Source organism: Lygodium microphyllum, chromosome 19 (genome assembly GCF_053477565.2).
Source record: "Lygodium microphyllum isolate KBCC chromosome 19, Lygodium_microphyllum_v1.1.10, whole genome shotgun sequence".
In the NCBI taxonomy this organism is placed as follows: Eukaryota; Viridiplantae; Streptophyta; class Polypodiopsida; order Schizaeales; family Lygodiaceae; genus Lygodium; species Lygodium microphyllum.
The window spans coordinates 1,850,702-2,139,059 of NC_141153.1; the positions used below are offsets into that span (position 1 = coordinate 1,850,702).

Sequence of the window (288,358 nt, forward strand, 5' to 3'; positions counted from 1 at the left end):
AGATTATGTAAACTTTACATTGATGACATGCGACTCCTTGCCTTAGGAAAAAGGAAGATAAAGCCAAGAAAAAAATGTTGCATAGTAGGAAAATTCTAAAAGATAATTGTCACTTAGAGAAGAGCCATAAATGCTCTTGCTAGATTGATTAATTTGCATTGGAATGATAGGACTTATGTCATATATAGTATTGGAACCTTTAGCATATGCCTTAGGCTAAAGGAGGGAATATTAAGTAAATTCTACTCTTTGGCCCCAAGGGGGAGAGTGAATATGCGATGGAATTATTGTTGCGTCTATTATTGTATTATTTGGGAAAAATACAATTAGTTTTGTTGGTTGATTGAACAACACCCTAAATGTTTTTCTTTCAATCAAGGGATTGTTGCATTGTGATTTGGATAAATATTCCAAGGCTTGTGTTGATGGCAAATGCATGGCAGGGGTCTGTAATGACAAGTTGCCATGGGAATAAATGAATGTTTTTCTAGAATATGATATTAGGGTTGATTGCTTTGATTGTGCTTGAATTTTAATTGGATTAATTAAGGAAGGATATTTTGCACGTGTGGATCATCTCCAAGATCACATCGCAGATTATCTCGAGAGGGCATTGCTCGATTCGCAGGCTGATGGTCGAGTGGTGAAAAGGCCAACCACGGAAATGGCATACCTGTGAGCCCAACGTCTAGGACGTTGGAAGATCCTATTCTAGATAAAGGATGGAAATTTCGGTGCCATGAGATTTGGACCGAGTACTTCTGTTGGACAGAAGGGATACATAATTCTCCTGTATGGGCAGGAGAAAAAGATTAACTTAAAGATAAGTTAAGAAACTTGTTTGGTAAAAAGACTGCTTGTTTTGTTTTTGTGTATATGTTGTAAATTACGTGAACAAACTCTATGCCCTAAAAGGCTTAATTAATGAAGCTGATTTTAAATGTCGCACATAAATGTGGTAGGACCTAATTAGACAACGAAAGCTATCGAGGAAAGTGCGGTGGACATGACTTGGGTCCATCCTACAGAAGGGTGGTCCCGGTTAGCTTGGAACTTTTCTCAAAAGACGTAATAACGAAACTGTGAAGACCTAGAGTCAGTAAAGTTAGAATCCTAATTTATGATGTTTTAGGGGAGTAGAATGGGACTATGTGGCAGAGAGGTTGAGCTTCGCATCCCTCTTGTTTCCCATTCTCCATGAACCAAGTGCAGCATAAATCCACTTCAACTCTGTTGTTCCTACGCAAAGTGGTTCATCTGGAGCTCGACACTAGCCACTTCCTAGAGACTTGGCTAATAGGAAAGAAACCCTAACTTCAGGTCCACTCCTAAGTGGGAACGGCCAGATACTTCCGCTTCGGGGCAGACTCGAGAATACCTATATTGTAAACCCTATGACATTCCTTGCGAGTGCCAGGTGGCGCTTTCTAAACTCCCCTCCCGATGGGCTGCTAAGACGTGTCCCACAAGTGGACAAGCGGACACGTTACAGTTGGTATTAGAGCGAAACTTCATGATGATAGATAATTGATTAATGTTCGGTTCATAGACATATCCTAAACAGAAATAACCTGAGTGGTATGGCTTGATTGTCAGGTATCTTCTACACCCACGAATGCTGACATGCAAGAGAAGAAATTTCTTCTGAAGCAAATTAAGGCACCCGAGTTTGGTGGAGAAGGGTTAGACATCGTAGCAGAAACAGAGATATGGATTGAGACGATGGATGACTATTTCTCTGCTTCGGGAACTGCCTCCATGAATCAAGCAATGATTGGAAAATTGAAGTTAGTTGGCTAGGCTCGGTTATGGTGGAAGCAATGGTACAAAGATCAAGGTATTTCTGAAGCTGCTATCACATGGACTCAATTGAAAGATGTTGTACGCGGACGATACCTTCCGCCAACCTACCAGACCTTGAAGATGAATGAATTCTTCAAGCTCAAGCAGCTGGAATTAACCTTGGAAGCTTACTACTCAAAGTTTGTAATCCTACTAAAATATGCGCCACCTATGGATATTTCACAGCAAGTATCCAAGTTTGCCATGGCCTGAACACTCCTCTGAACCACCATCTTGAAGCAATGCATCCAATGGACTTGCAAGACGCATTATTCCGAGCGAATCCAATCGTCCAAGAACTTAAATCAAGGAATTGTAGCAAAGATGACTATGGAGACCAGGATAAGAGATGTCATACGTGTGGAGAGATAGGGCACATCCGTAGGAGATGTCCTTACCATCAATGCTTCCATTGTAATGAGCTAGGACACATCCAAGCAGACTGCCCTGATCTAAGTCCAAATGACATTGAGCCTCCAAGAAAACGAAGCTACACAGGTGCAGTCTATGGATATATAGACGAATCAGATGAAGACGAAGATCTAGAGCCCACTAAACCTTATTAGGAGGACTAAAATTCCTAGAACCTTAATCGACATGTAACACAATTGAGAATAAATCCTATTCTTGTACCTATGGTTAATTCGAATAATATGAGTGCACTACTTGAAACATTAAGAGTAGCGTAGCGGATGCATGGTGGGTCTTAACCCACAGGTCATAAGCCCCATTAGTGCTTGTCTTCCCTAGTTTCTCTCGAGATGAGGACATCTTGATTTCTCTAAGGGGGGAAGATGTAATATTTCCACGCAATAAAAGTTAGTTGGTTAGTTCGAAAGTTAATTACTCAATTAATAAGTTAGTAAGATTACTAACTAAAGACTAACTAAGGTAAAAACTGACTAGCATTAATACCTAATAATTTTCATTCAATTAAAAATATATTTAAAAATTTTGAGAGTCATAAATTTGACATTTTTCTCGGATTGATAAGGATTGCAGCCACCCTTCACAAAAAGTACAATGTGAACGGCACTTATGAGCCATATTAATCACTAGTATTAATGTGTATAGTTTGAATGGTCCAAAAATATGAGATTCTTGGGGGAGAAAAAAAAACTATTATATTTTAGATATTATCCTAAAAATATAGAACTAAAATCCATTTAAAAGAAAAGACAAGTGATGTTTTAGTTAGTTTTGGAGATTTTATAAAAAGAGAAATAAAGAAAAGTGACTGGCAAAATCGCACGCGCTGCGATCACAGTCTACAAGCACTAGACAACACTTCGAACAGAGAAAAGAATGAGTGAACTAAGAGCTTTCTAATCAAGTGTCTTGGGATTTTACCCCCTTTTTTGAGCCAATGCAACCATCAGATTCATGATCTGAGCATCAGATCACTAAGTCTTCTAAGAGCCCCTCCACTCTTGTTCTCAGTCTTATCCCCTCCTCTCTAATTCATTAAAAATATGAGGCATGGGGAGGTATAAGGGAGCATAAGGAGACCCCGAAAGGCTACAAGAGAGAGGGAGAGAGAGTATACCCCTCCAAGAGATTGTGAGAGAGAGCTTGAGAGAGAGAGAGAGAGAGAGAGAGAGAGAGAGAGAAGAGTTACCCCGAGAGGCTGCACAATTTCCCTCTATCTCGATCCTCGATTTAACCATCTTCTCTTACGCTCTCCCATCTTGAATCTATTCCACCTTCTTAATCTCTTGAGTCTACTTGCAGACGATGGCCTTCAAGCAAAGAATGTCGCGTGCAGATGACAATCCTATAACCAGCAAACAGAGCTTCGGGTGAAGGCATCATGTCAATCCAATTGCAGTACTGGTCGTAAGTAATGTATTTTCAAATTGATAGATGCTTGTTTTAATGCTCACAAGAGATACATTAGGCTCCGTACCTTGTGGTGCTAGAATAGGTCATTGAAAAGGATAAATCGCATCTCAAATATTCAAAGATGAAGTTTGTGAAGTGCTTGTATCAAAGGGAGTTAAATTGCACCTAGTTGCTATGTGATGAATCCATGCATAGCATAAGCAACATATGGGACACTAAAGTATTGAGCATCGATGAGTCTTTGATTAATCTTTACCGAGGATAATATTGTTTAAAGTTCACAAATGCATATACACGGTACATACATGGGAGAGATTATGTAAACTTTACATCAATGACATGTGACTCCTTGCCTTAGGAGAAAGGAAGATAAAGCCAAGAAAAAAATATTGCATAGTAGGAAAATGCTAAAATATAATTATCACTTAGAGAAGAGGCATAAATGCTCTTGCTAGATTGATTAATTTGCATTGGAATGATAGGACTTATGTCATGTATAGTATTGGAACCTTTAGCATATGCCTTAGGCTAACGGAGGGAATATTAAGTAAATTCTACTCTTTGGCCCCAAGGGGGAGAGTGAATATGCGATGGAATTATTGACACATCTATTATTGTATTGTTTGGGAAAAATACAATTAGTTTTGTTGGTTGATTGAACAACACCCTAAATATTTTTCTTTTAATCAATGGATTGTTGCATTGTGATTTGGATAAATATTCCACGGCTTGTGTTGATGGCAAATGCATGGCAGGGGTCTGTAATGATAAGTTGCCATGGGAATAAATGAATGTTTTTCTAGAATATGATATTAGGACTGATTGCTTTGATTGTGCTTGAATTTTAATTGGATTAATTAAGGAGGATATTTTGCACGCGTGGATCGTCTCCAAGATCACATCACGGATTATCCCGAGAGGGAACTGCTCGATTCACAGGCCGATGGTCGAGTGGTGAAAAGGCCAACCACGGAAATGGCATCTCACTCCTAGACCGCTTGTGGGTCAAGTGGAGCTCTGGACACCCCTTTCCTGTCCAGAATGGAGTTGGAGATCCCCGTGAGCCCAATGTCTAGGACGTTGGAAGATCCTATTCTAGATAAAGGATGGAAATTTTGGTGCCATGAGATTTGGACCGGGTACTTCTGTTGGACAGAAGGGATACATAATTCTCCTGTATGGGCAGGAGACAAAGATTAACTTAAAGATAAGTTAAGAAACTTGTTTGATAAAAGGACTGCTTGCTTTGTTTTTGTGTATGTGTTGTAAATTACATGAACAAACTCCATGCCCTAAAAGGCTTAATTAATGAAGCTGATTTTAAATGTCGCACATAAATGTGGTAGGACCTAATTAGACAACTAAAGCTATCAAGGAAAGTGCGGTGGACGTGACTTGGGTCCGTCCTATGGAAGGGTGGTCCCGATTAGCTTGGAACTTTTCTCAAAAGACGTAATAATGAAACTATGAAGACCTAGAGTCAGTAGAGTTAGAATCCTGATTTATGTTGTTTTAGGGGAGCGGAATGGGACTATGCCTTATGGGCAGAGAGGTTGAGCTTCGCATCCCTCTCGTTTCCCATTCTCCATGAACCAAGTGAGCATAAGTTTGCTTCGACTCTGTTGTTCCTACGCAAATTGGTTCATTTGGAGCTCGACGCTAGCTACTTCGTAGAGACTTGGCTAATAGGAAAGAAACCCTAACTTCAGGTCGGTCCTAAGTGGAAACAGCCAGATACTTCTGCTTCGGGATAGACTCGGGAAGACCTAGATCGCAAACCCTATGACATTCCTTGCGAGTGCGAGGTGGTGCTTTCTAGACTCCCCTCCCGATGGGCTACTAAGACGTGTCCCACAAGTGGACAAGCGGACACGTTACAGAATGCCTGACAATGTATTTACAAGAGACAACAACCACCCCCCAGACACACCTAGCCTAATCCCTTGAGACTTTATGCATTGAATGTCGGTCTCCAATGAAAGAAAAAATTCCCATATACATATACACATATAGCATAAAGGGAAAGACCTCATAAAGGAAAGATACCGCCTGGACTTGGCCATAAGAAGCTTCTGCATAGCAAGAGGCTCTCTCTACATGCTCCATCAAATCTCATTAGAGCCTCTTGGCCTAATGAAATGTAACATTAAATCCAATAGGAACGACCCTCTTGACCTATCAAAATTATAGCTATAAAGCACAACATTTGACATCCTACTATTGAAAATAGACCCTTGGATCATACGTGAATCATATTGAAGCACCAAACTAGACCAAATGAGGATGGCCATTCAGGCCTTACACTAAATGCATCAAATTATTAGCTAACCCCTTGCATAAATAGCAAGGGGTATCCAACAAATATACCATTGAATGATTTTACGCATCCATGATAGAGTAGGAAGATGGCCAATTGCTATTTTGCTCATAACACATACTAACCACCATCAACGACCAAAACAAGACGTGTCAGCAAACAGTCCCCTATGTAGAGTTTTTTTTTTTGCCTACTCAACAATTGTATTAGTATTTTAGAGAGTGGATTAAACACATGCATCTCAAAAATATTTTGGAGTATATACTTAACAATTGTATTAGTATTTCATACAGTGGATTAAACACAAGGATCTCAAAACTATTTTGAAATATATTCTCACATATACTATCAAATTCCATGTTCCAAATAGTTTCCCTAGTTAGCCATAGGATAGCACTATCACATGTCATGTTCCAAATAAAGTTCCTAGTTACACTATCATGGTTTATAACATAGGGTTTTTCAAAAAGTGCATTGGACAACATACACAAGAGTATACATACTATACATTGATACATAATCACAGTCCCTATTGTATGGTTGGTTCTATGAAATATCTGAATTCTTGCACTTATGCAATATCTAAATTCTGACACTTTGGAGCAATGATTGATTATTAATTCAATAAGTGACTTTATGATAAATGCATTCACTGGTTGATTATTGCATAATGTACAATTGTCTGAAATTTTTTTAAGGTGAAGTGCCACCATTAAGCTTTGCTACAATATTCCACAATAGTGGTGCAAGCATTAGGTAATGCTTCCACAATAGTGGTGTATGCAAAATTCAGGTCACAACGCCCCTGATAATGGTTGATAAGATTTTTTTTCTAATGCATACTATACCATTGGCAAAATAAGACCCTTATTAATACATAGGTTGCTACCTACTACATATATATGGACTATGGTGCATCATTATCATTGTGTCATTGAATTGTATCGAATCACCCATATTCTAAGAGAAGGTGTTAGCAATATAGTTAGCTCATGAGTGAGTTTGGGCATGTGTGCTAGTGTGCCAAGCATTTTAATGTTATTTAGCTTTTTTTAATTAGTTATATTTATGGTGATATTGGCATTTATTATTGGTCGAATAACACAAAATGATGGCTAAATCAATCATTTATTCACATTATTTATCCTATATATTCGGCCTTCTCCTCTAGGCTCACTCATTCATCACATTATGGTCATTATTTTGTCGTGTGTTTGGGCTCCTCCACATTCAGTCATTCATCACTTGCAGATCTAGTGTATGCCCATTTGGAGATAGGGAGCCTATGCCATTGCCCACTTAGCCAATGACTCAATATTGTATGCAATTGTCTCATGTTTGGTATATGGATTCCATTTCCCAAGAAAATCTCAGAGTTCTCCTTTGTAGTATTCTTGTATTTTCTCTTTCCTTTCTCTTCTATCTTGTGTTTAGCAGTTTATTTTAGTATTCTTTCATGCTTCCATTATTGCATCCACCTCTAACAAAGGCAATGTACTAATATTGTGGAAATATGCAAAGATTCTCTAACCACTTAAGCATAGTATCTACACTCTTCATTTATTTATTTGGAATTTGACTACAATAGGTAGTGGTTTATGATGATTGTGCCATGTGTACATCAACTTAGTTTATCTCAAATTTCATAGCCACATCAAAGCAAGGGAACAATTATGAAACTGGTTTTAAACTGGTTTAGTGTAAAAGTCATAGTTTGATTATTTGAGAATACTTTTAATCGTTAAGTTTCTAAAAAACTTTCTTGATATGTCTAATTGTCATGCTAGGAAAAACCTAAATTCCCTATTATGTTGAACCCCTTTAAAAAGGTTATACGAACAAGATGTCTAGTTATCCATGTTTAATAGATGATTCAGTTAGTTAATGTTATTAGAGATCTTTTTCCTAATATTGCACTTGACCAAGATAAACTTGATTTAGTAAGACCTAGGGATCTATATCCTAGGTCTCCTTTGAATTTTCAAAATTATATTTAATGTTTGAGAAATACTCATACCTTTTGAAACCTTAAAGAAATATTCGTAATACAAAAGTTACTTTGGATCTTGGCTATCACTTGTTATTGTTGATATCAATAACAAATAGCTAGGAATGATAACACCTACTGTACGAATAAGAAGACTAGGTTCTAACCTTCTTCTTTTATATGAATGTAGGTATAGTTCTTAGCCTTGCAATACTAGGTGAGTGGCAGGTAGCTTCATTAGTTGATCTGCGTCACTAGCAGCTGCTGAGATGCCATCATGCACCGCACCAGGAGCCTTTTCGCAAGAGTCCTTGAACAAAGGGCATTGGCAGTGCACCTTGTCTGCCGTCACCTCCAGCTGCTTAATCTGCATCTCATCCACCATGTCAGCCACTGTAACAACACACAAGAAGGGAATGGAAGCGTAGACTTAGGTGAGCGCTTCACAAGTACATACATACAATTTTCTTGAAAGGTGAGTGGGGATATGATCATGGAAAGAGGAAAGGTGAGTCTTTGAAGAATTGTATATGGCTCTCTCTTGCTCCCCTTTTCTTTGAGAGAGAGAGATGAATTTCATTTTTAATTTAAAATATGACACGATATGATATTTTAATGCTTGAACATATGCATGCAATGTGTACATATTCTAAAAAATCCATAAATGCACATAAACATAAAAAAGAGTTGACTTTTTAAATTAAATATATAAAATGAGATAATAATTTTAATAGCTAAACATGTTCATGCAATGTATACATGCTCTAAAATCACGCACAAATACACATTGACTATAAAAACACATGAATAATGTATGCACACATAAAAATGTATGTGTGCATAAATATGTGCAAACTTCTATGCATATATACACACATGTATTCATACATGGATATTTGCTTATATACACATAAACATATTTGAATGGATACACGTATAAAACATACACTCACAAATATGTACATATGTACACACATATCCATACACAAATATACATATATATATACATGCAATGCATACACATATATAAACATGTGTGCACATGCATGCATATGAGGTGAAGAAATATAAGAGATGGGATAAAAGAAAGGAGAAAATAAAATTGATGAGAGAGAGAGAGTAAGAGAGAGAGAGAGAGATGACATACGTTTATGAGACCATACAAATAGACACATATATTAAACACATATACACACAAATGTATATCAATATATATGCATGTGTGCACAGACACATGGAGCATAGAAAAAAAAGAAATAAAAAATATATATTTGTGTATCATACATACATGCATGCATGTATGCATGCATGCATATACATGTGTGTGTGTGGAAGAATAAAAAAGATAAAAGAGGGAAAAAAAAAGGAGAGACAAGAGAGAGAGAGAGAAATAGCAGAGAAGAGAGAATGGCTATACATTTATAAAATATACACTTACAAATATGCACACACCCACATATGTAGATACACATATCTATACACAAATATATACATGTACTATACATGTAATGTATACACACATATACATACATATATACATACATGCATACACAACATACACACATATGATATAATGAAATATGAGAGATGGGAGGAAGCAAAATAAAGGAGAGGATGAGAGCAAGAGAGGTGACACATATTTACAAGACCACAATAATAAATGCACATGTATTAAACGTATACACATATACATGTATATACATATATATGCACACAAATATATACATGCACCGAGAGAGAGAGAGAGAGAGAGAGAGAATATAAAAAACAAGAAGAGAGAAAAAGAAAATGTATGTGTACTATGTGTGTGTGTGAGAGATTCATTTACACACACACACATACACATGCACATATGAACATGTATGTATCATTCATATGTATATACATATAAATAGAATGTATTATTATGATTATTGTAACTATATCATAATAATACATATAATTATAACTATATGTATTGCTATATTTAATGTGTATAATATTAAATAATAATGATGGTATATATGATATAATTATATATTAATTAAATAATATATGTATTATTTATAATTATTAATATATTAGCATAAGTGATTACATATTAATTATTAATATTAATATATCAATTAATTATTAAAAGAGATGTATAACACACACACACACACACACACACACCTCGTATTTAATGAATAAGTTAACGCATATATGTATTATGTATCATGTATATACATAATATATTATTATAATTTATAGTATTAAATAATATTGTATTATTTTAATAGACTATTGTTATGTTTAATTATCTTTCATGTATTATTTGTATTAATGATAATTGTGATATATGTATTATAATTATCAATACCTTTAATGTACTTGATTATGTGTACAATAATTGATATGTATGATGATCCTTATAATTATATGTTAATTAATATATTATATATATTCATGTATAAATATTATTAATTGTTAATTGAGAGAGAGAGAGAGAGAGAGAGAGAGAGAGAGAGAAGAAGAAGAAGAAGAAGTAGTAGTAGTAGTTCTCAATATAGTTTATGGGTTGTCAAAATTTTCTAATGTTGTAGACTTAGTATATGAGTATAATATGCATGCCGTGATAGGCTCAATATGAATACAAATCACTATTAAATGTGTTTCTCTTTTAGAAATGGTTATAAGGGTTTTTTGGAGATATAGTTTAGGCTTGATACTGTCAACATTGGTCTTCCACTCCCTATATATCAACGAGTGCTAGTGTTGTATCCTCATGTATCACATTTTTGTGGATTAAACGCAGTACTAGTCTAAAGTGCCAAAGCTTTTGAAGTTCAAATTATGTTCCTTATATCAACCTTCCATGAACTATCTTACCACATGAAACATGCTTTTGAACCCTAGTGTGAAGCACCAGGAGAATCTAAGTGTAGAGCACCTAGTAATTTATACACACAGACTCAATCTCCACATACAAACAACATCATACATCTAGAAACAACATGATACACTTAGCCAAAAATAATCTCAATGGGTCTCTTTCTTCTCTCTTTCATCAATTGTGTGTGTGTGTGTGTGTGTGTGTGTGTGTGTGTGTGTGTGTGTGTGTGTGTGTGTGTGTGTGTGTGTGTGTGTGTGTGTGTGTGTGTGTGTGTGTGTGTGTGTGTGTGTGTGTGTGTGTGTGTGTGTGTGTGTGTGTGTGTGTGTGTGTGTGTGTGTGTGTGTGTGTGTGTGTGTGTGTGTGTGTGTGTGTGTGTGTGTGTGTGTGTGTGTGTGTGTGTGTGTGTGTGTGTGTGTGTGTGTGTGTGTGTGTGTGTGTGTGTGTGTGTGTGTGTGTGTGTGTGTGTGTGTGAGAGAAAGGAAGAGAGGCCCAACTCTCACACAATCCAAAGACCCTAAGCCTAACTCTCCAAACTCATAGCCCTCCCACTACTCAAAAGGGCCTATCTCTCTCTTTGTCCTCCATTTTATGTGCCTCTACTTTTCTTTATAAGTTAAATCTTTGTTATAGCTAATTATCATCCAAAAAAAACACTAAAGTAAGAAACCAATATCCAATAAGTCACATATTCAAACAAGCAATATCATGGTAGCTCAACATTTTGAGTGAAATGACCTTATGATTGTGTAAACCCCATCATGAGCAAAGCAAAAGAATTAAGGAAGCACCAATAAAAGTAATAAATAAATTTTACCAATGCAAGTACTGATACTTCATCCCAACAAAATATTGTGATTATTTTTGCCAAAGATTTGTATTCAATGTGAAATCAAGAGAAGATGGGCTCACTCCCATGCAAGTTTTAATGATTCTAGTTGGAAGTAGAATCCCACTTAAAACTCTACATGCATGTATTGAAAAGTCTAGTCATGAGGCCACAAGAGTAGGCTTGATGCCCAAGAAAGATGGAAACCTAGGTATTCATGTATAAAAAACATTAAAAAAGAATAGAAAAAGCTATTCATGTGTATGCAAACTTGTGATCTCCTTGTACCTGCTTACCTTTTCATGCTTTTGAGAGAGAGAGAGAGAGAGAGAGAGAGAGAGAGAGAGGGGGGGGGGGGGGGACTTGGTGAAGAAGCTCTTTGCGATTCTCATTTCACCTAATCTATCCTTACACAATGAGAGGTGAGGTTGAGGGAGTGTGTGAGGTAGAGTTGAGAGGAAGTGAGGGACAAGTTGAGAAGCTCACTTTGCTCTACTTTTTCCCTTCTTCATCTTTTTCTCTCCACATCATGTGCAAAGGTGGACATGAGGACATGGAACAATCAAGGGGTATAGCGTGGATCATGGAGATTGCTTATCTAGAGTTCCCAACTACGACGAGGCAAGTTGGTAAGTATGCACAAGTTGTAGATAGATTCATCATAAGGTCATATTGCCTGTGAGTTAGATAGGTGAGAGATAGCTATGACTACATATGTTATGCCCTTGAAACAATAAGGATTTTGTCCTAAAACTTGACATTGAGCTCATGGAGCATAACATTTTTAGTTCCATCCCTAGGACAAGGGATACTACTACTTATAGGTCACTTACATGCCTTATATTATGGAGCAAAACATTGTTTAGTTCCATTGGCAGCAAGACAAGGGATAGTATGACTAGTACATCACTTACATGCCTAATATCATGGATTAGGGGGCTTATGCATGTGACAACTCCAAAAATCACGTGAATATTTAGCTTTTGTTTGTTATTGGTAGACATTGAATGCTTGCACTTCAATTTTCCATTGAACAAAAGGAAATTTTTGTTTGTAACATGTCTCTTTTGATTCTTGACATAGGTAGGAATAGAGAAAACAATTTGAAATATAAAAAGAAAATAAAATTTGAAGGCATTATTGCACATGTCTTGGATAAATTAAAAGTTTTTTTCTTTAGTAACCTCTTTCTTACAATGCATAAAAGGAACAATTCTACATGTGAATAAATTTATTACTCCAAGAGTACAAGGTGAGGGAAAGGGAGAAAGGTTTTTCAGTGTGTGAGAAAGGGGCCTATCCCACATGTAGAAGAATTGAGTTAGACGTGCCCTTTGCACATAAAGAGGGGCCACACACCACATTTAATAGTAAAGAATCCATGTGTGAGGAGAGGTCTCAAGCTACATTTGGAGGAAGATGAATTTTTTGCATGAGAATAGTCAATAAGTTAGCTTTTCCTTGATTAAGTTGATGTTTATTAAATACATATTTATTTTTAAGAATAAAAAAATAAAAAATGTAAGAATTTTTTATGAAGGGGGGTAATCCTAAGTTTAGACCCACCTTTTTAACATGCTCATCTAGTTGGGATCGCCCTCATGTCTCCTTATTGTCATGCTACATAACACCATCAATCAACACTACCTATTTGCCCCTATTTCCTAAAACCTCACACCGCATGTCATTTAACTGTCTAGTGCAAGTCTACAACACCACTAGGTGGCTACAACCGCCCTCATGTCTCCTTATTGTTGTGCTACATAGCACCATCAACAAACATTGCCTACTTGTACCTATCGCTTAAGCCCTCACATTGCATGTCATTTAGCTATCTAGTGGAATTTTGCAAGGGCACAAGATGGTTGCATCATATTCCCCACCACCACACATACAAGAACTATCTTATTCCATCAACAATCAACACAAGAGTGATGATCTACCTCATGTTGAATGAGAGCCCACAAACCTACTCAATGTCCCCCATCAATACCCTTTCCAAAATACCATGTGTTGAATGAGAGCCCACAAACCTACTCAATGTCCCCCATCAATACCCTTTCCAAAATACCATGTCTCTCTCCATCCCACAATAACCACCACCAGCCTCTCTGCTGAAACAACCTCTCCCCATGCTCATCCCCTCCACACCCCCAACCACCACCTAACCACTACCACCACCACGAAAAGAGTTGCTAATCAAGACAAGCAAGGATGGAAGAAAGAGTTGTGGTAAAACCACCACTCAATTTGAGGTATGCCCCCAACCAATGCTGCCATTGTGAGAGGAGGAGTTGCCGATCGAGACAAGAAAGGATGGAAGAAAGGGTTGTAGTAGACCCACCACTCATATTTAAGGTATTCCCTATTTAATTATGATGTTATGATTCCCTTACGTGCAGTACCCGTGATGTTTTTGTGATCATTAGGGAGGAGTTGACAACATGTTAGTGAGAATGGAGTCAGGGCTCGTGTTGCATTGAAAGCAATCAATTATAAAAAGAATTGGTTGCAAAGAGGGATTTTTTGTGTTTGTATTTTAGGCACACTAAAATATTAGAGGTATATCTAACACTGAAGCCCCACCCTCAATACACAAACTTCTCAACACTCAACTCATTGGCACAAACTCTTTAAACTCAACCTATCTATGCACAAAATTTTTAATACTCAACTTGTCGACACATGAACTTTTCAACACCAAAATCATTGTAAAACCGTTCAACACATGAACTCACAACTCTTCATCACTTAGAACTTGTTGACACACAAACCTTCAACACATCAACTCGTGAACATAGGAAGTTTTTGTCACATAGACCCACCCTGATACAAAATCTTCACCATAGAAACTCATTGAAACACTAACTTATCAATGCACAAACTTCTCATCATGGGAACATATCAACACATAAACTTTTCATTTCATGAAATTTGTCGACATAGGGAAAACTTATCGAGACACAAACTTGTTAACTCATCAACACATGAAACTCCTCAACATACTCTCAACAAATAAATTGGTCAACTTATCAGCACAAAAAATCAATCAACTCATCACACATAAACTTATCAACTCATAGAACTTGTTGATCCACGAATCTTTGGCACATCAATCCTCCATTATAGAATGCATTGTCACACCAACTCTTCGTCACATAGAACTTGTTGACATGCAAACCTTGAAGACATCAACTCATCAACATAGGAATTTGTCATCACATGAAGCCTATCATCATGAAAGTGCTCATCACACAAACCATTCAACACATAGGAATGTCTTTAGCACAAGACTTGCATGGATAATTGAAATTTTGTCATTGTCCATCCCATAGCCTTCCTTATAAACTACATCCACTATAGGACCCTTCACCTCATGACCTTCATGCAAACTAAGCCTAGCATAGACATGGGTTGTGTCAACATGCATACTTAGGTGTAAAGCACTAGTTGCACAACGCACACATGCACAAGTTAGTTAGACACATGTTAATGCACTAGGCATTGTACTTTCCTTGCTACCCTTGCTCTAACCTAAAAATAGGATTTCATAAGGCAACACACATTGCACATAGTTGTAGGGCAGTGTGTATAACCACACTCACTTAGCTACAAGTCCTACCCCAAGTACCAACTATTACATGTGCTACCTGAGATGTAGAGTAGGTGCTTCTCCCTTAGAAATACACTTTTGGGCCAATTGAACCTCATTGAAGTGCTATCAAGCTAAGGATGGCAAGGGGCTATTGATGACTCACTTGGATTTCCTAGAAGAGCCCAACTTTACAACATGTTACAAAGTGATAAGGCATACCTAACCAAATTGATGTCCTTGTTTCTCACTCTAAGAATCCAAATACCACTAACCAATGTAGGCATCACAAAACCATCTTAACAATAGCCCATTTTCATTGGGAGAGAAGAACCATTGAGCCCTAGGGAACAATAGTCTCAAAGCCAAGTAGTGCCTCTGGGAAGAGGCTAAACATCTCTCTCTAGACCCATTTGGATACTTAGGCTACTCCAAGAGAACCCTTGGCCACTAGAAGACCCAAGTGCACTCAAGAGTAGAGCATCAATTGTGTGAGAGTCTTGTAAGGTTGTGAAAGGAATTGTATCACCTTAAAGCATTGGAGAGGATTTTGTCTCTTGTGGTCATAAAGCATTTAAGTCCTGATTTCTAATCTTGCTTCTAATTGAGCACAACTTGAGCACTCTCAAGAAATGAGGCATTCCACAACCATCCATTAACTTAACTAGTATTGTCAAAGCCACCAAGCCAATCAAGCAAGGACACTTTGCCTTGAAGGTCTCTCTTACATTCAAAGATACCTTAATTATGCATTCAAATGCCATGAAATTCAAGAAACAAGAGTGGACATTTCAAGCTGCAACAAGTTTAAAGAATCATCTTGCCACCCAATTGATGAAAGGAGAATTTCTCACTTGTTATAGCATGGATATGTGAGAGCAACGACTCTTGGATCCTATGATAGCATCACCCTAGTGGTCAATTCCTAGACCTACCCACCTTCTCTTAGGATACTGAGTGACAACTAAGGCTAAGTGATCTCTTAACTAGGGCACATGAGATGACCTGAAGGTATCCTTTCTCACCAAATTCAGGTGCAAAGGTTTTGAAGAGTGGATGCAAGAGGAGTTCATAAACTTAAGTCAATTCTATGGAGAATGGATGGACACATATATCTCTAGAACGGAGTCCATATTGAAGAGATGAACCAACCATAATTTGGATGAAGGTATCTAGAAGGGAGTTTTTCTTAGAGACCTAAAACCAAAATTTTGTAAGTTTATGGAGCTAAGAAGACCAATCAACCTGCAAGCCGCAGTGGAAGTTGCAATACTATATGATAAAGTTGAAGCAATATTGTCTATGATCTCAAGAGGAGGAGACCTCTTCCAATGCTAAGAATGGTATACCCACCAAACGTAGTCCTAGGGACTATTCCCTACCCTACCCCAAGATGCAAACACTACCGCAGTATAGTGTACCAAATTCATAGTAGCCACAGTCAACAATGCATTAAATGATGGTTCAACCATAATAGCAGTGGTCTCAAACAATTCTCCTAATGGAAAATCAACAACAACAATGGAACCCTACCAACTGGAACCAATAACCAATAGTCCCTATAGGAGCTTTGGTAAATCAACAACAACAATGGAACCCTACCAACTGGAACCAATAACCAATAGTCCCTATAGGAGCTTTGGTGAAACAAAGTCAGAATAGAGAAGCCTCTACATCAATTCAACTAGTTTATGTGATGATTATAGAGACTCCCCAAAACTCTACTATGAGTACTCTATGAGAAGAAAATTTGAATGACTATGTCCAACTCAACTGCAAACATTAAGAAATAGTTGATGGATGTGATTACAAAACAACTGTAGACTGAAAGTGAATACTCTTAGCATATCCAACACTACAAGATCAGAAAGAGATGTGATGTAATTGAGCACATGGAGTGGAAAGTGCCAATAAGTGGGACATTTAGCCATTGAATGTACTCAAAAGTCAACTATCCATGGAACCTTTTATTCTTATTGCCTAAGAAAGAACCACATAGAGGATATTTGCTCTCTGAAGGAGATGCATGAAAGGAGGAAAAAATATGAGGAAGCAAGGTTCAACCTACTAGAATCCAAAGATGACAACACAAGATAGCATCCCAAAGCTGAGAGAGTTTGATCCTAATTTTGGTTATAGAGGAGAGTAGTCTAATGGTAGATAGGAATAAAAAGTGGAATGCTATACATATGGAGAGAAGGGTCACATATTCCCAAATTACCCAAACCCTAGAATATCCATACATTACAAGCCCCTGGAGAAGGCCTCACTGCTAAAGACTATCCTAATCTCTATCAAGGATAATGCCACAAACAACGAGCAAAAGAGTCAAGATCTTGCCTCCAATCTAGTGGACTTGGAAGTAGCTACAATTACACATTCCAATAAAAGAGAACCAATAGTTGCAAAAGAGAATATTCCACCTATAAAATTTATCAATTTTAAGCTCTCAATAGAGCCACAAAGCAGTACGGTATAGGAGGGTATAGTGCAGAATAGTCAGGTGCCATAGAAGGATATAGAGACCGTTAGGATGTAGAACCAAAGGACTAGAACACAAAAGAGGTGGATGTATCTCCAATGATAGACGAAGTGGAAATGTAGCCCTTGCTTGAAGAAAGAGGAAAAATGAAAGCATGCATCACCCCATTCCCCAGCTGGTTGGAAAAGCTTGTGGATCCCATCAAAGAGTATGATTTGGTGAAGGACTTGGATACCTTTTGCCCTAATTTGGCATTCTGACAATTATTGATACTCTCACCTAGTTGCAAAATGAGATTCAAAAGCATTATCATGCAAAGGCATGGCCTAAGGATTGCCAACCCTACAACCATTACAAAAGACAATAAGACCCTAGAGCCTATGAAAGAAGTAGATATAGCCAACGCCTTCTTGGAGCTTGGCACTCTAGAGACTCACATCTAGATAGAAAGTTTCTCCATTGCAAGTGCATTGATAGATGGAGGCTCTTTTGTGAACATCATGACGGATGCGATGATGAAAAATCTAGACCTACAAGGCATGCAACCAACTTAGTGGCTTATCAAGTTGGCTGATCAAAGTAGAATCAAGCATTTAGGCATCCTTCCTTACATAAAGACCATAGTTTCTAGAAGAGATTATTGGATGACATATATGGTGGTAAAGCCCAATTCTTATGGAACCTCTTACACCTTGTTAGTAGGAAGACCATGACTATTTGAAGCTAGATCAAGGATAGATTAGTTTAAAGGAACTCTAACTCGAGATAGGGGACCTAACAAAGTGGTGCTAAAGCTCCATGGTTCACAAAAATGCCATGGATCTACCTCCATAGAAGTCTACTTTGACTCTCCCAACGAATCAAAGGATGGAACATCAGACAGCTAAAGATGATGTTGTCAAACAAATTTTCCCAAAGATACCTAAAGCACAGTCTCTAATAGTAGGTAGTGAAAGTCATCTCTAAAAAGATGCAATGTCATGTCAATGTGTGAATACCTCCTACTGAAACCAAGAATTACCTCAAACAATGAGATAGAGGCATGGATGTATTGCTCTCCCTATTACATGGCCATAGTAGAGCCAGAGACAAAACTAGAAGATGAAGTAGAGAACTTGTTTTTCTCTTATAGAGCCCATATAGAGGTGGTGTTAGAGTTTGAAGAGGACAATGATGAAAGTAAAGATGTAGATTATGAAAGCTTTGTGGAAGAAGCTATCCAAATAGAAGAGAATAGTAATGAGGAGGAAGTTCCAGAGGCCATAGAAGCTAAAGATCCCATGCTATTGGACAAAATGACTATGGTACCCTACGGTTTGGCAAATGAATCTCATCATATGCAAAAAAATTTATAAGAAGTGGATTAAGAAAAATAAGCATTCCTTTAGCAATGGCTCTTTTAGACCTAATATACCCTTCTCAAGAAAGAATGATGATGATGCACCCTTCTAGCATGCATCAGTCCCACAACTCGAATATACCTTAGATGATCCCTGCCATGTGACATTTCTAAATGCACCTTCAAAAGATGAGTTCTCGAGTCAACAAATAACTAATAATTAACTCTTAAAAAATCCAAAATAGCTTTGATATCATTTTGGCATCTAAAAGAGTCAAGTGCATCTCCACTGAAGGTCAAAGATAGTTCTGCTAGAGCATCAAACAAGGATACCACTCCCTTAAAGGAGTTAGATTTATATCCTGAAGCAGTCCACGATACCTTCATTTGGGAAGTAGAAGGTGAAAAGAAATTGAATTTTATTGATGCAGATGGCACAAAAAGACATCTCAAAGTGGGTAGCAGCCTTCCAAAAGAGGAGTTATTGACCTTCATAACCTACTTAAGGAGAACCTCTACATTTTTGCTTAGTCTTACAAAGACTTAAAAGGGATTGATCCCACTATATGTCAACATCACATCGACCTAGAGCCTGATCCTAAGCATGTATGGAAATGTCATGAATCCCAATTATTCAGGTCATGAATCCCAATTATTCAGCCTAAGTCAAGATAGAGTTTCTAAAGCTCTTAGAAGCTAAATTCATCTACCTAGTGGCTAATAGTGAATGGGTTTCACCCATTGTGATCATACCTAAGAAGAATGGAAAGTTACATATTTGTGTGGCCTTTTGAAAGCTAAATTCCAAGATAAAAGAATATTTTTTTCCTATCCCCTTCACAGACCAACTATTAGACAAAATGGTAGGTCATGAACTCTATTCTTATTGCTGGATGGTTTTAGTGGATACAACCATGTACAAATTGTAGAAGAAGACCAATCCAAGATGACTTTCACCACAAAATGGGGGACTTATGCCTACAGGGTGATGTTTTTTGGGCTTTGTAAATGCCCCTGCTACCTTTCAACAAGTTATGATGGCCGCATTCCAAAATCACCTATATGATTTCATTGAGGTTTATTTGGATGATTTCTATGTATTCAGCTCACTTTGCAAGCATTGCCAGGACACTTGGAGTAGTGCTTTGATCAATGCTAGGAGTGTGGGATTCCCTCAACCTTGAAAAATGTATTTTTGGAGTCTCTTTAGGAGTTTTGTTAGGCCACATTGTCTCCCCATAAGGAATAGCAATAGACCTTGCTAAGATTGAGAAGATTACAACTCTAACCATACCAACTAATCTAAAACAGTTGAGAGGATTTCTTGGCCATGTGGGCTACTATAGGAGATTCATAGCACATCTCACAATAAAGGTAGTCCCCTACACAAGCTCGTGAGAAAATATGTCAAGTTTATTTGGACAAATGATTACGAAGAAGCTTTCAATACCTTGAAACAATGCCTCATTAGAGCACCTATCTTACAGCCTCTTGACTAGACGAAGGAATCCCATGTGCACACTGATGCATTAGTCAAAGGGCTAGGTACACTTCTCTATCACAAAGGCTCCTCAAAGCTAGACCAATCAATCTATTATGCAAGCCTCAAAGTCACTAATAGAGATCATAACTATAGCAGGGAGTATCTCGGCTAGAGATATCCCCTTGGTATCTCTCTAGCAAAGAAAAGAAGAAGCTTCTATTGGAATCAATCCCTACACCTTGCTAGGCCATACGCTATACAAAAAAGGTAAAGACCAAGTGCTATGGAGATATGTTGCAAGATATGAGATTGCGATTGCATTGAAAGCATGCTATGATGAGCCATGTGGTGGCCAATCCTCTACAAATATGCCCATAATTACTACAAACTATATGATGCCTGTCAATGAATGGAAAGGCCCACAAAAACTACTACCATGCCATTACAACCTATCTATCCCTTGAAGTCATTCGAGTTTGAAAATTGAGATTCTTGTTATTGAAAAAGAAAAAAAAGATTATGGGATTTAAAAAAAATCGGTCCCTATCATATCAACCTACTCTTCGAGAAAAGGTGAAAACACCCTTGGGAGTAGTGAGAAAAAAAAATGAATAATCTATTATGGGAGAAACGGAAGAAATTTTCTGTCATAACAGGCCTCACTCCAAGAAAAGATAGTAGCACCCTTGGGCGAGAAGCTAGCTACAGAAAAGGTGGTAACACCCCATAGTCTAGAGTAGTTGACTCATCAATTAAACTCTCTAGGATGTAGTCTCGAAGCCACCTCCCTTGGTGCACTATGTCATGTCACTTTGCAAAGCATCTAACTCCTCCACCATATGAAAGCTCCTACATCCAAACCAAGTTTCTAATATATCAGCTAACTCCCTAGGTATACTTTTTTATCGAGTAGACATTGTTCATTGTCATCACAAAGCCCAAGATAACCTTCATCGACAATCCCTTGAGTGACATGAGAATTCATCCTATTCAGGTGGGGATGTGAGCATAGTTGTCCTTTGTATTTACCAATAGAGTGTGAAACAAAGGTTTGGTAAGTGACCAGTCCTTGCTCTTCAAATCCAAATGAGAGGTGAGATGTGTAAATGGAGCATTGTAAAGCACGATTTGTTCGTGTGTATAGTACTATAAGGCTCCGTGGCCTTCCTTCTCGCATTGTATGCCAGCATAGTGTGGAATGCACTTTTGTATTATCAATTATGCACGAGGCATACAAACCTTTGCACAAGTGGAAATAGTGAGGATTACATCAATCAGTGTGAGGAACTGGGTTAGCCTCCCCTCCTATATCTATCAAAAAAGGGAGAGACAAAGTGGGGCTAAGTGTAACTTTCCTTCAATCAATTGAGAGGTAAGGATTAAGGAACATTCCAATATTGGCGATAAGGTATGTTCACATTTCCTTATGCACATATGGGATAGTTACTATCACCACATCCACACATATCACTTTGTTCTACGCACTCCACTACAAGGCTTTCTGCCCACCCTTCTTGCACCTATGCCCGAATGGGTTGGGATACAATGATGCACCATCAATTGTGCAAACTAGCATGCTTCCTCTGAGCATCCCCCTTTTCAATTTCTAAATTGGGTGTGAGATATGGGTTTCCTTTATTTCCTCTAGGTAATGTGAGCTAGGGGGTGTGAGATTGATCTATTATTCTAACATAAGTGGATATTGAGCTAAGTATTGTATTCTTTGTCATCGATAACTTCACGAGTCTTCAAAAAATTCTACCTCCCTAGGTGCTACTACATGGTCCCTTCCATGATTGAAGTGTGCTATGGTGAGCTATGATATCTTTTGTAGTCAACCTTCGACACCTAGCACATCAACGACTATCCGCATCGACCATCCACCAAATGGGTCAAGTATTTCTAACCCTATCTTTTGCATTTATATGTGTATGACATGTCTTAAGTGTGAGGATGAAAGGGTTCAAGTTATAGGAAGTATTGATTCTCTACATTGATCCGTTAAGGTCTTAAATGTGGGAATGTGTCCTTGCGTGTCTATTTTATATCCAATCCTAAACATGCCTCTCTATCTTATCTTTAAATGATACAATGTCTTTTTTCTATCCTGCTAGGATCCCTTTTCCACTCACTCATCCTATTTTATCCCGTACCCAGGGTCTTCGCTTCCCCATTTGGCTATTTTTCTCTTTTTTATATTTTCATGTGAATGCACCAGAATGACACTTTAATATCACAGTCCTATTTGTCCCTTTAATTTGGCTATTTTTTCATTTTACCACCCTCTATTCTTCCAAGCTATGGTTCATCGGTTTGATTTTTGAAAGATTTTATACGAATCTGATGTATTTTCACGTGAACACACCATTTTCACTTCAAAACCATAATTTGATCTTATATTCTTGATTTTTTCATTTCCTCGGATATTTTCCTTTTCCTAGCCCCTCATTTTGACACACAAATCGACTGTTATTAATTTTTGCACGTTTACGTATTTTTAAAGAATTTTTAGCATTTTTCCATGTGAATATCTCCATTTCTCATCAGAAATGTGCTCTTACTTTATAGACATTTTCATTGGCTCCAAATATCTTTCCTTCTTATTGCCTTTTGTTTTGGAAGATGAATTTTTTGTTATTAATTTTTGAGTGTGTTTTCATATGCATTTTTTGGTATTTTTCCATGTGACCGTCTCTTTTTGTGGCCAAACACGTTAGTTGAGTTGTCCATCTTGTTTTCTACCCAAAATGTTTATCCCTTCTATAATCTTCACTATTAGCATCACAAACAAACTACGTGTGCATCACAATATGCGTCACCATTTACGTTGCAACATGCATCGCTATTTTCATCACAATTAGTGTTGCTAAATAGCAATATAATACTGATGCATGTTGCAATGACTTTGTAGAGATGTGTATACCGACAATTTTAGCAATGAATGGGGTAACTTTTTTATTAATAATTCTGTTGCTTTAAATGTCAGTATATGGCTCATATCTTGTAGTGTCTTTTTGTGGATATTTTTCATACACATTAAATATTATTAAAATTTATTTCAATCAGAATTTAATTACAAAGCATGATTAGAATACACTTTGCTCACTGTTAACCCAAAGTCCAAGATCGCTTAATCAATGATTTCTGATTGAACTCACCAAAGTGTCACACATGGTCTATGGTAAGCAATATTTTTGTCAAATTATAACCTTGCATTGAGTGTAAGGATATGGGACATACTGATTGAGATATGCCTGTCAATCTCCAATATCACGATCCTCATCATTGTCAATTTCTTCTATGTAATGGACAATAGTTTTTCTCTCTCGATTCATCGCTCCCTCTCTTCCTCTCTCTATACCTCCCTCCCTCTCTATTCTAGTTTAGTTCTCTTTTTGCCTCTCCCGCTCCCTTATCCCTTTCCATGTCCATATATTCCTTTCTCTTTCCCTCTCTATTTGACTCTCCTTTCCTCTCTCTCAATCTCTATCCTTCCCTGAGCTCTCTCTCTCTCTCTCTCTCTCTCTCTCTCTCTCTCTCTCTCTCTCCCTTTTAGTCTTCTTCTATCCCTCTCCCTTTTGCACTTTGTATCCCCTTTCCTTTCTCTTTCTCTCTCCCTCTCTCCACTTTTATCTCTCCCTCTATCTCTTTATCTCTATCCCTTTCCCTTGCTCTCTCCCTATCTCTATTTCTCTTATTCTCTCTCCCTATCACTCTATTTCTCTATCCCTATATATTTTTCTCTTTATTTTTCCTCCTTTTCTTTTATTGCTCCCTCCCTTTATTTCTCTATTCCTCCCTCCTCTATCTCTATCCCTCGCTCTCTTTCTCTTTTTTCCTTCCCTCTCTCTATTTTCTTTATTTCTCTCTCCCCCTAGTCTCTCTCTATTTTTATCTATCCATTCCCCTCCCTCTCTCTATTTTCCTCTCACTCTCCATCCCTCTCTTTATTTCTCTCTCTCCCTCCCTCCTCTTTATCCTTGTCCCTCCCTCTCTTTCTCTTTTTTCCTTTCCTCTCTCTATTTTCTTTACTTCTCTCTCTCCCCCTCTCTCTGTATATTTTTCTTTTTCCCTTCCTCTCTCACTCTCTCTCTCTCTATTTTTATATCTCCCTTCCTCTCTCTATTATTCTCCCCTCCTCTCTCTCTCTACACACACACATACATATATTTTTTCTTCCTCCCTTCCTCTCTCTCTATTTTCCCTTCTTTTCTTTATTTTTCTATCTCCCTCTCCCTCCCTCCATCTCTCAATTTCTTTGTCCCTCCTTGTCTTTATTTCTCCCTTTTCCTCTCCCCCTCTCTATTTCTCTCTCCATTCCTCTCTCTCTCTCTCTCTCTCTCTCTCTCTCTCTCTCTCTCTCTCTCTCTCTCTCTCTCTCTCTCTCTCTCTCTCTCTCTCTCTCTCTCTCTCTCTCTCTCTCTCTCTCTCTCTCTCTCTCTCTCTCTCTCTCTCTCTCTATGCATCTCTCCATAAACAAAAAGAAATAGAGAAGAGAAGAGAAGAGAAAAACAAATAGAGAAGGGAGAATGCACTTACTTCAAATCTCAAAGAAGAATCCCTTCATGCATGCTTTCCTCCTCCTCCTCCTTCTCCTTTTGCACCTATCTCCTCCTTCGTAAATGGCAATGACAACAGCTCTCTCTCTCTCTCTCTCTCTCTCTCTCTCTCTCTCTCTCTCTCTCTCTCTCTCTCTCTCTCTCTCTCTCTCTCTCTCTCTCTCTCTCTCTCTCTCTCTCTCTCTCTCTCTCTCTCTCTCTCTCTCTCTCTCTCTCTCTCTCTCTCTCTCTCTCTCTCTCTCTGTGCATCTCTCCATAAACAAAAAGAAATAGAGAAGAGAAGAGAAGAGAAGAGAAAAACAAATAGAGAAGAGAGAATGCACTTACCTCAAATCTCAAAGAAGAATCCCTTCATGCTTTCCTCCTCCTCCTTCTTCTCCCTCACAACTTCCCTCCTTCTTCTCCTTTTGCACATATCTCCTCCTTCGTAAATGGCAATGACAATAGCTCTCTCTCTCTCTCTCTCTCTCTCTCTCTCTCTCTCTCTCTCTCTCTCTCTCTCTCTCTCTCTCTCTCTCTCTCTCTCTCTCTCTCTCTCTCTCTCTCTCTCTCTCTCTCTCTCTCTCTCTCTCTCTCTCTCTCTTGTTACAGTCCTATAAATGTCATTTTTGAGAGTGTGATTTTACGACCCGAGAATTGCCATAAATATACCAAATCTTATCAATTTGAGGTAAATTTTAAAGCTTAAAGAAAGCAACGGACACAGATCTCACAATTTTAAGTGGCCGTGAGAGACAATAATTCAAATCACTTCTGAAGATAGATCTTGCAGTGGTAGGAGATTTTTTATAAAATTTTTGGGTGATAGAATGCAGTGGGACAAGCTGCATGCAATGCGGGACTTCAAGATGGACACACATAAATTTTTAGATGACAAATCGAACGTCAAAAGTGGGAGAAGCTGAAGGTCGAGAACTGGAAGTGTAAAAGGAACTTTTAATTTGTGAAGAGGCATGATCTTTGGGACCTTGGGGACCCAAATTTTTTGAATTGTGGGGGGGTGGGTTTTTTGGAGGAGCGTGCAAGAAAAAACGGCCACCAAGGAAGAATGTGACGATTTGTGGATAGGGGGCGTACAGAGGCTATGAAGACCCATCCAATCTAGTGATAGCTACCTACTCCTTGATTTTTTCACTCTAAATCAGTGGTTTCAAATTCAAAATGATGCACTAATCATGAAAAACCAAAATTAGTCTTTCTCTCTCCTCCCTCTCTCTTCTCTTGAAGGCTATTCATGCAGGAATGAATTGGAAAAGACTGGGATGAATATTGGTTGTCCGGCTTGAACCGCATTGAGATGGGATTATGTTGACATCGAGGAATGATGATCAACATTGTTTGGAGATCAATGGCGAGTCATGGCTACCTGAAAATTCAATTATTGAGACCGAAAACCTGAAAAATGACAGTAAGCCTCTTTTTAATAGAAATTCAGATTTTTTAAATAATTCATGGTGCAACTCTTATTCGTATGCGATGAAAATTTATTTGAAGCTTTTTTGAATGTGTTTGAGGGTTTTATGCCATAAAATATAGAACTCGTATTCGAAATCATGAGTTATTAATCTTCAAAAGCTCGAAATGTGTATTTTAAGAAGAAAAATAATGTTTTTCCTGGTTTCAGGAAATCGAATCTTATTCATATGGGATAAAATTAAATGTGAAGATGGGTTAGAGTGTGAATTAATATATTGAGTTTGAAAATTTTTGAAAATACAACAATTTATATAAAGAAAATTAAAAAACTCAAAAATATACTTTTGGCCAAAGAAAATAGGCAAAAAATAGTTTTCATATCCGAAAAATTATGAAAATTTAGAAATATATTTGTGCAAGTATGACTAAGGTAAAATATGAGGTTTAGCCTCAGTTTACCCCTATTTGTATATCAAAGTATGTGTTTATTGCCTTTATCATAAAGAAATATACATGAAATACCCTTTTAATCTACCCATCAAATGCAAAAGCTTAAACAATAGGGAGAAGGGGATTATGGGAGTTAAAGGTCATTTGGATCTTGATTTTATGCATGTGCAATCATATAGGATTCTTTTGATTAAGTCTTAAAAAGGGTAGTAGCATAGATTATTCCAGTGCTACCTTAGCAATGACACACTATGCTAGAGTGAAATCATGAAAGGGCTATTTATGCACATCCACACTAATTGATTTATGAGTTTACTTATTTATGCACTATATTTTATTCACTTTTCATTCGTATTTTCATACATGATATCAAGAGAACTATCTCTTGAATACATAGCACTTATTTTCAAATGACTTGATCCACGTTGAGTGTGAGGTTTCTTAAGTTGTAGGTCTAGTGTTATCATTTCCTTTGGGGACTGATGTGATAATGATTAAATTATCCTAAAAGGTTTCATTAAAAGAGGGGACTATGTTATGTATGTGCTTTATGTTGAGACAACACATCCTAGGACTAATCCCTAGGGTGTAGGAGAGTCATAGTGGGGCCACAACGATAAGCTGGGGGCGCTCCCTTCATATGTGTTACAAGATGCCGATCACCAATATGTTTGGGTACTCCCTGAGCTTGGAGCTAGGAAGGGCATCACGTTGAACTAAAATTTTATCTACAAACACATTCTTTGGATACACCATCAATTGTGTACAATGCATACAACCTCTGCCCAAGTGCCTATGAGGATAACAATAATGGGTGTAAGGTTCGGGTTTCCCTCCTATATTCTCACACAGAGTGCCAGTCAGAGGGGGGGTTGAGCGTGATTGGCGTTTCCTCAATTATTGAGAGGTGAGGATTGAGGGACATTACAACAATTGGAGTCAAGTACGTTCTCATTTCCCTATGCACACATAGGATTGGTCTCTGCCGTCATCACAAGACACATCGTCCTCTTCTGTACATTACACAACAACGATCCCTAGCCTTCATGCTTGCATCTATGCCAGACAGATTGGACGCACTAATGCACCATCAACTATGCACCCTAGCATACTCCCTCTATACCATCCCCCTTATTGATTCCTAACCCGAGTGTGAGATTTGGGTTTCAATCATGATTCACACGAGTGATATCAGCACTGGGGCGAGTGACTATTCTTTCATTCCATTTGAGTGACTGTGAGCTAAGTACAATATTCTTCACCACATCGACGGTTTCCCCCGATTCCCTCAACAAAGCTTCCTTCTTGGGTATTGCTAGTGCATGGTCCCTACCCCATTAGATGTGTACGTGTTGCAAAGATACCTTCATCTCTCCTACATCTGACTACAACACAATATACAACATTGATAGTCAACCTTGATTCTTTCCAACATGGGCAAAGTTTTTCTAACCCTACACCTTTTGTTTATTAGTGATGGTCAGTTTTTAAGTGTAGAAACGTTAGCAGTTGGTCTGATGTGTGGTCATAGGTCCTTGATGTTCGGTTTACCCTTCCCGTTTGCATACCCCCTGCATATGCCTCAATTTGATCATGCATCTATGCCATGACTTGCTTTTACCTTGATGAAGTCCCTTCCCCACCCACCCTTTCACTTTCACCCCCCTCCTAGGGCCATTTCTTCTCTCTTCCCTTTATCCCTTGTTTTGAAGTTTTTCATGTGAATGCACCCTACGTTCACTAGAACCCAAATCCAACCTTCCAGTCATGTTCCTCCCTTTGAATTGACTATTTTTCCTTTTTACCAACCCCTATTCTGCCAGACGGTTCTTGAGATATTAATTTTTGAACCATTTTCCTTCAATTGGACGCGTTTCCATGTGAAACATCCTTTTTGCTTTAGAATAATAACCTGACATGACACCCCTACCCTACACCTTTCCCTTGATATTTTTCTTTTTTACCGCCCATCATTCCGATGCATGGTTCATTGGTTATTTATTTTTGCGAGTTTTCGAAACAATTTTGTGCGTATTTTTTACATTTTTCCATGTAAACATGCCCTATTTTGACTGGAATTTCCATTCCATTTTTTAAGTTGGGCTTGGTTTTGTTTCTTTTGTTTATTTTTTTCTTTTTATTACTTTGGGTGTTTGTTTGTTTTCTTTTTTTGGAATAAATAAAGAAATAAATTCATGAATGTGATTATCCATATGGTAACAAATATTAGGAATATAAAAGAAATATGGTTGAAATGTTTTAAGGCATGAAAACAACCATGTGTTGGAAAATTTCTGCAATGTCTTATTATTGAAGTTTTTTTCTTTTCAAATAAATCATTTCAAATATGTTTACTAATTTTATGTAATTTTAACAAGTCATAATCATAATGGAAATGCAATCGTTTTTTTCTTTTTTCTTTTTTCTAAAATTTTTGAAATTTTTAGGAAAGAATAAAAAAATTTGGTGAATTTTTACCCTTTTTGTTTAATACTATAATAAATTTTTACTTTCTTATTGGCATTTTCCATGAATATGAAATATTTTAATTTTTAAAGAAAATTTTAAGTTTTTTATATAATTTTTTGTATTTTAATTAATTTTTTATGAATTTTAAACAACTTTTGAAAGTTTTTATGATTTTTTTTCGAAAATTAAAAAGGTGAGAAATATGGTTCCGGTTCATAGATGATGTGGACTGCGCGTGAACATCTACAATCTCGTAGCCACGTGGACAAAACTTGTCAAGGAGAGGACTAGGAAGAGAGAAAGAGGAGAGAGAAGACTTCAGAAGAGAGAGAAGAAGAGAAGCAAAAGAGAGAGAAAGAGAGTGACGAGGAGAGAGAAATACCAGAAGAAGAGAGAGAAAGAAAAGGAAGGAAGGAAGCCATGAAAGCTGGAGAGAGGGAGAGAAGATGAAGGAGACTTGTTATTATAATTTGATGAGAAAAAATGTCAAGTCCCTTACATCTTATAGACCCGCTAGTGTAGTAGGTGTTTTTCCTCCATTATTTTATTTTGTATTCTCCCCGTATTCCCTATCTCTTACGTTCCATCCCCACACAAGGATTTTTGCCCTAAAAAACAAAATGGGTACTTATTACAAAATAGGGCAGGGCATGGCAGAGTACTACTTTGATGCATGATTACAAGGGGTTATTCAATAAATCATGTGGGCGTTATGTATGTATGTTGGGTCATGGATACAATATGATGTATGGGCATGATTGCGGAATAAGAAAAATCCAATTTTGGCACATATTGAGGGAGGAATTGAGTGCTACAGACAATGGACAACATGTTGTCTACTACAGGACCTTGTTGTAGTAAATCTGTAATAGCTTTTGATATGTAGGTGTTTGACACATAGAAACGGAGCTTACTTCGAGTACTTCTAGCCCATATATGGCATTAAAAGCTATCCATAATTCAAAATCAAATTTGGTTGAAAATAGAGAGTTGTTTGCAAGCTATCTGAACTGGGATAGGCTACCTATTGACTACATTTTAGCCCAGTTAGTATCCATAAGATGAGGGAACTCTTCCATGATTGAAGCTAGTTGCCAAAAGAGGCCTCTTCAAGGGGCAATCCTTGCCATTTGATCAAGTATTCAATGATTGATCTTGAGCATAGCTTCTTTTCCCTTTGACCTATGACTGCCTCTAGAATGTATTGGATGATGCCCTCTTCATCCATAGAAGGGAGCTCTTCTAAGTAATCCATTGATGATCCAATGAAAGGTTTGAAGGTTTGAGCTGACTCACATGAAAGACATTGTGAATCTTGGTGGAAGGGGGTAATTCCAACTAATAAGCCAAGTCATCCACCTACTTGATAATCCAATAGGGCCCATAGAACCTATGAGCTAACTTGTTGTTGGAGCTATCCTTAAGAGTGACATACATAGACTTAGGTACTTTCAGCAAAACCAAATCCCCTTCTTGGAACTCAATGTCCCGTCTTTTCCTATTAGCATAAAGCTTCATTTCGTCTTGAGCTCTCTTTAAGTTCACCTTACATTGGTGAAGTAGGGTTTGCATCCTATCCAATTCTTCCTTGCTTTGAGGATTGATCTTGTCATTGAAGATGACCATGGGGAGAGGGACCTTATACCCATATAAAGCCTCGAAAGGTGAAACTCCAATGCTAGCATGGGTCAAGTTATTATAGGCAAACTTAGCCAAATGTAACCATGCATCCCAAGCATGCTAAACATCATAACAAAAGTATATTAGATAAGTTTGCAGCCATTTGTTGACCCTCTCTATTTGACCATCAGTTTGGGAGTGATAAGCTGTAGAACGAGCCAACTTAGTGCCCATAGAGCTGAATATCGCTTGCCAAAATTTGCTTGTAAATTGTGTATCCCGATCACGTACAATGACACGTGGTAAACCATGCAATTTGAACACATGTTCCATAAATTGGCTAGCTACTTGTGATGCAGCAAATTGGGCTTTAATGGAGATGAAATGAGATGCCTTTGTGAGCCTATCCACCACCACATAGATGTCATTCCACCCTTTCTTGGTGAGAGGTAGACCTATAATAAAATCCATAGTTGTATGAGTCCACTTGCCCTTGAGAATAGGCAATGGTTGTAACAATCCACCCAACTTTAATGTGCTATCCTTGTTTTGCTAACAAGGCACATAGCTCAAGACAAATTCTTTAACATCTCTCCAAAGGCACTTCTAATGAAAACTCTTGGTAATTTTGTCATAGGTTTGGAACACTCCCAAATGACTAGTTGTAGGTGTTGAATGCATTTCTTGCATGATCTGCTACTTGAATGGGGAAGTGTGAGGGATAGCAATCCTGCCATTAAGCCATAAAAGCCCATTTTTTAGCTGAAATGGAGAGTTTTATGTTCATTGACCTTGCTATAATTTTTGAAATATATTGCTGAAATCAACATCCAATAGGTAAGCCTCCTGAAGCTCGTGTATCCAATCACTATGCAATTCCATGATGGTAGAGACTTTACATGCCCACATTCTAGACAAGGAATCAACTAGTGACATTGTCTTTTCCACAAGTATGGGTAATGTCAAAGTCATAATTTTGCAATGTGGTCACCCATCTACGTTACTTAGGAGTAAGGTTGGACTGAGATAAGAAATATTTGAGGACCCTATGGTCACTCTTGACTCTAAACCTACTACCATACAAGTAATGGTGCCATTTCTTTATGGCATGAAGAATAGCCAACATTTCTTGATCATAAACATTCATTACCATCTCATTTTCAGCAAGTTTTCTGCTTTCAAAAGCTATTACCCCATGTTCTTGCAGCAATACTGCACCAATACCTCACCCACTGGCATCACACTAAATTGTAAATTCCTTGGAGAAATTAGGGCAAAACTAAGAGGGGCTGAAGTAAGCAAACCTTTCAACTGATTAAAGCTTGTATCTACAATGGCATCTCAGAAAAATGCTTCTTTCTTCAACCTATCAATGAGAGGAGTTGCAATAGTGGCGTAATGTCAAATAAATCTACAGTAGAATGAAGAGGGACCCAAGACTCCTCTCAAAAAGGTGGTATTTGCAGGTGTAGGCCAATCTTTGACACATTGCACTTTCTTTGGATTAGCTCTAATGCCTGCCTCATTAACAATGTGGCCCAAACACTCTATCCCAATCTGCAGGAAGGAACATTTTGACTCATTCGCAAAGAGTCTATGATGTCTAAGTACATCAAATACCTGCCTCATGTGAATAGATGAGCTTCCAATGAACGGATGTAGATGAGAATGTCATGCAAAAACAACAACACAAATCTGAATAAAAATAACTGAAGTATTTTATTCATTAGGCTCTAATAAGTGTCGGGTGCATTTGTCAAGCCAAAGGGCATAACCAAGAAGTGATAAAGACCATGGTTAGTCCTGAATGTTGTCTTAATATCATCCCCTTCACGCATGCATATCTAATGGTAGCCAAATCTCAAATCAATCTTTGTGATATATTTAGCCCCTTTTAGCTCATCTAACAAGTTATCCACCCTAGGGATAGGGTATCTATTCTTCACGGTGATCTTGGATTCAAATATATACTATGACTTATTTTGAAGGGAATAAGTCGTCCAAGATAAAAGATGGATAAAAATAATGCAATTTATAAAAATCATCATTTTTTCTCATTTTGATGAATTTTCGTAATTTTGCCTACATAAGCTTGTCGACAAGATGTGTTCTAATCGTTTTAAGTACCCAAACATCTATATTTTGAGTTCATACGACGAAGTTATGATCCAAACAAGTTGCAGGATAGAAAAAGAAAACGAAATCTTGTCATCGTGATGATATCATCAAAAACGCCAAAAAGCAGGTGCCCTCTCTTTACACCCCCTCCCCCCCTCCCCTTGCAAAAACTATAAATTGATGGCTTGGGGATGACCACAGAGAGCAACAAGAGAAATCTTGACGAGGGCGAGACGCTGATCGAGAAGGAGGAGCAACAAGAGCAATCTTGATGAGGGCGAGACGCTGATCGAGAAGGAGGAGCAACAAGAGCAATCTTGATGAGGACAAGATGCTGATCAAGAAGGAGGAGACTCTATCCGAGATATGCTAAAGGTCTCTCATCCTCTTCTACTCTGATCCGAGAAGAGAAGACACTGAAGAACTCTATCCTATTCTATCATACCTCTACTCTCATCTCTATTCTATCATGGCCCCAAAGAAAAAGAATTCAAAAGCGGAAATCGCAAATAACCCTACTAACATAGAAGCAACAGTTGGAGTTGCAAGACGAGAGTCACAAACGGAGTCACGAGCGCGGATAACGCCCCTTTACCAACCGCGATACCACATGTTTTTTTTCTAAAATAGTTCTATTCAAGTTCAATAGAAATAAGATAAGTCTCTTGAGAAATGCTAACTTAAGGTCAATAAATTTGGTTACAAGAATTGGGAAGTTAGAGACTCAAATTCTAGATACCTCTAGTTAAATTCCAAGGAGAAGAGTTTATTACTTAAAACTCAAGTGTCAATTGCTACTAGATTAAGCATCACTTGAACTTGAAAGTTGCATGATTGATTGAATTCATAACTCCTTGAAGACATCAATCTTGTTTGTGAATTTTCTAGATTAGATCCTGATTGAATTAAATATTGGAACATATAAAAATTGAGGAGCCCTATGCCTCCCCCAAGGATAGGTGATGAATCCCCATACCAAGAGGGGATGTTTTTATTGCCGCAGAAGCATGGACCGGCTCCGATGGCGAGAGGTCTCCCAGTAGGGATTGTATTAAGTAGGAGGTGGAAGGGTGCCATGGGGGCTCTGGCTAGTAAATTCTTTTTCGCACCTAGGAACTACTTGGTCCCATGTATGGCCCGAGTTCTACTTGGGACACGTATGAACACTAGCTATAGGTGGATTTGATCTTGGTGACGTGCAAATGCATCGGATGAGGCAGCACGTGACGTGCAGATACGTCAAATGAAGCAGCACGTGAAATTGTAATTTTTCTCCTGTATGGGCAGGAGAACGTACATTATGGAATATAATCAATGAATTGTTTTATTCTGATTGTATGTCTGTGAGTAAATTACGTAAACGAACAACTGTGCATATAAGGATATTAAATAATAAATCTTTTTTTATATGTTTCACGTAATGTGGTAGGTAATTAGATAACTAAGAACTTCCATAGAGGGAAGCGGGTGGATGGATTCCCGACGAATCTAGTCCTATGGCAGGGTGGTCTCCATTAGCCGAGAGGTTTCCCCAAAAACAAACACTAGGAAGAAACTCTAGGAAGGGCCGATTCGTTGACTTACTTAAGGTTTGGTCTTAGAACCTGAACTGTGAATTATCTTAGGGGAAAGGTACGGCGGCCAGAGCACTGCAAGGGATTTTATAAATCCTTAGCCTGCTACTAGAAAAAAGTGTTGTACTCCATGAATCAAGGGTAATGGCAGTTGCTCCTTCCGAACAAGAAGCCTCTCAAGGACACCTCTGGATGTGAGTTAGTTGTTGATAGGTGACTGTTAGGTCAATTAGGAACCTTCAGGTTAGTCCTCCGTAGGTAACGGCGGGACGCTTCCCTTGTGGGGTAGACCTAGGGCTAACTAGCCAGACAAAATCCGATCATTTTGGTTAGAGTATGGATAGCGACGGCTGGAAGATAAAATCTAGGTGACTACTAAAACATTAATCGTCACGTAATCAAAGGCGGGTACGTCATAAGTGGTATCAGAGTGAAAAGAAATCAGAAACTTGGTATTGTAGCTTGAGATATGAGTTGTTTTTCCCTTCTCTTGCTTTTTTTTTTTATATTACCCAGAGAGACAAAGATTACGAGCGATTCCTAGTCTTCCGAGCGATGTTTACATCGGTAATGCATTCTACATATTATGGATGGAGAATGCAAGTGATGCGGATTCTGGATAACATCTATGATCCTTCTCCACTATACCGAGAAAGACGCTGGATGATGAGCGGTGGAATTTGTTATATCGATGCAAACCCTCTTGCCTTCCTTCAGAACAATTTGAAGAGAATAAGATGGATGGAAAACCTTAAAGTCATGAAGGTTTATTTATTTCATGAAGCTAGAGTGAATTCAACTTTATTCACTAGAGGCCGGAAGGTTAAACTAAATCGATATATTTACGAGGAAGTGACAAATGTCATCCCAGCGGACCAAATTATAGTTGTTGGTCGCTCTAAATGCCGCAATTACATCAAAGATGGACTTCCTGATCTTCCTTTAAAGTACAGATTTTTAGATATCCATTCTTCAAAGCCAGACTATTACCCAATGGATATATCCAAATGCCATACCTAGATTGTATTAGGGAAATCTTCTCTCCCAAATAACCAGCCATACCAAAAATAAACCATGTATTTATCCCTTATAGCAAAAGAAATTATTTTGTCTATCTATTGGATATGAAATTGGTTACCATTCTAGCAATTAAGAATTACAAGTCAGTAGATATATCTAAAATCCATGGTTAGATTCCTTAAGTTCATTCGAAAAAATCTATCATGATGTAACCTTCTTGAAAATTTAATATAAATATTTTCTATCCTTCTGAAATGATTTCTTTTTTTGAAAAGATACGAGCAAACTATATGATAACATTCGTAGAGCTAATCTTATGATACCACGGGAAACTGTTCCTACCCTTAATGCTGTTGAGATCCAAGAAAAGAAGTTCATGCTTAATCAAATCAAACCACTTGAGTTTGATGGTCAAGGCAAAAACATCGAGGTTGAAGCAAAAATATGGGTTGAGTCCATGGAAGATTATTTCATTGCTACTGGAATTACCCAAGCTAATCAAGCAATGATCAGTAAGTTAAAGCTAATAGGAGAAGCCTGAATTTGGTGGAAACAATGGTGTAAAGACCAAGGAATCTCCGAAGCGTCTGTTAGTTGGGACGTATTAAAAGATGCAGTGCAAGGCTGATATCTTTCGCCAGCATACCGCACACAAAAGATGAATGAATTCTTTGGTCTAAATCAACTTGGAATGACACTGGAAGCCTATTACTCGAAGTGTGTAACACTTCTCAAGTATGCACTATCTATGGACATTGCGCAGCAAGTATCCAAGTTTTGCCATGATGATCCCCTGAACACACGGCTTGAAGCAATGCGTCCATCCAACCTCCAAGATGCATTGATAAGAGCAAGTCCAATTGTACAGGAACTCTAGTCCAAAACAAGAAACGATAAGCCTTGGAATAATAAGTTCCAAAACAGAAATATAACTAGGGGCTATGCAAAAAGAACCTAAGGTCAATTCCAATATGCTAATAGCAAAAAGGCTAAGATGTCAGCGGTGGAGAACTTTACTGGTGGTAATAAAGACACTTTCAGGTGCTATTATTGTAACGAACCTGGCCACATCCAAAGGCGATGCCCAAAACTCGGTCAGAATGAACACCAAAGCAAGTTCCGTAACAACCAAAGCCGGACAGCCATAGCTAGAGGAAGAGTTGCCCGCATAACCCTCAAGGAAGTAGAAGATGACGAAGGTCCCACCTTGGAAACCGACATGGAGAAAGCGAGAATTCACGCCTCTCTCAACAAGAAGGGACCAAATCGACAATTCTCAGTGATTCAAACACCATCAACCTATAATGGTAAACCCTTTAAATTTTGATCGATTGTGGAAGCACACATTCATGCATATCACCAAGGTGTGCTAGAAAACTAGGCATAGACACAATGCGTGCACCTGGGCTGATAGTTGAGTTAGCTAATGGAAAAGAAGTTTCCTCAACACAACAAACAAGTAAGGTGGAGTTTAATCTGGGTGGCAATCAGACCAACATGAAATTCAGAGTGATGAACCTAGGAACCTATGAGTGCCTGTTAGGAATGGACTGGTTAATTCCCAATGATGCTCATATTCATTGTGAAAAGGGCCAAGTCGCATTCCTGAATCTTGTAGGATAACAAGTGACTACACAAGGAGAAGCAGGAAAACCAAAGATTCAATTAGCGAAAGCTTCTCGAATCGCTAAAGGTTTAAGAAAAGGCTCACCTATATATCTAATCAAATTAAATAAAACTGAATAGGATAAAGAAGTCAAAGATGAACTGTCGTGGCTTAAGAAATATACTAACATATTCCTTGAAGAATTAACTGAACTTCCACCACAAAGAGAAGTCGACCACGAAATCAAGCTAGTCCCAGGAGCTGCACGAGTTGCAAAATGACCATATCAAATGTCCATTCCAAAAGCCATAGAACTAAAGGAACAACTCAAACAGCTCTTAGATCAGGGATACATTAGACTCGGTAACTCACCCTGGGGAGCTCCGATGTTATTTCAGAAAAAGAAGGATGGGACTCTCCATCTCTGCATTGATTATCGAGGGCTAAATCAGGTAACAATAAAAAATAAGTATTCGATTCCAAGAATCGACGAACTACTTGATCGATTACAAGGAGAGAAGACTTTCTCCAAGATTGATCTCAGATCAAGGTATTACCAAATCAAAATTAAGCAAGAAGATATTCCAAAAACTGCTTTTAGCACAAGGTACGGTCATTACGAGTTTATTGTAATGTCATTCGGATTAACCAATGCCCCCGCTACCTTCAACAGATTAATGCAAGATATATTCAGACCTTATCTTGATGATTTCGTCCTTGTATTCTTTGATGACATCTTAACGTATTCCAAGGATGAAGGAAGTCATGAGTCACAACTACGGACAGTTCTTGAGACAATGCAGACTCACAAGTTGTTTGCTAAAGAAGAAGAAGTGTGCATTCTTCAAGAAGCAAATTGAGTATTTAGGGTTTATAGTTTTAGTAGAGGGAATTTCAGTAGATCCGGCCAAGGTGAAGGATGTACAAGACTAGCCACCTCCAACCAATGTAAGTGAAGTTCGTAGCTTTTTGGGTTTAACAAGATGGTATCAGGTCTTTATCAAGAATTATGCCTTAATTGCTACACCCCTCACCAACCTACTCAAGAAGCAGGTTGCCACTAAATGGACCCAAGTTGAATAGTCTAGCTTTGACAAGCTCAAGCTAAGTTTAGTCACAGTCCTGATCCTCAAACTACCTGATCTTAGCAAAGAATTCGAAGTGGTGACCGATGCGAGCTCTCTTGCTTTGGGATGCGTACTCATGTAAGAAGGACATCCAGTAGCATATTCCTCCAGAAAATTGAAGACTCACAAGAGAAATTATGCTACTCATGACTTGGAATTACTTGCAATTATCCACGTTCTTAAGTTATGGAGACATTATCTACTCGGGAAGAAATTCTCACTGGTAACCGACCATAAAAGTCTTAAATGGATCTTCACTCAACTAGATCTAAATATGAGGCAACGTCGGTGGATCGAAGTCTTGCAAGAGTATGATTTTGAGATCGAGTATAGACCAGGAAAAGAGAATGTAATTGCAGATGCTTTAAGCCACAAATCGTTTCTCAATGCATTTATCTCAGAAGAACCTCTTAGAGCTCAAACACTAACTACAATGATATCAATGCCTAGCAATCCTATCATTGAGCTAGCCAAGGAGAAGGCGAATAATGATCCCAGATATCAACAAATGCTAAAGGAAATTCAAAATAAAGAACAAGACTCTAAGCTTAAGACAAAGTATCTTAACTTCTCCGTTGACGAAGGGCTTGCCTATTTCAGGACAAGATTATGTATTCCTTCAAGTCAAGATCTTAAGAAGAAGATACTATGGGAAGCTCATGATTCCCCATTTTCAGGACATCCTGGCTATGCCAAAACTCTCAATGTAGTTAGAAAAAACTATCATTGGGAAAAGCTCAAAAGTGACGTACTTAAATACGTAATCGAATGCTTGAGTTTCCAATGAATAAAATTCGAACGAGTTAAGTTGCCACGAAAGCTACAACCACTTGATATTCCTCACATGAAATGGAAATTCATTAGTATGGATTTTGTAGTTGGATTACCCTCTGTTCAAGGTGGATTACTTTAACTTCAACCTGATAGAATCTTGGATGTGAAAGAAAGAATCCTTAGGAATAGGATCCTTAGAGAATATCTCATCTAGTGAAAGGATTATCCTGAAGAGGATGCCACTTGGGTCGATGAGGTAATCCTTATGAAAGAATACCCCCAGTTTCTCTCGAGATGAGAACATCTTGATTTCTCTAAGGAGGGAAGAATGTAATGTCCCCATTACTTAGTTTATTTGAAGGTGCGTATACGTGGTGTTGTACATCCACACATGGAAAAAAAAAACTGCAAAATCTCTACAGGATTTACAAGAAGCAGGATTAGTTTTCTAGTATCATGTTTAGATGACTTAATTTCCACTTTAGATGTATTCAAATATATATTATAACTTACTTTGAAGGGAAAAAGTCATCCAATACAAAATATGGATAAAAATAACGCGATTTATAAAAATCATCATTTTTGCCTAATTTTGATGGATTTTCGTAATTCTACACACATAAACCTTGTCGACCAGATGTGTTCCGATTGTTTTAAGTACCCAAAGGTTTATATTTGGAGTTCATACAATGAAGTTATAATCCAAACAAGTTGCAGGACAAATAAAGAAAATGAAATCTTGTCATCAATGATGTCATCAAAAACGCCAAAAAGTAGGCGCCCTCTCTTTACCCCCCTTCCCCTTGCAAAAACTATAAATTGAGGGCTTGGGGATGACCACAGAGAGCAACAAGAGCAATCTTGATGAGGGCGAGATGCTCATCGAGAAGGAGGAGCAATAAGAGCAATCTTGACGAGGGCGAGACGCTGATCGAGAAGGAGGAGCAACAAGAGCAATCTTGGCGAGGACGAGACACTGATCAAGAAGGAGGAGACTCTATCCAAGATATGCTGAAGGTCTCTCATCCTCTTCTACTCTGATCTGAGAAGAGAAGACACTGAAGAACTCTATCCTTTTCTATCATACCTCTACTCTCATCTCTATTCTATCATGACCCCAAAGAAAAAGAATTCAGAAGCAGAAATAGCAAATAACCCTACTAATGTAGAAGCAACAGTTGGAGTTGCAAGACGAGAGTCACAAACGGAGTCACGAGTGAGGATAACGCCCCTTTACCAACCGCGATACCACACGTTTTTTTTTCTAAAATAGTTCTATTCAAGTTCAATAGAAATAAGATAAGTCTCTTGAGAAATGCTAACTTAAGGTCAAGAAATTTGGTTACAAGAATTGGGAAATTAGAGACTCAAATTCTAGATACCTCTAGTTAAATTCCAAGGGAAAGAGTTCATTACTTGAAACTCAAGTGTCGATTGCTACCAGATTAAGCATCACTTGAACTTGAAAGTTGCATGATTGATTAAAGTCATAACTGCTTGAAGACATCAATCTTGTTTGTGAATTTTCTAGATTAGATCCTGATTTAATTAAATATTGGAGTAGATAAAAATTGAGGAGCCCTATGCCTCCCCCAAGGATAGGTGCTAAATCCCCATACCAAGAGGGGATGTTTTTATTGCCGCGGAAGCATGGACCGGCTCCGATGGCAAGAGGTCTCCCAGCAGGGATTGTATTAAGTAGGAGGTGGAAGGGTGCCATGGGGGCTCTCGCTAGTAAATCCTTTTTCGCACCTAGGAACTACTTAGTCCCCTGTATGGCCCGAGTTCTACTTGGGACACCTATGAACACTAGCTATAGGTGGATTTGATCTTGGTGATGTGCAAATGCGCCGAATGGGGCAGTGTGTGACATGCAAATACGTCGGATGAGGCAGCATGTGAAATTGTAATTTTTATCCTGTATGGGCGGGAGAACACACATTATGGAATATAATCAATGAATTGTTTTATTCTTATTGTATGTCCGTGAGTAAATTACGTAAACAAACAATTGTGCATATAAGGATATTAATTAATAAAGCTTTTTTTTATATGTTTCACATAATGTGGTAGGTAATTAGATAACTAAAAACTTCCATAGAGGGAAGCGGGTGGATGGATTCCCGACGAATCCAGTCCTATGGCAGGGTGGTCTTGGTTAGTCGAGAGGTTTCCCCAAAAACAAACACTATGAAGAAACTCTAGGAAGGTCCGATTTGTTGACTTACTTAGGGTTTGGTCTCAGAACCCGAACTGTGAATTATCTTAGGGGAAAGGTACGGCGGCTATGCCAGAGCACTGCAAGGGATTTTATAAATCCTTAGCCTGCTACTAGAAAAAAGTGTTGTACTCCATGAATCAAGGGTAATGGCAGTTGCTCCTTCCGAACAAGAAGCCTCTCAAGGACACCTCTGGATGTGAGTTAGTTGTTGATAGGTAACTGTTAGGTCAATTAGGAACCTTCAGGTTAGTCCTCCGTAGGTAACGGCAGGATACTTCCCTTGCGGGGTAGACCTAGGGTTAACTAGCCAGACAAAATCCGATCATTCTGGTTAGAGTACGGATGGCGATGGTTGGAAGATAAACTCTAGGCTACTAAAACATTACTCGTCACGTAATCAAAGGTGGGTACGTCACATCTTCAAAGACCAAAATACTTTGGACTCTTGCCTTTTCATTTCTATAGGCACATTTGGAAGCACGTTGAGTTGTGTACTTTTCCTCACACTTGAAACAAAGTCCTTTTTCTTTCCTTTCTTTGTACAAATCCATGGGAATGGATCGTTGACCATCAAAGGCTAAGACATTCTTGTTCTTGTTGTCCCCTTGTTTATTCTTAGCCCTGCCATTGTTTACCGCCCTAAAATTGTAGGTTTTCCTTGAGGCATTGAAGGTCGAATATGTGGGAACTCTAGGGGTGCTAAATGGCATATTTCCACCACCATAACTGGTCCCAAATTGGCCCTACTTTACAGTAGCTTGTTGCTGTCCAAAATTGGACTGTGTAGGCCCTCTAGGTTGCCCAAAAGATGGCTAAGACAAGCCTCTTTGCTATCCATACTATGGATGAACTGAAGTATCCCTACGCTACTTACAAGAGTATCTTTCATCCAATTCAATAGCCTGGAACAAATTGGAAGGTGACTGCACTAAAATATCAACTATACCTGAGGATCCAAGCCACATATATACTTATGCAGCTTTTCATCATTACTTATGGACTCAATATACGTCATGAGATTAGAAATTGATTTTTGTAGTCCCAAACTATCAAGCCACACTGCTATAAGCTGTACCAGTGTTGAGCGAGCTTCTCTTTCTCTACGGGAGACACAAAAACTTGAACCATAACTATTTTAAATGCATCCCAAGTATCAACTTGTTGATTTTCCCTCCTAATATACTGCCACCATGTATGAGCAAATCCTTCCTGGTGGATCTTTTGGTCATCATTTCTTGGCAAAATATTAAAGCAGTCTTCAAGCTTTGAAAGTCCTTTTTCCAATTCAGTTGGGGAAGAGGATTGGCCATTAAATTTGGAGAAGATAATCTTATGTCTCAGCTCTCGTTCATGAGGAGTGGCATGGGAGCTAATGGAAGCTGAGAATTTCCCCATGATGCATGCCCCAATGGGTCCTCTTGCCTATGAGAAGGCTCACCAAGCTCAAAGCTACAAATGCCTTGAGAATTTGCATTGACTAAGGGAAAGGAGGTTCTTTCAACATGTACACGTGATCGATTTTCTTGCTCTCTTCCCTTCAGTTGAATCTCCAACCACTTAGAGAAATTGGCATTAAGTGTGTCCATGGTGGCTCTCATTTAACACATTTCCTTCATCATCTCAGCATGATTTTTTGTGTTTGCTGCTATGCCTGCAAGTATAGCCTCCTGTCTTTCCAAAATAGCTTCATGTCTTTGATTATGCCTTGTCTCATGCCTGCATAGGGTGTCATTAAGAGAACTGAGGCTTCCAATGTCATGCGGATACTCCTCATAATCCATTTCAGGGTTGTTCTCAGTCCTTGGTTCTTGTGCATCCTTGATTTGTTGCTAAGCATCTTAATTGGCCTTGGTTTTTCCCCTATTCCCTGCCATGGTTAGGTGTAGTTCCATTATTTCACTTGTCACTTTTTTGCCCGTAACTTGAGCTAGGAAGCTTCTATTGACCTAATTTTTTGTTCAAGTTGAAGCCAAGGATTCCTCTTCAAAATGAGCATAAGTATGTTATGCTAGCTTCTAAATCAAAAATTCTATAATAGGAAAAGTATAGTTGTACTGTGTAGCCCAGCACCCTGTCTACAATTGTAGGAGGCCTATTTTGACCTGTAAGTATCTTGTAGGGTCCCAACTAGATCTCCAATCAAGGCCCTTAGTAGGAACTATGGGTACTCTTTAAGACCTGCGCCTTAGTTCTTGGGAATAGTTATACTTCTATAAATACTAGCAAATTGCTTACACCACCTTGCAGGGGTCAAGAAAGGGATTGCAAGGAATCAACTTGTCAATGATGATTGAAAGGTCATCTCACATGGCACAATACATTGCCCAATCATCCAAATTCACTGTTTGTAACCTTATTCCAGAACTGAGCATACCATAAACATCTCTTAGCATAATTTCCCCATGCATAGGCATCTCCCATACATTCCAAGCATTGTATTCACTGCCACATTGACTGCATATGTATTCTCATGTCTGCAAATACACCCTCAGTAGTATTTTCCCATACATTTGCAGCCAATAATACATTCATACATCAGAAAATACATCTCATACATCAATGCCAAGTCAATATCTTGGTTCTTCAAGAGGGTACCTACACAACTGCAAGCAAATTCGGGCTCCAAATCACTGAGAGGTGGGCAAAGTCCCCCCCCCAGGCAGGTTGTGCACCCCTTCAAGGTCTTTGATGGCAAGGGGGGTCTCCCCTCATTTGTCTTGCCACCTCACCTAGCATTGGGCTTTTCCTCACTTGGAATATATATGGTAGACATTTATTAACTAAACACCTAGCATGAGATGCATTTGGAAGTAGGAATTGAACCTTTTCATGATATGCATGGAATGGAAAATGGGGATCAAGGGTAGGGGCTTACCAAGAAATGAATCACTGCTAACTAACCCTTATAGAATGGATTTTTCAATTATTTAAGTGGATCAGGCAAGAAACAACTCAATTGGTAAAGGTAAGTAGAAGCAATAATCCTGAATGAGTTTTAGCATGAATTTACCCATTCCAATGCAATGCGAGTGAAGCAAAATGACTGTGAAGAATTGAACAACAGACAAGCATCAAATTTATCTCCTAATGCCTACTTGAGCTCTTGCATTCTCTCAAGCAATTGGTTATGGCTCAGCACAACAGGATAAACTTGAGAGAATAAGAATTCAAGAACTAAGTAGCTTATGATGCTTGATGAAGATGGCAATCAAACAATGATTCAACCCTTATTGTGTGTTCCAAGATGCTCCATTATACTCCAATAAACTCCATGGTTGCAATTCTCAGCTAAGAGAGAATCTTTGAGCTTGAAAAAGGAAAATTCTTCAATTGGAATAGAAGGATTGAGCTCTCAATAGCTCACAGCTTGCATAGATGGGCATAGAAGAGAGATATTCCATAAATATACCCCATAATGCCTTCCAAGCATCAAAGCCTCTTCCCAATCGTGGATCAATCATCAAAATTCCTGCATTGACTACATTGGTAACAACTTCCTTCTGTCCTAGTTTCAGCAAATACCCCACTAGAGATTTAGCAGGATGCTCATAGGACAAATAAGGCATTAAAATGAATATAAAGCTTGATTAAACTCCAATATAAAGTGCTTGAGATCTAAGATCAAGCTCTCGATCATGAAAATCAAGCAGATTAAGACCAGGCTTGGGGTGGCACAGACAATAGATGCTATTGTAGACTCTTTCCACCTACTTCTCATAGTCTTTGAGCCCAACTCCAGAGACAAGGAAGGCAGTTGAGGGTTTGTTCAATTGATCACGTTGGATATGGCTTGGCCATGCTCAAGTTGTTCTTTGATGTAGCTGTGAAAAGATCTATCCTCAAGATGTATTTCTTTCCAGGACAGAAGACAACATTTGGCTCTATGAACATTGAAGGTGCACCACATGTGTGTAAGGTTGATCAAGTACCCATATACAGCTTAGCAACTCCTAATGTGGAAGGGGCAAAGTCTATTTTTGGGCACTTGAGCACTATCAAGCATGAGAGATCCTTGACATGCTATTGTAACTGACTTGAGAGAGGAAGCAGTGGTGTATATTCATGGAAAACCGTTTGTATTATGTGAACTTGAGCAACATGCTCACACACTCAAGCATGTTGGCATTTCTGGACCCATATACAGCTCATCAATGGATGGTCCTTTGTCAAGGAGTGGACAATGAAAGTATGGAACTTGTTAAATTGTTATAGTCCAAAAATTGCTACTCCAAATGTTTATGTGCTATAGTTGTTACTGCCTCTGGTGCTTCTCCTTCCCCACCACCAAGTTCATTGTTTGGACCAAGTCGAAACACCAGATAGCATAGGAAGTGCATGTGCAGGGTCACACATCTTGCCATAGATCGTAGCCTAAACAACCTTGCGAATGCGCTCAAAGCTCGAGTGAGACCATTCTTCTTGGAGAAAAGCTACAAATTGTGAAGCTGATTGATCTCAAGGCCAGCATCATTGATGCCCTAAACCTTAATTGTGGATGGTGCCCAGAAACTAGTTGTCCAAGTTGTTGGTTCTTCCTGCAAGTATGGACGCCATGTCAAGAATGGGATTGCACAAAAATGCCTATTTCCTCAAGCTTCTATGGCATCATTTCATGTATCAAAACACAATGACTCTAGATGCACCGGATGTGAGCTTGAGAGAAGTTGAGGCAGTGGCAACTGCCATAGCTGAGGAAGAATTGTCTAAGATCCAGAGAAGTGAGAGTTGATTCCTCCATGGAAGCTCTCTTGAAAGCTTGAGAAAGGAGGAGAAGCTCAACTTTCCCAAAAGTTAATTGGCTCCTCCAACTTTTGAAAAGTCTTGAATGTTGCTTGTCTTCTTCTTGGAAATGTCCACTAGTCACTCCAATGCTGCCGACATGTCTGTACCTGTTACCTAAAGTTCTTGGATTTGTGTGACTGAAAAGGGAAAACTAAACCAAATATGACTACTTGGATCAAGAACTTGAGAGGCTCTGATACCAATTGTCAAGGAGAGGACTAGGGACAGAGAAAGAGGAGAGAGAAGACTACAGGAGAGAGAGACGAAGAGAAGCAAAAGAGAGAGAAAGAGAGTGACAAGGAGAGAGAAAGACTAGAAGAAGAGAGAGAAAGACATAAAAGGAAGGAAGGAAACCATGAAAGCTGGAGAGAGGGAGAGAAGATGAAGGAGACTTGTTATTATAATCTGATTAGAAAAAATGATCAAGTTCCTCACATCTTATATACCTGCCAATGTAGTAGGTATTTTTTCTCCATTATTTTATTTCGTATTCTCCCCGTATTCCCCATCTCTTACAAAACTACACGTGCGTCCTTGCACGTAAACGACTATGATCCTGAACATGTGTAACGTGGTCTAAAACCTCACACGTGAACAAGGCCTAAGAAGGCACACTCGCACACGAGAAAGAGAGAAAAGGGAGGTCACTCATGGAAGAAAAATGATACATGGGGGGAACAAAAAATCGAGGGGACGGGGCGGTGGGGGGAGATGAGGGGAAAGTGGTGGTGCGAGTAGTAGAAATAAGCAGTTGTTGCATTGTGGTGTGTGTTTTTGTTTTTTACGTTTTGTTGTTTTTTAAATAAAAAGAAGAATATATAGATATATATATATATATATATATATATATATAGAGGGGAGGTGTGTGGTGGTAGTGTGTGTTTTCTTTTTTTTTGTTTTTTGTTTGTTTTGAAATTGTATGTGATATGGAAGTTTATGTTTTGTTTTTATTATTAATTGTTTAGAAAATATAAATTGAGAAGTGGTGGGGGGAGGGTATCGTGGTGGTTGGGCAGGTAGGTGAATGGGCCGGGGGGGGGATCGAATTGTAGGTGGGGTGAGTGCTAGGCGGCCAGTAGGGTGGTTGGGGGAGGGGGGTAGAGGGAGACAACGGCGGGCGAAGGGGAAGGGGAAGGGAGATAGGGGGTAGGAGTAGGCGGCAAGGAGGGTTGGGAGGAGGAGGCTAGCGAGAAGGGAGGAGGAGGAGGCTGACATGCAAGTGGCAGCGCGGGGAGCCAACCACAGGGGTGGCGGCCAGGCTAGGAGGACATGGTGGTGAGGCTGCACGGGACCCTAGCAGCAGTGGCCACAGAAGAGGGAGGTAGCACGTCGAGTAGGATGGTGAGTCGGGAGATGGCCTTGTCCAGTGGGCATGAGGAGAACAACTGGCAGAGGCAACGAATGTGGTAGCTTTAAACTACTCAGCTCATCCAACAGGCAGGAGGAGAACGTTCAGCATAGGTGACTGATGGGTGGGGTAGCTCTGAGGAGGGCGGAGAAGAGGGGAGACATGAGGAGAGGAAGGAGGAAGAGAGGGAGGCAGGATCAGGGGGAGCCGCGGTTGAGGGAGGGGGAGGGGACGGTTGGGGGGGAGGGTAGGAGGGAGGGGACGGGGGTGGGGGGCCTGTGAGAGGGTGAGTGCAAAATAGGGGGGAGGAAGGGTGGGCCAAAGGAGGGCGGGGGGTGGGCATAGGATGGGGGGGTAGGAATGGGGTAGGGGGCTGGCGTGTTGGGTGTGTGTGTGTGTGCATTTGTTTGTTTGTTTTTTTTTGTTTTTTTGTGTGTTTTTTTTTGGGGTTTTTGGGGCTCTTTAAGGATCGTTGTGCCCCTCGTCCCATGCATGTGCACGGGGCGAGTGCACGGGGCGAGGGTAAAAAAATTTGTATTTCTAGGATTGAGAGGGTGTGTGGGAACACATACAAGTGGAGGATGGCAAGAGGGACATGTCGACGTGCCTTAGAAGTCGTAATCATGGATGTTTGCACACAAACAGGAGCAATATCAGAAGGTAAAGTCATAGAAAAAATAGTTTCAAAAAATCCAGTCATCAAAATGAAACACAAAAAAGAAGGAAAATGGGAAAAATGACATGCCGGACAAGCCTATTAGATGAAAATGTAGTTCTGATAGGGATAGGACATGTTTACGGGGAAAAAACTGAAAAAAGCACACGTGAAATTGGAAAGAAAAAATAATACTGAGAGATTCGTCATGCAAAACCCAGTAAGATGAAAATGAAAAATGTCCATAGGAAGATCTCAGACAAGATAGGTAGGGTTAAATGCGATTCTGATAATGGTAGAGCATGTCCGCATGAAAGAACGGCAAAAACACAAATAAAAACGAAGTCAAAAATTAATACGAAAAAATCTATGCATCAAAACAAATAAAAATGGCAAAAACACAAATAAAAACAAAGTTAAAAACAAGTTTGGTAAACCAAAACACAGTTGCGAGGCCATTAGGGGGCATTCACATGGAAAAAATAAGCATAAAAATTCACGAAAATTTTAATAAAATGAAATTGCTAGATCAAAATAGGATGGAAGAAAAGGGAAATTTGTGCAAAAAAGGAAGTTGGTTAAGGCTCTCAAAACTGAAGTGAATTTTGAGGTGGTTAAGGCAAGTTCACATGGAAAAGCCATAAAAAATGCACATGAAAATACCCGAAAAGACGGAAAAATTAATAACAAAAAAACCATACATCAAAATGATAGGTGGTAAAAAGGAAAAATATCTAGATAAAGGTGTAGGTTAGGGAGGTCACATGAAATAGTTGTTCCGAAGTAAAAAAATGTGTGTTTGCATGAAGACACATGAAAGGGACACAAAATTCGTTAAAAATTAATAACTCATGATCCATGGCTCTGACCAACCAAAGACCAAGCCACTTTCAACAAGGTTGTCAAGCCAACTCCTAGGAGTTGTTGCACTGAATAAGTGATATTTATAACTAATTTCTATGATTTGACCTAGCCTTCCTCAATAGTTATGACACTCATTCGTAGTAGTCCAACTAATCTAATATCGAGAACTCAATAAACTTGCATATTCTCGTACTTCGTCTCTATCTCTGTACTAGACATTAAAACACTAAACAAAGGATTTTTATCCCTTGAGGAATTAACTTTAGAGCGTAGACCCAATAGTTCTATCTAATTCCTTTTATTATCAAATCAACTAACATTCCTCAAACCCATAAACTATAATTTTCTTTTAAAAATATTTCCCTTGTCAAATATGGTATAACTTAATACCTTGTCAACACTTTTAATTTGCATAAAGTTAGACACGCTATATTTTATATTAATAATGTTCAAACTAATGACATCCAATTAATTTTCTTTTTTTCTAACCCTAAGAAAATTTCATAAAACATTCAAAACTATATCATCAGGTTTTCTATAGAATATCTTAATTTTTTTGAATTAAAAACATGATTTTTATCAAAAAATACTGTAATTTTCATTTTAAAAAACTATTTTTGATTTTTAAGACATATTAAACATCTTCCAAAAATTCTATAAAAAATTAAAATACTTTCATCAATAAATGATTCTTTAGAAAAATATTACATCTCATAATTTTTCAATCAAATATTTTATAAAAAATTATATATACCATTTAAGCCATTTTAAAGTATTTTTAATATTCTTTATTTTTAAAATATAAAATTAGACCTACATAAATTCTAACAACTATCCAGAGTTGAAATTGAGATTCAAATATATTTTATAAAAATTATAAGCCAAAGAAATATCTATACGAAATCTGTATTAAACGAGGTAAGGCACTTATGTAAAGTATGACAATCATAATTGCGTCTTTCGGAGTCGTGTCCTCTGCAGTTCAGTCAAGAGGAGTCTATCTAGTCGTTCCAAATAGTGAGCTCATCATTTTTCACTTCCTTGAGTTTTCCTTTTTGAATTGTCTTATTCCCATGGGAATAGCCACTTATAACTCTCTTAAGACTTAATCTTGATTAATTTCAAGCTTAAGAGCTTTGCCTCCATAGTTTCATGTTGACGACTAAGAGGGGGGAGGAGAGTAATTCAATATCTCCATCATCTGTCCACGGAATCAGGAGCGAACTAGAGCGATGGGAAGGCAACAGATAATTCTCCTACCCTATCACTTTAGAAGAAGGGGATATGTCATTGAAGCTCGAAATTTGAGATTGGAGAAGAAGACATGGCGACGGTTTCCTACAAGCCATTGGCTTCAATGCTCCTCTCTTGCTCTTCCCCAATTACATTTCTTTTGCAATCCTCTTGTTTTGATGGCTTGGGAAGCTTCCTATCTCCCTCCCTCTCTCTAATTGAAGGCGTTCAAGAAGATGATGGCGATAATGAGAAGGAAGAAGATGATGAATCTGATGGGCAATGGCTATGACAAGCCCCTCTTCATGTTGCGCTTGCTCTCCAAGATCTCTCTATCCCTCTCTCTCCTCCAAATTGCCCCCTCTATGGACTTCCTTCCCTTTTCCTAATCCTCCTCCAATAATTGTATCTTCAAAAATAGAAGGAGGCGGCCTCGCCTCTATGGTCTATTCATGGATAGAAGGAGGCGACTGCATACAACATGGACATCAGAGTTTTTGGGTCTGAGCTTGAACCATGGGTTACTGCCAGAGTTGCACTATGGGTCTGATGTCATAATAGGGGTATGTATATGATAGGGTGTTTCATGGGTTTGCGGCCAAGCTGATGGAGGAGGAGGGTGTGACCTTGTGATTGTGAGCTCGATTGTCTGTTTGGGGAGGTGAGAGGAAACAAGAAATAGCACATCATTAGTCTTCAGAGGTATCCCCTTCACATAACATATCTGCTCACACGAAAGAAGGAAGGAGGAGTTTTTCTACAAAGCATGCCATCCTATCTCCATCACCATATCTGCTTCCAAAAGGTCTCGTCTCCCACCTAACTTGCAGTTCTCCTACCTTTCCTTATCTTTTCACCATGTACTCTACAATAGTGTTATGCTAATCCACACGATCATATTTGACGGCTTTTAGTGCTCCCTATTTTGAAAATTTGATGATCAAAGTATCATCATGTAAACCTTTCAAAAAAGACCAATCCTTCTATAGCCTAAAAGCATGTTGTTCTCAATTGTTCTTCTTCATATGCTTCAAAGAGCCTTCCTTCCTCACATAAGAATCAAAATAGCAGTAGGATAGTTTATTTTTTCTCAAATAAAACCACCTTCTTCCCTTTTGTACTAAAGACACACAAATTTTACTAGGTGGAGCTCTTCATTGGCAAATCTTTTGTGAGGGTGCACTTAAAGGAAGATTCTTTTGCAGGTTGAAGCTCTATGGTACTTTCCATGGAGACGTCTACAATGTGCTTCAAGATGAAGGTGGTTCTCTTTTCTTCTTTGCTAGAGATTGTGGGCATATTTGTGTTCTTTTGGAGGGTGTTTTGCCTTGTGCTCTTAGTGAAAGTGGAAGGTTTTACAAATGTTGGTGTGAAGAAAAAGTTAGAGATGATATTTGAAATGGAAGTGTGAAGAATTATGGTGTCTTTGGATAGGTACTCATTGAGGTGGTCCAATTTGAAGTGAAGTGACGTGAAGAGTTATAGTTTCTTCATCAACATGAGGTGCTTATTTCAAGGCAAAAGTGTCTTTTCAAAGTGTTCGCGAGAACGCTCACAAGATTGGAAGGGGAGGAATGATAACCCCCCAAAATTGTGCAAATTTAGGCACACAAGTATGATCTTCATTGGCAAATCTTATGTAGTTTGATAATTTAACCTTATGACTTCATTGCAAAATCACAAGACAAGCATTGTAAAAGGAACGACTAGATATTATAAAGTCATGACCTTGAAGTATATGTGTGTTTCTTTTCCAAATTTGGAAGGTTGAGAAGTTCCTTTATTGAAAATAAAGAAAATGAATCTTCTTGTAAGGTGCACGTAACCATGTAAAACAAAAGTCTCAAAGAAATGAAAAGGTGGAAATGAAGAACCATGCAATTTGTGGGAAAAGGTGGTTTGGGAAGTTACAACTTCTCTTCCTCTCCTTTATCTAGCTTCTTGCACATATCTTCTCTTCTCTCTTACATTGGCACAACTCTTGCTCTCTTTCCTTTCTTATGCTTTCTTGCTTTATTTCTTCCATGGAAGAAGGAGAGAGTGAGGATGAAGATGATGGTCATATTTCTTGTGTGCCAGATTTTTGTGTGTGAGTATGGTTTCTTGTTGAGAGGAAGGGTGTTTCTTGCATGTGTTTGAGGGCACGGACATTGTATATGCCACCATTAGGCCTACTCTTTTGGTAGATTCGGTGCTATCATTGGGTTGGTCATTGTTTACCAAAAAATGACCGGCCAAAGACCAAGCCACTTTCAACCAGGTTGTCAAGCTAACTCCTAGGAGTTGTTGCACTGATGAATAGGTGATATTGATAACTAATTTCTATGATTTAACCTAGCTTTCCTCAATAATTACAACACTCATTCATAGTAGTCCAACTAGTCTAATATCTAGAACTCAATACACTTGCATATTCTCATACTTCATCTCTATCTCTGTACTAGACACTAAAAGGATTTTTATCCCTTGAGGAATTAACTTTAGAGCATAGACCCAATAGTTCTATCTAATTCCTTTTATTATCAAATCAACTAACATTTCTCAAAACCATAAACTATAATTTTCTTTTAAAAATATTTCCCTTGTCCAATATGGTATAACATAATACCTTGTCAATACTTTTAATTTGCATAAAGTTAGACACACCATATTTTATATTAATAATGCTTAAACTAATAACATCCAATTAATTTTCTTTTTTTTTATAACCCCAAGAAAATTTCATAAAACATCTAAAACTATATTCTTAGGTTTTCTATAGAAGATCCTAATTTTTGTTGAGTTAAATAACATGATTTTTATTAAAAAATACTGCAATTTTCATCAAAAATAATTATTTATTATTTTTAAGACATATTAAACATCCTCCAAAATTTCTAGAAAACATTCAAAATACTTTTAGTAGTATATACTTCATTGGAAAAATATTACATCTCATAATTGTTTAACAAAATATTTTATAAAATTTTATATATACCATTTTAAGCCATTTTAAAGTATTTTTACTATTTTTATTTATAGAATATAAAATCAGACCTATGTAAATTCTAAAAACTATCCAGAATTAAAATTTAGGTTCAAATACATTTTATAAAAATTATAAATCAAAGAAATATTTATGTGGAATTACTTTTTTCTGTTAAACGAGTTAAGGCGCTTATGTAAAATACGAGAATCGTAATTGCATCTTTGCAAGCCGTGTCCTTTGCAGTCCAGCCAAGGGGAGTCTATTCGGTTGTTTCCAATAGCGAGCTCATCATTTTTCACTTCCTTGAGTTTTCATTTTCGAATTGCCTTGTTCTCATAGGAATAGCCACTTGTAACTCTTTTAAGACTTAATCTTGATTAATTTCAAGCTTAAGAGCTTAGCCTTCATAGTTTCATGTTGACAACTAAGAGTGGGGAGGAGAGTAATGCAATATCTCCATCATATGTCCATGGAATCAAGAGCGAACTAGAGCGATTGAAAGGCAACAAAGAATTCTCGTACCCTATCACTTCAGAAAAAGGGGGTACATTGAAGCTCCAGATTTGGGATTGGAGAAGAAGGCATGGAGATCTTCATGGGAGAGGCATTGATTTCAATTCTCTCCTCTTGCCCTCTCCAACTACAATTTCCTTGCAATCTTCCTAGTTTTGATGGCTTGGAAAGCCTCTTATCTCTCTCCCTTTCTCTAATTGTTGGCGCCCCCTTTCTTCATCACGACTCCTCCTTCTTCAGAAAACTCCCTCTCTCCCTCTCCTCCAATTGATCCCCTATTTGCTTCCTTTCCCTTTCCTAATCCTCCTCTAGCACCAAGCATAGCCTTTTCCCCTTCTCCCTCTCTTCATCTTCCACTATGATGGCGCCCTCCTCATCTTCACGACCTCTCCTATCCTCCTCGTTTTTGCAATGGCCATCCCTTTCTTTTTTCTTCATTTTACTAAAAAAATGAAACCTTTCAATTAATTAATTCTACATTCAAAAGAACACCTCCAACTTACAAGCCTTGTGCCTCTCCACCACCTCCCTCCACGTCCACATGAATCTGAAAGGATACATGCAAAGCTATCAATTTTTGAGCAAATCCATCCGACCCCCTTCTCCGCCTAATTCAGACGATGAGAATTAGGCACTGGAGCTGTCATTCTACTAGTGTAATACTATTGTTAAAAAATTTTACAAATTTATAAAAAAAGAAGAAAGAAAGAAAAAGGAAATCATGAAAGGAAAGCAAGAAGAACATTACACACGGAATGGACAAAACAACTCACTTGCAGAAGCACTTAGCACCACATAGAGCACGATCACTACACCTAGGGGTCCTCAAGTTAGCCGTGTCTGGTGGCTTCGGTCGGTTGGCTCCGCTCCTAAGCCCCTAGCCCTTTTTCTCCCCCTGATAACCAGGAAATCAGTGCAAACATAGGCACAAAAATGTGCTCAACATGGAAACATCCTTTGTAAACTAACACTTTGTTTTTGTACTCTCTTGTAAAAAATCAAATATGAAGCAATGTAAAATGTGTAGCCCAAAAGAGACACACTATAAAATATTGCTAGGGAAAGGAAAGGTCAAACCCTTTTATCTCATGCTAAAAAATGAAAGATCCTTAGACTTTAGTCCATGTATGCAAATTGGAATTTTATAATTCAAGAAAGGAAAAGGAGGTGGTTGCAGCCGTGGGATTTGGGGAGGTGGGAGGTTGAGGTGGTTACACCCTCTCTCTTCCTTTATCTTCTCCTCTCTTTCCTTGTGCCCTAGCTTCGGCTTGAGTGGATGGTGCTTTAGGCTCTTCTTTGTCACTAATGGTGCATTCACTAGATCTGTCTTCCTAATAGTGAAGTGGCTGGGAGGGTGCTACTATCTCTTCAATTTTCCTTGCTTCCTTGGTGGCCTCGTGAATAATGGCCATCAGTACACCACCGTATTTGATGGTAGAAGCCTTGGCAGAGGACTTCTTGCGGGTTGATCTCGCTGTAGAAGCTGGGGACTCTCCTCCAGCTACTGTTGCACCCATAGCAAGGGCCTTTGCTGCTATCTCGATGGTCTTTATGACGAACCCGTTCCAAACCACTTCCTCAAGGGACCCTGCCGCTATGCTTTCCAACAACGGGACACTGACCCTATTCATGAAAGCATTGTATCTCTGTCCTGAGAAGAGGGCGTGGACCATCTTTGCCTGCATCTTTACTTCTGAGTTTGGGATGCCTGCCAAACTTACTCCATCCACTATGCACACCTCACTCTTGTTCATCCCCAGCATGGCATATACGTCTCTTTAATGATGCTTCACAGCCTTCGGGGCCAAGCCAAGGGCCTTCTCCACCACTTCAGTGTTAAGTGGTACCTCCACCTGGTGGGCAACATCCCCTCTTCTTACTGTCATTGTGCCACAGTTCTTATAAGCATCAAAACTCCTTAGGAACTCTGCGCAAGCACTATAATCCATCGCTTGTCCCACTTTCTCCACACACTTTCGGAGAGTACACGTCCACCAGCTGCTTTACTGCTGGCTCCTCTAGGATGGCTTCGTCCAGGTTTAGAGTGTGCTTGAAGGTGAACTAATTAAATCCTCGTGTCTCCACACCTATCCCGTACTTGGCTTGTTCTTCTTTTGTGAACGGAAGCTTACCGCTTGTTTCCTGTCCTACCATTGTGGGTACCTACCATGCAATAGTGCCCATAATTAGTATTGATGGGGTAGGCAAGATTGAATTATGGCATTATGAAATAATTGAACAATTAGAAAAGCTGCATGAGAACATGAAATTTGAGAAATAACAAATTGAAAGAAAAGACATGAATTTTCCAAGTGCGCTTTGCTCTTAAGTTTTTATGCATAATTCAACTCTTCCTTATGTTTTTCCTTTGTGTTATGTTTTCCTAATCACCCTACCCCCTCCCCCTCGTGGAAAGATGGAAATCCTTCCTAGGATTGAATAGAACGAGGCAAGGGCATTAAAGCATAGCGTGGTGTGTTTAATTTGATAACAGCCCCACTGGTAGAAATTTGGGTTGTATTCCAATTAGGCATGACGGTCAAGTTCATGTGGTCTAATGGATGCTTGCGTGATATACATTAGGACATTGTGTAGCACATCGCCATATTTGAGGTGGCTAGCAATGTGTAGCTCTTCTTCTATAAGGACTTGATCGATGTAAGGATGGGCCAATAAATGGTTGTCAAGCAGCTTGTTACACATGATGGCCATAACCCTAAAATAAGTAGGAGCTATGTATGTGGGGTCATATTCCACAGCCTTGATTGTGCATCTCTGCTCGGCATTCGTCATAATTTGGCAACCTTTTTGCTCCCATTGGAGGCATAAGGCATACCATTGCTGTAAGAATGAAGAGGAAGAGTTTGCAAGACTCATGAGCTCTTCAAGCTCTTGGAGTGCCGGTAGGCTTTTGGTATGAGGTCAACATCCTGCCGATGATTGCTTGCTCCTTTGAGACTTCACCGCTAGCGATAAGCTCAGCTATTGCAACCTTGGGGAATTTGATGGTCATGAGCTCGTACTCTTCCTAGGTGCATGGTAAAGCACGGACTTCAGAAGCAAGTGGCTCATCAAGAAGGCCAAGGTCTAGCCACTCATAACTTCGGGTGAAGGTCGTGAATGTGATGCCCAGCATTTTAATGCAAGTAACCAAGTCATCACCTGAATTGGCAGCAAGTTCGTTGGCCATAGCAAGAAATGATCGTCACTCATATGAAGGCCTAAGATTTGTTGGTGGCTGCAATGGAACAGAACTAGATGGATGCATTAGTGATGATGTCCCACTAGATTGCTCCTTGGGATGAGCATCCGCTTGGAAGGTTAGTTGTGTGTCCTGCGGCTTGGAAGACATGCAACCTTCATCGTGAGCTGCTTTGAGCATGCAAGAGTCGGTCACATTAGATGATTGCGGGACATCTAGCTGCTGCGTAAGTTGATGGGTTTGTGAGATCTCAAGAGATATAGTAGGTTTAGGCTGCATGGGACTTATTGGTTGAGTTTCTAAGACTTTGCTCTGGCATCAATAGTGGCTGGTTTAAAGCCAGCAGGTTGCAGCTTTGGCCAATAGATGGGCTTAGGTTTTGGGACTTCGGTCTTTGTGGTTGTCATAGATTTGATAACTTGGGTCTTAGGTATGGCTAGTTGTTTAGGTGTGGCCGCAAGCTATGTAAGGGGTTTGTTCTTAAGGACTGATGTCTTGGGCACCCAAATCTAGGTATTGCCCTCATGGTATCCTTGAGCACGTAATAGGGTTATGGGGACCCATCGCGGCTTAAGGGTGTGTTTACAGCTTTGGCATCTAGGTTGCTTTCTAGGCTTTGCATGAGAGTTCCTAGGTCTGCGGGGTCACATTTTCTTATTGTGGGAAGGCTTGCCTTGATGTTTAGGTACCCATTGAAATGTAGGTTGCTTAACCTTAGGAGTGGGTTTGGTGGGGTGGTGTTTTGTGGGCTAAGTGGGGTGTGACACATCATGACCCCCCTCCTTAGCCTTAGGCATGGTCTTCTCTATTGGTGGAGTGGCGGTCTTGGAGGGAGCCACACTACCCTTGCTGAAAGTTATCACGACGAGAACATTTCCTATAGCGAGGTGGATACGTTGCAAGTCGTAATCAATGTAACAATGGGTTTTTTTTTTAAGTGCACCCTAGCAGTGACGTCTTGCATGCCCCCTTCGTGTTGGGCAACACATAGAAGATGATTGGCAAACTTTCAAACTCAATAGAGACAACAACTTTGCACTTCCCAAGAAGTGCATAGGATTCGCCCCCAAATGGGCTAAGTTTAGTGTTAGCTAGCTACAATTGGGGTTGACCAATGAGGGTCAAATAAGCATTGGTTAGGATATTGACGTTAGCTCCCTCATCGATCAAAGCATCAAAAGAATGTGTCTTTTGGGTTGTGGCCGTGATTCGTAAATAAGCTAGAGCAACAGCTTCCTCATCATCCTCTATCTCAGTGATGGTTCTGACGCAGACATTAACAGGGGCCTCTATCATAGGGGGCTCATGTAAAGGATGTGCAGGAGGGTAGTACTTCATGCGAATGCCATTGAAAAAGTCTATGCCCTCGCCTTCTAGTGTTTCAAGTTCGACATCGCCTGTCCTACTGATGGCACGCACTCTAAAAGGTCCCAACCCTCGAAACTTCATTTTTTGCTTATGGCCCTTCACAAAGTACAAGAACACAAGGTTGCCCTGGTCAAAATCACATTGTTTGACATGCTTGTCAAACCACATCTTTCCTCACGTCTTTTCAAAATTAGGGGTGGCGATGAGTCTAGTTTCAGTGAGGCATTCCAACTTGATAAGACGATTAGTCCAAGCCTCTTTCCCTTCCCAACGCTTCTGCATCGCTATCCTTAAGCTAGGGATAAAAAATTCTAAAGGTAGGATAGCCTCAGTTTCGTATGTAAGCTTGAAGGGCATTTGTCCTATAGCCGTTTTATAGGCTGTTTGATAGGCCCATAAAGCTGCCATGAGCTTGTTATCCTAGTTGCTCCGAGAAGTGGAAACCACCTTTGTGAGCACGTTGACCATGATCTTATTCGTTGATTCTGCCTAGCCATTGGCTTGGGGATAGTACAGTGAAGACTTCCTATGGATGATCGAGAAGGTTGAGAGCAGGTGGGCAATCACCTCATTGATGAAGTGGGTGCCCTGGTTGCTCACTATCTCAATAGGGAAACCAAATCTTGAGATGACTTGCTTCCATAAGAACTTTGCTGTGGTCCTTGTGTCGTTCTTCCTTGTGGCTCTTGCTTCATTCCATTTCGTCAAATAGTTAGTTGCTATGATGATATATCAAGCTTGTGAATATTGGGCCACAGGACTAATGGGTCCGATGAAGTCAATGCCCCATTTCTCGAAAGGTTGTCATGCTATTACAGGGGTCAATTCCATTTTGTCCTTCTGCGCAGGGACCTTGGTCCTTTGGTACTCATCATAGTGCTTGACAAATCTAGTTGCATCACGGAATAGTGTGGGCCACCACAGTTGAGATTGCAGGACCTTGCGGGCTATTGTGTCTCCACTGAAATGCCCCCAAGTGATTCTGGCGTGTGCCTCTCTCAATGTGTCATGCATCTCATGTTTGCACACACACCTGCATAGCAAACCGTCTTGCCCTAACTTATAGATTTGGCAGGCAATCAGCTGATAGGGTTGGATCTTCACAATAAGCCTCCTAAGCTTGGCCTTCTCGATAGGTCTCTCAGGTAGACCGTGTTCGAGCACGTGGACGACATCGCCAACCCAGTATGGCATTAAATTAGCCTTGAATAATTCCTTGTCATTGGACAGGTCAAAGAGATATGCACCTGGAAGGTCGTCCATTATGCCTTGTCCAGCAGCTTCACTTGTGGGTATGCGGGACATGTGATCTACCATGTAATGTTGTTTCCCATTGTGTACAACCACAGAGAAGTCAAACTCTAGAAGAAGCAATAACCATCGTGCAATGCGTCCTGTAGCACAAGGCTTGTTCACTAGATAGAGAAATGCTTGATGGTCAACAAGAAAGGTGAAGGGTGTGGCCAAAAGATAATGTCTAAATTTCTTAATGGCAAACACCATGGCCAGCCCCTCCCTTTCCATAGTGGAATAGTTCATCTCCATGTCAGTGAGCTGCCTGCTAGCAAAGCTCACTAGGTAATCAAGGTTGTGTTTGCCATGTTAGCACAAAATAGCTCCAATGGCAAACTTAGATGCATCTATATGCACATGGAACGTTCTGGTCCAATCTGGGGCTCGTAAGACGGGTACATTGGTAAGAGCCTTTTTCAACTCTTCGTAAGCATGTTGGCATTCTTCGGTCCACTCGAATACAAATAGCAACTTGTACAATGGTCTTGCAATTAGTGCATAATTCAGTACAAATCGCCAATAGTACCATGTGTGACCTAAGAAGCACTAAACACCCTTATAATTGTTGGGTGGTGGCAAGTCGACAATAACCCTGATCTTCGAGAAATCAGTGGCGATGCCGTTCTTGGACACCACATGCCCTAGGATGCATCCGTGTTTCACCCAAAATTGGCACTTCAGGGGGTTCAACGAGAGATTATAAAGTTGACACCGCTCAAAGAATGCCCATAGTTTCTCTAAGTGTTCCACCCATCTAGAGTGTACACATAGATCGTCCACAAACACCTCTAGCTCACGTCTGAGCATGTCTTTGAAGATTGTGCATATCATGCGTTGGAAGGTTGCGGGTGCGTTCATTAGCCCAAAGGGCATAATGATGTAGGTGAATACCCCCACCCTGTAGCGAAGGCATTCTTGTGCCTGTCGTTGGGGTGTACTCGCCCTTGATTGTAGCCCGAGAAGCCATCCAGAAAATTGTAGGCTTCTTTACCTGCCACCCTCTCAAGCATGTGCTCGGTGTATGGCAATGAGTAGTTATCTCTCTTCGTAGCAGCATCGACTTTCTTGTAGTTGACACACACTCGAATCTTTCCGTTTTTCTTCATAACGATCACTATTGGTGATACCCAGTCCATATGCTCTATTTCATAGATGAATCCTGCTCTCATGAGTTTATCAATCTCCTATTTTACTGCATGGGCATGCTTTGGATTCATGGGATAAGAGCGTTGTTTTACAGGGATAGTGTCAAGGACCATAGGGATGTTGTGGGTCACAACCTTGGGGTTGACTCCCTTAAGTTCATCTAGAGACCAGGCAAACACGTCCACGTACTCTCTTAGGAGGGCAACAAGACTAGCCTCCTCATCCTTGGTCAGGTCGTCTGCTATGAATACGGGTCGAGGCTTCTCACCTTCCCCTGCCAGGTTGACTTCCTTGAACTTGGCGGATCCTTCAATAGGCTCGCTGGCCTAGCCCTGCCTCTTTGCTCCTAGCAGGACCACCACTTTGTCACCCTTCTTGAACTTAGTGAAGCATTTGGGTAGGTCCTATGGTTTCTTTTGTCGTTCTGCATCTCACTATTTTGTTCATTTCTTTCTTTCCTCCTTTAGCCGATTGCGCCTTAGGTGGACCGGCAAGTCCCCCTTGGTGCGTTTGGTTTTGGATGCCATGGGTATTTTAGCGTCGCTCTCCGTACTGACTTCAAACTCCGAGTTGAACTCACAGCCCTCATTGGAGGAAGGAGTCTCCTCGGGTGGTCGTAGTTCAGTAGGTGTGTTTTCGTAAACATAGGTACCACTGGTGGTTGGGCAATTCCAGCCTGGTGCTCAGTCAAGTAAAGAATCCTCAAACGTGGTCAATGATGAAGACCCTCAATGCAAGAGATATTCTGCTACACTAATGATAGGGATACAAAGTGAAGGTCTCTTAATAGTTTTGGCCTTCACAATTTGACCATCTCATTGAAAAAGCCTATGTTGGTTGTGGAAAGGTTCAAGCTTTCCAATTACTTGATATTCAACACCTCCCCAAAGGGATCTCAATAATAATCAATAATCTAACGATCGCCCTTGTAGATCATTACCAAATTATCAATGTAAATGATGATGATGATCAGGATGTAGCAGCAGGGTTTAGTTCTAAATCATGTAGATTCAATAAGTAAATCTATCAAAACTTATCTAAAACTCCACCTTCCTCTCCTACAATAACTTCCTTGTACCGACATCTACTACAGAGGCACGGCCTCCAAAAACAGCATAAGTGAGCACCGCATCTACATTAAATTAAAGTAAAAAGTTGGTAACAATGTGTAAATTGTGTATAACTTTGCTAAAAATTTTGCAATAGTATCATTGGTTCTAGGTGTTATCATTCTCCTCCACTTACTTGCGAAGTGTCCTCACAAGCACAGCTACATCACGAACATAGCTACCACGAGCACTGCGATGCAACCTCAAAAGAAAAGTATACTCTCCCTCACTTAATTGCAAAGTGTCCTCGCAAGCACTACTACAAGAACTACAAAACCACACATAGAAAACTAGTAGACACTGAAAGGATAGGAAAATATTTATCAGTGTCATATGATAAATCCAACGAAGAAAATATTCAATTAAGTTGTGTAAAAACTTGTGCATACTAACATTCCCCTTACTCACTCTCCCCACTTAAGTGCATAACATAGCTTCATCCAATGCATAGAATATACCAACTAGGAAGCTTTCTAGAGCCACTAAACAACAATAATCCCTCTAGGGAGAGAGAGAGCTTGAGAGAGAGTGTGTGAGTGCAGGTACAGAAGGGGTTCGATCCGGTCATTTTGCTGTCACCCAACCATTCTAGGTTTTCCTTGACCTTCTCAGAGTTGTGCTTGTTTGATCTAGAAAGTTGGATCTTGTACCAAGACCCCCACGCGAAGCATTTGTAGCTCACATCCTCGCAACTACGCCACGGCAAACATAGTCGGATCAGGCTACAAGTGTCCGACTCCCAGAATCGGACACTCGGACTGTTCGACTCTCGGAGTCAGACCATCCAACTCTACCAGTCGGACCACCCAATCGGACCAACTCTAGTCGAGACCAACTCTAGTCGGACCACCCAATCTGACCAACTCTAGTCGGTGGATCAACCGGTCCAATCAGACAGTCCGACTTGGACAGTTGGACCACCCAGAATCGAATGGTCTGATTCCGAGAATCGGACCACCAGGGCAGAACATAACACATCCCCAAACACCCTTGAGTACCTAACCCAGCTCTCAAAAGCCAAAAATTGGAGAAACCACACCTGGCCAGCCCAAAGTCAACCTCTAGTAGCATGCCATAAAACAGATGAGACTTAGAGCTGAAACTGGCCCTCAAATTCCAATCCGGCCTTGATGGAGTGCAGAGTGTGTAGCATAGACCCATAGACCCTAGACAATACGAGAGGACAGCCAAGAAATGCGCTTAGAGCCATATTAGGCTACAAACAAAATGGGGAAAAGCGGGAACTGCATTGTTCATTTTGCATTTGCACCCCACGCTCATTTCATCATTTAAAGTGCACTAAAATGGAGAAAGCCTGATTTGGCACTGTGCACTGGAAAGCACTAAGCACAAGTGTGAATAAAATTGACAGCTTCTTTCAATAGCAAGGAACTCACATAGAATCATAATAATTCAAAGACCCCACCAGTAGAGCAGACCCTGAGACATAGTTGGGTGCCACAAAGCCCCGTTAATAGGACCTTGAAGACCCCGAAGAGTTCGAAGATGATAGGATTGAGGGCAAGTCGCTATCCGAGCTGATTGGACTGATCAATGGTGGAGCGAGAGGTTGCAGAAATGTTAGGAGTAGACGCGTACCAAGAGAATGACTAGTTGGACTTGGGTGAGTTCCCAATCGAATTGCAGCATATGGTCGACCAATACAATCAGCTACTAACAAGGACCATGATCCGCGACAGACCAATCGAGGAAGTAGTTACGAGCCTTGAGAGGAATGTAGCTAGGAAAGCGCTGCAAAGCATCATGGCATATACCCGCGAGCAAAGGATGAGGAAATTGTGGCAAGACTTAGAGGTGCACGAGACACGACACATTCTAGCCTTAGCTAGTGAGATCACAACACGGTCGAACGTAGAGAGGGAGAAGGAGTTAGAGGCAGATCTAACGCTGAGTGAGCTTGTCGCCAAGTGATTCATAGACAACACAACTGCAGAACAGAGTGCAACTGCACTAGCCACCTCTTTTCTCACAAACTTAAGAGTCACGCAGGGAGCGAAGAGCCACAACAAGATCCCTGCAGTGGCCAAGCAGTTGGACAAGTACCAGCCCAGCAATGAGCCCTATAGCTTTGTGGAGTAGTTCGAGCAATTTTGCAAAGCCAACGGTCTCATGGACCTCGCCCAATGCTCGCAGGCTTTCGAGCTTTGCTTGGGTGATAAGGGAAGGACATGGTATACCAGTCTAGACGCAATAGAGTGAACGAACTTCAATCACCTGAAGGATCTCTTCATCAAGAGATTTTTAGAGACAGGGTATTCAGAAAACTTCATAGTCCGGCTAATGAATGTCAGTCAGAAGGACAAAGAGGACATTAGAGACTACATCACTCATGTACATAGCGTGTTTAAGAGAATCCCTACCAACGAACGACCAAATGAGAGAGCGATCTCAACCATTTTTATGAATGGAATCCATAGCGAGGAACTTTACAAGGCACTGGCAAGCAACTCGATCTTGCAGAGAGATGTGCTCGCAAGGGTTTTCGATGAGGCAATAAGGGTAGATGACCAACTTAGGGAGAGAAGTGCTAGAAGTTTGAATCGAAATGGCTCTACCCAAAGAACCACAGAGAAATCCACAACCTATAGTGAGAGATAAGCCTCTAACATGCACGATAAGGGCAAGAGCACGACACAAGACCAAGAGCTAGCCGAAGTCAGGATGGAGCTAGGACGGTTGCAGGAGTTGGTAAAGAGACCCACTAGACCACATGTCTAGTGTGTGCACCGTGGAGGCAGCCACATCCTTGTCGAGTGCCAGGATCCAAGATCCAAGCCTTGTGCAAATTGCAGAAGGTTTGGCCACGACGCAATGCATTGTCGATTGCCAAGAAGATTTCCTTACGCACAGTAGTGCAACTCACCATACCACAGGAATAGGCCACCTAACTTCTTTGGAAGAGGAGCCCCATTGGCCCTTCTAGCACCTAATGATGCAAAACAGGCCATTCCTAGATTAGAGATCAATCCCACAAGCATACGCAGACCGCCTGGACCCTTCGTGACACATCCACCAAGTGATGCTCTCATCCACTACGTGGAAGAGCCCAATGACAAGGAGTCATATCACACTCTTACATCTCGTATGATGAAGAGGGTAATCCAGTCCTCATGGACTATCGACCAATGTCGGTGATGGCCTTAGGAAGGGGAAGAGACAGAGATTTTTTAGGGCCAACCCAAGACCTAGTCAGGTGCTGAACTTGTGGTCACCCTGGTCACATATCGACACGATGCCCAGAAAAAGAGCAAGCTAATAGGGAGAGAGCTAATCTCAGGTGTGCCGAGTGCAGCATCACCCATCTCTTCAGGGAATGCCCTAGAAAAAAGTCATTCTCGAGCTCAGGAAATGTACCATTAATACCTTTGGGGTTGTTTGGCATTGAGACATTTGACAGCAAGGATACACCCATCCCGCTGCATATCATGGCATGTGCAGAAACACGGCAAGCCGACATATCAGTGCCTGGGCCTAGCAACCTAGACGCTGCCTCAATAGGGATGAAGAGTTGTAGGTGGAGAAAGAATAAAACCAACGCTAAGATCACTCTCAAAACTGAAGGAGAGATGACGCTAGTGAGTGGCAAGAAGGTAACTGATGCTGAGGCTGAAACCACCACTCCAAAAACAGTAGAGAAAGGGAGTGCTAAGGTAGGCTCTCCTAGTCAGCTACCAATCGCGATCACCTCCTCCATCACCTTGATGAGTGGTAAGACCCTCCGCAAGCTGTTGGGCATGAGAAAGCTGAAGGTGAATGGGTATTTTTCTCTTTCCTGCCACTCCCAAACTACCAGCTCTGCATGGAATCCAGTGGAAATGTCATCAGGGCAGAGTGGGAGGGGTGCAAACGGCTGCACGACTAGCTTGGCCCTTAGTTGCTTCCTAGTTTCTTCAACTAACTTTCTCTGTCTTTCCTTGAGCGTGACTTGTCTCTCCGCAGATGGATCAACCTATTGTTTCTCTTGGGAATGCGGCGAGGGGGGTTGTGGGATCACCTCTTCTTTGAATCTCCCCATATCAAATTCAAGCTAAGCCTCCTCCCCCTGCCCGTCTCCATGTTGTGCTCCTTCTTCAAAGCCCATTGCATCAATTTCTTGGGGGGTTAGGCCAGCCAGTAGCAGGTACTTTCGTTGCTGCAACACTAAGTTTTTTTTGTACCACCTCCAATGACACTCCTTCTTCTGGGCGGGTGGTGTCCATTAGTGTGTTAATGAAGGCCTTTTATTGGGCATTGAAGGCTATTTGGGTGACTTCTGCTTTGCTCTCTGTGAGGATCTTTTCTTTCTCTACCAGAGCGAGGTGCCGTGCTAGTGTCTTCACCCTTTTTTTGTTCTACACTGCCCATTCCTCTACTCTCTTGTTCATCTCTTCCATGCTCTCTCCCTGCTTCTATACCAGGGTTACGAGCTTCTGCTCTTGGTCTTTTAGTTCCATGCTCATGTTCTCTTGCTCTTTCTTTCCCAACTATAGCTAATCGGTCATAGACTCGATCTCCTTTCGTTGCTGCTCCATCTCCTGCTTTCTCTCTTCTTCTTTGGCATTCAATTCCTCCATCATTTACTCGATGTTGACAGTTTTCGCCTCCAATTCCCCATGTTGCATCAAGAGAAGCTTATACTCTCTCTGCATCTACACCAATTCCTGATTTTCATCCTCCAACTGCTTCTTATAGCTCTCCTCCATGTCCTCCTTGGCCTTCAATTCCTGTTTGAGATAAAAGATCTCTCTTTGTTGCATGGCTATTATGCGGGTCTTTTCGAGCTGGAATGCAGCTACCGACTCCTTTTCTGCCATCAGCTCAGCCCCACAGCTATCTTCTTTTCCTCCTTAGCCTTCTCTATGACAACACCTAAAAACATGCCATTTATTGCAACAATTTTTTGGCAAAACTGTATACAATTGACACCTTATTACTAAATTTTTACATGAATTCAATGCAGATGCGGTGTTCGTTGTTGCTGTCTTTGGAGGCCGTGTCCTTGCAGTCTAGCTAGGAGATGAATCTATGGGAAAGTTCTTGTATGAGAGGAAGGTGGAGTTTTAGATAAAAATTTGATAGGTCTACTTAGTGAATCTCAGCTATGACTATTTAAAATTTTACTGTAGGGATTATTACTACTTAGAGGAGATAAGACCTTGTTATAAATTAGGAGTCTTTGGGGGAATTTTAGACTTGGCAAGGTCTTGACAGGTTGATAGGATATCTTAGTATTAATCTAAGGGATGGGGGATTTCACTAGTTAATATGCTACCTCCTACCTCCTAAGGATTAAATTCTTTATGAAGAATGCACAGCATCATGATTGTGATTATTGTCTACAGTAATACTGTAGTGATGATCAAGGGGTGATCATTAGATCATTGATGATTATTATGGAGATTTCTTTGGGGAGGTGTTGAATATCAGATTCAAGAGAATAGACTCTTGGCAAGGACGAAGTAATCCAAAGGGGACTGCTTTGCTACTAGGCAATTCCCTATGGAGGCCAACATGGGTGTTATCAAGGTAATTTGTAAATCACCCATGTGCATCAAGGTAACCATTAGCAGCCTTTGACCATGTTGAATATGTCTTATAAGCTTTTTGTCAAGGCTTTGGCACTCAAAATTAAGTGATTACTAGCTTAAGTCATCCACCCCGAGCATTATGGCTTCATTTTTTTATCAGAAGATAGAAAATGCCATCCCTAGCCTTGCAACAGCTATTGACTAAGCAATGATTGGTGGACAGGACTACCTCTTAGTGAATGGATTTTGAAAAGGCATGTAATCACATTCCTTAGGATTTCATCTGCATTTACCTCGAAGCAATGGTCTTTGGAAGGAAGTTCTCTAGAATGATTATGACACTCCTTTCAAGTGTAGAAGTTAAGAGTATCCATTAATGGGGCGATCTCCAAATCCTTTGAGCTCAAAAGGTCTATGAGACAAGGTTGTCACGTAGCCCTGCTTCTCTATGCCATAGAAATCAGCCATTGCTAAGAAGATTAGACCAGGTATTAGTACCAAGAGGGACCTTGCAAAGCCTAAACATGCACGATGTTAGGGCAAGTAGTAAGTCAATTCTTCGTGGAGGATAACTCCAACATCATCACGGCCCAATGAAGTCAACTCAACACATTGTTTGAATCTTTTCAAGACTTCTCTGGCCTATCAGGCTCAATAATAAGCAAGACCAAATTTGAAGTGTTGTATCTAATGACACCCTTGAATGGCTTCCACTATTAGGCTAGAAGATAATTAAGAAATGGGAGGTTTTTAGATACCTTGGATTGCCCCTTGTTAGGCATGGGGATCACTATTACCTAGTGCTTCAATTGGCTAAAGACTAAAATGGCTTCAAAATTACAAAATTGGAATGTAGAAGCTATTGCTTTAGGGGTAAGGTTCCTCATCTTAAGTTCTATACTAATGGTTATAGTTATCTTTGTAGCTAGCATCTTTACCTTCAGCAAATAGGCATGGAATGAACTTGGAGAGGTACTCAATCGCTTCTTGTGGGCTAGAGGAGATGCCCAAGCTAGGCATGCCATTTTCATGGGACATTGTCACTCATAATAGTAAGGGGGGCAGTTACATTTTGGGGGGTCTCTCTCTCTCTCGTATCCTTCGATTGGTCGCCGAATTCCCTGCTCTACGTATCTCCCGATTCCTGCAAGCCCTTCTCTCTGTTCGCCCCAGACCCTCTATCTCTCTGGCGTTTTGCGAATTGGGGCCTCCTTCCATGGTGGGCTTGGCCTCTGCCCCTTTTTCTGCAATGGGTCTTCATCTCCCACTCTGGGTCCGCCGTCCGCCCATTATTCCATGACGTGTTTCTCTGTTTAATTGGTGTGCGCGTGCGGATTAGTCTCGGCATCCATTTTCATTAAGGATGTGGCGAAAGTTATTGGTAATAAAGAAGAGGGAGGGGGAAACGGTTACGAATCAGAAGAAGAAGGAGAGCGAGAGAGAGAGAGAGAGAGAGAGAGAGAGAGAGAGACAGCGCAGCAGGCGAAAGCATGGCAGATCGCGGCTTGTCAAAGCTGAGCTTGGACGCTAAATGGGATGCCTGCTATGACATTATGCTGCGGCGTTTCGTTTACTCGTCCGTTGCTGCTTTCTCCAGCAGCAACAATGATCGACACGTGAGAGAAATTGAGAGAGCATTTTTTATCGAGAGAGAGAATTGATAGAGAGAGAGATATATATATTTATTCACTCTCTTGACATGTCAGTTCGTCTGACGCACGATGGCCACAGCAAGTCTATCTACTAATCTATCGCAAGAGCATTACCGGGTGGCTTGGAGCAGTGCATTGATGAGGATTGCATCATATATAGTGGGATTGGAAGCTTAGTCTGGTGCAGTTGGTGTTCAGGGCAGCGCAGATACACAGAGAGAGAGAGAGTCTCTTGCGGCCTCACGCACCTATCTTCCAGCATCCTGGGGCTTATGCCAAGAATGAGCCTACAGCGGTGATCTATGGATATAATTGAGTTTCAAATTCAAAATGTCAAATCTATATGACCTGCACATTTGACTGTTGACGATTTCTCAATTGGAGCTAAAACTCAGACAGAGAGAGAAGGCAACAAATTGATGCCTCAAGGGGGGCACCATGTGGCCGTGGGGGGAAGTAGGATCATTCTAACATGAACAATGGTATTTCAAGCTAATGCAGTGGGATGTTTGGTAAGCTGATATCCCTTGTTGGACTGCGAAACGACCTCTTGGAGACAACGACTATGAACTCCCAAAGTTCCAAGTTAATGATGAGCCACACTTTATGAGAATGATTTTTAAAATCATGTATGCCATTGCTTATCACTTGAATGCATCAGAATTCCAAGAGAGTGTGATGGTTATTGTATAAAATACAATGGCTGGATAGTGGCTAGACAGAAAGAGGACACGGTCTCCAAGGACGTGACGACGACCCGCGGTTTTGCAAGTAAGTGTCTTAATTCGTTTATCTAAAGTAAATGATATGGCATGATAATTTCTTTAGTTTAATATTTTTAAAATATGTTTTTAAATCTGTTTTCTCATGCTACATGGTTTTCTGCATTTATCTGAACTGGTTTTTATTTATTAAAAATAAAAAACAGTCGAAAACATTAAAAAATGACTCAAAATTATCATACATAAAATTTTATAAAATTACTGATTGAAAATTTATAAGTCCTGATATTTTTCCTATAAAGCTTATGAGTCAGGGAATTTACTGAATTTCTATCAAGATTTTTAAAGATGTTTTGTTATATTTAAAAATTAGAAAAGAGTTATATTTAGGGAAAAAGCATAGTTTTCCTTCACGTAAAATGTGTTATTTATTGATATAAACTATGGATTCTTAGTGAAATATTGGAAACAAAATCTTTGATTTGTTAGTGCATTTATGTTGTAAGGGTTAAAGTAAGGAAACAACAATTTAATAATATTTTACTAAAAAATGTTTGTATAAAGATATGGTGTTTTGGTTTTGATAAGAGAAATTACACATGCCGTGGACATTTATGAAACATGGGAGGGTACAAATAAATTAAAAAACTTAACAACACTTTATAATGATTAACAATGTTAGGTTGCAGTTATAAAATTTAGTTTAAATTAAAACCAAAATAAAATCAAATAATTTAACGATTGGATGGCATGGGGGAAAAAGCCTCAGTATCTATTAAATTTTTACATGTTATTCATTTTACAACCAATTTCTTAAATACATGGAGTGGAGGGCCACTAGGATAATTTAAAGAAAACTAAGGGGATATACGGGATTTAAAATGAACGTTGTAGGTGAACCATAAGAGTGTGGAAAGAGCTTGTTTTATCATGCTTGATACTGGTTATAGAAGAGAAGAAAGGACGTGATTTTCGCAGAACGAAAAAAATTATTTAAAAATTATAAGCAACGACGAAATTTATATACGGAGTGGGAAACGTCTACCAAGGGAGATTAAAATTTAGGGGTTTATGATACGTCAGAAAATTTGATTTGAATGTTTGTTTAAAAATTAAACAAATAAAAAGAATTAATTTTAATCGAGTGGAGAAAAACATAAAAAGGAATTTTTAAACGGAGATATACAAATAGATCTAAGAGATCTATATCCCTGAAACAACCTTTCCAAAGTCAAACATTAAAAACATTTCCTGGATAAACCGCCACTAGCATGGCAGGAGAACATTATGAGGAGCTGCCCCTGAGAGATGGGGAGAAACCATAGTCATCTTAGGTTTAGCAATTTAGTGCTCAGTATAATTTATTGAAGTTTAGAATCTTTGCAGTTGGACTATTACAAACAACGTGGTAGATATTAGGGAAGGCTAAGTTGAATTAAAACAATTAGTGCAAATAATCACTTGTTTAGTGCAACAACTCTTAGGAGTTGGCTTGTTAACCTAGGTAAAAGTGGCTTGGTCTTTGGCCAGTCACTCTAGTTGGGAGAGCATCTCGGTGACGTACTCATCGTAATTGGCTAGTGGCATCACTATTGTGTGGATTGAAGTGGTCGAGGCCTCCACTTTCTAATGTTTCTGGTCCTGTCTCGACTCAGCATCTGTGACTTGTCTCTTTTGCCCCGTGGCCGTGGTCTCCATGCTCTTTCCCTAGGCCATTTCTTTATTAATGAAATACTACATCCATGCCACAAAGTTGGAGACATCTGCACTGGTGGGGATGCTAGGGGTAAGGGTGGTTGGTTCTGTGGGAGGCACCATGAGGGTAGGGATAGGGTGGATAAGAGCCTTGCCTTTACCTTCAAGGACAGCGGGTTGTGTGATTTCTGGTACTTGTGTGCTGGAACGAGGCCCTTCTTTCCTCAGCGGGCTCAAGGCTCCCAGATCATTGGCCCTGCTCTGCTGCTCGATTGACGGACGTGTAGCTTCGGCCAAGTCCTCCTCCTCCTTCCTTCTCAATTGCTCTTCTTCCTTAGCAGCTCTTCTTTGCCTTTCTTCTTCAGTTTTCCTACACTCTTCCTCTAATTTCTCTTTTTCTTCCTTTTCTTTCCTTTTCTCTCCTCGGCCTCCTGTTTCGACACCTTTTTAGCCTTGTTGACTTCTTCCTTTTACTTTTCTTCTTCTTGTTTCTTCTTCTTCTCTCTCTCCTAGGCCTCCTTGAGGGATTCTCTTTTTGCCATCTCCAAATCCTCTTTCTCCTTCTTGCAACCTTCATCCTGCTTCTTTTTCTTTTGTGCCGTATTCTTCTTGGGTTTCTTGGCTTGCTTTTTGCCCGATTGTTCTTCTTGTTCCTACCCTTCCTCATCATTCTCGGTCCTGCCACTAAACCTCTCTTGGTCTTTGTGAGGAGGTGACTTGTCAGGCATTTCTCCTTCTCCTTCTGCACCTTGTGTCTCCTTCACTGCCTCCTGGATGAGCACAGTCAAAATGCTTCCATAGCCAATGAATGAGGCCTTGGATGAGGCCTACTTTCTTTCTATGGCCTTGGAAGCTAGGGACTCCCCACATGCTGGTGTACTTCCTAAAGCTAGTGCTTTAACCACCTGGTCAATGGTTTTGCGTACATGTCCGTTCCAGTCGACTTCATCCAAGTGTGAGCTGCTACATTCTCCATCACAGGCACGCTGATTCGATGCATTAAGGAGTTGTAGTGCTGGCTGGAGAAGAGCGCGTGCACTAGCTTTGCTTGTAGTCTGGCTTCCGTATCCGGAATGTCCTGGATGCTGATGCCCTCATTAGTTAGCACATCCTCCCTTTTCATTTTCAGCATGGCATTAACATCCCTCTTATGCTTTTTCTCTATCTTCAACTCAAATCCCAATGCTTTCTCCACCAAGGCTGGGTTTAAGTGAACTTGCACCTGTTTACCATTTTCTCCCCTTCCCATCGTCATGATGCCACACTCATGGTCAGGGTCGTATGTCCTGAGAAACTCCACACACTTCGTGTGTCAGGCTCTTGTGCAAATTTCTCAAGGTACTTGGTGAGGTTGCACTGCTCGATGACTCTCTTGGCCGCTTCCTCCTTGGCCACCACACCCTCTATGTTATGAATGGTTCAAAATTTGAGTTGGTTGTAGGCGCGGTTTTCAAGGGTGATGCGGTATTGCATTCTTTCCTCCTCTGTGAACAGAAGTCGATGGGCGTGGTCTTGCTGCGACATCTTTTGTTCCTATCATGATCCCAAGTTTCCATTAGTGCTTTCAAAATAATAATTTGCTGGAAAAGTCATAATTTGCTGGAAAAGAAAGACTCTATATGTTTATTGAATGAAAACATTAAAATCCAATCCAATGTAGAATCTTCTCTTCAGACTTTAACTTTTTTCCCTTTATTTCAAAGTTCTCGTGCCATTTTTCCTACCTCGCTTGTTGTTTATGTGTTTATGTGTTTTGCTTGATTTCCCTTGGTTTTGATTTGATTCACCTCACCCCCCTCGAGAAGAATCCTTCCTAGGATTGAAGGTTAGGAGGTCAAGGGCATTCTGCAATGGACCTAGGAGTTACCGGCATAGGAACCAAGTGTAGAAATCGGGGTTGTACTCTAACTGAGCTTCGCGGTCTAGATCAAAAGGTCGAATGCCCACATGTGTGACATAAGTGAGAACATATGTTAGAAAGTCACCAAAAGCGATGCAGCTAGCAATATGTAACTATTCCTCAGTCAATAGGCGATCGAGGTAAGGGTGTCCTTTGATGTGCTCTTCCATGGATCGGCCACGAAGAGTGGTTAACACTCTATACGGGGTTGGTGCAACGTAAGTGGGGTCGTACTCCGTTGTTTTGATTGCACGGCGCTGCTCAGCGTTTATCATGACTTGGCACTCTTCAACTTCCCATTGCAACCTAAGAGTGTACTAGTGCCTCAAGAACAGGGATTCAGTATCAGCAAGTTTTGATAATTTTGCAATTTCTTGGTCAGTGATGGCAGAAGTGGTTCGCTAATCATATGACGTGATGAGGTGCTGTTTGAGGGCTTGCTCTTTGGAGATCTCACTGTTGAGCAATTCAGCAGCGGAGTTAGTTGCTTTTGTGAAGGCAAGTTCAAATGTCTTCAAAGAACAAGGCATCGTACGAACTTCAGTTGCAAAGGGTTCAGGCAACCCTAAGTCCAAGCGGTCGTAGCTCAGAGCTAGCTCTCTGAAAGTGGCATCTAGTCATCTAATGCAATCAACCATGTCATCCCCCGTATCTTCGGCTAGATCTGAGGCCAATGTCAGAAATGATTTTTGCAGGAGGGTTTAAGACATGCTGGTGGTTGGGGCTTGATAGTACTAGAGCCTTTGACAATGAACAGTTGTGGTTGCGGGTATTCTTGAGATTGTGATTGGACCTCTTGGATTAGGGCTAGGGAAGTAGCAGCGATGTCTGATGGACTGCTGCCTTCAGAATGGATCAGGGTAGTCGGATTGGCTCTAGCGAGTGATGACTCATGTGACGATGTCTGTTGTCTGGGCCAATAGGCTCGTTCGACTTTCTTGGGCATGTGCGTGGATGAGCTAGATGGATTGGGGTCTGGAAAACGCTACGGCTTATGGTTTTGAGGTTCTATGGGACTTGGGGTGATCAAGCTTGAGGGCGGCGTACGAGTGGTGCCTTTGGCCGTGTGGGCTTTTAGGGATCCATATCCAGGCATTTCCCTCATAGTAGCCTTGCAAGTGTAAGAGGGCTTTAGGGACCCATCTTTGCTTGATCATGCATCAATTTCTATGACTGCACCTTGGTTTCCTAGGTTTAGAGTTTCGGGTCTTATGAGGATGTGTGCATCGAGTCCTAGGTGGCGGTTGCGACTGTTTAGGCTTCCATTGAAACCTAGGCTATTGGGCCTTAGCTTTTGCTACTATGAGCAACGGTTCTTGAGAATTGGTGGGTGGTGGCCAAGCACTAACACCCCTCCTTAGATTTGGCTACTAATACTTCTATCGGTGGCCTTGCGGACTGTGATGAGATTGTACAGCCCTTGTTGAAAGCTGTAACAATGCGAACGTTGCCTATGGCGAGGTGGATGTGCTGTAACTCATAATCAACGTTGCAATGAGTTTGCTTTTTAAAGGTTTTCCCTAGCAGTGACTCCATGCCTGTGTCTTTGGTATTTGGTAACACGTAGAAGATCATTGGTACAATCTCAAACTCGATAGAAACGGCGGCTCTGCACTTGCCGAGAAGTGTGTATGAGTGGCCCCCATATGGGCTTAATTTGGCATTAGTGGGCTATAATGGTGGTTTGCCAAGTTGGGTCCAATGATCATGAGTTAAGACATTGAAGTCTCCTCCCTCGTCGATCAAGGCATTGAAGGTGCATGTTCGCTTGGCAGTGACCGTGATGTGCACATATGCAGGCTTTACGGCTTCCTCATCCTCGTCATCAATTTCAGTGATTGTGGCTACTCGTACTTTGACAGGCGGTTCCAACATTGGTGGCTCATGCAAAGGATGTGTGGGAGGGTAGTATTTCTTGACACGACTGCCATTGAAGAAGCCTATTCTCTCACCGTCTAGAGTCTCGAGCTCAACATTGCCCATTCGGCTGATTGCACGAACTTTGAAAGGTCCAAGACCTATAAACTTCATTTCTTGCTTATGCCCCTTAACTGAGTATAGGAGCACTAAGTCGCCCTATTCGAAGTCGTGCTGCTTGACTACTTGTCAAACCAGATCTTGCGTCATGCCTTCTCACATATGAACACATGAGTGGCTAGAAGGCAAGTCTCCGAGAGGCGTTCGAGTTCAACTAGGCATTGCGTCCATGCATCCTTTCCTTCCCATCATTCCTAAAGTGCTATTCTTAGGCTAGGCATGAAGAATTCTACAGGGAGAATTGCTTCGGTTCCGTAGGTCAACCTAAAGGGGGTCTGACCAATAGCCATTTTATCCCAGTCGCTGCGCGAGGCAAAGACTACCTTGGTCAGGACATTGACAAGAATCTTATTCGTGGATTCTGTCTGGCCGTTTGTTTGATGGTAGTATGGAGAGGATTTTCGATGGATAATTAGAAAGGTGGATAGGAGATACGTTATTACTTCATTGATGAAGTGTGTGCTTTGGTCACTAACTAGTTTGATGGGGCAGCCAAATCGTGAGATTACCTGCTCCCACAAGAACTTGGCAGTCATTTGAGCATCATTCTTTTGTGTTGCTCTCGCCTCTTCCCATTTCATTAGGTAGTCTGTGGCCACAATGATGTATTTGTCCTACAAATACTGTGCAGTGGGATTGATGGGTCCTATGAAGTCGATTCCCCATTTTTTGAAGGGTTGTCGTACAATGATTGGGGTCAACTCCATTTGATCCTTGCAATTTGGTACCTTTGTCCGCTGACACTCGTCACAATGCTCAACAAATCGTACTACATCACGAAACAGTATTGGCCACCATAGTTCAGACTGCAGCAACTTGCAGGCCATCGTGTCTCCGCTAAAGTGTCCACCAGCAATTCCGCTATGTGCCTCTGAGAGCATGTTGTGCATCTCATACTCGCACACGCATCTGTGAAATCCATCTTGCCCTAGGCGATACAGCCGGCTTGCTATCAACTGGTAGGATTGGATATTGAGAATGAGTCACCTAAGCCTTACCTTCTCTACGGTTGCTCAAGTAGTCTGTGCTCAAGCACTTGGACTATGTCATCTGCCCAATATGGTGTTAGACCGGCCTTGAATAAATCTCTCTCATTGGAAAGGTTAAAGAGATGGGCGTTTGGCAATTCATCGCCAATGCCTTCTCCAGCAGCTTCTCCTGTGGGGATGTGTGACATGGTTAGCCATGTAGTGTTGTTTTCCCTTCCGTACAACCGCGTAGAAGTCAAACTCCAAAAGCAAAAGGAGCCACTGAGCTATGCATCCTGTAGCACAAGGTTTATTCACTAGATATAGCAAGGCTTGATGGTCCACGAAAAAGGTAAAGGGTGTAGCCAATGGATAATGCCGGAACTTCTTCACAGTAAACACCATGGCTAAGCCCTCTCTTTCTGTCATCGAATAGTTCATTTCTGTCTCAGTGAGTTGTCTCCTAGCAAAGCTCACTGGATAGTCTAGGTTGTGTTTGCCAGGTTAGCGCAGCACTACCCCCACAACAAATTTAGAAGCATCGATATGCACGTGGAAGGTAATGGTCCAATCTGGGGCTCGTAGAATTGGTGCTGTGGTTAGAGCCTTCTTCAACTCTTCATATGCTCATTGGCATGCTTCAGTCCATTCAAAGACAATCAGCAGCTTGTATAAAGGTCTGGCCATCAATGCGTAATTCAAGCACAAACCACCGATAGTATCCCGTATGGCCTAAGAAGCATTGAACTCCCTTATAGTTGATTGGGGGTGGAAGATCAACAATAACCTTGACTTTCGAGAAGTCTATGGCAATGCTATTCTTCGACACTATGTGGCCTAGGATGCATCCATGCTTCACCCAAAACTGGCATTTTAAGGGGTTCAAGGAGAGATGATATAGGGGACACCGCTCAAAGACTGCTTGGAGTTTGTCTAAGTGTTCCATCGAGGTCGAGTGAACGCAGAGGTCATCAACAAAGACTTCCAACTCTTTGCGAAGCATGTATTTAAATATGGTACACATGAGGCGTTGGAAAGTGGCAAGGGCATTAGTCAACCCAAAAGGCATGACTATGTAAGTTTGTAACTTACGAAACACTTCCTTAAGCTTCTTGGCATAGGCTTTCACATTCTCATGGGGGTCTTGGCGTGTTACATTCAAAACACGCAACCAGTATTGGCCACCTCTTTCAGGGGCATATTCTCCTCAGAAAGTTGCGTAAAATCGATCGATTGTGGTTATGGTTCCAGTCTCTATGCTATGATACCATACTGTAGCCCTTCCTTTTAAAGTCATATCATAAGATGTCCCTCATCTTGGATATGGTAATTAAACATTAATCTTTCGAATTCAAAAATGTGAAACTCCGCATCTTCTTCGGCTAACCCATTAAAAATGGGCAAAGGAACTCCTAAAGCTGGCAAATCTGGCGTCCCTGCAAGAATTGCAATGGGTTGTACCATGACAACAATTGGATTGCAATGGGTTGTACCATGATGACAATCAGATTAACAATAGGAGTTTGGACTAATGGGATCACACCCCCACTTGAAGTGGGTTGACTTGGTAGAAGAGAGGAAGAACTTGCGCTTCCTCGTGCACCTAAAGGACTATGTGCAGTAGTTGGGTTACTAAGACCACTGCCTCTTGTGCGTGTCGGGCTACTCCTTTGAGGAGAATAGCGACTTACAATCTCCAACTGCCATCTAGCCCTCTCAGCACATTCTGCTTTTTGTATTTCGGCTTGACGGTCCTTGTCAGAGGACATAAACCAATTTTTCGGTCCCTAAAAACCCTAGATTCGGGAACCACCACTTGTTGGTAGCTCTCAGTAGACGCACCACTGATGGGACCTCAAATGGGCACTGGCTATGGCACTAATCGGACCTCATACTCATAACAGAAAAACACACCCTCATGGCCTCGCGGACCAGGAGCGTCTATCTGCTGCTAATGGACAAACTGCCCTAAAGCCTAATCTATGCGTTTATAGTTTTATAGTTTTGTAGTCCAACGTTTCCCTTTCTATAAACTCCACGGAGGGAGAACCCATTAACATTGGCCATAAATGCCACGATAATCACATACATGGGAGGCAACCTCTCAGTGGAAACACCGCAGCCCCACTGCAGCTCTTCTACATCACAGGGATTGGCCCCTTGATGCGCTGCTCAACATATAAAACAAATGAACAAACTCCACTCTTTCATTTCGAATCCAAGAGATACCATGTGTCCTTACCAAATAATTTCCCAAGAAACGAACGTCTATCCTACGGCTTAGGATGCCTTTCCACACTCAAACGTGGGTCATTGTCATTAAAAACAGGTACTATGCATCCAAGTTTTTTATTCCGATACCATGCTTTACATGCACATGCATAGTGAATGATTCCAAAGTGCTTAAACATCATTTTAAATCAGAAACACATGGTGCACAATCAGGCTTTTCCATGCATTTACTAACCCAGTGTAGTGATGTAAGCATAGCACCGAGACAACACTCATGCTACTATCCTCTTAATTAACATACCACGAAGTCTATTCATGATGTGCATCAAAAAATCAGCAACAATCAGCATGCAAATCACACCATTCAAAGCACCCAACCCCCTACATTTAGGTATTGCTTTCGTTGCACAGGTGTAGAGGTTCATTTTGTCATGTTTTGATGTAGAAAAAGCAATAAATCACAAACTTTGACAAAGAGATAGGGCAAACTAAGGCTAAACCTCATGCTTTCGCCACTACCATACATCTACAAACAATCATTATATTTTTCCATGACGTACTTCTATTTTTTTCCTTATTTTTCTCATTTTCTTGATTTATTTGGCAATAAAATATACTATTTTTTGGTTTTTCTTGTTCCAATCACTTCAGCATACTAACAATCAATTAATCTTCCATATTCCCCCCATGGGAACACCTTTTACCCATCTGAAACGGAAAAACTACCATTTTACCGCTTAAAGACCCGCATTTCGGGTTTATGGGAATTAAATAAAGCATGTAAATCATTGCAAAATCAATTTTTATAAACAGCAATTACTCATGATGCAAATAGCACACAAACAAATTTTCATCCAATAAGAACATAATTATCATCATAAACTATAAAAAATCCTTCATTTTCTTCATAAAAATGGTCATACTGTGCTTTTACATAACCCGAGACTCCTTGAATGACCGCATAACCAGCAGACGGAGCCTCCATTGCTCTCAATCCAATGCTGCACTTCAATCTTCAGCATCTCCATCAATCTTCATCACCATTTCCTTCATTATCCTTCCCCGGTTCTTCCTTCAAGATGGTACACATGAACAGCCCATAGAGGGGAGAGAGAGGGAGGAGAGAGAAAGACTAGATTCTGATCTCTTCATCCAGACAGCCATATCTCGCATGAAGACCAGCGATATGATCAGCCAAGAGGGAGAAGTTGAGCCCCAATGTCGGTTGCATGAGGTACTTGCAGCCTACAATCATGATCATAAGGGGATGATGGCGCATTTTTCGGCACCTACTCACGCCATCCTCTCCACGTTTTTCTTCACGCTTCTTGATCAAAAATTGAGGGGGGGTTAAAATTCCCAAAGGGCACCCCCCCTTTGGTCCTCTTAATGTCCACCCTTTCGTATCTTGCCCATTTGTTGGCCTCTTCCTCGTCCGGGCTCCATTTCGAGCTCTGAAAAATCCTGGGCATCCGTCTTGACATCTCGCACTGACTGGCAGCGCCTGACATCCCGCACTGACTGGCAGCTCCTAACATCCTGCACGACAGTCGAAAAAAATATCAAAAATCCACAAGTGTCGCTCGGGCGCCTTTTAAAAGCCGTCTTTCACTTGGTGCTTAAAATTGTCCTAGTTGCAGCCACCGCCTTCAATGTTAAATATTTTTCCCCTAAATTCCGAATTTTTTGGCAAATTATAGGCACATCCCGGGCTCAAAACTCCGCTCTCAGAGAGTGAGGGATCAAGGAGAAGAAGCTCCCCATCTCCTCTCTTCATCTTCTTCTCTTCTCTGCTCTTCTCTTGTCTCACGCGGCTAAGGAGGATGGAGCTTGTTGGAGAGGGATTGAGGTTTCTTGAGCTTGCCTCAAGGATCGTGGAGCTACAGGCATGCACATGAAAGGAGGGTACTTGATCGGGCATCAAGGTAAGCTCACTACACCCCATAGGTAGGGAGGGTGTGTCGAAGAGGTAGCCATGGCTGCTCGGCTTGAAATGCTTGACCAATAAGCGGTCTGTAGGTCTCATGGGTTGATCTCGTAGCTCCCTTCAAGCTTAAAATAATTGCATCAATGCTAACACTTGAATTGAGCAAAGTGAAGCCTCAAGAGAAGAAAGGATCTCCTTTCTAGAGGAGATTGCTCATGTTGTGGGACTTTTGAAGGCTTGTGCAAAGAAAAATGATCTATTCAAGAGCACAAGTCTACATGAGGACATTCGCAAATGAGGTGCAAGCACTTTAATAACTATGTATGTTAAATGTGGGGCTCTCACAAAAGTATAACAAGTACTTGACAAGGTACTATTCATGATAGATTCTCTTGGACCACATTGATTTTGCAGGATATGCACAAAATGGCTACAACAATAAAGCTCTAAAATGCTTTGATGAGATGTGGCACAAAGGCCACTTTCTTGATTCACTCACCTTGTACATGTACATTGAAAGCCTATAATAGCATAGCAGCACTCGATAAGGGCAAATGAATTCATAATGAGATTGTTAGATTAATGTTGTTGGAGAAATATGTTGTACTCAACAATGCTTTGGTGAACATGTGTGCTTGTGTGGCACATTGGGAAAAGCACAAGGAGTGTTGGATAAGCTCCCCGTCCAAGATGTAGTCACTTGGAATGCACTAGTTGCAGGATATGCACAACATGGGCAAGGCAAAGAAGCAATGAAATGTTTTGATAAGATGTGACATGAGCGACACTCCCCCACTACAAATAGCTTCCTTATTTGTGCCTTGAATATAGGAGCGCTTGGCAAGAGTGAACAAATTTGTGATGAGATCATTAGACTCGGGTGGCTAGGAAGAAATGTTGTGCATGACAATGCTTGGTGGCCCCAACTCTCTCTCTCCACAATAACTCACCCTCTCTCTCTCTCTCTCTCTCTCTCTCTCTCTCTCTCTCTCTCTCTCTCTCTCTCTCTCTCTCTCTCTCTCTCTCTCTCTCTCTCTCTCTCTCTCTCTCTCTCTCTCTCTCTCTCTCTCTCTCTCTCTCTCTCTCTCTCTCTCTCTCTCTCATGCTTTAGGTTTCATGACAGTGTCATGGTTGCAGTTTGCTTTGATGTAGTTGTAATCAAGGCTCCTCGTCTCTCCAACATCTTGTTGTTGATCACACTACGCATCTGCATCTGCTCAGAAATAGCTCATTTGCTAATTAAAACGGCGCATCTGCTAATCACATTGCTTGCCAATCCTGATTGATAGAGAATGATTGTCACTAGTAGTGCAAAGTGAGTAGCAAGGTTATGTGCAATTGTGGGTTATTGCCTTGTAGGGTTGGTTAGCACCTTGTGAGTTAATAACAAGAAATGTGGTGGCTATGTGTTTAGGATTGGCAATGTAAGTGGATAATAAACAATGTAAATGCTTGTGTGTTTGTAGTGGGCTATGTGTTTGTAGAAGCATCAAGTGCGCCATGTATTCATTCCAAAGCAATGTACATTATATTTCTTTTTAGCTTGTAAAGTTAGCGGCTTGGTGTTGAGAGATAGAGAGAAGGGCTGGAGATAACAGAGAAGAGTCGTATGCTATCTTCTCATTTCTTCTATTATTCCATAATACATATATCTAAAGTGAATACAACACTCTAAGGTCTATCAAACCATTCACACACAGCCTAGATTCACCGACTTATTTAATGTCCAACACTTGCTGATACAACTAGACACAGATACGACACTATTGGTCACACACAAGAGCTTGAAGTCTCAACACTCCCCCTCAAGCTCAAGACAAAACATATACACCAAGTAGCTGTCTGAATCAACTGAACTTATCTTTACCCAAAGACTTGGTAAATATATATGCAACCTATTCATCAGTCTTCACATGCATAAGATTTACTTTCCCTGCAAGAACCATCTCTCTGATAAAATGGTAGTGTAGCAAGAACCATCTCTCTGATAAAATGGTAGTGTACCTCAATGTGTTTAGTCCTAGTGATGGTAAACTAGATTTGCTGCCAATAGTACACTACAGAGATTGTCGCATGACAATGTCACTAGAGTATCCACCTGTATGTCCAAATCAACCATAACCTTGAGCAGCCATGCAATCTCACATGCTGCCAATGCAGCACACATGTACTTTGCCTCAGCAGTAGACAATGCAACCGTTGGTTTCTTCTTGCTGCTCCAACTAATCATTCCACTTCCAAATATAAAGGCATAACCACTTGTAGATCTACGGTCATATGCGCATCCTGCCCAATCTGCATCTGTGTATCCAACCAGTGTCAAGGGCTAATCTTTCACATAAAACACGCCATAATCTACAATGGACTTTACATATCTCATAATCTGTCTAACATCATCCAAATTGGTTTTTGGGCTTCTGCATGAAATGACTTATGAGCCTAATAGCATAACTCAAGTCGAGAAAGCAGATCAAACTTCCAACCATTTGCATGTATATAGTCACATTATCAATTTTAGCTCCAATGCTAATGTCCTACTTGACATTCAAAAGGTGCATCTAGTGGTTTACATTTTGCCATGCTATATTTCTTTAGCATTTCCATGGCATAGTGTTTTTGTATCAGCAATAAACTATTTTCAGCCTTGATTACCTCTATACCCAAGAAATACTTTAGTTCACCTAAGTCATTCATATCAAATTCAGATTTCAGCATTCTCATAACATTCTGTATCCCAAAGTCATCATCACCTATGATTATCAAATCATCAACATAGATAACCAGCACTACCAATAGTCTACCATAGATAACCACCTTTGTGTCAAAATTGTGGGAGAGAAGGAAGGAGTCTCACTTGTAGCTTTCTTGCTTACACAATGGGGGAATACACACAGAGTTGGAGGCTGAAAACAGTTTTCCTCTTCTTAGTTGTGTAAGCCAAAAGAACTCTCATACAAAGAAATAGAAGAACCCTATATATAGGTCTCAAACCAAACTCAACTAACTAAGGTGGCATACTAACTGAGCCACGAACTAGAGTAGATAAGGATAGCTGTCATCTAGCTATTATTCATGGGCAGTGTACCAACCGCGTCTGCAACAGACATGTCGGTGACATAAATGCACAACGGTCACCCTGGCATATCACGAGTGGAGCTCGATATCTCAACACTCCCCCTCGAGCTCAATCCCAATTCCTACACACCAAGCAGGTCTCTGAACTTGCGCAGCTTCTCTGCACCCAATGCCTTCGTGAATATGTCAGCTACCTGATCCTCTGTGCTGACATAAACTAGATCAATAAGACCTAGTAAAACCCTCTCCCGCACATAGTGATAATGCACCTCAATGTGCTTTGTTCTAGCATGATAGACTGGGTTATTTGCCAAGTGTATACTACTCATGTTGTCACAATAAATGACAACTGGCCCATCTGTAGGCTGATGCATATCATAAAGTAGCTTACGCAACCAAGCTACCTCACATGCAGCCATTGCTGCGCCCCTATACTCAGCCTCTGTGCTCGACAAGGCAACTGTAGGCTGTTTCTTGCTGCTCCAAGTGACTACAGCACTCCCAAAAGAGAACACATATCCACTAGTAGATCGTCTATCAGAAATACTACCAGCCCAATCAGCATCAGTGTATCCATGCAACTGTATCTGAACCCCAATCTCATAAAATAGTCCATACTGCAATGTGGACTTCACATATCTGAGTATGCGTCTAGCCGCATCCAAATGTGGTTTCCTTGGAGCCTGCATAAACTGACTTACCAATCCAACAGCATAGCTCAAATCTGGCCTGGTAATAGTCATATAAACCAAACTTCCTACTATGCGTCTGTACATAGTAGGATCTTCTAGAAGCTCACCTGCATCTGCGCTCAGCTTCACATTCTGCTCCAAAGGAACTGAAATAGGCTTACAGCCTGTCATCCCATATTTGGACAGCATGTCCAATCCATACTGCCTCTGCAAGAACTGTATCCCACTTGGTGATCTAATCACCTCAATGCCCAAGAAATAACGCAGCTCTCCCAAATCCTTCATCTCAAACTTTTGCTTCAATAGCATTTTCACATGAAGGATATCTTCATCACTGTCACCTGTCATAATCAAATCATCAACATAAATGACAAGTAGCATAATACCTTTCTTTGTTTTTCTCACATAAAGTGAGAAATCTGCCTTGGAAATCTGAAAGCCAATAGTGACAAGATACTGTCCTATCTTGTCAGACCATGCTCTAGGTGCTTGCTTCAAGCCATACAAGGCTTTCTTCAACCTGCAAAAAAACTCAGGATGAACAGCATGCACATAACCTAGTGGCTGCTCCATATAGACCTCTTCTTGCAAATCACCATGCAAGAAGGCATTCTTTACATCCATCTGATGTAAAGACCATTCCTTTGATGCAGCCATAGCAATGACTGCTCTTACGGTTGCCATCCTTGCAACCGGACTGAATGTTTCTTCATTTTCAATGCCATATGTTTGTGCATACCTCTTGACTACTAATCTGGCCTTGTATCTGTTCACAGAACCATCTGCATTGTGCTTCACCTTATGAACCCACTTACAACCAATTGCATTCTTACCTTTAGGCAAAGGTACCAACTCCCATGTAGCATTTGCTTCCAAGGCATCCATTTCTTCATCCATGGCTTTCTCCCATTTTTCTTTTCCCATGGCTTGCTCAAAAGAAGTGGGTTCTGGTTCCTGTATCACTTTGACCATATAGGCATAGTGAATGGCTGTAAATCCATCATATTTCAGTCTATCCACAGGATACCTAGCTCTGGTAGACCTGCGCAAAGTAGGTTCACTCCCAGGTGCTCTCAAATCATCCCTGCTCTTCCTTACTCCAAGTGTAACAATAGAAGGAATACCCAACTCATCATCAATGCTCTGTTCTGAGCCACTAGATTCACCATCCACATAAGAGTGACCTGCATTCACATCAAACATGGGGTGATCTACCTTCTCTTTCCCTTTTCGTGATACCTGCATACCACTATCTACATTGCTTTGAGAAGATTCTCCTAATCTCAATCTGCCTGTCCATGGCGAAGAATGTGAACCACTTCTAGAGGGCACTCCAGGTCCACTAATATTTTGTGACTGCTATTGTGAATTCTATGCAGCATTACCACTTTGTGCATCTACATCATCAATCACATTTACTGGTTTATACCAGCTACTCATCTCATCAAAAACATCTCTGCTCACTATAAACTTACGAGTAGAAGGGTTATAGCATCCATACCCTTTCTGCTGCAAAGAGTAACCATTAAAGATGTACTTCTCAGCTTTTGGATCCAACTTGGATCTCAACTCATCTGGCACATGAACATAGGCAATGCAACCAAAAATTTTCAAATGACAAATATCTAGTTTCCTACCAGTATACCTCTCCTCTGGAGTCATCCCATGTATTGCTACAGTAGGAGTTCTGTTCATTATGTAGACTGCTGTAGCAACTGCCTCAGCCCAATAAAAATCTGGCAAGTCTTTTTCGTTGAGCATGGCACGAGATACCTCTCCAATATGCCTGTTTTTCCTTTCTGCAATTCCATTTTGTTGTGGGGTATGACTACATGAATATTGCTACTTTATGCCATGCTCCTGCAAGAACCTTGCAAACTCATTTGAGAGGTACTCTCCCCCTCTATCTGACCTTAGGCATTTTATTTGCAGGCCTATTTCTTTTTCAACCATAGCTTTAAGAGTTTTGAAATGCCCAAAAACTTCACTTTTCTTTTTCATAAAATACACCCAAACTTTTATGTTATAGTCATCAATAAAAGTGACAAAATAATGATAGCCTCCAAGAGATGCAGCTTTAGTAGTCTACACATCAGAGTGGATTAATTCCAATGGCTTCTTACTCTGTTTTCCAAATTGACAGGCTTCACATACCTTATGCATTTCTGTAACCTTGAATTTAGGCAATCCTGCAACAATATTTTGGGCATGCATTGATTTAATTCGTTGAACATTAACATGACCAATGCGTTTATGCCAGATATCAATATCTGCAACTACACCGATCCCATGTGCAAACATTGCTGCACTCAATTCAGGCATGTCTGCATCCAACGTAAACATTCTGCCCTTCTTCTTTCCTTTTGCTATCAAGCGACCTTTATTTTTCATATCCTCAACAAAGCATCCATGAGAATTAAATTTGACTTGCAAGCCCTGCTCAACCATTTGACCAACAGAAACCAGATTCTTGGTGATATTCGGGACATGAAATACATCGGACAGGTATTTCTTTTTCCCATCCTGCATAGACAAATGAATTTTTCCAATCTGCACAATAGGATGTGCAGTATCATCACCAGTCTCCACAAATCCTGGTTTTTCCATTTTCCTTGCATCCTCCATCCATTTTGCATGACCTGTCATGTGGTTTGATGCACCTGAGTTAAAATACCATACATCATTACTTTCTTCTGCACTTGTCACAGAATTATTCATGTGCTGCACCATAAACAAATGCTCATTTCTGTCATCACCCTGTCTACTAGAAGATGCATAATTCCCTTGTTGCAGTTTTCCATTCATGATGTCATTCTACTTTTTATAGCAGTCTTTAGCCATATGACCCATTTTACCACAGTAGTAGCATTCAACATTACTATTTGCATTTTGGCCTCTTTGCCATCCACCACGACCTCTTTGGCTCTCCCTGCCTCTAGAGTTACCATGTCCTCCTCCATAGGACTGGTTTTCTTGAGTTTGCTGCATATTCTGATTTCTACCACGGCCTCCAGATCGGCCTCCTCTACCTCTGCCTCTACCTCTTCCAGCATTTGAGTAGAAGACAACTTCTTTTGAAGTTCCTCCTGAAGAAGATGCACCACCATTTCTCTGCTCCTCAGAAATTAGAAGAGCAATCAACTCCTCAAAATCAGGAAATCTTTCACGGACGGAAATGGATGTTCGGAACTGTGCATAATCCTTTCCTAGACCATTCAAGGTCACAGAAACTAAATCATCATCTTCCACTGGCGACCCAATGGAAGCAAGTGCATCTGCAATCTTCTTCACCTTCATGTGGTAGTCATTGATGCTCATATTTTCTCTTTGCACATTATGCAACTCTTGCTTGAGTTGCATTTTCCTGGCTTGTGTATTTGTGCTATATATTTTTTACAAAGTATCCCATGCCTCCTTTGGCGTACTTGCATCTTGAATATGCACAATCATAGAGTCTAAAATGCTGATAGACAGCCAGTACATAACTTTCCTGGCTCTCTCATGCCATGCTTTAAATGCTTGCATTTGCTGTTGATTGGGAACATTAGGAAGAACTGGTTCTTCTTCATTTCCTGCAACAAATTCCCAATATCCTTTTCCCATAAGGAAATTCGTCATTCTAAACTTCCATGCTTGGAAGTTGTTCTTGTCAAGCTTTTCAGTGACAATCTGTGAGAGAGAATCAGACGCCATTACAGAACACTGCAAAAAATTCTGTCACTGCAAAGAACACAGCTTCAGCCTCACAAGGGCTAATCTGCAAAACTAACGAAAGTGGTATTTGACCACACAGTCACTTCCTAGTGACGATTTTGCATCAACAGGCAACAAGGATGATTCTGTAACTCCCAATGTCTCTGCACACAAGCATACGATGCAATTTCTATAGTAACTTTTCACCGATTTGTAGAATAGTGGTCGCACAGTATAAAATAGGGCCTTTTCCTGAGTGCGTGCAGAAAACTTTTGCCTCCAAAACAGGCCCCAAAATGGCCTCAAATCAAAAAAACAGGGTCACCAGGGGCTAAAGCCCTATCCCGCAGCATATACTGCCCTCTTGCTTCACCGCGAAGGGCGTCTCAACCTGAGACAATGCACTCTTGCAATTTCCGACTGTGCTACCTGCAGAGATCTGCTCCCAAAACAGAAAATGAAAGCAACACTAGTCTTCTTACCAGAACACCGCGAACTTGGCTTGCTTTCTTGAGCTCCTTACCACGAACAAGACTCTGATACCATGTCAAAATTGTGGGAGAGAAGGAAGGAGTCTCACTTGTAGCTTTCTTGCTTGCACAATGGGGGAATACACACAGAGGTGGAGGTTGAAAATAGTTTTCCTCTTCTTAGTTGTGTAAGCCAAAAGAACTCTCATATAAAGAAATAGAAGAACCCTATATATGGGTCTCAAACCAAACTCAACTAACTAAGGTGGCATACTAACTGAGCCACGAACTAGAGAAGATAAGGATAGATGTCATCTAGCTATTATTCATAGGCGGTGTACCAACCGCATCTGCAACTGACACGTCGGTGACATAAATGCACAACGGTCACCCTGGCATATCACGAGTGGAGCTCGATATCTCAACACTTTGTCTATCTTTTTCATAAACAGACTATGATCAACCCTACCAATAGTGAATCCCAAACTCTACAAGTAATTATTGATCCTTGCATGCCATGCTCTTAGAGCCCGCTTTAGCCCGTACAATGTTTTTTTTCAGTTTGCATACATAATGTTGAAAATCAGGGTGTACATACCCTTCACGCTAATCCATATAAACATCCTCTGCTAAATCACCATTAAGAAACATATTCTTAACATCCATCTGCTGCAATTTCCAGCCTTTAGTAGTAGCCAATGTGATCATTGCTTGTATGGTTGCCATCTTGGCAACAGGGCTGAATGTTTCCTCATAGTCTAACCCACACTTCTGAGCATATCCATTAGCAACCAAGCTGGCTTTGTACCTTTCTACACTGCCATCTAACTTGCATTTAATCTTTTAGACCCATTTGCAGCCAATGGTCTTTTTTCCTTCTGGCAGTGGAACAAGATCCCAAGTACTATTTTCAACCAAGGCATCTATTTCCTCATCCATAGTTGTACACCAATTCTTATCCATCGCTACTTCAGCATAAGTAGGAGGCCCCTTAACTTCCATAACCTTTGTCATATAAGCATAATGCTTTGTAGAGTAACCAATGTAAGTCAACCTATCCACAGGGTAACTCTTTGCGAGCGTCTAAGTTGTGGTGCACTACTCAATTCCCCTCTCTCATGAGGTGGAATGTACATGTTCTGCCTAGTGCCAAGTGTATACATATTCAAAATACCAAGCTTACTATCTACATTGTCAGCTGAGTCATAGCTTGAAGTCATCTTGCTAGATGTCATCACACCATATGTATCATCAAGGACTTTTTCTTTCCCTTTGCTACCCACCACATCATATCTCCCTCTCACTGACATATTGGTGTCAGTGGACAGTGAGCCAGAGCTCCGCAATCTCCCTATCCATGGAGATACCATCATACCACAAGGGCCTGTCAATGCAATACTCTGTTGTGAATCAACCATAGAAACATGTGTAGAAGGCATATCCAATGGCACTACAGTCGGTGATGCATACCAAGAGGCCATCTCATCAAACATAACATCTCTGCTAACTAGTGTCTCCCAAGTAGAGGGATCAATGCTAATCTACCATAGACTTGTAACATACTTAAGCCTCTATATGAAATATGAAACAAAACAAGAATTTAAAACCTCAAGAATCATCTGATAACAAAGAAGTTTTCTAAAGAAGAGATAATAGAAGCATTCACACTTGGATCAATAATCTACTTGATCAAATGGCTGGACTTTGTTGAGAAATGTGCAATCACACCCACTTTGTAGCCTCCTCTTTATATGGAACAACAAGGCAAAGGATCACATTGACAATAAACCTTAGGTTAGGTCACTTTGTGCATGCTTGATTAAAACCATGGTAGCTTCTTCTTCTTCTTCTCTTCTTCTTGCCTTCTTGCCTTCTTGCTTGTGCTTGAGCGAGGGAGGGAGTGAGTATGAGGGAGTGAGGGAGTGTGTGTGAGAGTGAGGGATCGAGGAGAAGAAGCTCCCCATCTCCTCTCTTCATCTTCTTCTCTTCTCTACTCTTCTCTTATCTCGTGCGGCTATGGAGGATGGAGCTTGTTGGAGAGGGATTGAGGTTGCTTGAGCTTGCCTCAAGGATCGTGGAGCTACTGGTGTGCATGGGAGAGGAGGGTACTCAATCGGGCATCAAGGTAAGCTCACTACACTCCATAGGTAGGGAGGACGTGTCGGCTATGTGAGAGGTAGCCATGGCCACTCGGCTTGAAATGCTTGACCAATAACCGGTCCATAGGTCTCGGGGGTTGAGCTTGAAGCTCCCTTCACACATCGTCTTCTTCCTCCCCCCATCGACGTCATCCAATCCTTCTTCCCCCCTACCACCTATTCTATGATGATAGGGGGGAAGGAGGTTAAAAATTTTCATTTAATTTTAATGAAAATTAGGGGGGGTTCCTACATAGAGAGGGGGCGGGGATATTACACAATTCATCGTGCAAGAAGGAACCACCACTCTTCTGAAAAAGTGCCACATCAGCAACTCGGATTTGAAAAATGACTTTAAAATGTTTTTCATAAATCTCAAAAGGAACCTAATCATATTGCAAGTTGGAATACTCATTTTATATATATTTTGCATCGAAAACCCTCAAAATCAGCACATATTTGTTAATACCCAAATAGGAGATATCTAGGACCTTGCAGAAGTAGTTACATACCTACTTTATGCTGCACTACTCCTCCTAATTGCCAAATCAATATGGTGGAGTAATTTTAACCACAAAAAGTGAATTTTTTCCTCTCTTCTCAAAACATGGTCTTTTTCATCTTTACTTGTGCCTGACCATATTATATATGGATCAAAGAATTTTTTATGCTCTCTTTTGCCCTCTAAGCCCTTCCAAATCAGATAGTTATTTCCAGTTTTAGTTTCCTCCACTTTCATCCACTGATAAAAAAATACACTCCTATTGAATCAACAAAGATCCGCAAGTACCAAAAGAGCACAGGCCTACTAATCAAGAAAGTGCCCTTTGTACGCTTAGTGAAGAAAACACTCTTACGGATATCAATTCCTCATGCAAGGGATTGTAGTGGAGGCTATCCCCACGGAGCTGCAGAAGCGTACCTTGTCACCCTTTTAGGATACATATTTGTGTGTGATTCATGTCAAGTGGGTGGCCATCATGTAAAGAGACATGCAGTTAACTAGATGGATAAGAGGGGAGAGAGATTAGAGTTGCCAAGGGCCTAGAGTTTTCATAACATACTGTGATACAATGCACTTTGTGAACTTCGATATGTAATGAAAAAACTTTGCTTTTTATTGTTCCTTGAATGTCTCATATTGTATTTGTGCATGACAATGTAATGATTACATTTGCAACGTCGATTGAAAAGTCGATAATTAAGTAGAATGAGCAATTGATTATCAAGATGACTGTCTGGTTAACCTTTTTTCTTTTTCGAATGAAAATTTATCATTCCTCATACAAGCAACAAAGTACAATGAAATTTTTTGAAAAATTTTTATTAAAAAATTATGGTTTGATAGGCTAGAATGCTTTGTTTTGGCTCAAAAATCCCAAAAATGCCATATAAAAGGTGGTCTGGGCAATGTAGAGGAAGCCTTGGACAGTACGGTGCATGAATGGGCAAGACAACAATCATGTGCCATACTGCCTAAGGCTTCGTGCACTGCCCAGATTACTTTCTGATGGCATTTTTGGGCATTTTGAGCCAAAACTAAGCACTTTGACCTATCAAACCACAAATTTTTTATTGATAAAATTTTTATTGTATTTTTTATATCTATCGTACTTTGAAAATATTCATACTAGCATCACCTAACATTGATTCCTAAAACCTTTCAGTCTTATCAAAGTTGAACGCTAAAAAATAGATAATATGCTTGAGTGATAGATTGTAAGAAAAATAGTTATAAATTGGTACAAAAACTATGAAAGACCCACTGATCTTGAAGCTCTCCCAAATCTCAATAAGCTATGAATGACATGTACAATCTTCATTTTTAATATCTAAAGTGTCCACTCATCCGAGATGGGCCATTCCAAATTTGTGAACTTCGATATGTAATGAAAAAACTTTGCTTTTTATTGTTCCTTGAATGTCTCATATTGTATTTGTGCATGACAATGTAATGATTACATTTGCAACGTCGATTGAAAAGTCGATAATTAAGTAGAATGAGCAATTAATTATCAAGATGACGGTCTGGTTAACCTTTTTTCTTTGTCGAATGAAAATTTATCATTCCTCATACAAGCGACAAAGTACAATGAAATTTTTTGAAATTTTTTTATTAAAAAATTATGTTTTGATAGGCTAGAATGCTTTGTTTTGGCTCAAAAAGCCCAAAAATGCCATATAAAAGGTGGTCTGGGCAATACAGAGGAAGCCTTGGACAGTACGGTGCATGAATGGGCAAGACAACAATCATGTGCCATACTACCTAAGGCTTCGTGCACTGCCCAGATTACCTTTCTGATGGCATTTTTGGGCATTTTGAGCCAAAACTAAGCACTTTGACCTATCAAACCACAAATTTTTTATTGACAAAATTTTTATTGTTTTTTTTATATCTATCGTACTTTGAAAATATTCATACTGGCATCACCTAACATTGATTCCTAAAACCTTTCAGTCTTATCAAAGTTGAACGCTAAAAAATAGATAATATGCTTGAGTGATAGATTGTAAGAAAAATAGTTATAAATTGGTACAAAAACTATGAAAGACCCACTGATCTTGAAGCTCTCCCAAATCTCAACAAGCTATGAATGACATGTACAATCTTCATTTTTAATATCTAAAGTGTCCACTCATCCGAGATGGGCCATTCCAAAGAATTGAGAGGTGGACAAGGAAGTAATTCAAGAGAACCATATGAATCAACTAGTGTAGGCACTATATACATGAACTTATAGAAGAAAATCTTGCGATATAAAAGATATTATGATGACTTTCCAATCATCATTGTCTCATCCACATCCACACATAGAGCTTTGTATGTCCTAGATAAGCTTCCCAAAGGCTTATCCTCAACAAGATTTGAAGGGAAAATGTTTGATAGAAGAGAAGAAGTAAGAATCTTAAAAACATATGAGAAGTTAAGAACATAAAAGCAGTGACTTACAATTAGAGGGGGAAAATTGTTGAGTAGTCCTAGGAGGTAGCTTCAAGTCCTTCACATCATACACATGTTGAATTGATGCAACAAGACCACCATCTTGAGCCTCCCAAAACCTAAGCACTCTGCCCTTCCAATGATTTTGTGGTATACCATGTGACAACAAACTCAATGAGGCCCTATTGCTAAAGGTTACATGTAGATCCATGAATCCTTGTTGAATAATATTCCTTCCCATTTGCTGTGTTTATCCTTTGTATTGTGTACATAGACAACAGATACAGAATCATGAGGTCGCCTTTGTTGACATGTAGATGCCATTGGAATGATAATGAAAGTAAGAAGGGATGTGTGCCTATGGCTGTGTGAGCACAAAAAGATGAGAAATTTTATGGAATGGTAAAAATAAAATTACCATGGAAGAAAAAGAAGAATTTGGATGTTGGCTATGTCTAGGATAATATGGGGGTTGTGTGGCTATGGCTATGCTTAAAAGAAAGAGAGGTTGGGTGCTATATGGGTATGGCTGGGGGAGAAGTTGGGGGCTATGTGGGTATAACTATGTGAGGACAAAAAGATGAGAATATTTGTGGAATGGAGGTAAGAGAATGACCATGGAAGAAAGAGAGAACATGGGTGCTATCTGGCTATGGTTGAGAGAAATTTAGAGCAGAAAGCTGGGAAAATTTGTGGAATGAGGTAAAAGAATGACCAAATTGAAAGCATGTCTTACAAAAAGATACCAAAAAATACATTTTTTGACTATACATGTCATAAAAAGAGGTTGGGGGGGTTGGGTCACCTTTTTGGATGCCCAGTCTGACCCACTTGACATGGGGTGGTAAAAGAGGGGGGGAGGGGGGTGCACTAAAAGGGTACATAGGGGGACAAGCCTATAAGTGGTAGGGACAAGGGAAAAAAGAGAGTGGATAAAATGTATACATCATCCCCTCTCCCGTTGGTCCACCTCAAATCTCTTGTCATTAGGAGAGTCATTAACTCTTAAGCTAAAGTGCCCTTTTTAAGTCCATATTTCCCCTAATGCTTTAATTATGTCATCTTTAACTATAAATGCCTCAAGGTCCTAGATGATGGTTGTTGAGCTTGTACCCCATTCGTTCATAGTTAAGTACCTTGAGGTATTCAAGCCATTCCAATTTTATGTTCAGTCTCATAATACCTATGTTAGTGAGCAAGCTCTTAGTCTGAGAGAGTATGGGGTCCATATAGATTTGCTCAATGGTGTGGCCATTAATGTCATAACCTACTGTATTAGTATCACAATCATCATCATCCTAAATTGACTAGCAATCCTCATAGTCACTCACTTCTTTATCATTTATGCCTTGCTTTTTCATCAGTGAGATAAAGAGGATGTTATAAAAATCAAACATGACTTAATGTAGATTTTTCCATCACCATGTGGGATTGTTTAACAATTTTTCAAAGATGGTCAAAAGTGTCTTCCTAGTTACAGAAACATGGCCACCATTGACTAAGGATCTTGCATAATGAAAGCTTGTCTGTTGGGGTAGAACAGCCTTGGAAAGTTGCGACATTTGAGTTAAAGGCCATCATAAAGAGCGGCACTAAGATTGGTTGTACATGAGGTTCTACCATGAAGGATGAAGTATCTCATGCATTTATAGGCCTATTGATATTCTAGCTCTTCCTGATATGATAGTTCCAAGGTGACAAGAATTTGCATCCAATCATGTGCATCATCATGAGAGAGAATGTATTTGTCCATGGATTGAGAGGTTGAAGGATAATTAGAATCTCCATGTAAGAGTGCAAAGATAGCGTTTAAATTAGCATGTGAGGTTTTCTAAGACTCCATCTCAATGTGAGCTACCTCCTTCCTATTTCCTAGAAAGACTAGAATGTTTCCCCAATCCTCAATGAGACATGCATTGTGCATCCATGGTCAGTCAAGCAACAAGTTGTATCAATTCCTTTCATGACAACAAAGTTAACCTTGAATTGCACCCTAACAATCTTGACCAGCTAATCTCTTAAGACTCCCACTAGTCTAACTTTAAATCCATCATCAATTATCAAATTTAAGTGCACTTGTTCAATGGTGGATTTTCTCAAGCTTGGGTTAATTTTCCCAAGCTTGGAGTATGCCTCGATTTTCCACAAAAAGAACAATGTGTCGACCAATTTCTTTCCAAAATGTGTTTACCCCTAAAGCACTTAGGGTTGGAGGTGCACTAAAGTTGGGTTGTAAAATGTGGTGACATCTCACAGGGTTTATTCCTTCTACCCAATATTTTAATCCTTGCCAAATCATGGGCAACCTTTGAGTAGAGTTTAGAGTGGAATGGTAACTTTTATGGATGCAAGGATTACAATGATGGTAGATTCTATGGTCTCTCATATATATATATTGCAGCCTACTTACATTGAGAAAGAAGAGAATAATCTTGTTCTATGGTTTGTGGATCATTCAAGGGTTTACTTGTGATTTCGTTAGGTTGTCATGGCTCCTCTTGAAGAGGTGCATAGGACATGCTTGGAAGGCTTAAGATCTCATTAGCCAGCCCTATTTGCAATACATATTGAGTTGCCTTTACCCACTAAACCTTTTCAATTACAACTAGCTACTGAAATGGATCAAGATATGCCTTATACTTGGCCAATGGTTTCTTTAATGGTCTGTGATGCTGCTATAGCACTCTCTGCACTAGAGGCAATAGTCGCTTGTGGTGTTATTAATAGTCTTTCACTCTTAAATTTTGAGTTCAGCTCTTTTAGTCCTTTGCTTGGTGCTCTTTTTGTCAATGCCTTATGTTGTGGACAATCTAAATACATGTATGTGATTCCACATTCAGGGTTATGTTGGTCAACATCACTTTCCTTAAAATGCTCTTGTTTCTGTGGGCACCTCAAGGAAACGTGTTGTGTGGCTACCCATAGTTTCAACATGCAATGGGGTCTCTATTTGTGGGCATACCTCACCTGTGACCTCATCCTAACATCATAATGGGTGCAAGATGGTAGCCCATGAGGATAGAATGTCCTTCCTTGTTGTAATAAACAAAAGGATTTGTGTATTCCTCATCCTCCATTGGTTCCTCAATAAAGAGAAAAGGAGTATCACTACGGGGGTGCTTAACAATTGGCATGGGGGGTCTAGGGATCCCAAAGGCCAAAGGGGTTAATCTTAGCCCATTGCATGGTTATTGAAGCGACCGACAATGCCAATTGTAGGCAAGTGCAGGTTTTCTAGCATAATTTGGGCCACGAGTAAATAATTGATAGGCAAAGTTAGAGGCAAGGAGCCTATCCAAGGCTCTATAATATGCAACTTCATGGATGAATCCTCCATAGCTAATGCATGATTGAGTGATCAAGGACATTCTAAAGGAAGGTGGTCTCCAACTAGCAAAGGCATTGCATATTTTGGCTATACAATCTAGAAATTTTGAGTGATTTTTCTATCTTAAGCAATTCTTATTGTTGCTTCCTAAGATCCACGATTAAGTCCTAGGTTTCCTTAGGTTCTATGTGGCTTTTTTTTTGTGCATATATCTCGATGGGATTCATGTGGCCTTTAATTCTTACTACGTTCATGGTGAAGATCATCCCCATGGATAGAAAGTCCAAAACATTATTGATGTTGGAGCAATCAAGCTCAGAATTTGTAGCCAAGGTTTCATAAATCCCTTCATCATGAATGCCTTTGATGAAGGCTTCTATGAGTGCCTTGGCAGTTGGATCTCTTTGTGGTAGGGATTTTTTAATACAAACTTTCGATCTTAGAGATGTAAACTCTCATGCTTTCGTCCTCTGACCACTTGATATTCATAAAATGAACAACACTGTTATCCCCATAGCTGACTTTAGTGAAGTGTTACTTGCAACACACTTATATGTAGCACTTTAACTTTTCAAGTGTATATGTTTTGAGTCAAGCTAAGCATAGTTTCTTTTGGTTTTCTTAACTGCTTGTTTTTCCATGTTAATTTTGTTTTTTCTTGTGAGTTTCTTTTTCTTGTTATGGCAATTAACTTGTCCATCCATTGTGTGTGTGTGTGTATTAAAGTGCAACTATGTGCTGATGGTGGAATGCACTGACTATGTTAGTTTAGAGTACATGTGTGGGAGATGTACTAATGCGCATCTTCAATAGTGGTTAGAGTGTCTAAGTGCAATGCTCAATGTGTAGGTTTTGCTAGGAAGAAGAGATGGAGGTGACACAAGACAACATGTCAATGCATGCAAACAATAAGTGATGCATACTAAGTGTGCACTAGTGCACATGTGTGACATGCAGTGTACTTGGACTAGCTTATGTGGATGCAAGGTATGCACGGTACATTAGCAAAAGTATTCACAATGCCCCTAGGATGTCTTGCAAGGGTGGTGTGACTATGTGTGCACTAGTATGGTCATTTAGTGCATTTGCAAGGTACCTCCTCTATCCTCAATACTCTATGAACTCCTCCCTTTCGAATAGGATGAGAGTCAAGGGCTTTGAAAAAAGGGGACGTCTTGTAGTTGTTGTATCATGCCTACGTGATAATAGGTATGTGAGAGGTAATGCACAATGGGCCTTAAGGTGGATTTGCAACTCAAATGTCGGGTTATGCAAGGTAGCAAAGTGTTGTAAGGTCTATGCACTAACCTAGATGTAGTGTGCGTAAGAGGTGATGCAAGCAAGGGTGGTACAATGGTGCAGTAATGCATGTGCAAGGATGGTACACTATTATAGTGCACTATGGTTTTATGAGTTCATTATCGAGCCTTAAGGTAAGCAGATACAAATTAAGAAGAAGAGTGCACTATGGTTTTATGAGTTCACTATCAAGCCTTAAGGTAAGCGAATACAAATTAAGAACAAGAGTGCACTAAGCTACACTTAGGGACTAAGATTAGTGTTATAGGTTAGTGCACAGTGCATGTACACTATGTGGTTACATGGAAATATTAATGGTTTATGTGTAGCATGATGTGCAATTCTAGGTGCGGTGCACTATGGTGGACTATGTGCGAATGCAGGTTAGAAGTGCAAGTGCAAGTGCAAGGGCAAGGGCAAGGGCAAGAGGCAATGCACTCAAGTGCACACAAGCATGGAAATGCCTAAGTACAACTGTGCCTAGCCTAAGTGCAAGTGCAGCTAAGTTTAACTACAAGTGCACCTAAGTGCATTCAAGTGCATCCAAGTGCTTTCAAGTGCTTTCAAGTGCTTTCAAGTGCTTTCAAGCGCAAACAAGCACGCATAAGTGCACTTGAGCATACACAAGTGCACAATGATTGGCTTAGTGCAAGATTAGGTGTACTAGGTTAAGGTATCTAGAGTTGTTGGTACAAGTGCTCACAAGCGTATAGGTGTGTGCATGTGTGTGTGTGTGTGTGTGTGTGTGTGTGTGTGTGTGTGTGTGTGTGTGTGTGTGTGTGTGTGTGTGTGTGTGTGTGTGTGTGTGTGTGTGTGTGTGTGTGTGTGTGTGTGTGTGTGTGTGTGTGTGTGTGTGTGTGTGTGTGTGTGTGTGTGTGTGTGTGTGTGTGTGTGTGTGCGCGCGCGCGCGCGCGCGCGCTATTGTCAATGCAAGTGTGCCTAAGTGCACTCAAGTGCATGCAAGTGCACGCAAGTGAGCTACGTGAGGCTAGATGTAAGGTTTACAACAATGGACGTAGAGTGGATGAGGGTGTGGGCACAAGTGCACTCAAGGGTACTCAAGCACACGTGCATGTGCCGGTGTAGTTACACTATCAATGCCAATACATGTGGGCACACTAGTCTTGCACATACTTGCACAAGTAGTGCATTGAAAGGTATTAGCTTCCTCTCTCCTCCTTTTCTCTAAACCTCTCTTGCAAACAGGGTGGGCATTGGTTTGGTATTGAGTCAAAAGAGATTCTTGTAAGTACGTGCCAGTGTGGCACAATGTTGTGCACTTGTCTATGCACTTGGGTTCTAAATGAATTTATCCTAAATAGTGACTGCACAAGGTGTATGTGTCTAGTACAAGTGCTTATGCAAGGCTATGTGGGAGATAAGTGGACTAAGTGGGGCAGTCCACAAGTGTATGTGCAGTAGATAGTGTACCAATGCACTAGGTTGTGCACAATGCACGTAGGTGAGGTTTAGTCAATAATAGTGTACTAAGATAGTACACAAGAGACTATAAGGTGAAGGCTTAGTGCACGGCTTGCACCAGAAGCAAGAGTTAGTGCATGTGGGTAATAGTTTATGTACAAGTGCATGTGTGCTAGTGTAGTACACTAGGCTTAGTGCACTAGGGTGAAGCTAGGACACTACAAGGTGTGGGGATGTTGTGGATAAAGTGCTAAGGGATGGGTTTAGTGTAAGTGTAAGGTTCTAGTGCACACAATACACACAAGTGTGCATGCTAGTACCAATGCAAGTGTGTACATATACGTGTGCACTCAAGTCTACACTAGTGTAGTAGGGTGTATACAAGTGCACAAGGGTGTGCAACTAGGTGTGTGACAAGTGTACGTGCAAGGCCTCATTGTCTTCCCTTGCTTCCCCTCTGATAACTGCTTATTTTCAACTACTTTTACACTATTTTTTCATAAAGATTGAATGCCTTTGGCTCTATATTACACTATATTTTTCATTAAAATTTAATAAAAATAAGATCATAAAGCCATATTTGATCATGCTTAGCGAAGTTAGAAGTAGAGAGTTGGGATATTTTAGATGGGATATTTTAGGGATCGGGAAAAATAGTAAGTGATAGAAAAAGTGGATGCAGGGTAAGATTTTTAGTGAAAAGCATAGACATTTTAGGGATGGGAAAAATGGGGGTATAATTTAGCAGGCATACATAGCATTCGAGTCAAGAAGCTGTGGGCGGGGGTTAAAAATAAGTCCAAAGATGTGGAAGGGTGCCAAAAAGATCCGGTTCAAGTGGGAAAACCTTAAAATTTGAAAAGAGGATATTCAAGAAGTTGGAGGAGGATGTCATGGGAAGTGGGGGGTTGAGAAATAAGCAAGAAAATGAACAAATAGAATAATTATTTACACCTTACATGTTTACAAGTCCTTAGGATTCTTAAGGAGGATAATCTTTAATATATTTGAAGTTAAAGTGATTTGGCAGTGGAAAAAACTTGATACTTGGTTTGTGTCCCATATCCATGAAAGAATGTTTGTCAATTATATAAAAAATATATAATGAATAACATTGTGCTATTTTTCTTAGTCTAAAGCAATATAAGTGCTATTGTGCAACCATCTTGTAAATCCCATTGATTTACTTTTTCTTTTGCTCAGTCGTTGATTGCTTGGGCTATCAACCTCCATAGTTATGTAGTAGCTTTGGATCCACAATGTATAGCATGGTAATAGAACCATGGTTAGGGATGGCTAGCTTGATAGATTAATGGTGCGCAGATCGGATGCTGTACACTCGCGTAGTGAATGCCGGAAGGTCCCCAAGAACAATAGAACTTTACTTTTTGCACAAAACTCAAGGTAAAAAGCATGCACGACATGAACAAGAAACCAATTGGGTGCAATCTCTCTGTGTGAGCGCTTCACAAAGTATGTATTTTATGTATTAATCATCTTCAAGCTCAAATAATAGCTCAAATTACAAAATAGCAAGCTTTAGCTTTTGAGTTTGCTTTAGCACAAAATAGAAATAAAGCTAATGGGCGGTCCCCAAAGAGTCTGGCATACCCAATACAATGTCCAAGTACAAATAACATAATCGTGCACCCATGCGCATACAAAATAATAAATAAATATCCAACGCCTCAATAAATAGGCGTGACAAAATATAGGCACCATGCCTAAGGTATGCGCCCATCAAAATATAAGTGATAAATCGAATACTCGCTATCCTCCAATGCTTTCCTCCGCCACTGCTGCTATCTCTACACATCAACTGAAGCATTCACAATCGTTAGTAAAATAATACAATTAAACCGACAAAAGTGAATACCTAGCAGTCTTCAGCTACATAAATAAATCAACTGGTTAGAAATCAATCCTAACCTTAATTTATTACGAGTGCGCACTCTAAACTCATAAACATTTATTAATTTAATATGCATTTTGCGGAATCACCCGCTATGGAATCACCCATGTACACACTAAATTAATGAAACGCCCGAAAAGGATAGACGTCCCCATCGACTTCTCACACAAAGAATCCACTTTGTGTATGAGCCCCGGTCAACAAAGTTTATGGAATCCACCGTAAAACCTCACGGAATCCACCGTGAAATATGCCTCCTGGCATCAATTAATAAATATCCTTCCACGTTATGAGTATGTTGTGTTAGCTTCTTGATTCTCAAGTATATACTTCCATGAATCCTTATATAGTCTCAGGATTGCAAATGTGGGGATGGAAAATACCTTAGACTACCTCTTAGCACTCTCAACCAATCCTATGTGCAATGGAGAGAGAAAGTGTTAAGACAAGGATCCTGAGCAGACACAGTCCATAGGATAGCTCAACCATAGTGCTAATAGTAGGTAGTGGACTATTATGCTAAGGTGTTGACGGGGTTAAAGGGTCAAGACATTATCTACATTAGAGCACAAGGGTATGTAGACCAAAGGGACAAACGATAGGCAATTAGTATGAATGGACTTACTGAAAGTTGGCCTAAAAATAGATCATGGATCTACCTAAAGATACCAATGTAGTGCTAAAAGAGGCTATCATCTTGAGTGGCTAGGAGGTGAATCAAGATTTTCCTAACTTTTATGTTCATTGAAAGCAAGGCACCTACATGTGCACGAACATTGGTACCAAAGCAAGGTTGTAGCAAAAGATCAAGGAGTGCATGACACCACTTGATAATAGGCCGCACTACGTGACTTGAAAACTACATTGCAGCATCCTTGTACAGCTTACAACCAAGGCATAGACCTTGGCATACTTGGAAAATGAGGCTACAAAGCTTCATTGGCATTGTTGATTGCATGTGAGGTGGAAGCGTTTGCTTGAAGACAAGTTTTCTCAAGAGGTAACCCATCCCACTATTATCTACACCCAAGCATGCTTAACTGCAAGGTAACTAACCATCAAGTTGAGCCTTGGAGTTGCTCCAAGTAAGAAAGAAACTTTTCAAAAGACTACTTGGGAGGAGATAAAGAGATTTTTAAGGACCATTCAACTATCCCTTAGCATATAATGCCTCTAGAGTTCTCCCACATTGCTCTTGTAGCTTTGTGAATTGTTTCACTATGAAGATGTTAAGGATAAGTGGTGGTAATTTCTTTCTCTCAATTTCAAGCATCACACCATATCCTCATCTTCACATTCACAACATGATGAGCCTATAAACATACACAAGGATGAAACCATGAAAGATTTAGATGCATTTGAACTAATGAACAAGGGAGAATTTTGTACTTTAGTGGCTTGCATAATAGCATAAAGAAAAATTTGGCTGCTTTCACTATAAATGTTACATAGATCTCAAAGTTTTTAAAGTAATTAGTACAACAACAAGATTTAAGCCTCTTGGGTATTCCTCTTGAAGATGGGATTGCTCCTAGAGCTACTCCATCAACATGGCTACCTCAAGGCACTGAGGCCTCTAACTCTCTTAGAACACATGATATTAATAATATGTTAAAGAGCACAAAGCCACTTTTGTTTCAAGGAGAGGATTGAGATCATAATAAGGATGTAGTCAATACTTTTTTACAAAAGTGGAATGGCTTGCATTACTTAAGTCGAACACCAAATTCTATTAGAGCCCTTGAGGCAAGCCTCACACTTGTTTGAAGAAATGTTCCAAAAGGAATTTCTTCCTAAGAATGAAAATTATCGAAATTGGACTACATGGAATAAGTGTCAAATGGAGGGTCTTAATACATCTCCAAATATAGAGAAATCATTCTCAAACTTGATGGCTTATGATTTTCAAAAGGTTATAGGATTCATTTGAGGCTTGGACAATGAGTACAAGGCCAAGATTAAAACTCAATCTCGTAAAATACTAGAAGAAGCCATCAAGAGTGCATATATTTTTTATGATATGTTAGATAGAAAAAAATCTACATATGCATCTAAACATTCAAAAACTGCATTGGCATTAGTAGGGAAGAGAAAGCTCAATGCTACATTCAAAGAAGAGAATAGTAAGAAGTCTAAAGGGGCTAGAGGGCCACTCTTAAGCAAAGAGCTTATGATAGTGCGTAAGGAGAAGTGATGCTTCAATTTCTTAGGCCCTCATGCTAAAAATATTTTCCAAAACTCAAACGCAACGAGCTTCATAAGAACAAGAACAAAGAAAAAGCAATGCACAATGTGCAAATGCTTCCTTTGGAAGCTTATTCTAGATATTTGACTATACAATTTAGTCATTAAACTAATGAGCATGAGTGTTGATTGACTACTACACCATGGCAACCCAAGTTTGGTCTACACGACTTGGTTTGTATGCATGGTATGATCAATGAACTACGAGCAAGTCTGTATTCTCATAGATGATGGGTCAACTCATAACTTCATTAACTATAAATTGGTAAGAAGCTACGTGTGCCCCAAATATGTAGTACTCATACTTATGGTGTCTCTCTCATGAATGGGGATGACAAGGATGTGTAGGATACAAAAGTCAGTGCTGTTGCATTAGAAGTGCAAGCCTCAAGGGCATACTATAAAAATAAATTTGCAAGTTATGAACATGACTAGGACAAATGTGGTGTTGGGCCAAGAATGGTTATACAATTTGGGTGACTCACTAAAGCATTGTTATCATCATAATACTATTGCATTTGAGGATAATGGTGTGTATGTTTTGTTACAAGGTGAGAAGAATGTTTCTTCATCTCCTCTTGTATGTATAACTGAAGAATGTTTTGCTACAAGGTGAGGATAACAGTGTGTATGTTTTGTTACAAGGTGAGAAGAATGTTCCTTCATCTCCTCTTGTATGTATAACTGAATTTCACTATTTGGCCAAACATAATGAAATAGAAGATGTCTATTTTTGTTATGCATTATCTTCCTTTGTTTCTTTGCATGAGTCTTTGTCTTCTATTAATGATGTTGTGGATATTTCTTTACCTAGAATCTAATGATAAATTAAGTACATGTTCTCTCTCTCTCTCTCTCTCTCTCTCTCTCTCTCTCTCTCTCTCTCTCTCTCTCTCTCTCTCTCTCTCTCTCTCTCTCTCTCTCTCTATAAAAGAAAATTCCTCACCACAACATTCTCTTACAAAATTTGCTTCTCATTCTCTATCATATGTACATACTAAGATGCACCAATTGCTTAGCAAAAATGTTATACACACAAAGGATGTATCTAACACTGCCTTTCGAATAAGTTTTGGCCATCATGAGTTTCTAGTTATGTCTTTGGTCTAACTAATGCTCCTACCACATACATGACCCTTATGGATGATGTCTTACATGCATATCTTTAAAATTTGTTGTTGGTTTCGTTGATGATATTCTTATTTATAGTCAAATTTTGAAGAAGAACATTGGGAATCTTCACTTAGTCTTTGAGTTACTTAGGAAGCACAAACTTTATGCTAAGGAAAGTAAATGTGAATTTTTAAAGACAAAAGTCCACTAGCTTTGCCATATCATTTCTAAACAAGGTATTAGAATTGATCCAGAAAATGTCCAAACTATCTCTTGCAATGGCTCATCCTACAAATCTAGAGGAGTTACAACCTTGGTTTAGTGGATTTTATCGTAAGTTTATAAAAAATTATGCTAAGATAGATGTTCTTATGACAAACCAATTGAAAGCTTAAGGTCACACTTTCTCTTGGGGTGAGGAACAACAACCCAATTTTAGTAAACTTATAGTAGCTATTACTACTACTCCAATCCTAGTTATACTGGATTCACACAAACCGTTTGTGGTGGAAACTAATGCTAGTGGCATGGCCATTGGAGCTTACTACTCCAAGAGGGTAGACCTATGGATTTTGAAAGTAAAAAGCTAGATAAGGTTCATCAGAATTATTCTACTTATGAACGTGAGCTCTACACAATTTTCTATGCGTTGAAAAAATGGCACCATTATTTGTATGGTGCTACATGTGAGGTAGTATTTAATCAAGAGAGTATCAAATGGTTTACTGCCCAAAAGGATTTGAAAGGAAGAAATGCTTGATGGACTAAATTTATTCAAGAGTTTGACTGCACACTATTCTTAATCGAGGCTCAAAATGACTGAGAGAGAGAGAGAGAGAGAGAGAGAGAGAGAGAGAGAGAGAGAGAGAGAGAGAGAGAGAGAGAGAGAGAGAGAGAGAGAGAGAGAGAGAGAGAGAGAGAGAGAGAGAGAGAGAGAGAGAGAGAGAGAGCGCTCTTATGCATGAGGGAGGGGAGAAGCTCAAGGAAGGAGTGGAATAGTAGAGATTAGCTTAGGGAGGGACCTAGAGTTGATCTAAAGGGTTGAGGCCACCATGATAGCATCACCTCAATAAGGAGGACATCAAGGCTAATAACTTGATTCCAATGCAATGGCCTCTCCCTCTACCATGAGATAGTTAGATGTGATAAAGGTAGATAGAGGAAGAAAGAGTTGTATGAAGGGAAATATTAACTCCAAAAAGGGCCTTGTAAGGAATATTAACCTTGGATTAATCATTATCCCCTTTCCTTGGTCATTGTTTCATGTTTTTTTGTCCCTTAACTTTCCCATATTCCAAAAAAGTAGAAAATCTCCCATTCTTTTCACCATGGTGACCTCCCTTTTTACCCTTTAAGATGGGATACACTAGAGTAGTTACATGAGTCCATCACTCTCCCAAACATTCCACATTACGAGGCTAGATTAAGTTTTATTCCAAAAAGTAATATTTTTCATTTATCATAGAAAAAACATATGTTTACCCAATTATATTACATATTGAAATAACCATTTTATATTGTAGTTTACATAACAATGCCTCCAAACCAATATTACATTTTACACACTTCACATTGATTAAATGTGCAACGGGAAATGTTAATGACATTTGCATTGTTTCTTCATTTAGTGTTTACCTAAAAAAAGAAATTTGTGCCTAGCAGCAACAAAAGTGATTAAGGAGAGAGATGAGTTTCTCTCTTTGATGCTTCAATGATTTCAATATCTCAACATCATTTTTAGGTGAATAAGTGGTGAGAAATTTTATATAGAAGAGTTAGAAAATTCAATGTCGATTAGCACTTGGGTAGCAATCTTCAAATACTCAAGTGTATTTTAAATTATGACACTAAGATATTAGCATCACTACCTTATCCTTTTTATATGAAACAAATAAGTATTCAAAGGGCCTAAAAGGTGTTGCATGGAATGATGAGCACTTGCCTCTTGCATAGAAAAGCACTACCACATAGATTATGTCTTGACAAGAACTCGAAATATATATTTCTAATTGATATTGAGAAAGTCCATTTTTGCACTATTCATTATCTTGAGCACATAAGCTTATGAAGTTGCATACTCTTATGCATACACAATGAAACCTCACTCCAAGCACCAAGTAACTATTGAGAAAATTTATGAGTTATTAAATTCCTTAGGATTGCGTGGAGACAAGTTAAGATTCAAAAGGAGAAATAGATTTAGGGCCAACTCATGATGTATCCTAAAAGATATCAATGGACTGGATAAAGGCAGAGAGGTTCTTAGAAAAATGACTAACAAGTCATCAAAGTTAATTGGGAGCTTTGGAAAGGTTTAAGTGAATGTGGTATAGATTTGGAAATAGATCAAACTATTAAGCATGCTCATGCAAAAGTTAAACATTCTTTTGGTAAGTTGGTGTGTATAATGCTTGAAACAGCAACAACTTCTTCAAATCAAGTGGAATCCCATAAAATAGTCTATAATTTTATACGATCAATTGTCAAAGTATGGAGAGAAACTAATGTCACGCACTACATGGTACTTCTTAAACTTCACTTTCTAGGACTTATATTTTATTTAAATAATTTTACCTTTACAATTCTAATATTAATGTCTCCTATTTTTTATGCCCATATTGTACACTCATGAACCACATTTCTTAGTGAAGAATGGATCTTTGGAGATGTGGCATATCTAAGGTATGGAGAAGTCATACTATTATACTCCTAGTACATATTTTAAAAATATGTGCCATGGAGGTGGTCACATAAAAAGTAGATATCTTATAGAAAATTTCAATTGGTTTTATTGATGAACCTTTTATTGGTTAATCATAGTGGAGAATGTAAAGGCCACCACCAACTAAATCCCTTAAGCAGGAAATTCAGGCATGTAATAGAGATAGGTGGCTAAGCATATCCTAGTGAATATATCACACTTCTCTTGCTCTCTCTTTTGCTCTACTCCTCTCATCCACCTCATAGCTCGCACTAAGAAAACCATGCACCAATATTTACTACCACACCAATCATTCTCTACTATACCATGGCTAGGCAAGGAATTTCATACCTTCTTAGCCCACAAGCTTAAGCATCACTTTCTCAACCAACACCCCTATCCCCACCTCATGATCAAAGTTCAAAAAACAGTCCCACCCAAGCCTTGAAGGCTTTACAAAGAGCTCATAAAAGAGAAAATTATTCAAATTTCAAAAGATGAGCAAACAATCCAAGAAGAGGAAAGCTTGAAACAACCACAATAATGAGGAGTGTGCAAATGAGGACCATGCTCCTATTAATGATGTGTAATGATGGTGGTTAGAAGGGAAATGGTGTCAGTAAATGTGGAGATTTAAAGGAGAATACAAGTGAGCCATGTGACAAGTGCAACCATTACAACGAGAATCACGGGGATGGCAAGTGGCCCATGCAATTCCCTAAGCTACCCCTAGGGTACTCCATCCTCATCATGCTACCAAATTAAGAGCTCCTCAATCTGAGGTGGCCCAACACTCCGTACCTCTTGCTCTTACTCCACAATCAAACCCAACCCAATAGTCACAATCTCAACCTCAAGAAGTGCTAGAACCAATAGTCACAATCTCAACCTCAAGAAGTGCAGGAACCAATAGTCACAATCTCAACATCAAGAAGTGCAAGCCCTAATAACATGACAAGGTTCGGCAAGATGGGTGCTTGGGAAAATGATAAAGAGGATGGAGTATTACCACATGAAAACTTACAAAGATATCCACAAATACTAAAAGGACACCTATCTCTTGATATAAAAGGCATCCATTGATCCGCATATACCTAAAGAGTACCTACCTCTTGATACAAAATGCAACCTTTGATCGTACTATGAAGGAAATCCTTTGGCCATATGTATACCAATTTTGCATGTAGGGCATGGAACCAAAGGCTATCCAAAACACATTAGAATCTTATCTTGTTGGGCTCTTTGAGATGCCTATTTTTGTGCAAATCATGTTAGGCAGGTGATAATCATCCAAAAAGACATGTAGCTAGCCAAAAGGCTAATATCACCTTTAACAAGGCCTTCAAAATGATCACTGAGGTGCATAGTTCAAGGTTGAATGAGGCATATACAATGATAATATCATTACTTGGGATTTAGCTAGTGGAAGACTATTGACACATCTTTATCAAAACTACCCTAACTTTTCTAATGACTTGCAAACTCATCAATGTCTAGAATAGCCTATAAGAAGTTGGCACAAAATAATGTAGAGATTAAAACAAAAGGTAGAAAATAATAAGCATTTGTCTACTTACTCATCATTGATAGCAACCTTAGAGGCTTTTGTCAAGTCCACACTAGACTTGGGGCTAGATGACTAGTGGTGCATATCCACTACAAGTACTTGGTTGGGATTCACTAAATTGGCTTGCACAATGTCAAACTCATGGAAGCTAACCATTGCGTGTTCTGTTGACTCCACTGCATCCTCAAGGAATACTATTGTGCCATAAATATATTTAAGTTGTGAAGCAAAGTATTCAAGGGGCAAGGTATTTGAGACAAGGGGAAATTCATGGACAATTGCCAACTTGGACAAGCTGTCACCTACTCTCAGAATCCAAACGATTTCTCCTCATGATGAAGAAAGAACAATTCATTACTGTTAATGGAAGACCTCCCTCACACTGTCGACATGATAATCAATGTCCACATCTTGTGGGACCTTGTCTCCCCCAATTGAGGCACTAACCAAGCTACTCTCCATACCTATAATGGCTCTCACCATAGAATTATATGAAGCATTTAGTTCCATGACCGCCTTAACTTCTTTCCTTGTTTCATTGATTGGTGTGGGCTTTAGATTGAGATCATCTTGAATAAATCCTCCTACTTTAACTTTATTTCTCTCATTTTCTATTGGGGATCCTCACCTTCATTGAGCAACAAAAAGAAGGTCATAGTCCACATTAGGTAGCTTCTCCCAAGCTTCTCGCATTCATAAAGGTTGATTTCTTTAGAAATGAGCCTCTTGTAAAAAGCAAGGGTGAGATTCTTATGAAGTCAAGTGGGTTGTTTGTGAAAAGCTAGCACCTTGTAGATATAGGGCCATGAGATTGCAAGGCATCCTCCCTTCAATCCTAAAAAGATGACAATCGATTATCGAAGAAGGTGATAATTCAAATGTAGGATATTTTTAGCTTGAGGCATGCTAGAGGATTATATCATAGTAGCTAATGTTAGGAGAAAATACTTGGTATAGGTATGTTCTCCCTCAACAAACTCAATGCCTACAAGAAAATGTAAGAATCTATCCAAGGATGAAGGCTCCGTTACGATAGGTGGATATAAGATGAGGGTGTAAGGGGTATGTGAGACAAAGGTAGTGGTTGAAAAGTTGAAAGTGAAAATGATAGTTGGGTATATGTTAAGATTAATGCTTAAAAATAAAGAATAAAGAATATAAATAAAAATAAAAAAACTCAATTACATTTTTTTGTAAATGAACTAAACTAATGTACCCATTGTTAGCAAATAAACGTGCAAGAAACCAAAAAGACATAGAGACCCTTGATCTTTTCAAATTTAAAAAAAAATATTATTCTTTTAGGAAAATTAAAGAAAACAATGCATGCATTATTAGCAAATGAAGTAATGGATAATGAAGTCGGATCTCTTTTTTTCCCTTTAAACAAATGGCTACTTCGAAAACCAATGTATTTGTCTATAAGAAAACCAAATAAAAACTAGAATCCCTTACTCTATCTATTTATCATGAATTTTAGATACATCATCTAGCTCTACACAAATTGTTGCTTCTCATAAAGCACTTGAAAACATAAAAATTTTCCCTATTCTTTTACCATCTCAAAAGGCAAAAGAAAATATAGTCTCAAATCCTATTTCATCCTACTAAATACTCAATATAAAAAGTAAACAACCTCGCCTTCATATCACCAATTCAAAAGTTAAAGCTCTCCATACTTACAAAAATCCCATTAGTAATGATGCTCAGACTAATTTAGTAGGCTTCAACAATTTCTCACAACTAACTCCACTATTTGTAATGCCCCCATTACTTAGTTTATTTTAATAAACAATGTGCGTATACATTCCAAAGAAAATTGATTTATGTTGCACATCCACACATGGAAAAAAGAATGGCAGAATCTCTACAGGATTTACAGGAAGCAGGATTGGCTTACTAGAATAGTCTGAAATCTCTAGTATCATGTTTAGATGACTTAATTTTCACTTTAGATGGATCCAAATATATACAGTGACTTATTTTGAAGGGAATAAGTCATCCAAGACAAAAGATGGATAAAAATAACGTGATTTACAAAAATTGTTATTTTCGTCTATTTTTACAGATTTTCGCAATTCTACCGACGTTAGCTTGTCGACCATATGTGTTCCAATCATTTTGAGTACCCGAATAACTATACTTGGAGCTCATACGACGAAGTTATGATCCAAACAAGTTGTAGGGCGGAAATAAATGAAAATCTTTGTCATCGATGATGTCATCAAAAACGCCAAAAAGCAGATGCCCTCTCTTTACTCCCCCTTGATTACTATATAAACAAGGGTAGAGCGTCACATCAGAAGACACACAGACACACAATGACCCATGCAAAAGTCTCTCTGCTAATGTTGCTGACGTGACGAAGCTCTACTGCAATCAACCGACCCTCTCTTTCTCTTTCTCTCTCCACCCTTACACGGGAGCGCTACCCAAACCCATCAAACTTCTTTCATGATTCCCAAGAGATGTCAAGATGCTGAGCGAGGTCACGCTTAGAGACCTCCCCAACATGAGGAAGTGGTCGCCGATGTTGCTGACGAAACTCAACACGATGCTGAAGCACAAGTAAAAGTTAACCCTAAGCCCGTTCAAGAACCAACCATCCCACAACAAATCAAGGTTGTGGCTATAAACCGTAGTCATGATGGATGGCTAAACGGAGATAATCAAGCTAGTACCTAAGATATGGATCACAATTAGTTAGAACTTACCTAGACTTGTAAAAGCACGTTAGTATTATCAAGTGCTTTTTAGGAAGGAACACGGAAATTGATGAAGAGGAACTCAACATGGGATACAAATCCCACAGGGTTGTACTAAGTACTTATAGGTCCCATAGAGATTTTCGTAGGGTTTACAAGCCTTAAACAAGGTATACATGTTGGCTTTCACAAGGTGCATGATTATTTTTAATAGTCACAAAGAATTATTCTGATAGATCATTTTGAATTGGGCATCCTTAACTTTGTTTTGAACCAAAAATTTCACCCTTTGGACATTAGAGTCAAAAGTTATAGCCATTTTACTGAGTGCACATCTAGTGGATAGCACTTAAAAATGGTAGGCAACAAGGATAAAAGCAAGGCAAATGAGGACCTACAACAACAAATTAGGGACTCTATAGTTGAGAATACTCAAGGGGACCATCATGAGGATTTGTGAGAGCATGGAGTCATTGCCTTTGAAAGTCACAAGCTCACAAAAAAGGAGATGGAAATGAATTTCTATGACCAAGAAATAATGGCTATTCTTCATGCAATCAAGAAAGGGCACCACTATCTGTATGGTAGCTAGTTCAAAGTGAAAAGTAATCATAGGGTTCTCAAGTACTTTCTTTCATAGTCTAATCTCACTCCTAAGCAACATAGATGGCGGCTACCTTGCAAAATTAGAATTTTGATATCAGTCATACTAGGGGCAAGGATAATATTGTAGCTAATTCTCTTTCTAGAATGTGGGCATGTAAGTTTTTATCTATAATTGAGCTTCATGGCAACAAAATGCAATTTATATAGGCTAAAAGTACATGGAAAGAGATTCATTTTGATATATAGCACACTTCATTTGGAGCATCTTATACAAAGTTATTCTAGATTTAGTCCATTAGGGTTAATAATAGGTAATAAGGTATCTACTATTTGCAAGAGTACTTTCAAGAAGATTTGGTAGCCAAACTTTCAACTTGAGGATTTTTGAATGATGTATATATGAGAGGCTTACTCTTAGAGCTTTGATTTCAATCAGTTCTTTTAAATTTCCCAATATTCTTTATATCCTTGTAATACTAAAACAGAGTAGTACTTTGTCATCTCCACAATTTAAGCCATTGTAATAAGTCCCTTGTTTGCCTTTTTAGGGCAAAAACTTTAGGTGGGGATAGAATATAAAGAGTGAAAAGATAAGTAGATATTAGTATTTTTGTTTGGAAAAAATAAGAAAAATACCAACTACATTGGCTAAGTATAAAAGATGTAAGAGACTTAATTTTTTTTCACCATTGAGTAATAATTTGAGTCTCTTTCATCTTTAACTCGTTGCACATAGCTTCCATGACTGCCTTCTCTTTCTCTCTCTTCTTCCTAGATGTCTATTTCTCCTTCTAGTCTTTCTCTCTCTTTTATAGCCTTCTCTATCTACTTTCTTCTCTCTCATTTCACTTCTTGACAGTTATTTGATTTATATTGTAATATTTAAAATGATGTCCACACCTTTTATAAACCTTATTTCATTGCTCTAACTTTTACAAATTGATGCAATATATTTTGGAGGATGATGAGAGAAAAGACTAAAGGGAAAAGGAGAGCCATTAGTACTTTTCACTTTCATTTTAGATGTAAAATATGACATCTAGATGATGATGGGGATGGTTGGTACCCAATGTGACATCTCATCTATCTCTTTTTATTTATGTACACCTTTGTATGAATACTTTTTTGACTTATGCATCTAAACCTTTCTTGCAAGTTCAATCTTGTACAAGTTCTAGGACTTTAGTTATCAACTTAGAACTACATAACTAAGATATTATAAACTCATATAGCTATATACCTATGTGTATGTGTCTCTATCTATCTTACTCTCTCTACACACACAACACACACAGCTATGCCACTTGATAGCAAATGTAGAAGGTTCACGGGGATTTGTGTTAGTCACTTAATGGGACATAGAATCCCTAGGCTACTTGGTACACGTAATAATGTAATGAGACATATTTGAGTGCATATGAATTCGATTTCCTAAAGATACACTTATTCTCAAGCATGATAGAATAAGCTTATGTGGTTCTCACAAAATATATAATAAGCATCATGTTCAAGCTTGTTAAATCAGAGGTTGGTTCAAGTGGCTATGATAATTGAGTTAAACCATTCCATCATGGAGTGTGATTTTGATAGATGGTGAAAATGAACATGGAAGTGCGAGACATGGTGTAGATGGTAGCAATGGCCACTAGTATAAAGGCCTATGTGTTAGCATAACAAATAGGAACTAGTGGTATATATGCTTGCAATCACAAAACTAAAGGCTTGGTATTAGCCTATTAGGTCTTGTTTGTGAGCTCTTAAAAGGAGAGCAAGTAATGACTAGATATTAGATTAAGCACATTGGTAATCTAAAACTATATTATATAAGATAAACCAAAACTTGATTGATTTATACTCATCAATGGTAGATTAAGAAAACTAATGTTCTATGCATGCATGTGTGTGTGTGTGCTCTCACACACACACAAAGCTTGCCCTGTTATGTGATTTTCACTTTGATTCTTTTGAGACCATTCAAAAGCTCAAACCAAGAAAAAGGTTCTTGAGGTTGGTTACGCACTAGCATACCCACAGAAAAGGATGGCCATCTTATGATATACAGGTCCCCATGGTGGGCAGTCACCTTATCCACTACGCTTACACACCATGTAGTAGACAAATTTTTAATAGTTGAATGGCAGGTGGGCTTGTGTCCAATAGCCTTTACACAATAACTATTGGCCAATGCATATTTTAAGTCTTTGTTACTTAGTGGAATTTATCTAGGGCCCTAGCAAAAAGTGCATGCACAACTTATGAGCAAGGAAGCACCCTTGCCTACAAAAATAGAAACAATGGACAAGAAATATAGTAAAGTCAACCAAGAAAGTCCATGTGGGCTTAGCCTTGTGTGTAAAGGGGGCTATGCTTGCAATGTAAAATCAAAATTTTCATTAGTGCTTTCATGTATTGGTGGGTAGTCCCCTGCCATATATGTAACCACCCTTAATCTCATATCAATCCTCTTTGTAGGTCTATTTAATCTATCTCCTCCTTTCCATCGTCCCTTTTCATGTCTGGCCATGTTTTTGTCTCCCTCTCTCTCTTTTCATTTCTCTCTTTACCTTTCACCATTTCTCTCTTTGTCTTTGTCATATGTAGAAATGCCTTGCCTTTTAGTAAGGCGTTATTGAAATTCAACTAGTTTATGTTGTGTTTAATGGCTTAAGCTACCTTACCCTACTTGGTCTAAAGTTACATGGTGCAACTAAAAAAATCTAAGCAAAGAACAAAGAGTAGACATCAAATTAGAGAAGAATTGATATTTCTTTATAGACTAATATAATGTTGGCTTTGTCCATTTCTACACTTCCATAATGAGGTTTAGATGGTGATTTAGATAGATTCTAGGTGAAGAGCCTAAAGCTTGTAGGATGAACTTTGATTTGGTGAATAGATGATTATGGTTAAGAGAGCCTCCTTTTTATAGCCTGCAAAGGTGGATATTATTAACCTTTGCTAGTCAACCAAGGGATATTTTATTTACCTTTGGGTCAAAGGTGTTGCCTCCAAAAGTAGGACAAATTGTAGGATCGGAAAAACGATCCTTGATAATTCCCACATCTTGTAACTCACAATGTGCCTTGAGTCGCTACTAGCTTAATTGCTCCATCTAACCCATAGGCTAAGCCCACATAAGTCACCTTTTTACCATCTGGTCGCGTGAACCTCATTTGGCATAGAAGTGAAACCCAACCAATATGCAAGTTTACAAATGGCTCCTCCTCATAACTTGGGCCTTAGGACTTTGACGTCCATGGATCATTGGTGGCACCATACGAAAGTGGGATATTGAACATATTTAATAGTTAGCTTGCCATTAGGAAGGCCTCTGTAATCGTTGAGGATGGTGAGCAATTCTCTTGTATAGAAAACATGAGTTTTATTTAAAAAAATATTGAAGAAACCTTCAATTATGTGTGCATACTCATGATTGTAATGCATTTGATGTATTACTCACCACTTCCCTTTCTCTAGTCTCTTTCTTTCTCACCACTTTTCATTAGTTTGAACCTATATGCAACCACATTCATAGATGCAAATGTATGTTTTAGACTAGGAATTGACTATGCAATAGAGGGATCTTTTCATGAAGATTCATGATTTTTAAAAAATAAAACAATAATATAGATATCCACATCTTGAAACTTCTTAATCAACTTCATTGTCTCTTGTGCATCTTTTCTTCAACCCTTTCTTATATGGAAGGCCCTTGTGGTAAACGTCACCTTGTCAGATTCACTTACAGTAACTTATGTAGGTTCACCACCAGTACGCCTATATAGAAAGAGATTTTCGTACACAGAGAGAGAGAGAGAGAGGTGAAAGCTGACAAGCTCACGGGTGGCTGCTGGGCTGCAATACCATGATGCAAAGGAAAACAGGATGATTATATCCACCAAGAATAATGATCAGCTTCTTCTTCCTTCGGAGCCACCGTAATGATGATGATCATCATCAAAGCACTAGCACAGAGAAAGGATCAAATGGGATATATGTAGCATATCTTCCTCCTCGTCCACTTCATCCCCTATTGTTACTGAGAGAGTGCTAGCAATGGGGCGCAGGTTCATGAAGCTGGATTCCAGTAATGGATCAGGGTGGCTTGCTGCCCGGGCGAGTGACGTGCGCTGGACGGGGATCGAACTCACGACCTCCCATACCCCTCCTCTCTCCTCAGCCCCAATGCTACCCTGGATGAAGGCCCTTGTCCCTGGAACGTACGTCCTTGCTTCTGAGTATTTCCCACTGCGCAATTCATCTTTGGTTTAGATGAGACCTCCATGTGTGTTCTGCTCACACTCTTTTGTTTTTGTTCTAAGAGAACAAAAGATTTTTACAACTGACCTCAGGAATTATCATCACTAAGGACCATATCAAAACATAGTACAACTCTTGTTCCATCTTAACCTTGAATTTCTAACAAGCATGATGATGTGGCGGTGCAGTATATCATGGATTCAGTCTAGTGATTTTCGCAGGTGCACTCAGAAGTGGATAGTAAAAACGGGTATTATGATTTATATTAAATTTGATCAATCCAGGATTCCTAACCACTAGGCTATCACTCCAGGACTAACCTGTGACTTGGAAGTCATCTTAATCAGTAGTTATTGACAGATGAATTCAATGGCTGCGAACTACACCTCTCTACAGTGATGCCCATGATTGGTATGTGAGGATATGGTTAAATCCTACATGTCTGCAGGAGTATGAGGATCAGTCCTATGATTCGAGGGTGGATAGTAAGCTGATGCTGTAAACCTAGCATAACAACCTGATTATGCACGTTCATATCAGGGTCTCTTATCCTTATTGAAGGCAATCTTTGTGCTATACATGTGTGAAAAGGTGATGATTTAACCTGGGGCACATGAACTATTTTACATGTGTCATGGGGTGTCTATGAAAGCTCACAGCATGCCTTATGGGCTGTTGAGTAGTCCAACATTGATGGTGTGGTGGTGTGCAGTGTGAGAGGGCACAATGGAAGCAAAAACAATAAACACAAAGCACAAACATGAAGGCAATGGACAGCAAACCAAAAAAACAATGAATTCAAAGAGAACTCATGAATGGGCAATGGAATCCATAGATGAAAGCACGAGAAAGCATACAATATCACCAGGGAAGCCAGTACTCAGTGACCAGCCATAGTACTTCCAGTCTTCCTCCCTTCAAGGATGCTAGACAATGTTAGGTGTGAACAGGAGGAGTGGGACCCTATATACAGGCAACATTGGGACAGCATAGGGCAGCAAGTTGGTTAGTGTGAATGCAGCTGCCCGATGGCCACCTAGATGTGCCCACATACAACCTGCTGAAGTGCACAATAAAGTGCCTACTAAAGAGTGCCTGAACCCATTGTATCCATAAAGCTAACCTCCTCTCTCAGATCATGGGTGATTTGTACAATGAAATATACAATGATGTATGGCTCAGAATGCAGCCACTCTAAGAAGATTGCCTAAATGTCCACCATTTCCTATATGACAATAGGCACTAGAAAACCATTAACATCGTAGTACATACATCAATGAGAACAGATCGAGCCATGGATACCCAAGCCTTGGTTGGTCAAGCCAATGCTAAGGTGCCTTAGAGAAGACACTGGTGTCAATGTTGATCATACTCAAACCTTGATCACAGAGAGTAGAATTAATTGAATATTTTTGCTTGCCATGAATAGAGATGCAAAGGCACACCATGACCATAGATTCCCTACCTTCAGCCATCCTGCCAAAGGGGTCCTCCCATCTAAGGACCAACAAGGAGAAAAGCTAGCTCACTGTTGTATCTCCCATCATTGACCTGAAGGCACATTGGCTTCCGGGTCTTAAAACTGCTAGATAATTCAGTGCATGTAGAAAGCTTCACTCAGGGAATCACCCCACCAAAGATATGAGGGAGCCTAGGATGCCCCATTACCACCATCAATGCAGCCTTGGTTGCCTAATGGAATCGGATTCAGAGTCAGGCCAGAATGAAGAATCTCACTGACCCTTGCTGAAACCAGCCTTCCTTCCATGGATGGGTGGTAAATCCCTGATTACAACTTAATTACAGCAGCAAACAATAAATGCAAATCTGAAAATACAAATTTACCTACTGATCTTGGACAATGCGCACCTGATTGGTCCCAAAATTGGCGCCCCTTTCAGTATTTCTTTAGCTTTATTGAAGAAGTTGATTTACAATGGGATCCTCCTGATCTCCTTCGCAATCCAAACTCCCCTTGCTGTCCAAAGTGACCAACAAGTCTTCAATCTGATTTGCCCCTTGATTTGGGCACTTAATTGGCCTTCATCCACTTCATAGACGATGGAAATGCCCCAAATTCAATGGTTGGCTAGTCCTCCACCTGAATTTAGCTGAATTTCACCTTCAGCCCTGAAAAATCCAAGTCTTGGAGCTTCCAATTTTTGGTACGCTTCTATTCAGAGTTTTGTCACGAAGAATGAATGAAAATGAGTCAAATGCAGTTACTGCCCTGCCACAACAGCATTAAATGTTGTCGCCTATAGCTGAGATATCCAAATCGGTTGTCACCTTGTACCTGGATGCAATCGCCCAGTTGTGGAAGGTTCGAATTTGCATCGCCTTCTCAAAACTCACTCGTGGTTGGTTGCAATGGCTGAAAATAGGTTAGCCATGGTTGCTCATAGCTCTCTCACATTTGCTACAACAAGAATGATCTCGTTTTTCCTCTTCTTTAGCCTTTTACCAGCTTGTATGGGCAATTTTGCTTCTTTGTAACTTGGGAGTAGACTCATTTGTCTTGCAGCATGGAGGTCATCTATTGAAAACCAGGACCTTGGAGCTTATCCTTTTTGTTAGCACATAAGGAGAGAAAAGTGAAGTTAGAAATGAGGAAAGTTAATGCAAAGAAAGATACTTAGGGCAACCGAGTGGCCAAAAGAGCCCAAATAGAGTTCAACAATTCAAGAAGTCACAATTTAATCACACACAATGAAAATGCAAAGTAAGACAGAGATTAGGATTAATAGTGCACAAAGGTCATGTTTATCTTTGATGAAACATGGAAGAGCCTCTTTCAAGCACAAAACATTATGTCAATCAAGTTGTCAACATATGCAGCCAAGACATCAGCACCTGTAGTCAAAACATTAGCCAAAATGTGAAAATGTCAAGTTGGGACAGCAAGATGTCAGCCTATATGGTTAAAAGCATCAGCATAGGAGACCCATGCAGGATTGGTAGCAGGTTTAAGTGGAAAGATGAGTGTATGAAGCAGTCATAAGCCACCAAAATAGGGGACCCAGGTTGCAAGCAAGATGCCAAACTGAAAATGTGGGATGACCTGTGAAGTATTTTCAAGCCAAGAGAAGGATGTCTACCAATTCAGACATGGATTTTCAGGCGCTGATGGACCATAAGGTCCCCAGTGCCTACCCAAGATCAAAAGCTCAATGGAGACAGCTTCAGCATTTGCGAGGTGATGATGAAGGCCATTCCAAAGGCACATGATCTTGCAGAGTTGGTGACTGAGAATATCAATTATCCAATGGCCAAGGACCCCAAATCTCTGTGAGAGCAGAGGATTGAGATACAGCCAGATTCAGTAGACAGTGTGAGAGTGAGAGAGACAGAGTTGAAGCACGACACCCAAGAGAATAGACTGAATGAGTGTATTTGAAAGTACAAAGTACAACCCTTAAACCTTAGGGTTGTAGGGGGGTGTTCACACCCGACACACACTAAGTGCCTAAATGTGTGTAACATAAGCACATAAGTACATACGATAATAAGACCATAAGTCTGGGGGAAAAAACCTCTCCTACCGAGAGTAAAAAGTGCCCCAGTGTCCTACTGATCACCGATACTCCCATATGAGCGTAGGCGTAAGTAAGGCGTGAGTAAAATACCCAACAAACCCCCCTGGAGTGAAGAGTGATCAAGAGTACAAGGATCATCCGCCACCAAAGGATATCAAATTTAAAGCATCGCGAAATGCTTCAAATTTGTCACGAGGAAGAGCTTTGGTGAAGATGTCTGCCACATTACGGGTGGTAGGACAATAGACAAGGCTGATATCACCTGCATGTAGCCTCTCTCTGACAAAGTGATAGTGAATCTCAATGTGTTTCGTGCGAGCATGAAACACGGGGTTCCGTGCCACTGCAATGGCACTCTTACTGTCAGTGAACAAAGGAGTAGGCTCAGTAACAGATACATCCAGATTAGCTAGCAAGCCTCTAAGCCATACGCATTCAACTGTGGTGGTGAAAGCTGCCTTGTATTCAGCTTCACATGACGATGTGGCAACAGTGGATTGTTTCTTGCTAAGCCAAGAAATGTAAGAAGTGCCAAGAAAGAAACAATTGCCACTAGTAGAGTGACGTGTATCATAATCACCAGCCCAATCAGAATCACTGTAAGCATGTAAATGCAGTGGTCCCCCCTTGGCATAAAGCAACCCAAGAGAACGAGTACCCTGCAAGTAGCGGAAAACACGCTTGACAGCTTGCCAATGTGACATACGTGGCTGATGCATATACCTGCTCAAGGCTGAAACTGCAAACTGCATGTCCGGCCTAGTATTGCATAGATAGATAAGGCATCCAACTGCAGGAGCATATGTATGTATATCAAACAAATCACTGTCATCATGTAATGACAGTTTCAGTCCAGGTTCCATGGGAGTACAAACTGGCTTGCAATCCTGTAAGCCAAACTTCTCAAGAAGCTACCCAATATACCTTGACTGTGATAACCCAATACCTCGAGCAGTATATATGAACTGGATGCCCAAGTAGTAATGCAAAACTCCCAAGTCAGACATGTCAAAAGTTTGCTGCAAATTTTGTTTGAATGCTGAAATCTGATCAGCATGTGTTCCAGTGAGCAAAAGGTCATCAACATAAAGACATAAAATCAGCATAGATCCCCCTTCTTTACATACGTAAAGGGTAGACTCAGATGAACTGTTTAGAAACCCCTGATCAAGCAAGAAAGCATCTATCTTTTCATACCAAGCTCTAGGAGCTTGTTTTAAACCATATAGTGCCTTTTTGAGTTTGCATACCAAATGTTCTGAGCCTTCAACTGCAAAACCAATGGGCTGCTGTACATAAACTTCCTCCTGAAGTTCCCCATGCAAAAATGCAGTCTTGATATCTAGCTGATGAACTGTCCAACCATAATGTGCAGCCAAAGCAATCATAGACCTGATGGTCGTCATACGGGAAGTAGGAGCAAATGTCTCCTCATAATCAATGCCCTTTTTCTGTGCGTAGCCTTTAGCTACCAGCCGTGCCTTGTATTTATCAATGGATCCATCTGCTTTTCTTTTCAATTTGTAGACCCATTTTGTTCCAATGGCTTTCTTCCCAAATGGCAAGGACACCAAATCCCAAGTGTGATTCTTAGTAATAGAATCTAATTCAGCTTGCATGGCTGCCTTCCAATGCACACTGTGTTGTGCATCCTCATAACATTCAGGCTCTTCATTATCAAAAGTACTTGCTGCCATAATAAACTCCATAGTATGTGCTGAATCATGCAAACGAGTTTGCCTTTTAGTACGACCAGCCATGGGTGCATCCAAAGGACTATCTTGCATACCATCTAGGTAGCTGTCTAGCATCCTGGCTGTGTGCAAGCTCTTGCTGAATTTCTGTTTCAGCATTATGCTGAGTATTTCGATCAGCCAATGGCTGAATTTCTGCACTTTCCATAGGAGCAGCTGGCTGAACATTAGGTTCATTTTGTGAACCTCCAGCTGAATCACCAAAAGTAATGGGCAGCAGCCCTTCAAAAACATCACGGGCAGCCTGATATGTGTCCAAACCAGCCAAGGATAATTCTGATTTTTCATCAAAAACAACATCCCTGCTGACAAAAACCTTCTTAGTAACGGGATCATAGAGTCTGTAGCCTTTGCTCTCATTGCTATATCCCATAAAAATGCACTTAACAGCCTTGTTGTCCAATTTTCTTCTAAGTACCTGTGGAATATGGGCATAGGCAAGACACCCAAAGGTACGAAAGTGACCAACAGAAGGTTTACGGCTGTTCCAAGCCTCAAATGGTGTGATGGTCTTCAAGGCTTTGGTAGGGCATCTGTTCAAAATATGGCAAGCACACATGACTGCTTCCATCCAAAAACTATGAGGCAAGCTCTTTGCCTTCAGCATACATCTGGCCATCTCCATGAGTGACCGATTTTTCCTCTCTGCTACCCCATTCTGCTGTGGAGTATAAGCTGTAGTATACTGATGTACTATGCCCTTCTGCTGCAAAAAAGAATTCAGCATAGAGGACATGTATTCCCCCCCCGGTCCGAACGGAGAGTCTTAATGTGGCATCCAGATTGGTTTTCAACAAGTGCACTGAAAGCCAAAAATGCATCATACACTTCTGATTTCTTTTTCAAACAATAGACCCAACAAAAACGTGTGAAGTCATCAATGAATGTCACAAAATAATAACAACCACCCAATGACATGGTCTGCATAGGCCCACAAACATCTGAATGCACCAACTCCAATCTGGTTGTTGCCTTGAAAGCAACATCACGAGGAAATGAGAAACGATGCATTTTCCCCAAAATGCATCCCTCGCATAAGTGCTTAGGAGGTCTCTCCAAGAGAGGTAAGCCATCCAGCATCTGAGTACGCTGTAAAAGCATCAAGCTGCCAAAGTTTACATGCCCTAAACGAGCATGCCATAACTCCGCCTGTATCATAGCAGGAGTAAGAGTGGATGTCAAGTATGCTGACTGATTTACTGAAAGAGCATCCAACTCATATAAACCATGACACAAAGATCCTGTCAAGACCAATGTCATGCATTCTTTTTCTCGAACCATGCAACGGTCATCATCAAAAGTGACCTGCATACCACAACGTGTCAAAGAAGAAATAGAAAGCAAATTCTTCTTTATTCCAGGCACAAACAAAGCATCCTGCAGGCGGAGAATAGAGCCATCAATGGCTGTGAGCTGAATCTCCCCAATTCCACGAACAGGGTATGATGCATTATTGGCACACTGTACCGATTTCCCAACGGGAGGTGCACTAATTGAAGCAAACAAATCTCTGCGAGATGTGATATGTCTAGAAGCACCACTGTCAAAGAACCAAGTGTCAACATCCTCTGTAGAGCTAAGTGCTCTATCGGCCCAAGAGATATCATAACTGCAAGTGTAAAAACAATAGTCCCGGTCCACAACAAAGGACGCGGACTCACTAGCAGTGGAAGGAGTAGTAGAAACAGACGTTCCTGACTCCTTTTTCTTCTCTTTGGCAATGCGCTTTTTGCACTCAGTGATATAGTGGCCGGGCTTCTTACAATAATGACATTTTCCTTTCTTTGCTTGCGTCCCCCCTTGTGACTGATTCTGCGATGTGCCCGAAGTGCCAGAACTCTGTGGAGCATTTTTCACCTTGCTGTTCTTGCCTTTTTGTCTTGCCACAAAAGCGTGCTCAGAGACTATAGCATCCACACCACTATTTTTCCGTGTTTGCTCCTCCTCTAGAAGCAAGCTAACCAGCTGAATAAAAGTGAGTGGGTGCTCAGCAATCCTCATTGTGAGGTTCAATGCAGTATGAAAAGACAAGTACGAAGGAGGTAGGGAATTCAAGGTGGTGGATATCAACTGTGCATCCGAAAAATACTCATCTACATTCATGAGCTGCTCCCTCAAGTCCTGAATCTTGTTTAAGTGATCCTGCATAGAATCACCTTCATGCATCTTCAGAGTTTCCAACTCTTTCTTCAAGAAAGAGATCCGTGTCTCATTTTTTCCTGCAAACATATGCTCCAAAGTCAACCATGCATCTCGTGAAGAAGATGCCGAACGGATATGAGGTATGATGGACTGTTGAACTGCCAGAGCAATCAGCGACAAGGCCTGTGCATCACGGGTATCCCAAGCTTTTTGAGCTGCAGTTCTTGGAGGAAGTGGTTGAGGTGGAGCGGGCTGAGGTCCCCGTTGTCCACGTGCGCCATGGGGAGGAGGAGTAGCGGGAGCTACAACTCCCGGCCGAGTTTCCTCTCCACTGACATAATCCCATAAATTCTTGGCCACTAATACATTTTTCATCATAAATGACCAAAGGGAATAGTTGTTTCCGTCCAGTCTGTCCTCCTTGGATACATACGTAAAAACATCACCTCCCTGATTTGCCATGATGACAAATTTCCAAAGACAAAATGAGCAATGTCAAAGCAGTACGAACTGGAAATCTGCAAATTTCCAGAAATTGCAGCAAATACGTTTCTGCAATTGATGTGCAAGGGCGTACTCTGTCAGAAAACTGTCTTTTACTGCACGCTTCCCAAGGTGCAAACAGTGCAATGCAACACTGTTATGAATAAATCCCCAAAATTTTTGCCAAAATTTCTGTCAAAAATAGTGGTTCTGTGACTGTATCAGCAGTTTAAATGCATCTGTCCTCCAAATACACAAAAGCCCCAAAATGTCTGACGATCCTGTCTAAAAATTTGCATGAAATTTTTCCCTGCACTGGTTCTGTGTTGCCGCGTGTGACCCTCCGCTTCCAGAATTGGTCTTGGGCTGAAATTTAAAAAAAATTGTTTAAAATTGCACCTTACGTGGTCGTCTGGCGGGCTGACCAGTCGCGATGGGCAGGCGAGCTGCGCGTGGACAGGGCAGGCGGCGTGAAGAGCAGACGCACGTCCCGAGCTGCTGACGTGGAAGTAGACAGGCGGGCAGGCGGGTGACGATGGTCAAACGGGCGTCGTCCTGACGAAGACTACGTCCGGACTGGCGGGCTGGGCGATGTCTGACGGGCAGCTGCTGACGTGGTTGACTGCTGACGGGCGAGGTCTGACGAGCGACTGTGCTGACGGGCGAGGTCTGACGGGCGACTGCAGGCGAACTGACTGCGCTGACAAACGTCAGCACCTGCAGCTGACGCGACGCGTCTGGGATGTTGACGGCTCCTGCTGGTGGCGCGCTGGGACAGGGCAGTGTTGCGCGTTGATTGTGAGCTGCGCGCAGGGTAGTACTGGGCAGGTCTGGAGCTGGCTACTCGGGGGCAAGACTGGCGGGGACTCCTGGCTGCTGACTGAGGACAACTCTGATACCAAATGTGAGAGCAGAGGATCGAGATACAGCCAGATTCAGTAGACAGTGTGAGAGTGAGAGAGACAGAGTTGAAGCACGATACCCAAGAGAATAGACTGAATGAGTGTATCTGAAAGTACAAAGTACAACCCTTAAACCTTAGGGTTGTAGGGGGGGGGTTCACACCCGACACACACTAAGTGCCTAAATGTGTGTAACATAAGCACATAAGTACATACGATAATAAGACCATAAGTCTGGGGGAAAAAACCTCTCCTACCGAGAGTAAAAAGTGCCCCAGTGTCCTACTGATCACCGACACTCCCATATGAGCGTGGGCGTAAGTAAGGCGTGAGTAAAATACCCAACAATCTCTCCCTACTTTTGAGAAAGCTAATGTGGAGAAGGCCCAAGTGCATTAGGACAATTTGAATGCATGCATCCACTCATTCGTCTTTTTCTTTTGCACACCGGCACTCATCACCTTTGTCAAGCATGTGATGGATGCACATCAGATATGGTTGCAACTTGAGCAGTTCTACAATCAAATGACGCCCATGTCTATGGAGATATGGATGTAGACAATGGATCCCACCAAGACTGCATCCATGAAAGATCACATCATCAAGCTTCAACAGTTTTTGCGACCAGAGAATTTCAATTCAAGGAAGTTGATCTCTTCTGAAGATATGGCCGTCAATTTCACAACTACCCTCTTAGTACAATAAATTTTATTCTTCTTTAATCACTTTATAAAGGTTGTGATACCATCACATGTGAAGAGTTAGTGCCCATGGTGATTAGGAGTGTTTCAAGCTACAGTCTTCACCAAAGGGGATTTTAGAGGCTTTGATAGGCCAAAACAAACATGAAGAAGGGGGGCAAGGAGAGAAGCGTAACAAATCCAAGGAGGATTCCACTCACCACAAGTGTGGCAAGATAGACCATTGGAAGAAGAATTGTGTGAATAAGGACAAGGAAGTCAAGAAGGAGACACCAAAGAAGGATTTTGAGCCTTCAAAAGTAGCGGCTACTCTAACTTCAGCAATGTTTCTCCATTTGGAGGTGTTGAAGATATCTCCATTTGAGGATGCGGTGTTGATAGTTCCCACAACATGAGAATAGATTGTGGAGATAGTTCTTTGTTTTTTGTTCATGGTATGGAGAGGTACCGGGTCATTCCTAATGGGCATGGCAGTATACTTTTATGTCAAAAGTCCTCTATGTGCCCACTCTTGGCTTTCACCTCTTGTTGATGAGCCTAGGGCTTGATGTTGACTATGATGCTGACCCTTTTTGGATTCGTGGTGGTAGACAAAAGAGGTGGTGTGCTAGGGTTGTGAGAAGAATGTTGTCTACAAATTAAATAACACAACCGCTCTTTCTTACTATCTCCTTTCCTCTTAGTCCCTGATTGAGCTATTGCATGCTTAGTTTGTCACCTCAACCTTGGTATGTTTGGAGGGCGGCTCATTATCAAACGGTTTGTGGCTTACTTGTGAGAAATCAGGTTAGCTATGGAGGAGAGAGAAATGAGACAGTGACAGTGACAGTGAGTGAGCTAAAGCACGAGAGTAGAGTGTACTTGCTGAACTCAAGAGATAGAGTGAAGGTACAACCTGAGTTGACCTAACCAGCCCTTCACCAACTAACTAGAGTTAAGCTAACTAACTCTAGTCCCTAGTGTTACTACTTTTAAATACAAAGACACTAGGTACTGAATCAGCCATCGAAAAATCATAGTTGCATGTGAGAAGTGCATAGTTCTCCACAAAGTTGACTGAAGCATCACTATTAGTAGATGTGCTGGCTAATGTTTCCTGGACAACCAAACTAGAGTCCTCTTTGGCTAATCTCTTACTCATTCATTAATATAGTGACCGAGCTTCTTGCACTTCTTTTTAGACTTTTCTTTGTCTTGGAAAATCTTATTTGATGGCTGTCTAGCATCACCCTTTTGCTGATTTTTTGCATTTTGCCTGACTTTTCCTTTTTCTTTGAACTTGGCAGGCATAGCCACATTACTTGAACGCAATGCAACATTCTTCCGAGTTTGTTCCTCTTGCAGCAAGAGACATTTCTTATTTGATGGTTGTTCAACATCACCCTTTTGCTGATTTTTTGCATTTTGCCTAACTTTTCCTTTGCCTTTGAACTTGGAAAGTATAGCCATATCACCTGAACGCAGTGCAACATTCTTTTGAGCTTGTTCCTCTTGTAGCAAGAGGCCTTCCAACTCCACAAATGTAAGGGGCTGTTGTCCCCCCTCAAAGACAACATCAAAGAGGTGTGGAAACCAAGATATGACTTAGGAAGAGAGTTCAGTGTGATATTTACCAATTCAACATCCTGAATGACCTCATCAACATTGAGCAAACGCTCATGCAAATCCTGTGTGTAAGGTGATCTGTCATGTTACTACTCTCATCCATCTTCACATTGGCCAACTCTTTGCGGAGATAGGATATCTTCGTCTCATTACGTGCTACAAACATGCACTCAAGTACATCCCAAGCTGATTTTAAGGTTCTACAAGACCGAATGTGTGGAATAATTGCCCTTTTCACTACTAAGGCAATCAAAGAAAGTGCATGTGCATTCTTCAAGTCCCACTTTCTTTGATTCTCGGTAGGAGGAGGAGGAGGAGGGGCAGAAACACAGTAATAACAACACTGGCAACTTGTCCTCAAGCGTTACGCTTACGTATCCGAGGTGCAAGGCCTCTTGGTCACTACAAATCACGTTTGACAGTTTCACGAGTCCTTTGCCACAAGAAGGTTGCAGACCATAAAACTCCACAATGGGTAGTTCATGCCATCAAGTTTGTCTTGCTATATGAGGATACCAAGGATGCTACTATGATCATTATGTCCCTAACGTGCCATGTTGTTAATGATGGACAAAAATTAGTAGCCAAATACTTCATAACTGAAGTATAGAGTGTACTCCTTGGAGTATCAAAAATCTTGATGGGATTACGATAGAAGTACCAAATTGTCACAGAAATGCCAAGGTGTGTCGAACATCACACAAATCAGCACTCAACCCACAAATAACACCAATGCATTGTTGTACCACACTTGCCTTGAAATATGTGCCTACAAAAGTACAATTTGCAGTAGCTTAATGCAGTCTCACCAAAATTTACTGAAATTTTCAAAATTTTCTGCTCAATTAGACTGTAACAACAATTAAATGCTACTGTCCTGTCTATTTCCTACCTTGGAATGCGTGTCAAGTAAAAGCCCCAAATTTCTTTACAAAACTTCAAGAAATTGAAGAAATTTATACCTTACAGCTTGAATTTTTGCAGAAACGTCACCTCGGGATGTGTGCCAATAGTGAACAGTAGTTGGAATTTGCCTTGGGATGTGCGCTAGAGCATCTAGACCAAAAAGCCCTAAATTCTTGCACAAATTGTAAGGAAATTGTGCAATGTTGGCACTTTGGGTGTTGAGACATGCATAGAATGCCAACTTAGGCAAATGACCCAAATGCCGGGTGCCTTAAGATGCATGCACAAACCTCGGGTGGCAATGGTGGAGTTGGTATAGGTTGGCGGCACTTCACACCAACCAGGCGGCTAGAGGTGCAGGTGGTTGCACTAGTGGTGGGAGCAGGAGGTGGCAGCTAGGTAGCAGGTATGGCTGGAGGCGGCCTAGACAGCAAGCAATGGGCAGAGGAGTGGCATAGAAAAAGGCAACGCTTGCAAGAGGTAGGTGGTAGCGACCAGAGTGGTGGGTCAGGCAAAGAGTAGATGGTGGCGGCGTTGGGGTGCAACACTAGTGAGATGGAGGCAGCAGTGTGCATAGGCTATATCACAGGACAGGATGCTAGGCGATGTCTGCTAGGCGGAGCTGAGCAGCTCTGGCAAGACGGGAGGTAGCAGTGCTAGGCGCAATTGGCGCTACTGATAGGCAGCATAGGGTGACGCTTTCTACAAGGTGGGTGTTGTAGAGGCAGTGCAAGGTGGAGTGGTGGACTGGGTGCTAGTGGCTCACTACCAGGCAACAGTGCTGCAAGTGGAGGCACTTGGAGGCACAAGAGGCAGTTTGGTGGCTGCAAGTAGTGGACTCGATGATACCAACAAAGCTTAGCTAAGTTGAGCAACTCACAGCTCCTCTTTCTTGCATGAACGGAAGCAGATGGCAACAGGACCTCGGGCAAAGCGGCATCAGCTAGTAATGCCTATTTGGAACCTGTACGGGGGCTACTTTGATACCAGATGTGAGAAATCAAGTCAGCTATGGAGAAGAGAGAAACGAGACAATGATAGTGAGCTGAAGCAAGAGAGTAGAGTGTACTTGTTAAACTGAGAAGATAGAGTGAAGATACAAACTAAGTTAGGTTAAGGACTGACCTAATAAGCCCTCCACCAACTGACTAGAATTAAGCTAACTAACTCTAGTCCCAAGTGTCGCTACTTTTAAATGTGAATACACTAGGTACACACACACACACACACACACACACACACACACACACACTTAAGTGACACTAAAGTGTCCACACCACATGAATTATGTGGGCATTGCCCAAAATTGACAAATTCTAACATTACTAGATGTTGGGGTGAGCCAAACCCCATGTATCTCTTGTATCAAAGAGAAGTTGCAACAAGTTTTTGAAACCAACCTTCCTCTTCAGATAGGGTGGTAAAACCTGATCAAGCACTTAATTACAACTATTAATAATTGAGCATAAACTGAAATGCACACGTTACCTTAACAATCTTGAACAATAGACACCCTGTTGGCCCCAAAACTGGTGTCCCTTTTGATATTTCTTTAACTTCGATTGCTAATGGACAATGTACAAGTTGAGATTCCACAATCTCCTTTGCTGATCCAGAAGCCCCTTGCTATACATACAATTAACAAGCAATTTGGGGCAATTGCCCCTTGATTTTCACCTAGGACTTGCATAAATGGAACCACCAATTGGCCAAATGCTACCTCAATTTGCAATGGATGGGTTGGCATCTGAAATCCTTGTCAATTCCACGAATTTCAAGTGTTGATTACAGTGTATGACGTGCCTGAGTGCAGCGATGTGGAAGTGTAGGACAAAGACTGAGAGAAAGTGAACACAGAGGGAAGAGAGAGAGAGAAAAGGAGACAGTGTAACACAAAAAATCTTCAGTATAGTAGGCTGTATAGGAGTGCAGAAATATCCATGGGTGCAGAGAAAATATCTGCGTGTGTCTCTGCCTTGAGAACCTCGATCTCCGTTAGCCCATGCATTGTCAGTCTCAGCAGACCAACTCTGTCAGATGTCAGATCAGAATATCTGAAAGTGTTCCACAAATTGACTATAAATAGCCAGGAAAATATAGTGCCCAGCACCAGGTCAGTAAATGCAGCCGACTGCATAAAATAATGATAAAAACTGTCCAAATGCAGGCTGCCACGTGGCACTTGTGCAGACTGCTGAAGTGGCTGCTGACATGTCCTGCTGACGTGGCTGCTGTGCTGTCCGTATTACTGATGTGGCACTCTGCTGTCCAGGAAATGACTCTCTAACATCCCCTCTCAGATCCTGGACTGGTCAAAAGATTGAGGGATCTGGCATGTTGCCCGAAGAAGAGCTTGGGGAAGCGCCTTCGTGAACAAAGCGGCAAGATTATCCTCCATCTTGCAGTACTCTACATCAATGGTCCCATCTAGAAGCTTCTCCCGAATGAAGTGATACTAGATTGCAATGTGCTTTGTCCGGGCATGGAATACAGGATTCCGTACCAAGGCAATGCAACTCTCAGTGTCGCACCGCAGAAGAGTAGGACGCGAGTCTGGGGGCAGCCAAGACCTCCAACAATCTCCGAAGCCACACAACCTCACATGTGGTGGAAGACGCTGCCTGATACTCCGCCTCAGTAGAAGAAAGGGCTAATGTAGGCTGCTTCTTGCTGCTTCATGAGATAACACCTGTACCCAAGGTAAAACAGTAGCTTGTAGTAGACCTCCGTTGGTCCACATTGCTAGCCCAATTTGAGTTGCTCCAACCTGCAAGAACAAGATTGGAAGCATTTGTACTTGCTGGATAAGAAATCCCTAAGTCAGAGGTCCCCCTCTAATACCGAAGAATCCTCAGGGCAGCCTACCAATGCACCTGTTTGGGTTCACTCATGAACTCCGCCAAAAGACCCACAGCAAAACAAAGATCAACACGAATGTTGAGGAGCCAATTCAAGGATCCAATCAACTGACGGTAGTGGAAAGCATCCGTCAAGGGAGAACCGGAGTGGGAAGTGGCCTTCCAGTTCGGATCCATAGGAGTAGAAATGGTCTGACAAGTCTCCATCTCAAAAGTCACCAAGAGCTTCTGAATGTATCTTTGCTGAGAGATAAAAATCCCCCTCTGAGACTGATAAAGCTCGTGACCCAAGAAGAAATGAAGAAGCCCCAAATCCGTCATCTCGAACGTCTGATGTAAAGCTGTCTTGGTCTCTTGCACTTGCGGTGCATGATCCTCTGTCAGAATCAAATCAGCAACATACCACACAAACAACACACGACCAGCCTCGGAAGTGTGCACATAAAGCTGCGAGCGGCGATATCTCAACTTTGACTGAAGAAATGAGTTGATCTTCTCGTTCCATGCACGCAGACCCTGCTTGAGGCCATACAAGACTGCCTTCAACCTGTAAACTTTCCCATCCGAGGATCCAAAACCAGGAGGTTGCTCAACATAGATCTCCTTCTACAAGTCACCATTGAGAAAGGCCGACTTCACATCCAACTAATAGACAAGTCATCTCCTATGGCTAGCCAAGGCAAGAACAGCTTGAATAGTCGCCGTACGAGCAGTGGGGGCAAAAGTATCATGGAAGTCAATGCCTGAGCACTGAGCAAAACCTTTAGCAACAAGGCGAGCCTTGTGCTTGTCCAAAGAACCATCGCTAAGGTACTTGGTCTTGAAGACCCACTTGACGCCAATCACCTTCTTGTGCGAGGGACAAAGCACAAGAGACCAAGTGCCATTCCTCTCAATAGTCTCCAGCTTGGCTTCCATAGCCTTCTGCCAATGGTCAGACTACAAAGCTTTCTTCACTGAAGTGGGCTCTTGATCCTGCATAACACGGGTCATCAAACAATAGTTAGAGCAAACAAACTCCGTAGAATGTGCCTGGGTCCTCCGTGACCTCTATGGTTCATCTTGAAGTTCCCACTCCTTAGGGATCCCCTCGATCCTTGAATCTCGGAGTGTGTCACGGGCCCAACAAGGAGAGCAAACAAGCTCCGTAGAATGTGCCTGGGTCCTCCGTGACCTCTATGCTTCATCTTGCAGTTCCCATTCCTTAGGGATCCCCTTGATCCTTGAATCTCGGAGTGTGTCACGGGCCCAACGAGGAGAAGGCCAGTCGCTCTCTATCTACTGAAGACTCGGGAACATCCATCGACGGTAGCTCCACTGGGGTGGCCGGTGGAAGAGAAGACTCTGAATCAGAAGAAGAAGAATATTCATCAAGGGGCTTTGGCTCCAAAGGAACTAACTTGGGAGCCCAACTCTCCCTGAATCTCCAATTACGGGGTGCTCCTCACCCCCCTATGTGGCTGGAACTTCCATGAACCGCACATCTCAGCTCGTGTTGACATCCCGCTTGACGGGATCAAACAGACAATAACCTTGGGACTGGGAGCTGTAGCCAACAAAAACTTGTCATCGGGAAGCCATCTCAAACTTGTCATGTTGCGTCTTCGGGATGTGCACATAGGCGTCACATCCAAAGATCCGGAAATAAGAGACATCAGGCTTAGTCCCAAAGTAAGCCTCAAAAGGTGTCATCCGGTCAACGGCCGAAGTGGGAGATCGATTGAGGATGTGAATTGCAGTAGCCACGGCCTCAGCCCACAGAAATTGAGGTGTCTGTTGGTGCTCCATCATGGTGCATGCCATTTCGATCACACTTCTGTTCTTCTGCTCCAAAATGCCATTCTCTTGAGGAGTGTTGGTGTTAGCAAACTCCTGGTGAATGCCCCTATTTGCATAAAAATGAGCAAACTCATTAGACATAAATTCACCGCCCTTGTTTGAACACAAGGTCTTCAGTCGCCGGCCAGATTGGTTCTCCTCAAAGAGAAGCCGATCCTTGAAGTGAGAGAAAGCCTCTGACTTCAATGTTAAAAAATAGGCACAAGTCATCTTGCTGTAGTCATCTACGATCAACATGAAGTACAAGCTCCCCTTTAGAGACTTGGTCCTCATTGCGCCACAAAGATCCACTGATATAAGCTCCATAGGGGATGTAGACCGCCTCAAAGCGTTGTTGGGAATCGCATCCCGATGTAGTTTTCTATGAATGTAGGAGACACATGGCTGATGGCTCACCACTATGTCTGGCAAACCTCGGACAAATGATCCTCGCGACGCCTTCCGAAGGTACTCATAGTTCAGATGGCCAAACTGAGCATGCCATAGCTCGGACTGTGTCTGAGAGGTGAGAAAAAGAGAGGTAAGAGTTGTAGAAAACTTCAATTTGTAGATGCCATTCTCCTCATATCCAGAAGAGAAAACCTTCCTCGATCCACGATCAAGGACTCGAACAGCATCACTATCAAACTCCACCAAGAGACCAAGAGAACAAATCTTATGGACCGAAAGTAAATGATACCCCAAGCTTGGCACATGCAACACCTTGGAAGTGTGGGTACCACCACATCCATTTGGAATCAGCTGCATCTCACCCCGCGCAACAATAGATACAGAAGAGCTCTCTCCAATGAGAATCTGCACACGCGAAGGTCGCAAATGGGCAACATCAATGGGAGGAGTCATGTGCCGTCCACGATCCACTCTCGAGCGTGGGGAGCTGTCATCGCAGCATAAGAAGTCTTTAGTGTAGAGTCCTCAATGACTACTAAGTGTAGAAAAGTAGCTGATGAGGGTAGAGCCACCGCTCCAAAATCCTTCGTATCCTTCTTCTTGGTGTCCTTATTGTCTTTGTTGGGAAAATTCTTCTTCCAATGACCGGTCTTACCACAAATATGGCAAGTCGATTCCTTCTCCTTGTCCATCTTGGATTTGTTGTCCTCCTCCTTCTTCTTTTGGTCCTTCCTCTTCTTTTGAGAGGCTTGACTAACCAATGCCTTTGATTTGGAAGCATTCTGTCCCTTCAACTGTTCCTCTTGGTCCAAAACCATAGGAACCAACTCTTCCCACCGAAGAGTTGACTCCCGCCCTGATGCAATAAGAGCAGAATAAAAGGTACAAAGTCGTGGTGGCAACTGGAACAATAAAGTGATCGCCATGTCTTCGGAGGAAATAGGCTTCCTTGCATTTTGAACCTGTATCTGAAGCTACCGAAGCTTGTTGATGTGTTCCTGAAGCGAAGAAGACTTAGTCACGGACAAGGTCATCTGCATCTCCAAAGAAACCTGTGTATCCGCTAATGTGGAGGTAATTTCAGCCAATATGTCACATTGTTGATCTTTTCCAACACCTAGAAATAGTATCCCATACTTAACTTTGGATACAATCTCTCTCTTCCTTTTATCTTCTTCATCATTTCCTTTTCAAATTGCAGCAATACATAATTGCCCTCTGCAAACTATAAAGCACGTCTATGGCGATCAATTGCCTTCTTTTTCTTTTCTTGTGATCTTTGAAGTGCATACTTTATCTTTGCATAGACTGGATCCAAGTTTTCCATATAACGGTGAGCCTCAAAGATTTTATCCTTAGTCCACAAGATAGGTGGTACCTTCTTGCCACCCTCAACCATCTCAAATGGAGCTTTGCCAATGGAATTATGCAATGTATTGTTGTAAGCAAACTCAACCAATGATAAATACTACTCCCACTGTGTCTTGTGGTTTGAAACATAGCACCTCAAAAGATCTAACATTGTGGAATTTTCTTCCTTAGGCTGACCATCTGTTTGTGATGAGAATTTCAATGTGGTATCCATATTCTCAAACAATCCCTTCCAAAATAAATTGTTCATCTAAGAGTCTTGATCATTGATGATCGACTCTAGCATATGATGATACTTAAAGATATGCTGTAGAAATAAGCGTGCCATATGATCAGCCTTTATTTTCTTTCTCACTGGAATGAAATGGGCCTATTTGCTAAACTTGCAAATGATAGTCTATATCCCATCATTTCCTATAGGTATCCTAGGAAGATAAAAAATAAAGTCCATCGCAATGCTTTGCCAAGGGCGATTTGGAATAAGCAAAGGTTACAATAAGCCCAATATCTTCTACCTATCATGCTTTATCTTTTGACATACGATGCATGTCCTGACAAACTACTCTATATTATGCCTCAAAGTTAGCCCATAAAAGAAATGCTCCATTGCCTTGATTGTGGCATTAATACCTTTGTGTCTTGCATATGGAGGAGCATGACTTTCAATCATAACTCTAGACCTCAACTACTTTGTGATACACAGTTGTCCATGCATCATTAGAAATCGATCTCTTAGTACAAGGTATTCATGCCTTTGGCCATTGCACAACTGATCATAAACATTAGCAAAGTCCGAATCAGCGGCATATTGCTCTTTCATGGCATCCAACTCAGTGTGATAAACCATGCTGACGATTGAAATTTGTGGCTTATGTAATAGTGCATTAGCCAAAACATCCTTTTTACCATCAATATGTACAATTTGAAAACGAAATATAGCGAGAAAATTTGCCCATCTTATATGTTTCTCTAATAACTTTGTTTGCATCAAAAAGTATCTCAAAGTTGGATGGTCTGTTTGCACTGTAAAATCAAACCCCAACAAATAATTTTTCCATGTAGATAGTATAGGAATTACAGCCAAGAGCTCTTTCTCATAGACAAATTCTTCTCTACACTCTGGAGAATTCGACTCTCATAAGCCACAACACGGCCATCCTGCATAAGAATAGCCCCAATGTTGTTACCACATGCATCACATTGAATGAGGAATGACTTCCTTAGATCGGGTAACATAAGCACAGGACCTGAAGTCATCTTTTCCTTTAACTTTTCAAATGTTGAAATTTCCATTGCTTCCTCTTCGAATAGGGTGGTAAAACCTAATCAAGCACTTAATTATAGCAATTAATAATTGAGCATAAACTGAAATGCACACATTACCTTAACAATCCTGGACAATAGATATGCGGTTGGCCCCAAAACCTGGCACCCCTTTCGGTATTTCTTTAACTTTGATTACTAATGGATAGTGTACGAGTTGAGATTCCACAATCTCCTTGGCTGATCCAAAAGCCCCTTGTTGTATATACAATTAGCAAGCAATTTGGGCCAATTGCCCCTTGATTTTCACCCAAGGCTTGCATAAATGAAATCACCAATTGACCAAAGCTGCCCCAATTTATAATGAATGGGCTGGCATCTGAAATCCTTATCAATTCCAGGAATTTCAGGTGCTGATTTCGGCGTATGATGCCTTCTCTTATTGGGACGGGTCCCAAGGTGGCTGTCAAACCCTAATTTTTGCAAAAATTTAGGGTTTACAGCAGAAATCCTCCTGCTGTCCATTGAATCTGGTTGAGATCTACTGAGAATGATTGAGAAGTATTGAGATCTCCCAATAAATTATTGGAGAAGGTGAGAGAGAGCCAAGATGAGAGAGAAATTTGATTTTCTTCATGAGAAAACCCAAAAATCTGCCTACTGCCTACTTTGGCCTGCATTTACTGTAGTCACATACTACCAGGGAGCTCCAAAACGCTGTTACTTAATCAACAATGCTGTTGCCAGCCCTTGGAAGGTGTCTCCTTGCTGTTCCTTGCCATTTTTTAGCATTATCTAGCCATTCAATTAATTTCCAAAATTAATTAAATCTGGAAATTAATTTCAGTCCTTTTGACCATGCCCAAAATTAAATGTGCCCATCCATAATTAAATTAGTTGGAAATGCTAGTCCCTAGTGTCACCATTGATACTTATTGGCCAAACAACTGGCCTAGGGTCAAAACTAACATTAAGTGACCTTGAAAGCCTAGCTGGCATAACTTATCACAACTTTTGCCTTTGATACCACTGCATTCTCAGGGTCCTTGCCCTGTTACCATGAAATAATTGCCATGTGTATCACATGTGCTAAACAACCTTGCACATTTGATTAATAACTTAATCAAATGTTATCGATAAGATTAAAGCATCTTAAAATTTCACATTCTCGTGAAACAATTTCCACCCCTAATTGGGCATCTTGAAGGGCCAAGTCCCCATTAGAGTTGGTATTCATAGATTTGTGTGAGCCTAAGTGACAAGTGCGTCAAAGGAAGCATGTATCTCATGCCCATTGCTAATGATTTTAGTAGGATGATATGGGCTTTCTTTTTTGCAATTGAAGTCACATGCATTCTCTCTCTTTTGAGTTGGGCTGATCTATGAAGAAATGTGATCAGTGCAAAAGCTGAAGGCAGTTAGAATTAACAAAGATGCCTAGTGTACTTCCAAGGCAATGTCTCGATTTTGTGCGAATCGAGGGATACATGACAGTTCTCCAATACCAATAGTCTATTTGAAAATGGAATCTTGGAATGTAAGAATATGATAGTGGCAGAGATGGTGAAGATATATTGAAGTATCATCAGATGTCCAAGTGTAAGTGCGGGGAATAACATGAGAATAATAATACTTTGAACTTAATCAACTTGATTAATTATCACCATGGAAATCAGGAGAGAGAGAGAGAGAGAGAGAGAGAGAGAGAGAATAATCGACCACATTGAGAATTAACTCCTTTCCCTTACAAGAATTTATTTAAACAAAACACGGGCACCAAGTGCTTGAACCATATACAAAGGGTTGGTTTGCTACAATTCTAAAAATTAGCATTTTGAAACCTTAATTTTTATATACTCTTGGCAACAAGCTAATTTTCTTCTTTAGTGATTGGACTAGATCAAGCTAAGTAGAAAGTGCTTCTTAAATGAGTATAGATAGGAGAATGTAAAGTATGTGGATGAAATTTTAGCATGAGAGCTTATTCAAAATGAAGAGAGACCTTCAATATATAGATATGGGGCTTGGGTGCTCAAAAGTGGAAAGTAGAGGCTACAAATGATAAGTGTTTGTTGAAAGTGACAAGTGTAGGCACACTCATCTCTTCAAAATGAGACATGTCCTATTCTAGATGTCACATGTCACTTTTCTAGATAAAGAATGTTCTAAACTTTTTACTCTAAAAAATTTCTCAAATGGTTAAGAATTTGAGATAGCCACTGAAGACAAAATTGTTTTTTGCGAAATTCTGGATACTTAGACACGAACATAATTTCAATTTGAGTAACTTCTAAAAATAGTGACATTCTAAATTTAGAAGTTGCTAAATTTAGATTTTAGAGAGCTTAATTGTATTGGTTCACCAGTTCATGGTTTGTTTCTTTGGTTAGGAGTATCTAGTTTTACTTTTTAAAACTACTCATTATATGGGCTTCTAGTCAGTGTGACTATCTGAGTGAAAGAGCCTTAGTCATGTGGGCTTTTTAGTCAATCTTACCGTCCAACTAAACTTGTAATTTCTCTTGGGCATCTCATTAATGACGACCTAGGTATAATTCTAGGGTGTTTTGGCCATTGGCTATCCTTGAATAGAAAGATGAATATTTTACCATATTTTGAAATAATAAAATAATATAGATCACCTTTTAAAGTAAATAAGCATCAAATTAATTTGAATCATTGAGCTAATATGTATTGGTAATAGTTGATATAGAAAAGGTTAATTACATTGCTTCCTCTTGAAATTTGTCTTATCCTCAAGATTCTTGAAGTATTTTTGGTTCTACAGCTTCTTCATAATGTTGCAAGTATTTCTGAATAGTCTTTAAAACACCCTTTTGGCATCCATTTAGAATCCAAATGAGAGTAATTTCTAAATTTCAAAATGAACTTTTGAAAATGTTCATTTCTCATTTCTTAATTATATAAAAGACTATTTACTCAGGTTGAAGTGTCTCTTCCTATTCATCTACTTCAGATGGATCTTTTATTACAAGTTTCAATGGTGGAAGACCTTTATAAGGCTTTAGAAGATGGATATGAAAAGCTTTGTGAATTCTACAAATTATTCAGTTCCTCATTGAAAAATTGGCCAAAAGAAATACATTTTAAGTGCCTTGGTTATAGCCAAAATACCATGATGACTCATATAAGGAGTAGTGTGACATTCTTCCATTACTTTAGGCTTGGAATATTGAGTAATGGATAACTTATTATCCATTTAAAAAAATCCATCTTTGATAACATAAGAGTTTACATTTTTATCAACTTATAAACTCTCCCGAATGATTTTAAAGTCTTTTATCAGAAGCATTCATGTTTCTTATGCTAATGAAATCTATATGATGAATCATGGACATTGCATGAATTTGAGGTCTTCTTGATATGGCATCGAGTATTTTGTTTTGCTTCCCAGGAATATGCAATATGTGAAAGTTAAATTGAGCTAAATAATTGGCCCATTAAGTATACTTCTCAGAAATCTTTGGTTCGTTGAGGAAATGTCTCAAACCTTCATGTCTGTCCTGATGAGAGATTCTCCACCTAAAAGATAGTGTCTCCAATCTTTTAAATCTTGAACGATGGCCATTAACTCCTTTTCATAGATAATAGCATTCTTTTTTGCGTTTTGCAATCTTCTGCTTGCATAAGCAATTGCGTGTCCTTCCTGGTTTAAGATTGTACCAATGGAGTCTTGTGAAGTATCACATTTCACAAAGGATGGTTTTAGATATAATCAAAATAGGTCCTTTACTGATATAGAACTTTGGAGCTTCAAAAGCTTCCTTTTCTAGTTTGGTTCACCGGAATGCCATTGCTTTGTTGGTCAAATCATGCAATGGTCCAAAAACCATTGCTAATCATTTAATGAATCTCTTGTAATAGGAGTATAATCGCCATAACCTTTGAACTTCATGAACACTAGTCAATTTTGGTACTTCTACAATAGCCTTGACCTTTTCTGGATCCATTCAAATCCCATCTTTCGATGCAATATGGCCCAAGTAGTAAGTCTCTTCTAGGAAAATTCACTCTCTTTTTCATTCATATAAAGTTTGTATTTGTAGAGTTCTTGAAACACTATTTTCAACTATTGCTTATTCTCATCTTCATCTTTTGAATAAACCGAAATATCATTAAAAAAAGTACTTGTAAACTTGTGGTGTGCTCTAAAGATTCCTTCTATCATTTTGTTGAAGGTTGTAAAAGCATCAGTGAGACCAAACTCATACAAACCGAAAGCTATCTTGAATGCTGTTTTATGTATATCTTGAGGAGCAATCCTTATTTGATTATAGCTTCTTTTTAAGTCAATCCGGCCAAATATTTTGGATCCATTCAACCTAGCCAAGATATTATCAATTCTTGGAATAGGAAACCTATTTTGAATGGTAATTTTGTTAAGGGCCATGTAGTCCACACACATGAGCCAAGATCCATTTTTCTTCTGTACTAAGAGGACTGGATAGCAAAAGAGTGAGGATTTGGATCTTAATCTTCTCGTTGTGTTGGACTCACATGATAGGATAATGCCATGCTTCTGTAGAAACTCGGAAAACTCGTGGGAGATAAACTCACCACCTCTATCACTCCTCATGCACCTGACACGACGACCAATCTGTTTATGAACTAGCAGCACCCAAGCAGAAAAATATGTGAAAGCATCTGACTTATGCTTGAGAAAGTACACCCACATGTATCGAGAATGATCATCCACTATTAAAAAGAAGTACAGCGCGCCGTTCAAAGCGGCAGTGGATGTCGGCCCGCAAAGATCAACGTGAATCAATCTAAGAGGCTTCTCAGCTCTATGTGTAGACTGCTGAGGAAATGGGGTACGGTGCTGCTTCTCGAGTTGACAGGCTTTACAGACATCTTGAGCTAGCTTCAGGCGTGGAAGGCCCTCAACCAGCTCATGGCGTGACAACTCATAAAGTGAGTCATAACCAAGATATCCTAAGCGAAAATGCCAAAGACACTCATTGCGCGTAGGCTCTCGAGATGTGGCTAAGGCATGGAAGCTATGGAACACGGAGCCCTCTATTGAGAAACCCTTCACCCTTCACCCCAGTTTGCGTTTTTGCGTTGCTGCGTTTTGCGTTTGGGTTTTGCGTTTAGGGTTTGCAGCCCCAAAAAGGGGCGCCATCCTAGACTGACTGTGCCTATTTATAGGCCACTCTCTCATTCATTGCTTACGGCTGATTTATTCAGTCCGTCATCTCTTCTCTCCAGTCTCTCCAGTACCCTCACACCCCTTTAGGAGGACATTGCGGTTCGTGGTTCGTAGTTGTCTTCATCATCTTCCTTGTGCTACGGCAACCTTGTTCCCTTGTATCACATTCACTCCATGATTCGGAACTTCATCATTCTATTCATCAGAGTTTCTTCTCTCTTCTCTTCTCTTCTCCATGTTTGCCGAGTTCACTTCGTGTTCCTCCTTGCCAACCCTACTGTCTCGTTGGTACGTCATATTTTGACATGGTATCAGAGCTGGATCTGCTCACCTAGCAGCAAAGATCATCCACTCCAGTGAAGGCAAAGACCAGTGGTGGATTCGGCATCCACTTCTCTTCTTCTTCTGTTGCATCAAAATCTCGTTTTTGCAGGTTTCAGGTGTTTCAGCTTGCTGTCCACACCCTGTTCGTAGAGGACATCACAGTCTCAGCTGTCCCTTGCTGTCATCTACAGTTTGGTGCCTGTTTCCAGCCTTCCACCCGCAGTTTGCAGCTGTTTACAGCAGAACGATTGTTGCTGATCACTCTCCATTCAGAAAACAATCTTGTTTTTACAGATTTCAGGTATTTCAGCTTGCTGCCCACACCCCAAATACGGAGGACATGGCAGTCTAAGCTGGCCATTGCTGTCTACAACAGTCTGGCTCCTGTTTCCAGTCTATCACACACTGTTTGAAGCTGGTTTCAGCATATTGACTGCTGTTGCTGTTTTTTTCCTGCGTTTTTAGTCTTTCTCTCATCAGTTGCCTACGTTTTTAGTCTTTCTCTCTCTTGCAGGCTGTCCTGCTTGCGTTTTTAGTTTTTCTCCCTCTTGCAAGTTGTCCTGCCTGAGTTTTTAGTCTTTCTCTTACCTGCTGCTTGCATTTTTAGTATTTCTCTCTCCTTACCTGTGTTTTTCTACTGCTTGCAACCTCTTATTGCTGGTCATATCCTCCTCCTACTGGTAGCTCACTTCCAACCCTTCCACTACCCTCCACCCCTTAAGGCGGACATTGCGGTTCGTGCTTCACACTGCCCTCACGCCCCTTGAGGTGGACATTGCGGTTCGTGATTCATGGTGGTTGACCTCTTCCTTCTTCAGTAAGGCACACTAGTATCCATGGCTTCTTTATCAACAGATGACCAAACTACTGGGTGCTCCTACTGTGGCATCACTGGACACACCACCAATGCTTGCCGACTTCGACCTTTGCTCCCTACCCCTCTGGAGTACATGCGTCTTCCATCAGGCACTCCTTGTGCCACCTCTCCTTTCTGGGCCACAAAGATCGTTCTGCATAGGCTATCAGAGTACTATGCTCAAGGCAATAAGACACATCTGATGCGCACTAAGTCCTTTTGAGCACATGTAGGATTGATTGGCGCTACGACCTCCTGGAGATCGTCGCAATGCCAGCGGCAGTCTTCTCCCACTTATTTTCAGGTACAGTGGCTTCCATGACCTACGGATCTGCAGTCCGCTCCATCGAGAGACAGTGATTGTTTAATACTGTCTCCTTGTTAGTCCACTCCTTCGAGAGACAGTGGCTGCTCGACTCCTTCATCTTCTTCGACCACCCAGTCTGCTCCACTGAGAGACAGCGACTGTTGCCCACCTCTTGCTCATTCTGAGCCCCACCCTTCCCCACCCTCGACTACTCAGGTTCGAGAGGTTACCTCTGGGAGCTCTTTGGTGCCCCAAATACCTTCTTCAGCACGACCAACGACACTTCCTTCGTTATCAGACATTTCGGAGTCCGTGATTCATGAGTTTTTGGATTCCCTATCTACTTCAGAGGGGGATTCACAAGGGGATGTTATTTCTTTGCCTTCAGAGGGGGCATCTATTTCTTCTTCGACCTCAGTGGGGGCCTCTCCACCTCCCACCTCAGAGGGGGAACCTACTCCACATGAAGTTCTTCACCTATCCTCTACTTTCTTAGGGTGGCTATCTTCGACCAGTCATCTCTTCTACTGATACTCGGGATCTTCAAGTACCACCTAGATCGGGACCTCGGAGATTCAGCTGTGACTTGGTGACGAGGCCTTCGTATTCCTTCCAGTATGGATGCACAGAGCTAGTAGCTTCTCTCCTGAGGTTGAGTTTTGGGTTCTCCAGTTCACTCTGTCTATTGTTCTTTACTGCCGGTTTTCTTTCAGGTGGAAATCTTGGATCTTAGGGATCCTCTACCTCCTATGCATTGCATGATTTCATCATCTTTGTACTAGGGTGCTTGGGCAAGTGAACAATTTTCCCACGAGGGACACTGTCTAGGTGGCATTTGCTGCATGAGCATTCTTCAACAAGTAGCATTGCATCTCCACCTCACTCTTCTCTTGTTCCCCTTTTTGGGCCTGAGAGGGGGTGTTGAGAAACCCTTCACCCTTCACTCGCAGTTTGTGTTTTTGCTTTTTTGGGTTTTGCGTTTAGGGTTTACAGCACCAAAAAGGGGCGCCATCCTAGATTGACTATGCCTATTTATAGGCCACTCTCTCATTCATTGCTTATGGATGATTCATTCAGTTCGTCACCTCTTCTCTCCAGCCTCTCTAGTACCCTCACACCCCTTCAGGAGGACATTGCGGTTCGTGGTTCGTGGTTGTCTTCATCATCTTCCTTGTGCTATGGCAACCTTGTTCCCTTGTATCACATTCACTCCATGATTTGGAACTTCATCTTTCTATTCATCAGAGTTTCTTCTCTCTTCTCTTCTCTTCTCCATGTTTGTCGAGTTCACTCCGTGTTCCTCCCCACCAATCCTACTGTCTCGCTGGTATGTCATCTTTTGGCACCCTCAGCAGTTGGCTCGGTGAGAAAATGAGTCATGTGGTATAGGCCATCAGGCTGTGCCTCACCACGAGTAATCACTAAACCAGTTTGAGAGTCAAGGACCTTGACTGTGGTCGCTGTAAAGAAAACTGCTCACCCCAACTGGCTAAACTGTTGAACAGATAACAAGTTCACCCCATGCTGAGGGACATGATATACATTTTCCAGCGAAGGCAGATCCGGACCCTTGTCAGTGGTAAAACTGACACAACCTTGAGCCTGACTCTTGACCGAGGAGTTGTTTCCTACACGGACCCACTCGGCTTCAGTGGCTCGGGTATGAAAAATGTCCTCTATAGGAGTCATGTGATGTGTAGCTCCACTGTCCATAATCCAAATTGGAGCTAAAGTGCTCGGCTGTGATGAGTGGGTCTCTGCAGTAACCTCGTCAGGAGGCAACTCACAGATGTGAACGAGACTCACATCGGATGTCTCTACAGAGACGATGTGGGCCTCTGTAAACTAGTCAGACAAGCCCTTTGGAGTTGAGAACGTTGTCGATTGAGATGGCTGTGCGGTGGCAGTGTGAGTCTGACCTTTAAATTGCCCCTTGCCATCACCTTGCTTCCCCTGCTGGGGGTTGCCCGAATGAGGGACGGGGGTTTAAGACTTAGGTTTAGGTGCTGTGCCTCGTGCCTTTGATTGACACTCTTCGTCAAAATGGCGAGCCTTTTGACAATGTTGACAATACCTATTCTTTTTAGGTACATTCTGCCACCCTGGTTTAAGTTGTGACTGGGAGTTTCCTGGAGAATCCCTAGATTGATTTAGCTTTTGAGTTTGATTTTGATTTTGAGTGGAGGTTTGGTTTGGTTTGCCCTTCCCTTGTTGCCCTTTTTGAGAATGAGCAGAAGAGCCCCCTCTGAAAAGGAATTCATATGAAACTGATCGAACAACCGTGCGTAACGCAACATGTAGGCATGGTAGGCTTTGAAACTATTCCTTCCACAAAATTGAAGTATTTCTTGGAGAGTTTATTTAGGAACAATATGACTTGATCGTCAGAGGACTTGGGAGTCCCCGTAGTGGAGAATTCAGCGCGAGGAGACGCTGATATTCAGCCAACTTGACTTTCAAGTCATCCCAGTCAGTGATTTTGAAAAGCTGAAGCTCATGGTCAAGATCAATACGATGGGTCCTATCTCGAGCCGCATAGGGGTCAATCAAGTGTGCCCATCGCTTTGACGCTAAGTCAAAATGCTGAAGCTGAGAATGAAACTCAGGCAATAAGCCCTGCATCAGCTCGACAATAGCGGAGGCATTCCTAGCCTTCCATGAGCGGACGATCTCGTATGGAACAAATGCGGGATCGGATTGGGGTTCCAACCCCTGCGCAAGATCCCATAGGTTCTGTGAGTCAAGGACATGTATCATCAAATTCAATCAAGTAGTGAAGTTTGACCCGTTAAAACGAGTCTTGTCATTAAATGCATTCTTGGCAGAAGATGAGCTAGAACCATGAGGTGTCGGGTAGGTGGTGTAAGATGATGGTGTTGATGTGCGGTGCGACATGAGATGTCTGAAATGGAAATGTAAATGGTGTAAATGAAAGTGGTGAAGCAATGGAAAAATTTAGTGTGATGGGTGGGTTTTGAAAGTGAGGTGTATGAAGTGCAGATTCTTTTTGTTCATTTTTATCATTTAAATATTGAAAATGAAACTGTGAAGATGATGATGCACCATGTAATGAAGTGAAAGGAACACCAAATTCATTCTGATTATGTGAAGCAGACGGAAAAGAAGGAAGGGCAGAAGAAGTGGCACCTGACTTTTTCTTATAATCCCTGCGACGTGTGTTAACATACAAGAATTGGTCCTCAAGAGGACCTTTTCCGTAGTCAACAGATTAGACTCTTTCTTCCACACGATCTCTACCAGTATATTGCAAAACAGAAGAGGTAAAAGAAGAAGGCACAAAAGACGAATCAAAAGTACCTTGCACCGGAGAGGACGGAAGAGTTTGAAAAAATGAAAAATACTCCGGATCTTGCTCTCCAAGAGGGGGGACCCAGCCTTGCAACATCATCAGACTTACGCGCAACATTTGAAGAGTGAAAATCATGCATACCTTCATTTAGAAGCTTTTCTTGAAGGGCAATTCTTCGGTCAAGCTCCTCAATCTTCTTTCATCGATAGGCTATAATCAGTTTATATTCTTCAGAGGTCAGCTTGCCTATCTTTTCTTCCATGTATTCTGATGTGTCTTCCACCATGTCAGAACTTTGTGGAGCAAGTTGATCGATGGACTCTTTCTCGGTTCTCGACATAGGTTATTCTGGAGACAGAATCGGTGTTGATGTGTTCGAAGTCATTTGAACCTACTCTCGTTCTTGCTTCTTACGAAGAGCTCTCAGATCAAAGGCCTAGGTTTCTCAGAGAGTACCGGGTTCTGATACCATGTAAAGAAAATACCCTAACATAGAAGCATAAACAGAGACCGTACGACAAAGCACAAACCGATAAAAGAACACAGTTAGGGTTAGGGTTAGGGTAACTCAGAGACAATGAACACAGTTAATAAATGAAATGATATGACTACTAATAATACGATGCTCATGCAACAAACACACTATACAGTGAATGAATACTGTACCTCGAACTCCTGTATCTCAAGGATTAGGGCAGGGGTAATGAGCTCGAGAGTGTTTTGTACTCTGAACGGATCTCGAATTGCAGCAAGGCAGCATGCGGATGTCGAACACCGGTAAACGTAGTAGTGAGAAGCTGGATCTGATGCAGACAACAGTGAAGAGAGAGAAAGACTAAAAAGGTAGGTAGCAGGTGAGAGAAAGACTAAAAACGTAGGTAGGACAGCTTGCAGGAGAGAGAAATACTAAAAACGTAGGCAAGACTGCCTGCAGGAGAGAGAAAAACTGCAGCGACTGCAGCAGGAGAAAACTGTCAGGGCGGCAACTGGGGTCTGCAAACGCAGCAATTTGCTGACATGGCAGGCTGTACGACAGCAGTGGAGATGATCAGCAGTCAGTCCCTAGGCAGAAACAGCAGCAATCAGCGTATGGAGGGCTGGAAACAGGCGCCAGACTGTAGGGAACAATGATGGACAGCAAGGGCTGAGATGTCCTCCGCGAACGGGGTGTGGGCAGCAAGCTGATAACACCTGAAACCTGCAAAAACGAGATTCAGGGAAGAGTGGAGGGCTGGCTGCCGATTTATAGAAAATTAGGGTTCTAGATCCTCTCCCACTTAACTATCTCGATCCGCTCCCCGTTTTAGGGTTTTGGCTAAAATAAGCCTAAAATAAGAATGTTTTGGGGCTGTTTAAGTGGCTAAGAGCAGTTCTTAACACAACACCGCTAGCAATGTTCCATAGCACCCTTTACAAGATAAAGGTATACCTTTAAGTGTGAACCATCATGGTTCCGGGAGCAAAAGTGGTTTCGTGCACATCATCGGATCTCACGTCTACTTGTAGGTTGATACTTTGATGCCACTAAAATGTCCCCTTGGGATCCAACCTGCATAGAAGACACAACACAAGCCATATCCACAATGAAGGGGATTGGACATCAAGCTCACTGCCTAGCCATAGAGTCAAAACGGGCTCACCCCCATGCTTGGAAGCTAGCAACACTCCGGGTCACAACCACATCCCAAGGGTTGGCTTTCCATACCACTAGCCCACACCATCCTAGTGTATGGATGTGTTGGCCAATGGGCTAAGAGTCCAAGAGTTGTGATCACACAATGAATGTGCACAATAGGGCCTTGAATCCTATAAATAGGACTCAACTGCTCTAACCTTGAAGCGTTCTTAGTGCGTTCCCACTAAGTCACTTCATGACCATTGTGACCAATGCTACTGGCGCTCATGTACTAGGGATGTTACAAATGGGCTGGATTTCTTTAAAAGTTTGACTAAATTGAATATCTAGCCTTCTAAACACAGTTGATCATCAAATTTCCTATCAAAGTTAGAACCAAAATTTTCCAGAAGGTCAAACCATCAGGATAGGTTCTCTGTGAATGATCTAGCCAATTTAACATCAAATGAGGTTGGAACAAACTTGGCCATCTTAGTCAATCTAAACACAATTACCCACATAGAGTCATGCCTACTCTTTGCCCTATGTAATCCAACAATAAAATCGATCGGATACTCTCTCATTTTTTGGAAGGAATTTCTTAAAGGTGGAGAAGGCCTTCCACTTTAATCTTTCAACTGTAAATAATCACATAATCAAGGACATATATATACATACCAAACCAATAAAATTGCCTCTTAACAATACTACGTCTTGTTAATACCTAGGGTGTCCCATACTAGGACTTTCATGACACTAATGGACTACGCGACATTGAAGTTCATCTTTTGAGCCACACACTTTACCTTGATAGAGTACATAGCTGTTAACCCTCAGACTAACAAGGTGGAAAATCTAGATTTATCTAAAGAGGAAGACAGGGCCAAGGCAAAGTGAAACAGAAGACGAAGGCGCGACAAGAAGAATTTGGAAATATAAGAAGCGTGGAAAAGTCCTAAATCAAGGAGGAAAGTGCACAAGAAAAAGCGCATGTCAATACTTTTCTAAAAGAGCGCAAGGCACACCATGATTTATTTTAAGAAGCGCCAGGCTCTCACCCGTGCACCCGTGCAATTTGTAAAGGTAGAAGGGCGGTAGGAAGATAGGAGGACAATGGGAAAAAGGGCCTAGCGGGCGGCCATGTAAAAAAGGGGATAATGGGATACCGCCCAAAAGGGATTTAGGGTTTTGTATATAAAGTTGAAAAGTGAATGAGAAGCTCATTCTTGTGTGTGGCCAAAAGTGGGTCTCTCCTTCTTCTTCTTCTTTTTATTCTTGCTTGCTTGAGCTGGTGCTTGAGAGAGGGAGTCTGAGAGTGTGAGGGAGTGAGTGTACGAGGGTGAGGGACCGTGATGGAGAAGCTCTCTATCTTCTCCTCTCTTCTTCTCTTCTATTCTCTTCTCTTGTCTTGCTCGCGGCAATGGAGTTTGGAGTGTGGAGCTTGAGGATGGAGCTTGCTTGAATCTTGCACTTGGATCGTGGAGCTACCGGAGTGCTCGGAAGAGGAGGCAACTCGATCGGGCATGGAGGTAAGCTCACTACACTAGTAGAGATGGATAGTGCATCGGCTATGTGAGAGGTAGCGATTAGTGCTCGGCTTGGAGCGCTTAAAACAATAAGCGGTTCGTGGGCCTTGGCGGTTGATCGCCTCTACATTTTGGTTCCGTTGCCGGGACCAACGGATTCAAGCTTGAGCGCTTGCGCTCTTCAAATCGAGCATTGAAGTAAGGGTTTTATCTCCGAACTGGAGCTTGAGGTAGATAGGAGATTTAGGCATTTTAATTCGTGCTACAAGTAAGTATTTTTGGTTTTTGATGATTGGTTGAGTAGGAGAAATCCATTTAGTACCTTGCTTTTGATTTTTGTTGCATTTAGAGTAGGATAGGTAGAAGAAATCAGAGGAAATCAAAGAGGGAAGCTTGAAGTTGACTGCTGTAAAACAGCCCTGAACAGGGCAATAACAGGGGAAAATGAGAATAAAAGAATGCTCAGATGTCTCGGGATTGAAGGTTGAGTGATTAAGAAGGCTAAGGTGCAAGCCAGTGAGGGCTTAAGGTCCTGGGTGACCAGGGAAAACCTCATTTACAGTCTAGCCTTGTGTGTGTGTGTGTGTGTGTGTGTGTGAGAGAGAGAGAGAGAGAGAGAGAGAGAGAGAGAGAGAGAGAGAGAGAGAGAGAGAGAGAGCTTGCAGGTCCAAGTCTGCATCAGATCAGTCGCAGCATATCGGGACTTTCAGTGAGATTCACGTATGGAATGCCCTTGGTCTATACTCCTTGATTCTTGGAAGTTCTGGTAGCTACTAGCAATATCTACATTTGGATTTCTGGCAAATAAGTGATCGACACACGTTTTGGCCGGCGGAATCGGACGCCCCCCACAATGTCCGATTTCTAGAATCGGACTAAGTGACGTGTCTGACTCCCAGAGTCAGACCACTCGGACAAACTCACCTAGTCTGATCAGACACACTATTCGATTTGAAAATCGGAGAACCCCTAATCGGATACACAACCGGTCTGATCAGACGCTCGACCCATCCGATTGTGACGCTCGGACCACAGAATCGGAACAGTAGCCTTGTCCGATCGGACATACCCGCTCCAATTTTCAAAATCGGATGCTCAAAATCGGACATCCGTAAAATCGGACATCTGATTCCCAGAATTGGACGCACAAAAATCAGACACACGAAAATCGGACCAACCGTCTGATCGGATACCCAACTGTCCAATCGGATATCCAACCATCCAATCGAACAAGCTTCCCAACTAGGCCACCCATCCAGTCAGACACCCCATTTGTCCAGTCAGACGCACACAACAATTGGATCACTCTATAGTCGGATCAACCACAGGATTCAGATCCAACGAATAGAGGGGAGCAACATCAAGGATTTCGAAGGTGTATGAAGCTCACGCCCGTCACGTCGCGCTGCTGTCCCCCCGCCCTGACTACGCATGCCCGTTCGTGTGCTTGCGCTGTCTGACTGATCGCCCGCCGTCCGATTGATTGCCCCGCCCCGACTGATCGCCCCCCCGCCCCGACTGATCGTGGCCGTCCGACTCTTCGCCCCCCGCACTGTTCGCGCCCCTCCGCCCCGACGTTTTGCAACGGTCGCTTGTCTGCCGTTCCCCCCCCGCTTGGCTGTTTCTCCCCCTGTTTGGTTGTTTCTCCACGCCCTGACAGTTCGCTGCTCCCCACCCGCGAGGCCTCCCTCGCCATCGATCTGTCAACAGGCCTCCTTTCCACGGAAACCAGCATAGTCCCCCCCCTTCCTTGTGATTGATCCCCCCACCCTCCAGTTGTTCCCTCTATTTGCAGCAACTATCCCCCCCACCAGGTAGCACTGTGACGTGATTGGTTGTCTCGCAGAAGGGACGCGCAATGGAAACCTCTGGTCAGACGCCGGCCCACTCAGCGAGTGCCCCCCAATCAAACACCTTATGCGTTGTCCTCTTTGAGGAGCAGCTCTTAGCTGTCTGAGCTAAGGAGCTGGAGCTAAAGGAAACAACAATTTATGGTTTGGTAGTAGGACATTCTCTAGCCAGGGCCCAGCTTCGGGACTGGCTTCACTCCACGCTGCGTATTGGCACAACGCAGATCGTGGAGGCGGTCCTACTGGGCCAAGGGATTTTCATGGTCTGGCTCAGTTCGACAGATGTAGCTCGCGAGTTACTTGCCAGTTCACCGTATGCGTCCACGAATGGGATCATATACATGGTCCCCTGGTACAATGGCTTTACTGTGGAGGCGTTTGCACTCCACAACACGTTTCTCCGGCACCCAGTCACCGTTCTTTTCCCCGACTTGGCAATAGAGTATCGCCAGTTGGTGGAAGACGTTGGTTGGCTCTTCGGCACTATCCTTCCCGCGTCCTTTGCAGATGCAGTGATAGCAGCAGGAGTCCCAAAAGTATGGGTGGCAGTGAAAGAGGTCAAGAATATCCCACAGTTCCTAGAGATTGAGGTGGGCGGGCACTCCTTTAGGCAGCAGGTCATTGTGACGGGGCAGCCAGGGCAGTGCCTGCGCTGCCACGACTTTGGGCATTAGGCAGTAGGTTGCACACGTTTCGGAGCCAAGGTGGCTCCGCCGACAGGCCTGCAGGTGGACGTTGATGGCTTTACACGGGTCCAGAGACGACAGAGAGGGAGATGGCAGGGGGGGTGCAGCCAACGTCTAACGGGGAAACGAGGATACAAGGAAATATGTAACCCCGATTTAATATATAATATAGATAATAGATGACAATAAGCCACACTTGTCACTTGATCGAGAAATACTTCACATACATGATTAACATACAATTGATTATTGACATTGAAATTTGATACTATCATACTAGGTCGGAGATCCTAAATCCTAACTTCTATAACTTGCTACCTATAGCCTGGACCAATTTCCAAACTCGAAAGATACATCAGGATTCATACAGTATACTTAAACTTTGAATTGGCAAGTGCCAAGCACACTCTAAGATATTCATAGATCACACTTTAAAGATTAGATCATTACAATTTACATGTAACATGATAATAGATATACATGAATCACAAAAACACCTGGAGGCTGGATCATATTCATGAATCATGAAAAAAAGATACAAGAGTATAAAAGATAAGTTGATAACTAATGATCCATAAAACACTACGGTCCACTGAGTCCTCAATCAATGACCATAAACATAAATGATAAGAGACAGTCACACAAGAGAGCATTTGTCTGAACTCTTAACAGTCAAGTCTCATTAGTGATCACCCTCCTCGGCATCTGCATCACTACCACCAGAACTACGAGATGCACTGACAGAAGCAATATCTGACTCAGAGTGGTCATCGGCACTACTAAATGAGGGCGAGGGTACATTTGCTGAAGTGCTGGAACCCCTGCTTGTCGACCTTGACCTCTGTGATGAAGCTCGTGTGTGGTGTGCTGGAGTTGACATCTCCTCATATAGCATGGTATAAATGTCTAACTCCTCTCTGGGAATGTCTGGAATGTCCTTCATTTTCTCAATGTCAATCTTGTTAACATTCACCTGGCAAGGCTCAGGAGATGAAGATGTGTTCTCGAGGAGGTGAAGATTACAATGACACTACACAAGTCTCTCAAGCTGTGCTGTAGTCAAACGGTTCCTCTTCTTTGTGTGGAAGAGGGCCCAAGTGCTCCAGTTTCTTTCACAAGGACCTGAGTTGCAGTCTTGTGAAAGAACTCGAATGGCAAGATGTTTCTGCCAATCACATGACAAAAACAAGAAAAAAATATTATAATTGATTCTTGTATCATGATTCATGTTTTTCCTGAAGCTTGAAAGTTGAGTCTAGACTATGGTTTATGGGTTGGCCTACTTACCAAGGTAGGTGCGGATGTCCCATATTTCTCCCACCAAGACACAGGCTGCAATTGTGTCCCTCGAAGCTCTGTTGTAGGGCGACCAAAAGAGAGACTCCTATTTCGAAAGAGGAGAAGATCATTCTCTAGCCTTCTCAACATCTGCACATCTCCTCTTGCCCACTTTGAGAAGTACTCCTCAATGCCATGCTCTAGCTCCTCATTCTCGTATTGCATCTCATCACGCCATAGAGGATGCAATACGTGTGCAACAGCATGGATTGGTCTATGAAACCAATCCCATCGCGTGTTCCACACACATTGAAGCTCCTCAATCCTACATTGACACATGTATAAGTTTATAACAAATTACAATCATAAATACACACACAATTAGTGTCTTCTAGACTCTAAAAATAAGTTAATACCACAATGGAAAAAGTTAAAACTTTAAAAGGAACTTACTTTGAGCGAGAAAGATAGGCATTGCTCTCAAAAGCCTCTCCGATCTTATCCATGTACTCATACAACAATCCCATGGTACTCCCCTCCATGTCAGTGATGCGTAAAACAAAGTAGATAGGCTTGATGGACTTCACAAAAGCTTCAGCCTCCAAGAACCATGTCTCATCCATAGCCTGTTGTGCAAAAGCCCTATAGTGTGTATCTTGATGCTCAGGCATGGCTGACCACTTTCTGGACACGACTGTACGCTTCAAGCCCTGGCGCACTCGCACAAGCCGCTCAACAACTATAAACATATATGCAAAGCGTGTGCTAGATGGCTTCAGCAACTCAAGGTCACTGTGTGCACGATAGATGCTCAACACTTTAGGCCTCTTGGTGACAAAGTTCACCATGGACTTTGCAATAGTAAGAATAGTGTCTACCCAATTCAATTTTTGCAAGTCCTCCATCAATAAATCAAGAGAGTGTGATGCACACGGAGTCCATCTAATCTTGGGATAGGCAGCCTCAAGCATTTTCCCCATGGAAACACAATTGGAACCATTATCCGTAATCACCTGCACCACATTTTCTGGCCCTATCTCCTCAATGGCTGTGCGTATATGCCCATAGATGTACGAGCCTGTGATCACTGTACCAAGAGCTGAAGCATCAATGGCTCTCAAGAACATTGTCCCCTTGCATGAGGACACTAGAATGTTATAGACGCTGCGTTTACGTACCCATCACATAACACAGTACATCCATACTTTACCCAAGTGGCCTTCAATGGTTCTAACTGAGCCTGTATACGCATCTTCTCATTTTTCAGTTCTCGTGTGCGCATACCATCATAGGATGGACCTTCCCACTTGCATCCAATACGGCTAACGGCCCTCATGGCTGATCTCCATCGTGGCGTTCGCAATACATAAAAAGGTATAGCACATTGTATAAAGCAGTGAGGGAGCTCCCTAGTGGCCTCTTGAATAGCTTGCTTTTGCAAGCTTGCGTGAATGCTTGCCAGAATGCTTGCCTTCTGAAGTGACCCTTTTGCCGGCCCTTCCATTGTATTGTACCAACTCCACTTCCACTACTAGTGGACCCTGCCAATAGAGTCATGTGCGCCCCAGCCCCTCCCACTGAAGCTGCATCTGACTCGAGTGTAGGTCTACTCCTCTTTGATGGCCTTATTGCTGCAGAAGACATCATCTACTCCCCTTTCCCCTATAATTGATGCACTTTGATTGCCTAACCGACTGAGCTTCCACGCTTGAAGAGAAGCCTTCACGTCTGCGGGTACATTTGGGCACGGGTCCTATGTCTTTATTTGCCACATGTGCAAGATGATCTTTGATCCTTGTGGTTGCCCCTCCTCTTTCAATGCCACAATAATTACATCTCCATCGCTTGGAGCCACCACCACCTCTATACTCGTGAGAATTATCACATGATCCCATGCAGCATCCTTCACCATGATGAGTGCAGGGCCCAGGCTACAGTGTGAGATGGTCACAATTCACGAATCAGAATTACGATTCATAGGCTACAACCTACAACCACACAGAAATTTGAGATAGAAGATTCGAGGAGAGAGAGAGAGAGAGAGAGAGAGAGAGAGAGAGAGAGAGAGAGAGAGAGAGAGAGAGAGAGAGATTTGGTCCTTCCCCTTCTTCTGAGAGGCTTGACCTGTCAAGGCTTCCGACTTGGAAGCATGCTGTCCCTTCAGTTGTTCCTCTTGGTCCAAGACCATAGGAACCAACTCTTCCCACCGAAGAGTAGACTCACGCCCCGAAGCAATAAGGGCGGAGTAAAAAGCACCGAATCGTGGCGGCAACTGGGACAAGAGTGTGATTGCCATGTCTTCAGAGGAAATCGGCTTCCCCGCATTCTGAACCTGCATCTGAAGCTGTCTAAGCTTGTTGATGTGCTCCCGCAACGAAGAAGACTTGTTCACGGACAAGGTCCGCATCTGCACCTCCAAAGAAACCCGCTTCATAAGGGTTATCCGGTTATACATCTGATCAAGATCCAGCCATATCTCCCGAGCCATCATCAAGTGCTTGATGTGGGCTATCACGACTGTAGTACAAGACAGAAAAAGAAAAGAACGAATCCGGGCATTCAGTTTGTCCCAGTGAGACTGTGCCTTGGCCAACTCCGCACGAGCATCGGAAGAGAGTTTGGACTCATCTCTCAACGAGGGCCGGTCGATCTCCTCCTGTACAAGCTCCGCCAAATCGTAAGACTCAAGGATGGCCAACATCATCACGCGCCAGATGCGGTAATTGTGGCCATCGAGCTTTTGATCTGCGGGAAGAGCCGGTAAGACAGGCACCTTCCGATCCATGATCGTCTGGAACTCCAAGTCAATCTCTGTAGACATCTTCACCTGTAATGCCTTCACAAACGCAAAAGCAGCCCCCTCTGACTATGGAAATGCAGCCTGCTAGGGCTCTTTCTTCCGCGTCCCGAACCTTCATCACCCGCCGGAGGCGATGAAAAAGTAAAACCTGCACTTGAAAGCTGAAAACTCAGCCTTCCTCCTCTTCAAACATCAGTAAACAGCAGCAAATCCACCAATTGGACTCCTTTCCCGCCCGCCCACGCTTGCTTCAGCCTTGCTCCGATGCGCAGCCCTCCCGCTCGCCCTCGAACGCTGGAAACGCAGCCTTGTGTCGCGATGGAATCTCCTCTTCAGGTAGGTTCTTCACTCAGTCAGCCCTTCTTCACTGCTCTGATACCATGTCAGAGTGCAGCGATGCGGAAGCGTGGGACCAAGACTGAGAGAGAGAGTGAACGCAAAGAGAAGAGAGAGAGAGAAAGAGACAGTGGAAGATGAAGATCTGCTGTATAAAGTGTGCTGTATACAAAGATATGCAGATATGTACACGGGCGCAGTGCGCGGGACTGCGTGTCTCCACCTCGACGATGCAACCTGCTGTTCACCTCAAAGTACGCTGCAGTCTGCACGAATCTCCAGCCTGTAATCTGCAAACAGAGTGTGGAAGACTGTGCAGAATATCGGCTATAAATAGCCAGAAATAATGCGCCCAAAAAAGCAGGTCGGCTGCATTTAATGCAGCCGACTGATCAGTCCGACTGGCAGTCCAACTGGACTGCCACGTGTCAGTCCGACCAGACCAGACTGTGATAATCGCTAACAGGTGTGACCAAGGTGTCAAAAAGCTAGAGCTTTGTCCGGGGTTCCTGGAACTGTATGCGGGCACATTCGTTCTCCATTGACCCGAGGGCTGCATAGCCTCGGGTTAGTCTATCTTCTGCTGCTTTTCTCAGGGTAAATCTCGGTCCAAAGAATGTAATCCCCAGATAGACGTATCTTTGGACCACATCCACGGTCTCTCAGCCATATGTGAAGGGGGGTACCGACCGTCGGAGCCATTGGGTTGACATGTTGAACACCATGACCTTGGTTTCCCCCAGGTTCACAGTTAGGTCTTTGTCTTGGCAGAAGGCCTGTAGTGCGTCCAGTTGGCGCTGTAGCCCTTCGAGTGTGCTGGAGATGAGGACTATGTCTTCCGCATATAGTAAGATGGGTATCAGTGTCCCTCCCAGGCTCGATCCCTCCTCGCCCAATCTATCTATGTACTCTGAGATCTCATCAATGTAGAGGCCAAATAGGGTGGGTGAGAGTGGGCATCCCTGCTTGACTTCGATGGTGCTGGTTATCTTCTTTGACAGCCCTCCTGGTGCCCGAACTCGGCCCGTTACCGATTCGTATAGTGCCAGTATCCCCCATCGCATTTCGGTTGGGACCTCCAGTTCCTGTAGTCTCTGCGTGAGCCTCGCTCGTGGGACTATGTCAAAGGCCTTGCGGAAGTCCACGAAGCAGCAGTACACCTGCCTTCCATGTGCTCTACCCTCCTCTATGATGGCTCTCAGTGTGAGGATATGGTCAAGGGTGCAGAACCCCCTCCTAAACCCTGCTTGTCCTGCCGCCCAATGTTGGTGTTGCTCTACCCACTTGCTCAGCTCGTGGTCCAGTATGCATCCATAGAGCTTGGCTAGTACATGGCCAACCATGACTGTTCGGTAGTTCGTGGGAACCATGGGGTCCCCGGCCTTCAGGATAGGTATTATGGTGTTGGCTGACCAGCTGGCAGGGAAGCCTTCGCATAGGGCTCTGTTGAACATGTGTGCTAGGAGAGGTGCCAGTATGTCTCTGGCATGGGTCAAATGCTCTGCTATCAAGCCTTCGTGGTCTTGGGCACGGCCATTTTGGAGTCTATCAATGGCGTCCCGAACCTGCCCCGTGCTGAAGAATGTGGATGATCTGGGTCTGCTCCCTGGGGGCCGGGGTAGCTGGGGCTGCTTGGGTACTTGGTATAGTGAGGTTGCATATGCGTGCCAAGTGCCCGGGGAGGTGATGGGTGTTTGGGCTTGGGGTTCTTGAAACGCCTTCCATGCCTCTTTGCTGTCATGTCCTAAGAATAGCTGGTAGAATTCGTGTTCCACTTTGGAGAGGTAGGCTCGTTTCTTTCGTCGCACTAGATGACGGAAGATCAAGCGTGCCTGTTTATACGTGTGTACTCCCCGTGCTTCGTCCTGTTGAAGACGGAGCCGGGTTTCCCTGCAGTCTGCGTCGTACCAGCTATTCTGTGGGACATTCTTGTTCGGAGGGGTGGAGTGGGGGGATGTGTGGGGGAAGTATTCGGCAGCTGAGGTGTGTAGTGTGCCCGCCAACTGTGCTGTGACCTCCTCCAGGGGTGTGTGGGGGTCCATTTCCTGCAGGCTCCAGTAGAGATGGTTGGAGTATGCGCTCGCAGTTAGCCTGGTAAAGTGGTACCTGGGAAATCTTGGGGGTTTGCTTGCTGGGGGGGTTAGGTCATACCTGCAGGTTATGTCAAATTGCAGGTAGGCATGGTCGGCAGCCACTGCGAGTGGGCAAGGTGATATTTTAAAGGACTGGATGTCGGGGATAAGTGATAGAGGGCTGAGGATATAGTCCACTGTGCTTGCTTCCAGTTTCTGTGTGGGTGCTCCATGTGCCCCCCATCCGATGCAATTGGCCGCGTGTTTGTGTGGGAAGCATGTGAGGGCATCCGACCCAAGCCATCTGTCGAGACCGTTGAGGATGGCCAGTCCGTGTGCCCCCCCTAACGCTAGTAGGTGTTCACCATATTCGGTGCATTCAGCTGTGTCTTGTGATGCCCGGTTGAGTCCTATCTCCTCCGGTGCAATCTCTTTGTACATGTGGTCTTCGCTCTCAAAGAAGGGGGTCTGTCTCTGTGCTGTGCGTGCGTTGAAGTCTCCAGCCAACATGACATCCCCCAAGCTGGAGTAGTGCATGATATCCTCGTACAGTGGTAGGTATGGTGACTCGCCCTTCGGTGATGTGTATGGGGAGTGTGCAGGTGGGAAATAGCACACTGCCATGTATATGTCTCGGGGGTGATCTATGTGTATCCGGATCCACATGAACCGGGCTTCCTCATCTTTCTGCATGACTTGCATCATGGGCTGTAACTCCTCCCTGTACAACACAGCCACCCCTCCGGACCCTCGGGTCCCTCCTGTTCGGGCTCTAGGGCAGCATGCCATCTCCCATCTATATCCCCTCACTTCTGGTAAGTAGGTGCTTGGGCTTTGGTGGGTTTCTGTGTAGAGGACGATGTCCTTGCCGGTGAAGGTCTCCTGGAATAATCCTGCATCTGTTTTCATAGCTCCGTTGCAGTTCCACACTGCAAACCTCAGGTGGGTCTCATAGGCTGCGCCCCGTCATTGGCGTTTATCTGTGATGATGACACGACCATCTCTGTAGACTGCCCATTTTCCTGCTTTGCGAGAGAGGTTTGGCTTACAAGATTACAACCCAGTCTATACACCAATGGAACGTGGGCTGAAGCTGCCATTGCATGATGACAGTGACTTGTTTGATATACACACACATGCTCTAGCAGTTGGATGCCTTATCTACCTATGCAACAGTAGGCCGGACATACAATTTGCAGTTTCAGCCCTGAGCAGATATATGGATCAGCCATGCATGTCACATTGGCAAGTAGTTAAGCGCGTTTTTCATTACTTGTAGGATACTACTCTCGGATTGCTTTATGCCAAGGGGGGATCACTGCACTTACATGCTTACAGTGATTCTGATTGGGCTGGTGATTATGATTCTCGTCACTCCACTAGTGGCAATTGTTTCTTTCTTGGCTCATCTTGCATATCTTGGCTTAGCAAGAAATAGTCCACTGTTGCCACAACGTCATGTGAAGCTGAATACAAGGCAGCTTTCACTACCACAGTTGAATGTGTATGGCTTAGACGCTTGGTAGCTGATCTGGATGTATCTATCTTCACTGAGCCTACCCCTTTGTTCATTGACAATCAGAGTGCCATTGCAGTGACATGGAACCCAGTGTTTCATGCACAGACGAAACACATTGAGATCCATTATCATTTTGTTAGAGAGAGGCTACATGTCGGAGATATCAGCCTTGTCTATTGGTGGCGGATGACCCTTGCATTTTGATCACTCTTCACTCCAGGGGGGTTTGCTGGGTGAAACACATTGAGATCGATTATCATTTTGTCAGAGAGAGGCTACATGTTGGAGATATCAGCCTTGTCTATTGGTGGCGGATGACCCTTGTATTTTGATCACTCTTCACTCTAGGGGCGTTTGTTGGGTTTCACTCACCCCTACGCTCACAGAGGAGTGTTGGTGATCTCAGTAGGACACTGGGGCACTTTTTACTCTCAGTACGAGAGGTTTTTTCCCCTAGATTTATTCTCTTTATTTTATGTGCCTACGTTACACATTTTCGGGCACTCAGCGTATTGCACACACTTCGGGTGTGAACATCCTCTTACAACCCTAAGGTTTAAGGGTTGTACCTTGTACTTTCATCTTACACTTTCAGTCTATTGCATTGGGTGTCGTGCTTCCACTCTCCACATTGTCTACTCCACTCTCAGCTGAGCTTCGATCCACTCCACCTCTCACAGAAACCTAATTTTCTGATCAGACCAGCTATCTGACATCTATATGCTATGCTGTTGGCAGGAGGAGGGAGTATCAGCTTGTCAGATAGTTACTTGTTGCTTGTTTGACTGTGACTACTTTGATACTGGTGGATAAGATGATATGCTCTTTTAGATCATCTGATAGTGTTGGAATGTTGCATTAGTTGATGAGATTCTTAAAGCTTAGGTGGGGTGTTGGCCATTATGTTTCAACCAAACTTGCCTCCACCATGGTGGTTTTTTGGGTGTCTGTAGCATGTGGTTCTTTATTTCAAGGGCCACATGGTTTTACGATGGTTGAAAAACTTGCCCAGTTTTCTGTCAAAATGCTCAAAAGCTGCCTTGCATATATCAATATGGATTGGCTGATAGGCCTCATTTGCAAGATAGACTTTGATGGCAGCCTTGCAAGACTTGGTCCAGCCTGGTCTTCCTCTTCAGATAATGGACACTTGTTTGTAGGGTAGCATTCCAAGTGACCTGTTTATAAAGCAAGATATGAAAAAAATATGTTAATGACTCATTGCATCATACTGTGGAGAGTATTGTACACTTGCAATATTCTCAAGTCCTTCTAGTCACGCAGCCACATAAAATTTGTAGTGTGCATGGATTTTTCTTTTTCGGGTTCAGCAGAGATTGTTTAGGATTTTATCATTGGTTGTGTGGCATCCAAACAACAGGCTTATAAATCGTTGAATATGTGGTACAGACTACAGTGGATGATGTTAAGCAATTTCCACATTTATCCTGGGAAGTGTACTTTGCAAAGGGTTTTCATCTGCTAAACATAGAACATAGGTGCTTTGCTTGTAGTGAATGCTATTGAATTGTTGTTGGTTGCTGGTTTAGCTTTAGTCATAGACTGGCAGACTTTCAAATTGTAGCTTTGGACAACAAGAATCATCCTTTGTGCTTCTCAATGGTTTAATGGTTAACTCTTGAGTTGTTTGTCTTCTACTGTTAACGATTACTGATGTGCTGTAACTTTTCTATGGCTCCTGCAGTGTGCTGGCAACATTACTAGAAAATAAACTGATTCCTGATCCGTTTTTTGGGCTGGAAAATGAGAAAATCATTGACATTGCTGACTCAGGTCGCGAGTATTACACCTTCTGGTTTTTTACAAAATTTGATGTAGGACTGGTAAGTTCAGTTTTCTAATTATTGCCAGCTTTAAAATTACACTTCTGAGAAAACAAAAATTCTTGATGTCTTCCAAATTCTTTAAAGTAAATTTCTCAGTGACTTCCTAATTTTTAATTTTTTCTATTAATAGTTCACAAGCCTGTGAAGATTCCTGTGTTTTATTTTATAGGGAGAAGAAGAGCATGCATGGCTACAATTTAGAGGAATCAACTATCAAGGAGAAGTTTACTTGAATGGATATAGAGAACTACTTCCAAAAGGAATGTTTCAACGCCATATACTTGATGTGTCGAAATGGATCAACCGAAATGGGCCTAACTATCTTGCAGTTTTAGTACATCCACCTGATCACCCTGGGCGAATCCCACCTACCGGTGGACAAGGGGGGGATCATCAAGTAAGTCAATGGCTGCTTACAGTTTCAAAGATTACTCATTAGAACTTTGTCTTACTAAAGGAGGCTAGTAAGATTACTAAACAAAAAACTGTGCTAGTAAGAGAAGTACAAGCTTGCAGACACAAATACTATGTTTTTTATATGAAACGACTCCTATTTTAACATGATATATAAATGTGCAACGGAGAGGAACCTTAGGGTGAGTCCATCCCAAATAATTTCAGAAGCAATGGGTCAATCACATCAAAATGGCTATGATTTATGTTCTGCTACTCAAATCAATCATAGAAGATTACTCCAGGTATTGTGCAACAAAGCCATAAGTATCAATAGAAACATCAACAAAGAACAAGTGGCTTCTAGTTTTTCTTTGGCAGTCTGGATCAGCCATTGGTGAAATGAAACAAAATACCATAACTGCAAAATAATCAATCATGTGGAAAACATGTCATAGCTCTTAGTACAACTTTGTTTTAAAATGCGAAGCATCTGGAATGATAGCTTTCTTTTGAAATACAAGCCTCCTATTGAATTCAGTGTTTAATGTTGCTTTGTTCAAAGCTCTACTTACAGCAACCCTTTTTTCTTTTGTAAGATTGCTAAAGATGTTGCAACACAGTATGTGGAAGGCTGGGATTGGATGGCTCCAATAAGGTGTTCATCAATTTCTGTAGATGATTATGCATTTCCTTATCAACTGTTCTTCAAATTCACATGGTGAAAGTGAAACTGTGTTTAATGAAACCTGGCGGATGATATTGTCACTAGTGTTGTTTTAAGAAGTGAGACAACTGCCCAACTTGTGAATGGTATCTCACATTGGTGTTCACTATTATGTTATTGTGCTGCTTCCTCTTGAGGAATCTGTTGTTTGAAGTTCCCTTAATCGCATGCTTTCAGGCGCACTTTGGAATACTGGTGATGATGAGTTTAGTTTGTGCAAACTCAAGTTTGATGTGTAAATTTTTATTATAACTTTATGCATTAGTAGACGATGAGCTTAAGACTCAGTGAAACAATCAAGTGCCAGTTTTGATATGAAAAGAAAGGGCTCAGAGAGCATCAACATGCAAGAAAAAGTGAACTTGGTAGTTTTGGCATCATATTAAAGACAGTGACTGTTAGTACATTCTATCCCTTAGCATCTTTAAAAAATGCAAAAGAAAGATCTCTCAACTGTCTGAAGGCTACATCCCTTGAGAAAATGGCCAAGCTACAAACAGTCAAAACAGTTGGCACTCCTTTAATGGATAGGCAATTCATATGACAGTTGGCACTCCTTTAATGGATAGGCAATTCATATGACAGTTGATCCTTTAAGTTTCCTTTGTCTTTCCTTTTTTTTTTGGGTTTTTGGGGGGGGGGGGGGGGGGGAGATAAAAGATGTTTGCAATAATATTTTTAGACAAATCTTTCTGTCACAAGTGAGAGTGTCTTTATCGCTGATTTCATGGCATAAGTACAAACACTTGGCTTTAATAGCATCCAAAAACATATAAACATCATTGGACCAAACAATGTCAGGGACACACGTCCTAGGAGGCCTGCACTGGTACCAGGTTAGTTGCAGCTGTCGAATGTATAACTCCCTTGCTGGTTTAGTGAAAGCAAGATCACAGGAGGAAGAAGCTCCTAGCACCTAGGTCATAGATTGTGCTCTTCAATCCTTAGTCCTTTGTTAATGTAGGGCAGTGGTGTAGATTGCAATCAGAAACATTCTTGATGATAGTGAACCAACTGGTAACATTTGTACAGTCCCAAAAGTGCCCATGCATCGTAGACAACTCAGAGATACAGCCAAAGGGCGTGGAGAACAATGTTTCCAAGAGCACAAGCACTTGAAAGCCTTCATCACACATGTAATAAGGTCCAGGCAGCCGGCTTGAGGGCTGCACAATTTTTCCATAGAACCATAAGAGCAAAAACAAGTTGGTGTAACAGTAGTAGATGAGGGAAAAATGAAACCGACAGACAGTAGCAGTACAGACATATACTTGTTTTTTGCAAAATAAACTGTGGCTAATTGCTTTTCTCTAAAGAATATCATTACAATGTGCTTGAAGCATAGCTAGAGCCAAAAGCGTACTTCCTATGAGTACAAGGTGTCTCAAGGTAGTCTAGGGGGAATGGAAGAAAGAAGCCAAAGTGGGGGTGTAACACCACCGAGGATTTCCATCCCGTCGTGTGAAAACAGGCTATGATAACCTAGGTGTCAAGGAAGCTCTTGTTGATGCTGAGAATCTCCTTGAAGCTGCTCCCAACACCCATGAATTGAGTAATGGAGGACTAGATCTCTGCCAAGGAGGCATATACTGAAAGCTGTCTGATAGGCATCTCCTGAAGATATGTCTGAAAAGCTTTGTGATATTGTGCTCTGTTGAATACTGACTATAGCGGGGGGGGGGGGGGGGGGGCGCCCGCCTAGTCCATATTTTCCTGCATCAGTTTATGTCTGCCAAACTAACCCATGAAAGCAGAGAAACTTATTGAAGTCTGTGAAATTGAGGAGATTAGCCAGCTCGACTCTCTTGGATCCCAATCCAGCTCAGCTAGGACTCAACCCTCACATGACTCATAAATGTCTGACCAAGCAAGGTCGGGTCTAGCTTCCATGACTGCCTCTATAGCCCAATGACATGGATGCTCCTCCAAGGAAGGTCAAGGAAAGCTAGATCCAACCTTCGTCTATCCAAGGCTAGCTTACCACCCTCATGTACTATGAAGAAAGTGTTTGGGGGCATCAATCACCACTCTTGCCACTTGCTCTGGACACCCAACAGTGAGAATTGAGCTATCCATTCACTGCTCAGATGCATGGGCTCTCTAGGGGAGCAGGGGGAGCCACTCCTCAGGGCCTTACATAGTCTCCAGTCATTGAATCCCCACTCCCCTCTTGCTTCCCACAGCCTGTGAGAACTCGCACTGTTTAATCCTACTAAATGTCCCGCTAGACTGTAATGGAATTTGGTGAGCCTCCCAAGCTGATCTTTGAATATACTTACCTTTACCAAGTTGCAAGCTGTCATGAGGATCTGGTTTTCCAAGCTCAAGATTAATAGTGACTCTGGCTTTCAATACTGAATCCCTCCCACTGATGGAGCTAGTCATGTCCTGCACAACTTTTCAATGCCTTGTTTGCCCAAAGAGCTAGGAGTTAAGTCACATGTTAATCTTGAACGTGGAAAAACACATCTTGGTGACATACCGACCTCTTGAAAAAATTAAGTGTCTCAATTGCATGTAAGTGTGACCAGAATGCATCTGAAAAACACATCTTGGTGACATACCCCCCTCTTGAAAAAATTAAGTGCCTCAATTGCATGTAAGTGTGACCTGAAGGCATCCAAAACTAACTGAGTATATGGATGCGTATGCAGGCACTGAGTACCATATGCAATAGTGTATGTGGCAGTTATCATGTGTATCACTGCAATCTGTTGTATGTTGGTAACTATAGTGCGAATACATGTATGAACAAGTAAATGGCAGCAACAGTATCAGTGTTGCAATTGTCATTTGGTTCAATGCGTTTCAGTTTTGGATGCCTTTTGGTCACACTTACATGCAATCACACATGATTGCATGTAAGTGTGACCAAAAGGCATCCAAAACTGAAACGCATTGAACCAAATGACAATTGCAACACTGATGTTGCTGCCATTTACTTGTTCATACATGTATTCGCACTATAGTTACCAACATACAACAGATTGCAGTGATACACATGATAACTGCCACATACACTATTGCATATGGATCAGAATACGCATAGGTCCTGCTCATGTTAGATGTAATGCTGCATAGCTGGAAACTGTTTCAGATGCTTTGTCAAAGACCTTGATAGGCAATTCAAAGATACTTGAAGATATGGATTGTTTCACTCTTTTCGGTGATGGTAAGCATGTGTTGGATATGAGTGAGGCTCAATTTATATTTGATGTGGTACACAATTATCATTATAAGCTGATTTCCATGCGCTGGACTCTAAAAGAGCAGGCATGTTGCTATGTATTTGTTGATGGATGTATTTCAAGCATTTATATGCAGGTTTCATAGCCTCTAGTATATAATACACACCCAAGGCCTTATGACCCTAGAGGGTTTACTAGGTATAGTGTTAGAGTTGTGCAGGGCCTACTCAGTCGCCTTGAAGAAGGTGAAAACATTGTCTAGGATGCTCCTATCCTGGACAAAACCTGTCTGTGTGTCATGAATGATGTCTGGAAGCATGGGGCGGAGTCGCCTACCGATCATCTTGGCCAGTGCCTTATAGGCCATCGACAACAAGGTGATCGGTCTCCACTAGGATAGCTCCAACCGGTCTCCCCCTTTGGGGAGGAGACTGACAAGACTTGCTGATAGACTCCCTGGCATTCGTCGTGAGCTGAAAATCTCCTGAAAGGCCAGCAGTAGGGGGTCCTTCACCACCTCCGAGTAGGTAGTGAAGAAGGCCTTACAAAGGCCATCCTCTCCTGGGCATTTTTACCCATCTTGTGCATGTAAAGCCTCCTCTAATTCCTTCTCTATGAAGGGGTCTAGGAGGAAGCGTCCCATCTCCTCTGTGACGAGGGACAGAATGTAGTCCCAGACTTGCTGTCTACAACATTGTCCTTTGGCTGAGACTGCCTCCTGCTGAAAAAGGTGCCCGTAGTAGTCAGTGGCAATCTCCATCACCTCATTTGGGCTAGAGCGAATCCTCCCATACTGATCACGGAGGCTGTGAATCTGATCTCTTGAGGTGCGAGGTTGATGCACCTGAAAAAACTCCCTGTACATCGTGTCCCCCTTCCTCGTCCAAAAGGTTGTTGAGGTACAAAAGGAAAACTTCGAGCGCCTGTCCTCAAGACTGGCGAGAGCTGCTCGTGGGCGCACCTCCTGCATGTGGAGAGTGGGATTCCCTGGTGCCTCCTGGAGTAGTCTCTGTGTGGCTGCTAGGTCTCGCTGGAGTGCTCTCTCCTCCTCCCAACTCTACTGCCTGGCCTGTAGGGCTGCCTCTTGGCAGATCCTACTCGACTAGGCTAAGATCTCTGCAACCTCCTCTGCGATCCGGTCCCTCCTGTCCCACTCCCTAGCCCAAAACTGCTTAATTTTCCTTCTCACCTCCTCCCTCTTGTAGATGGAGTTAGGGATCTGACAGGATCGCGTGTCAATGGCTAAAGTTGGAGCATCAAGTGTGAGGAGAATCGAGCAGTGATCAAATAAGGTGGTGCTAGCCAACTGCTCTACCTGGCCTCCTCGAGAGCACCCCCACTCTCCCACATAAAACCCCTCCAGTCATTCTAGGAGAGCTTTGCCAGCCGTTTATATCCCCAAGAGAAGTCCAACGACCTCTCCCTCATGTGAAAAGATGGGTCCCGCCAGGCATCACGTGCTCCTACCGCGAGGAGGAAGACTTCCCATGCCTCCTACTCCTCCCCAGCCATACCTTGGTAGTCTCTGCCTCTGCCTCTGCCCTATTGGTTCTCTAGGGCTTCCAGGTTGTTGAAGTCTCCTCCAACAATCCAAGAGTCTACCTCTAGAAGTCTTGCCGCAATCTCCATCTAGAACCTGCCGCGTGCCCTAACCTCTGTAGGAGTGTAGACATTGAGGACTCCAAGGCATGAGTCCCCCATGTTCAATCTGATCCATAGGATCCTCCCTTTCACAATCGTCCCATGGTCGCGTACACAGGCGGTAAGCCTCGGGCCAAAGCCTTGGGCCAATAGAGGTGTATATGCCTCCACTCCTACCGTGGGCACCAATGGAGTACTCCCAGTAGGTGTGTGAACTACCTGGAAGTACCTTCCCTACATGATGGGCTTGGGCGGGGGTGAGCTTGTGCTCCTACAGAAGTAAGACGTCGATTCGTTGGGCAAGGGCAGGCTGCAACTCTTGTCGAACAATCAACTTTTTGGAACCACATGCTCCATTGTAGTGGAGACTATTCACATTCAAGGATGCTAGATGTACACTCATAGGGATGCCTGTGACTGACCGAACAGGCATCTGTTTGGTGTGGAAGCTGCTGATGAAGAAGAAGAGCTATGGGGCATGCGAATGTGCTTTGCCACAGGCCTAGAAGGTGAACTCCATTCCCCCATGATGGCTTTCGAGCGGACCATGGGGGTAATAGATGCTCCAGTTGGTACCACCAGGGCATCTATCAGCGAGGCTGAGAGGCGCGACTCTATACATTGGTAGAAGCAGGCAGCCTGTGCAAGGGGCCACTCAATCACATCCATCGGTGCTCTCCACTGTGGAGGGGCTCGAAAAATAATGCTAAGATGTGGGACCTTGGCTCTAGTCAACCAGTTAATGCCCATCATGCACCCTGGCCACTGCTGGGAAAAGAGTGCTAGTCCTCCTTCTTCATAGTTACACGAAACGCCGTTTCTGGCGTTTTAGAAATGCTACAATGTTTCTAGAAACGGAAACGCCCAAGAAACGGCGTTTTTGCAGATTGCGATTTGGGGCAAAACTTTGGCCCAAATGTGAGTGTGCCCCGACTCCCACATTCCAGTCGACTTTTCACCCGCGGCCCGCCTACGTTTCTTCTCTCCACTCTGTCAGGACTCGGGCTTGCTTCTTTGTCGATTGAGGACTCCAAAGCCACGCATAGTTATTGGCCAGATTCGCACCTCATCCCACCACCTGAGGATTGAAACAGGTAGATGGGAGGGTATACAGACAGAGGAACGCTTATGCCCACTATGCGACAGAGAGCTAGAGACAGAGGAACACTACATCTGCCGATGCATTGTATATTATGATATACGAGGTAGATACCATTGTCTGTTTCGAGAGGGTTTTGGACCCCTAAGAGGGATCATGCAGTTTGAGGATCAGAGATTCTTGGGATTCTTCCTCTTGGAGCCTGTGAATCGTGATTCTGATTCGTGAAGCTGTGACCATCTCACGCTGCAGCCTGGGCCCTGCACTCATCATGGTGAAGGATGCTGCATGGGATCATGTGACGATTCTCACCGAGTATAGAGGTGGTGGTGGCTCCAAGCGATGGAGATGTAATTATTGTGGCATTGAAAGAGGAGGGGCAGCCACAAGGATCAAATATCATCTTGCACATGTGGCAAATAAAGACATAGGCCCGTGCCCAAATGTACCCGCAGACGTGAAGGCTTCTCTTCAAGCGTGGAAGCTCAGTCGGTTAGGCAATCAAAGTGCATCAGTTATAGGGGATAGGGGAGTAGATGATGTAGCTTGTGCAGCAACAGGGCCATCAAAGAGGAGTAGAGCTACATTGGAGTCGGGGCCTGGGGCGCACAGGACTCCATTGGCAGGGCCATTAGTAGTGGAAGTGGAGTTGGTACAGGTACAGTGGCAGAGCCGGCAAAAGGGTCACTTCAGAAGGCAAGCATTCAGGCAAGCTTGCAAAAGCAAGCTATTCAAGAGGCTACTAGGGAGCTCACTCGCTGCTTTATACAATGTGCTATACCTTTTTATGTATTGCGAACGCCATGATGGAGATCAACCGTGAGGGCCGTTAGCCGTATTGGATGCGAGTGGGAAGGTCCATCCTATGATGGTATGCGCACACGAGAACTGAAAAATGAGAAGATGCGTATATAGGCTCAGTTAGAACCATTGAAGGCCACTTGGGTAAAGTATGGATGTACTGTGTTATGTGATGGGTAGACAGATGTACGTAAACGCAGTGTCTATAACATTCTAGTGTCCTCATGCAAGGGGACAATGTTCTTGAGAGCCATTGATGCTTCAGCTCCTGGTACAATGATCACAGGCTCGTACATCTATGGGCATATACGCACAGCCATTGAGGAGATAGGGCCAGAAAATGTGGTGCAGGTGATTACGGATAATGGTTCCAATTGTGTTTCCATGGGGAAAATGCTTGAGGCTGCCTATCCCAAGATTAGATGGACTCCGTGTGCATCACACTCTCTTGATTTATTGATGGAGGACTTGCAAAAATTGAATTGGGTAGACCCTATTCTTACTACTGCAAAGTCCATGGTGAACTTTGTCACCAAGAGGCCTAAAGTGTTGAGCATCTATCGTGCACATAGTGACCTTGAGTTGCTGAAGCCATCTAGCACACGCTTTTCGTATATGTTTATAGTTGTTGAGCGGATTGTGCGAGTGCACTAGGGCTTGATACGCACAGTTGTGTCCAGAAAGTGGTCAGCCATGCCTGAGCATCAAGATACACACTATAGGGCTTTTGCACGACAGGCTATGGATGAGACATGGTTCCTGGAGGCTGAAGCTTTTGTGAAGTCTATCAAGCCTATCTACTCCGTTTTACGCATCACTGACATGGAGGGGAGTACCATGGGATTGTTGTATGAGTACATGGATAAGATTGGAGAGGCTTTTGAGAGCAATGCCTATCTTTCTCGCTCAAAGTAAGTTCCTTTTAAAGTTTTAACTTTTTCCATTGTGGTATTAACTTATTTTTAGAGTCTAGAAGACACTAATTGTGTGCGTATTTATGATTGTAATTTGTTATAAACTTACACATGTGTCAATGTAGGATTGAGGAGCTTCAATGTGTGTGGAACACGCGATGGGATTGGTTTCATAGACCAATCCATGCTGGTGCACACGTATTGCATCCTCTATGGCGTGATGAGATGCAATACGAGAATGAGGAGCTAGAGCATGGCATTGAGGAGTACTTCTCACAGTGGGCAAGAGGTGTCACAAGACTGTGACAACTATTATCTTTTTGTTGATTTCTTTATTACATATTTTATTTGGTTTTTCTTTTTGTAAGGATCCCTCTTGAAATCTAAACGCCTGAGTTGCATGGCCAGTATGTGAAACGGACAGGAATGTTCAGTGAGTCAAGACTAGACAGTTAAGGTCCAGTACAAGTCTAGAAGAGACTGATGGCACTGTAGATTGACAAGTTTGGAAGAGACTTGTGAAAGTGTATATGGACAAGTGTGTTGAAGAACTAGCCTGGAAGAGACTAGTTCAAAGTGAAGATGGAGAAATCTTCAAGAGATTAGTCCATGTGGGGTCATCAGTGGAAATTCACTTTCAGTTGAGCTACATTGTAAATTTGGATGTAGCCATAGTCAGCAAAGATGGTCAGAAGACTAGTGGGGATGCAATGGAAGCAACTCCTAAAATTTAGGGAGTTACTAATTTTGGACCTCAAAATCTGTTCGCGTCATTACCTTAGTTTTTGCACGAGGATTAATCCTTTGGTCTATGCCGAGGACAAATTCTGCACCGAGCATGGAGAATTTTAGACCGGAAGACTGAAACGGGAAATATCTTCTAGTGCTGCCACTTGGCACAAATGTGTGCACTTACCTCTTTAAAGAGGGCTGGTGTGCAGTTTTTGGGCTAAAAGAGGCTCATTTGTGAAAAGCAGCTGCAGATGGAGAGCTCGTGAGAGCTGGTCTACCTTGTCTATGGTGCACAGAAGGATGGGCTTGCTTCCTACTCTCTCTCTCTCTCCCTGATAGTACGGTTATGTTGCAGAATCAAGGGTTTTTCAGATGGAGAGCTCGTGAGAGCTGGTCTACCTTGTCTATGGTGCACAGAAGGATGGGCTTGCTTCCTACTCTCTCTCTCTCTCCCTGACAGTACGGTTATGCTGCAAAATCAAGGGTTTTTCTTCTGATTCAGGTACAACTGTGTGGAATATGCCGTTTTTGCATGAGGCAAGAGCCTCCTTTCTCCAGGAATAGGAGCAGTTGTTTGCAGTTCCCAGCAGGGACAAGTGAGGGTGGTAACCTGACCAAGCAAGTGCCTGAAACAGCACTAAACCAGAATTGATTCTGGACTGTTCAGAGGGTATTTCAGAGCCCAATTGATGTCAAAATCAAGGGGCACTTGGCACAGATGATGCAGGACAATGCAGGGAACAATATGAGCTGAAAACAGGTGTCAGAACAGGTCTGAACCAGTAATTATAGTTGGCTGAATAGTACAGGGAACAGTAAGAGTTGTAAACAGGTTTCAGAACAGGTCTGAACCAGTAAATACAGCAGGCTGAAATGGTCAATTCTGCACTCCAACCAGAAGATTCAGACTTGGGCAGAGTTTCCCCTCCTGGTCAACTTGATTTGGGTCAGTAATTGTATTGTTATTCTGTCAAATTTCACCCAAAATAGGTGAAAGACAGCCCATTGTACTTTCTCTTTTTAAAAATAAAGAAATACCGCAAGGGGCGCCTAACTTAGGGGCCAACAGGGTGTATGTGTTGCAACATGAGTATTCTAGCTTCCTGTATGTCTTCTTGATTCTATGTCTTTAAGTTCATGTAAAGTGGGCGACTATTAAATTGGGTGAAATCATTTATATATTTTGGTTGTACACTACCGCTGCCGGGATCGAATCACTTTTTCCCTAAAGAGTGAGCCAGGGTTTGTTTGGGTGTAGACACATAATTGTGCATCATTGCTGATAGAAAGGAAGACACCAGAGAGGAAGCGTCCGCATCGCAGGAGATCCCTGTTGTTCATGAGGTGGGAGAGTCTTCTAGAGCTCCACAGTTTGTTACTCCTCCTGTTATGGTTGAGCCACAAGTTCTTACGGCTTCTTCTATGGATGAAGACACTTTCAAGACTTAGTTAGTTGCTGCTGTGAGTATGTTTACTCAAGTGATGCAGAATCTAAGGTTTTTGGCATTTTTGCAGCCATCTGCAAAGATTTTGGATCCAGTAGAGGTCCAAGATAAGGGTAAGCATGCTGCAGATTCAGTGAAAACACCAAGGTAGCTTGCGGAGTCAATGGAGACTCCAAGATTGGTTCCGACTGTCCAGGAATAGGTGGCGGAAATGCTAGTTACACAGGCATTGCCAGTTCAGCCTGCCACTTTACAGCAGCCAAATGTTGGCCTAAATGGACAGGGAAACAGTTTTCAGGCTTTACCACAAGTTTTCCCACCGACTCTGTACATCTTGGGTACTTTGGAGGTGGATTTGTATTTCAGAGTATGGCTGGTTATGCACTTGGAAACCGGATTTATGTACCAGGAACAGTGTTTGGGGGTACACAGGGTTTTATGCCAAACCCCATGTATGGTAATATAGGCATGCAGCTTGGATTTCAGGGTGTTCAAGGCAGTTTTGGCATGCCACAGGGCACTTTTGGTATGGCTGGTTATCAAAACCAGCAAGCAAGTATTGTGTCTACAAGCCCTGTAGTCAGTGGTCCGGCAACTCCTATGCCACCTGTTAGTGTTCCTATGTTACAGGCATATCCTACGGATCCTTTGATGGCTCATGAGAAGCCAAAGCCATACAAGGAAGGTGGTGCAGCTGTACAGTTTGACATCTTTCGAGGATTTGAAGATGGGACTAAGGCTCTCTCTTTCTTACAGCAGTTTGATGCCGCATTTGTAGGAGGGAACTTTACAGAGCCTTCTAAGGTCCGGAAAGCTGCCACTTTCCTTAAGGACAATGCTAGTCAGTGGTGGAGTACACTGTTGATGCAAGGACAGGCTCCTGCTACTTGGACTTACTTCAAGCAAGTATTTGCTTCTGCTTGGTTGACCAATGAATTTGAGATTGATGTTATGTCAGCTTGGCACAATTTGGATGCATCTAAATGCAAGGATCTGGAAGACTATAACAAGAAGTTTTGGGAGGCTTTGCTTCCAGTCACTTCTTACAGGGTTGTGCCATTGACTGAGCAGATAGAGAAATATTGCTGTGGGCTGCCCAAGGAACTCTGGAATTATTGTACAAAGACAAAGGTCACCACTTTGACTCAGTTAATTGAGAATGCCACCACAGGAAATGCATTATCGTTGGGACAGTTAAGTGGTTTTGGGGGCAGTATTAAACATGACAAATCTGAAAAATTTTCAGCAAAGAAGCCATTTGGTAAACAGGTTTCTCAGATTTCTCAAAGCACAAGAAAATCTTGGCAGTTCAAGAAGAAGCCAGGCAAGTTCTTTGGACAGCAGCCAAAGGACCAAAAGAAACCTTATGTGCGCAAATCTCTTGAAGAGAGAAAGGCTTTAATGGCTGAGAGGAAATGCTTTATCTGTGAGTAGACTGGTCATATTGCGTCTAACTGTTCGGACAAGAATAAGAGATCAGCTGATGATGATAAAGAGGACAGGAAAGGAAAGAAGCCCAAACCTTCAGCAGGTTTAGTGCCAGATATGCTGGGAGACAAGCCACACTCGGATGCTAATGAGCTCTGCAGAGCTTGGGGTAAAGTTAGGGATCAACATGTACTCATTTTCTTTGATCCTGGAGCTAAGGCAAACTTTATCTCACTAGAGTTGGCTTTTACTTTGGGCATCAGAGCAGATGAGATGGGCTACACAGCAGAGGCAGGGTTGGCATGTCCTGGTCACTCAAAGTCAGTGACACCCATTCTTGGGAAGCTGCGTCTTCATATACAGTCTTATGTTGATGCAGAAGAATTTTATATCATGCCACTTGAAGGCTGTGATGTCTTGTTGGGAATGCCATGGATGTTCAGAAAGCATGGTGTGATGGATGCCTTTAACAAGACACTGACTTTGGAACATAGGGGAAAGTCTCATGTGCTTGATGTGAAGCTTAAAGGAGAGTCTGTACCTGTTGTATCGGCTTCTGCCATTACATCTGTAATAAAGAATCATCTTTCTGCGTACTTGATTTTTGCACGTGATGTCAAGGATAATAATGAGTCAAATTTCTCTATGTTAGATAGAGACAGGTCTGCTTTCTTGTCTCAGTTCAGTGATTGTTTTTCTGACTCATTACCATCATAGTTGCCACCAGAGAGGTCTGAGGATCATGCAATAGATTTGGTGCCACGCAGTAGCCCACCAAATAGACCTCCGTATAGGGTTAGTGCAGCCCAACAAAAAGAGATATTGAGCCGGGTGAATGAGCTGTTGGAAAAAGGGCTGATTCAGCCAAGTTCATCTCCCTTTTGCTCACCAGTGCTCCTAGTGCAGAAGAAGGATGGCTCTTGGCGCATGTGCATAGATTATCGAGCGTTGAACAAGAGTACCATCAAGAACAGGTTCCCCATTCCAAGAATTGACAACATCCTCGACCGTTTGGAAGGAGCGTCAATTTTCAGCAGGATAGATTTGAAGAGTGGATACCATCAGATCAGGATTAAGCAAGAGGATGTGCATAAGACTGCATTTAGGACCACGTTTGGTCTCTATGAGTTCTTGGTAATGCCATTTGGACTTACTAATGCTCCTGCTACGTTTAATCGAATGATGGACAGGATTTTTCGTCCATACAGGCAGTTTGTTGGTACATTCTTTGATGACATGATTGTCTTTTCAAAGAATGAAAAGGAGCATAGAGAACACTTGAAAGCAGTCTTTGATGAGCTTCGCAGTAATAGGTTGCTTATCAATGGCAAGAAGAGTGAGTTCTTCTTGGAAGAAATCCAGTTCTTGGGGCACATAGTGTCAAAGGATGGTGTCCGAATGGATCCCGCTAAGGTTGAAGCAATTAGAACATGGCCAGATTTGAAGACTGTCCATGATGTTAGAAGCTTCTTGGGTTTGTGTTCTTATTACAGGAGGTTCATTCGCAATTTTGCAGAGATTGCTTCACCTTTACATGCTTTACAGAAGAAAGGAGTCTCTTTCCAGTGGACACAGAAAGAGATTTCAGCTTTTAATCTTCTTAAAGAAAAGATGACCTCTAGTCCAGTGATCATTCTGCTCATTCTGCCAGATCTTAGGAAGTCATTTGTTGTCCAGTGTGATGCCTGTGGCAATAGCATTGGTGCAGTGTTAATGCAAGATGGCCAGGTAGTGGCTTATGAAAGCAGAATCTTGCGAGGGCCAGAGCAGACTATGCAGGTCTATGAGAAAGAATTGCTGGCTGTGATTCATGCGCTTTCTTGTTGGAAACACTACCTACTTGGGGCAGATTTTGTTGTCCAGACAGATCATCAGACATTGTGTTATTTCTTAACTCAGACTAAGCTGTCAGAAAAGCATATGCGTTGGGCAAACTTTTTGTCAATGTTCCATTTTCAGATTGTGCATGTGGAAGGCAAAAAGAATGTTGTGGCTTTGTCAAGGAAGCCACAAATTTCAGCTGTGTCAATTCCTTATCATCATGAGCTTGATGATATGAAGGAACAGTATGCTGATGATGCAGATTTTGCAAGGATCTTTGATCAGCTTGTCAATGGACAACATCATGAGCATTATCTTCTGAAGGATGGTTTCATGTTGATGCATGGTAGACTATGTGTGACTATGCCATTGAGACGGAAAGTTATGACAGAGAGTCATTCTCCACCGTATGCAGAGCATCGTGGTATTGATGCAACAGTCAAAGCAGTAGAGACATTCTTTTATTGGCCTACTTTGAGAAGAGATGTGGATGCTTTTGTGCGGCAATGTTTGATTTGCCAGAAGGTCAAGTTTGACTGGCAAAAAGCACCAGGGCTTTAATAGCCATTGCCTATTTCGGATAAACCATGGGAAAACATAGCTATGGATTTTATCTTTGATCTTCCAAGGACACAGACAGGAAATGATGGGATATGGACTATTATGTGCAGGTTTAGCAAACAGGCTCATTTCATTCCTCTCAGGAAGAAGATAAAACCAGATCAGATGGCACGTTTGTTTATGTGCAATGTCTTCAAGTATCATGGTATGCCACAGTCTATTGTCAGTGACCGTGATCCACGGATGACAAGTCTATTCTGGAGAGGCATATTTGAGAACATGGGCACAACGCTTAAGTTCTCATTGTCATTTTATCCACAGACTGATGGACAGTCAGAAGAGGCAAATTCTACTGTCTTGGATTTGCTTAAGTGCTATGTGTCAGAGCACAAGTCAAAGTGGGAGCAGTATTTGCCTTTGGTCGAGTATGCATACAATAATACTGTGCATTCGTCAACAGGCAAAGCCCCTTTTGAAATTGTTGAAGGTGGTAAAAAGGTTCCTCCCATTTTGCATACAAAGGATAAGATCTTTCAGGTAGATCAGTATGTGCAGAGTATGGGTGAAATGTATCAGAAAGTTAAGCATGCCCTTGAAAGGACTCAGGCAAAGCAAAAGAAAGCTGATGATCATCACCGTCGTGAATTGATATTTTCACTTGGTGATTGGGTACTGTTGCGGTTTGAAAAGGCACGCTTAAAGAAGCGGAAAGGCAAGGAAAGTCTTTTCACTAAACTTAGTATGCGATACTATGGGCCTTTTCAAGTAACAGAGAAGATTAGTGATGTCAGCTATAGGCTGAAATTGCCTGACAATTGGAAGATTCATAATGCTTTCCATGTAAGTCTTCTTAGACCTTATGTGGGTGATGTGCTAGAAGATATGCCAGCTGAGGAACAGCCCGAAGTTGAGGAACTTGATGAAATTCTTGTTCCAAAACAGGTATTGGCACACAAAGAAAGTAAAGTGAAAGGCAAGGTTGCTAGAAGGTATTTGGTTAAGTTCAAGAACTATCCAGCTATAGATGCTAAGTGGATGGACGAAGGTGAACTTGCAGAGTCACCTAATGTGTTGGAACTTTACCTTGAAGTATTTCGCTTGCAACCTACCTTGACTCCTTGTATCTCTAAGCTGAAATAGATTGTCAAAGTGACAATTGCTCAAGAAAGAAATTATGTACAGAAACATATTTTATACAGGTTAACACTTATTGTGTCCATATGGTTTTCTCAGTGCTAAAGAAGTAAGTATTGCTTGCAAGAATACAGTTTTTACTTCTATTGAATTGAATACATGTTGTAACAATGGTTACTCGATCGGGCATGTATTTTGTGAATTGACTCAGTGGGGATATCATTTTGATGTACCGGCCACTAGATCTCTAGTCAGGGTGATGTGGAGTCATCAAATGAGAATCTGCCACTATGGGGATATCATTGTGGTGTACTGACCACTATATCTGGAAACAGTGATGCGGAGTCACATGATGATAGTCTGCCATGTTTCACAATTAGAACATACATGTGTTAACAGCGTGTTCAGTCCACAATGTTGACTGATAGCATGTATGTGTTGTACATGTGCTGCCAAGTGTAAGTTCACTGGGTTAGCTGGAAGCATGTATGACATTCATACAAACGAGGACGTTTGCGATTTCGAGAGGGAGGTATGTCACAAGACTGTGACAACTATTATCTTTTTGTTGATTTCTTTATTACATATTTTATTTGGTTTTTCTTTTTGGAAGGATCCCTCTTGAAATCTAAACGCCTGAGTTGCATGGCCAGTATGTGAAACGGACAAGAATGTTCAGTGAGTCAAGACTGGACAGTTAAGGTCCAGTACAAGTCTGGAAGTGACTGATGGCATTGTAGATTGACAAGTCTGGAAGAGACTTGTGAAAGTGTATATGGACAAGTGTGTTGAAGAACTAGCCTCGAAGAGACTAGTTCAAAGTGAAGATGGAGAAATCTTCAAGAGATTAGTCCATGTGGGGTTATCAGTGGAAATTCACTTTCAGTTGAGTTACATTGTAAATTTGGATGTAGCCATAGTCAGCAAAGATGGTCAGAAGACTAGTGGGGATGCAATGGAAGCAACTCCTAAAATTTAGGGAGTTACTAATTTTGGACCTCAGAATCTGTTCGCATCATTACCTTCGTTTTTGCACGAGGATCAATCCTCTGGTCTGTGCCGAGGTCAAATTTTGCACCGAGCATGGAGAATTTTAGACCGGAAGACTGAAACGGGAAATATCTTCTAATGCTACCACTTGGCACAAATGTGTGCAGTTACCTCTTTAAAGAGGGCTGGCGTGCAGTTTTTGGGCTAAAAGAGGCTCATTTGTGAAAAGCAGCTGTAGATGGAGAGCTCTTGAGAGCTGGTCTACCTTGTCTATGGTGCACAGAGGGCTGGGCTTGCTTCCTACTCTCTCTCTCTCCCCCTGACAGTACGGTTATGCTGCAGAATCAAGGGTTTTTCTTCTGATTCAGGTACAACTGTGTGGAATATGCTGTTTTTGCATGAGGCAAGAGCCTCCTTTCTCCAGGAACAGGAGCAGTTGTTTGCAGTTCCCAGCAGGGACAGGTGAGGGTGGTAACCTCACCAAGCAAGTGCCTGAAACAACACTAAACCAGAATTGATTCTGGACTGTTCAGAGGGTATTCCAGAGCCCAATTGATGTCAGAATCAAGGGGCACTTGGCACAGATGACGCAGGACAGTGCAGGGAACAATATGAGCTGAAAACAGGTGTCAGAACAGGTCTGAACCAGTAATTACAGTGGGCTGAATAGTACAGGGAATAGTAAGAGTTGTAAACAGGTTTCAGAACAGGTCTGAACCAGTAAATACAGCAGGCTGAAATGGTCAATTCTGCACTCCAACCAGAAGATTCAGACTTGGACAAAGCTTCCCCTCCTGGTCAACTTGATTTGGGTCAGTAATTGTATTGTTATTCTGTCAAATTTCACCCAGAATAGGTGAAAGACAGCCCATTGTACTTTCTCTTTTTAAAAATAAAGAAATACCGCAAGGGGCGCCTAACTTAGGGGCCAATAGGGTGTATGTGTTGCAATAGGAGCATTCTAGCTTCCTGTATGTCTTCTTGATTTTGTGTCTTTAAGTTCAGGTAAAGTGGGCGACTGTTAAATTGGGTGAAAGCATTTATATATTTTGGTTGTACACTACCGCCCTTACCAGTGAACAGGCCGGTTTCAGGAGGAGATGTGCAGATGCTGAGAAGGCTAGACGATGATCTTCTCCTCTTTCAAAATAGGAGTCTCTCTTTTGGTCGCCCTACAACAGAGCTTCGAGAGACACAGTTGCAGCTTGTGTCTTGGTGGGAGAAATATGGGACATCCGCACCTACCTTGGTAAGTAGGCCAACCCATAAACCATAGTCTAGACTCAACTTTCAAGCTTCAGGACAAACATGAATCATGATACAATAATCAATTATAATATTTTTTTCTTGTTTTTGTCATGTGATTGGCAGAAACGTCTTGCCATTCGAGTTCTTTCACAAGACTGCAGCTCAGGTCCTTGTGAAAGAAACTGAAGCATTTGGGCCCTCTTCCACACAAAGAAGAGGAACCATTTGACTACAGCACAACTTGAGAGACTTGTGTAGTGTCATTGTAATCTTCGCCTCCTCGAGCACACATCTTCATCTCCTAAGCCTTGCCAAGTGAATGTTGACAAGATTGACATTGAGAAAATGAAGGACATTCGAGACATTCCCAGAGAGGAGCTAGACATTTATACCATGCTATATGAGGAGATGTCAGCTCCAGCGCACCACACACAAGCTTCATCACGGAGGTCAAGGTCGACAAGCAGGGGTGCCAGCACTTCAGCAAATGTACCCTCGCCCTCATTTAGTAGTGCCGATGACCACTCCGAGTCAGATATTGCTTCTGTCAGTGCATCTGGCAGTTCTAGTGGTAGTGATGCAGATGCCGAGGAGGGTGATCACTAATGAGACTTGACTCTTAAGAGTTCAGACAGATGCTCTCTTGTGTGACTGTGTCTTATCATTTTTGTTTATGGTCATTGATTGAGGACTCAGTGGACCGTGGTGTTTTATGGATCATTAGTTATCAACTTATCTTTTATGCTCTTGTATCTTTTTTTCATGATTCATGAATATGATCCAGCCTCCAGGTGTTTTTGTGATTCATGTATATCTATTATCATGTTACATGTAAATTGTAATGATCTAATCTTTAAAGTGTGATCTATGAATATCTTTAGAGTGTGCTTGGCACTTGCCAATTCAAAGTTTAAGTATATTGTATGAATCCTGATGTATCTTTCGAGTTTGGAAATTGGTGCAGGCTATAGGTAACAGGTTATAGAAGTTAGGATTTAGGACCTCCGACCTAGTATGATAGTATCAAATTTCAATGTCAATAATCAATTGTATGTTAATCATGTATGTCAAGTATTTCTCAATCAAGTGACAAGTGTGGCTTATTGTCATCTATTATCTATATTATATATTAAATCGGGGTTATATATTTCCTTGTATCCCTGTTTCCCCGTTTCCCCGTTTCTTCCTGGAGATGAAACTCTGTTTCTACCGTTTCCGTTTCACCGTTTCGGAAACTCCAAGTAACTATGTCCTTCTCCCATCCACTGGGAGATGTGGTCTGCAACCTGGCCCTTCACCTCCTCTATCTGTGTCATCGTCCAGTCTCTTGAATGAGAGGTCTGAACAGTCAGTTGGCCACGACAGCAAGAGCAGCAGTGGATGAAGATGGATGTGATGGTGACAACCTCCAGCAGGTGGCCAACCGTCAGCAGGAGCAGCTGTAGCAGAAAACACAGCTCAAGAAGGTGAAGATGAGGAACGTGTCAAGTCTTGGTGGCTGGGTGCAAGCCTCATCAGTTGGCGATAGCTCTCAGGCAGTGAGAAGCAGCTTGATTGACTAAGCAACAGCTCTAGGTGGCAGGTCAGCAATCTTCGAATGAAGATGAAAGATATCAAAGCACTTCGGGAGAGGACAAACAATGAATTTGTCACTGATGGATGCCCACAACATGTCATTTTATAGGGAATTTTATGACATCTATCCTATTGTTCACAAATAAAGCTTTTTGGGGCTGTTTTTAATGAGTGAAATTAGGCATTAATGTTGATGCAAGCCTCGATTTTGGTGGTCCAACACCCCTCCTCAAGCCCAAAAACAGTCCTATGATGGAGAGAGTCATACTCCAGCCTCTTATTAAAATGTAAGACCATAAATAGACAATGGGATCCCACATTTTGAATAGTTACATGGCAAGAGATTGATTGAAAACGTAGCAGCTGACATGGGAGTGAAACGTAGACCACTATAGTAGTTCAAGAGAAGAAAATAGAAAAAAAACAGATGTACCAAGGAGCAAAATTAGGCATTAATTCATGACAATTTAATGCTAATGCAAGCCTTGATTTTGATGGCTCAACTGGGGGGAAGAACAAGAGGGGGCAAAGTGAAGGACTACAGAGGGTGTGCATGTAGAGGGTGTAAGGACATCAACAACTTAGTTCTTGAAGTGCCTGGTCTCACTTTCAAGATGAGTTTCTTGGTTTTCTAAATGTTGGTAAGGTTTCATGTTATTTATATTGTCTGGTTATGTTATACAGTGCTTTATGTTGTGGTTGTTCTCTTTTAGTTTGTCCTTTTGTTTTTTTTTGGGGGGAAAGGGCTGGGGAGGATTTTTTCATTACTAACTAACATGCCACAAGCATGGGTTTTGATGCTTTATACTGGCATTTCTATTTATGCCAGGGATAGAAACACAGGGATTTGGGATGATGTCTCTTTATCGATAACTGGCGTAAGTTCATCAATTATCTTTGTGAGAGTGCATGTTGAAAACACTACAAATAATGCACTTTTAATGCATGCTTATGATCCATTTCATTTCATGAGACATATTAATGCTTTGATCATACATACAGGTGATTTATTTGGTTTAATGTCTATCCTTTCTCTTCATTGAATTGTGGTAGGCTATCAGAGGAGAAATAACTTTGGCAATTTAGGACATGATCAATATGTCCCCTTTTTCAGGAGGGTCTTACAATTTGCACCACAAAGGGAGGTAATAAGTCTAGAAATGGTTGGTCAGTCGGGAACAGTTCACCTTGCTTTGCTCAGCTTATAGATGTTTACAAGGATAGCAGTGAGGACTTCAGGAGCTTATTTATGAAAGAAAAATGGATTCCTTAGCGGGTGAATCACTTTTGACCTTCTTCTTTCTTTCTTTCTAGGGGGGGCGGGGGGTTTCTGTAGATGGCAAGATCCAGCAAGCAGCCCTTAGCTATTCCTTTCTTGGATTTTGAAAAACTCATCCAATAGAGTGGTTACAAATCTTTAGAGGGACCTAAATGATGATTGGGTGCTTTCTAGAGGGAGAAAAATGCACAATAAGGGGCGGAGGGCACCTTGTTGGACAGGTTCTGATCTTATGTCCTTTCCTCTGCAAATCAAAACTGAATGCATATCTATTCAATCAAGAGACTGCAAGTCCAGCTTCGGGAAATCCGTATGTGTAGGTAACGAGCATATTTTAGATATATGGCTACCATACCTGCCCCCTGGAAATGGTGATGACTTGTTGGATTTAGAATTGTCTTCAAATCTAGGAGAGAGTGCCCAAATAATGTGCTGCATGTTATCTGGGATGCATTGTACCATTAGCTTTGCATGCTCAGTGTCCTCCCAAGTGGAGATTTTCTTACCTTCTTTCCTCCTGGTATCATCCATATTAGTGTCCAGAGGTACATTGCAACCAGAACACACTTGCAGGAAGAGGGTCATGCATCCAATGCTTGCCCAAGATGACCAACCATTTTGACTGGCTTAACATCAAAAGTTGGTATGCTTTCAAAAGTTCTACAAGTGGTCAAACATCCATCTCCCAGTCTGAAAAAGAGGCACTCCTCATTCTCTTTTATGATTTTGAAATGGTTAAATAAGCAAGTCCTCCCTATGAAATTATATAGGAGGCAGGGTAAGACATTGGGAATTTGCAAGATTGACAAGGGAGAGATTAGATCGAGGGAGTGGATTTGAAGAGAGATATAAAACCAACAATACTTTTTTGTGCTAAAAAATGGTGCGACTGAGGATATCCATGGTACCTTGGCATAGCTAAGTTACTGAGTTGAAGATTTTCAATGATTATCTGCTAGTTTCATAGTTTCTCGATTATCTGCAACTTTGTAGCTGCTTTTGTGCAATGGCTCTAGTTAATGTCATTGATTAAAACCTGACAATGTCATTTTTAAGGTGGCATACTTCTTTTGTGCAGCGAGTAAAGATTTCTGATCCTCATTTGGTTAGTTCCTTTTTTGACAATTTCAAAAGAGTCTACTTACACTCATCCATTGAGGTCACCAACACGAGTGCATCATCCATGTCTTGCATCCTTACATTGCAAGTGGGAATGGAGTCTAAGAAAGAGTTCGAGCATGCTAGCAAACATACACTTGTGGTACCAGGAGGCACAACAATTGTGTTCACCTTTCCTCCGGTCAGTCTGTCTTCTCTACCTGTAAAGATTTGAGATTCTTGAGGTGTTTTCACTATGGATTCAAGTTCTAAGTTCTACAATTTGACTTATTGTCATTGAAAGTCAAGCATGACAGATTGTCAATTTCATGTTTAGAGGATTATTTGCAAGTGGCTGCGTGCAGTATTATCGCTTTCCCATGTTTCATGTTACATCCCTTAGTAAATCGGCAGATCAAAGGTTACACCTTCAGGAGGCTGTATTAACAATGCAGATACTGCACCTATAATTCTGACACTTTGAATGTTGAGCAAGGTAATAGGAAGCACGTAGCACTTTGCAGTGAATGTGTGGAGTGAAGCTGCCAAGCAGTGACATAGCATGAAGCTAATGGATAGCCATCATGTCGTTAATACTGTAAAATTGGGCATACATATGCAGCTAATTTGAAAATTGACTCCTATTAGGCTTTTCCCCACATTAACCGTTAGCATATAAGTATGATGCCCTAAGATGCTGTAACTCAAGTTGGGAATCACATACTGGAAACATCAAATGCCTAAGTTTAGGCCCTGAGCAGTCACTAAAGCCCCCATCATCCATTTGACTGTCAAAGTCCCTCTTTCACCAAGGAAATGAAGGTGTTGTAATCCTAAGTTTATGGTTCCTACCTATATGCTTTCTTGACATACTCAGGCCTAAAGAAGGGTGTGCTACCACCTCCTCCATCTGATGACCAGTTGCATAAGGCAACCTCAGAGTTAGTCTCTGCTAAAGATGCACTTGCAGATCTATTTAATTAGATGGAGCAGCAAACCCAATTGATTGAGACCCAAAGAGAAGAAATATCTTCTTTGAAGGTTCAGTTAACAAAAGCTCAGTCAGAGGTCACTAGAGTCTCAAAGGAGAAAGAGATGTTGCTCACCTGTCTCCTCACACTCAACAAGGGAGGGAGAAAAGGAATCATAAACCAATCTGACCTGCTCCAGCCAGCCACTTGCACCTTCTCCTTCTCCTCCCCTTCACCTACAGCTCCATCCTCTTTCATTTCCACACCCCCCTCTAGTATTCCCTGCATCCTTGCCTGCTTACCAGCCCATTTTGCCTCCAGGCTCCAACTCTCCCTCCTACCAAGCTCCTGTTCTGCCCTCCTACTGCCACCTGGCCTCTGTCATCCAGCCGGCTTGATTTCAAGCCCCGGGGGAAGGGGGGGGATGTGTGGTGGGGTGGTTTTTCAAGGCAAACATTTTGTTCTAGTTTTTGAGCTTTGTTGTTTAGGGAGAGGGTGATGGGAGGGGCCTTGAGTTCTAACCAACCCTGTTTCCTTTTCCGGCTGAAAGCCAATATGCTTTAGTTTGTTATCTTTCATTCCTAGCCTTCATTCTTGTCTTATTGCATATGTTTGCAGCGTGTTTCTGTCACCAAAATGTGAAATGTTAACGAACTCTTAAATTTTTTAAAATAAAATTACATAAGATTTTTAAAATAAAAAATCTTTCACTTTTGTACCTACACATACGTGTTTAAAAAATATTTAAATAAAAAATTACATAAAGGGCAGTGAAAGACATGGGCACTGGACATGTAGTGGACAGAGTTTGGACCTTGGGGGCACAAGGGCAGGACCAAATAATCGGGTCAACCTCTGAAACAGTGAATTTCTAAGGTTAAATCTAAAAGAGTGGTTTTCAAACCTTAACTTGAAAGTTTGGACAGCCACTTATGACTTAGTAGAAGGGCAGTGTTTGCACAGGGGTTGGATCCTTTTGCAAGGACTCTGCATCATATGTCAGAAGGCACCAAGTTTGTTGCACCCTTTGCCTGTCGAGGATAGGCTGTGGGAAATGATGGGTATGGTTTATCTTGGAGTTTCCCAGAGCACCAATAGGGAATTGTAAGATATGGACGGTTACATGCAGCCTCAGTGAACAGGCCCCTCTCAACTAGGACATCTTAAGTGTCATGGCATGATTTAGTCTGTAAGTAGCTGTAGAGATCTGTAAATACATCAGTAGTTGATACATCTATGTTTGGTTATTTACTTGCCCAATGAATATCATTTTGATAACTACGGATTCATACAATTACACTTGGTTGTTACTAGTGCAATGACCTCCATTTAGATAACTGTATGTTGACAATACGTGTGTGACCAAGCTTACGATGGTGGAGTTTCTCGGTTATTTGTCAAATGTACATGCACTTTGATATGCCATGTTGGATCCCATGTTGGATCCTGTCTCAGTGCAATTGGGGGTGCTTTGTGATGTTTCAAGAAGGGGGTATGCCATTAGAATGTGAAATATGAATGAAATCTAATCTTTTTACATAAGATTGTAATTACAAATACTTCAATTCTGGTATCCCTAGCTCTGAGCATGGTGACCATAGATTGCATTTGCAATGAGGGACATGGGCATTGGACATGCAGTGGGCCAAGTCTAAGCCTTGGATCATAAGGGGAGGACCAAAGAATTGGCTGCAGAACCTTTGAAAAAGTGAGTTTCTAAAGTTAAATGTGAAACTTTCAAATAGAGTTGTTTTAATTCAAAAGTTTGGCCAGTTTTGGGCAGGGACTTATGGTCTAATGGAAGGGAATCCTTTGCATGGGGCTTAATGCTTTTAGGAGGTTTATGCCATTTGCAGCTCTTTCTCCCCCTTGGGAATGGCCATGCCCTGTTTTGGTTGGTCCTTGATCAGTTTTGCTACTGTTTTGGACCTTGCAGCCATGGAGATTGAAGGAATCTTGTTGGCAATGAATAGCTACTAGATAGTAAATAATGTGTATGTTTGGCACTTAACCTTCTATTTTTTCATAAAAGTTAAAGTAATACATTGTACTACAAAAATGTATATACATCCACCTAACACTGACATAAATTTTTTCTATTTAAAAAAGCTGACATAAACCGCCCATTTTGTGTTTCAGACCAAGGCTGAAACTCTATTTCACGACATCAAAACCCATTTCCCTTTTCCTGATTCCAGAAGTCATAGAAACTATGTTGCTCTAGCCCCTCTTTTTGTCTTATTCTTTCACTCTTCCAAGAAGTTGCCCCTTTTTCCTGCTTAATCAGCCTGAATCCCCCTCCTCTAGCAGCCCCCTCTTCCCTCCCTTGTGGTCCCTTCTTATATACCCAGTTCAAGAAACCAAAAACAATGACAATGCATAGGTTGGTTCTGTTCAGGGAACCTTAGCACTGCAGTCATGGCAAGTGCCCTAGAGATGATGGCCTTGACAAGACCTTTTATGAGAGGGGTTGGGATGTTCTCGGTGCAGGGATTCTTTCTCATGATGAAAGGCAGCAATGATAGATTAGAGACCACTCAGTGCAGTCCAATCACCTTGCTAGGGACTTCTTGGACGATCCTTGCAAAGGCATCTGGTCTCAAGTTGTCTCCTATGTAATCCCAATCTTGATTATCTTTTTGACATGGAATTATGCACATTTTTAAAGAGCTTTCGGCACTCTCATCAATTGGCACAAGTCTTTTGGATTTTGGAATTACAACTTTTAGTAACTAGATTGGAGACCGTAGCTTCACTTGATTACCCCTTGGGACTTCTCTAAGGTATCTTGGGTGTCATATGTGGGATTGACATCACATCACATCAAAGCAGATTGTGGATGATGAAACTAGTTTTCCTTCTCGGAGAGGCTGGTGAAATCTTGATCAAACACTTAATTACAACAATTAACAAATGAAGATAAACTGAAATGCACACTTTACCATAACATTCTTGGAGATTGGACACCTTGTTGGCCCCAAAACTAGCCCCCCTTGTAGTATTTCTTTAACTTGCATTGCGATTGGATGGAGTACAAACTAAGATATCTTTATCTCCTCCACTGATCCAAAAGCCCCTTGCTGTCATAAATGATCAGCAAGACAATTTGGCAAATTTCCCCTTTTGATCTTCACCGAGGACTTTTACAAATTGGACCACAAATTGGCCAAATGCTGCCCCAAATCAAATGGGATGGGTTGGCATCTGAAATCCCTAGCAATTCCTCGAGTTCCATCTGCTGATTTCAATGTACTATGCCTCTATTTGCTAGCACGGTTGGCAAACCCTAATTTTTATTGTGAATTAGGGTTTATTGCTGAAATCTCACTACTATCCACCAAATCTAACTGAGAACAACTTCAATTGGCTAAGAAATGTTCAAATACTCAGAGGATAGGCTGGAGAAGGTGAGAGAATGCCTATAAGAGAGAGAAATCAGAGTTTCCACATAGAAAACCCCTCAAAATTGCATGCTGCTTGCTTTGATCTGCATTTAATGCAATTACTTGCTGCCTAGAGCCTTCAAAATGCTGTTGCCAGCCTTCAAATTTTATCATCAGCCCTTAGGAAGCACAATCCTATTGTCATGTGAGCCCAATTGACCCCTACCTGCTGTCGCCTGTAGCAAATGACTGACTTCCGCTCAAAAAGCTAATCAATAGCACCTTCTTTATCTCTCCGATAGGCTGAATACATTGAATGAGTCTCTCCCATCCCCAAACAGCCTGCTCTCCCATTGCATGGGCATTTTCGCCAAGTGGCAGTCTTCTAATGCCATTTTTCAACAATTTTCAATTAATTAATTAATTTTGAAAATTAATTTCAGCCCTTCTAGCCTTGCCCAAAATTAAATATGCGCATTCACAATTTAATTGGCTAGGCCATTTACAACCCCAAGTGGTCCCCAGTCTCAATTGACCCTTGGACAGGCACAAACTAATTAATTAGTGCCTAGTCCCTACTGTCACCATTGGCACTTAATGGCCAATTAATTGTCCTAGGGCCAAACCAACACTAACTGAAATCCAAAACCCAACTGGCACAACTTGTCACAACTTTTGCCTTTGACATCTACTACTTCCTCGGGGTCCTTGGCCTATTACCATGAAATATTTGCCATGTGCATCACATGTACTTTACAACATTGCACATTTGATTATTAAATTAATCAAATGTTACTAGCAAAAGTAAAGCATCTCAAAAATTTCATATCCCCATGATAGACCTCCCCCTTGAAATCCCTGCAATCGTCCTTGATTGCATTGCAAAGTGCCAAAGCAAAGGTATATTGCACTAGAACTTTCATAAGGCATCACAATCAACACAACATTGGCCACTGCTGCTAACTATGCTATATGCCCAAAACTTGCTGAAAATTTCCAACCAGCATTAACATGCCATAAATTTGAAAAGTAGTTGAGAATTGTTGCTAGAAACTCATTGGATGCATCCATTTCTCATGTTTCTCAATTTTTCTAACTACACAATCACAGTGAAGCATATACTCAGTATAAACCATGGCTGAAATTGTCAATGGCATTCACTAAAATGCTGTTGTCCCTGGAACTAGCTGACAACCATTGAAATATAAGCACACATGGACCATATGCTGATCTGAAAACTGATCACAAACTACTATAAATGTTATCCTAAGCTGATCACAAACTGAATGCAAAAACTGATCAAAAACTAATTCAAATGTGACCATAAACTGATCATGAAGTGATCCCAAACTGATGAAAAATTATAGACTTAGAGCTGTGGTAACAACTATACTCATCTGTATACATCTCACAATGACTAGTACACTGAATGGTGACCTCATGGCAGACATACTGTCAGCAAAGTACCTTGGATGTGTGCTAAATACATCCAAGATCCACTACATACGTGAGCTATCCATAACTAGAGGAGTGGAAGTGCGACCTCCCCCTTAAGCATCAAGCATTGCTTTGGACGCTTGCTTTGCTGAACCTAGCCGAGCTTGAACCAAGGCCATCTTTAACTAAAAGGCATCTAGGTAAAGGTGCAATAGCTAAGGATGGTATACCAAGTTATTCTCTTCCATCCATTTAGCATTCATTGGTGAATAGTTCTAAAACTTCACCAAATAGTTCATGGAAACTTTACCTCTGACCTTGAGTAGCTCAACCGAAAATGGTTAAGACTAATAAAGATCAATATTTCCTTGTCAATACTACATATTGTTGCATGCAAGCAAGATAAGTATTCCTTTTCATATGTTAAAGGCAATGGCAACTAGGAAATACATGATAGATTCACAAAAAAAAAATGAATTTGTAAGAAATCTTCCTCTATAGGTATCCCCTCATTTTCATATTCCATGATCTGATTACCTAACTTGGAATACTCTCTTCCTTTTATCTTTTTAAACCTTGCCTTTTCAAAACACAGCAATACATAATCGCCCTCTACAAATTGCAACGTGTGACTATGGTGATCAACTGTCTTCTTTTGCTTTTCCTGAGATCTTTGAAGTGCATACTTTATCTTTGCATAGGCTGCATCTAAGCTTTTCACATAGCTATCAACCTCAAAGATCTTATCCTTAGTATACAAGATAGGTGGTATCTTTTTATCACCCTCAACCACCTCAAGTGGAGCTTTGCTAGTGGAACTATGCATTGTATTATTGTATGCAAACTCAACCAATGGTAAATGTTACTTCCATTGTGTCTTATGGTGTGATACATAGCACCTCGAAAGATCCAACACTGTGGAATTTGCATTTTCAGATTGACCATTTGTCTGTGAATAGAAGGATGATGAGAATTTCATCGTGGTACCCATATTTTCAAACAACTCCTTTCAAGATAAACTGGTCATCCGAGGATCTCAATCACTAATGATTGACTCTAGTATACCATGATACTTAAAGGTATGCTATTAGAATAAATGTGCCATATGATTAGCCTTTATCTTCTTCCTCACTGGAATGAAATGGGCTTGTTTGCTAAGCCTACAAATGCTAGTTCATATCCCATCATTCCATGTAGGTGTTCTAGAAAGCTCAAAAATAAAATCCATAGCAATGCTCTGCCAAGGCCTCTATCTAGAATAGGCCACAACTGCAATAAACCCTGCATCTTTTGCCTATCATGCTTTACTTTTTGACATACAATGCATGTCCTTATGTCTCAAAGTTGGCCAATAAAAGAAATGTTATACTTCTTTGACTATGGCATTAATCCCTCTATGCCCTGCCTAAGATAAAGCATGACTCTCAATGATCACTCTAGGTGTCAAATGCTTTGTGATACATAATTATACATGCATCATTAGAAACCCATCTCTAAGTACAAAGTGCTTACATCTGTGGCCATTGCAAAGCTGATCATAAACATTGGCAAAATATGAATTAGTATTATACTGATCCTTGATGGCGTCCAACTCAATGTTGATATACCATATTGACGGCTGAAATTTGTGGTTTATGTGATAGTGCATCAGCCACAATATTCTTTTTACCATCAATGTGTACAATTTGAAAATGAAACATTGAGAGGAAATTTACCCATCTCATATGTTTCTTGGACAACTTTGTTTGCAACCTCAATGTCAGATGATCTATCTAGACTCTAAAATCAACTCCTAACAAGTAGTGTCTCCACATAGACCTACAAATTCCTCTCTGCATTATGGAAAAGTCGGCTCTCATAAGCCACAACTCGGCCATCCTGCATTAGAATAGTCCCAAAATGCTTTTCCACATGCGTCAGGCTGAACCACAAATGACTTCCTTAGATCCACAAACACGGGATCTGAAGTCATCTTTTCTTTTAACTTTTCAAATGCTGATATTTCCACTACTATCCATCTAAATGACACATTTTTCTTTTGCAAAGCATACAATGGATATGTAATTTTAAAAAAACCATGTACATACTTCCTGTAATAGAAACATAGACCCCAAAAATAGAAATGGTTAACAGTAGGGGTACCGACCCTCAGAGATAGATGTGAAAGGTCTAGATAACTCCCGCCATCGCATCGCGTTACTACCCCCCCGTCTCTGACTGAACCACCGCCTGCGCCACTCCTCCCCTCCCCCCGTCTCTATGCCAGTCCCCCCCCTCCCCCGGTGCCCTGTACTAGTCCTCCTCCCCCCCCCCTGCGCCCTCTTCTCAATCCTTTCCCCTGCTTGACAGTCCCCTCTCCCCGCCCTGCACCCGCTTCCTACCCTGTGCCCGCTTGCCTGCCCTACCCTGTGCCCCCCCCCCCCCCCCCCCCCGCGTGCTCCCCCGCCTCTTCTGCCTTGAGGCTTGGCCAGGCGGTCACACCACCGTTTTGAAAACAACAAATTTCCTCTCCTCCCCCTCTCCTCGCCATCGATTCCCTACCTCCCCCCCCCCCCCCCCAATTGCTCCCTCCCCCCTACACCAACTCCCCCCCCTCCTCGGTAGCACAATAGCGTGGTAGGTAGGTTCCCAGGAGGGACGCGCAATGGAAACCTCTGGTCAAACACCGGTGCATTCTGCGAGTGTCCCCCAGTCAAACACCTTCCGCATCATCCTCTCTGAGGAATAGCTCTTAGCCGTCCGTGCGCTAACAGAGCTGGAGTTGAAAGAAACAACGATCTTCGGTCAAGTCGTTGGGCACTCCCCATCGAGGGCCCAGCTGCGGGATTGGCTCCACTCCACGTTGTGCATTGGCACAATGCAGATCATGGAGACAATCCTCATGGGCTGAGGGATCTTCATGGCTCGACTCATCTTTGCGAACACAGCTCGTGAGTTAGTAGAAAGCTCGCCCTATGTCTCCATGAAGGGGGTCATTTACATAGTTCCGTGGTATAATGGCTTCACAATAGAGTCATTTGCGCTCCACGATAAATTTCTTAGACACCCAGTCACCTTAATTTTCCCCTGACCGGTGGTAGAGTGCTGTTAGTTAGTGGAGGACTTTGGACGGCTCTTCGCGCCTCCTTCGCGGATAGAGTGATAGCTACAGGAGTCCCAAATGTACGAGTGGCCGTGAAAGACACAAAGAGTATACCAAAGTTCTGGGAGATTGAGGCAAGAGGTCACTCCTTTAGACAGCAGGGCATTGTGACTTGGCAACCAGGGAAATGCCCTCGCTGCCACGACTTTGGGCATTAGGCAACAAATTGTACATGTTTCGGAGCTAGGGCGGCTTCGCCGATAGGCCTGCAGGTGGACGTTGACGGCTTCACACGGGTCCAGAGATGACAAAGAGGGAGACAACAGGGGGGCCATAGCCAGCTCCTTAAATGCAGCCCCCACAACAAGGAGCAGGAGGGCAAGCGACACTCCCTCGGTAGAGCACTCAACAGCCCCCCCGTGCCCGCTCCACCCAATAGGGCCGCAGTCCCCCGCAGCCACCATCCGCGCCACAAACTACCTCACCTGGGATCCCACAGCCCCTACATCTCCCCCCCCCCCCCCCCCCAACTAACCTTGGGCCACAACCCCCTCCTTCTAGGGCCACCAACCCCCCTCCCCCCACACCCGCCATGTACCTCTGACCATCCCACCATCCCTCGATCCTCTTTCCCTCCACCACCTCCCCTGCCGAGCACCCCCCCCTGATCTGCACCCGGTTCAGGTGATCCTCCCCAGATCCACCCCTCCTCCCACAGGAGGTGATGAGCCACACGCCTACATCCTCCTCGCACTAGCAGTTTCCCCCCTCCCACATAGCCATCAGCTCATCTGCCCCTGCCGCTCATCACACTCTCCCGAGACAGACACAGTTGTTGCCACAGGAGTTCTTCTGCAATGGCCCATGGTCCTACTTGAGAGTTGTAAAGCGCAGAGAGTTTCCACTACCTCTAGAGGTGGAGATCTTCATGGTTCGTAAGTCAAGGAGGGGCAAGGTCCATCTATTAGCACCACCGGATGGACCAAACTACGGCTTTTTCCTTCAGTCCTCTCACTCAGGGGATTGGACGACGACACAAATAGAGGAGTTGAAGAGTCAGGTGGCGGACCACATCTCCCAGTGGATGGGAGAAGGACTAGCATTGTTTGCATAGCAATTGCTTGGTTGCATGATGGACATTAACTGGTGGGCTGGTGCCAAGGTCCTACACTTGAGCATTATCTTTCGAGCCCCTCCACAGTGGAGAGCTCCAAGGGATGTGATCGAGTGGCCCCTGGCGGCACAGGCAGCTTGTTTCTACTAGTGTATAGAGTCACGACTCTCAGAATGGCTGATAGATGCCTTGATAGTACCACCTGGACCATCTATCACCCCTATGGTCCAGCCGAGGGCCACCATGGGGGATTGGAGTTCGCCGTCTAGGCCTACGGCAAAGCGTACTTGTATGCCCCATAGCTTTTCCTCCTCATGAGCAGCCTCCACACCGAACAGATGCCTGTTCGGTTAGTCACAGGTTCCCCCATGAGCTTACACCTTCCATCCTGAAATGTGAATAGCCTCCATTGCAGTGGGGCATGTGGTTCCAGAAAGTTGATTGTTCGGTAGGAGTTGCAGCCTGCCCTTTCCGGACGGATTGACATCTTACTTCTACAGGAGCACAAGCTCACTCCCACCTAGGCCCAGCGGTCGGGTAGGGAAGGTACTCCCGGGCAGCTCGCACACTTACTAGGAGCATGCCATAGGTGCCCACGATAGGAGTGGAGAGGTATGCACCTCTATTGGCCCGAGTCTCACCGCCTGTGTACGAGACCACGGGACGATAGTGGCAGGGAGGGTTCTATGGATCAGATTGGATATTGGGGACTCGTGCCTTGGAGTTCTCAATGTCTATGCCCCTATAGAGGTTAGGGCACACAACAAGTTTTGGGTGGAGATCGCAGATGAACTCCTGGATCGTTGGAGGAGACTTCAACAACTTGGAGGCTTTGGAGGACCAACAGGGTAGAGGCAGAAACTACCAGTGCATGGCTGGGGAGGAGCAGGAGGTATGGGAGGTCTTTTTACTGGCAATAGGAGCACGCGATGCGTGGAGAGACCCTGCCTTCCACAGGAGGGAGAGGTCGCTGGACTTCTCTTGGGGATACATGCGGTTAAGTGGAGTCCTGCTAGAGCGATTGGACAAGTTTTATGTGGGAGAGTGGGGAGACTCTCGTGGAGGCCAGATTGGGCAGTTGGCGGGCACCATTTGTCCGATCATTGCCCGATTTTCTTGACACTAGATCCCCTAGCATCTGCCCTAGACACACAATCCTATCGAATCCCTAACTCAATCTATAGGAGGGAGGAGGTGACGAGACAGATATAGCAAATTTGGACGAGGGAGTGGGGTAGGAGGGACCGGATCGTAGAGGAGGTTGCAGAGGTCCTAGCCGAGTCGAGCAGAATCTTCCAAGAGGTAGCCATACAGGCCAGGCAACAGAGCTGGGAGGAGGAGAGAGCACTCCAGTGGGACCTTGCAGCTATGCAGGGATTATTATAGGAGGCACCAAGGGATCCAACCCTCCATGAACAGGAGGTGCGTGTGCGAGCAGCCATTGCTGGCCTAGAGGACAGGCGCTCGGAGTTCTCTTTCCGCACCTCAGCAACTTTCTTGGCGCAGAAGGGGGACACGATGTGCAGAGAGTTTTTCGAGGTGCACTAGCCTCGCACCTCAAGAGAGCAGATACATAGCCTTCTTTTGAGCCGTCTCTTTCAGCTTTCGACTTGCACTTCTTCACTTTTTTCACTTTTTCTTGTATTGAGGTTAACATTACCCCCCTCCTAGTCAAGTGCTAATCCATGGCACTGATGGATAGTAGTTGGAAGGTGGGATGGGTATAGCCAGATGGCTTTTTGAGTTTATATACAAGTCCTTGCGGGGGATGGTGTTGGATGGGTCGGCCCTTGAAATTGAAGATGGTGTTGGGGTTGGTTCCTCCTTGATGCTGACTACAGTGGGTGGATCAGTCCTTTGAAATTGCAAATGGTGTTGGACGGATCCCTTTGGAGAATGGCAGGTGTACAGATTTGTCTTTGAAATTTAAGATGGTGTTGGACGGATCCCCCCCTGGAGGATGGCGGATGGGCGGATTTGTCTTTGAAATGGATGATGGTATTGGATGGATCCCTCCTCTCGCCCTCCAAGGTTGCTACGACACGATCTTAACATGGCTTTTCCATATTCCCTTCAAGTTGCCTTATCCCTTCACCTATGTCCATTTAGACTTTGCCACTTGCACAGGAGGAAACCTGGAACTCTTATAAAATGAATTACATTGTGCCTCGCACTTTCCTTGCGAGAGCCCTCGGAGGTTCTCCCTCATCCTTGAGAGAGCCTTGCTAGAATATTCGGTGCTTTCCTTCATCCTTGAGAGAGCATCATTCATCCTTGACAGGACCTTCTTCATCCTTGAGAGGACCTCACCAAAATATTTAGAGCTCCTCCACGTTTTTTTTGAACTTGCCATCTCCTGCACTTTTCCTGTCTGAGCAGAATGAGCTTCTTCGTTCACTTTTTGACTTGGGCTTCCTTGGTCTTCCTTTGCTTTGATTCGGCTGTATGGTGACATGTTGCGCAACAACGGTCGTATAAGTCGATGATGATGGGGTTTCGTGGGGATTGGTCTTGGGAAGAAGCTAATCAACTGGTTGAGGTGATGGGGGCTGAGAGTGAATTGAGTGGATGATGGGGCCTCCAAAGTTGGTGGGTTGTAGCATTTATATTTACGTGGAAAGAAAAGAAGGTGTACTATTTGATTTGGGGGTGTATCTACCATACTGCGTGGTGCATTGTGCTCGTGCTAGTGGAACTGGGAGTTGGGTCGAACCACAGGAAAGCCCAGGTGTTGTCCCACACTTGAGGACCCAGTTCGTGCATTGTTGTAGGTGCGGTGTGTGGCGTAGGGAGACAACTCTGGAAGCCCTACCCTTGAGGTGCCCTAAGCGTGAAGTGGGGAATCAAAATGGGCTAGGGGTTTAAGGACGCAGCCGGCTGACCAAAGTCACCAGGCATTTGTAACTTGAGGACCCCTAGGTGCAGTGATTGTAACCTGCGTGCGTTTTTTTTTTTCCACACATTGATCTAGCCATTGCACAAATATCCTTGTCGGCATTGAGGTAAAAAAAGAGTGGTGGGAGGCGGCATTCTTGCGAAGTAGGGTCTTGTCTTAAAAACCTCCCACCAAGGAGCTGTGGCTTCTTTGCCTCTCTTCTCCCTTGTGCTCTGGTGGCTCTACTTCTTTAGGCCCTACAATTTGCAGTTGGACGTGTAGCCCATGCCTCAAGCCCTGCAGGTGATCTCCAGCTTTTTCCTTAATGACTCAACGGCCTCCTCTTTCTTAGATTGCGTGGCGTCCAAGAGAGTGTGGAGGAAGGCATGTTGTTGGGCTTCCAAAGTCACTTGTGTGGCCTCTGCCCTGCTCTTTGCTAACACCCTGTCGCCTTTTGCAACGGCTAGCCCGTGTGCTAAGTCGCTTACTTTTTCTTCGCTCATGTCTACCCATTCATTAGCTTTTTTCTTTATTTCTTCCAGGCTTTCATTGTGCCTGCAGGCTAACGCCCTTAGCCTCCTCTCTTGTTCCTTGATCTCTCTTTCCTAGCATTCTTGCTCTCCAAGTTCCGAGGCTATCCTTTGTTCCATATTTTCTATATGCTTTTGGTGCCGTCGGCTTCTTTGAAATCTCCTCTATATCTTTGACAGTCGGTTTTGCAGATGGTCTGGCAACTGCAGTAGGAATAGGCATAGGCATAAACATAGGATGAGAAATAGGAGAAGTAGTGGATGGTGCAATAGGAGAAGTAGGAGAAGTTGTGGTAGGAGAAGACATCGTTGGTGGTGACTACATCCCGTTCTGCAAGCGAGCTTTCCATCGCCTCCTCTTTGTCAGTATAGAAACCATTGCTTGACGATGTGTGCAAGTGTCTAGTTCCACTATTATCTGTAAGCTTGCCCAAGTAACTCTACATTCATCATCATAGCAACTATTTTGGAGAGTAATAGAGTGTGTGGATCTACATCGGGGCAAGGTATGTGGGAATGCATACATGGCTAATCTACTACATCCCGTTCTGCAAGCGAGCTTTCCATCGCCGCCTCTTTGTTAGTATAGAAACCATTGCTTGACGATGTGTGCAAGTGTCTAGTTCCACTATTATCTGTAAGCTTGCCCAAGTAACTCTACATTCATCATCATAGCAACTATTTTGGAGAGTAATAGAGTGTGTGGATCTACATCGGGGCAAGGTATGTGGGAATGCATACATGGCTAATCTATGTATGGCTTGTGCTAAATGTTGAGCTAAAACATGCTTTTTAGCTAATTACCATTCTTAAATAGCCCCAAAACACACTTAATTAATGAAAAACCCTAAAAAGGAGAGTGGTCCGAGAGTGTTTCGGTGGTCCCCCAAAAACCCTTATTCTTCAGGGCACCCTTCAACATCTATAAATAGATAGGCTGCCCCCATTCAGCCCATTCCTGTCAGTGCAGGTTTCTCACCCTTGAGTGCAGATTTCAGACATCAATCCACACACACATGGCTGTCCAGCCCCAATGATTGCTGCCACACCCTCTGTTGCTGCATTTGCTCCTCCAGTGTGTAGGCAACAGCTGGCAGCCCATCTCCATCATCAAACGACCTTCTGCTGCTGTGTTTGGACCTCTTCTACACCTAGCGGTAGCTAGCAATTGCATCTATAGCTTACGTTTGGTGTCATCCTTCCAAGCGACAGCTTCCTCCATTAAGCGACAACTTCTCCACATCAAGCGACAACTGTCAGCCTCCAACACCTATCTAGCTTGCGTTTGGTGCTCCAGGTCCTCCTAACACCTGTGTTTGCTGCATCCTCTCCATCCTACACTCCGACTGGTGGTCGCAGACTTGGGATCTGGCTCCGGTGGACATCACTCTCCAACACATTGCTCTGCCCTTGAGTATCTGTATACTCTTACATTCATTTATAGTATTCATTCACTTCAGAGTTGTGTTCTTCTCTCCCTTCTTCTATTTGTGTTCGAGTTTCTAAGTTTTAGTTTTGAGTTTTGCATTTAGGGTTTGAGTTTTGCTTTCTGTGTTTGTGTCTGTCTTTTTGTATTTCTGTCATGGTTGTACACTCTGTGTTTCCTTAGTACAAACCCTAGCAGTTTTCTTCACATGGTATCAAAGCTAGTGCTCTTGTAAAGAGTATCCTATGGATATTGTGGAGAGCTTGGTTTTGCATGAGGCACACAATACGACTCGTAACCGAATCACAATGTCACAGACACCTTTTTCTCCAATTTCTATAATGTCCTATCAAGTTTCTCCATCATTGGAGGCCCTAAGACAGCATTATGGACTCAGTGAGAAGGACGATACTCCACCTTCACTGTCACCTTCTTTTTCTACTCTTCGAGATTTTACCCACATGACAAAGGACTTTGAGTACAATCGCAACAAGTACGGCAATGTTTACACCCCTCCTACCAATTTTACTACCACATTCGGACCGGTTGGTGAGGTTGGCCACCTCTCCAATCATGGAGGATATATGGCATTCGGAACGTTTGATGATTCATCTTCATCATCTTAGCCAGATCCAATGTCAGTTTGTACAATCCTTTTGAGTTGCATGAATCAAAACCCTCGCTTGTTCTTCTTTTGAAATACAAGATCTGGATGGCTTTGCATATGCGAACTTCAATAGAGGGGCTCTCGAAGCAAACACAATTCAGGTACGCCTATAGCTTTTATTTCATTTAAGTATGTAACACACGCTTCTCAATTCCCTCTCTCTTCTACATCACACCTTGATAATCTCTCGTCGTCTTTCCAAAACCTTGTTTTACACTCCACATTAGCATCACACACACTAGGGGTTGGATCTTCCATCTTCGCTTCTAGCACTTTCTCATTCCCTACCCCATTCTCTACCTCTTTGCACCTTGGTACTTCGTTAGGGGGAATGTTTCCTTTTAACACAGTGCGTCTCACCTTTCCACAAATGAGCACACCCATAGCACCTGGGACGATTGTGATGGGCATCTCCCTTACTACCCTTAGATTCACATCTCACATGACCACTCTGATGCAGGGGTTTCGATCCTTAGCTTATGGTGCATCTTCACACTCTCCTTGGGTTACACCTATGCAGGGATTGCCATCTTCCACTCCACGTGTTTCCATCCCACCTCCTTGGGTTCCTTATGCGGCTACCATGCCCATGCCTAGTTAACCCATCCCTACCTATGGATCCACCTTGCACACTCACCATATGCCTGGTGGGTACTCGGGGGCCCATTCCCAAGTATACTCCACTCCTCTATCCTACCCACATTATATTTTCCCCCATTATCCATCACCTAGCACTACCACTCCTGTTGCAATACCCAAAAATGCCCTCACGGATAAGACATGTTTTAACAGGTTGAATTTTACCACTTGGTCAAATTTCATGCAACAAGTGCTTGAGTCTCATGGTCTTTGAGACCTCCTCATTAGTCTAGAGCCTATGTCAAACCCTCAACTAGCTCACCCTGACTACATCCATCAATGGAGAGCCCGCAATGCCATAGTCAATGTTGAGCTAATGCAAGGATCGCTTCCGGAGTTTCACTCTCAATCATAGCACTTCCTGCTCGCGTCAGAGCGTTGGAATCACCTTTGTGACTGCTATGCGGCCAGAGATCGTACTCAGCACATAAATCGCGACTTTGAGCTTCAAGAGTTCTCTATTAAGAAAGGGGATGATTTGAAAGTCAAGTTGGCTAAATATAGGCGATTACTCATCGAGTTTGCCACTACTGGCTCTCCGAAGTCAAACAACGATCAGTTACATTTTTCTTGAATAAGTTGCCCCAAAAATACTTCAATTTTATCTAGCACATCATCTCATAGCCTAGACTGCCGACCTTCTACACGTTTGAGTGTCAGTTCTTGCGTTACGCGAGGCTGCACGATCAAGTCTACAAGAAATCCTTATCACAGCCTTATTCAAAGCAGAGAGGGTTGGTTGTCTCTTCTTTGGGAGGAAAAACCAATAGTGGCACGAACTCGCAAGATGCGAAGGCAAGCCAATCTAAGGGTGACACCTCTTTCTTAGACGAAACCAAAGAATCAAGACCTACCTGTAGCAACTCCATAAGAAAAATAGGTTTTACACACACTGCCAAAGATCCAGCCATGTGGATGAGTAATGTTGCTCTAAGGCCTAATGTCTCCTAACTAAAAAGCCTTAGCAAACCGTTGTGACTGCATAGTCCAGTGGGGCTACACCTCCCGCTTCTGCTTCATGTGCTCCCTCACCACCAGTTATTGCTACTAGAAATGTGGCATGTAGACAACCTGAGAAGACAATCTCTTTCACTACCCTTGAGGAATTGACTAATTGGTCTACAGGTTCCGATCCAATTGCACTTCATACATCCATCTCACCTTCCTCTCCACCTCGTCAGGCGTTTCATTGGCAGAGATCTGCTAATGGGCATACACGATGGTGGCCACACTCTTAGACTAGGATATCTCTAGGTTTTATACTCTTACAGTCGGGCCTATAGGTTTCATGGTCCTTCGCTTTTCCATTCTTATGTCTTCCATTGCATTTACTCACACACATACACATTCATTACATTGTCCTTTCAATTAGCTTTTCCTTTCCATTGTGTTTTGCTTTGGAGCATCTCACTACCGATCTCTATGCTTGGAGATTCTTATCTCTTTTGCAAGGTTTTGTATTTCAATTGGGCTAACTTGCAAGTTTGCTTTGGTCCTTCCCAAGCTGGAGACATGGGGATGCGTGTCGTTCCTTTCATAGTTTTATCATCCTAGGAGTGCTTGCTCTTCTTCTAGCATGGAGGCTTCCCTTCCTGAGATGGATCGTGCAGCATCTCTCTTGATGCTATCATGGCGGTGACTTCTACCTTGCTCTTCCAACAAGATGCTTCATCCTTTTCATCATCATCTTGGTTCTCGGCACCACACGAAGACTAACATCAGGCTTCTCTTCCTCCTTTAGCATCTACATCCAGGTTAAGAGGGGGTTCCTACCCTTCTTAGTATTCTACAGGCTTCAACACTTTGTCTTTAACATCGGCTTCTCCCCTCCTGTTGTACCTTTTCCCTTTTCATTGCATGATTTCATCATCTTTGTACTAGGGAGCTTGGGCAAGTGAACAATTTTCCCACGAGGGACAGTGTTCAAGTGGCACCTGTTACATGAGCATTCTTCAACATGTGGCATACTTTGTATCTCATTGTGCAAAGCACCACTTGAGCAAATCCTAAGTTATATCCACCGGCGGATGTTATCACCACACCACCATACTCCATCACATGGATACCTCATCACCTTTTTTTTTTCCTCATCAACACCTCAAGTAGATGGATAAGCTTGTACTATTTTGTGATGTATTGGGTGTACCCTCTCTACTCCTGTCTTCTGAGTCACTGTTACTCAATCAATCGAATCCCATAAAATTTCACTCTCAATTTTTTTAAAAAAAATGTTGAATGTTGTTCCATCCGCCTTTGTAGGGCTTAGTAGGCCACTGGGCAGCAGACATGCACCCTCTGTCCAATGCCTTGTCCTCTCTAGGGTGACTACTTGGGCTCCCTTGGTAAGATAACCATCGCCTCTATAGTCTTGGTAGGCCACTAGGCAGCCAACGTGCACCCTTTGTCCAATGCCCTAACTGCTTTGGGGTGGGACACCTTAGGGTAAATAAAAATCAGAGTGGCTGGTCTAACCTTTTGACTTAGTTTTGGGCCTAAGAGGGGGTCTGGAGCTAAAACATGCTTTTCAGCTGATTGGCATTCTTAAACAGTCCCAAAACACACTTAATGAAAAACCCTAAAACGGGGAGCGGTCCGAGAGACTTTCAGTGGTCCCCCAAAACCCCTAATTCTTTGGGCATCCTTCAACATCTATAAATAGACAGGCTGTCCCCATTCATCCCATTCCCGTCTGTGCAGGTTTCTCACCCTTGAGTGCAAATTTCAGCCATCAATCCACACACACATGGCTGTCCAGGCCCCCAACGATTACTGCCACACCCTTTGCTGCTGCGTTTGCTCCTCCAGTGTGTAGGTGATAGTTGGTAACCCATCTCCATCATCATGCGACCTTCTACTGCTGCGTTTGGACCTCTTCTACACCTGGCAACAGCTAGCAATTGCGTCTACAGCTTGTGTTTGGTGTCATCCTTCTAGGCAATAGCTTCCTCCATCAGGCGCCAACTCCTCCACATAAGGCAACAACTCCCAGTCTCTTCATCACCTATCCAGCTTGCATTTTGGTGCTCCAAGTCCTCTTGACACCTGTGTTTCATGCATCCTCTCCATCCTACACTCCGATTGATGGTCACAAACTTGGGATCCGTCTCAGGTGGATGTCACTCTCCAACACATTGCTCTGCCCTTGAGTATCTGTACACTCTTACATTCATTTACAGTATTCATTCACTTTAGAGTTGTGTTTTTCTCTCCTTTCTTCTGTTTGTATTTGAGTTTCCGAGTTTGAGTTTTGAGTTTTTCGTTTAGGGTTTGAGTTTTACTTTCTATGTACATATCTGTCTCTTTGTGTTTCTATCGTGGTCATACACTCTGTGTTTCCTTAGTACAAACCCTAGCAGTTTTCTTCACACTAAGTCCCTTCTACATTCCTTCAACAATCTGCTCAAGTCCAGTGCATGTAAACTATTCTGAAGAGAGCCACTGTAGATATGTGAGGTGTCTTCCACAAAGTAGTATTTGGGATGTTTAGAGGGGCGTGGTGTTTCATGTCTTATATGTCCATAGGAGAGCATGAAAGTCAAAGTAGCATGTCTGGTGCTATGCCAATTGTTCTCATAGATACCTTAAAGTTTTGGATCTTTGGTATCAACATTGATGAGACTATCAAGTCATCCACAGTACTTGCCCCTCCTTTATGATTCCAACTTGTCAAAGTGTCAAATCCTAGCCATTATGGTAGACCATTAAATATGGCTAGTCTATGTGCACTTTCCAAATCCAATAGATGTGTTCCATAGGTACTCACTTCTTTATCCTGGGCTTCCTTGCATAGGTCTATTTCATCAATGTCAATCTCTTTGAACATGGCATTATCATGTATATAGAAGTCACTCTATCTGTTTTCAATGTGTGCATTTAAATCTCCCACTAATAATATGTTCCCAATGCTAGCACATCTCATATTATCCTTTTTAAGTACATCAAAGGAAGATCCATCCCGTGTGGCATAGGCCAAGTTTGCAGGAGGGAACTAGTATATTGCAATGAATATATCCCGTCGTCTTCCTACATGTATCCTGATCCATAAGTTTTGTGCATCATATCTCTCTTCATTACATGCACTATCCCTTTGAGGTCTTTCCAATATAGTATGGTGTAAACGCCCCGAACAACGTAGTATGCTTAACAATTATGATATTCGCTCGTTTTCGAGATTTAATATAAAAGAGAATGAACACTTAAAGCTGAAAATGAAAATTACTCATAAAATTACAGCCATGAAAATGTAAAAGTAATGGAGACAAGATTGAGAGTTGAAGATGGGCAACCCCCCCCGAAGGAACGTATTTCTGCTCAACCCAAGTTCCTTAGGAAAGAGCTCAGTTACAATCAACCTGAGAGTGAGAAGAAGTAATTCTCACTCTCACAAGATCATGCAAAGATGTACAAACACACACGCATTATCTATTATGCAATGATAAGAACTAATTTCTTTACAGTATGAGAGAAGAAAAAGGGGAAATCAGCCTTCTCCATCGTTGAACAGTAGTACATGGATAGGGCTTGCTTCTTGTTGCTAAAATGGAAGAAAGAGCTTGAAAAGGAGGTGCTGTAATGAATTTACAGGCTTACTGTCCTGTAAAACAGCAGTGATAGAAGAGGGAATATGGAGGAATTTGATAATGGAGAAGTGGGGGATGATGATGGGGATGGATGGGGCCAGTTTCTGGCTATCTGTGGGTGTTGTACATGAGTTTACAGCAAAGAAAAATGATGCTGAATGAAGAAAAACGAGCTCTTATTTATAGGAGAGGGAAGAGCTAGTACAAAAGGGGAAAGTGGAGTAGCACAAGATAAGTGTCCAACCACATGTCATGAGATGTGACAAGTGGTGGGACACTTGAAAACTTGTGTGACAAGTGTCTTGACACTTGTCTCTTCTCTATGGCCTTCCTTTTTGGGTTGAATACTGTCAAGAATAGAAACAACCAAATTTAGTAAGCACAGTCAGAGTACAAAACTTACTATTTTTAGAATGACATCCCTATTTTTTAGGACTAGCATTTTTAGGCTAATTCGAGGCCCCTAAAATTTAGGGACCTCCTAAAATTTAGGGACTCTCCCAATATGGATGTCATATGAAAGCTTTTTCCGTGTACATCGCAAAAATGGTATCCGAATCTTCATGTGACTTTCCTATGCAAAGAAATGTGCATTTCAAGCTTTCAGCCCACACATGCACATTATACAAGCATTTCATGATTATGCCATCTTGTTGATTGTAATTGTCTGTTTTGGTGGATCTAGCCCACACTTCAAGGCATCAATCTTTTCTGTGTGCGAGTCTAACCCTGATATGCGTGAGTTCTGGTCACAGGCGCCCAATCGGGCCATATAGGTGGAAGTGTGAACTATCTTTTCTCTAACCCACCGCGTGGGTCCATCATAACCTGTGACCACTCATCAGTGGCCAGCTCCAATGCACTTTTCTTTATATCTAATTAGTGCAAAGGAAATAAATTTAATAAATCATTATATAGACAAATTAATGAAAAAGGATACAAATTCTGTTTCTATAGAGTTGTGACATATGGCCACACCTATAGAACCCCTAGTGCTTCCTGGTTTTCTAGCTACTAGACGAAATGCACTTTCCCACGTGTATCCTTGCACATCTAATAGTCAACTACCTTTACATTTCAAAAGATATCTTCAAAGTAATGAGTATGCAAGCATAGGGCTCCATTACAATCTCATACTGACATCCTAAGTGTCTCATGGGCCTCATATTGTCATGCAATCCTATCAGTGATGATCCCTGTAAATAGCCCATTTTCCCTCTTTCTGAGCTTTCAATTCTTTGGGCATGTGTTCTCTACAATGTGCTATCTATGTTGGGGTAAAATCCTCATCCAAATAAATCTTCACGCCTTTGAGGACTCTCCTCTTAGAGAGGAAGGCCTTTTTTTTCTCTATGTCCCCAAAGTGAAGAAATTTGTCGGCAAGTGTCTTAGCATCTTCTTGTAGGCTGCTCTTCTCCTTCCATCCTACTATCCATACATGTAATACCCTAGTTGAAACCGGTCTTTCTTTTTGGAAAGGGCAATAATTCCTTGATTAAGCACTCAACTACGGCAATCAATAAATGAATATAACTTGAAATGCACAAATTACCTTAATAATCTTGGACATTTGACACCCAATTGGCCCCAAAACTGGCGCCCCTTTTGATATTTCTTTAACTTGATTGCTAATGGAATGAGTACAAGCTGAGATCCACAATCTCCTTTGCTATTCCAAAAAGCCTCTTTGTTGTAGCAACAATAAACAATCAATTTGGGCCAATTGCCCCTTGATTTTTCACCCAAGACTTGTACAAATGGAACCACCAACTGGCCAAATGCTGCCCCAAATTACACAAATGAACTGGCATGACGTATCACGACTTTTGCCTTTGACACCCACTACATCCTCGGGGTCCCTTGGCCTATTACCATGAAATAACTATTATATGCATCACATGTGCTTAAACAACCTTGCACATTTGATTAATAACTCAATCAAATGTTATCGGCAAGATTAAAGCATCTCAAATTTTCACGTCCTCATGACACTAGCTCATCTCCTGGCCTCTTCGTCCAAAGTAGCATTTATTACTTCAATGTTGTTTACTAATGTTCCTTTATTCTTTTTAACTACCTCAATCCATGGGTTGGCCTCTTCTATCTCCTTCTATGTTGTCTTTGCCACTTTTGCCCATGTGTGAACCTCCCTTTCACATGCCTTCAGTGCTTGTTTCTTTTTTTGTAGTTCTTCTTGCACATTTATTTCTTTTTTCTTAAATGTATTCAATTATTCCCTCAATTCCAAGATTTCAGATTTGCAAGCATCTATCACTTTTGCATTTCAGTTTTCAGTGTGTGCATTTCAAACATTATTTGTGCCTACAATTTGTTCTTAATCTTTATCTACATATCTTGGATTCTGCCTTCTGGTCTGCTATTAATTCAGCCTTGACCAACTCTCGTATCTCTTTTTCCAACTCCTGTTTCGTAATTTGTAGAACTGTAACCATAGCATCCTTGAGGAGGGCCCAGTAGACAGCCAAGCAATACTCCACTTCCATCCATACCAAACATGCCTACTTGATCAGACATTGGAAATCTGCCATTGGATGCGATGAAACAATATGCACCAATTGTTTATCAAAAAGGAGGGGTTGCTGATGGAGAAAATCCTGTGTCGAGGCAGAGTGAAGCACAACCTCCTCCACACCATCAATTAGAAGAAGAGATATCAATCACTGATGGATCCTCATCAAGACGGGAATCCGGCTAGTGAAGAAGAGAATGACACCTCGCTCATGAAAGGCAGGAAAGGAGCAAAGAACCTCCTGAGTATTTAGGTGTGTGTCCAAGATCTCTTCCTTCGCACTTGCAGGAATGGCTTGATGATTATGCTTGATATACTCCTCCAAAACAGAGTTGGCAAACTCTAGCAATTGATCCCAATTTGGCTCTTGCAAATCTTGCAAGGTAGAAGCCACCTGAGCATACAAGTGTAGTGGAGAATCACCCAGATCAGAGCCTCATGGGCAACAAAAAATTTATTCATGCTTATTGCATTGAACAGATGGCTGGACATCAGGGGGATGCGGAACCATGTCATCAGTGCAGGGCACCATGGCTTCTTCCACCACATCTTATTCTACATTCATGTCCAGATCCAAGGCTATAACAGCCTGACTTGTAGTCTCCATATCTAGACCCACCATCGAGGAACAGGTGCTGTCATCTGTTCATGATGTTTTACTCAATATCATGTTGCCTGCTGCTGATGTACAGCAGCCACAGCATGCGGCCAGGCCTGCAGCAGTGTGTAGAAAAGGAGGTGGGCATGCCAGGAAGCAACATTGAAGATGAATAGGGCTGATCCCTGCATGTTATTATTGCAGAAACTGGCTACAGGAGGGCAACTGCTACAAGGAGGCATACTTAGGCGCAGAGGCTTGAAGGGATAGGGCAGATGCTCAGGCTGTAGGAAGGAGCACAAGCTGCAAGATGCCAGTCGCTCGCAGGTTAACAAGACAGTGCGCAGGCTGCAAGTCGATAGGCACAGCGATTTACCTCTCTCTCTCTCTCTCTCTCCCCCCTTGAGATATCAATGGATGTCAAAGGCTAAAGTTGTAGGTGGTGCCTAGTGATAGTTTTTGACCTAGATCATTTTATTAGCTACTCATGTCAATGGTGACATTAGAAACTAGGTGTTAATTAATTAATTAATGCTAGTTCAAGGACTAATATGTGCTCAAGAATACTTGGGTGACAAATTGGTCTAGCTAGTTTGATTGTTGGCCAATGCAATTATTTTCTTGGGCAAGAATTAATCATTAAAGTAATTTTCACAATTAATATCCTGGAAATTAATTTCATCGGGCTGAAAAATGCAATTAGAAGGCTGCCACTTTGACAAAATCTTCCCATGCAAGAGGGTAAGGGATGTTAAGACTAGTGGAACCTCATTCCAGCATTGTGGAGGTTAGGAGAGAAGGAGAGATAGCTATCGCTGCGATTTTTGAGCCATTGGTGATCAGCCCATCCATCGGAGGCTATCAAAGAGCTTTCCCTAGCTGATCAAGAGGCCATTGGAGGCAGATGATAGCCCCCGTAGAGTGTGTCTACAAGTAGATGATAGCAATTTCAGGGCCCACAAGGGCAAGTGATTGCATGTGGGGCTCATATTGACGGTGGGCCACGGTCAATCAACCATTCACAACAAGGCAGCATTAAATTTCATCCAAGTACCAGGAGGGTGCAATTGAAGAATATCTGCTACTAAATCCTAATTTATAGAAGAAATTGGGGTTTACTAGCTACCCTAGGAAGAGTGCTCAAAAATTGGGTCTAGTACTTGAGATACACCAACTGAAATTTGTGGATGTTAGAGAATTTCAAGAGGCCAACCATCCAACATTAAGTTTGGGGCATAATTTGTTTTCCAAGGAGAAAATTGAAGGCCGATCCCCAAACCAAGGGGAAAATTGGTTTGAATGCTTATTGGTTGCTATGGACAGTAATATGTATCGAAAACTAAAGGAGATCAAGCTAGAACTCAATATACTTCAACTTTTAGCAATACAAATTAAAGAAATGCTGTAAGAGGCACCAATTTTTGGGGCCCACTATGTGCCCAATGTCCAAGATTGATTGGTAACATTTGTATTTTTTAATTAATGCGAATTTTATTGCTTGTTGTAATTAGTGTTAAGTCAGATCATTACCACCCTTTCCCCAAAAGGAATGTTGGTTTCAGGGTTCCATTACCGAGATACCATCAATTCCTTTGAGTAGGTGGGCCCAAGGCACTTACGTGCAAGTCAGTGTGATTGCATTTTGCTGAGTTTGTGAGCAGATGAGTGCTACAATAAGCATGTCTTCAAATAGTGAGATGGGATCAAGCTATGATGATGCCAAACCTCATTATAGACATTTTGAACCAACAATCATAACATGATGAGGGTTTTTTGCAGAACATTTGTTAGGATTTTGTATCACTGACCTTTCTCAAGTGTGATGTCATGTGACAGCTCGCATTTTGTGTTTACCCTCAGCAAATTCTTGCTGTACATTCTTCTCAATTATGATGAGTTGAGAAGATGTGTGTGTCTGTGTCATCATATTGGAAAAATGGGATCAATACACTCATGAATGAAGAACGCTAGCCTGCCCAAAGGTGCAGAGTTTAGGAGTTATTAGCCCCTTGGAGAAGTCTGAAGTAACTTAATAGTGCAAGTGCATTCCTGTCCGCAAAAGAAGAGGACTAAAGCAATCTCTGTCAGTTCTCTGAGAAAACTGTTGGATTTGATAGCAATCCCATATTTGGCTGCAGGTCTTTTTTTATAAACCAGAATTATGGTGGCCCAATGGTATGGGAAATCAAACATTGCACAAAGTTGATATAGGTCTAGAAGTTCAGGGTTATGGTCAGTCAGACTCTTGGAGTCACCTCTTTGGGTTCCGAAAAGTCGAGAGCAATATTGATCCTGCCACAGGTGGAAGGTATAACTCTCATCATCATGTTACTTGGTTGCAGCCATTGGTTTTCCCGGAAGAAACAATGTTGAAGACCTTTTAATCATTGTTTGCTCAAACAGATTATTTAAGGTGAATGGAGAGCGCATGTTTGTTCGTGGTGGCAATTGGATTGTGTCAGATGGATTGCTTCGGCTCACAGAGAGTAGATACAGATCTGACATTGACTTTCATGCCAATATGAATTTCAACATGATCCGCTGTTGGGGAGGTGGAATAGCAGAAAGACCTGATTTCTATGCGCATTGTGATCGTCGAGGCTTACTTGTAAGATCTGTCTCTAGCTTGCAGGCAAATAAGATGTATTGATCAGTTGCATCCCCGCTTCACGAATCTTTGTTGGTTGTCATCTACAGGTATGGCAGGAATTTTGGATCACTGGTGACAACAATGGACGTGGTGCAGATCCCCCGTCTGATCCTAATTGGCCGCTAGATCATGAGCTCTTCATGACTTGTGCCAAGGACACAATCAAGCTACTCCGCAACTATGCAAGTTTAGCCTTATGGGTAGGTGGTAATGAGCAGCATCCTGCAGAAGACATAAACACTGCCTTAATGAAGGCTTTGGAGCTACACCCCGATTTCCAGGTTTCAAAATCAGCAGATAGGGAGCAACATCAGCCCTCCACAGACCCCAGCCTATACCTGGATGGAACTCGCCTTTACATACAAGGATCACTTTGGGATGGCTTTGCAAAGGGGAATGGTGATTTTACAGATGGACCATATGGTATCCAAAACCCAGAAGACTTCTTCAAAGACAGCTTCTATGCATATGGGTTTAATCCAGAAGTAGGCTCTGTTGGCATGCCAGTTTCCGCCACCATTAAAGAAACCATGCCTCCTGAAGCATGGAAAATTCCTCTATTCATAAGGCAGCCTGATAACTATATTGCAGAGGTCCCAAATTTAACGTGGGTATACCACAAGTATATAGCATATGCTGACCCTGGAAAAGTCCATGATCAGATTGAGATGTATGGTGAACCAAAGGATATTGATGATTTTTGTGATAAGGTGCAACATCTTTATGCATAAAGAAAGGCTCCAAATTAAGAAATGAGTAAACAACCTAAGCAATTTTAATGTGAAGCATCGGTTGTGTGTACAGGCTCAGCTAGTTAACTATGTACAGTATCGTGCTCTTATGGAGGGGTGGACCTCACGTATGTGGACAAAATACACAGGTGTTCTCATCTGGAAGAACCAAAACCCGTGGACAGGCTTGCGCGGCCAGTTCTATGACCATTTGCATGACCAAACAGGTGGCTTCTTTGGAGTGCGTTCTGCATGTGAACCAATTCATGTACAGCTGAACCTGGCTACATATTTCATCGAGGCAAGTACCTTTAGTTTGTAGGTATAGAAGGAAAAGATCTCTCTTCTGCACTCTGATGATAGCTTATGTAACTCATGGTCTCTATACAATGTAGGTGGTTAACACAACAGCAAGCCCCTTAGACAGTGTCAGCATCGAGGTCACTGTGTGGGGATTGGATGGATCCAGACCATATCACGACCTTGTCCAAGGCATCAACGTCCCTGCGAAAACAACTTTAACCACGGTTGAGATGGCATACCCAAAAGCAAAGAATGCACAGCCCGTGTACTTTCTTCTTCTGAAGCTTATGAATAGCTCTGAGGGAACTCTTCTTTCAAGGAATTTCTATTGGCTGCATCTTGCAGGTGAAGACTACAAGGCCTTGCATGATTACAGGTCAGAGAAGGTATTGATTCACATGGGAATGAGTACTCAGTGGACAGGAAGAAGCTGCCATGTGCGGTTACAGTTTGAGAACCCTGCCCAATTGACAGAGAAGCAAAAAACCAAGCCAGAAGGTTCACCTCATATTATGTCTAGACTCTGTCCTTGCTTGACATCAACCAGCAAAAAGAGGACAAACCAAGCTCATAAATCTTCTGGCATGCTGGCCAGAGTGTGCCCATGCTTGAGTTCTAAAATGTCAAAGTTGTTTCCTGTTCAGGAATCATCTTCTTCACAACAAGTGAGGGTTGCATTCTGGATACGCCTGTCGGTTGTCCGTGGAGGCAAGCGCATTCTCCCTGTAAATTACTCACAGAACTACTTCTCCCTCACACCAGGTGAGAATATGGATGTTGATGTTTCATTTGATGTCCCTGCTGATGATGATGGATCATCTCCAACAATAGTACTCACAGGATGGAATGTGGAACAACTTCGGCTCTCTATAACTCCTCCATGAGCATCAGATTGTCCTGGCAGAGAAATGGATTGAAGACAATGTCCCGGGTTGCAAACTTGTGATATCACCACTCACAATGGTGCACATGTTCTGATATGTGAAAACTGGGCGTGCTAGTGATAAATAAGAATAAAAATTGTATGTACTACAAGCTGGGGTATCGGGGCACAATTTAATTTCCTAAAGTCTGTAAAGATGCACTATTTTGTTTTAATTCTAGTATGGGTACTAAATCCAGGTTCACATATTGCACTCCTACAACATTCCACCATTGCAATTTGGCATACATTCAATACATTTGGAAATGCATCCTTCTGCAAAGGCATTGTTTACAAGTCAAGAGGGAAAAAGACTTATTTTGGCAAAAATCCACCATTGTGTGGCATTTGAACATATGAATTTCCATGTTGAATGCATTACCATTCACAATTGGTGGAAACATTTTGCCGTCGACAATCTTGGATAATCCATAAAAAGAAGCAATAGTGTTGAGTACCATAGTGCCTCAACAAATCTTCATGCATGCACGATTTAATTATCCATAAATCTCTTCTCAAGACATTAGCATAGCTTTTTGGCTAAGCAAATTGAAATTTCAATGCATTAGTTAAATCTTGCTTTCATATCTTGTACAATTTGTTGAATAAAATACACGTTATCCTTGAGAGAACTATGGAGTGTATATAAAGCTCTAGTTTTTTATCAAGAGCTAGCCACTATGGGATATACAAGTGTTTCCCTTTGAGATGCATTCAATTCCAAACTTTCTTGATTCAATAAACTCCTCAATACATAAGACAATGCCTCTTAGCATGCTATGTATTAAAGTTACATCAACATAACCATTTTGATAGCATTAACTTAAATTGTTAACCTTTTACAAGTTATTGATCAAAAAATGCAAGGCATAGATATTCTCAAATGTACTAAGCATGCTATACAAATCTTAGTGATCTTGTTTTAAAACAACTAACAATGTATCCAATGATTTGCATATTTTTGCCAAACAAATATGATGATTGAGCAAGCCATCTTATCTTAAAGGTACATTGTATTTTTAATACATCAAAATCTAACTCTTTGTGTAATGCTTTAAGCTCCTCCATGCAATTTTTATTACTTATGAAATATATAGTTATACCATTTATCGATACATCAAAGTTTCTTTGCATATGGAATTATTAAAAGATATCAAATGTAGCCAAGTGGTTCTATGAGCAGCACAACAAATTGATGTCAATATATGATTTATTATTTTAAGCAAAATAGCTACCCGTCTTTTTTTCAAACCATAGTAGTATATCTATAATAGAACCAAAAGCAATTAATCTAGATATATCTAGCATTACATTACTTATTTCTTGCATAATAGTATTGAAAATTAGCCATATACACATACACAAATACGTATTCAAAAAAATAAGTTTTAAGAAATTGCAAGTCATTTTAAAAAGAAACATGTATTAGATTTGTATTGTAGTATTTAAAAGGATGTCCACACCTTTTATAAACATTACACTTCATTGCTTAAAAGTTTAATAAATTGATATAATAGGATGACAAGGAAAGAGATAGGATTTTATTCAATTTTTTTACGGAGGAAAAGAAGAGCCATCTGTGCTTTTCACTTTCTACTTGGAGGTAAAATATGTCATCTACATGATGGAAATGGTTGGCACTTGATGACATCTTATTTATCTCTTTCTCATGATTATAAAGACTTGTCATTTGCTTCATATCCACACTTCCAAGTAAATTAAGCAATGATGAGTATGAAGAGAATGCATGGTTATTTGTAGCAACAAAGCATATTGAAAGAGAGTGAGTAATGTTTAGAGAATTGCATTTTTTGAAGGCTCTCTATCATGACCGGTTCATCAAATCGCTTTGCATTCCTTGCATCTCAATGGCATTATGTATAAGTGCGGAAGTAAAGATTACTAGCTTTAAAATTTATTGAGGCATTTTTAGTATATGCACTTCTAGCATGAGAAAAATTGCCACAATAAGAACAAAAGAGGCATGCTCTTCTATTATCATTAACCAAGCATTTAAATGAGAAAAGCAATGCATTTTTCCACAACGCATGTTGATCTATTTTAGTTCTACTATCCAAATTATAATTATTACTCTCATAGACTGTCATAAAAGAAAATACCTTGATATTTTTGTACTTTGGAATCATACTAATTTCATACCTTGTAATTTTCATCCCTTGTAAATTCAGCCCTTACCCATGTAAATGTACCCTTAACTTTGGAGATGAGGAGTTAGGATAAAGAAGGCAAGAGGCTAAGAGAAGGCATCTTTTGGCTCATTCACAAAAATTTTACTGTTCACTTTCTTAAGGTTAGCTTCCTTCTTGCTAGATGAAGCATTAGCCATGGCTGTCATGTATTTTTGGAACTCTCATCATTAATACATGGCAAGATGTCTTGGTGCAATAGTTCTTTGTTATTTTATGTCTATTTCAATTTTAGTAAGATTTCTTTTCTTGGTTGAATGCTTCATTACATTGGTATCCGAGCTTTAGCTTAGATCCTGTCAGAAGTCATTTTCATGCAATAGATTAAGTTGCAATGACTAGGGAGTGAAAACCACAGTTAAATTCAGTCTCATAAGAGTTAGTTATTTCATAACCGTGGCCTGACATGGAGAACTCCTACAAACTGTGACTAAGATGGAGGTTCTTGGCATGAACCAATGGACAATGGCGGGCTTCAACCAATTTGGTAACTCGTGACCAAGTTTTGGACCAAAATTTGGGGTAAGTTGGACAAAACGAAGGTTACAAGACTTAGTTTTGTTCAAACTTGAGTTACTTTTCAAGAATAGGGGTCTCTTCATTTTTTTCCTTCAAGCTTCTCTCAAGAATCCATGACCAAAGGCTGAGCAAGATCTCTTGCCCGTGACTTCTATCATGCAAAAGGACTTCATAGCCTTGTTCTCCATCCCTCAAGCTTCCAATGGAATGGTGGAATGGCACCATATGCTTCATTTCTATCCAAGAGCACAGCAATTAGACAACAGCGTGAATTGCGCTTGCTGCATATTCTTGCCTATTTCTTGCTAAAGATGAGCTATGGAGCTCAAGTTGCTTATGATTCATGCTCTGTAGCACTTGACAAGTGATCTCCTTCAAGCTTTGGCAACATTCCTCTCTATTGTGGACTCTTCTCTCTCCCATGGAACCCTGTTATTGACAGTTTTGGATAGCAAGCTTATTTTCTCAAATTTCTTATCAAGATCATGGGGCTTTTGGTCAATTTCACTTCCTGAAGCCTCTACACAAAGGATAGTACCAACATTGTATGGATTTCCCACCATTGTGGAAGAATGGAGTGGATCCTTGAAGGATTCATGGAAGGGGCAACAAATGTCATTTGAAGAAAGGGAATTATTGAATTCTCTTTCAAATTTTGAAGTTTCTTTGAAGCCTACTTCATACAATGAAGAGTAATCAGCATCTTCAACTCAAGTGGCATCTCTATTGAAGCCTTCTTCATCAAATTTTGGGTCCGATGGTTCATGGGAGCACTCTTCATGAAGATTTTTGATCAAGAAGCTGGATAATAGCATTGGAAATCTAAGATGGGGATTTCTTTGATTAATAGAAGCTGAAGTCAAGCTCTATTTGTTGAAGCCAAGTTCTATTTGTGGGAGATTCCTTCATCAACAACAACACTCTTCTCCTACCAGCTTAAGAGGTACTCTAATCATTTTTAATATCTCTTTAAATCCTCTTGGTGAGCTAAGTCCAATTGATGAAAGAGGGATTAAAATGATAAAGAATCCCATCCATTCTATCAAATGCATTTCATTAGAAATCCATAGAGCTATTTTAGTGATTGATCATTGCATAATCACTCTCATTCACTGAAATAATCACTTCCAAGTGCCTCAAATTTTCATTTCATTTACCTAACCCTGATATTGAATTATTTGCTCTTTTTGTTCATTGACATGAGTAAAATTTTACCCAATGGTAAGTGGAATAAGAATTGTTAAGGAGTGAGTCACTGCTGAGGTTATCCCTTACCTATCCCCATTTCAATTTCGGTCTATTCCATTCAAGTTCTTACATATCATAAAAGGGGCAATCAAATTATTTTCATTCCATGCATTTCATGCTAATTTTTAGAACCTAGCATTGAACTACCTTGTGTATACCCACGAGGAAAAGTGGATGCCGGGCGAGTTGGTAGGGCAAAAGAGAGGTGACCCTCCCCTATTGACAAGGACCCTGAAGGGGAGCACAAACCGGCTTGAGAGGAAAACTTGCACACCCCTCAAGTCTCGGATCCCACACATTTAAAGTTCAGATGCAGGTACCACTCAAGGGAACAAGAATTCAGTTTTTAGCATGGTAATTTTGACATTGGATCAACATTGAGGTTTTGGGATAGGGTATACAAACAGGGCCCCATTAATCTTGCAGTCTACAGTGGATTATTCTATCATTCTGGTTATTGTAGAGGGTATTTTCAGCTTTGGCAGATGTATGGAGTTCCCTTACAGGTCTACACGGTTGGTAGATACATGAAAATTGAAGGTACAAGTCACTAAATGATCAAAACAAAGCATTCACTGGTTGCAGGAATTTTCAGACAACTACAGTAAACTGTTTACAGAATTTTATGTATTCAACTACTTTCAACAGTTGATAGTTCGTTAGAAAGAGAACTTCTCAAGCTTCAAGCAGAGCCAAAGAGTTTGTTATTTGGAGCACTAGAACTCAAGATATTTGATTTTTTCCTCTACTGTATATGCAAGATAGGAAGTTACTCATGGCAAGGAATAAGAAAAAGGATCCTATTTTGGAGACCATCAATGAAGAACTACGAGAATACCAACATGAGCATGAACATGAAACCCCTCAAGAAGCTATATGCCACAGGCGTTATGAGAATGAAGAGGTTGATGTAAGCTCCGCTCATTCTCCTATCAATCAACCAATGAATGGAGTTGAGATGTCCCATGCTTCCATGAACTCTAACAGCCTACAACAACTCTCAAATGATATTAAAGAGATGAAATCAGGCTTTGATGGTATGAGGATGGGTATTGACAAGTTAGTGGCTATCTTTAGTGAAAATATGTTGCCTACAGCTGGTCCCAATGTTCCAAACCCTCCTTTGGCTGAAGAGCAACCCAAACCCTCTACTCCAAAGATAGTAGGACAATTTGAGATTTGGGAATCGTCAAAGGCTAAAGATTTTATACAGCCCACTTCATTTCAGCCTCAACCCCATCAATCAAAGGCCTATTCTCAACCACATGGGCAAGATCCACACAATAGGGTTCAAGCAAGCTCTAGGCATGAAGGGGACATCCACGGTTGCAATCTATTTTATAAACAATTCTATCCTCAACTAAATATTGGTGGGCATGAACAAGGGCATGTGAATTCAGCCCCAAACTCCTATGGACAGCAACAACACAATCCTCATACTCAAGTTCAACCTAATAGGCCAAGCCCTTTATCCAATCATGGTTGGCCTCAACAAAATAGTGGGCAGTAATCACCATTTAATACTCCTACGCATGGACAACATCAAGGGTACCATGGAAAACCTTCTAATATGGGTAACACTCATTTTCAGCCTCAAGGACATTATTTCTAGCCACAAGGATATGGTATGCAGTATGGACAGCAAACCCCATATGCACAAGGAACTTGGAATAATGAATTCCCTAGGCAAGGCTCATTTGGTAACTCTTTTGGACAGCAACACCATAATGGACAGCAGCACCACAATGGGCAGCCACCTCAATATGAGAGAGAGTATAAAGAGAAAATTGTCATCTCAAATTTCAAAGGAGAGAATCCTTCTATGGGAGCTTTCGCTCAACCACCAAAACCCACGGACCGCTTATTGTTCAAGCGTTCCAAGCCGAGCACTAATGGCTACCTCTCACATAGCCGATGCGCCATCTATATCTACAAGTGTAGTGAGCTTACCTCCATACCGATCAAGTTACCTCCTCTCCTGCATACTCCGGTAGCTCCACGATCCAAGTGCAAGCTTCAAGCAAGCTCCATCCTCAAGCTCCACGCTCCAAGCTCCATCACAGCGAGCAAGAGAAGAGAAGAGAAGAGAAGAGAAGAAGAGAGAAGAAGATGGAGAGCTTCTCCACCCCACGGTCCCTCACCCTCACACACTCACTCCCTTACACTCTCACACTCCCTCTCTCAAGCACAAGCTCAAGCAAGCAAGAACAAGAAGAAGAAGGAGAAGAGGAGAGCTACTTTTGGCCACACACAAGAATGAGCTTCTCATTCACTTTTCAACTTTATATACAAAACCCTAAATCCCTTTTGGGCGGTCATCACCTTTTCCCTTTTTTACATGGCCGGTCGTAGCCTAGGCCCTTTTTCCCATTGTCCTTCTATCTTCATGGCTTCCTTTCCACTACCCATCTACATTTACAAATTGCACGGGTGAGAGCCCGGCGCTCCTTGAATTAAACCATGATGCGCTTGCGCTCTTTTACAATAGTTTGACTTGCACTTTTCCTTGTGCGCCTTTGTCTTCTGTTTCTCTTTGCCTTGGCCTTTGTCTTTGTCTTTTGTTTTAGCTTTCCGGATTTTCCACCGCCTGGCACTCTTTTACAAGATTTCAGGGTGTGCCTTTGTATTTTAAAATGCACCTTTCCCCTTTTGCATTTGCCTTGGACTTTTAAGGTTGCCCTTGCGCCTTTGGCATTTCCTCCTCTTCTTTCTTTAGTCGAGCTACCTTTTTTCCTCCTTTGCCCTACATCTTTTTTATTTCCTTTTGCTTTCTTCGTGTTGGGGTTAACATTACCCCCCTCCTAGCGAGTGCCAGTCCCATGGCACTCACCGTCGTAGGTAGCAGGCAGAGCTTGCACCGAAGACGTGGGTGGAAGGGACTATTGTAGGTTGCCTTGGAGAAGTTTTGATGTTGGTACGGATGAAGGTCATTGGTGGCACTTTGCTGTTCAGATTGGCTGGTGATATGATTGTTATAGGTGGTGATAGGGCTACTCTTTGTTGGGAATGATCACTTATAGCTAACACAGGTGTTGGTGTTCTTGGGATGCTCATGGTGGATTCTGCTTGTGATGATTCTCTGGTGGTTTTGCATGATGAAGTAAAGGACAAGAGTTCAGAGTTGGGTGTTGATGTAGAGGCGACGGCGCTTTTGGAGTCTTAATACCTGCAATTGGAAAACCTCTCATGTGGTTTCTCCCTAAGGGGTAGTGCTAGTCTTCTTTATCGTGCACAAGACATATTTTGATTAGTTTGGGAGACAAGTCGAACTCTAAGCAAGCCTGGAGTATTGTCCTGCACTTGAGGACCCAAACTGTGTATATATTTCAGTGCAGATATTATGTGAGTGCTCGTGCATACTTAGATATTACGTAGTTAGAAGACTGCGGGCTGGTTTCTCGTAACATTGTGTGGATAAAGCAAATGTGTCCATGTTGAGAAGAAGTACACGTGAAGGTGTATGAGACATCCTTTGCATTGTGACTGCTCGACGTAGCATATTTGAACACAGGGACACCGCACTTTCGGTAGCTGGAAGCTATTGGACTTGCTTGATGAGGACAGTGTACTTTTCATGGCCAATCATGCGGTGCTTACCACAATTGATTGCAATGGTAGTAGGCAGAGTGCAAAAGGGAATTGTGCAAGTGGATCAGAGTGACAGGTCTAACCATAGGCGAGACAAGCTTCCTAGGTGTGTCCTGCCGTTGATGTGCCCTGAACAATTGTGGGTGAAGCTAAAGGGCGAGGGGACTAGGGACGGAGCCAGTCGACCAAGGTCACTGGACGTACCTAGTTTGAGAACCCCTAGGTGTTGTGATGTGATCGTGGATGCATCTTATCCTTTCATTTGTTGCTTTTCTTTCTTTTTCTTTTTTCTTTTTTTTCTTTTATTTTCTTTTGTTTTCTTTTCTTTTCCCCCTTTTTTTTCGAACTTGCCTGAGTACAACCATTGCAATATGTTAAGGCTATCAGCGTTTCAATGGATTGGAAATTGTCAAGCTTCGAAGGCTCAGGAAATGGATATTGTAGTGATGATTGTGCCCTAGCCTCGTTGTTAGAGAAGTAGTTGTTGAGATGGGGAGATACACTTGAGATATTGCACACCTCTTTGCGAGACGTGATGCTGTACAATTGAGGTAACAACCGCCGTGAGCCAACTATAGAGCTTGACCCAGAAAGAGAGCGTGGCCCATAAATGTGCTTTGGGCCATGCGATGTGGGTGGTCGGCAAGGGTGATTTTTGCTTTCGGCAGCATGGCTTTGTTGCGGCTCTTTGTGGAATCAATGGTCTTGCGGTGATCGGGCATTGAACACTTTCGCACAAGGACCTATATCATCTTGCATCCACTTGTCACTTGATGAGAGTACATGCATGGTATATGCCACAACTATAATAAACCAGTGCAACGCAAGGAGGCATCACTTATCGGAATTCCATGGTGTTGACTTAGATACTTATCACCTGCGCTTGATTAACTTTTCCTTTTGCTAAAGACGTGAAATATATTAAACGCAGATATGAAAAGTTCGTACAATTCGGGAACATGTCGACATTGAACCATTTAAAGGCAAAAAGTCCTGGTCAGGTAGCATTTGATAAGCCTTTATACAACATGGGGCTACTCTATTTGTACGAGGCGGGGCGAGTCTGGGTGGTCGGGCGACTGGGGATCTGCTAGTGCGGGGCTCCCATGGGTTTGGGCAGGGAATATGTCAGCCGAGACATGAATGGTGTAGTCTCGGCCTGCCACCGTTTCCAAAATACCTTTGAACAGTTCATTAAATTCTTGCCTGTCCCGCTCTATCTTTCCTGCCTTTGAGCACCTGGTGCCTGAGCATACGTTGGGGGTTTGTGCCATTGGTGTTGCCACATTGTGTGCGCCTCCTTGAGCATCCGCTCCCCTGACCCATGGATTCTTCGGCCTTCGTCCGGGGCGGTGTCGCTTGGGGCCGTGTATCTTGGTGTACCTTTTAAGAGTGGGCACGTAGCGCACCGGCGGAGGGGCATGTGCTGCATGTTCTCGTCGGCTGCGAAGAGCGTCCTTGCAAGCTAGCTGCCCTTGGTTCTCCATGTTTTCCTCGCGGGGGGGCTGTAAGATGTGAATCAAGGATTAGGATTTGTTACATGATAAGACCATTCATATGTAAGGGATTATAGTGCAGGTTATCAAGCGCATAGGACGAGAAGGGGAGGGGTGGGGCATGCAGTGCTTGTTGTAGAGGGATGGCCCCCGTGATGTATATTTAGCCTCCTACCATTCGCAGATCTTGGCTCATGCCGAGTTACGTCGGCCAATGGTCATGAACTTAGGCAGGGCTCAACCTTGGAAGGATAGATTGGAAAGGAAGAAGATGTATAGAAAAGGGGCTGCACCTTGTCTACACCATCAGAGTTGTTGGTCAAGGCTTCCTATGGCGGTAATGTGGGTTGCATGCCCTTCACTTGGAGGTGGGGATGGTCACATGACTTTTAAATGCGTGATGAGAGGAGGACTTGAGGAGCTTAGCCTGTCAGACCCAACTCTTCTCCCTACGCTTAACTATCATTGCTTGTGTGTGTTGATATTGTTTATACATGGTGACACAAAAATCAGTGTTTATTTATATACACATTTATGAATCCGTGTCACTTCACGAGGATAAGAACCAATTGTAGAACTCAGGGTTGTACTAGAGCGTGGCACACGCATCCAACACTCGTGGCAGCTTACTTAGTACCGATAGATATTTTGCAATATTGAGTAGCATGGAACCTTGTCCGAGTCTACTGGCAACATGTAGCTCCTTCTCAGTGAGAACCTTATCAGCCAAAGAGTTCTCTTGCCAAGTTCCAGCTAAGTTCATACCCCGAATGGCAGTTAGCACTCGAAAGGAAGTTGACACCACATAGGTTGGGTCTCTTTGGGATCACCATTTGGCCAATCGCTCCTCAGAGACTGTCATGATCTGAGCCCCTAGTTCGACCATTGCAACGCGACCTTCGCACCAATGTTGCTCATATTGGCTCTGGCCTACTGACAGTCGCTTTAGTTGCTCTATGTCTACGAGATTCGGTTGGCAGAGCACTTCATTGAACGTGACGGTTAAGCGCAGTTCGTCAGCTTCTTCGCTCGAGATGAGGCCCAAGCGTTCGTGTAGGAGCTTGTCATAGTGCTCATCAAGGTGTTCCTGCTCTTCCCAAGATAAAGGGAAGGGCAAGTAATCTCCAAGCTGCTCCTTGAGGATTGTGCCCATGTCTGCAAGGACGTAAACATGTGCGAACACCTTGAGCTTAGCATCCAACTCAGTTAAGCATTCTGCGACACTTCTATGTTCAATGAGGGCTTGCTCGGTTGCCATTTCATGCAAGGTTCTAGGAGTTTGCCTCGACTTTAGCATAGCTGGGGGTTCAGGCCTATATGAGCAAGATTGGTCAATGCTAGGATTGCTCATGCTCTTGGGGTTTCCATGTTTCTCTTGAGGCTTCGTTATTGTGTCATGGTTTGCCTTGGGTGTGACTAGTGTGAATTCGTCACCCCGTCGTGATAGTGTTGTATCCACTCTTGATTTGTCAATGCGAGTTCTATTGTCAATGGATAGAGTGTTGCAAGCAGCCATTGATGGTAATGACTGCTTTGATTTTTCAAAGCACACGGATGTGTCTGAGGTTCCACCGCTATTAGGAGAGACATCAATGGGTTCATTGGTGGATGGACTTGATGCTTTATTCCCCAGCTCTCCAGTGCTCTTGGTCTCAATGCTCTTGGGGTCCATCACCACCTATAGCTGCTATTGGTTGCACTATTTTCTCCTCTTTTTCTTGGTCAGCGAACGTGCATAACTTAATGACTCAAGACCCTGAACTAGGTCAGCCGTTGATGTGCTTGGTTGGGCCTCAACTTTCCCCTTCTCTGGTGCGTCCTCATGGGACGTAGCTCTGACCTGTTGGACCGCCTTGCTAGGTTGATTGGTCAGATGATGCACCATCTCCTTGGCCACATCTTTGAGAGATTTCTCGTCAAGCCTAGGCTTTAGGTGCTTTGAAAGTGTTGGAGTTGTCAAGGACATTGGTTGCGGCACCTCCTCCCTAGGTGAACTGCTAAGGACACGTTCCGCAAGGGGCATTGCCACGGCCAAGGGCTGTGACTGTTGTGATCCCTGATTGGAAGTAGTAGCCGCTAATCCAGTGGGCTGGCTACTCTTGGTGGATTGCGGTGTCAAGTCCCTAGGGCAATTGGAAGTGGTCGTGTCTTTTGTTTCCATTTGAACATTCACCTGTGTAGATCGAGCATGAGTTGATCTAGTCACCTTAGGTTGCATAGGCATATCCTTGGGCCGAGAGCTACAGATGGTGTCATGTCCCACCTCTTGGACATTTGGAAGCTTAGATGGAGATGAAGATTGGGATTGAGCAGCCGCCCTTGACGACTATTGTTGTGCTTCCTGTGTCCGTTTGGAAAAAGAGGGTGTAGGAGATCTAGGACTCTTAGGTGGACTTGGCACTAGCTGAATGATTTGCTCAAGGCTATTAGACGATTGTTCCATTTATTTTGTTGAGAAATTAGCCATCTCACAAGCAGCGTGGTGCCTCTGGTGCTCCTTATCCTCTTGGGGAATTAAAGGCTCCCTGGGCGCTAGTGGCTTTCGTGTATCCTCAACAATTCTATATGATATCTGCTTGTCAAGCACGCTAGGCTGAGGATCTACCCTCCGATTAGTCTCGTTTGGTTTTTTGACTTTGATTGTGAGGGGCTCGGTCACTCCAATGTTTTTGACTCGAGACTTGGTCTTTCGTTTAGGTCTCCTCCTACGCTTCTTTGATGTTGATACGAACTGGCCTTCAATTGACAGAGGAGGATTAGCAGGGGATTTTGGCACCCAAATCCATCGATTTCCTGCGTAATACCGTTGAGCACATAGCAACGCTTTGGATATCCATCGCGGCGTTGTGCTGACCCTCCATCGATGCCTTCGTATATAAGGCTTGGGTTTCTTTTGGGGTCTTCTACGATATTTGTAAGTCCACAGCCCGTCCTTGGCATTGTCTCCTGACCTTCTTGTTTCAGTCATGGCCTCACTCACTGGTTCTCGTTGTTCGACCTGTGCTTGCATCAACTCTTCAAACAAGTCCTTGCCCTCGTTAGTGGGCTTGATTGTCATGTTAGCACCTTCCTTGCCTTTCCCTCGAGGTTTGCTGAGGTCACCCTTGCTAAAGGTTGCGACTATCCTCACACCCGGTAGTGTCAGGTGTATCCTCTATGCTACATAGTCGGTCGGCCTCACACTTGGTCGCCCTTTTGAAGGGTCTTCCTAGGAGGGTTTCTTTCCCGCAACTAGCACTATTTGGAGGAACATGAAATAGGATAGGCAAGCTTTCCGTTTCAATTGTCACAAGGATTTTGTACTTCCTTACGAGTGCTTGTGGGTGTCCCCCATAAGGGCTAAGAGTTGCACTAGTCGGTGTGAGCTCTGGTTGGCCTAGTAGAGTCCATGATTCATAGGTTAAGATGTTAAAATCTGCTCCTTCATCGATCAGAGCATCAATAGTATGCTCTCTTTTTGCGGTGAGTTTGACCCTAAGATAAGCAGGTGGTACTATGTCTTCATCTTCCGGGTTCTGGCTTGTAAATTTAAGCCTTCTGACAGATGCCCTTGAGTCCCCACTTGCATGACCAGACGTGGATTCTCCACCAATGTCTTGGGTTGTCTGTGCAGTGTTGCTCAAGGTACATCTCTCTCAAGAGAGTAATGTCTAGTCATCTTGGCATTTGTAGCTTGCTGATGTTGCATTTCGCTCTGACTAGACATGGTATGAACACAATGCCTTCGTGTTCTCGTGGTGTGGCCTTTTTGCCCTTGATGGCTAGATTGGCCCATTGATGTTCTAGGGTCTCTGTTTCTCTCTGTTCGGGTATGGGCTTTTGGTTGCTCTTTTGCAAGTGCGAATTCATGCTCATGTAGAGCCATTACTACACTAGGGTCCAATTTGGAGGACCTATCACGGCAGTCCCCCCGACCCGCAGGGCCATTACGATAAACACCATGCGCAATTTGAAGGACCGTTTATAGCCAAATTTTGAACTACTTGCTCTAAGTTTCAGCCCAGTGATGGATCTGTAATGTGCCTTTAGCTCTACGTAGCCTTTGGGTCAATTTCGGGGTTTAGATGTGTCAAAATTTGTGTTCTAGATACTTGTCCGATTTTGATAGTTTTTTGTCTGATTCTTAGATGTCCGATTTTCAGGAGTCCGATGATTCTAGGTGGTCCGATCGGCCTAGTGGTCCGATTTTTGTCACGTCCGGTTCTGGGAATCGAATCGGATAGAGTGGTCTAATTACTTCGATTGGACGAGCGTCCAATTGGACAGGATGGTCCGAGTGGTTCGAGTCTGAGTGTTCGAGTGGTCCGATTTCCAAAATCGGACGGGTTGGTCCGAGTGGTCCGATCGGACAGGATGGTCTGATCGGACGGTTGTCCGAGCGTCCGATTATGGACTGGTCCGATTCTAGGACTCGGACGGCCTGGTCCAACGGCGCGGACGGCGGCCTGCGAGTTGTGCGCAATGCCTCTAGGTCAACGTCTACTCCACCGAATCATCCAGCGCCTTCCAAATAGGTACAAAACACTACAAGGAAATGCTAGACATGCCTGGAATCACTATGGTGCTCGAATCAAACGGCACCCCAAGGATCTGTGCCCCTATTTTCCTATTTTAGCTTGTTATACAGCAACAGAAAACCCTACTGTTTGCTTCTTTTTCTTTGTTTTTTCCTATCCTAAATGCATTCAAATCACAAAGCAATCACCTACACTACTCCAACATGCTTTCCTAAATCCAAAAAATCAAAAACCTACTTGCCAAGAAGATCGAATACATTTTCAAACTCCCTCACTTCCTACCTATCTAGCTCAAGCAACGGTTCGGGGAAAACCCTACTCCAATGCTCGATTCGAAGCGCGCAAGCGCTCAAGGCTTGAATCTGTTGGTCCCGGCAAACGGAACCAAAATGTGGGAGCTTTCGCTCAACCGCCAAGACCCACGGACCGCTTATTGTTCAAGCGTTCCAAGCCGAGCACTAATGGCTACCTCTCACATAGCCGACGCGCCATCCATATCTACGGGTGTAGTGAGCTTATCTCCATGCCGATCAAGTTACCCCCTCTCCCGCACACTCCGGTAGCTCCACGATCCAAGTGCAAGCTTCAAGCAAGCTCCATCCTCAAGCTCCACGCTCCAAGCTCCATCACCAAGAGCAAGAGAAGAGAAGAGAAGAGAAGAGAAGAAGGGACGAGAAGATGGAGAGCTTCTCCACCCCACGGTCCCTCACCCTCACACACTCTCACACTCCCTCTCTCAAGCACAAGCTCAAGCAAGCAAGAACAAGAAAAAGAAGGAGAAGAGGAGAGCTACTTTTGGCCACACACAAGAATGAGCTTCTCATTCACTTTTCAACTTTATATACAAAACCCTAAATCCCTTTTGGGCGGTCATCCCCTTTTCCCTTTTTTACATGGCCGACCATAGCCTAGGCCCTTTTTCCCATTGTCCTTCTATCTTCCTGGCTTCCTTTCCACCACCCGTCTACATTTACAAATTGCACGGGTGAGAGCCCGGCGCTCCTTGAATTAAACCATGATGCGCTTGCGCTCTTTTACAATAGTTTGACTTGCACTTTTCCTTGTGCGCCTTTGTCTTCCGTTTCTCTTTGCCTTGGCATTTGTCTTTGTCTTCTGTTTTAGCTTTCCGGATTTTCCACCGCCTGGCACTCTTTTACAAGATTTCAGGGTACGCCTTTGTATTTTAAAATGCACCTTTCCCCTTTTGCATTTACCTTGGACTTTTAAGGTTGCCCTTGCGCCTTTGGCCTTTCCTCCTCTTCTTTCTTCAGTCGAGCTACCTTTTTTCCGCCTTTGCCCTACGTCTTTTTTATTTCCTTTTGCTTTCTTCGTGTTGGGGTTAACACCTTCACCCACGGAGTTGGAGGAGTGCTTTGACAAATTGGAGATGTACTTTTCTCTTTATCCAAGGCCCGAAAATGCCAAAGTGAAGTTTGCAGCCCCTCATTTAGAAGGCTATGCACATACTTAGTGGAGATATATGACAAGAATTGGGCATGACTTCTTATCTTGGGAAGCACTAAAGAATGCTATGATTAAAGTCTTTGTCTCTCCCATTGAAAAAGAGTACTTGGAAAAGAAATGGTATGCCCTTGATCAACATGGTCTCTCGGTTAGAGAGTATTCAAATCAATTTTTAAACCTCTCAATGAGTGTTCATGGAGTCTTCGATAGTGCCAAATTGAACAAGTATATATTTGGTTTGGAGTCTACCTTATCATCCGAAGTTGGAGCAATTGAAGCCTACATCTTTGCAAGCTGCCATTCAATTGGCTGAGCGTTATAGGCAGAAATACAAGAGTTTCCAGCCAAAAATAGGGCATTTACTTCAGCCTACACAGTTCCCAAAGACATCAGGCCATTATGGGCATGTAAGGACTGATTTTTAGCATGGTGGAAAGCCAATAAATGTTCACAGCAATGCCTATAGCAAGATACCAACTTTCCCCACTGTTTATGGACCAAAGCAGGGCAACAATTTCAGATCTAATGCTGAAAATAATTTTGATGGAAAAATGACTGATATTAGTGCCAAAATTTTAGCCCCTATCCAAGGCAAGCATGTGTCTAATGACAAGCTCAAAGAAATGTATGCTAAAGGGCTATACTTCAAGTGCGGGGAGAAATGGTCACCCGACCATAAGTCCAAGTGTAAGGCTAAGAATTTGAAGGTTAGTATGATTTTTGAAGATGATTCTGATGATGAACCTATTGAGGGAAGTCTAGCATAGCTTAAAGGCTCTACTACACAAGAAGAGATGTATGAAAATGAAGAGAGTTTCCATGACGAGTTTTATGACCCAATGGATGGCTTTCCTTTTGATCCGAGCGGTCATTACATGGATGATTCTTGGACTGATTTACATCCCTTGCTATATTCCATATCAAATGACGCATGGAGTGGTTCAAGAGGGGACAATACCCTACGCTTCAAAGGCCAAATCAATGGAAGGACCGCTCACATACTCATTGATACGGGCAGCACACATAGCTTTATTAATTCCAAATCACTCAATGGGTTGAAATTGAGTACACAGGATATGCCTTCTTCCCTAAAAATCCAAGTGGCCAATGGAGACTTTGAAAATAGTAATCAATGCTGCCCAAATGTTCCTATCACTCTATCTCCATTGTGCACTACATCAATAAGTTTGATCGCATTAGAAATGGGTCCCATTGATATCATACTTGGCTACAATTGGCTGAAATCTTTGGACAGATTTACTATGGATCTTAGCAAGCTGTTGGAAATTGAATTTCAATGGTGTGGACAACAAGTAATTCTACATGGTGTTGAGAAGAAGATAATGGAGGTGATCAATCCCAAGAAGATAAAAAAAGAGATAAATGCAAAGGCATGCATGTTCACTATTCTTCTTTTGAAGATTGATGAGGATCAGCCCTCTCCTCCTACCAATGACATAGAACCATGTCTTTGCAAGTTGCTAAAGGATTATGATGATATTTTTCAGTCACCTACTTCTCTTCCTCCCAAAAGAGAAGTGGATCATCCTATAGACTTGCTACCCAACACCAAGCCTATTTAACAAACCACCATATCGCCTCTCCAAAGTGGAAAGGGAAGAGATAGAGCGCCAAGTGAAAGAGCTATTAAAAATGGGTCTCATCAAGGTAAGCCAATCGCCTTTTGCCTCTCCTGTCCTTCTTGTAAAGAAGAAAGATGGCTCTTTTCACACGTGTATGGACTACCGCGATCTTAACAAGGTCACTATCAAGAATAGGTATCCAATACCTAGAATAGATGACCTCCTTGATGAATTGAAGGATGCTAAGGTATTCTCCAAGATTGACTTGAGATCGAGATATCATCAAATATGCATGAAGGAAGGGGATGTGTTTAAAATAGCCTTTAGGACGGAAAGAGGCCTCTATCAATTCATGGTTATGCCTTTTGGTTTATCCAATGCTCCAGCCACATTCCAATCTCTTATGAATAAGATACTTCAGCCCTTGCTATTTCGGACAGTTTTGGTGTTCTTTGATGACATTTTGATCTATAGCAAGAACAAAGAGGACCATTTACAGCATGTAAAAGAAGTCTTCGATATATTGAGGAAGCACAAACTATTTGCCAAGGCAACTAAGTGTTCATTCATGACAAAGGAAGTTGAATACTTGGGTCATATAGTGGGAGAAGATGGAATCAAAGTGGATCCTAAGAAGGTGCAATGCGTCAAAGAATGGCCTACCCCAACTAATGCTACTTCTTTAAGAGGTTTTCTTGGGTTATCATCTTTTTACCATAGGTTTATGAAGAATAATGCTCATGTTGCAACTCCTCTTATCGATCGGATAAAAAAAGAGGCCTTCTTTTGGGACGAAATCGCGACAAGAGCTTTAATGAGCTAAGTAATTGCTTGTTTCAGCACCAATACTAGTTTGCCCTGATTTTTCCAAGACTTTTACCATCTATGCGAATGCTAGTGGTAGAGGTTTAGTGGCTGTTTTGGTTCAAGAGCATGGTGTCATTGCATTTGAGAGTAAAAAATTCAATGATAAAGAAAGGGAGATGCATGTGTACGAGCAAGAGATGCTTGCTATTCTACATGAGATCAAGAAATGGCATCATTATCTCTATGGAACACATTTTAAAGTCAAAAGCAATCATAGGGTGTTGAGGTATTTTATTTCACAGCCCAACCTTTTTCCCAAGCAAAAGAGATGGCTGACTACTTTGCAGTAATATGATTTTGAAATAGCTTACATGGCTGGAAAGGATAACATTGTGGCTAATACGTTATCTAGAATGTGGGCATGCAATTTATCTACAGTGTCTACAATTTATAAGGATTGGATAAACGACATCCAAGAAGAATATGTGTTGGATGAGCATGCTGTCCAGATTTTACAAAAATTACAGCCAGGAAATGATGAAGAATTTCCAAATTCAAAGTGCATAATGGACTCTTATGGTTTAAGGGTAAAGTGTACTTGGTTCCTAACAGTGAATTCAAGTTGAAAGTGCTCCATGAGATACACTCATCACCAATGGCTAGTCATTTGGGTCTTTTCAAGACCTTTGACAAGGTCCATAAAAGTTATTATTGGAAGGGTTTATGGAAGGACGTCAAGGAGCATGTATCCAAGTGTTTAGAGTGCCAACAAAATAAGGACTCCACTTTATTACCAGCCGGACTCCTTCATCCTTTACCTATTCCTATCGGCAAATGGACCGACATTTCCATGGACTTTATAACGGGATTACCTACTACTAGTCATGGATGGAATAGTATCTATGTGGTTGTTGACAAGTTGACTAAATCAACCCACTTTATTCCAACCAAAATACAATATTCAGCAAGGCAAGTGGCTGAGAAATTTATGGAAGGTGTGTTCAAGCTGCATGATATGCCAATGAGAATAGTATCAGATAGAGGTACAAAATTCATGGGCAACTTTTGGAGAAGTCTATTCTCTTCTATGGGTACTTTTCTCACTCCTAGTATAGCCTATCACCCCCAAACTGATGGGCAAACGAAGAGAGTCAATCACTAGGTGGAAATGTACCTTAGGCATTATTATCATGACACACAAGCTTTATGGGATTGTTGGATCCACCTTGCTGAATTTTGCTATAACAACATGTATCACATGAGCATAGGTATGTCCCCATTTGAAGCACTTTATGGGTACAAAATCCAAATCCCATCAGTTTTGTTTCATGAAGATATCAACCCCCAAGCAAAGGAAGAGTTAGAAAGGATGGAGATGCTCGTAAGACAATGCAAGGACAGCATAAGGAAAGCACAAGAAGTAATGAAAGCCTATGCCAATGAGAAGAGAAGACATTTGGACTTCAAAGTTGGAGATTGGGTGTTTCTTAAAGTGCCCAAGATACACTATGCTTCATTGAAGGGTGGGAACAATAAGCTTGCCACAGATTTTATGGGCCATATTTGGTAGTGGACAAAGTTGGAGAGCTTGCTTATAAGCTCCAACTACCTTCTTCCACTAGCATACATGATGTATTTCATGTTTCACAGCTTAAGAAGTATGTTGGACCTGATGTGCAGGTATTGGAAGAGTTGCCACCAATGGATGAAGCAGGATTTGTCATATATGAACTTGAAAGTATTATTGGAAAGAGAGAAAGAGTTCTCAGACATTGTACTCTTACTGAGTACCTCATTAAGTGGAAGAGCTTACCTATAGAGGAATCTTCTTGGCAACCATCCACTTATGTGAATGATTTCCTTGGTTATTGCAGGATGATATATGACAGACTGTGGAAGGACATCTTGCTGCGAGATATTTCTGTTGGCAATAAAACTATCTTGACTTTATCAAATTTTGATTTTGACGTTATGGGGTAATGCTAGGGATTGTATACTTCATTTTTATACTTCATATGTGTCATTTGGACCACTCTATCAAAAGTTATGATAGTTTTTTGTAAATCAGCCCTGTTTGAATAGCAGCCAGTTTACTCACAATTTGGTATACATAAAGGTCTCTCTTATATGGAAAGTGCTTTCTATCATATCGAAGCTACATGGACATGATTACTATCATCCTTGGCTTGGATTTGGTCCATTTATCCTTGGTTTTGAGGACAAAACCATCTTAGGATGGGATGGTTTGTCATAAAAGAAAATACCTTGATATTTTTGTACTTTGGAATCATGCTAATTCCATACCTTGTAATTTCCAGCCCTTGTAAATTCAGCCCTTGCCTATGTAAATGTACCCTTAACTTTGGAGATGAGGAGTTAGGATAAAGAAGGCAAGAGGCTAAGAGAAGACATCTTTTGACTCATTCACAAAAATTTTAATGTTCACTTTCTTGATGTTAGCTTCCTTCTTGCTAGATGAAGCATCAGCCATGGCTGTCATGTATTTTTGGAACTCTCATCATTAATACATGGCAAGATGTCTTGGTGCAATAGTTCTTTGTTATTTTATGTCTATTTGAGTTTTAGTTAGATTTCTTTTCTTGGTTGAATGCTTCATTACATAAACTTCATCATCATCTATATCAATGCTCTCAATTTTATTTGCAACATTAGTCACTCATTGGCACTTACATTTCTTCACTTGTTCAAAAGAAAAAGTATCAACTCAAAGAAAATTGCAACTAAGATTGTGTAGAAAGATATTTTTCATTCCTCCTTTGTTTAGAAATGTGTAAATTTATTTTATTTTTGTATTAATATTGTGTAAAATCTATGTTAGCATGTAAGTTTGGACTTTCACACTATATTATACACTCTCCAAAGCATTCTGCACATAGTATTACTACAACCAAGCTACATTTACAAGTAATTTGTGCTCTACAATAATCGGTTCTCTGTGTAGAACTCCATTCTAGTATTTCTATGCTTTATACATTGGATTTAGGATTGTAAAATGCACACATGCTACTTAAAGAAGAAGAAGCTTGAGAGAGCACAACACAAAGTGTATTGAGTGATATCAATAGAGAAGATTGACGAGACTAAGAATATCCTAAAGTGAATAGGTATATATACAAGACCAAGGGAAAAACACCTCCTAGAGAAGAAAAATGTATGTAATTGGTCCTAAATGTTTGCACACTCATCACTACCACAATATGGTAATAAATCTCCCTTAAGAGTGATACAATGAATAAGAGCTAGCACTTATATATAGAGAAGTGCTAAGCTCGATGGACTATGATCGATCCATAAAGGAAAGTAAACCCAAAGCTTTGTGAAAATCTTCGAACTTTTCCATGAGGAAAAGCCTTTGTGAAAAGATCTGCAAGTTTGTCCTATGTGGCATATAGATCAAGTTTATCTCTATTACATTGACTCTATTACATAAAGTTATGTGCTTAATACTAGCCTAGAACACTGGGTACTATGCAACTACCAATACGCTTTGATTATCAATGAAGAGGGTCGTAGAAAATGATTGTCCAACCAAAAGGCATTTAAACAAAACATACTCGACCATTCCTATGAGAGCCACATCACACTTAGCTTCACAACTAGAAGTGGCCACAATGGGTTACTTCTTGCTCAACCACAATATGATGAGCTACCAAGCATGAAGAAAAAACCACTTGTGGATACACAAGTGTTGTAACAACCAACCTAGTCAAAATCTAAAAAAGCATGTAAATCTAATAGTAACAATCTCATCTTGGGATGAAACAACCCAAGGGGATATGACTCAAGTAGCAAAAGATATGCTTCACTCCATGTAAGTGCTTGAAGTTTGGGCTATGCATAAACTTTCTCATTTGTGAGACCATAAAGTTGAATGCTAAGCCTCATACTGCAAATATAAATCAAGCATCAAATAGATTGTTAATAAAGAAAGATATAAAAGCAATCTATGGCATCATGAAGACTCAACTTCAAACTTATCTCCATAAGAGTAGCAATAGCCTTGCACTCCTCAAAATCAAATCCCTCCAATATTGCCTCAATATACTTAGTTTGACACAAAGCCATAACTCAATCACACCACTCAATTGAATGCCAAGTAGTGATGCACTAGGCCTAGATTTGACATGTTAAAAGGTAAATTTAACTCAGCCTTAAAATCAACATTATTTGTCTCATTAGGACTAATGACTAGCATGTCATTGATATAAACCACAATGACTAGACGTATATCACTCTCATGTCTAACATATGAGTGCTCTTGATTGGATTGTTTTGAAAATCACATGCAATTATGTATGTATATATCTTCTCATATGAAGCCGAAGATACTTGCTTTAGACTATATAATGTCTTTTTCAATCTCAACACACTTTGTTTTTCTACCCCTTCTAAACAAAATCATGAGACTAGAAAACATATATTTCCTCATGTAAATCACCATTCAGAAATGTAGTTTTGATGTCCAACTGATGTATATTTCAACCATTATGAACTACTAATGCCTAAATGGTAGGAATTGTTATCATATGGCAAGCAATAGCAAAGATCTCATCAAAGTCAATGCTACTAAAAGCGTGACCCTTTGTCATTATTCTAGCCTTATAATGATCAATGCTACCATCCATCTTATACTTCAATTAATTATCCCACTTAGTAACAATGGCCTTTTGTCCATGGGACAAGTCATATAAGAGCCAAGTACCATTTTTCACAATAGCATCATATTCAAATTTCATAGTAGCCATCTACTTTTTTTGTATCTTTGTATCTCTTTTTAAAAAACATACTCATACTCATCACACAAACTAGACATAGCCAATCCATAACAATCTGATGCATAAGAGGCACTATGAGAGCTAGGACAAGTGCAACTAGATAGGTACATCTAGTTTGCTACCAGACAATGTTTGCGCCAACCATTTTGGCATATCCTTGAATTGTTTAATGTCTACTCTTTCATTAAGAAGTGCATCATTCACATTCACATTAGAAATAGGCTAATCTATGGAATAATAAGAAACCTATGTAGGCAAAAAAATTGTCTTATTTGGTATTGTATGAGATTGCCTACCATTGAAAAGAGACAATAAAGTGTCACACATAACTTGTGAGCATACACCTATCTCTTGGTACAGAAAGGTAAAGAGTGAATAGCATCATTCATAAAGACAATATTGCAACTAACCAATATATTCTTAGGCTAGAGATGAAATAGCTTATGACCTTTACTTCACTACTATAACCAATCAATATACATTTTACAACCTTACCATTCTAATATTTGTGTTGCTTCATTGTCATTCAACCAAAAATATGCAATTGAGCAACAATGGCCTTTTATCATGCTAAGTCTCATATAGAGTGATAGACTACCATGCCTTGGTGGAACACATGTTAAGTACATAAGCTGCATACAAAATAGCCTAAAGGTAGAAACAATATCTCAAAGGTTGACTTTTAATCATGCATCATGCCATTTCCATGAGAGATCTACTCTCTCTCTCTCTCTCTCTCTCTCTCTCTCTCTCTCTCTCTCTCTCTCTCTCTCTCTCTCTCTCTCTCTCTCTCTCTCTCTCTCTCTCTCTCTCTCTCTCTCTCTCTCTCTCTCTCTCTCTCTCTCTCTCTCTCTCTCTCTCTCTCTCTCTCTCTCTCTCTCTCTCTCTCCTGCATCATTTTATTGTAGTGTAAACAACACTCTATATTGGTGTTTTATCCCAAGTTTAGCCAAATATGTATTAAACTTCTTAGGCATATACTCTTCCAACACAAAGATGCCTTAAACTTCTTATCTCCCCCCCTTTCCACACACCCCTAGCCCAATTAGAATGGAGAAGGCTCTTTTTATATCTTGATAAATGTTTAGCTATGCTTACAAATTGATTGCATCACATAAACACTTCAAATTTAGCTTTCAAAGCATATACACATGCATGTCTAGAGCAATCATCAATGAAAGGCACAAAGTATAGGTAGTTGCCAAAATATGGTGTTTGCATTGGACCACAAACATCATTGTGTACAACAAATAATGAAATCTAGGTATGAAGCTCTGCATCTCTACAATCTTAATGAATCTACTTAGGAATAATAATGATAGGGCTTTACTATTAACTCAGTAGAATCAAGACTTGCAAGATCTTCAATAACACTTATTTGTACTAAATTGCAACTTTCAAGACACCACTAGGACATACTTCAATTACATGCATAGCATTCCAAAGACCTTTTGCAACCAATACATGATGCATCATATAAGCCCACAATGGGTAATTGGTTATACACAACTTGTCATCATAATAACCAACGTATGAAATACATCATTGTCACCTTGGTTCTGTCCAACTTGTCCTCATAATAACCAACATATGGAATACATCATTGTCACCAAAACCATGGCCATTGACTCTATTTGATACAAAAGTTATCTAACTAGAGAAAAATATACACAAAATCAAATTATGCTATGTAGCACAGCATAGAGTAGACTATAAGATTAACTTTGTCAAAAATTATAATAATGAAAAGCCTATGCAATACGAGCAGCAATACAAATGAAGATCAAAACATACCCAAATAAAAAATCAGATGACCCTAATGGGCATCTCTACAATATTTGCAGACTTGCAAATGCCCATCAAATCTTGTTCCAATCAAAGAAAATCAAGTGAAGGGTATTGATGACTCTTCCTAGGAGGTCAAATCCCACTCTCATACCAATGGATTTAGGATTGCAGGAATGCATGGATACAGCTTGGAGAAGAAGAAGCTTGAGACCCATTGTTGGATCTAGGGTTGCAAGAATGCACACACATAGCTTGGAGAAGAAGAAGCTTGGGAGAGCACAACAAAAAGTATGTTGAGTGATATCAATATAGAAGATTTACAAGACTAAGTATGTCCTAAAGTGAATAGACATATAAAATTTTTTGAGGGAAAAAAACCCTAGAGAGGAAAAAGATTCCTCATTGGTTCTAAGTGCATTCACACACATTACTATGGTAACAATATAGTATTGCGTGTAGAGAGCAAAGCTTTATAGTATTCTGTAATATATTTTTTAATTTTACTTTTTTAATTTGTCATTTCATTATTTTGGGCTTTGTGTAAAATGGAGGTACATGCTGTTGTATATGCCCAAGTAAGCTTCATGTCATGACTCGTGAATAATACTTATTATAATATTTTTAAGTTACAACAAAACATTATAAGATTAAAAGATCCTTAAGACATTAGAACAATGTAATGCTTGACCCTATGTTCTAATGCTTAACCCTTATTTAAATATTAAACCTTAAATTTTTAATCTTGTGAGGTGTAAACCTTAAGCTCAAACTTGAAGATTTAAAGTTTAATGTTTAACTTTTGTGCATTTACCATTATAAGGCTTAAGTCTTGAAGTAAAAGCCTTAAAATCCTCAAGCTTGTTTGTGTTTTTATCTTTATAAGGCTTAAGCCTTAATCTTAAAGACTCTAATGTTAATATATATTACTAGATTTTGTCTTTTTATGCATTAAAAACTTAATCATAGAGTTTAATTTTTCATTTTATTACTAAATTTTAAACCTAACTACTAAAGTTTAAACTTTCTTTCCCCCTTAAGAATTTTATGTTTATCTTTTCTTAAGATGTTTTAAGGATTTGCAACAACAGATAGTTGTTGCATTAATAGATCTATCAACATTCATTAGTGAAGGCTAAAATTTAAGCAAATGATTAAATCTTTATCTAGTATTTCCTACCTTAGTTTAGTCTTATTAAACAATAAATGTTTAGTATCCTCTCTTTTCAAGCATGCCAGCTAGCAACATGGAGATGCGACCCTCATGATGTGCATCTCATTGATGACATCTGCTATGACAAAGATTGTGGATTTTTCTAAAGGCCTTGTAGACTTATTTTTTTCATTAACTTTTTGTTTATTATTTATTTGGTCATTTGCTCATATTTTGATATAAATTAACATTTGCATAGGTTGTGAATAAGAGTTTTGCTCAAAAGACATTGTTATAATGCTTGGGGTGATGAGATATCACCAAGTGCTAATGAGTGACTAATGTTGCAAAGAAAGTGACACTATTATCGCAAACGATGATGAAGAATATGAAAGCGATGATAATAATTTGGATAGTGAAACTAACATAGACGGATGTAAACTATAGCAATATGCATGGCTTTCCTCATTTCATTGGTTGACTTATGACAAGAGAAGAGTGCGTCTCTTTTGATCTTATTATTTTGATTTTCCTTATACTAGAAATGCATGTGCAAAAAAAGACTCAATAAACTTTGAATAGCAGTCATCACTCCCATTTTCGTACATAATGCCATTGACATGCAAGGAATGCAAAGCTATTTGTCCGTCCATGAAAAAGATTCTTTAAAAAATGCAATATTTTCAAGAAGCATTACTCACTCTCGTTAAGTGTGTATATTTTGTTGCTACAAATAACCATTATCAGGACAAGGGTCCTAAGCGAACACAATTGAGAGGAAGCTCAATCATAGTACTGATAACAATGGCCAACACATTGACATGCTAAGTCATTGATGGGGTTAAGGGGTAGCCTACATTTAGGCATAGGATGTCAAGAGATGAGCAAAAATGTATATGGGCCAAAGGGTCAAAGGATGGGCAATTGATGTGAAATTAACCAAAGGTAATTCTAAATTATATAGGTCAAAGGATGGGTAATTGATGTGAGATGAGAAAAAAAGGTATATATGCCAAAGGGTCAAAGGATGGGCAATTAGTGTGAAATTGACTAAATTTAATTATAAATACATGGCCCAAAGGGTCAAAGGATGGACAATCAATGGTACATGAGTAGAAAGGTATATTGGCCAAAGGGTCAAAGGATAGGCAATTAGTGTGAAATTTACTAAAGGTAATTCTAAATATATAGTCCATGGATCTACCTAGAGATACGAGAGTGGTGCTAAAATAAGCTATTCACTTGAGTGGGTGGAAGGTTAACTGAGCTTTTTTGAACTTCTATGCTGATGTGGCTTCCATGCATGCATGACACTAGTATTAGAATGTGGGGCTACAACAAAATATTAGAGAATACACAAGAGCATCGATGACCAAGCAACGATGCCTTGTTACAGCTTATGAGACCAAGGTGGTGGCTATGAGGCTATGAAGGCTTTGTTGGCATCCTTGGCTATGCAGGAGCGTTGATCATTTACTTGAAGAAAAAAGTTCTTGGGGGGTCACCTAGCCCGATATTATCATCACTCAATTTTGCTTAACTAAAAGGTAACTAATCATCGAGTTAAGCCTTGTTGTTATCTCATATAAGAAAGAAAGCTATCAAAATCTTGTTTTGGAGAAGGCAATGGCTTTTCAAGCACCTCCCACCTACAATTGGCATACAATGCCTCTAAAGTTCTACCACATTACTTCTATAGTTCAGTGAATTATTTCATAGGGAAGACATTGAGGGTAAGCAACAAGTTCTCTCTCTCAGATTCCTGCATCTCATCATGTCCTTACCATCATATGCATAGCATGATGAGCCTACACATGCATGAGGATGAAATCATGAATAGTCTAGATGATTTAGATGCACACAAACTAGTTGATAGGAGAGAATTTGGTTCTCTAGTTAGTCGCATGATGATACTAGAAAAATATTTTTCTTTTCTTAATGAAAACGTGAAAAATATTGGACCTTTTACAATAGCTTGTATGCCAACATGCTTTGGGCATCCCAAGTATGCCTTTTGCTGATAGTATTGCTATTGGAGCTACTCCATTAAGAGGGCCACCTCAAGGTGCCAAGGCCTCTATTTATTTTGATACACATGATATTACTAATATGTTAATAGAGCACAAAACTTAGTGTTTTATCAAAGGATGATAATATTAAGAAGCCTAAGGGGGCTAGAGAGCCACTCTCAAGTGAAGAGCTTGTAAGAGCACATAAAGAGAAGTTGTGTTTCAATTTTTTAGACCCTCATGAGCACTAGGATTGTTCTCAAATCAAGGGCAACAAGCCTAACAAAAGCAAAGGGGGAGCAATGCACATAGTGCATGTGCTTCCTTTGGAGCTTGTTCTAAGTATTTAGCTATACAAGATAGCCATCAAGTTGATGTCATGGGTCTTATTTGACTACCTCTCCATGGCAATTCACTTTTTGAAAGCATGAGTTGTTCTCTCTGCATGGCATGATCACTAAAAAATGAGTTTGTATTATTATGAATGATAAATCAACTCATAACATTCTTAGCTATATGTTAGTTAAGAAATTACGTTTGTCCCAAATGCATAATACCCATATGTTGTTTCTCTTATGAATGGGAATGACAAGGATGCATGGAATATGGAAGTATGTGATGTTTCATTACAAATGCAAGAGCGTGCTATGAAAATAAACTTCCAAATTATGCATATGTCTAGGACAAATATGGACTTATGGTGAGAGTGGTTGCACAACCAAGAAAGCACACTACAATGTAGCTTATATGAGCATAACACGATTGCATTGAGACAATGGTGTATATGTTTTGTTGGTGGGTAGGCGAAACGTTCTACCCTCCCCTTTTGTCTAAAAGCACATTTTCATTTCAAGAGAATGGTGTGCATGTTTTGTTTCTAGGTGAGCAGAATATCTCACCATCCCATTTTATATGTACAACTAAACTTACTTGATAAACATCACGAAATAGAATATGCTTATTTTTTGTTATTATCATCTTCATTTTTCTATTCACACAAGTTTGTATCTTATATTGATGATGTTGTGGATATTCTTTAGTGGAATCTAATGATAAGTGAAGTATGTGTGCTCCCTCTCGCTCTCTCCTCTCCCTTTAAAACTAAACCACTCTACGCCTAGATTCTCCTTGCACTTTGCATCTGTATTCTCTTGGTGCTTTGCATCAAAATTTGAAGCACCAATGTTAATAATAGTCAGGGAACTTTGCATCCTAATGCACATCTCATGTCATAAGAGGATTCATGGGTGACTCGAGGTGCAAAGAGCCAATTGTGATCCACGAGAGACCTCAAAGATTTTGTGTCATGCGTAAATATTTATGTTTTAAGCATGTGTCCTTTGTGCCCTAAGACACACTTTCTACAAGCAACAATGTTGATGTCATTTTTGTGGTCCCATCCTACCTTGGTTAAGGATCAATAGACATAGTGCATAAATGACAATGATCTTTGCATTGATGGTGTGTGTGTGTGTTGTAACTCCAATGCTTGCATCAATGATTCCTCTTCTTAGTGAGTCACCTAGATCCTCCACAAGAAGGATGGTGGGATGATCAGTTCCCTCCCAAAACATTTTAACCCTAAGAGCTCTTAGAGAAGGGTCAAATATCTTGAAGCTCATATTATTTCCTTAGACTATGCAAAGTTGTGGTTCATGTGGCTCTGCCATGTCCTCTATCCATCATTTAAACACTTTTCTAATCTTCGGGGTATTGTGCATTATTAACCAAAGTAATATTGTCACATTGGTTGAAGCTAGTGCAACAACAAGGTTGGATTCAGTATATTTGCATTTAAACCAATGATTTGGCTAGTTATTATTTTGTGCATGGATTGTGAGACTTTGGCTCATCCAAAATTCAAGTGGGTTGGAGGCTAATTTTTTTATCTCAAGCTCTTCTCTCAAGTAGCTCTCACTCATCTTCCTTACCCTAATACCATGATTGGTTGAGTTGATAATCCATAAGGACTATGTTACCATCCTCGTCATAGGTTACATATGGGTTGGAGTATTCCTCTTCAGTAATCAACTCCTCTATATATTGGTTAGTAGAAGCTTTGCTCAAAGGATGAGTGACTATTAGGACTTGTGGTCAAGGAATTCTAAAGGGATTGGCATCCCCTCTTTATGCTATTAGTTTTTTGTTCATGGGAGCTAGCAACACTAATTACAAAGGCCTAGGTAGTATTGCACCCTCTTTTGATGCAAATATGCATTGTTGTTGAAAGGGTTTGCATAAGGCAAGCACCTATATTCTTGGTAGTAGGCTACTTCATTTTCCACATGCCTTTACAATGCACACATAGAATGTTCCATAGATGTAGTCGTGGTTGTTTTAAGGCATGAGTGAGTCTAACTCGTTTAGCATGTTGTTGCTTGAATGTTGTAAGGAGGTCCTGCACTATAGTAAGCCCAACATTGTTTCTTAAAACAATGCGACATCATTTCCAAAACTATCATTTTTGTCTTGATTTCTCTCTCTATGTAGGTTGTCCATCCACATAGCCTTATCCAAGATAATGTTCAAATCAAACCTATTTAACATCAAATTACTAGCCATGGCTTCTTAAATGCATTTCACCGGTAATTCCCTTGACAAATGTGTTTGTGACAAACTTGGAATTTGGTCTTTCAAGAAGAGGGATTTGGTTGTACAAACTTTGGACTTTGGAGACATGTTTATGCATATTATCTTCCTCTTGCTGCTGAAAGTTCATGAGCCATATGATGAGGTTGTTCCCATAGCTAGCTTTTATGAGATACATAATAAACGACTCCTTGAGATGAGAGCATGATTTCTAGTTTGTGTCTAGGCCTATAAACCTCATTCTTCCTTTGTCACTCTAACAAAATCAAAAGGAACCTTCTTATCATTGATGGAGTGGTTTTGTGCCGCCTCACACACATACTAAAATTGCTCTGGGAAGTTGTAGGGGTCATCCCTTGCTCTATATTTTTCTATTTTTTTGGCAACCAATATATTTTCACTCGATTCCTAGAACTTGACATGATGCCAAGTCCCACCAACAATGAGTTGGCCACGTGTATCCCAATGTGGAGGGCATACAAATTATCTAATAGTCTCTGTTGTATTAAGTCAATATACTAAGTTGGTAGAGGATCCAATGACATTTATGTTGTCCATCTCTCATTGCATATCTTCCTCCTCACACTGAGTTGTTGTATGTAAGACTAGTAACTTATTTAACTTGTCTTTCCCTTTTTTGGAAAGGTGTTATATTGGTCTTCTAATCATATTGATGATTCCTCACTAACATCTATGTTGACTGTAGCTTGGAAGCTTTCTAGTGCCACATTCAACTCCTTAGGAATGTCTCTCAACAATGCCTCCTTCTCCATTATAGTGTATCCTCACAAGGCTATTTGACTATGCTCTTTGCAGAGTGTTCTCAAGCCTAAGTCAATTTGGTATTTGTGGTGTTCAATTGTTGTTTCATCAAAGTCCTTGAGATTTACCCTTATTAAGGTTTGATTTTTTCTTTTGCATAGTCGATTCCTTTTACTATCGTGGGTTTCCTTAGTTTGTCTATCCCTATCGCATGGGTTTTGTTCAACTTCATTCAAGAATTTTAAACCTTAAGCATGTCTCGTGCTCATGCAAGGTTTCTTTCTTCCTAAAAAATGTGCTTAATCTAATTCACTATTCAAGTGTACATTGTGCTTAGTCTGTCTTTTTGTTTTCAAAACATTTTGTAAGCATTTGAGGAAGCAAACCTAGTTTTATAGCTTACTTTAAACTTACACAAGACAATGATTACACACAAAGACTCTCTCTCTCTCTCATGTCACATGATTCGTATGATCGTGTCATGGCAACAAGGTCAACAATGCAAAGCCCAAAAATTCAAGCAAGTCATCAATGAATTCTGGAAGTCGAGGCACTTCCATGAGATTCAACTGGCCTAAGGTGAAGAAGGCTATGCAATGATAGTGCTAATAAATTTGATTGTTACTTCATGCCTTGTCTCAAAGAATTCATATGTGCCAAATGATTCGTGTGACAAATGCTTTTTATGTGTGTCACCCAAGAATGAGTGCCTCTAACGACTGGTTCAAGCTAAGGATTGAGGTTAAATCATGTGATGATGGGTTGGCCTTTTGATGAATAGCACATTTTGTGTGCGAGAGTTGAGAGAATCAAGTTTATGTGTAGACAAGTTGAACAATTTATGTGTTGGTTAGTTGACATGGTTCAAGTACTATTCAAGTTTACAACATTATGTTTTGATGAGTTGATTAATTTTGTGTGGATGGGTTTATGAGATTATGTGTCAATAGATTGATAAGTTTATGTGTTGATGAGTTATTAAGATCCATGTGTCGGTAAGTTTCCTTGTGTCGATGAGTTGACAAGTTTCATGTGTCAACAAGTTGATGCGTATGTGTGTCAATGAGTTGAAAAATTCTTGTATTGATGAATTGGTAGGTTTATGTGTTGATAAGTCGCATGTGTTAGAACATTAGTTTATGTCTCAACAAGTTTTCTCATGCTGATAATTTTACGTGATGACAAGTCTCATGTGTCAACAAGTTGACAAGTTGGTATGTTGATAAGTTGGCAAGTTCCATATTTTGACAAGTTGACGAGTTTGTTTGTGTCTCAATGAGTTGATCAATTTTGTGTCAATGGATTGACGAGTTTATGTGTCAATAGGTTGACAAGTTGTCAAGCTTGTGTCAGTGAGTTAATTGGTTTTATGTGTCAACAAGTTGATGAGTTAGTGTGTTGGCAGGTTGACAAGTTTCTTATGTCGGTGAGTTAATAAGTTTATGTCTAGGTGAGTTGACAAGTTGATGAGTCAATGCGACAAGTTCTTGTGTCGATAGGTTGACAAGTTCATGCATTGATGGGTTGACAAGTTACGTGTCCATGAATTGGCAAGTTAAGTTGATGAGTTTATGAGTTGACTCTTTGACAACTTTATGTGTCGATGAGTTGTCACATCAATAAGTTAATAAGTTTCCAAATTGACAAGTTTTGAGGAGTTATCAAGTTCATGTTGATGTATTGATCAATTTCAAGTTGACAAATTTTTTGTTTTGACAAGTTGACAAGTTTGTTCATGTGTCAATAAGTTGATAAGTTTCATGTAATGAGTTGATGAGTTAGCAGGTTTAAATTTCATGTGCTAGAATGTTGACAAGTTTATGTGCTGATGAGTTGATGAGTTTGTGTCTGTGGATCAACAAGTTCAGTTGTTTAGGTTAACAAGTTATTTATCGATGAGTTGATGTATTGACAAGTCGGCAATTGAGAAGCTATGTACTGATGAGTTGATCAATTGTTGGTATGCCAGCAAGTTGACAAGTCTATGTCTCGATGACTTGACAAGTTTCAAAGTGTCGATAGATCAACAAGTTTTATGTGCTGACATGTTGACAAGTTTTATGTGTTGGAAGGTTGACAAGTTTTATGTGTCGACATGTTGATGAGTTGATAGATCGGCAAGTTTCTTATATCAATGAGTTGACAAGTTACGTATGGTGCATTGATAAGTTCACAAGTTATATGTTGATGAGTTGGTGCATTAACTAGTTAAGTTGACAAGTTGACAATTTGAAATTTGACAAGTTATATATTGATGAGTTGAGTATTGATGAGTCATGGTGGAATTTCAGTATTAGAGAAACTTGCAGTATTTTAATATGGCTAAAGTACAATTCAAGAAGGATAGCCACATGCAACCAATTGTTTTAGACATAATGTCTTCAATGCACCACTACCCTCCCCTTTACTCTCACTAAGACAATCTCTGCATGCTATCCACCCTCCCCATTACTCACAAGCATCACAAAACCATCAAAACTACCACTCATAGGAGAATCCCAAAGGCATAATTAAATGCGTTATTCCTTGAACTAATTGTAGTCCTTTCTTTCTTCCTTGCTTGTCTTGGCAGGTGGCTCGTGTTCTCACAACAGCAACAAAAGGAAAGTGGTGGTGGTTAGGCCTAGGGTGTGGATGGATGGAGGTAGAGGTATTGTTGGAGAGAAGAGGCGTGGAGAATGGGGAGAAAAAGTTGAATTGGAAGATGGGATGAGAGAGAGAAGGTGGAGATTGTAAATATAGTGGTGGTAGAGAGGGATGGGATATGGATGGATGAAATAGGGGTGGAGATAGGGGGATTCCTTACTTGTCTTAGCCAGCGTCTCTTCCTCTCATGGTGGCAACAAAGGAGAAGTGGTGGTGGTTAGTCAATGGCTGCAACGACTCCTTCTCTTTCCTATGGCCTAGATGGTGGATAGATGGGGCTAGAGGTATTGGTGGAGAGAGAAAGAGATGTGGAGGGAGAGTTGTGATGGAAGATGGGATGTGTGTGTGTGTGTGTGTGTGTGTGTGTGAGGAGATTGTGAGTACATTGGTGGTGAGAAGAGAGGGAGGGAATATGGGTTGAGGAAATAAGGGTGGGGATAAGGAGATTGTGGTGGTGGTAAAGGGAAAGAGGTGGTGGAGGTGAGAGTGATGTGTGGTGGGGTGGATGGAGGTAAGGTGGAGGTGAGAAGAGGTAAGGGGAAATGGGTAAGAAGGGGGTGTGGTAGATACTAGACACGTGGTTGGAAGAGGGTGAAAAGGGGTCTCTCTTCCGACATGGCTCAAGCCTCTGCACTTTATGTATGGAAGGCTCTCCCCCTCCTTCTTTTTCTCTTATCTTGTAGATCAACCCCCCTTCTCATTGTTGGGGGTAAAGGCATCTCCTCCTAACCGCCCGTGTGTTACTACATTGACAGTCACCGCCACTGCACACTGCAGGTGGCGGGCGCCCGTCACCGTCACTTTATTCTTTATTCTTTTAGTGACAGTTTGAATAAAGGAAGGCCCAGTCACACATTGTGATTGTTGGAGCTCCAATTTCTTGTGTCTCTCTTTCTTGCTCTTGCTCTCCCGCCATAGCTCTTGAGTGCAAGCTTCGATCCTTCTCACCTTTCAACTGGTATCAAAGCACAGCTTCCCGACTCTTGAGCTTGGCTCGTGGCATTCTCAACTTCCCATTGACTCCCCACTCGCATTGGGTCTCCTTCCCATCAGCCATAGCTCATTCTCTTGAGCTCCCGTCACTCCCCAACTTCCCGAGCTTCTTCCCAGCCTATTGAGGCACCATCAGGGCATTGACATTGAGGTATTGCTTCATTATTTCAGAGTTTTACTTCAGTCCACATGTCTAGGTAAACAAGATTTTCACAGGTTGTGGGCAGCCATAGCTCACACCTCTTAGAGCTTCCTTCACCTGGATCTTGCTTCAAGCCTATCAAGGCTTGCTGAGGCTTGGTGTAGGCCTTCTTTGGCCCCCATTTGTGCCCCCTTTGGGCCCCATTGTTGACACGTGGGATAGCAAACCCCCCCAGCCAGCTCACGTTTTTTTTTTTGCACCTGTTTCAAAATCTGGCCCAAAAATCACTCTTTTTGTCATATCTTGGGCATTCGGAACCCGATTCAGGCAAGGTAAGAGTCTAAATTGGGATTCTGGCATGCTCCGAACGTGATGGTGATGTTGCTTGATGACAGAATATTTTGCAATAGATTTTAGGTTTAAGACAGCATGTATTTGTATGCCTATGGCTTATGTGATGCTTCTACTAATGTCTATTGATACCGGATCACTTGTGGATGTTATGCCTCTTATGTGAGATGCATTTGGAGCTGATTTAGGTCAGCCATTGACTGTTTTGAACAATCCCAGATCTGTCCAAAACAGGGCAGCCACCAGTTACTTCAATTTTATGCTTACAGGTCTTGGCATTTGATGCCCGATTATACCCGGTTGGTGCCTATACATACGGGAATGTATGCTTATGGTTTGCCTATGGATTTGAGCTTGGATTGAGCACTGATTTACTCAGTTTACAGAGGTTATATGCTGCTGGAAACTTCAGGGCTGAAGTTATTTATGCTATAGTTGGGTTATGCCTATTGGTCACGGGGTGCTCCCAGCTACTCGATATGATGTCATGATGTATTTGGACTATGCCACATGTCTTGTTTATGCTCGAGAATGCTTTTGAGTTGAGATTAGAGCTCGATTTGGGTTTGACTGTCACTTCTTTGCAGCTGGCATTTCATTTATGACATGGTTTATGCATAGGCTACCCAATACGGGTTATGATGTCTTGGTGAATGCTTTATGCTTTGGCTGTGGATGGCAGTTGTTTGAGCTCGTCTCGACATTTATTTGAGTATTCCCTTGAGCAATTGGACATTGACTTGGATTTTTCCGTTACGACTTGGCTTTTTCCATTACGGCCTTGGATGCTATTAAGGCATTGTCTTGGTTATCTGTCTTTGGTACTTTGACTTGGTTTGCTTGACCTATTGAGCTCGTTTATTTGCCTTTTGAGCCAGTGGGAGCATCTTGTATGCTTGACCGACATTGAGCAAGAGGTTTATGCTATTTGAGCATTTTGCAGATACTTGAGACTTTGGGATCTCTTACACTTACATGTTGCATGGTTCATGCACTGATATCTTGGAATTGCTTTTGACTTGAGCTTGGGCTTTGCACTCTAGTGAGCATACACCTACTGGTGTCAGGTCTTGTCAATGTTATATATACTTTGCCCTACTGTCCAGGGGATATGGGTACTCACTAATGGATGCTTTGGTGACATGTTTGGGTGTTTTCTTAGGGTCTTGATGACTGTTTGGTGCTGATTTATGCCTGTTTATGGCTGGTCATGTGTTGGCTGTCATTTATTGACTTGGTACAGTGATTTGGTCAGCAATTGACTCTCACATTACCCTGCTATCATTTATTACAGCAAGCATATAACTTCGAACTGACATGGATTTTTCATGCTTAAATGTTCTGAAATGATGTACTTTCACTAGTACTTGGTGGGCAATAGCTTTGGTTATACTTTTCTCACCATTTTTCTCTCGATTTTGGTGATTTTTTGGTCATTTTCTGTAGTAAACAGCAAGCAGTTTTAAACTATCTGCAGTCTTCTTGCCTGCATTATGTCAAAAGTTCGTCCACTGATCATGCTATTTTCAACACCACTAAGCTTGATGGTACGAATTACTCTTATTGGAAGAGCGAGATTTGGCAGATGTTGGTGCAGAAATCGCATATCAAACCTTTGAGGTTGAGCGAGCATCCGCTTGCAACTATGCCAGATGAGGAATGGCTTGAGCTTGATGAGTTATGCAAGTCCACTATTGTATTATCTCTCACAGAACAGGTTTATTACAATGTATTTGAGGAAGAACAGAGTGCATGGCAGTTGTGGGATAAAATCAAGAATCTCTATGACAAGAAAAGTCCAGCGAGTCAGATGTATTGGCTGAAGCAGCTTATGGATCTGCGCGCATGAAGGAGAATGTGACTATGTTTGCTCACTTGAGCCAGTTCCGTACTATACTCAAGAACTTGACTTCGCAGGACATCACTTTTACAGAGGATGTCACTCCTCTTTTCTTGCTTGGTACTCTTAATGAGTCATGGGATGTATTTCGCACTGCATTATGTGCCTCTACTGCTACCTTGAAATTATCTGATGTTGAGAGTGCTCTTCTGCAAGAAGAGGTTAACCGTAAGAATTTGGATGCCTCTCATGTGTCGCATGCTATGACAGTTAGAGGCATGAATGATGGATATGGAAAGCATGGCAGTGGCAATGGCCGTGGACGAGATTCTCAGAAATCTCGGTCATGGGAAGTCACGTAGAAAATCCCGTGACAAGAATGCAAATGTTACTTGTCACCATTGTGGGAAAAAGGGCCATATTAGGCCACAATGCCATGAACTGCGCAATGAAAGGCGCAAAGATAAGGGGAAAGACAAAGTGCAGGATAAGTCTTCTGATCACAGCATAGTGCCTGTAAAGTCTAGTGTTAAAATTGAATAGATCAATGTTATGCAGCCTAAGGATGTTAATGATGATTATATCCTTGCAGCTTCTTCTAGTGCTTTGCAGATGACAGAGATACACTCTATGTATGCACAGTGTTGGCTCTTGGACTCAGGTGCGTCCTTTCATGTGACACCTTGCCGAGAGTGGTTTCATTCATACAATACTGTTTTGGGTTCTGTGCGCTTGGGGTGATGACAGCTCTCTTGATATTGTGGGCATTGGTGATGTTAGGCTGCAGTTTCCTTCTAGCAGCAATTTGTTATGCAGGATGTACATCATGTACCTGCTTTGACACGTAGTCTCATGTCAGCTGGACAGCTTGATGATGCAAGTTATCATGTATCTTTTTTGGAGACTTTGCATGGAAGATCACTCATGATAGAATTGTGATTGTGAGAGGTGCCAAGGCTAGGAGCCTCTATCCCTTGATTGTATTCACTTCTTCCCTTGATCATGTTTTGTATGTGGGTTCTATCCCACATGTATCTCTTTGGCATGCCCATTTGGGCTATATATCTTTGAAGGGAATGAAAATGCTTTCTGGTTTGCAGTACTTACCGCCCCTTGATTATGCATGTTTTGATTCATGTGAGCCATGTCTTTATGGCAGGTAGACTAGGTCTACGCATAAGAAGTCTGGTAGGCCATGCATGAGTGAGCCCTTGGCATTGGTACATTCGGATGTCTGTGGACCCATGCCTTGTCAATCTATGGGTGGTGCTAAGTACTTTGTTACTTTCATAGATGATTTTTCACGGAAAGTTTGGGCTTATCCCATTAAGTTGAAATCCAATGTCTTGGCTGTGTTTCAGAGATGGCTTGCATTGGTTGAGAACCAGTCTGGGTATAGGCTGAAATGCCTAAGGACAGATAATGGGGGTGAGTATGTCTCACATCCTTTTGAGCAGTTATGTGATGAGAGGGGTATTAAGCGTCAGTTGACCGCCCCCTACACCCCCCCATAATGGTTTGGCTAAGCGGATGAATAGAACCATCCAGGAGCGTATACGCAGTATGCTTAGCCATGCAGGCCTACCACAGAGCTTTTGGGCTGAGGCAGTTAGTACAGTTGTACATGTCATAAACAGATCACCCTCTAGTGGTTTGGATTTCCAGGTTGCAGAGGAGGTATGGACTGGAAAACCTCTCTCTTATGCGCATCTCCGTGTCTTTGGATGTGAGGCATTTTGCCATGTGCCCAAGGACAAGAGAAGTAAGCTGGATCCTAAGAGTGTCAAATGCATTTTCCTTGGTTATGGGGATGCAGGCAAGATGGGTTACCATCTCTGGGATCCGCAGGCGTGGAAAGTCATCCGCAATCATGATGTAGTCTTCCATGAAGACAAGATGCATAGGCAGCCTAAGCGAGTTGTTGAGATCCACAGGGTCATATTTCAGGAGGAGCCAAGGGCTCCCGCACATCCAGTTGGATAGCCTACAGCTTCAGTAGATGCTCATGGTCAGGGTGTTGGACAGGCAGCTGGGTAGGCAGTAGAGACTGATGTGAGACGGTCTACTAGAGGCAGGCGTCCACCTGATAGATTTCAGCCCTTGATGCATTATGTCTTGGTTACAGATGCAGGAGAGCCTTTCACTTATGATGAGGCTATGCGCACAGGGGTGACAATTACTCCTGGGAGAGGGCTATGCTGTCTGAGATAGACTCCTTGCATAAGAATGAGACTTGGGATTTGGTTTCCTTGCCTAAGGGCAAGAAGGCTTTGCCATGCAAGTGGGTGTACAAGCTGAAAAGTACCCCCTGGACACCCCAAGCCGGCATACAAGGCTAGATTGGTAGCAAAGGGTTTTAAGCAGGAGCATGGTGTGGACTTTGATGAGGTCTTTTCTCCTATGGTTAAGATGACCACCCTGCGCTTAGTCTTGGCTTTGGTTGCTCAGCTTGACTTGGATTTATACCAGATGGATGTCAAGACGGCTTTCTTACATGGGGACTTGCATGATGAGCTTTATATGGAGCAGCCTAAGGGCTTTGCAGAACCTGGCAGGGAGCACCTAGTGTGTAAATTGAAGAAAAGTCTTTATGGCTTGAAACAAGCACCTAGGGAGTGGTATCATAAGTTTGATGCCTTTATGCAGTCATAGGGCTATAGCAGGAGTGCTATGGATCCATGTCTTTACACGAAGAAAGCCCGTGATGGTTGTTTATTGATTTTGGTACTCTATGTGGATGATATGCTGATAGCAGGGAAAGCTCATGATGAGCTAGATGCTCTTAAGGCTCAGCTCAAGAAGAGCTTTGAGATGAAAGATCTGGGACAGGCCGCTCACATACTTGGTATGCGCATTAGACGCGACATGCATTAGGGACTCCTCTACTTGTCATAGAGGGAGTACATTCATAAAGTCCTTGAGCGCTTCCGCATGCAGGTTGTAAAGCCTATTGGCTGTCCATTGCCTTCTTATATAAAGGTATCACAGGCTTATTGTCCCGCAGACAGATGAGCAAAGGGCCGAGATGGCCAAGATTCCCTATGCATATGTAGTGGGCAGTCTTACGTATGCCATGATCGCCACTCGTCTAGATATTGCCTTTGCAGTTGGTGTTGTGGCACGCTATATGGCTACACCTGGCAAGAAGCATTGGGATGCCGTGAACTGTATCATGAGGTACCTGAAGGGCATTGCAGATATGTGCATATACTATGGCTGTCAGGATACAGGAGTCATGGGGTACACTGACTCTGATTATGCAGGACATGCAGATAGTAGGAAGTCCACTTCCAGCTATGTATTCACCCATGCTGGAGGTGCTATTTCTTGGATGTCCAGGGTGCAAAAATGCATGGCCCTTTCTACTACAAAGGTCGAGTATGTTGCAGCTACTGAGGCTTGCAAGGAGGCCATTTGGTTGGGTCGTTTGGTTGCTGACCTTGGTATTGATGCTATCCCTACAATGCATTCAAATTCTATGAGTGCTATTTAGTTAGCCAAGAATCGCCAAGAATCCGGTCTTCCATGCGAAGACGAAACACATTGAGGTGATGTATCACTTCATACATGGGGTCGTTGAGGACAAGTCTATTGACCTTGTCAAGATCTCAGCCGACTAAAATCCTGCAGATCTGCTCATGAAAAGCCTCTCTACAGAGCGCTTTGCCTTCCTCAGGAGGTTGATGGGCGTGGGATGAGATGACGTCTTTCCTCATCTTGTTGTACATGTGTACATGTTGTACTGTCTTTTTCTTTTCTCTTTTCACTCCTCACTAGGGCAGATTCACCTTTAAGTGGGAGGTTGTTGGGGGTAAAGGTGCCTCCGCCTAGCCTCCCATGTATTACTACACTGACAGTCACCGCCACTGCACACTATAGGTGGCAGGCGCCCATCACCGTCACTTTATTCTTTATTCTTTTAGTGACGGTTTGAATAAAGGAAGGCCCGGTCACACATTGTGACTATTGGAGTTCCCATTTCTTGTCTCTCTCTTTCTTGCTCTTGCTCTCCCGCCATAGCTCTCGAATGCAAGCTTCGATCCTTCTCTCCTTTCACTCATGCATCCAAGGCTTTCTAACTATTGGGCTTTGCTTCCTCCCAAGCTACTCTTGCTCACATGTGGGGAGGATTTCTTAACTTAATGTAACAAAGAAAACTTGAAATAATGAACCATTTCTTTTCTATCCTTGTTCAATTTTTTCTCTTTTTCCTATCTATGATGAATTCTCGTGAAACATTTGCAAGAAAAAAATTAATTCATCTTACTTGTAAAAACAAAATCCAAGAACTTGATTGTTGACTAACAACAAAGGAAGACTAACTCCTTGCAATCATTTTGGAGTTGCCACTAGCATAACCCCCTTCTAATCTTCATCATGACATGTGGGAGCAACTTTGTGGTCGATGTGCTTCATGTCCCAGCAATGGAACCAAAAATATGTTGCACATACAAGCTTAACTTGAGAATGTTGGACACAACCCTTATTACTTCAAGGGCATGAAACGCTTAGTTAGCAATTGCTCACCTAGCCAACTCACACACAAGACGACCCTATGATAAATCTATCTACTACACTTGCAATATAATGACTCGAAGCATGGGTGTAGCAAACATACTTACCAAATTACCTCGTTGTAGTTTGCACATTTAGGCAAGTGTGCTCCATGATCCATACAATGCTCCTTGGTTGCCCTACATCCTCACATCCACCCTCACAAAATCAACTAGGCATTTGTGTTGGAAACTCTACAAGCTTTGATTTCTTTCTAAAGATGGTGGAAGCATTATTTAGAATACCTATGTATGTGTTTATATCTTTCTAAATATCTTAGGAGTATTATTTAGGAATGCCCCTATATGTGTTTATATGAATGGGGTGGTCTTAAGTGCTTTCCCATTTTTGATGCTCAATTAATCAAGGCTTCCTCTCAACCTTGCTCCTCTTTGCAATAATTACCACCTTGCTATTGAGGAGACTCAATAGAAGTGTCTAGCAAGGCATGATTGTAGACATGAAATTGTTGGATGATAGCACTTTTATATCACAAATCTTTGGAGATGAAAACACAATCTAATAGGATAACAAAGACAACATACTACTGCTACTGCTACTGCTACTGCTACTGCTACTGCTACTGCTACTGCTACTGCTATTGCTACTGCTACTGCTACTGCTACTGCTACTGCTACTGCTACTGCTATTGCTACTGCTACTGCTACTGCTGCTGCCGCTGCCATTGCCACCACTATATGTAGATAACACAAGTCAAATAGGATAACAAAGGCAACATGGAAATTCCATCTCTATGGTGTAAGATACAACATGCTACCTTCAACAATGAGTACCACGGGATTGGTACTCATATAGGGTGAGGGGTAACGTTAACTAGAAAGGATGAAATATAATGGAATATCCAAAGGCAAAGTCAAAGGAAAAGTGCACCTTTTAAAATAAAAATGATTATTTTTTGAGATTTAATATTTTACTTTTAGGCACTTTTACAATTGTCTTTTATTCCATTTATTTCTTTCAGATGCAAGAATATTGTTATTTTTGTAATATTCGATAGTTGGCTAAATTTGTGCAAATGTAATATCTCTTAGAGATTGACTATATGATCTGCACAGATGTGATAATTTTGGACATGTAACTCTATTCACTTTTTGCATGGACTAGGTTTAATTAACCTAAAAAATATATATTAATTAAAAAGGGACCAATCAAGAGCCACAAAAAGTGGGTAGGGTGCCCAAATTTTAGCGAAAACCCGTAACTCTAGTTAGGTCTACAAACCCTAATCCTAATCCTAATTTGAGTGGAAATTCTAACCCTAACCCTAATGTAGAAGAGGCAAAAAGTGAATGGAGGGCAACCGTCTTATCGAGTCGGAATGCCTCACTGAAACTAGACTCATCGCCACCCATGCTCTAATTTGTGAAAAGGCACAAAGAAAGATGTGATTTGACAAGCATGTCAAACAACGTGATTTTGACTAGGGTGACCTTGTGTTGTTGTACTCTGTGAAGAGCCATAAGCAGAAAATGAAGTTTTGAGGGTTAGGACCTTTTAGAGTGTGTGCCATCAGTAGGACAAGCAATGTCGAACTTGAAACACTGGAAGGTGAGGGCATAGGCTTTTTCAATGGAAGTTGCATGACGAAGTACTACCCTCCCACACATCCTATACATGAGCCCCCTATGATAGAGACCCCTGTCAATGTCTATGTCGCAACCATCACCGAGATAGAGGATGATGAGGAAGCTATTGCTCCAGCTTATTTACGAATCATGACCACAGTGCCCAAAAGACACATTCTTTTGATGCTTTGATCGATGAGGGAGCTAACATCAATATCCTAACCCATGCTCATTAGACCCTCATTGGTCAACCCCAGTTGCAGCCAGCTAATGCTAAACTTAGCCCATTTGGGGGAGAATCCTATGCACTCTTTCGGAAGTGCAAAATCGTTGTCTCTATTGAGTTTGAAAGTTTGCCAATCATCTTCTCCAACACGAAGGAGGCAGGTAAGGGATCGCTGCTAGGGCACACTTTCAAAAAACAAACGCATTGTTACGTCAATTACGACCTACATCATATCCACCTCGCCATAGGAAATGTGCACGTCGTGACAACTTTTAGCAAGGGTAGTGTGGGTCCCTCCAAGACCGCCACTCCACCAATAGAGAAGACCATGCCTAAGGCTAAGGAGGGGGGTCGTGATGTGTCACACCCCACTCAACCCACAAAACACCACCCCACCAAACCCACTCCTAAGGTTAAGCAACCTACATTTCAATGGGTACCTAAACATCAAGACAAGCCTTCCCACAATAAGCAAACGCAGCCCCCAGACCTAGGAACTCTCATGCAAAGCCGAGAAAGCAGCCTAGACGCCAAAGCTGTAAATGCACCCTTAAGCTGCGATGGGTCCCCATAACCCTATTACGTGCTCAAGGATATTATAAGGGCAACAACTGGATCTGGGTGTCCAAGACATCAGTCCTTAAGAACAAACCCCTTACATAGCTTGCGCCCACACCTGCTTCAAGCAGTGTGTTCACTAAACAACCAGCCATACCTAAGACCCAAGCTGTCAAATCTATGACAACCACAAAGGCCAAAGCCCCAAAACCTAAGTCCATCTATCGGCCAAAGTCGCAACCCGCTAGCTCTAAACCAGCCACTACTGATGCCAAAGAAAAGTCTCTAGAGACTCAACCAGTCGGTCCCGTGCAGCTTGAACCCACTATGTCTCTCGAGATCTCACAAACCTATCAACTTACGCAGCAGCTAGATGTCCTGCAATCATCTAATGCGACCGACTCTTGCATGCTCAAAGCATCTCACGATGAAGGTTGCACGTCTTTCAAGCCGCAGGACACCCAACTAACCTTCCAAGCGGATGCTCATCCCAAGGAGCAATCTAGCGAAACATCATCGCTAATGCATCCATCTAGTTCTGTTCCACCATAGCCACCAGCAAGTCTTAGGCCTTCATATGAGCGACACTCATTTCTTGCTATAGCCAAGGACCTTGCTGCCAATTCAAATGATGACTTGGTTACTTGCATTAAAATGCTAGACAACACATTCGCGACCTTCACTCGAAGTTATGAGAGCAGCTAGATCTTGGCCTTGTTGATGAGCCACTTGCTTCTGAAGTTCATGCTTTACCATGCACCTCGGAAGAGTACGAGCTCATGACCATCAAATTCCCCAAGGTTGCAGTTGAGCTTATCACTAGTGGTGAAGTCTCAAAGGAGCAAGCAATCATCGACAGGATGCTGACCTCATACCGAAAGCCTGCTGGCTCTGCACCAATCCAAGAGCTTGAAGAGCTTGTGAGTCTTGCAATCTCGACCTCTTCATTCTTACAGCAATGGTACACCTTACGCCTCCAATGGGAGCAAAAAGGTTGCCAAATTATGACGAATTCCAAGCAGAGGTGCAATCAAAGCTGCGGAATATGACCCCATATACATAGCTCCTACTTCTTTTAGGGTTATGGCCATCCTATGTAACAAACTACTTGATGACCATTTATTGGCCCTTCCTTACATTGACGAAGTCCTTACATAAGAAGAGCTACACGTTGCTAGCCACCTCAAATCTGGCAATGTGCTACACGATGTCCTAACGTATATCACGCAAGCATCCATTTGACCACATGAACTTGACCGTCATGCCCAATTGGAATACAACCCAAATTTCTACCAGTGGGCTATTGTCAAATTAAACACACCACGCTATTCTTTAATGCCCTTGCCTCGTCCTATTCAATCCTAGGAAGGATTTTCATCTTTCCACAAGGGGGAGGGGGTGAGGTGATCATGAAAACATAACACAAAGGAAAAAACATAATGAAGAGTTGAACTACGCATAAAAACTTAAGAGCAAAGCGCACTTGGAAAATTCATATCTTTCTTTTAGTTTGTTATTTCTCAAATCTTACATTCTCGTGCAACTTTTCTAATTGTTCAATTCTTTCATAATGCTATAATTTAGTCTTGCCTACCCCATCAATACTAATTATGGGTATTGTTGCATGGCAAGTACCTACAATGGCAGGACAGGAAAAAGGCGGCAAGATTCCATTCATGGAAGAAGAACAAGCCAAGTATGGGATAGGTGTGGAGACAAGAGGATTTAATCAGTTCACCTTCAAGCATACTCTAAACCTGGACAAAGCCATCCTAGAGGAGCCAGCAATAAAGCAGCTGGTGGACAAGTGTACTCTCTGGAAGTATGTAGAGAAAGTGGGACAAGCGGTGGATTACAATGCTTGCATGGAGTTCCTGAGGAGTTTTGATGCTCGTAGGAACGATGGCATAGTGACAATAAGAAGAGGGGATGTTGCCCACCAGGTGGAGGTACCACTTAACACTGAAGTGGTGGAGAAGGCCCTTGGCTTGGCCCCCAAGATTGTGAAGCATCATAGAAGAGACATGCATGCCATGCTGGGGATGAACAGGAATGAGGTGTGCACAATGGATGGAGTAAGTTTGGTAGATATCCCAAACCTGGAAGTAAAGATGCAAGCAAAGATGGTCCATGCCCTCTTCTCAGGACAAAGATATAATGCTTTGATGAACAGGATCAAAGTCTCGGTGTTGGAAAGCATAGCGGTAGGGTCCCCTAAGGAAGTGGATTGGAACGGGTTTGTCATAAAGAGTATCGAGACAGTAGCAAAGGCCCTTGTTACATGGGCAACAACAGCTGGAGGAGAGTCCCCAGCCTCTATAGCGAGATCAGCCCGCAAGAAGTCCTCTGCTAAGGCTTCTACCATCAGATACAGTGGTGTACTGATGGCCATTATTCATGAGGCCACCAAGGAAGCAGGGGGAATTGAAGAGATAGTAGCACCCTCCCAGCCACTGCACTATGAGAAAGACAGATCTAGTGAACTCACCATTAGTAATAGAGAAGAGCCTGAAACACCATCCACTCAAGCAGAAGCTAGGGCACAAGGAAAGGCAAAGACTGCCAAGATCCAAAAATAGAAGAAGGAAAGGCTAAGCAAGGAAGAGAAAGCTGAGTTGAAAAGAGCACAAGAAGAGTCCAAGAGAATGGAGGAGGAATGAAGAAAATAAGAGGAAGAATTTGAAAGGATCAGAGAAGAGTCAAGAAGAGCCAAGGAGAAGAGCTAAGGAGGAGAGGAAGAGAAGAGCTGAAGATGAAGCTAAAGAAATGAGGAGGAAGGAAGCTGTAGATTTGGCAGAGGCAACTCACAGGTCCGTGGAAGAGACCCATGGAGGGGGAGAGATGAGCCCACTGAGCCTGCATCATGAGGCTAGAGTTAGTGGTAATGTAGAAACAACCCCGGTGGTTGCAAGAAAGGGCAAGGCCCCACTTCACCCCCTCCCCTCTTCCTTTGTGCCACTCCCAACTAAAACCACACCCACCATGACACAGGAGTCGGTTCTAGTTGTGGACACAGCTCAATTAATGGCAATGATATAGCTCCTGGCTAACAAAGTGGCGGAGATTGCCCCCAAAGCAAGAACAAAGAGGCCAGCCACAGTAGATGCAAAATCATGGCAAGACCCTAAGCGGCAGAAGCTAGAAGCATCAACCACTACGGCCCCTCTCACAGTGTCACCAATAGCAGATTACTACGACGCATATGTGGATGAACCCCTCACTCAATTGAGCAAGGCCAAAGAGGAAAAGAAAGCGGCCTTGGTAAAGCTGGATGTTGAAAAGGAAACCTCGACAGCTTTGAGGCTCAACGTGTCCAAGCAAGCCACAGATCATCAAAAAGAGCTTAAGTCCTTAAAAGAGCAATTGGATGCCAAGACCAAGGAAGCTCAAGAGAATGAGGATCATTTGAGGCGAAGATTGGAGGAGGAAGAATAGGATGCACTAGATCTTCTAAAGAGTCAAAAAATGTTAATTCAGCAGTATGATGAGCTAATGGAAAGGACCGCTCGCTTGGAGAAGCACTAGCAGGAAGAAAGCCATGAGTCAGAAGAGCAACGTTAAGAGTAAGAGGACGCCCTGGCATTTTGGCTGTGGTATGAACTAGAGGAGCAAGGAAGTCTAGAAAGAGAGATCCAAGTCCTAGAGCAAGAAAGGCAGGATGCCACAGGAAGAAGCACACAGGAGTTGAAAGATGACTTGGAAAACACACAATGAGATGTGGAAGCTCTCATGGCTATGGCAATAATAGAAATAAGATTGCATTTTGTAAAGTTAGAAAGCCGTGAGCAGATCCAGAAAGAACTGTCAGAGAGATTCGCAAAGGTAGAACTGCAGTTTACCATTGCGGAACAAGGAAGGGAAACAACAGAAGAGTAGCTGAACCACCGCAATAAGGAGAAGACGCAGATGCTAGACTTAGTGAATGAGCAGACAGGTGGCAGTGATGCTGTCTCGAGAAATGGAGGAGGAAAGGAAAAAGATGGAAGAGAAGGCACGGCAATGGGAGTGGCACAACTTCAAAAGAGTACGTGGACTAGCAGAACGCATGGCAGCAAATGAATGCAAAAGAGTGTTTGCGGAATCAAGAGCAGAGACTGTTGAAGTGTGCTCTGCCCCAACACCATTTTCAATTTCAAGGGCAGATCTTTGTCAAGACAAAGTAGATCTTTGTCAAGACACCTTTTCAGAGGGACCCAATTCAACACCATTTTCAATTTCAAGGATGAATCCCTCCAATACCATCCTTGACAAGGGCATGTATACAAACTCAAAAGGCCACCCAGCCACCAACACTACCACCTTACAAGCTACCACCCATCAGTGCCATGGGACCAGCACTCAACTAGGAGGGGGGTAATGTTTATTGCAACACCAGCAACAAGAAAAAAGTGGAAAAATAGAAAAATCTGAGAAGCAGGAAAAGGCATAGGGCATGCATGGAGAAGGCACCCATAAGAATAATAAGTCCGAAAAAAATCCAAAAGCATGGAAACAACCGCCAATAGTCCAAGGCACAGCCACCGAAGTCTGGAGGAGTTAAAAGCAAGAAAGTGCACCTTTAAATGCAAAGGCGCTCTCAAATCTTGGTAAACGAGCACCATGCTCCCTCCTATGCAAATTGTAAACTTAGAAGGGCAGTAGGACTAGCTAGGAAGTGAAAGAATGGAGAAAAAGGGCCTAGGCCATGGCTGGCCATGTAAAATTTGAGGATGACTATCCATGGGAAGTAGGGTTTTGTATATAAAGTTGAAAAGTGAATGAGAAGCTCATTCTTGTGTGTGGAAAAAAGCTTCTTCTTCTTCTTCTTCTCTTCTTCTTACCTTCTTGCCTGTGCTTGAGAGAGGGAGTGAGTGAGTGAGTGAGTGTGTGAGAGTGAGGGATCGAGGAGAAGAAGCTCCCCATCTCCTCTCTTCATCTTCTTCTCTTCTCTACTCTTCTCTTGTCTCGCACGGCTATGGAGGATGGAGCTTGTTGGAGAGGGATTGAGGTTGCTTGAGCTTGCCTCAAGGATTGTGGAGCTACTAGCATGCACGGGAGAGGAGGGTACTCAATAGGGCATCAAGGTAAGCTCACTACACCCCATAGGTAGGGAGGGAATGTCGGCTATGTGAGAGGTAGCCATGGCCGCTCGGCTTGAAGTGCTTGACCAATACGTGGTCCGTAGGTCTCAGGGGTTGAGCTTGTAGCTCCCTTCATGCATTGGGGCCACATGCCTTGGCAACAATGAAACTAGATAGTGGATGGTATTCTTATTCCTTCAATATCTTCAACCTTCCACAACTCAATTATTCCTCACTTAGTTTGCTCATAATTCAAATCCAAACCAACCAAGTACCTCTCTCTATTATTCCAAGAAAGCAAAGAACACAAGAATGGTTCTAAGGTGTAGGGGACTCACCTACTTACCTTCTCGAGTTGTAGTCTAAAAGCTTGAAGGCTTCAAGGTTCATCCCATGGTCCTATGCTTTTCAAATTTTTTTCTCAAACCCTCCACATCCACATCAAGCACATTTATCATCAAGAAAATAAGATAGATGAGAATAAGAAGAAGAAAAAGGATAAGAGCTTCTTCGTATGACTAGTTCCTCACAATATCTTCCTCACTCAACCTATCACCCAACAAGCTATGGAAGGTAGAGGGAAAAAAGACCAAGGGAAGCAAGATATGTGACTCTCACTAGTCCCTCATTGAAGCTCATACTCTTGCTCTCTCCCTCACTCTCAAGCAATGGTTCCATAAGATGGAAAACAAGAAGCAAAAAGAGTGCAAGCCCAAAGATTGCGAGGTAGTGATTATTGGTTTTGAAGAGAATATCAAAATCAAGGTGGACAAGTGGAGACTAGTCCCTTCGAATATGCTTGCCTCAAGCATAAATTTTGTTGATTCATTAGTCATTTTACTATTATTGCATGGGCTAAAATAGAGAGGGACTTTTTATCTTTCTTAGGGAAATAGAGATAAACAAGCTTAGTACTAAATTGATTGGGTTGGGATGTGGTCATAGTGGATATATGAGATGGAGGTCTAGGTGTGGAGAAGTTAAAAGAAGAAGGAAGTCTATTATGCTTATCCCTCTACAAGAGGATGAGCCTTGATCAACCATGGACTAAGCTTCAAAAGCATAATATTACACATGCTAGCATCAAAGGGGGAGTGTGGTCCAAGGTGAGGTGGAAAAACATAGTTGGGAACTGGTTGGGAACGGCCATTTGCCTGTTCTCAACCTATAATCGAATATGGCTCAAGGGATAGCCAAAGAATGGTAGTCAATGGTGCAAATTACTACATGGGTGGGCCCTTAAAATAGAAGGGGTGACCCTCTCTTTGTTAAAATGTTTAGATTTCCCCCTTTGCTTATGCCTCTCCATTTGTGCCTATCGTGGAGTTCAATAGGCTCTCCAAAGCTATTCACTCAAAAGGCTTAAGGTCATGGCAACATATTTGGGATTTGAGTATGTATGCTTTTGGGGATTAATATGATCTTTGAGCATTTTGCTTTCAATGATAAGGAGACGGATTGGATGATGCTAGTCTTAGAGTGCAAGAAGGATGAGCTACCCTTAATATAATGCATGAAGATGGTTTTAGACAAGGTAATATGGGCTAGCTAGATTAGGAACGATGTCAATGAGCTTTATACAATTCAGTTCCTTTAGGTATGGACCAAATGGAGGAAGGATTTTCCTCACAGTAGGTTGAAAACTTGGAAAAATTGTGTGAGAAGGGTGTGGAAGGCACTCCCTCTCCCCCTCAAAGTTTGTTCTTGTGGAAGGTGACTATGCTCAAGCTATTAAGGATATAATGACTATAGGGTGGATGTCACCCCTCACTATGTGTTTTGCTAAAGAAAAAACAAAACAACCTTTTATAATTCTTGGGCTTGCCTACCATAATGGTTCATTTGGATCAATGGCAAAAAAGCGTTTAAGTAGGTTTCAAAGATAACATCAATCTAAGGATAGCCATATTTGGAGGTCAAGGTATTTTGATGAAGAAACTATGAAGATGGTGAACCTCATAAGAGGAGTGATTCTTAGCTACATTTGGGTTTGGAGAAATATGTCCTTCTTTGATAGAGTGCCTAATGGCAAACTCCTTGTGGATATGTTTGTTTAGCTCAAGATTGAAATGTTTAAACAACTTTGAAGGGCTTAAGCATTTAGCTCCTGGTTATAAGATCATGTATAGGAAGATAAGTCTTCTAGCAAGTTGGCTCAAAGCCATCATACAATATCCCACTTTATGACTTTTACATTTTCAATATAGATTCCACGTTACAAACACTTTCTTGAGCATGACAAAAATGGAAGAACGGTGAGTTATGCTCATGGAACCTTTTCTAATGTGAAGGAGATCTAATATATTGGTTAAAAAGCTATACACATTTCTAAGGAAACACATATTGATGCTAGTACCATACATTTGTTAGTGTAAAGAAAAAGTTATAGTGATTGGTATTATTGTGCATGTGTGTGCGTGTGTGTGCATGTGTGCGCACACTCACACACACACAGAGCATGTATGCAAAGAGAGAGAGAGAGAGAGAGAGAGAGAGAGAGAGAGAGAGAGAGAGAGAGCCCTTGCATACATGTGTGGGTCTAGTACTATGCTAGTTCGATTTGTATCACACCTAGGGTTTGTGGGGGGAATTAAATGCCCCTCCCCCAACTAACACCATGGTCATGCCCTTTGTATGTGGAAGGAAGGGGGGTTACCTTCAACTTGGCCTTCCTCTTCGTAGCAACCCCTCTTGCTAACTTCATGTTAGTGAGGTTAAGTGGAAAGAGAGAAGCTTATTGGTCAAAGCTCACAAGCCTAGCCAATTGACAGCTGCTAACTCACTCCTCATAAGTGCTTTATCTCACATAGACCTTGGTGCGACCACTGGTCTTGTGGGCCCTTACTTACTTTCATACTCAATTCTCTTTCTATACATGCAAACAAGCAGATCTGTTGGTTCTAACTTCTTAGGGGGAGACTTGAGAGAGTCCAATGGCATAATCCATGATACTACCGCTTTTTGTGGAGTGTTTGCGCGCAGCGCCACATTAGCTAATCCAACCTTGCGGGCACGATGGAGGCCGCTTCTTCTTCTTCTGCTGCTGCCGCCGCCACAGGACTTCTGCATCACGACCATCGCGCTCATGCTCCTTCCGTCAGGTCTGCCCCCTCACTTGCTCATATTGCCGCGAGTATGTTGCCCTTCAATCTTAGCTCACCATGGCCTACGTGATTGATTGTAGGTGCACAGATTTCCTCGGAAGACGGCTATGGCCGATGGCACCGGAGAAAGCCAAGAGCCTGTCTCGCCGGGATTCTTTACCACTCATACACGCTATGGATGCTTCTTTTGGAGGAGGTATGGATGAAATGGGGCCGGCAATTCTAGAAGTTGCGGTGTTGAAACGAAGCGTTTGAATCGCAGTGCTAGTGGTTTACAGTTTTAGCCTTCATGTCGTGCGTGCTTGTAAAGATCTGTTTCTGCTACGAAGCTGGTGTGGCTAGATTATGGGAAGCTCATGAAGTTACAGCCAGAGTTAGGAACACTGGGACTACATTGAAAACCCTTTGCTGGATATGGGCTAAACATGAAGGGCCTTTGACAAGGCAGGCCAAAGGCTTGTAACCATAGGCAGCGTTGAGTTTTAGAAAATGCAACGGTTGCAACAGGAGTGGTGGGGTGTCTCCACCTGAAACGTTTCTAATGTCTTGTACTGGGATTTCTGGGAATTGATTAAGAACATAAGCCCAATTTAACTGCACTATCCTGGTTATAGATAACATCAGCTATATTTTACATTTCATGCTGACAACATAAAGTGGCTGATATTTGTATCTTGGATGAATGAGGTCAGCTCAAGGCGTACTAATGGCACTATCTATATTATAATATTGACACATATCACAGTTTAGTGTGAATGTTCATATCCCCTGCCAAGAACCTTTGAGGTTCCAAAATGTTTTCTATGTGAATGGTCTCTGCATTGTAGTAACTATTTCATAGAGGGTTTTTTATCCCTCAAACCTGGTTTTGGTGGAATGTGAGAAGAAGCTAGTGAAATTGTTTGGTACCCAAAAATAACATCGGCAGGTAATAAAATAGGACACTAGCCAAATTTGGATCCAATTCGACATATGCAAAAATGAACGGATAGAGCTCGTAATATCCCTTAATGGCTTGGTGTGAGGCTCATAAATAAGAGATGATTATGATTGTGAATAGTCCCTTTGAGATCCTTGATTTCCCAGTGAGTGTAAATGAGACAATAGCGAAGGCAATGGAAGAGTCTTTGTGAAGATACGTGCAACATTGACCATTATTCAATATACAAAAACTCTAACAAGTATCACAATTGAAGCTAGAATGCTCTTGCACCACACGTTGACACTTATTGGCCCAAAGCTTGGTGTCCCTTTTGATATTTCTTTAGATTATTGAAATATGCTCGAAATTGGTTACAAAAGGTTGTATTTTAGCGATTTCTCGCAACATAACTGATCCATTGGTGCCCAATGGCATTGACACTTTCATTGCTGGCCTTCAATCAGCTATAGAGTGTTCAAAATTGCGAACGAATACGTCAGTCTATCATCCTAAAAATGATAGCAAGTATTTGAATCCAATTTTGCAAAGCATTTGCCGAGATAACTTGTGAGTATAGTTTCCATGCAATCCCACACTGTTCCTTTCACAAATTAGGGGGGTTGTTCAATATACAAAAACTCTAACAAGTATCACAATTGAAGCTAGAATACTCTTGCACCACACATTGACACTTATTGGCCCAAAGCTTGGTGTCCCTTTTGATATTTCTTTAGATTATTGAAATATGCTCGAAATTGGTTACAAATGGTTGTATTTTAGCGATTTCTCGCAACATAACTGATCCATTGGTGCTCAATGGCATTGACACTTTCATTGCTGGCCTCCAATCAGCTATAGAGTGTTCAAAATTGCGAATGAATACGTCAGTCTGTCACCCTAAAAATGATAGCAAGTATTTGAATCCAATTTCGCAAAGCATTTATCGAGATAACTTTTGAGTATAGTTTCCATGCAGTCCCACACTGTTCCTTTCACAAATTAGGGGGGTTTTTCATGATGAAACTGTGAGAATGCTGCTTTCTTCGCGACAAAATTGCCCTCAAAATGCACTAGGCTTGAGATCTCGAGAAAAAAGAAATGTTCTTAGTGCATAATACTGTTATAACTTTTTTTTTAAAATATTTAGCTCTGAAGCAATAGCATACCTTGTTGTATATGGAGTTATGAGACCGCCAATGGAATCTTCATGCCAAGAGGAGAAAAATTGGTTGCTGTTCACACTTCATCTATGGTATAAGTTCATTCTATGGTTGAAATTTGCAATTTTTTGCAATAAGACATAGAAGAGTGGTTGTTTCCAAACTTGGGTTGCTTCTAATGAAAGAGAAGTTCCAAAAGCCAAGATAAGCTTTCCTAATGAGTAACTAGCTACTCTTTAATCATATCACGTTTTTTATTAAGGGCTAATTAATGACATAGTCATTAATCATAACCGAGCTGCTTATAAGGTAAAACTTTAGCTCATGGCTTGCTTAATAATTTAAGTACCCTAAGTGACCTGCTTACTGGACGAAACTTTAAATGTAGCTGAATTCTAAGGTGCAAACTTTCAATTTAATAAAAGTTTCACGTTGCACCTTGTTCTTTTAGCCTTGGCCCTTTACCAGATGGCTTGCACACGTGTCCACTGTATATGCCCCAATGTCAAATCCTTCATTGTCGGTACAATGGTCACCATGCCAAGAGCTAGGGGTAGCAGAATTAAAGTTTATTTTAATTAAAAATCTTTGTGAAGTTTAATTAAATCATTAAGTTCATTTCTCATTTTGGTGACACCAGGGATCTAAGTCCAAACTTTCTTTTGGGAGTGGTATTGAGTTTATGGTGGTATCTATTACTATAGTTTGGTTGGGTCATTACTCTAGGTCATTCACAGCTGACTGGACATCTCTTATTGCGTGGCTCTTTGTAGCTCTTTGATGAAGAAGCTTATCCTTTCCCATCGGTAGGCCGCAATATGAGTATTGCAATACATAGTGCTTGTTTAGAGAAGATTTTCTATGGAGAGGGGGTCATATTGTCTAGATTCTGCAATACATGTGAGAGGGCAATGGGAGAGAAACACAAACATGGAGAGAGAAGAGAAGAGTGAGTGAAAAGGATGCAAAAGAATGAACAGACTGAACTGATCTGAAATTGAGCGCTGAATACAAGGTGGACTAATCAGTCCCTGCATGGAGCTGATATGCGTCACTTAGGGCATCGGATCAAGTAGATGGATAAAAAGGCAGCAGAGTGAGGAGAGAGAGTGCTGAACATGAAAAAGAATGAGTGTGCAGCAGTGGGGGCAGCTGTTTCAATAGCTGTACTAGCCCAAAACAGATGACCAGCAGCAGTCGGCTGCATTTAATGCAGCTGATGTGCACAAAACGCTGCTGCCAGTAAATCGCCAGGCTGTTGAGTGTGAATGCAGCCTGAAATTAGGCGCCAACTGAAATTCATTCAAACTGGATCACTGCAAAAAGTGTGAACATAGAGAAAATAAACTGATAGGCTGAAAAATGAAATGCACTGATTGTTAGAGCTTCAATGTCTCAATTAGACTTTGATGGAGCTCACAATGTGGATACGAACAACACGAGAGACACGGAATGCTAATATTTTGTTGCAATAATTGAAGTGCTCTGGCCACACGGGATAGACAGAGGGATGGGTCTATCACAAGATTGTGACAACTAGTACCTTTTTGTTGATTTCTTTATTACATATTTTATTTGGTTTTTCTTTTTGGAAGGATCCCTCTTGAAATCTAAACGCCTGAGTTGCATGGCCAGTATGTGAAATAGACAAGAATGTCTAGTGAGTCAAGACTGGACAGTTAAGGTCCAGTACAAGTCTGGAAGAGACTGATGGCACTGTAGATTTACAAGCCTGGAAGAGACTTGTGAAAGTGTATATGGACAAGTGTGTTGAAGAACTAGCCTGAAAGAGACTAGTTCAAAGTGAAGATGGACAAATCTTCAAGAGATTAGTCCATGTGGGGTCATCAGTGGAAATTCACTTTTAGTTGAGCTACATTACAGATTTGAATGTAGCCATAGTCTGCAAAGATGGTCAGAAGACTAGTGAGGATGCAATGGAAGCAACTCCTAAAATTTTTGGACCCCAGAATTTGTTCGCGTCGTTATCTTCGTTTTTGTACGAGGATTAATCCTATGGTCTGTGCCGAGGTCAAATTTTGAACCGAGGATGGAGAATTTTAGACCGAAAGGTTTAAACAGGAAAATTGTTACATGTATGCCATGTGTCACAATTTGGGCATAAATTCCCAAAAGAGAGAGAGAGGGCAGCACAAATACGAGTTTCAATGCATGGGGGGCTCATTTTTGTGAAAGGGAGATGGATTGCTGCAGATGGAGAGCTCTTGAGAGCTGGTCTACCTTGTCTATGATGCACAGAGGGCTGAGCTTGCTTCCTACTCTCTCTCTTTCTCTCCCTGACAGTATGGTTATGCTGCAGAATCAAGGGCCTTTTTTCTGATTCAGGTACAGCTGTGTGGAATATGCTGTTTTTGCATGAGGCAAGAGCCTCCTTTCTCCAGGAACAGGAGCAGTTGTATGCTGTCCCAACAGAGACAGATGAGGATGGTAATCTCACCCACCAAGTGTCTGAAACAGCATTAAATCAGTTCTGATTCTGGACTGTTCAGAGGTTATTTCAGAGCCCAATTGATGTTAGAATCAAGGGGCACTTGGCACAGATGATGCAGGACAGTGCAAGGAACAATATGAGCTGAGAACAGGTGTCAGAACAGGTCTGAACCAGTAATTACAGTGGGCTGAACAGTACAGGGAACAGTATGAGTTGTAAACAGGTTTCAGAACAGGTCTGAACCAGTAATTACAGCAGGCTGAAATGGTCAATTCTGCACTCTAACCAGAAGATTCAAACTTGGGCAGAGTTTCCCCTCCTGGTCGGCTTGTTTTGGGTCAGTAATTGTACTGTTATGCTACCAAATTTCACCCAGAATAGGTGAAAGACAGCCCATTGTACTCCCTCTCTTTTTAAAAATAAAGAAATACCGCAAGGGGGTCCTAACTTAGGGGCCAACAGGGTGTCTGTGTGGCAACAGGAGCATTTTAGTTTCTTGTTTTTCTTCTTGATTCTGTGTCTTTAAGTTCAGGTAAAGTGGATGATTGTAAATTGGGTGAAAGCATTTATGTATTTTGGTTGTACACTACCGCCCTTTCCAGTGAACAGGCCGGTTTCAGGGTCAGCCACGAATAGTCACATGGAATAGGCATATTCCTTGGTATAGTCACATGGAATAGGCATGGGGACGGAACAGGAACATGGGACCTAAAAATGGCCATTCCCTATGCTTGTGTGAGTCTATGTGTTCTCACTTCCATTCTTTGAGCTCACAAGAGTTGCCTAGGGTCTAGAGCCCAAGAGTGGTTTTTGTGACAGATGTTGCACAAATGGGCCAGGAGTCCTTTTTATAGGATCTCCTTAACTGCCCTAACTGTAGTGTGTTTCACACTGCAAGACTGCTTAAAATGCCCTAACTTTTAGGATACATTCACCCTAGTAACCAAATGGTCAATGTTCAATGGTGAAGACCATGAGTGCTCATCTAGGATATAACAAATATGACCATCTTGAGCACAAGTCTTTAGACTTTCCAAATGTGATGTGGAAGAATTGGTTTGATGATGTAGAGGAACAAGCTCTAATTGGTCGACTGAGTGTAGATAAAGTTGTTACAAATGGATGGGTTGAGGGAAGGGGGTTTTGTAAGCCCCATACATAAATATTGAGAGTTAGAAAGGGATGAGGAGGGGATCAGGAGTGCATAGAGCATTAACACCATTTTTCTTTTTAGGAAAGGAGAAAAAAAAGGTTGGGGGGGGGGGGGGGGGGTTTTGGGGGCAGGAGAGTCCTCATATGGGCATCATTGCTTATGTCATCTGAGTATGGAGCCTGAAATATCTGTCGACAAAGGGTTTGCCCATAGAAACTGATATATTAGTGTCCCTATAATACCATATAAGCAAAGAAGTTTGCCATTTAGAGTAAATAGTCAATGTCCCCACAAGTTGAAGATATCATGCAGGCCATTCATAGCTATTTTGAAATGCACTAAATCTCTCATGTGATGCTTTCATGGTTGGATTAGCTAGGAGGAAATGAACCTTGAACCAGTAATAACTTGGTGTTTTGATGCATTATGTTTTTATGATATCATTCATTTGTATGTGTTCTTTATTCTACGCAACTGCATTGCAGCTCTTTATATGTTGTTTAATAAGAGACTATAATTAGCTATATCTTAAAGACACCTAACAGCATTGGGGTGAGAGGTCCCACTCTTTCAAAAACTGAAGTTCTACATGAATTCTGTTTCCCTTGTTTTCTGCGCTTTTTGGATAAGGGCCTACAGTGATTTTTCCAAGAGTGAATGTTCGAGATCCTTACAAGCGACTTGGTGTCAGTCAAGATGCATCTGAAGAGGAGATTCGAGAAGCACATAGCTTTCTCTATGATCAGTATGCAGGACATGAAAGAAGCAGAGAGTCCATTGAAGCTGCCTATGACAGAATCATTATGGATAGTTTTAGGGCAAGAAAAAAATCAAAAATCAATTTGAAGAGAAACTTGAAAAAGAAAGTTGAGGAGTCCCCTCCTTGGGTTCGCAATTTGTTAAGTTTTATTGAGGTCCCGACTACCCAGATCATTTTGCAAAGAGCAGTATTTTTTGCACTTATGGGAGTCTGGAGTGTATTGAACTCTGCCGAGGGTGGTCCTGCATTCCAGGTATATTCACTTTTGAGAGTTGTGGTTTCTTTTTTCAAAATTTGAGGGAAGGTGCTCTTCTGGTACTGTGTCAGGTTTGCTTTCGTTTGACTCTGTAATTACTGGTTCTGTATGTGGATTATCCCAGGTGGCTGTATCACTGGCAGGATGTGTGTACCTTCTTAATTACAGGCTAAAAAGCATTGGGAGGTCGTTCATCCTCGGGTAAGCAAACAGTAGTTACACTAATTGTTTTTATTACGTTAGGGTCCTCTTTTTGGTTGTCCTTCACCTAAGAACATCTGTTATCTCCCAGGTTCGGTGGCCTTGTTGTTGGATGGGTTTTGGGCTCTTTCCTTGTACCCACTATACCACCATTCTTATTTCCACGAACATGGAGCCTTGAATTAATTACAGCTTTGATATCTTATGTATTCATGTGGCTTTCATGCACATTCTTGAAATAACAGTGATATCCATAAAGAGGCTGTTTCATGTAACACGTATATACGGGAGCCAGTACTGTGCATGAGGGGAGCAGATTGAGGTCAAGAGAATTTGTTAGTTTTACCTTTAGCTAAAACTTAAAACGACCCTTCTTAGGTATGCAGTCTTCACTGATGTTGTATAATGTCCAAATGGATAATCTATTCAATATCACACGAATTCAATTGATATGGAATGTTTTCATGAAAATACCATTTCTTACAGACGAATCGTGTGAAATCTACAATTTTAAAGTTTGATAATGTGCATCCTCAAGAGAATGTACATGTGTGTGATTGTAATGTGCCTCTGAAACAGCATAAATGAGCTCTCTGCAAATTGGGGCTGAACCATTAATTCAGTGCCTTTGTGTAAGAGCAGCAAAGCAGGGCTGGTGGATTAGCAAGCTTGGAAGTAATGTTGCTGCTTGAATCATCTTGAATCATTTGTTTTCAAATCAGCTATTCACCTGTCATACAGCTTGTTCCTTTTGTGCTTGTTTAGAGTAGAACAATCAGATAGAGGCCAGGTCAGCTGATTCTTTTAGTGTATGTCTGCAAGAAGATTGTTGGTAATACAGAGGGTCTCCCAGCTAGTTTTGCTAGTATATTTGCAACAATGGTAGTGCTTGCGGACATGTGTATCTCTGCTGGTTTTTGCTGTGGTTCTTAAGTGAAAAATAGGCCACGGTGGCCCTTCCTGGAGCTGTCCCATTGCCTCCATACCAAGTGGATGATGGAAGAAGAGACATCCTAGGGTAGCATAGGCTCTTGGATTCCCTGCTGAAGATCAATGCACGTTGCCTCCATACCAAGTGGATGATGGAAGAAGAGACATCCGCCTTGGGGTAACCTTGTGTGTGGATGTGATCCAAGTGGATGATAGGATGTCTGAAGCCCCAAGAGTATTGCCTCCATACCAAGGGAATCCATACCAAGTGGTAACCTTGTGTGTGGTATGTGATCCGCCTGTCACATATGCCTGAAGCCCCAAGAGTATCCAGGTTACTTCAATATCTCACTGAAAGATTGTCCCAAAGTTTGTTATACAAAAATTGGGGTGAAAAAATTTTTGAAGATCAGCCGAGGTTGGAGAGAGGCCATGTTGCACAAAAGCGGTAGGTTGCCAAGTAGCCTTATCTTCAGGCACACCTTTCCACTTGATTAGAAGTATCTACACAACATTGCTTGCGGATATATTGGTCATTGGTGGTAATGATTTTCGAAGGGATATCACCTTTGATAGGGGGAATGTTTTGAGTACTACTAGTGGAGCAAGACATCTACACTAGTGCCCAAAATGCTTAAAAATGGGCTGATTTTAAACAATGGGTTTTTAAGTGATTAGTGAATGGATAAATAAGTCTGTTGTGTGGCTAGATGCAACATTCGACTCAACTAATTCAACCTTCTAGCCAAAAGGTGACAAAGTGACTATACTTATCCCCTAGACTTTTAAAGCCAAACACTTTCTACTTGATGTAACATTTTTTGCCTCCATTTTTCTAATTTTTAGGGCCTTTGACGTGATATCTTAAAAGTCACATTCAAATATATTGTTTTTTGGGCCACATGGTGTACAGATGTATGTTTACTTCATTTTGTTGGCACCACATTTTCCTCTTGGCGAGTGGCCAACTCAGCAAGTGTTACATCTAATACAATAGGATAATGTATGGCATCCAATAATTTAAAAGCTCTAGATTGGGGAACAACGCCTTCCTCTTCCAACGGCCCTTGCAAGGTTAATAAATGAAAGAGAGAATGTCTTTGGAAAGGATAGATTGTGGGCTTTGAAGTCACCAAGACAATGTACTGAAAGAAAATGTAATTGACAAGGATTTCCATACTCTTTATTCATAAGAACTTAGTTTTCTACTTTGCAACATATATTGTTTTGGAAAATGAACATGCTTCAATGAATAGCTTTTCATTGGACAAGAACCACGTTGATTAATAAGAAATTAACATCACCTCGATGTATAAAGCCATTGATATCTTTTCCCACTTCATATGTACAAGCAAACAATTTTTAGGGTGATGACTTCTATAATAATAACCTTTTTAATATTCAAACATAAGCATTTCATTTTTGCATCCATTTCCTAATTTTTAGTGCCTTTGATGTGACTTCTTAAAGAAGTCACATTCAAATATATTGCTTTTTAGGCCATATGGTGTAGACATGTATGTTGACTTCATTTTGTTGGCAACACATTTTCCTCTCGGCAAGTGACTAACTCAGCAAAAGTGTTACATCTAATAAAATAGGATAATGTATGGCATCCAATAATTTAAAAGCTCTAGATTGGGGAACAATGCCTTTCTCTTGCAACAACCCTTGCAATGTTAATAAATGAAAGAGAGAATGTTATTGCAAATGATAGATTATAGGCTTCGAAGTCACCAAGACAATGTATTGAAAGATAATATAATTGACGAGGATTTTCATCCTCTTTATTCATAAGAACTTAATTTTCTACTCTGCAACATATATTGTTTTGGCAAATGAACATGTTTCAATGAATAGCTTTGCATAGGACAAGAACCATGTTGATGAATAAGAAAATAATGTCACCTTGATGTATAAAGCCATTGATATCTTTTCCCACTTCATAAATACAAGTAAACAATTTTTAGGGCGATGACTTCTATAATAATAACCTTTTAAATTTTCCATCATATATTGTATCCATGACTTAAGCTATATGAGCATAACTTAAGTATTAGTTATCTAGTCAAACGTAAGCATTACAATAATAGGTAAATTTGAATACATCAAAAAGTTTGTAGAAAAGTGAAGTGCTAGAAGGTTGAGGAGGCAACACTTTCAAACATGTCAATGTTGGTTATTATTAATAAATGTGACCTCTCTAAATGCATAGCCCATATCTAGCCACACAATATGCCTCATTTCTTTATCCTATCCATAGACATGTTATTTATTCTTGCTTCTACATAGTCTATTGGCAAATAACGCTCAAGCTTGTGTCCATTCACTCTATTATTGATTCACCTAGCAACCTTGCCAATTGATGTGGTGCCAATTGAAATACTAGTACATATTTGAAAAGTTGGTAAAACTTTCTCTCAAGTTTGCCCTGAAATATATAGTTTGATAACTTGGAATTATACCTCATAACTAAATTGTCCTTCTCCTCATAACAAAGTACTCATTTGTTTCCTCTCTTTCCTACTTGTATTCTATATTTAACATAAGGTTTTTTACCATTTTAAGGCCATAGATGAGCTCAAAATGCCTTTTTTGAGCTTTGGATACAAGCATGACCTTTTCGTGGAGTGAAAGTTATGGCTTACCACATTTGACAATATTTTCAATATTTTCTAGATCTTCGTTATTTATCACATACATAGCATGCAAAGCTTTTTTAAAATGCTTTTAAAGTAAAGATATGCATTAATAAACTAAGATTTTACATCAAGTTGGGTGGTAAGGTCGATGAAAGGAGATGGAAAGGTTTACAATTAAGCTTAAAGGAGTGTGGATATGCATTGGATATTTTTTAAAAACATTTTGATTGCTTCTTTGACCTTATAATTAAGCTTAAAGGAGCTTGTGGTGGAACTCTCAACTCACGAGTAAGTTTTTTCATGGATCTTTGATTGCAAGCCATATATTTAATATATTTTTGTGTATTCATGAAAATCTAAATGCAATTCCTAGCAACTATTCACAAAAACCTTAAGGATTTTCATGCAATTTTGGGCAACTATTTCTCTACATGGACCTAATTGTTTGCAAAGTTGCTTTTATTGCAAAGATTGAAACCTTGTTTTGTGCTAGGTTGCGTTCATACGAATAGGGGACTCGAATAATATAAATACATGATTATTATATAATGGTGTCCAAAAATATGAGATATGATACAATACAACACATATAGAAATTATTGTATTGGATGAAGTAGTTGATTTGTGAAAGAATATCTTCATATGAAGGAAAGTTTCTTTAGTATGAAAAAATATTCCCTTACACATTTTGGACATGCATTAAGTGTTCTTATGTCTAATCAATTTCTAATCTTAGGGATTGCAAATATTTCTAAATACATTTGAAATTTTATTTAAATAAATTACAATAATAATAAGTATTAATTAGATAAATTTGAAAATTTATAAATAAAATAAAATTCTTATATATTTTTTGTAAGCTTTTATTAACTTTAAAGTTGGATATGTAGTTGTATTAGTTTCAAGCACTTAAACATTAGTTATTTGAACCAAAAAATGGTTTAAGTGTTTAGTTATTAAAGGTGAAATGATTCAAATGGAATTTTTGTTAAATCGTTTGAAATATTTAATGGTTAGGTAAGTAAATTATTTGAAATATTTAATAATTAGGTAAGTAATTTTAGTTGAAATTTTATTTTGATTACAAAATGTTAAAAATTTGTTTTAACACATATTTAAATTTTTCTAAACAAACATGACAATGAGAAAGATAGTGCAAAAAGAGGTCACAATAATAACTCTTTGATGAGTGAAAAAAATAGTGTAGAAAATTGGTTATGGTAATAGCTCTACGTGATGAATTTATTCTAAAAAAAGACATGGTTAGGATGGGAAAGAACTTGGGAAAAGTATGAGACTAGGTAATGAACTTGTATTATGTATGAGATCCAAAGTACACGATTACTCAATAAACTCTTACATGATTGATATGCAAAGCAATGATTATGCCAAAAACTCGTATACAATTAAGATGCATAGTACACAACAATGGAACTAACTTGCAATAGTTGAGATGAAAACAACACAATTGCACAATTAACTCCTACAAAATGGGAATGCCAAGTACAAGATAACTAGTACACGATTGGACCACAAAGTATATGATTAACTTGTATATGATTGAAAGGATTAACTCATATATGATTGAAACATAATGTACACAAAGTATATGATTAAAAGGATTAACTCATATATGATTGGAACACAAAGTATATGATTGAAAGGATTAACTCATATATGATTGAAACGTAATGTGCACAAAGTATATGATTGAAAAATAATGTACACAATTAACTAATTAACTCGCACATTATTGGAATTCAATAACTCGTACATGAGTGGATCACAAAGTAGATGATTGGAGTTGTAGAGTGTGTAGGTAATACTTTTAGAGGCATAAATACGAAGCAATTGAGGTACATTTTTAATAAGGCAACTAGCTAAGAGATTAAAAAATTGTTTTGTTACAAAAAATATATTAAACTAGTGAGGCTTTACTCATTGGTATTTGAAGGTCTAGCCTAGTTGGTATTTGAAGGATATGCCTCGTTTTATACATTCTCTCGAGGGAAGTGCTGGGTGAGCTAAACCAAGAAATTGCTCAAGGGACTCCTATTCATCATTCCATAGCCTTTTAGCTAATTCACCTCGAGTAGCCTCAAGGTCTTCTAGCAAATCAATAATATTCGATCATGCCCCATCTCTTTCTTTATGAAGCACAACAACTTGCTTTGTGAGATCTCCCACAAGTTCTTTAGGGAGTCTATCTCACTCTAGAATGCTTCATGTTGCTCTTGTGTCATTGCAATGGGTAGCATGCACTTTGGCACTTGATTTTCTCTTCTTGTAGCAAACCTTGCATTAGCTCTTCCTAAGCTAGTGTGTGAGTTAACGGGCTTGTCCAGCCAATGCACTTTTCTTAGGTACATAGATTTGTTGTGCTAGATATAAAGGCGATCGCTTATTGTGTGGCGTTGCCTTCTCAACTATGATGAAACATTTGAGAAGGGTTTTTGCCTAACCAGCATACTGATAGTCCAAAAACTTCAGTGGTGATGTGTCTTTGCTATTGTGTGATTTGTGGAAGAGTTATTCTCTTAGAAGCCACTTTGCATATAGATGTCTAATCTCCTTTAGAGACTACGGAGATAGATCCTCGCATACGCTATCATCAAAGGCTTATAAATGATGGAATGGACTAGTTTTCTTGTTATAAAACCAATTTTTATTGTTTGACTGCTTCCTCTAGGTTGAAGCAGTCATCCAAAAGGTCAACCATGAGACTGTTGTCAGTAAGAGTATAATAATTAATTTATTCATTTTGAATGGTAAATCAAGAGCATTACATAATTTAACTCAACTCAAAGTCACAATTCAAATAGCCAATAAAAGTTGACGTTAAATGTTTAAAACATTGCATTTTATATCAAAATAACAAGTCTGGTCCTCATGAGTTTTGCCTTTGAATTGTGCAATATTGTTTAAATGTTTACGTAGCAAAATGCCCAATCCTTGGTGTGTGGCTTCGTGAACATGATGAATCTCTTGCATAAGAAAAAAATACATCATAACAATTTTCATATCAAGAACATCATAGTTCTCTTTGCCAAAACATCAAGGTAGGTGTTCATTGAGATCACCAATTGGGGCATGCCAACAAGTTTGACATGCAAGTTAATATTCTCAACCAACAAACTAGCACATGGATGAAATAATACATTTGCATAATCTTTGCAAGGACGTGGCCCCAAAATGCTTCTCACTCATTCCCCCTCAATTTCATGTAGAACAGTAAAATTACTCTCTCAATTGCATCATAGAAAAGCTCTTATTACCAGGCATGCCATATGAAACTCATAATGATCAAAATTTGGTGGATCAAGTAGAGAGGATTTGTAGCTCAGCTAATGAATGGAGACAAGCCTTACAAATGTCCTCGGCATTGATAGATTTATCGATCATAAGTTAAAACACACAAATATGTTTTAACTTGATGAATATAGTTATCTATGCCCAAATAATGATGTAAAATACATTTTCATCAACATAAATTGTGAAAAACTATGCATCTCAACTCTTACTTATAACCCCTTACAGGAAAGTTGCATGCAACTTCATTTATATGCATTAAGACATTTCTAAACACAAGGAACCCGATGGCACATTTTTGGGGGATGCTACCAAGAATGATATCTCAATTTGAAGGGTCAAAGCCACAAAGATTGACCGGAATACCTTCAACATACCTAAGGGCTAAGCTAACTACCAAGAGAGAGCTCATTATTAATTCTCTCATCGTCAAAGGTTTGCATTACATCTTGACTTATGATATGTGGGTTGAGATCAGTCAGCTTAATCTTGTTTTGACAAACACAACTATTAAGCTATATGGAGGATCACACATCCCCTCCTTGGAAAATGCTAAATTCCTTTGACTATAGAGAGTGAAAGCATGCCAATCATTTTCTATGTGCTTCCCAATCGAGAAAATATGGGAAAGGAAGTTCTTGAAAGAGCTTTCTAGCATGCAACCAAATCGAGAAAATATGGGAAAGGAAGTTCTTGAACGAACTTTCTAGCATGCAACCAAATGTGAAATGGACTATCTAGCACACCTAATACAATTGAGCTTACTAAAGGAATCCTTGTCTCTTCTCAAAGGAAATCTAAGTAGCCATCTTTAGAGTCAAACAAGATCCCTAGTGAGGATAGCCAAAGAGCTTTGAAGAAAGAACTACTCAAGGCACAAGGGGAAAAGAGGGAATTGCTCAGTCCTCCTAAATGTTATTGCTTTGTTTCACATGGGCTTCAATGCGTTATGTAATATTTTAATTCTCTCTCTTTGTTTCACACGGTCTTCAATGATTTTTCCAAAATCAAGAGTGTTTAACATACAATGTCACGTGTTACCAACTCATAAGGTGCTAACCAACCCTACAAGGCACTAATAGGGCACTAGCTACTCACTTTGTGCTACCACTAACAATCATATTCTACCAAGCCACCAATCCTACAAAAGCTAACAAGAAATCCATTATACATTTCTTTGGAATGAACACATAAGCCACTTAATGCTACTACAAACACATAACAAGCTACAAGCACACAAGCATTTACATTTTTTGTTGCCTGCTTATATTGCAAACTCAAAACACATAGCCAGCACATTGCTTATTATCCACTCACAAGGCACTAACCAACCATACAAGAAGGTCATAACCCACCATTGCTTACAACCTTACTACTCACCTTGTGCTACCACTAACAATCATTTTCTACCAAGTGTTGAGACTTCAAGCTCTTGTGCGTGACTGACAGTGTCTTACAGCTGTATCAGCAAGTGTGGGACATTAAATGATTTGATGACTCTAGGTTGTGTGTGAATGGTTTGATAGACCTTAGAGTGTTGTATTCACTTTAGATATATGTGTTATGGAATAATAGAAGAAATGAGAAGACATCATATGGCTGAGCTTTCAGTGTAGTTTATAGGGCAGCTCCACCTTAGATTGCAATGGAGATTGGAAACATGTTTTCTCTTGGTTTGCAATGGAGGCTTGCTCTAGACTTGTTCTAGACTTATCCTAGCTTGTATAGAGCCTTGAATGAGGCTTATGATCCATTAGTTGCTATTTCCCAATCCCAAGAACAGTAGGCACAAATTCACACAAGGTGTCCAAACCTGGTTCACCTCATATCAGTCCTCTCCAGCTTCTACTCCAATTCAGTGGCAGCTTATCCTTCTTGGTGACACCCTTGGATAGTGGAAATGAACCCCCGCATTGACGATTGACACTTGGTATTGAGATTGACCACCATATACTCAAATTTGGACTGTGAAAAACAATTTATAGGCTGTGAAAAATAGGGCAGCCCCTTGTCTCGATGATTCAAGCTCCTTGACTATGCTCATTTTATGCCCGAATGGCTATGATTGATGTTGGACACTTTGAGGATGTTATGTCTATGTTGTGAGTTGAATTTGGGCTAATTCAAGTGCTTCATTTCCTCAGTTTGGACATAGATTTATGTGCTATAATATACAAATTTGAGAGTTCATGACAGGCTGAAAAAGTGTCATAAATTGTTGGCAACAAGCATTGGTTTGTGTTGAAGCACAACATGATTTTGGTTGGCTCCTGTGAGATGTATGACCTGGCATATTCTTGGTAAATGTCTTGTGCACTAAGAAGGGGATTGTATGCTAATGTTTGGACCTGAAAACAAATGTTTTGACATGGTTTTGGTTTTTCACAAATAGTAAATGTACTCTATGGTATTGGCTCTTGAAGACAAAGTATCTATGGATGTCGGAATGGTCATCTATTGACCTATACACATAGTAGTATATGAATGAAGTGGTTTGAGGATCCTTTGAGCTAGAATAAACCTTGGTTGAGCTGTGTATTGGCTGACTGCAATCTACAAGTAGGACATTTGGCACGTGTACTTGTTGTACATGAACTAAATTGTGCCCTTATGATTATGTATGGACTCTTGCATGAAATAGCAGATGTCTTGGATGCTTTAAAGCATGTATGACATGTATACATCTTAGTTTTGGCCTTAAAGGAGCTGGTGGTCATTGATAGTCTACAGATTTTAGACTGCATGTTTGGTTGACTGCAATGAGGTTGCATGATATAGAGTTATAGCAACTACATGGTCTATGTGTTTGATTGATGTATCTACAGGTTATGCTACATGTTTATGGATGGTTTGGAGATGTTAATGGGCTAAAATACCATGATTACAATAGACTATTAATTGTAGAAAACTGACACAAACAGTAAAAGAGTGCAGTTAATCAGTTAGACTTGTTGGCTTGTAGGAAGTTAGGCATTGACTGGCTATTGTTTGTTACAATATGGCAAACACAAACATGACCGACAACATAACCTAGATAGTGGGAAAAAAGCTCAATAGCAATAATTATGCCATATGGAAGTTTTGCATGGAGAACTTCTTGATAGGTAAAGGATATTGGGACTTGGTGGCAGCTGTGCTGAAGCTGAACTTGAAAACCCAGAGAGGAAACCTACAACTGATCAAAGACGAGCGCACCGAGCTTGGTTGGAAAGAGCTCGCAGGGTGCTACACTGGTTATCTTTGTGTATCTTGGATGTTATGGTAATGCTGCAGATCATGAACTGCAAGTCACCCTAGCAGATGCATGGAACATATTGATCAGGTATTATGATGTAACTACCAGTGCCAGGAAGATACAATTAAAGTAGAAATTCAACATGGAGAGAAAATGCATATCTATATAGGGTTATGTCACCACAGAGATTAAGACGATTGCCGATCTTAGCTGGCATCCATTGGCACATAGGTTGAGGATGAAGACATGGTTGCAGTGATATTAAATGGTTTGGGATCTGAATATAAGTCATTTGATACTTCCATATTTGTGTGGGTTGAAATGCCAGATTTCAATGAGCTTGTTGCATTGCTCATTCATGAAGAGGTTAAACTTGGATTGGCTATAGGCTCCAACAGTTCCAAGAGCAAGGATGTTGTCTTCTATTCGACGTGACTGGCTTATTGGCATGATGCTTGAGAGGAATGGCTATGTATGCACAGGGGATGACACACAGCATAGCATTGAACATAAAGGTAAAGTGCCTTTGGTAATCCATGATGGCAAGAAGAAGAACTTACATGATGTATTGCATGTTCCATCAATTACTAAAAATCTATTGTCTGTGGGCTAGATGATTGAGAAAAATTTGCAGGTTAGGTTTAACAAGCATGGTTGCTTCATTGAGGAGTTTGGTAATGGATGAAAATTGGTTGCTTGTGGTCATAGGAATGGTAGGATGTTTACTCTTGATGCCACTTTGCCACATGTTAAACTTCAGCTTGCAAATGATGCTGAAGAAATAGCTTGTTACAGGTCTACCCAAGTTTGCCTACACAGATATTGGTCATGTCTGCGATGATTTTTAGTTTGGTAAACAATCAAGGTTGCCATTTGTCAAGCATGTAAGAAATATTAAGCGACCATTGTAGTTGGTTCACTCTAATGTGTGGGGGCCAGTCCATAATGCATCTAGGGCTCTAAGTACTATATGTGACATTCATTGATGACTTTGGTCACTATAATTGGGTTTATATACTAAAAACAAAGGATGAGGTATTTGTTGTTTTTCAAAAATTTAAGCAGCAGGTTGAAAAGGAATTTGATTACTACATCTCTTGTTTGAGATCTAATAGTGGTGGGGAGTATGTGTCAAATGAATTTGACAAAAATTTGGCTAATAATGGCATATATAGGCAGCTTACATGTAGCTACACTCCATAGCAAAATGGGATAGTTGAATGGAAGAATAGAGTCTTAATGGAAGCTGTGTGTGCAATGATGAATGAGAAAAAGATGCCGCTCTATTATTGGGCTGAGGCTGTTATGACAATCATGTATATCTTGAATAGGACTCCCACTGTACCTATTCATGATATGACACTATTTGAGAAATTGTATGGCTATAAGCTTGATATCAGTCATATGAAAGTATTTGGCTGTCTTGCTTTTGCCACACACAAGAATGAGCTTCTCATTCACTTTTCAACTTTATATACAAAACCCTAAATCCCTTTTGGGCAGTCATCCCCTTATCCCTTTTTTTACATGACCGACCGTGGCCTAGGCCCTTTTTCCCATTGTCCTCCTATCTTCCTAGCTCCCTTTCCATCGCCCGTCTACATGTCAAGATTGTGGGAGAGAAGGAAGGAGTCTCACTTGTAGCTTTCTTGCTTGCACAATGGGGGAATACACACACTGAAAACAGTTTTCCTCTTCTTAGTTGTGTAAGCCAAAAGAACTCTAGTACATAGAAATAGAAGAACCCTATATATGGGTCTCAAACCAAACTCAACTAACTAAGGTGGCATACTAACTGAGCCACGAACTAGAGTAGATAAGGATAGTTGTCATCTAGCTATTATTCATGGGCGGTGTACCAACCGCATCTACAACTGACAAGTCGGTGACATAAATGCACAATGCTCACCCTAGCATATCACGAGTGGAGCTCGATATCTCAACACTCCCCCTCGAGCTCAATCCCAATTCATGTACACCAAGCATGTCTCTAAACTTGCGCAGCTTCTTTGCGCCCAATGCCTTCGTGAATATGTCAGCTACCTGATCCTCTGTGCTGACATAAACTAGATGAATAAGACCTAGTAAAACCCTCTCCCACACATAGTGATAATGCACCTTAATGTGCTTTGTTCTAGCATGATAGACTGGGTTATTTGCCAAGTGTATACTACTCATGTTGTCACAATAAATGACAACTGGCCCATCTGTAGAGACTGATGCATATCATAAAGTAGCTTATGCAACCAAGCTACCTCACATGCAGCCATTGTTGCACCCCTGTACTCAGCCTCTGTGCTCGACAAGGCAATTGTACATTGTTTCTTGCTGCTCCAAGTGGCTGCAGCACTCCTAAAAGAGAACACATATCCATTGGTAGATCGTCTATCAGAAATACTACCAGCCCAATCAGCATCAGTGTATCCATGCAACTGTATTTGAACCCAGTCTCATAAAATAGTCCATACTGCAATGTGGACTTCACATACCTGAGTATGCGTCTAGCCGCATCCAAATGTGGTTTCCTTGGAGCCTGCATAAACTGACTTACCAATCCAACAACATAGCTCAAATCTGGCATGGTAATAGTCATATAAATCAAACTTCCTACTATGCGTCTGTACATAGTAGGGTCTTCGAGAAGCTCACCTGCATCTGCGCTCAACTTCACATTCTGCTCCAAAGGAACTGAAATAGGCTTATAGCCTGTCATTCCATATTTGGAAAGCATGTCCAATCCATACTGCCTCTGCAAGAGCCATATCCCACTTGGTGATCTAATCACCTCAATGCCCAAGAAATAACGTAGCTCTCCCAAATCCTTCATCTCAAACTTCTGCTTCAATAGCATTTTCACATGAAGGATTATATTCATCACTATTACCTGTGATAATCAAATCATCAACATAAATGACAAGCAACATAATACCTTTCTCTATTTTTCTCACATAAAGTGAGAAATTTGCCTTGGAAATCTGAAAGCCAACAGTGACAAGATACTGTCCTATCTTGTCAGACCATGCTCTAGGTGCTTACTTCAAGCCATACAAGGCTTTCTTCAACCTGCAAACAAACTCAGGATGAACATCATACACATAACTTGGTGGCTGCTCCATATAGACCTCTTCTTGCAAATCACCATGCAAGAAGGCATTCTTTACATCCATCTCATGTAACGACCATCCCTTTGATGCAACCATAGCAATGACTGCTCTTATGGTTGCCATCCTTGCAACCGGACTGAATGTTTCTTCATAATCAATGCCATATGTTTGTGCATACCCCTTGACTACTAATCTTGCCTTGTATCTGTTCACAGAACCATCTGCATTGTGCTTCACCTTATAAACCCACTTACAACCAATTGCATTATTATCTTTAGGCAAAGGTACCAATTTCCATGTAGTATTTGCTTCCAAAGCATCTATTTCTTCATCCATGGCCTTTCTCCCATTTTTCTTTTCCCATGGCTTGCTCAAAAGAAGCGGGTTCTGGTTCTTGTATCACTTTGACCATATAGGCATAGTGAATGGCTGTAAATCCATCATATTTCAGCCTATCCACAGGATACCTAGCTCTGGTAGACCTGCGCAAAGTAGGTTCACTCCCAGGTGCTCTCAAAACATCCCTGGTCTTCCTTACTCCAGGTGTAATAATAGAAGGAATACCCAACTCATCATCAATGCTCTGTTCTGAGCCACTGGATTCACCATCCACATAAGAGTGACCTGCATTCACATCAAACATGGGCTGATCTACCTTCTCTTTTCCTTTTCGTGAAACGTGCATACCACTATTTGCATTGTTTTGAGGAGATTCTCCTGATTTCAATCTGCCTGTCCATGGTGAAGAATGTGAACCACTGTTAGAGGACACTCCAGGTCCACTAATACTTTGTGACTGCTGATGTGAATTCTGTGCAGCATTACCATTTTGTGCATCTACATCATCAATCACATTTACTGGTTTATACCAGCTACTCATCTCATTAAAAAAAACATCTCTGCTCACTATAAACTTACGAGTAGAAGGGTTATAGCATCTATACCCTTTCTGCTCTGCAGAGAGTAACCAATAAAGATGCACTTCTCAGCTTTTGGATCCAACTTGGATCTTAGCTCATCTGGCACATGAACATAGGCAATGCAACAAAAAATTTTCAAATGAGAAATATCTGGTTTCCCAGTATACCTCTCGTTTGGAGTCATGCCATGTATTGCTGCAGTGGGAGTCCTGTTCATTATGTAGACTGCTGTAGCAACTGCCTCAGCCCAGTAAACATCTGGTAGGTCTTTTTCATTGAGCATGGCACGAGATACCTCTCCAATATGCCTGTTTTTTATTTCTGCAATTCCATTTTGTTGTGGGGTATGACTACATGAATATTGCTGCTTTATGCCATGCTCCTGCAAGAACCTTGCAAACTCATTTGAGAGGTACTCTCCCCCTCCATCTGACCTTAGGCATTTTATTTGCAGGCCTGTTTCTTTTTCAACTATAGCTTTAAGAGTTTTGAAATGCCCAAAAACTTCACTTTTCTTTTTAATAAAATACACCCAAACTTTTCTGCTATAGTCATCAATAAAAGTGACCAAATAATGACAGCCTCTAAGAGATGTAGCTTTAGTAGTCCACACATCAGAGTGGATTAATTCCAATGGCTTCTTACTCTCTTGAACATGACTAGGAAATGGTTTCCTTGCCTGTTTTCCAAATTGACAGGCTTCACATACCTTATGCATTTCTGCAACCTTGAATTTAGGCAATCCTGCAACAATATTTTGGGCTTGCATTGATTTAAGTCGCTGTACATTAACATGACCAATGCGTTTATGCCAGATATCAATATTTGCAACTACACCGGTCCCATGTGCAAACATTGCTGCACTCAATTCAGGGATGTTTGCATCCAACGTAAACATTCTACCCTTCTTCTTTTCTTTTGCTATCAAGCGACCTTTATTTTTTATATCCTCAACAAAGCATCCATGAGAATTAAATTTGACCTGCAAGCCCTGCTCAACCATTTGACCAACAAAAACTAGGTTCTTGGTGATATTCGGGACATGAAATACATCCGACAGGTATTTCTTTTTCCCATCCTGCATAGACAAAGGAAATTTTCCAATCTGCACAATAGGATGTGCAGTATCATCACCAGTCTCCACAAATCCTGGTTTTTCCATTTTCCTTGCATTCTACATCCATTCTGCAAGACCTGTCATGTGGTTTGATGCACCTGAGTCAACATACCACACATTGTTGCTTTCTTCTGCACTTGTCACAGAATTGGTCATGTGCTGCACCATAAACAAATGCTCATTTCTGTCATCACCCTGTCTACTAGAAGATGCATAATTCCCTTGTTGCAATTTTCCATTCATGATGTCATTCTGCTTTTTATAGCAGTCTTTAGCCATATGATCCATTTTACCACAGTAGTAGCATTCAACATTGCTGTTTGCATTTTGGCCTCTTTGCCATCCACCACAACCTCTTTGGCTCCCCCTTCCTCTAGAGTTACCACGTCCTCCTCCAAAGAACTGGTTTTCTTGAGTTTGCTGCATATTCTGATTTCTAGCACGGTCTCCAGATCGGCCTCCTCTACCTCTACCTCTACCTCTTCCAGCATTTGAGTAGAAGACAGCTTCTTTTGAAGTTCCTCCTGAAGAAGATGCACCACCATTTCTCAGCTCCTCAAAAATTAGAAGAGCAATCAACTCCTCAAAATCAGGAAATCTTTCACGGACGGAAATCGATGTTCGAAACTGTGCATAATCCTTTCCTAGACCATTCAAGGTCACAGAAACTAAATCATCATCTTTCATTGGCGACCCAATGGAAGTAAGTGCATCTGCAATCTTCTTTACCTTCATGTGGTAGTCATTGATGCTCATACTTTCTCTTTGCACATTGTGCAACTCTTGCTTGAGCTGCATTTTCCTGGCTTGCGTATTTGTGCTATACATTTTTGACAAAGTATCCCATGCCTCCTTTGGCGTACTTGCATCTTGAATATGCACACTCTGAAATGCTAATAGACAGCCAGTACATAACTTTTCTGGCTCTCTCATGCCATGCTTTAAATACCTGCATTTGCTGTTGATTGGGAACATCAGGAAGAACTGGTTCTTCTTCATTTCCTGCAACGAATTTCCAATATCCTTTTCCCATAAGGAAATTCGTCATTCTGAACTTCTATGCTTGGAAGTTGTTCTTGTCAAGCTTTTCAGTGACAATCTGTGAAAGAGAATCAGACGCCATTACAGAACACTACAAAAAATTCTGTCACTGCAAAGAACACAGCTTCAACCTCACAAGGGCAAATCTGCAAAACTGACGAAAGTGGTATTTGACCACACAGTCACTTCCTAGTGACGATTTTGCATCAACAGGCAACAAGGATGATTCTGTAACTTCCAATGTCTATGTGCACATGCATACGATGCAATTTCTACAGTAACTTTTCACCGACCTGTAGAACAGTGGTCGCACAGCATAAAACATGGCCTTTTCCTAAGTGCATGCAGAAAACTTTCGCCTCCAAAACAGGCCCCGAAATGGCCTCAAATCAAAAAAACAGAGCAATCGAGGGCTAAAGCCCTCGCCCGTAGCATATACTGCCCTCTTGCTACACCGTGAAGGGCATCTCAATCTGAGACAATGCACTCTTGCACTTTCCAGCTGTGCGACCTGTAGAGACTTGCTCCCAAAACAGAAAAATGAAAGCAACACTAGTCTTCTTACCAGAACACCGCAAACTTGGCTTGCTTTCTTGAGCTCCTTACCACGAACAAGGCTCTGATACCATGTCAAGATTATGGGAGAGAAGGAAGGAGTCTCACTTGTAGCTTTCTTGCTTGCACAATGGGGGAATACACACACTGAAAACATTTTTCCTCTTCTTAGTTGTGTAAGCCAAAAGAACTCTAGTACATAGAAATAGAAGAACCCTATATATGGGTCTCAAACCAAACTCAACTAACTAAGGTGGCATACTAACTGAGCCACGAACTAGAGTAGATAAGGATAGCTGTCATCTAGCTATTATTCATGGGCGGTGTACCAACCGCATCTGCAACTGACAAGTCGGTGACATAAATGCACAATGCTCACCCTGGCATATCACGAGTGGAGCTCGATATCTCAACACTACATTTACAAATTG

General features: G+C 41.4%; 5 protein-coding genes and 2 pseudogenes across 8 annotated transcripts; 5 read left to right on the top strand and 2 right to left on the bottom strand.

Moving 5' to 3' along the window:
* The first annotated feature begins 116,338 nt into the window (after positions 1 to 116,338).
* LOC148019486 (glycoside hydrolase family 2 protein) lies at positions 116,339 to 213,105 on the top strand. 2 transcript variants are annotated; one of them, XM_087700972.1, is made up of 11 exons: positions 116,339 to 116,786; positions 161,934 to 162,072; positions 162,245 to 162,472; positions 163,068 to 163,126; positions 182,602 to 182,650; positions 184,130 to 184,351; positions 210,120 to 210,289; positions 210,385 to 210,589; positions 210,679 to 211,341; positions 211,436 to 211,663; positions 211,758 to 213,104. In XM_087700972.1, exons 1-11 carry the CDS (start codon positions 116,623 to 116,625, stop codon positions 212,547 to 212,549), a joined length of 2,919 nt encoding a protein of 972 aa, XP_087557098.1. In that variant the 5' UTR covers positions 116,339 to 116,622; the 3' UTR covers positions 212,550 to 213,104. The 2 variants fall into 2 exon arrangements, with proteins under 2 accessions (XP_087557098.1, XP_087557099.1); XM_087700973.1 differs by lacking the exon at positions 184,130 to 184,351 and having other exon boundaries at positions 211,758 to 213,105.
* Positions 152,906 to 154,837, bottom strand: LOC148019487 (uncharacterized; annotated as a pseudogene).
* LOC148019488 (uncharacterized) lies at positions 154,911 to 159,618 on the bottom strand. Its single transcript, XM_087700779.1, has 2 exons — positions 157,609 to 159,618; positions 154,911 to 155,042 (listed from the first exon to the last, which is right to left on the bottom strand). Exons 1-2 carry the CDS (start codon positions 159,616 to 159,618, stop codon positions 154,911 to 154,913), a joined length of 2,142 nt encoding a protein of 713 aa, XP_087556905.1.
* Positions 170,092 to 182,594, top strand: LOC148019489 (uncharacterized; annotated as a pseudogene). The gene is made up of 5 exons (XR_015694997.1): positions 170,092 to 170,835; positions 170,964 to 171,104; positions 178,492 to 178,506; positions 180,033 to 180,198; positions 180,321 to 182,594. The product of XR_015694997.1 is annotated as an uncharacterized LOC148019489 (transcript).
* Positions 171,152 to 174,582, top strand: LOC148019490 (uncharacterized). Its single transcript, XM_087700974.1, has one exon. The coding sequence runs from the start codon at positions 173,385 to 173,387 to the stop codon at positions 174,447 to 174,449; it is 1,065 nt and encodes a 354-aa protein (XP_087557100.1). The 5' UTR covers positions 171,152 to 173,384; the 3' UTR covers positions 174,450 to 174,582.
* LOC148019491 (uncharacterized) lies at positions 174,465 to 175,179 on the top strand. Its single transcript, XM_087700975.1, has one exon. It carries the CDS (start codon positions 174,561 to 174,563, stop codon positions 175,158 to 175,160), a length of 600 nt encoding a protein of 199 aa, XP_087557101.1. The 5' UTR covers positions 174,465 to 174,560; the 3' UTR covers positions 175,161 to 175,179.
* A 50,842-nt stretch (positions 213,106 to 263,947) lies between the features above and the next one.
* LOC148019492 (protein CHAPERONE-LIKE PROTEIN OF POR1, chloroplastic-like) lies at positions 263,948 to 271,551 on the top strand. Of its 2 annotated transcripts, none has more exons than XM_087700976.1 (5): positions 263,948 to 264,167; positions 264,251 to 264,366; positions 270,488 to 270,870; positions 270,998 to 271,074; positions 271,166 to 271,551. In XM_087700976.1, the coding sequence occupies exons 1-5, from the start codon at positions 264,082 to 264,084 to the stop codon at positions 271,314 to 271,316; spliced, it is 813 nt and encodes a 270-aa protein (XP_087557102.1). In that variant the 5' UTR covers positions 263,948 to 264,081; the 3' UTR covers positions 271,317 to 271,551. The 2 variants fall into 2 exon arrangements, with proteins under 2 accessions (XP_087557102.1, XP_087557103.1); XM_087700977.1 differs by having other exon boundaries at positions 270,497 to 270,870; positions 271,166 to 271,549.
* Positions 271,552 to 288,358: the final 16,807 nt, after the last annotated feature.

Bases quoted from the DNA above. Each gene is read 5' to 3' on its own strand.
- LOC148019490 (XM_087700974.1), top strand. From the start codon at position 173,385: ATGGCTGGTTATGCACTTGGAAACCGGATTTATGTACCAGGAACAGTG.
- LOC148019491 (XM_087700975.1), top strand. From the start codon at position 174,561: ATGCTGGGAGACAAGCCACACTCGGATGCTAATGAGCTCTGCAGAGCT.
- LOC148019486 (XM_087700972.1), top strand. From the start codon at position 116,623: ATGGGGCGCAGGTTCATGAAGCTGGATTCCAGTAATGGATCAGGGTGG. The intron at 116,787-161,933 runs GTACGTCCTTGC...TGGCTCCTGCAG, and splicing joins AAGGCCCTTGTCCCTGGAAC to TGTGCTGGCAACATTACTAG. The intron at 184,352-210,119 runs GTCAGTCTGTCT...ATTTGGCTGCAG, and splicing joins TTGTGTTCACCTTTCCTCCG to GTCTTTTTTTATAAACCAGA.
- LOC148019488 (XM_087700779.1), bottom strand. From the start codon at position 159,618: ATGAAAACAGATGCAGGATTATTCCAGGAGACCTTCACCGGCAAGGAC. The intron at 155,043-157,608 runs GTCAAGCAGGGA...CTCTATTGGCAG, and splicing joins AGATAACCAGCACCATCGAA to GGTCCACTAGTAGTGGAAGT.
- LOC148019492 (XM_087700976.1), top strand. From the start codon at position 264,082: ATGGAGGCCGCTTCTTCTTCTTCTGCTGCTGCCGCCGCCACAGGACTT. The intron at 264,367-270,487 runs GTATGGATGAAA...TTTTTGGATAAG, and splicing joins GGATGCTTCTTTTGGAGGAG to GGCCTACAGTGATTTTTCCA. The intron at 271,075-271,165 runs GTAAGCAAACAG...GTTATCTCCCAG, and splicing joins GGGAGGTCGTTCATCCTCGG to GTTCGGTGGCCTTGTTGTTG.